Source organism: Schistocerca nitens, chromosome 5 (assembly GCF_023898315.1).
Source record: "Schistocerca nitens isolate TAMUIC-IGC-003100 chromosome 5, iqSchNite1.1, whole genome shotgun sequence".
NCBI lineage: Eukaryota > Metazoa > Arthropoda > Insecta > Orthoptera > Acrididae > Schistocerca > Schistocerca nitens.
Window position 1 is genome coordinate 350,958,760 of NC_064618.1, and position 279,033 is coordinate 351,237,792.

The following is a 279,033-nucleotide window of genomic DNA, read 5'->3' on the forward strand; positions in this document are numbered from 1 at the left end:
TATCACGTGGCCATCAGTTTGTTTTGTGGATGTGATTTAGTAAAATAAAAATGTTTTCAATCTGAACTGTTGTCGGTGTAAATCATTTCTGAACGATCGTGATTTACACAAATACTTGAATTCATTCACTGCTGTACTTAAGTTACGTTGTGCAAGACGCGACAGTTGGCTGCGACTGCGACGCTGCCCCCTCCTCTTTTCCCACCCTGGCAGACGGCGACACGGCCGCAACACGACTGGAGTCGTCGCCGTTTCCCAAGCTCCGGTCGGCGGCGGCGGCGGATTCAAATACATAAGAAAAATAAGAATTCCGATTTTCTTGCTGTAAAAAATACTGTATGTTAATGCAACAAAGTTACATCGGCTCCCAGAGTTACTTTTTCGATACAGATTCTCCTTTTACTTTAAAAAATTGAAAAGTATCTCTTCCGGTTTTGCGTGTTTTTTTCGCTGTATATTACTTCTCTATCAATTGTGAGGAAAGTTAAAGGCACAAAAAATTGATGTTTGCGTATCTTACAGTTTCACATCACAGCTTGATAATGAGGTGTATATTTTTCCGATATTCGTCACAGTTATTCCGATACTTAATTTACAAGTAACCTACTGCATAAAATTTGAATTGTGTACAGTGAAAAATGTGGTCGCTGGCTACTTTACGTATGGTTCACGTTAGGTCATACATCGTTGCCGATGAAAAGAAGCTAACATATCGAATTTATTTTTAAAGTTGAGATCAGAATGATATCGATCTCCGTTTCCGAGATTTGGGCTCATATATCTCCGGGAGCGTCGCGACTAGCCGCCAGTTCTGTCGACGCGCAACGAGAATCGTGTGGTCATCACACGATAGAGAATGCATTTGTTTTGTTTCGCTGACACGTTTGGACCCAATGAAACCATTTTATGTCATATATTTCTCCGGTATGAGTTACTAATATTTCTCCATATGCTCTTGACAATTTCATTTAAAATGCCACGAAATGTAGGTTTCTTAAAGCCAAGTGATCAAGCAGAACCCATTTTCTTGGTTTTGCTGAGGCATCTGAACCTGTTCCAAGCTTTCTTTCTCGTTTATTTCTCTGACACGGGTCCCGAATATTCCTCCATGTGTTTTTGCACATTTCACCTAAAATTCCAATGAAAGATAAGTTTATTAACAATAAGCGCACGCTAGCGTCATTGCATTGTTTCAAGTTCTTGACAACAAGATAGGGTTTCACCTTGAACATCTCTAGAATTTTCATTCTGAACGTCTATAGTATACACTAGCAGAAATGTGGAAGAAATAATGTCCATGCTTGTTCACAAAATTTCCCCAAATTATACTTGTCAGTTTCTCCCATGCAGAAACTTTTGGAACAAGCTAAGGCAACTTTCATAGCCGACTGACTCTTTATTCCCATCCAAATGAACTTCCATATTCTTATATTCTGACAGCATACATCGTTATGGATGACATGAACATTTAATCTTGCCAAGCTGCACTCAAAAGATGACTCCAGGATTTACAAAAGACGAATTTCAATTGTGAACTGTGTCAGACCAGAAGGGCCTTGTAAAACAGTAGTGCACTTTTGGCACAAGTTTTTTGAGCACCACCTTCTACCAATGAATTGAAGTGAATGTGACAAATTACTTATTGCAGCAAACTGTTTGCGCAATCTGTTGAGAAACGCCTTCCTCAAAAACGAACATCTATTGATTACAGAAAGCTGTACAACAATCTGGTGGTGGTTTTTCACAACTAGGAGGTATCATCAAGACACCAATCTACCGTTTACTTTCGAAGTGAAGGTATTGTAAAATGTAACTTTCTCGTTATACTTTAGATTGTTCATTTTATAATGTACTTGCCGTTTTCAATTTTTATCGTCACAAAAAAGAGTAATGCGAAAATTGACCTTCAAGTTCATTTTCATCATTCTAATTCTACATCTGCATGGATTATATGATTTTCATAACAGGCCTGAAAAATTTGCATTAATGGGAAAATATTATATATTTCACTCACCTGCCAGTTTCAACTGTGCACCAATTTCTTCCCAAATTCTGTCTCTGAACATAGTGTCTCTATATTTAGGGTTCTTCAAATCGTAAAGGCAAGGATGTAGCGAGACCAGCTCACAGAGCATCACATCCTGTGAGTGGCTCATTTCAGTTTTCCTTGAGTGGCTTTCTGGCAGCCGTACGTCTTTGTGTCGTGCGACTTCCGTCGCAACACTGCTCACTGGTGCAGTGCTGCGACAGCTGCCGCAACAGTCGCGCGTCGCATCCCAAACTCGAACTGCGCATGCGCCAGCAGGCAACTTCTGACGTCACGTAGCGACCCGTCGCAGTCGCTAGTGTGCGTCGCGTCTTGGACAACGTACCTTATTAGGCTGGCTATTTACTCAAAATAAGGCGCAAATGCAACTGTGCACAACCGAACCCCTTTTGCAGACGAGGCATAACAAAACTTTGTGTACAAGCCCGAGTGAAGTTGCAATAGTGAGTTAAGATGCATTGTTTTAAAAGATACGTTTTGTTTACTTATTCACAAAAACTTTAAAAAAATGGTTAATATTATACTTTGCCACTTTTATCAAAAATGGGATCATAAAAAATGTTTATTGCTTTTATTAGGGTTAGTGAGACTGGGTAGGGGCGGAATGACAAGTTAAAACTCCGCACCATGGCCCAAGCTACCAAACTACGCCACTGGATACATTCACTTGCGGCGGTCAGCTCGTGTCCGGAATGCGGCGGTGGCGTTGCCCAGCAACCGCGGGCCATGTGGTACCCCGGAGAAAGTGCGGCGGGCGGCTGCAGGTGTCTTCCTGCGGTCCACTCCAGGATGCGCGGTGTGCCGACCTCATACCGGCCCTGGTGCCGGCAGCTCTGCTTTCCTCGCTGCTGGGCCGGGCTGAGCACCTGTGGCCGCTTTTGGGGGTCACGTGGTCTCCGCTGTATGAGCACTCACACCAATACCAGTTAACACTACTGTTACTTGCGTGGCGCTTGTGCCACACATATGTGTAATTGCTGCACCTTTTTCTTTGAGTGTGTGGGTGTGTATTTGTGTGAGAAGTGAGCCAAGTACTACCTTGCTTTAAGTCTGGACTTCTGGGATGTCTGGGTATACGGATATACTCAAGGCTTATTCAGACGTATGCTGGGGGGAGGGCTCATAGCATGTGGCTTTAGTAAAGGTGTCGGTTTTCGTTGGCTCCAGTTACTGGGGGGGGGGGGGGGGGGCACGATGATTGGACGAGGGACCCACACTCGGCACCACCGTTGTTGAGCGTTAGAGCCAGTATATTCCAGTTGCTGGGTAGTGGGCCTGAGTTTATCTATCCTACGGAATAGTTCAGGCTGGTAGTTCCCCACGTGGGGCAGCCATAAAGAAGTGCAGGTAAAACTGTCCCTCGATATAGATGAAGCTTCATTCGAACATTCATCTGCACACCAATCAACAATGGGTACAGTTGGTGTAGGAGGTATAATAGTCGAATCCTTTTGTTGTAGATCTGACGTTTGAAAATGAGTTTGCTATCCAGGGTCACCCCTAAGTATTTTAGTTGGTTCATCCATGCAGGATCTTGATGGTGAGGTATAAACCTCTCCCTCTAGTTGGGGCGTTTGCAAGTGATGACGACAGCCTTAGTTTTTTCGGCGTTGAGATGATTGTGATTATCTGTTCCTCACTGTGCCGTCAGCGTGAGTTGACGTTGCAGTCTCCCCACTGTTGCGGTAACCCACCAGCTACCAGTGAGTGGGGCTGTGTCGTCCACAAATTGAGCTAGGACGACCTGGGGCAGGATGGGTAAGTCGTTAACATAAACGACGAAAAGAGTTTAGAATAGGACTTAGCCCTGTGGGAGACCTTCCTGCAGGCGTCTAACGCTGGAGTATTGCCCCTCAATGTGAACCATTATCTGCTGGTGTTGGAGAAAGCTGCCAATTATACGTAGACAATAGTCAGGGAAGGTCTGAAGATTTTGCAGTTTGAGCAGGAGCTTATCAGTCCACACATGGCCATACACTTTTTCTATGTTTAAAAGCATGGCCGCTGTATAATTGGAAACATTCATATTATAGGCGATGTATTTTGTGACTCACAGTAGTTGAAAGTTCAGCTGAAAGCAAAGGCTGGAAGGCAAACTAATCTGGATTAATATCCTGATTGTGGATAAATGGTGTCATGTGGAGCAGAATGAGGCGTTACAGCAACTTCGATAAAGTGGAAAGTAGGCTGATAGGACGTAGGTTTTTGGTAGACTCAGGTCTTTGCCAGGTTTTGGAATTGAGACGATTCGTGCGACGTACCATGCACTCAGAAAATAGCACAGCTACATACAACTATCATGGAGAGAACGTGTTTTTTGTGTGTGTGTGTGTGGGGGGGGGAGACGTAGTGTACCATGGTAACATAAACCTGGCGGAAGGGATGCTTGATCTCCCCTCAGTAGCTGACACATCATCGGTTGGACAGACATTATTGAGCCATCACGCTAATCAGTACCTGTCTGTAGCGAGAGACAGTGGTTCTGGTAAGCAGTCCAGGGCCTCAGGCAGTACACCGAACATGGTATGGCGATCAGAGGTAAGGTCGTTGACCATACATCACTGAAGATCTAGTTATAGATCCTTAAGTGTAACGATGCCCAGGTCATCTGGACTGTGTTGGATTTGCTGGAATGTGTATTGAGTCTTCTGGTCCAAAGACTATAGCGTCCAGGCTCCTCCATATTTTGAAGATGTATCCCACGTAGACTGGTACGCCAAGAACGCCAGGCGAAGTATTTGGCGTTCAAGTCGCCAGCTAACATGTTTGGTTCAAATGGTTCAAATGGCACTGAACACTATGGGACTTAACAGCTGCGGTCATCAGTCCCCTAGAACTTAGAACTACTTAAACCTAACTAACCTAAGGACATCACACACATCCATGCCCGAGGCAGGATTCGAACCTGCGACTGTAGCAGTCGCGCGGTTCCGGACTGAGCGCCTAGAACCGCGAGACCACCGCGGCCGGCTAACATGTTTGGGAATCTGGCACAAATGAGCTGTAGAACATTCTGCTCGAACGATCTCTGAGGACTCAGATAAGCAACAAGGAAAGTAATAAGTCCATAGGATGTGGAAACTGCAATTGCAGTGGCCTCAAAGGTCTCCAGTGAGGGGAGAGCAATGTGCGCACAGGTGATCGAGTTTTTGATAGACAAGGCCATCTCGCCCCATCCTGTAGCCTGCCATGCTTTTTAGTTTGTCTTAGTGGGACAGAGATGTGTTTCAGTTGCTAGTAGAACGTCAATCTGATGCCAGTGTACAAATTATTCCAGTTCGAATTTTCGACGAAGAATTCCATTAGCATTAAAAATGCATAGTTAGTGGTCTCTGGTCTGGACAGCTTCAGAGGCTGTGATTGTGGGCAAACAGAGATATGGCTCCCTCGAAGAGCACCAAGAGATTCATGAGGGTATTTTGTGCGTTCTTTAATTTTTGTAAAGTATCCTTAATGGTGGTGACGATGTTCCATTGTTCCAAGGAAGCAATGAAGTCTTTGATACTTGTAAAAAATCCTGAGAGGTCGGTGCCATCCATTAGGGTTTGGACACTCGCCTGAGTTGCAGATAGCTGGCGGCTCCATCTGGAGGTTGTCGATGAATGAAATGTCTTGGTGTCAAAAATCTCCAGTGTTGTTGGAGTTTGGTGTTCTGGTAGGTTGCTGCTCCTCTCTCCAGATAGCCTACCCCTGGGCCATATACACATGAAGGGCTTGTTGAAACATTAGACAGCCTCTATATGTTGCCAGATGATCGCCATGACAGCTTGCACACTCTGCCTTCTGAGCTCGTGGCTTGGTAAAGGACTGCGTTTGCTGGTTGTTCCCACACCGAATGCATATGTCAGGTAGGTCACAATAATTTGCTGTGTGAAAAAATTTGAGGGAGCGCTTGCATTGATAAGGGCCAATCTGAGCTCGGGTTTCCTCCAAAATGACTTGTGTATCCATTATATGGCGAATATCATAGATTGAGTCACCAACTCAGTGTTTTTCTCATCTCTAGACTTGAGCTGGTGGACAGAGGTTGGGGGGAGAAGCTTCTGGCATGTCGTTCCTTTTTCACTTCTTTGGCTATAATCTCTGCCAATAGATATTTGATCACCACTTTTAGAGATTTTTCCATTGGTAGCTGTTGAATGAAAAACGGGATTTTCGTCTTACGAAAGAAGCAGAGCACTTTATGTTGATCTTCATAGTCTCAAAAAGGCATTTAATTGTTTCCTCCTTATATATGATCTTTATCGGGCTGGAGGCCTGTTTCTTCACCTCCGCACTTAGGGAAAGGTATTTGCAGGTATACTGAATTGTGATTGATGGTGTATTTGCTACTGTCACTTTCGGCGGCTGTGGTTGGTCAGAGTGGGCGGCGGTGGAAGTTTTCTTTACAGATGTCTGCGACGTCACTTCCACCTCACCCTCTACTGGAAGCGATCCGAACTGGTTTGATGTAGGAATCGGGTGTTGGCACCTGTTGGAATGTTCTTGTAAATCTTTCCGCATTTTTGACGTCTGTTCATGGCGAACCGTTTGGAATGGTTGTCCATCGCCTTCGTCGTCAGATGAATCTGCGGAATCGGCTTCTGACTCGGGGCCGGGCTGCACCCGCTGTCCTCATCTGATGAGTCGTTGTTACCCACTTCGGGTGTTTTCAGTCCACGCTTGGCGGTAAGGTTCGTTGCTAGTTGGTCACGCCTGCTGCGGCCTTCTGCGGTGATTTGCAGATCGTCCGCGGTCGGCGGAGGGTAAATGTTGACTCCCGGTGGAGTGTAAGGATCTACAGTGTTATGTTGCCTTGTTTCCGATATGGATCTCAGTCTAGGACGACGCAGGCTGCGCGGCCGCGGCCGGGTACAGGTTGGTTGGTTGGTTGGTTTGAAAGAGGGGGGGAAGGAACCAAACTGCGAGGTCACCGGTCCCTTGTTCCCCGTAAAATAATTACACAACGGAAAGAAGAAAAGAAAGGAGATGTACAGCACAATAACAAGAGAAAAGGAGAACTAGAAGAACAACAGAAGGACAACCAACACCACTATGGATAAAAACAGGAAACGAAAACCATAGAGAGAAGCAAGAAACAGGTAGAAGGCGTGAAAACAAGAGAGCAGATGGTTGTGGCTCGCCGACCACGAGAATAAAAAGGAAAAGCCAGCCACTCTGCGACACATTAAAACATCCACCCTAAAAGCATTATAGTGGAGAACACAAAGAAAAAAGAACATGCGCTTAAACTTATATAGAATGATAAAACCCAACGTCGCGTGTAAAATGTAAAACTAAATTAGTATATGAGGCGTTGTCACCTAAAACTGATGGCAACGAATCCGGAAACTGAAGAATCCATCGCAGGGCTGCCAAAAAAGGACAGCTCACCAAGATATGGGCTACTGTCAGCCGGGCGCCGCACCAACACTGAGGTGGGTCATCACAGTGCGGCAGGTAGCCGTGTGTCAACCAGGCGCGGACAACGCGGAGCCGGCAGAGAACCACAGAGTCCCTGCGAGAGGCCCGCATGGAGGACTGCCACACATTCGTAGTCTCCTCAATGGCAAGAAGTTTGTTGTGCGTGCTGAGGTTATGCCATTTCGTCTCCCATAGCCGCAAAACCTTGCGGTGTAGTACTGAACGCAGCTCAGTTGCAGAGAAGCCGATCTCCATTAGCGGTTTCTGCGGAGCCTGTTTGGCCAACTTGACAGCAACTTCGTTGCCTAGGATTCCAACGTGACCTGGGGTCCAGACAAACACCACAGAACGACCGGACTGTTCCAGGGCATAGATGGATTCCTGGATGGTTGCTCTCAAAGGATGACGAGAGTAGCACTGGTCGAGAGCTTGTAGGCTGCTCAAGGAGTCAGTACACAGAAGAAACGGCTCCCCAGGGCATGAACAGATGTGCTCAACAGCGCTAGATATAGCCACCAGCTTGGCAGTGAAAACACTGCAGTCATCAGGCAACGAATGCTGTTCAATATGTCCTCCATGGACATACGCAAAGCCGACGTGTCCATCAGCCATCGAGCTGTTGGTGTAAACCAATTCGTGGCCTCGGTACTTGTCAAGAATCGAGAGGAAGTGGCAACAGCTGCTGGGTTAACTGAGTCCTTAGGGCCATGTGAAAGGTCCAGACGAAGCTACGGACTAGATGTACACCATGGAGGTGTACGTGAATGGACCTCTAGTATAGGTGGTAAAGGCAAGGACTCCAGTTCAGAAAGAAGGGATCGGACACAAACTGCAATTGGAAACCCTGACCTGGGCCGCCGTGGGTGGGAAAAGGAGATGGTGGTTCGGATGTGCAGGAGAACTACGAACGTGTGCTACGTAACTGGCCCAATAGTTGTGCACGCCTAACCTTCAGTGGAGGCACTCCAGATTCCACAAGGACGCTGGTCACCGGACTCGTCGTAAAAGTTCCTGTCGCTAGGCGAATGCCACAGTGGTGCACTGGGTCCAGTAAACGCAACGCTGAGGGCGCCGCCGAACCATAAACGAGATTCCCATGGCAAAGGCGGGATTGAACAAGGGCTCTCTAGAGATGCAGCAGCGTAGAGCGATCTGCACCCCAGTTGGCGTTGCTCAGGCAGCGGAAGGTATTGAGGTGCTGCCAGCACTTAGGCTTAAGCTGACGAAGGTGAGGAATCCAAGTCATAAGAATCGATATGTCTCCACCACAGTGAGTGGATCGTCATTAAGGTAAAGTTCTGGTTCTGGATGAACGGTACGACGCCGACAGAAGTGCATAACACACGACGTTGCGTCGAAAACTGGAAACCGTTGGCTAGACCCCATGACTGCGCCTTGTGGATGGCTCCCTGTAGGCGCTGCTCAGCGACACCAGTGCTGGTGGAGCAATATGAAATACAGAAGTCGTCTGCATACAGAGAAGATGAGACCGACGGCTCTACAGCTGCTGATTAATCTCTCATCTGCTGATTAATGGTCACTAAAAATAGAGAAACACACAATACAGAGCCCTGCGAGACCCCATTCTCCTGGATTTGGGGGGAATTATGGGATGAACCAACTTGGACACGGAAAGTACGAAGCGACTGGAAATTCTGGTGAAAAATCAGGAGTGGGCGTCGGAGACCACACTCGTTTAATGTGGCAAGGATGTGATGTCATCAGGTCGTGTCATACGATTTTCGAAAATCAAAAAAGACAGCAACCAGGTGTCGGCGTCTGGAGAAGGCTGTTCGGATGGCAGACTCTAGGGACACAAGATTATCAGTGGTAAAGTGACCCTGGCGGAAGCCGCCCTGACATGGAGCCGGTAGGCCACGTGACTCCAAGACCCAACCCAACCGCCGACACACCATACGTTCCAGCAGCTTACAAGGAACGTAGGTGAGGCTGATTGGATAATAGCTATCCACATCAAGTGGGTTTTTACTGGGTTTGAACACCGGAGTGATGGTGCTCTCCTGCCATTGCGATGGAAAGACGCCATCGCACCAGATCCAGTTGAAGATGATGAGGAGATGTCGCTTGTAGTCAGATGAGAGATGTTTGATCATCTGACTGTGGATCCGATCTGGTCCAAGAGCTGTGTCGGGGCAATGTGCAAGGGCACTGAGGAGCTCCCATTCTGTAAATGGGGAGTTATAGGATTCACTGTGGCGTGTAGTAAACGAGAGAACTTTCCCTTCCAGCCGCCGTTTGAGAGTGCGAAAGGCTGTGGGGTAATTCTCCGACGCAGAGGCTCGAGCATAGTGCTCAGCAAAGTGCTCAGCAATCGCGTTTCCGTCGGTAGATAACACGCCATTTATGTTAACACTGGGAACACCTGTTGGGGTCTGGTACCCATAATTGGGAAGGTGACGTATGGCACCGAATGGTCGAGACATATCTCCCCCAATATTCCTGCTTCCGTCGTTTGATAAGCTGGCGAACGCGAGCACGGAGCCATTTAAAGGCTATGAGGTGCTCCAAGGAAGGATGCCGCTGTGGAGCTCACCGACGCTCCTCAATTAATTCAGCGACTTCCGGCGACCACAAAGGCACTGTCTTTCGCTGGGGGCACCCTAAAGAGTGAGGGATCGTGTTTTCTGCCACAGAAACGATTATTGTAGTCACCTGCTCAACCATCACATCGATGTTCGCATGTGGGGGAGATACAATGGTGACAGCAGAGGTGAAATTTTCCCAGTCCACCTTGTTTAAAGCCCATCTGGGCAGGCCCCTTGAGCTTGACGCTGGGGCAGTGACAGGAATATGGGGAAGTGGTCACTCCACACAGGTCGTCATGTGCTCTCCAGTGGATAGATGGGAGAAGTCCTGGGCTACAAATTGATAAATCAATGGCCGAGTAACTACCTCGAGCCACACAGAAATGTGTGGTGGTCCAGTATTTAAGAGGCAGAGGTCGAACTGAGACAGTAAAGTTTCGACGCCTCTGCGTCAGCCAGTAAGCACGGTGCCACCCCACAAAGGGTTATGATCGTTAAAATCTCTCAAAAGTAGGAAAGGTTTAGGGAGTTGATCAATCAGTGCAGTTAATACATTCACGGATACTACACCATCTGGAGGAAGATATACATTGCAGACAGTTATCTCCTGCGTTGTCCTTATTCTGACAGCCACAGCTTCAAAAGGGGTTTGAAGGGGCACAGGTTCACTACAGACTGAGTTTAGGACACAAACGCAAACTCCACCTGACACTCGATTACAGTCGCTGCGGTTCCTGTAGTGTCCCTTATAGCTGCGGAGGGCAGGGGTCTGCATTGCCGGGAACCAGGTTTCTTGGAAGGCAATGCAGAAAGCAGGTGTAAAGCTTAACAGTTGCCGTAGCTCAGCCAGGCGGTGGAAAAAACAGGCGCAATTCCACTGGAGGGTGACATAGTGAGACTGGGAAGGCATGGAACATTCAATGAGGCAGTTAAGCCGCAGGGTCACCTGCTGCCACCGATTTTTTGCCTGAGCAGTCTGAGGGTATGGCGAGACCTAGGTCTTCAGCGGACGTCAGAATCTGCACCTCATCCTCAGATGCAGAGCTTATAGGTAGCGGTGGTATTGGTGCCACCGCAATTCCCTTGGTGTTGGGGACCTTTTTGGATTTCTCTCGCTGTTCCTTGGGTTTCCCTGGCTGGGAGGGCTTCACTGATTCAGTCTCTGGGACTGAGGATGAGCGTGAAGCTCTGCAACCAGCTGCTTTTGGGCTCTTCAGCCACTGGCGGTTGTCATCTTTCCCACTAGCAGAAACGTGGGAAGGGAGTGACCCAAGCGACCCCTTCCTAGCTGAAGAAGTTTTATGCTTCTCTGGCTTAGAAGTGGGGACAGACATCACCAATGTTTGGGGGAGGGGGGGGGGGTATTGGTTCTGAAGTAGGTGGTGCAGGAGCAAAAGGGAGGGAGGTGCCTCCCACCATTAAGGGGGCAGGTTTAGCCTTCTGGCTCTGAGAGGTGACTGAGGTTGGCAGAGCTGATGGGGCTAGAACTGTAGTAGCGGCGGCGTAAGACGTAAGAAAACGGAAGGTCAAACCCTAAACCCTACAGGGGACCATCACAAAGGCAGAAACGTGTGAGACTCCTTTTAGTCGCCTCTTACGACCGGCAGGAATACCTCAGGCCTCTTCTAACCCCCAGACCCGCAGGATATCGTGGTCCAGGCTCTCCTATGTTTTTCGTTTTCGTCGTACCAGAAGATGCCGGGTCCTTAACCTGAGTCGTCGTCACAGGATGTCTGTCTTCCATTGCCAGGGTCGTCGTAAACGCGGTGACTGAACGAGACCGCGGGCCGGGCATGCCCCGCTGCACGGCCATCAGCCAACCCCTACGCGGTCGAGGCAGTTGCTTCAGCCGAGCGCGCACTGCAGTCTGCAAGTTGCGGCATCGCGCTCTCGACCGCTGTGTATGCAGTACACACCAGTAATCTGCTTAATATGCTCTTAGGGTTCTTCTGATTCGTTTCCGTTGGTCGTAGCCAATCGAGTGACACTACGCAGTGGCCAGTGACAATTGCTGAATCTAGTGGCTTGTTTAGGCGGAAGATACGAATTGATTAGTTTTATTTTCGATATGGATAGGGCAAGATTGGCTATTATTGATTTAAATCTTAAGAATTATGAAATTGGTTACTTGTTTTCGTATACATTTCTTGTGCTATATGTTTCTCGGAATACGCCAGAATTTATTGGGATTTGTTTTCGTATTTCAGTGTTATAGTTAGGTCACAGAGCAGAGAGTATACAGAATAGAAATTCTGCCGTAGTCCACGCGCCAAAATGAAGTGCGCATGCTCGAAGTCTGCCATACTGAAACCGAGTAAACAGCTGTGTCCGAAACCAAAGGTGAATGGATACCTTCTATTCATTTCATTAAGTGCGCATTTTAACTGCGGGGTTTACCTGCAAGTACACATTTGTTTCATGTTCCGTTAAAGTTATAAATATATAACGAGAAATAGCTAGAGAAAAGACCACACAGGAAAGTAAGGAGCGATTTCCACAAGCTTGTGAGAAAATTGAGTTCCCCATTTTCTTGCAGTAAACAACAACAAATGATTAAACTAAAAAAAATTCTGCAAGTAAATGAAGCTAATGTTCATTTACTCCCGGAGTTAGTTTTTCGGTGAAAGTTCTCCTTTTTCCTTAAAAAATTAAAAACCTCTTTTCTCCATTTGAGTGTTTTCTTCACTCCTGTATCGATTCTGAGGAAACTGATTGGTGCAAAAAACTGTTTTCTTTCGTATCTTATAGTGTCATATCACAGATCGATGATGAAGTGTATATTTACAATTTTGGTCACAGTTAGTTTGATACTTAATTTCCTAGTACTCTGCAGCATAAAATTTGAAGGGTTTGCGGTGAGAAATGTGATCGCTGGCTGGTTTACGTTTGGTTCTTTTTAAGTGATGCGTTGCTGTGTACTAAATGCCGCAAACACATTAAAATAGTTTTTAAAGTTGGAAGGTTACCCACATCACAATGCAGTTCGGAGGAAATAGGAGTTAAATTTGAGTATAGTGCCTGACGGCGCAACTTGCCAGTAGTCCGCAATTCAGTCATGAACAGTTCGTGCAAATAGATGCACGTTTCTTGAATAACTGATCGCAGTTTACTGTTGTACTGCTGCTACGAGTAAATGATGAAAAAGACATTCCACGCCAACAGTTACGTAATGGGAGAGCTGAAACACATCTCATATTTAGAACAAAGCTTCACAGAAGTTTCTTGACGACACTTATCAATCGTCAGTTGTTAAAGAATATGATTACTGTTACATAATATGTTAGAGTGAAATTTATTAAATTTTAATGCAGCGTACTGTCTTCTTTTAAACCGACACCTATGTTTAATAGGAAATAAGTTCTTTGCCGAACCGGGATTCGAACCCGCTTATCGCGAGGGATCGCTCTAACCACTTCGGCCGTTCGGGCACGTCAGTTTGTTTCGGATTAATTTCGGACCGCTGTCAATCATCGTTAATGACTTTTCATCCAGACATGCTAGTAAATAATACCCATGAGTTACATTCAGGCTTAAAACATAAATAAAAATTCCAGCACTGATACAAACACGGAAACTCCTGCAGAGCGTCCCGTAACAGCTGTTTCTGTTTGAACTGAAGTTGTTTTTTCAGCTCCGAGTCCCAGAAAAGGAAAAAAAATGGTTCAAATGGCTCTGAGCACTATGGGACTCAACATCTTAGGTCATAAGTCCCCTAGAACTTAGAACTACTTAAACCTAACTAACCTAAGGACATCACACACACCCATGCCCGAGGCAGGATTCGAACCTGCGACCGCAGCAGTCCCGCGGTTCCGGACTGCAGCGCCAGAACCGCTAGACCACCGCGGCCGGCAGAAGAAAAAAAAAAAAAAAAAAAAAAAAAAAAAAAAAGTGAAATAAAATTTTTGCAAGGAAAAAAAAACCGATATTCATAAAGCACAGTAACTTCAATGTTATCAGAAACTAAAATGCGTAGCAGTCACAGCTCGTACATATGAACTGTAATGAATTTAAAAACTTATGCGATAAGTTTTTGATAAAGATTTATCACAACTTATTTCGTTACCATTTGCTTTCGTATAAGTTTTTGTTTACCCTTGTAGATTACTTCAATTTCGTAAGAATATCGATTTTGAGCCGTAGTAGTGAGCAGCTATCGTTTCGCATTTATCGGTTTCAAAATGGCGTCGTGCGCTACGCTTGGCTTCCTACGAATAAAAGGTGTCACCCTCTGCTTTCGTTCCTGTATGCTATCTACACTGTGATTGGGTTGTGAGTTGGCGAACCCGGGGAAATGACAGAAGGAAACTGGCTGTGGTAACAGACTGATCTCTAGTGTAGCCCGAAGTCTAAGATAGACAGAAACGTTGCAGTTTGGTTGTAGTTTGGCAAAACCAACGAATGTGAGCAAGGGCGTACCCAGGATCTGAACGGGGAGGGGGGCAGGTCATACTAGTCTCAGGAAACAAGGACTCGAGACAACATACAGCACTCTTATTAAAGAAAACAGTAAACCAGTGAAAAACTGCTTTTAATAAACATTTTAAATACAAGAATGCGCTTGTACAATCCGAGAAAACATGCTTTTCTTATTAAACAAAACAGTAAACTAGTGAAAAACTGCGAATATCTTCTAGGGGGGGGGGGGGCGGGGGATCTGCCCCTCGCTGGGTACGCCCATGAATGTGAGTGTAAGAAAACTTGTTGTGATTGACTGGTATGTAGCGTAGCTGTAGGTAGAGGGCAGGTCTATAGGTAGATGGCAGATTGAAATGTTACAGTTTGTTTGTGAGGTGGCGAAGCCAACGAATGTTATTTGAGGAAAACTGGCTGTGGTAACGGACTGATTGTAGCGTAGCCCAATGATCGTTTCGAAAACTTTGTGGGATATTTAAGAAATGTCCTGATTTCCGAGGTTGTGATTACGCATGAACCTAAGAGTACAGTTTCAATTTTACCGACTATTCTGTTACGTACAACAACATTCTGCACAAAATATACCTTTTAATTTCTACACTCCAGATCATGACGACGTTTATCGAACACTATTTTCTCATTGATTCCCGCGTCTTTTCTAATCATCCAGTCCGCAGCTCACGGTCTAGTGGCTAGCGTTGCTGCCTCTGGATCACCGGGTCCCGGGTTCGATTCTCTGCCGTGTTGGGGATTTTCTCTGCCCGAGGACTGGGTTTTTGTGTTATCTCAATCGCATCATCATTGTCATCGGCTAGATTGGACTGTGTAAAAAAACTGGACTGTGTAAAAATTGGGAATTTGTACAGGCGCTCTAATGACCGCGCAGTTGAGCGCCCCACAAACCAAACATCGTCATCTAATATTCCAGCTCCTGATTCACCGCGTCCACGTCATATTAAACAATTACCAACTGCAGCACGCAGTGGAAAGCCACAGAACCGTAAGAGCACTGTGGAGCACAGGAAAGAAGACAATTTAATTTACCAACTTTTACATAGCTTTGAGAAAGCATTTCACAGGGCGGATAGACAGAGCTTGTGCGGAAATTATGGTAAAACATGAATACTCACATCCCTTAATAAACTGCATCAAGAGTCTATACAAAGGAACTCACATTACACTTGACCCCCCAAATTACACAGGACAAAAAATTTTAATAAACCAACGGTGTACTTTATCGCCTATTCTTCCTAATATTTATACATGGTGTCCGAGGAAGAAAGGTCTGTATTCAGGTATGTGAATGGAACGATAATTAGAAGCACAAAATCTGGTATACATGGGCTATAAAATACGTACCTGAAGAGCAATGAGCGCTAGTTCAGCAGAAGAGCTGTGTTTCACAGCAGCGAAGATGAACAAGTGCTCATAGCTTTTAGAGACCATGTTTACTAGATTTTTTGCTTCTAATCATCGCTTCGGTCATATCCGTCAATATTAACCATTTTTCCTGGGACACCCTGCATACACGATTCCATCCGAAAATGGAAAGAAAAAGTGCCAGAACCGATCCACATAAACAAGGAAAAATATAGCTGACGACATTATATTAGTGACAAATACTGAAGACGAACTACAAAAAAAATCAATTCTTTAAACTTAATTGGTAAGAATTATAACTGTACGATAGGAGCAAATAAAACTAAGGCAATGGCATTCCATGGGAAATACCCAGTTCGCGACAAAATAGTAACTGAATATCAGATTTTGCAACAAGTTCAGCAGCTTGTTACCTTGGGAGCTACACTACTTTTAACGGAGGTAAAAGGAGCTTCTCGCCCAGGCCTTGAAGGCCCAAGGCATGTCTATCGACCGCCGTCTCATCCTCCGCCTAGCGGCGTCATGCGAGTGCCGTATGGAGGGGCATGTGGTCACCACACTACTCTCCTCGCCGTTTTGCCACTTTCCAGAGTGCGTAGTCACTACATCTCAACTGGCATCACGAGCTGAGCGCAGCTGTGCCAGTCCCCCTGCCAAGGAAAATCTCTGGCAGTACCGGGAATCGAACTCAGCTCCTCCTAATGGCAGCCATCTCCGCTGACCACTCAGCTGCGGAGGGGCGGGCTTAACGAAGATGAGCATGTAGAGTGGCTTATAAGCAGAAAATTAAAAAATACACGAAGAGACATAAAAATGAAATTCTCTAAGGTTACTGCTGAACCTGTTGCACTGCATGCTAGGGAAATCTGGGTTACGAACAGAAAAGGTTCTAGCCATGTTTAGCCTGCTGAAATGACGGTTTTACTATCTGTCAAAGATAGCACTAAGCCGAGAGCATTCCTAATGAAACGCCGGCTCCTGTGGCCGAGCGGTTTTACGCGCTTCAGTCTGGAACTGCGCTGCTGCTACGGTCGCAGGTTCGAATCCTGCCTCGGGCATGGATGTGTGTAATGTCCTTAGGTTCATTAGGTTTTTACAGTTCTAAGTCTAGGGGACTGATGACCTCAGATGTTAAGTCCCATGGTGATTAGAGCCTATTGAAATCATTAACCGAGAACTGACAAGACAGAAGAACATAAACAAAACTTTAAAGAACATCTGTAACGAATGGTAGAAATAAGGATTCCTAAGATCTTATTGAAATTCGCGACCGGTTTCGCACAACTAGAAGACGCATCCTCAGGATACGAAACCGTTCGTGACTTTTAATAAAAAGTATTCTAGAGCCAGTGCAGATTTTTTCTTTGAACGTGTGGAAGTTTGACTGCGGTTTCCCTGAGTTTAAAATAAAGTCCCGAAGGCCACCTTACAATACAAACCTAAAGGAATTAAGGACATAGGATAGCTAGTTTTTCCGTCAGTGTATTGAGTACCAACGATAATGTCATGTAATTCTAGAGAATTTAGTTTACATTTGTGTAAAAGATCTGTTAATATGTTTATAAACTCATCTCAACTAATTTCTTAACAGCATGCTTTTCTTAAGAGCTGGGGGTGCTTACCATAATCTCTGTGCTGTTATAAAGCGTATCATGACCGGTACTGGGGTACTGTTCTGCAGTAACAGATTTGCTCACCTGTTGTAAGCGTGTGTGGTGGATAGGCTTTATAAAGCGGCCCTCCACTTTCAGCTACTGTAATAATGCTATTACGGAAGGAGCTGAGATTAAATTAGCAGGTGATCTTATAAATAAAGGAGCTTTTTCTTAAATTTTGCTTGGAATTCTGCTCTCTCCCCAGACAAACAACACAAGGACGGAATTAACGCTACTCGCTCACCCGATAGTTATTAATATTCAGTATTGATAACTTCTGACGATTTTTTTTGTCTTTGGTTGTGTGGTGGCGCTCGTTGTTAACAGTGTGTGTGTGTGTGTGTGTGTGTGCATGTTATCTTTCGGTATATGCCGTATCATGTTTCTTAGTCGGCGCAGCCCCGTTTATCGAGGGTTTTAAGTTCCTTGTACAGCGGTCTCTCGTTGCATTTGTGCATTTGAAATGATGAGTGTTCACCTGTCGGAATGTTGACTACTGACGAGGGCATCACCCAGCTGCATTCCCGTAAGTTGTACGTACAACTTCTTATCCTGCAGTTCTACTGAAATGTTATTAGACACATGCAAAGGTAACTAATACATAACACTGAATAGTTGACTAGTGTTACTGAGGGCTTTGGTTCAAAAATGGTTCAAATAGCTCTGAGCACTATGGGACTCAACATCTTAGGTCATAAGTCCCCTAGAATTTAGAACTACTTAAACCTAACTAACCTAAGGACATCACACACACCCATGCCCGAGACAGGATTCGAACCTGCGACCGTTGCAGTCCCGCGGTTCCGGACTGCAGCGCCAGAACCGCACGGCCACCGCGGCCGGCACTGAGGGACTTTCTTTGAAATATCTGTTCAACTATAATCAGCGTATTGCACCATCATTAGAGACGGGACATTAAGATTGGATCCTCTTGAATCGAATTACATTGTTATCGCTGATTGTTACTGCTCGGAAACGCTATATCGTATTTGAGAAGGGCACGAGCAGAATAGCAGCTTGAGGGGGTCTTGGTGCTCGGTTCCTACTTTAACTAGGAACATCGGGTAGCAAGGTTTAGCTCGGACGAGCTGCCATTTGTGTAGCCATTAGAAAATCTGTCTTACTGTAGTTATGTTACAGTACATTAAGCAAGGTTTGAACAGAGAACGGGAGCTGGCACCCAAGCAAATTGTGCGAATCGATTCATTCCTTTTTCGAACGATGTTAACTGCGCTAAAATTAAAGCTCATTTTTATGCGCATCGTATGGATGTAACGTGCAAATATGTGCAAAAAACGTGTTCTTCTGGGAGGTTTCTGAAGCGCACCATATCTGTACTTTAGACTTTTACGAATCGGTTCAAACTTTGCACCAAGGTAGATAAACGGATAAACTGAAAACAATAATCTTTATCGGTTGTTGAGATACGATGATTTAAAGTTTGACGTGAACTGAATCCGTGGAAACGGTTTAAAGTGATTCAAATAAATAAACAAATTCGTTCTTACGATTAAATTGGAAACTTTCGTTCAAAAATCTAGCTTTATTCGGATTTTACGCGCAAAAAGCACGTTTTTGTGATTTTTTTTCTCGTGCCTCTTATGTGTTTCAGACTTGTGCAGATCGTTTCAGATTTTGTTAGAAGGTAGACAAATACTTGTAATTAATGAACGTGCTGCCGTCTTATGAAACCTTTATCATTTTTGCGAGATAAGCAACATGGTTCGAAAGACAATAAAAAACAACCTATGCCGGATCAGTGATCGCCCAAGTCAACAAAATGTACACCGATTGCCAAGCTAAGGCGGTCTAATATCAGAATTATAGCGGAGTAAAAGTGTGAAGCAGGATCAAACATGCTCCTATCATAGTACAAAAAAAAGGGGAGATGCCCTGGGCAGAGTCAGAGACGTAAAAGAAGGGAACTAGTTTTTGGATTTAACGAGTTAGCTTCAAAGCCATTTAAATCAAAACATCTTGACACATTCGCGCTTTTTTAGGAGTTAACCCTACTTTCCCAGCGCAGTGAGCTCTCTTGGAGGCATCGTGTTGCAAACCGTCGTCTATCTTTTGCCTCAAATCCAGAAAAATCGCAAGCCATAGTGAACCATATGTAATATCATATGGCTGAAGAGCATATACGTCACAGCTAAAAAAGTTTTTCTGGGGAGGGGGGGGGGTGATAAAGGTTCTGGGAGTGGATTTGTTCCTGGCGGAATGACATCACGCATCATGTGACTTAACTCGACGCGATGCATTACATCACATGACGTGGTACTGATACCAACGAGTAAAAAAAGCGCAAATATGTCAAGATTTTGATTTAAATATTTCTATAGCTTCGAGATAAGTCGAAGAACTTAGCTCCCTTCCTTTACATCCCTAACTCTACCCTGGAGATATTCGCCCTCTTTTGTGTTGTGATAGGAGAATTTTTGACTCTAGTAAATACGCATACGTTCAGACAAATGTATTGGTTAAGCTATGAATATGACGTAACCCCTCAACCATGTGCCATCAGTCATCTATAAAGGAACCAACTCAAAACAATATGAACTCTACAGGGCTACAGCAGGAGTGCAAGAGGCACTCATTTATTCAAGAACAGCGTTCTGTTTAGAGTCTGCAAGTGGTCGTCTAGTGGTTAGCGTCATTTCCTGTACATCGTGTAATCCCTGGTTCAGTTCTCGCACGTGTCGGACATTTTCTTCATCCGGGATCTGGGTGTTTGTGTTGTCCTCATAACATATGTTGTGTACTACTTAATACACAACAGTAAGGAGAGGTGAGCTGCAGAGTGATGCAGTAGTTGTCGTCATAGCAAAATGGTTCAAATGGCTCTGAGCACTATGGGACTTAACATCTGAGGTCATCAGTCCCCTAGAACTTAGAACTACTTAAACCTAACTAACCTAAGGACATCACACACATCCATGCCCGATGAGTCGTCATAGCAAAACTGGAGAGAGGCAGGAATGATTAGCGAACATGCCGAAGGTGTGCCTCAGCGGGGGCGCATCATTGGATCCGCTGAGTGCCTGCTATCGGCCTCTGTTGAAAACGTGCGTTTCCATTACCAACTGTGAGACGCTGGTGAGGGTGGTTCGACCTATAATACCACAATTTCGTCTCACATCCGTGTACACACTAGTCTCTGAATTGGCGTCAAATAGAAGTACTTGCACCAGGCAGCCGATCTACATTAGATGGGGTCTCCTGGCCAAGAATGCCGCACAGTCATTTCATTTCATTGTGTTTAGACGTATGAAAAGGTACGAGGATTAGGGTTTAACTTGTCGTCTAGACTGATAGTATGCCTGAGGTGTACGAAAGCTGGAGGTGTACACTGAGCAACGTTATTCATTGTAACGTAGCGTCGCCCACTTAGAGAGATGTTGCTTGACTTCTGAAGTTGACCTACGTGGTCCGCGTGACACCGCGCTGCCTGCCTGTGGTCAGCGCTCCGCAGGACTAGAAACCGAGCTGAAGGTCAGGGCAGAGACGGGGCAGCAGCCAGCGTGCGCTGCCGTGTCGTGTCGCCGGCTTTCTCGGCGACCCCGACCTTGCGGCAGGCGACCGGGGTCCCGCTGTGCCGCTGACTTTCTCCTCTCGTCCGGCACACCAAGGACGCCGAACCTGTCCCCCACAACCAGGCTGTTACTTCTCACATTACTCACCCTGTTGACGTCTGCCATTATAGTGGCTTCTTTATACAAATTTTATCTCCGATCCCGATAATTCCATATGAAGGTGTCGTCGTTGAGTGACTGTAGGAGGATACGAGATGACTTGGACAGGATTTGTGATTGGTGTAAAGAACGGCAACTAACTCTAAATATAGATAAACGTAAATTAATGCAGATGAATAGGAAAAAGAATCCCGTAATGTTTGAATACTCCATTAGTAGTGTAGCGCCTGAAACAGTCACGTCGATTAAATATTTGGGCGTAACATTGCAGAGCGATAGGAAGTGGGACAAGCATATAATGGCAGTTGTGGGGAAGGCGGATAGTCGTCTTTGGTTCATTGGTAGAATTTTGGGAAGATGTGGTTCATCTGTAAAGGAGACCCCTTATAAAACACTAATACGACCTACTCCTGAGTACTGCTCGAGCGTTTGGGATCCCTATCAGGTCGGATTGAGGGAGGACATAGAAGCAATTCAGAGGCGAGCTGCTAGATTTGTTACTGGTAGGTTTGATTATCACGCGAGTGTTACGGAAATGCTTCAGGAACTCGGGTGGGAGTCTCTAGAGGAAAGGATGCGTTCTTTTCTTGAGGAAATTTAGAGAACCAGCATTTGAGGCTGACTGCAGTACAATTTTACTGCCGCCAACTTACTGTGCGCGGAAAGAGCACAAAGATAAGATAAGAGAGATTAGGGCTCGTACAGAGGCATATAGGCAGTCATATTTCCCTCGTTCTGTTTGGCAGTGGAACAGGGAGGGAAGATGCTAGTTGTGGTACGAGGTACCCTCCGCCACGCACCGTATGGTGGATTGCGGAATATGGATGTAGATGTAGATGTAGAGATGTGTTAATACGGAGGTCGCTTTACCGAGGACATCGTATTCTACCGTCGGCACATTAGGGTCACATATCACGCCAGGGGTGGAATGTACATGGGAGATGTCTTAAAAAGTTAGTGAGAATTTTTTGATTTATTCGTCTACATCAGTACTATCTTCTTCACAATAACCCATTAGATACAAAAAACTTTTTCCTATGCTGTTTTCAATCTCCGGAACTTGCTCTTCGGGATAGCTTTCAGCTTGGAGTGTATCGGTAATAAATATGAAATCAGTCGCTATTTTACGATTTATTTAACCACTAACATGTTTTAGAGCCACTGCAGGCTCATTTTCAGATGGAGGAGTTACAGGAATATTTATTATTTATTTATTTAGTATATGGCTCATAACATCACAGTAAAAATTACAGAAACTACACGATTTAAAAAAATGACATATGTGTAAACAGAACAACAAAAAATAGTTTGTATATAAGGACACCACCAATTATAAATTTACACTCATAGAAGAGCAATCACAAACAAACGTCCAGCTTAGATAATAAATAGTTGGGTCGCCATTAGGAAATCCTGTGGGTCACCCTCATATGCCCTTAGTGGGCATTCCTGCACGATGTGTTTGACAGTCTGTCTCTCAGCGCCACAGTCGCAAGCGGCTGAAGGAAGTTTACCCCATCTGTGTAAGGAGTCGGCGCATCTCCCACAGTTGGTTCTGATGCGATTAAAAGTTGACCAAACTTTGCGAGGGCAATCAAATCCTTTTGGTTTACTAAAGATGTATGGCATACTGTGGCAGTTTACTGCTGTTCTGCTCTCCCATTCCTCTTTCCATCGGTCATTTATTTTAAAGTTGGTTTGGTGCAGCGCCTGAGCGTTCTTTAGTGGAGGATGCTTAGACCGGAGTCGGTTTCCCTGGATGTCGTGAGTATCTACATGGATTTGTAATTGAGGGTTGGTCATGATTTATTTGAAATTCTCTAACCAGAGCGTGCTCTCGGCGCAGGTTTGGAGGGGCTATGTTACTGAGAACGGGCAGCCACACTCTAGGAGTTGGCCTGATTGTGCCTGTATAATATGCATTATTGCATTAAGTTGGCTATCTACCACGTGTGTGTATTTGCTGTTGATCCACACTGGGGCACAGTATTCTGCCACTGGATACACCAAGCCAAGTGCGGATGTTCTTAAGGTAGATGCTGTCGAGCCCCTAGTGGTGCCACAGAGCTTCTGCAATATGTTGTTGCGTGTTTTAAGGAATATTATTGTTGTGGACTGGCAAGACAGCCAATCCACTATGACAGGAAGCCGAAAGGCACGCGTTTAAGCTCACGCAGGCTGGCGTGAGGTCTGGAACAGGTCAGGGATATGAGACTAGCAAAAATAGTACGTATCTGTTGGAATACTTAACTTTAATCCATAATTGGTGAACATCGCTCTTGACGGTACATGTTTTACAGCATCAATAGTAACTGGTAATGGCGCCTTGCTAGGTCGTAGCAAATGACGTAGCTGAAGGCTATGCTAACTATCGTCTCGGGAAATGAGAGCGTAATTTGTCAGTGAACCATCGCTAGCAAAGTCGGCTGTACAACTGGGGCGAGTGCTAGGAAGTCTCTCTAGACCTTCAGTGTGGCGGCTCTTGGTCTGCAATCACAGATAGTGGCGACACGCGGGTCCGACGTATACTACCGGACCGCGGCCGATTTAAAGGCTACCACCTAGCAAGTGTGGTGTCTGGCGGTGACACCACAATTATGTTGTGGAACAAGTGTAGCTAGATGCAGCGCTGGTGCTGCTGGCGGAAATGACGGAAATTTAGTAATCTGTGACGAAACATATACGAATCAGAAAGTTTATTATCTTTTTGGTACTTACAGTGCACTGCCTTGTGGTATCCACATCAGACTGCTCCTTATAACGTGCATTATTAAGCTATGTACACAAATAAACACAGTATGTAGCTACACTCGGTTTCACACTGGCTCACAGGATGTAAGCGTTCGATGTTTTTACAAAGAATATGGATATGACAGATACTACACTTTACTACATAATAGTCTTTGGGAAGAGATGCATTGAATTATGGTACAAATATTACTTGTATAGACTTGATATTTCAGTAAATGTTGCTAGCTGTAGGAGTGTCTTCATATTGGCAAATAAATTTTTAATATGGGTTAAGAGTTATACAAAGATAAACAGCTAGAGTGGAATATTTAATACATATTAAAAACTTTTTGTAAGTTACAGAATACCATAGTCGTTACACACCAAGAAGAACAACATTGATGCAAGAAGATGAATTAATTTGATTTTTGTTGTATTGGTGCCACGATACCATGGAAATTCTGGAAGATAAGGTTTCGTATTGACTCAGTCACCGTTCTCGCTTCCCACGCACGGAGTCGGGGGTTCGATTCCTGGCGGGTCAAGGATTTTTCCTGCCTCGAGATGACTGAGTGTTGTTATGTAGTCTTCATCATCATCATTCATCCCCATTACGGTCGCAGGAAGGCAATGGAAAACTACGTCCACTAGTGCCTTGCCTAGTACACTGGTGTGGGTCTCCCGCATCGTCCCCTAGGCTCTTCGCAGTATGGGGACTCATCATTATGTCGTCTATCATCTTGTATCTCCTTCTTCCTCTCAGTCTTCTCCCATAAACCAGTCCTTTCAAAGCATCTGGTAGCAAGCACTCCCTTTTCAATGTATGTCCCAACCAGTTCATTTCCTTTTACAACCTTCAGCAGAAATCTTCTCTCACTAAACCTTCCCAATATTCTTTCATTACCCACTCTTTCCATCCAGCTTATCCTCTCCATTCTCCTCCACATCCACATCTCAAATGCTTCTAACCTTTTTTAATTCTCTCGTCTCAGCGTCCATGTTTCTACCCCATATAGTGCCACACTCCAGACAAAACTTTTGCCAAGCCTTTTCCTTAGACCTTTATCTAATTTGCCACATAACAGCCGCCTCTCTCTGTTGAATGCTTCCTTTGCTATGGTTATTCGATTTTCCACCTCCTGGTAACATCTCAAGTCTTCAGTTATTGTGCTTCTAAGATATTTAAATGCACTTACTTGGCTAAGGTAACTTGTACTACTTTAATATAGGACAGTCTGCGTCTTACACTGATGACCATACCCTTTGTTTTTGCTGTGTTTATTTGCATCCCATATTCCACACAAGCTTCATCCAGATCTTTCAGCATGTTATTCACTGTCCGCTCACTTTCTGCCACTAATACCATGTCATCAGCAAATCTTATACATTCTATTCCCTTTCCACCAATACATATTCCTCTTTTCCCATCTAAGCCTTTCGCAATAATCTATTCAAGATATGCATTAAACAACAGTGGGGAAAGGCAACAACCTTGTCTAACACCTCGTCCAATGATACTTCCTTCTGAGATTTCATTTCCAATCCTTATTCTTATTTTTTGGTGTAGATATAGATTCTGTATCAGTCGCCTGTCTTCACAATATCCATCAGCATGTTCCACTGAACTCTGTCGACAGCCTTTTATAAATCTAAAAAAACAGCAGAGATTTCACTACCTTTTTCCATATCTTTCCCCTATGTTCTTAAAGGCCAATAGCATGTGTTTTTCCTTTCCCTCTTCTAAACCCGAACTGCTCCTCTGCAATGCCTCTATCCAGCTCGTCATATATCCTTCTATTCAACACTCTTAGCAACACTTTAGCTGCATGAGAAATTAAACTCATGGTCCTATGCTCTTCACATTTTTTAGTGTTTCTCTTTTTCTATAGTGGTATCATAACTGTTGCAAGGAAGTCCTCAGGCCATTCCCTTTTGTCATATATCTCATTACAGAGGTAGACTATTTCTCTTCTTGCCTTCCTAATCTTCAGCACCTTTTCTACTTCTGCTTCCAACATGGTGAATCCCTTTCCATCTTTCGGCACAAATTTCTCTTCTTTAACCTTAATTTCGCTTTGTATTTCATCCCCCTTACACAGACGTTCAATATATTCTTGTCATGTGTTCAAAACCTCCTGTGGTTCTTCTGCTAGGGTACCATCCGCTCTTTCCATTTCCATGTTATTCTTCTTTCTTTTACGTTCAAAAACTATCTCACTAGCTAGTATATATATAATTTCATACTTCCCTTCTTTCTCCATTTTCTCTATTTCGTCACATTTCTGTTTCATCCATTTTTCACTTGCTTCTTCAGTTTCGCTTCTTAATTCATTATTCAGTTTCCTGTACCTCTTTTGGCCTTCTTCAGTTTCTACATTTTTCCACTTTCTCTGCTCTTCCATCTTTTTCAACATGTTTTCTGTTATGCATTCTTTCCTGGTACTTTGGGATACTCTAATTCCTAGTACTTCTTTGGCAGAGTCCATGAGTCCTTCCCTCATTTTTATCCATTTGTCATTAACACCTTCATCAACACTACTTGAGGGAGGATATTAAACAGAATAACCTCTTCAGAGTCCCAGAAGACCATCACCATGAGTTTACTGGCTGACAGTGCGGCTTTGATCTTTTCTTCGGAAGAGAGGTGGTTTGGCGCCACTCCATGGATTGTCGTTTTGTTTGCGGTTCGAGGTGATGAACAATGTTTCATCGCCTGTGACGATGCTTAACAAAAATTATAACGATCAGCCTCGTAATGCACAAGCAATTCCGCTACATATCACCTCGAAAAGGAGTGTCCGCACGTGCCAACATTACAGGAGACACAGCTGTGTGCAACCTGCCGCACGTAGGAGATCGGATAGGTTTGCGCGAACTTGTTGCGATGATGACAGATGCTTAGACCAACGACTCACCGTGCTTTTGTTCACTGGTAGGTGTCCGTAGACATTCTGCAAGCGCCTTGAATATCTGGGATGCTCTGGTTTTCTGACAAAATAAACTCGATAGCAGCTCCCTGCTTGGAACGCATCTCTGTTACAGCCGCCATTTTGAAGACTAAGTATAGGCCGCCACCTAGCAGAACTTCATGAAATTATATTGGTCAAAGCACGAATATTTCATGATCTCACACAGCAAATTCCACGTTTCTCAATCGAAATTAGCCGATAAAAAAAATGTGTCGCAGTATCTATTGAACGGTCCCTCGTATCTATCGACTCCTGAGGAACTTGCATTCGCAGCTGTTTTTGTTCGTAATTCAACTACATTGGAACCAATTTTGTTGTCACATGTCACTCAAGCGCCTGAAAAATATTCATAGCATGAACAAACTGTGTTAGCAGCGTCATCAGCGACTCATACGGTTGTGATTCGGTGATCGTTTAAAGCAAATTCTGCCGCATTTTCGAAGATTTCTTAGATTGATGGGATTCTGTGGAGTGCAGGGCGTTCGTTATGTCCAACAAAGTAACGATTTTCTTACAAAAGTTTACGCCATTCATAAACGCTTGCTTTACTGATGGGCAACACACCGAAAGCAATATTTGACGTTTATAAAACGTTGTTGCACTTTATGTCGTTCTCATAGCAAAATTTAAGTACCTCCTATATTACCAAAACGAAGATAACCTGTTTGACAGCTAACAAGAGGCTAGATATCCGATATCGCTGACACTATACAATGCTTTCCAGGCATGTTTAGCAAGAGAACAATGAAGAAATCGTGCGAATAGGACTAACACAACATTGCAGATTACAAAATTTCCGTTACTTTTTGAACATACCTTGTCAATGTTTCAACACCATAATGTACCGTACAGAGGGCACAGATGTGACGTGTTCTGCTCTCGGTAAGGCAACTGACCGTTAAGATCGCCTCGGCATGGATAGGTTGAGCCATTAACGTCTTAGAACCGTTAGTGTAACAGTTACGAGAATTTTATACAGAACTTAAGTCAGTCCAGCGGCATGAGTTCCGTAAGTCGTGCCCAGAGCATACTGTGCCGGAGCGTCTCCGCAGACAGGTCCACACTTATTGCAAATGGTGCAGCATCGAGCTAACATTGTGGCTAGTCAGTTAAGACCATGCAGGCAATACGGCAGTTATCGTGTGCTAGAGTATTGGAGTTCGGTACGCGCTCTTCCTCTAAAGGCATTCAGGGCCAATGAAGAGAATGTACCGATGTCAGTTTGTTGAATAATGTGTGCAACAAGGCTGCAGATTACATTAAATTACATTACTGAGTGAAAAGTCTAGAACTGAGGAGGGGTTAAGTAACATGTCTCTTTTCACCAGAATTGTTTCCTCGAACCTTGGAAGGGGACTTAAAATCACGAATCTGAGATCACGGAGGAATATGCATAAACAAATCGTACCGGAACAACCTTAGAGTTACAGATGCTAATGTTTTGCTTCATTTGATTACAAAAGAGCTTCAGAAAGGGGTGGAGCAGCTGGAAACGGTACCGACGACAGTACCCCTGAAGGTAAATTACAGTAAGACCAACATAATGTGTAATCATTATGAAGGTAATAATGACTTGAAAAATAGTAAAGCTTAACGATGTTACCGAAGAATTTTTATTCTCAGTGTTTGTTGCTGTGGTTGTGGTTGTGGTAGTGCACACCCCTGAGATCCCGGTTCGGAAAACGGAGAGAAAATACCTATGCAATCATGAGAATTTACTTTCAAAAGGTAATGAAACAAGTCGCGCGATGGATAACGTCTAATTAAATCTGAAATTGATGAATGTAGGCCCATCTTTAAGAGCTAATGATCATGTATGAAATACATACGTCAGTCAACTCACGACATCACATACTAATTAAGGGAGACATCCAATTATAGGATGAAAATGCACCCTTATAAAAGACGCTATTTATTTCCTTTAATGGGTATTCAAGTGCGAAAACCTTCAACCAGATGACAATGAATGCAAAGTTAAAGAAACACTACATTTGAACTCCGACCTAGGTACCAGCTTTGGGTTCGCGTAGTGAATATTGCCAATGATCAAGCGAAAAGCATATCAGAAAATGCTAATGAAAAGTGAACTCAGAAGAGCAAACACTCTTCAAAGATGCAAAATACAACCTGCAAATCAAACAACTAACGGCGGTCATCAATTAATGATACGATTAACTCCGCAAAATTAACAAATATCGTGTCCCCTGAATTATATAATGGAAAAGCATTGATGCCAGAATCTCAACAAACAGCTACCAGTACTCGTGTGAGGCAGTTAACAGCATTCGGGACCCATCTTTGCATGCGCGGCCCTAGAGCCTGCAGCAAGACTGTCGTTCTTCCAGACAGAAGGCGGTGTGTGTCTTTTTTCAAAATTCTGACTTCTCTCTAGTTTTGGAAAAGCTCCAACTCTTCCATCAATGATGGTAATGATTCAGAGCGCTGTTCAATCATTAGCCAAGTTTTCCCAAGATTGTGACCACCGCCTGCATGAAGTTTCAAGATTTCGACAGAGCATCTAGAAGAGAGATACTTTTTGTTTTATTTTGAGATGGGGGGAAAGATAGAAGCTAACCGTATTTCTAGCCACGTTCCAAAGCAGCCGTTGAGAAGCTGTGTCTTTCAGTTACTACAGCATGCTTACAATCACCGCTTTTTTTTAAGTAAAGGAGACATTGCTCGATGTAGCCCTCGCGTTTTTGCACGAGCGCTTGCTAGCCGGTGGATGCACTACCCCCATCGCGTTAACATGGCCAGCCTCAAGCTAGAAGAAATAGCGAGGGTGGAGGCAGCCGGTACCCTGAAGCCTACTTTAGGTGGCCCATTTATGGCCGAGCAAAAGTTGGTTGCTCGCTTCCGTCCACTGTTTCTCTCTGCTATGCGGTTGTGCTGAATAAATGGAAAAATGCAGCATCCCACAAACAGATATAAGTAGCTAATTCAATTCCTAGGTTCATCACCGTAGGCAATATGCGGAGTTACATAAGCATTTTGCATGTTGTAATACGAATTATGAGAATAGCATTTCAGTTACCTATTCATTATATTAGTGGCATTGGAGAGTACTATGAGAACATAAAATATTAATAAAAATATGTAGAGTGGCGCTACATCAATAACTGTGCCAGCTTACATTAGGACAGCGGAAAATGGTAAACAGGTAAGTGCCTAAATAAGTAACAATGAGCTTAAAAATAGCTTGCTGTTCATTTAAGAAACTGAATGGTTTCATGGTTATTACTTGCTCATCTGTCTGTTCGTTTAAGTCTTTAAATTGATGCTTATTCTCTCCAAATTCTGCGCCCTGTTATTCTTCACTCTTCTTGAATCGCACATCGTTGTTCTCTTCGATTTTCCCAAATGTTTCATCATTTTTTTCGGCCCATTGTTTAAACAATTTTTCGCTTTTGTGAAGTCTTTAACATAGTATTTTGAACTGTGTATCAGCTTTTTCGTCGCTTTTCTTGAACTCTTCGACTAGAAAGCCTTGCAATTCCTGGATTTTCCGCCGTGCGTAAGGTTTCATTCTCATCTGCTCTTCTGTCCGCCCCCGATAGCTGAGGGGTCAGCGCGACAGAGTGTCAATCCTAAGGGACCGGGTTCGATTCTCGGCTGGGTCGGAGATTTTCTTCGCTCAGGGACTGGGTGTTGTGTTAGCCTAATCACCATCATTTCATCCTCAGTCGCCGAAGTAGCGTCAAATCGAAAGACTTGCACCGGTCGAACGGTCTACCCGACGGGAGACCCTAGTAACACGATATCTACTTCTATCTGCTCTTTTAAGATCTTTTTCAGATACTTCATCATTAATTTGCTCCTGATCTTGCTCGTTACTCATATTATTTTCGTTCTTATGTGCTACTTCATATTGTTCGCTAATATTTACTTCCTGGATGTTTTCTTGCAGGGCCTCAACGTTTAAAACACTATCTAAAGTTTATAATCTCTCTCTCTCTCTCTCTCTCTCTCTCTCTCTCTCTCTCTCTCTCCCTCTCTCGCAGTCATCCATGCTAAGCTTCTAGCTCTCGCTGTGATAAACCTTGCCATTCCCTAATTCCTCAATACAGCTGCTAAATTTTAAACACACCTGACATTCAAGAAAAACTAATCAGTCCACAATAAAATTTCTCAACCCGCACACAAACACAAAATAAACAAAATACTCTCCAAAAGTTCAACGATGGTTCAGCTGAAGAAAAATTAACGTATACTAACCTTATTTCACTGAAGAAAATATACAAATGGGCACGCGCTAGCAGCTTAAAATATTTTTAGGTTTAGAAATGTAATTATTTTTTACATAGCAACACACGTCCTTCTGTCAAATTTAAATTTTGCGCATGTATCTGCAGCGTCAGGAGATTGCAAGTCAACGAATCCTTTGCTGCAGTCGCCATAGAGTAAGTCGACGTGGGTTGGAAGTATGCTGATCAGCACTGTTATCTGACACAAATTAGGTAGATATCCTCCAAAACAATGAATTAGAAATTCAACGGCTATTAACTGAAACCAGAATCGCAAATAATTTGACTTATTACACTGAAGTGAAAAAAATCATCTGGTAAGTTATAGCGGTTCTAAGCTAAAACACTGGTACATATAACTAAAAAGTCTTGGAAAAGATTCTAATAATCACATATAAAAATGAAACAATTACATAAATGAAGTTGTACTGTGATTGTCGTGATGTTAGCATAAAAGGCAAACAGTTTTACCGAAAGGAATGCATTGCATCTCTGGCCGGAATTGAAAGCATATTGTTCATACGAATCTGCATGAAAGTCTTCAGAGTGAAGCTTGAAGTGGTTGAAATCATATCAAAATGATTTTACGGTACCTATGGTTCATCTCGCTGCAGTGGCTCGATCCCACCATATCCGTCTGTAGGCGTAGTCTGAAGTGGCTGCAGAATCAGTCATTGGCGGTGCACAATCAACCCGCGCTTGCGGCTAAGTTCGTCAGCCTGAAATTGATCTAGATCCCTAAGCTCATCTGCTTGGAAATAGACTCTGGCGGTGGTGAAGGCCGGCGGAGTAAAGGCTCCTGATGGGAAGTGATTCTTAAAAAGGAAAACCAATATTTCTACGTTTTGAGTTCTTTACTGGGCTACAGATATTGCAGGTGTCGAACAATACAAAGATTCTTTAAAAGATTCTGGTCCCCTCCCGTAAGTTCTGCTTCAGGCTGTTAACCAGGAACATGCTTCCTACCTTTTCGTTTTCAAAAACGCCATCTCACTCTCTTTCTCTCTGTCGCTGTATCCACTGAAGTGGGACCTTAACACCATAACCGAGTTCTCTCTCTATCTTCCAGTCTATTTACATTAGCCGGTCCTGGCACTTATTATGTCGTACAAACATTTAATTTTGTGGACCCACCGTTCGGCAGCGTCCCACAGTTACAAAGATGTCCCACACTGTCGGCTGTCACTCCATTTTCTAGATTTTAAAGATGATGTCTGGTGTGCTCTAAAAAACACAGATATCTACATTTTGTTCACAGTAGTGCGCTTCCTGGACCCTGCTAAAAACAGCATTTCACCTCTTTCTGCCCTTAAGTCATAAAAAAGTCGCCGCTGGAGGCTTTTGGCCACAGAAGATAATATCTATTCTGCTTGGCTCCCGGCATCTTTTGCGGCCGCGCGGGATTAGCCGAGCGGTCTGAGACGCTGCAGTCATGGACTGTGCGGCTGGTCCCGGCGGAGGTTCGAGTCCTCCGTCGGGCATGGGTGTGTGTGTTTGTCCTTAGGATAATTTAGGTTAAGCAGTGTGTAAGCTTAGGGACTGATGACCTTAGCAGTTAAGTCCCATAAGATTTCACACACATTTGAACATTTTTTGATTTGCGGTATCTGAAAGGGAAGTCTGATCAGCCGAGTGGCATTGACCTGCACACTGCCGCGCACTCTTCTGAGAATTCCCTTGGGTGTGGTCTGCCTGTCCAGCTACATGATCTTGCTGCTTGCCCGGCAGATGGTGACGTATCCCAATGTGCTTCCAAAATTACATTCTGAATAAGAATCTAAGATACGTTACTTAATTCCTGACAACGACTGGTACTGATATGTATTTCATTCCTCGGAGCTGATTAATTCATATGGTCTGATGGGTCTTTACATTCTGATTTTATATTAGCTACGGGGCAGTTTTGGAAATTGAGGTTATGTAAAAACCGTAACAAAACTGAAATGGAGATGGGCTGAGGATATAGTGAGACGAAATGATGAGAGGCGGACTTGGGAGATTCTGTGTTGGATTGCTCATGATAAGAAAAGATCTGAATGACAATGGAAGATGCAGTAATGGCACAAAGGAATAAACAGGACAAACTTAGATGAGAAAATCTGAAGATCCTAATGGTTGCAGAACTCTGAAAGTGGCCCATATAGAGCAGTGCATGAAAAATTACTGATGGTGATAATGATGACATGTTCATTTCTGTAAATGTCCCTCTCCTAACCATTGGTTCCATATCCCATCCATCCTGTACAAGGCGAAATGCTACGGTGTGTCAAACCTGCCTCAAGTAGACTGACCACTTTGCACCGTTCTAGTGCAGTCAAATGCTGACGTTATGTCCAGTGAAGTCGACGAAACACACTTACATTTGCTTTCATGTTTCCATTGCCATGCATTTGAACAGACTGTTGCACTAAATGAGTTTGGAATAACACTGACTTTCCTGATCACAAAAGAGAGGGCGCTATGGGTATCATTCTCTTTCCTTTACTGTTAGCAGATTTTTCTTTGCCATTTTTGATACTTTGTCTGCGTTGGGTAAACGTTCTTCACAGTAATTCAGGCCAACACCATAGCTGCTCAGCCGATTTCTGATCACACCACTAAAGACAACAATTCTTCATTTTGTTCCCTCTGGTATACTGTCGGTGTAACTGACAGGGTAGCATAACTGTGATAATAAACTACTAAAAGAAAATTGAACCACATAGAAAAAAACTTTTACTATCGAGAAGTAGCATTTTGGGACTTCTAGGACAGGGTATGTTCATAGGGCAGTGTTGCTCAATCAAAAATAGATATGGAATTTTACGTGAAAGATAGAATACTTGCCTAAGACACTTTAATTTTCCGTGTATTAAAAATGGTAAGTAATTAATCTCTCTATATGTTTGTAGCACGTGCAATGGCATGCCGGATCAAGGAAGAAATTAAACCGTATCACGAATATAGTTCATCTAACAATACGAAGTAGTAACACAAGACCCAACCGACCATACGACGACATTATTGAAGTTTCATTACTTTCTTTACGAGTATTGTGGAATTCTTAACAAGTGCTTTGCAAATCCTCAACGGTAACTATCTCCTGGGGACTTGGGGATGGTATGATGCTCAAAAAGGAGATTTCAATGGTAAACATCACGTTCATTACGTAAAGTATCTTGCTTTTGAGTACAAATGACAAAACTGACTGGTTATTCGAATTCACTGTGCCCTCTCGCAATTCAGTCTGGTCTACTTGGACAGACACTTCCAGCAGTGGCAGCCCTCCCGGTAAGGAATAAGGTAAAATGATTATACGAGAAAACGTGAGTATATGAGGGAGACTGACCATTGCAAAAAGAAAATTACAATAGTGATTTTAAGGAACTGGAAATATTAAGCACGCAAACTACATCGAACAGGAAACAGAAATACTCGTAGTTCAACATAAGATGAAGGAGGGCACCATATTGAGAAGTTTAAAGTAAAGTCATCTATTAAATAGACGTTGTCAATTTTATAGAAGGCTCTCAGAAAAAACTCGTCTAAAGAGTTAAGCCGTGATAACGGAAGACATAGCAGCAACGGTATGCATATTCGTTTCAGATTTTACGGAAATGACATTTGCATTGTTCGTAGTTTTTAGAAAATTCAAGGAGGCTGCAGATAAAGGTTTGTGGACTACGTAGCAGCGGTGCAGAAAAGCGACTTTCTCTTCAGTCGCTATCGTCACGCGAGTCGTCGTCGGGAATGCAGCCACTTACCCCTGTTTTGTGTGCTGTTTTGTCGTTTCGTAACCCATTACGCCGCCATATTATTCTGCTTGCTGCACGAGGACAAAAGCAGCAGTTACTCTATTCAACAATGGGGCGAAACGCAACATAGCGGACAAAAAGCCATCATAGTGTTAAGAGCTCTGAATAGCACAACAGTTCAAAACATTCTAACACCGCTTGCCATTATCCCTAATGTAATGTGGTGCTACATACTATTTTCATGAATTATGTTTAATGACATTTATTCCGTGATTCTGCAGAAATTATTTGTCCTACGTTAGACGAAACTTTGCTCCAGCGTAGGGCAGTTACGGTTTAGAGTCAATCTGAATATAAAGGAAACTGATACATATGAAACTTCGTGGCAAATTAAAACTGTGCCAGACCGGAACTCGAATCCAGGACCTTTGCTTCTCACGGGCAAGTGCGCTACCGAGTGATCACGATTGAAGACCGATCCTCACAGTTGTACCTCAGCCAGTACCTCATCTCCTACCTTCCAAACTTCATAGAAGCTCTCCTGCGAAACTTGCAGAAGTAGCAGCTTGGAAAAACGGATATTGCGGATACATGGCAGTCGACAGAGCACTTGCACGCGAAAGGGCTCGAGTCCAGTTACGGCACACAGTTTTCATCTGCCAGGAAGTTTCACGTCCGCGCACACTCCACTGCAGACTAAACTATTCATTCTGACACATGTGAATTTTTAGTTACCTGGTCTATTATTTCAGTGAATGTCGATATTTCAAATAAAGTCTGTATTAGCTTAGAACGTAAATAGGAAATTTAGTAACTAGTTTCGACCGTTACTGGCCATCTTCAGATCAAAGTATACACAGCGGTATCTAAGGCAGGAAGAAACTTTTTCAATCGGCAGTTAAGAACGCAAAGATGATCAGGTTCGAACTCATACATGTAACGTGAGTAAATCGTAAGTATACCCAAGCACAGCTGTCGTGCGTCCACAGTGACAAATACAACAGCCTTTCTGTCTGCGGACAGCGACAGTCACAAAGTTTCTACCAGTTCGTTTCCCTAAATGTGATTTTGGCTAATAACGATTTTATATTCGAGTTGCATAATTCCTCTTAAGGATTTTAGCGTTCCTGAAATCCGGAACGTTCTTGCCAGGTCGGATTTAATGCCAGTTGCTCCGACTGATACTTTATCAAAGTTATTTTACCGTTTTGTAAATGAAATTGCCTTTCCTTGCTGCAGCTTAATTTATTTTTCCCAGATGCGTTTCGCCTTTTTCTTACTCTAAGGCATCTCCAGTGGGATTTAGAACGATACAGTTGTGTTATTTTCAGATTGTCAAACAGTTCACGCCGCATTATTTACAGTTTGTTGGCATCTGTGTTTCCTCTCTTCGGGTCTGGAGGTCCCACTACCTCTTTATTCCCGAAACATAAGCACAGTTTTGTATTCCGACTTTTTCTTTCTCACTGTTCATCATGTTTCTCCTACTTCTTTGTTGTGCACCGCTTTTCGAGGTTTAGCTGCTTGTTTGAAGGCGCTGCCAGAGAGCGGAAAAATTTCTGAGTCCTACAGCTTCTGTGGTGATCACCGCTTTTCTGAAATGCTGAGTGGGCTTGGTTTATATCTGATGCTGGACTCAGGGACATTAAGGCTCTTATTTTTATTTTTCTCACTTCTCGAAGCAAACTAGTGTCTAAGCACACACGGGACAATCTAAACAATTACATATCTAAAAGTTCATGACATATTTCGAAACCAGCGACAGATCATGAAAGAATCACAAACATAATTCTAAGTACTGTCCTACAGACGACAAAAATGGCTGAAATTTTCGGTGAATTTTCGATGTCCTACAATTGCTGGTCTGGAGGTTCTCTAAAGCTACAACGGCGAGTGGGGGACGGCATCCCACCTCTCTGAGCCAGAGGAGGGAGAGCTGCTTGTACTGGTCTCTAAACACTCGAACAAAGAAGGCTTCACTTGACTCTCAGATGTCACAGAACTTTCCGAGATACCTAGACCCTCGAACCAGTCTGTAGAGGCTCCTGTGCCCTGCACAAAGGATGTATTGTGATTCTCTGACGTGATGAAACCTCATGTGAATGTAGCATTGTGATTGGATCTTACTTTTGTAAACGCTCGTCGCCAGTTTTAAGGGCCTCGTTGCTACTGCTGTGGAAGCCGAGTTGCCGCTGCTACGATAGGTCGAGTTTGTGGGTTCGTGAAACGGCATCTGGTACACCGCTAACGCAATTTTTCCCTGCCACTATTACACAGCTAAGCCCCAGGGTCAGGTAACAGGATAGGAGAACGAAGTTCTACGACACTCCAACAAATTAGTAACAAAGTCACACAAATCAGTTAAAGGGCTTACTTATCTTTGTGTCTTGACGAATAAGAAGTTTGCAACACAACTTGTAATATAACACAAAAAAGGCCCTGATTGGCTAAATGCAAATAATCGTAGGTAGACGGCACAGAACATAGCAAATGCAATTTACAACAACTGTCTGTTCAATTCTAAGAGTTTACTAAACGACGTTCCCTATCTAAGTCAGCTCTGACCGATGATCTACAGCCAAGTGGGCGAGAGCTGCTCTTCTACCTTCCGAGTAGGCTTCTGTGTTTTGCCGAGCGGTCATTGAAGGATTGTACTCGGCCGGCAAGTGCCTGAGGCGAAGTCGACATCTTCATCCTCAGTGCCACTCGTGACGCTGGTGGAACTCGCGCTAGTGGCGGGTCTCTATGGCACTGCTTTTTCCCTGGCTGTATTTTTGTACGTCACAGCACCTACTGAAATAACCAGCGAAATTGCTGCTGCCAATGTGGGAGCACAGTCCTCCACTTTCTGAAGATAGAGAAATTGCGAGACTTTCAACGGCTAACTATTGTGTACAGATCGGAAAACATACAACAGTCATCTCGTAATGATAGTAAAACCCTGCAAAAGTGGTCTTCAGGTTATGAAATACGGAAACTATCGCCAAAGACACTTCCTCAATTACACTGCTCTGCTACTGTAGAGGAAATCTCGAATTTTTCGGCGTGAAACCAATCTCCAATCATGCTATATCACCACAAACAACTGTACCACTATACGATATCGGTGTAATAAGCAAATCGTATCCTGCAATATACAACGCCATCACTTGTGCATCCTCCATATAACTATCGACCGCCAGGCACTCATACGTATATCGCAAAGACAGACAGATTCCAAGAAACTTAAGCACGTGTATCTCATATAGTCGCAGCGCTGGATATATCCCACGAGGTTTGACGGGCATCCATCGTGGCTAGTGGTCACGAGTCAGATGCAATTGAATTTAGGTTGAAACAGAATACTAGCTTAAAGAAAAAAGACAGGTCGGGATCAAACCAGAATAGAAAAAGAAAAATTCTGCTTATAGGCAGCAGTCATGGGAGGGGTGTGGGCCAACAGCTTCAGGGGAAATTAGGGACAGAGTACCAGGTCACAAGTTATATGAAACAAAGTGCTAGCCTTAGCCAGGTGACAGAAAACTTAGGTCAGCTATGTAAGGACTCTGAGAAGGAAGATCAGGTAATTATAGTTGGGGGAGTAGGAAACAGCCTGGCTATGAATCCAAGATATAGTATTAGGAGTGACCTGGATAAAATAGGAGCAGAAACTGGGCACACGAATGTGCGGTTTGTGGAGGTCTTTCAGCGCCATGATCAGCCCTGGGTAAACAGTGCTGTAAGGCGTGTTAACACTGAGCTGAACGGGATGCTCCAGAGACTGGCAAAGTCTCACATGAGTGTTGTTCCAGTTGATGCTATTGGTAGGTGGGGTTGCACTACACATGGCCTGCACCTTAATAGGATGGGTAAAGATAAGTTAGCTTCTCTATTAGCAGGTACTGTAAGGGGAGCCACAGTCACACAAGGGGTAATCCCTGTGGTTATTGGGACCATGCAGACAGGTTTTTTAGGTTAAAGCCAAATTCCAGACAGACAACAACCAAGGAAAATAGAAGAAAAGAAACTACATGCACAGCAAATAGATAGAAGAAAAGAAACTACATGCACAGCAAATAGGGATAAAGCTAAGGTTGGTATCAACTTACTTCACCAAAATATCAGGGGAATAAAAAATAAAGTACATGAGCTGACAATGTGCTTAGATGATATCAAAAATAAGAATGAGATTGATATACTTTGTCTGTCTGAGAACCATGTAATTGTGGGGACGGACAATGTCAGTATAAATGGGTATAATTTAGCATCTTACACTCGTAGATCTAGTTTGGATAAAGGAGGAGTTCCCATTTTCATAAACAAGGTTATAAATACAGAACTGTTGAAGTAAGCAAATTTTGTGTTGATCAGCACTTTGAGGTTTGTGCATGTGAACTTCAGGTAGATAATGTTGTGTTGATATTAGCAACAATGTACAGATCTCCACATATTGAGAGCTGTTCATAAAGAAGTTTGACTCCCTATTATGCCGTCTATCAGAAAAAAAGAAGAAGTTATTAATCTGTGGTGATTTCACTGTTAACTTTCTAAGCAATTCTGATAGGAAAAGTGAACTAGAAGTGTTGTTACCAACATATAACCTAGAATCAGTGATCAATTTCCCTACATGTATAGCTCAGGACAGTAGTACTCTAATAGGTAATGTATTTGTAGAGCAGGAGGATGTAGACCAAACACATGCTTTCCCTGTGGTAAATGGATTATCTGACCATGACGCACAACTGATTAACTTACAAAACCTAACAGGGTGTACACTTCAGAAACCATTAAGTAAAAGTGTGAGGGTGCTCAACCCAGTATCTATAGATCACTTCAGAGAAAGTTTAGGAAATGTAAACTGGAAAGATGCATATAATGAGCCAAATGCTAACGGTAAATGCAGCATATTTCTTGATAAATTTCTATCACTTTTTGGACATTATTTTCCAAAGAAAGTTACTAAATGTAACACCACAAACCTTTCAAAGAAACCTTGAATTACTACAGGTATTGAAGTGTCTTCAGAAAGAAAAAGAAAATTGTATGAGACAACAAGGACTAGTAAAGATCCAGAAGTAGTTTTACACTATAAAAATTATTGTAACGTACTGAGAAAAATTGTAAGGAAATCGAGAAATATGTATGTTAGAGAAGAAATTAACAACCTCAGAAATCAAATCAAATCAATAAGGAATGTTGTTAGAAGGGAGACAGGAAATGTAACCACTGGGGTAGGTAGTATTACTGTTAAACAGAATGAGACCATCTTAACCAACAGTACACAGGTAGCCAATGTATTTAACAATCACTTCTTAAGTGTAGGAGAAAAAAATGGTGAGAATAGTTCAAAAGAAAAAGCCAGGCAGTACATGGAAGAGTCAGTTTTGAAAAGTTTTAGTCAGATTAAGTTTCATCTAACAACGTCTTGTGAAATAAGGAAAATTATTAAGTCACTGAAAAATAAATGTTCTGCTGGAGTAGATGACATCTCTAACAAGTTATTAAAACAATGTGGAGCAATTACAGCTGATGTTTTTAGTCACATATGTAATGCATCACTGACTCAGAGTATTTTTACAGACAGGTTAAAATATGCCACTGTCAGGCCTCTCTACAAAAAGGGGGAAACCACAGATGTCAATAATTACCAGTCAGTATTCTTGCTTACAGCATTTTCAAAAATCTTTGAGAAAGTAATGTACTCAAGAGTGCTTAGCCATCTCAATAGTAATGGGATACTTAGTAAATCACAGTTCGGATTTCAGAAATGCTGTTCCACTGAGACAGCAATATACGATTTCACTGTCCACATAGTAGAGTCTTTAAACAGTAAAATGTCACCAGTGGGAATATTGTGTGACTTATCAAAAGCATTTGATTGTGTGAACCATGACATTATGTTAGAGAAATTACAATTCTATAGTGTAAATGGAACAGCATATGAGTGGTTTAAGTCATATCTACACAACAGGAAGCAAAAAGTCTCTTTATATGCTTCAGGTGATTCAAAAGAGTTTGCCACTTCATCTAACTGGGGTGAAATTACATTAGGTGCTCCACAAGGTTCGATCAGGGGTCCCTTCCTGTTCTTGATATATGTGAATGACCTCCTTTCTTATGTGAAACAAGATGCTGAACTGACACTGTTTGCTGATGATACAAGCATAATTATCAATCCAGTAAAAGAAAGTCAGATAGAAAATGATATAAATAAGGTCTTCAGAAAAGTTATTAATTGGTTTTCTGTGAATGGGCTTGATCTGAACTTTGAAAAAACACAGTACATCCAATTTTCTGCTGAAAAAAGTATAATTCCTTCAATAAACATAACACATCAAAAGAAGTCAGTAGCCAGGGTAGAGCATACTAAGTTTTTGGGTGTACATATAGATGAGAATCTTAATAGGAAAATTCATATTTTGGATCTCCTAAAGCGATTAGGTTCAGCAACTTTTGCAATCAGAATAATTGCCAATTTTGAGGATGTAGAAATTAGTAAGCTAACATACTTTGAATACTTCTCCTCTCTGATGTCATACAGAATAATATTCTGGGGCAACTCAACACCTAGGCAAAAGGTATTAACTGCTCAAAAGAAAGTAGTTAGAATAATGTGTGGGGTTCATTGTCGCACATTTTGTAGGCACCTGTTTAATGGTTAGGGGTTCTTACAACTGCTTCACAGTACATTTACTCAGTAATGAAATTTTTTCTCAACAACATGGACCAGTTTAAAATCAACAGCGACATTCATGATTACAATATCAGAAAAAAGAAAGAACTACACATCCTTTACTTAACCTATCTTTGGCACAGAAAGGGGGAAAATATGCTGCTATAAAACTTTTTGATAATTTACCAGATGAAATAAAATGTCTGACAGGCAGCAGTAATAGTTTCAAAAACAAATTGAAATCATACCTCCTTGACAACTCCTTCTATACCATAGATGAATTCTTGAATATGAGTAAATAAATCTGGAGATATAATATATGCATTTTGTGCCATCTAAGTGAATGGGATAGATAATACAAATACTTAGGTATAACACTATAATGTAAAAAAGAATTGTTTTGTGTGTGCATTTCTTGTGCATTTGACACGTTCCACATCATAACGGTTTCTCCATGCTATTGATCAATGGAACACATAACTAACTACCTAACTAACTGGCCCAATGCGCGATCAGAACGCTCTCCACGGACCGCGGCCACTCTCCGAACTGACGAACAAAGGCTGGGCTGCTTGCCCCTGCAAAAGGCGTGATGGTACTGTTTCCGATCTGGTCTGCTTGCTGCCGTGATTCCTGCAACGTGTTTTGATCATTTCCAGACTCTGAAATTTCAAGGACATATGTTTGCCAAAATATCATATCATTAACGCGATGGTTCTCGATATCAAGCATATAGCAATGTACTACCGATCGCTTACACAGAATAATTCTCAAGATAAAGAGTGGAACGTATATCTCTAGAAAGCCGAAACCTTAGCGAGGTGCAGCGGGGTGGGACATGCTCTAAATCACTGAGTAACTAGAAACTTATCTCGTCTGCGAAGATCTTTACATAAGAATTCGAAAATAGTTGAAACGTAGCTCCATTCGTATTTTTTTATCAAATACCAAAACCAATGTTATAACGGATTCCAAATCATCCTTCTGCTTTACAACGTCAACAAATGTTATAATACTTATATTCGTATGTGTTTCTCATGTCTAGAGACCTGCAAACATCCCTTCTACCTAGTTTTCACCATCTAGATGCACGCACCACATATCACAACTGATGTTCTCTCAACCAAATTAAGATAGTGAGTGTATAGAATGGCAGCACAAGTATTCAGCCAGTCAACTTACATGGGAGGGAATAATTGTCAAGTGCAACCACTCGCCAATATTGAATCTTCTCAAATTTTCACAGAGAATACGCTCTCCACACTTGATCACGAAGGCTGCCAACACATCTGTTCGGTGTTCATCAGTAGGGGGATAAGCTATGTTCTACCGAATTTCTTTAGTGCGGATTGCCTACATCAGGGGTAGGTATACACCCAGGGGCAGACCTATTGTTCTCCTTTGATTGACAGGCACTTAACCTTTTGTTCTGTTAAGTGCTTTTCCATGTCACCCCCATTTCCTTCTGATTGACAGGCACTTACCTATTGTCTACCCAACCACCTCCCCCTCCCCCTCCTTCCTCCCCCACCCCAACCACACTGCTATAGGTACACTTTCAGGTCTGAGTTATTGGAATAGGGCCCTCTCTCACTCTTATCAATTTGATTGACTACTTAATTAAATTAATCAATTAATTAACCTCTCTGGTGGGAAAGTGCCACACCCGCCTGGACTGAAATAGTTAAAAGTCTCCACCACGACCCTCAAATGACTGCCACGCCCCCTTACCAATCCATGTTTGCAGGCTAACGTGTACTAACGTGCACTATCATGTACTAATGTGCACAGTGCACGACCTCATCCAAGATGGCGGCCATGACGTCAGTTGATAATGCAAGCGCCACACCCATCTGGCTGGAAGTTCAAATTCCATCAGGACAATGCAACCTCTACTAACCTAAGAAAATGGCAGGAAAAATGGGCACCTCCACTAACCTAAGTCATTCGATTCTATGTTTGTGGTACGTGTTATATCTGTTTTGGACCACATTATGTATAAAAAACATAGAATCTGTTAAATGACACAGCATTCCGTATAGATTGCGATCCAAAACAGATACAACACAGAACATAGAGACCTCACCCCTGTTATCTCTACTAAGCTAGGAAAACGGCGGGAAAAAAGTACTTGTCTTTATTATTTAACCAATTTCAAGCAGGTAAGAAAATTAGTTCACTATACTTTCAACTACGTAGCTTCAACTACTTTTCAAGGTAAATACTGCCACCTCTTCCTAGGAACCGGCGCCGAGTTTGAATTCTGGCAGTAAAGAAAGGCCACTTCCGCTTTCGCTACCAACCTAAGGAAATTGTTGCAAACAAAGCTCACCACCACTAACCTAAGCCTCCAGGACGCAACCTGTTCCTAAGGGTTGCTGGTGAAAGGACTCAGCCCACTCTAGATGGAGAGTGGAAGGTGTGTACTTTATTTATTTGGGGGCAATTTATTTAGGGATGCAGTATATGTATCACAGAACACACGTTCTGACATTCCCCACAGCATACAGACCTGCAAGCTACTCCTATATAACTCATGTATAAAGCTCTACACACACACAGCTGTTAATTGTAAACCGTCAAAAATAATTCATTGCACAGCCTACAGACATGTGAACCACTCGTAAATAATGCAATGCATTTACGTCCAGATAGCCAAACAACTCGTAAATTGTCAAAATATTTATCCATCTAAAAGACTCTACTTGCTAATCGTCAACTGTCAAAGTCATACACCAGCCTTTATTTTTAAGTAGAGTTTATGAAACCTATCTATGGACAACTTTTTTGTGGGGTTTAACTGTCAGTGCAATGTAGAGATCTGCGCAAAATAATTTTTGCCTCTGAAAGTCTTGTCTGCAGAAAACAATGGTGGATAGTGCTTCCAGACCGGCAGTTTGATGGGTAAATTCACTGATGGACTGGTTGTCCCATTAGGAATGTGCCCTGGGAAGCATAGCAGCATCTCTAGGCTTTGGACTGAACCGCAGCTATGTGTCATCACACTAGCAACACTTCCCAGGTGAACACGTATTTCGACGAGATGTGGCTGCTTCGTCATTGCAGGACCCGAATGGTAGCTGGAGCGCCGATGCACCCGGACTCTGGTGTCGGCGTCAGGTGTTGGGCGGCGGGATGTGTTTTTTTTACTGTTAGCGATATTTTTTTTAAACTATATTCCACCTGCATATATATACTACCCTAGCCACCAAGCGGTGTGTGGTGGAGGGCACTATTTGCATCAAAGTTATATTTCCCTCCTTCTCTTCCATTTACGGTTTGCATGAGGGAGAAACGATTGTCTGAACGCCTCAGTACGAGCTCCAATTTCCCTTATCTTTGAATGGTGATGATTGCGTGATATGAAAATTGGTGGTAATATATATGCTCTACATCCTCGGCGAAGATAGGGTTTGAAATTTAGTGAGCAGCCCCTTCCATTTAGCACGTCGTCTATCTGCAAGTGTGTCCCACTTCATACGCTCAATGAGATTTGTAACACTCTCGTGATGGTTAAATGTACCAATCACGAATCTTGCCATTGTTCTCTGAACCTTCTCAGTATCTTGAATCAGACCTAACTGGTAATCCCCCTCCCCCCCATACAGATGAACAATACTCTAAGACCAATAGGATGCCAGGATTTAAAAAGACCTACACTGTACATGTGAAGAATATCGATTTAATTGATTTGCAGAAATTTTTATATCAATGTTATATTAGCAGTACAATAGTTAAAAGGGGGGGGGGGGCTATGTGTGAGTGGGTGACATGGAGCAGAACAGCAGGTTAAGTGCAGAACATTAAGTTAATTTGAATAATTTTTATGTGAAATGCAGTACAATAGTTTAAGTGGGTGGGGGGTGATATGGAAAACCACTTAACAGAACAATAGGTTAAGTGCCGATAAAGGGCCAAACATTAGGTTAAGACACCCAGAGTACAGTGCCGAACATTAGGCTATGCAACATGTTTGCCCCATGTAACAGCTTCTTACAAGACCTAGATGTTTCCAAACAGCAGAGAATGATGAGGAAGAGAAATCCAACCCCCACAAAATGAATTTTTTATAAATAAACAATTTACCATTTCCATATATTCCATACATTGTCAAAATTGCTTAAATAATATTCCACACAGAACAATCGAATACCCTACTAATGATCGATCAACTGAGTCTTTTTCCTACCAATTCCTAGGAAGAGATGGTAGTTGGATTACTTAGGTTAGTGGAGGTGCCCATTTTTCCTGCCATTTTCTTAGATTAGTAGAGGTTGCACTGTGCTGATGGAATTTGAACTTCCAGCCACAGGGGTGTGGCGCTTGCATTATCAAGTGACATCATGGCCACCATCTTGAATTAGGTCGTGTGCTGTGCAAGTTAGTACATGATAGTGCACGTTAGTACACGTTAGCCTGCAAACATGGTTTGGTAAGGGGGCGTGGCAGTCAGTTGAAGGTGGGTGTGGCACTTTCCCACCAGACAGGTTAATTAATTTATTAATTTAATTAAGTAGTCAATCAAATTGATAAGAGTGAGAGGGGGCCTATTCCAATAACTCAGACCTGAAAGTTAACCTGTAGCAGCGAGGGAGGAGGAGGTTGGGGGAGGGGGTGGGGTGGATAATAGGTTAAGTGCAGCGACATTGATAACACTTAGCAGAACAATAGGTTAAGTACCTGTCAATCAAAGGAGAACTACATGTCTGCCCCTGAGTGCATGCCTACCCCTGATGTAGGCTATCCGCTCAAACAAAATTCGCCAGAACATAGCTTGTCCCCCTGCTATGGTCAGTATGACGCTTTTGAAGTTTGATTACATAGATATGATGTTTAATATTGATGTAGTTCAAAGTCCAAGGTTTGTATTGGTTACGATACATTTACTCATAAGTTTATGCAATTTAAATTTTGTTGTATTTTTGCGTCTTTACTTGGGATTCTTGCATATGAGTACTTTTCGTGGGTTGCTGGTCAGGAAGCTGACGTGAACGTTGCTGCCACTAACCTCTAGTTACGTGTTTGATTGTAGAGCTGTGTATGTTAAATGTCACTTTCTGTAACATGAAATTACTTTAGTCATATGTGGGACGTTTAGTGATTATGTACCTGTCTTCTATTACGCGTAGATTTGCATTACATTACCTTATGTTCCACTACATACGACTCGTGGCATTGCCAGATTTTTGTTGTAATAGTGTATGTATTGCCATCTTATAGACTGCTGTCACTCGTTAACAGTTTACGTCTGACAGAAAAATTACAATTACTTACGTTTTAATTATGAACATGGTGTGTGGCCTCCTCACTGGTCAACTAATAATGTGGCTTGACTTTGACACTATTTGAATGAATGGAAATTTTCGATTAAAAAAAATTGCTGGCATGTAATGGCTTTTGGTTTAAATGTCATCGAAATACCTACATCTACATCCAAATCTACATTTATACTCCGCAAGCCACCCAACGGTGTGTGGCGGAGGGCACTTTACGTGCCACTGTCATTACCTCCCTTTCTGGTTCGAGTCGCGTATGGTTCGCGGGAAGAACGACTGCCGAAAAGCCTCCGTGTGCGCTCGAATCTCTCTAATTTTACATTCGTGATCTCCTCGAAGGTATATAAGTAGGGGGAAGCAATATATTCGATACCTCATCCAGAAACGCACCCTCTCTAAACCTGGACAGCACTCTACACCGCGATGCAGAGCGCCTCTCTTGCAGAGTCTGCCACTTGAGTTTGCTAAACATCTCCGTAACGCTGTCACGCTTACCAAATAACCCTGTGACGAAACGCGCCCATCTTCTTTCGATCTTCTCTATCTCCTCCGTCAACCTGATCTGGTACGGATCCCACACTGATGAGCAATACTCAAGTATAGGTCGAACGAGTGTTTTGTAAGCCACATCCTTTGTTGATGGACTACATTTTCTAAGGACTCTCCCAATGAATCTCAACATGGTACCCGCCTTACCAACAATTACTTTTATATGATCATTCCACTTCAAATCGTTCCGCACACATACTCCCAGATATTTTACAGAAGTAACTGCTACCAGTGTTTGTTCCGCTATCATATAATCATACAGTAAAGGATCCTTCTTTCTATGTATTCGCAATACGATACATTTGTCTACGTTAAGGGTCAGTTGCCACTCCCTGCACCAAGTGCCTATCCGCTGCAAATCTGCCTCCATTTCGCTACAATTTTCTAATGCTGCAACTTCTCTGTATACTACAGCATCATCTGCGAAAAGCCGCATGGAACTTCCGACACTATCTACTAGGTCATTTATATATATATTGTGAAAAGCAATTGTCCCATAACACTCCCCTGTGGCACGCCAGAGGTTACTTTAACGTCTGTAGACGTCTCTCCATTAAGAACAACATGCTGTGTTCTGTTTGCTAAAAACTCTTCAATCCAGCCACACAGCTGGTCTGATATTCCGTAGGCTCTTACTTTGTTTATCAGGCGACAGTGCGGAACTGTATCGAACGCCTTCCGGGAGTCAAGGAAAATAGCATCTACCTGGGAGCCTGTATCTAATATTTTCTGGGTCTCATGAACAAATAAAGCGAGTTGGGTCTCACACGATCGCTGTTTCCGGAATCCATGTTGATTCCTACAGAGTAGATTCTGGGTTTCCAGAAACGACATGATACTCGAGCAAAAAACATGTTCTAAAAGTCTACAACAGATCGACGTCAGAGATATAGGTCTATAGTTTTGCGCATCTGCTCGACGACCCTTCTTGAAGACTGGGACTACCTGTGCTCTTTTCCAATCATTTTGAACCCTCCGTTCCTCTAGAGACTTGCGGTACACGGCTGTTAGAAGGGGGGCAAGTTCTTTCGCGTACTCTGTGTAGAATCGAATTGGTATCCTGTCAGGTCCAGTAGACTTTCCTCTGTTGAGTGATTCCAGTTGCTTTTCTATTCCTTGGACACTTAAATCGATGTCAGCCATTTTTTCGTTTGTGCGGGGATTTAGAGAAGGAACTGCAGTGCGGTGTTCCTCTGCGAAACAGCTTTGGAAGAAGGTGTTTAGTATTTCAGCTTTACGCATGTCATCCTCTGTTTCAATGCCATCATCATCCCGGAGTGTCTGGATATGTTGTTTCGAGCCACTTACTGATTTAACGTAAGACCAGAACTTCCTAGGATTTTCTGTCAAGTCGGTACATAGAATTTTACTTTCGAACTCACTGAACGCTTCACGCATAGCCCTCCTTACGCTAACTTTGACATCGTTTAGCTTCTGTTTGTCCGAGAGGTTTTGGCTGCGTTTAAACTTGGAGTGAAGCTCTCTTTGTTTTCGCAGCAGTTTCCTAACTTTGTTGTTGAACCACGGTGGGTTTTTCCCATCCCTCACAGTTTTACTCTGCACGTACCTGTCTAAAACGCATTTTACGATTGCCTTGAACTTTTTCCATAAACACTCAACATTGTCAGTGTCGGAACAGAAATTTTCGTTTTGATCTGTTAGGTAGTCTGAAATCTGCCTTCTATTATTCTTGCTAAACAGATAAAAATTCCTCCCTTTGTTTTATATTCCTATTTACTTCCATATTCACGGAGGCTGCAACTGCATTATGATCACTGATTCCCTGTTCTGCGCTTACAAAGTCGAAAAGTTCGGGTCTGTTTGTTATCAGTAGGTCCAAGATGTTATCTCCACGAGTCGGTTCTCTGTTTAATTGCTCGAGGTAATTTTCGGATAGTGCACTCAGTATAATGTCACTCGATGCTCTGTCCCTACCACCCATCTGAGTGTCCCAGTCTATATGTGGTAAATTGAAATCTCCACCTAAGACTATAACATGCTGAGAAAATTTATGTGAAATGTATTCCTGATTTTCTCTCAGTTGTTCTGCCACTAATGCTGTTTAGTCGGGAGGTCGGTAAAAGGAGCCAATTATTAACCTAGCTCGGTTGTTGAGTGTAGCCTCCACCCATAATAATTCACAGGAACTATCCACTTCTACTTCACTACAGGATAAGCTACTACTAACAGCGACAAACACGCCACCACCTGTTGCATGCGATCTATCCTTTCTAAACACCGTCTGTGCCTTTGTAAAAATTTCGGCAGAATTTATCTCTGGCTTTAGCCAGCTTTACGTACCTATAACGATTTCAGCTTCGGTGCTTTCTATCAGTGCTTGAAGTTCCGGTACTTTACCAATGCAGCTTCAACAGTTTACAATTACGATACCGATTGCTGCTTGGTCCCCGCATGTCCTGACTTTGTCCCACACCCTTTGAGGCTGTTGCCCTTTCTGTACTTGCCCGAGGCCATCTAACCTAAAAAACCGCCCAGTCCACGCCACACAACCCCTGCTACCCGTGTAACTGCCTGCTGCATGTAGTGGACTCCTGACCTATCCAGCGGAACCCGAAACCCCACCACCCTATGCCGCAAGTCGAGGAATCTGCAGCCCACACGGTCGCAGAACCGTCTCAGCCTCTGATTCAGACCCTCCACTTGGCTCCGTACCAAAGGTCCGCAGTCTGTCCTGTCAACGATGCTGCAGATGGCGAGCTCTGCTTTCATCCCACTAGCGAGACTGGCGGTCTTCACCAAATCAGATAGCCGCCAGAAGCCAGAGAGGATTTCCTCCAATCCATAGGGACACACATCATTGGTGCCAACATGAGCGACCACCTGCAGATGGGTGCACTCTGTACCCTTCATGGCATCTGGAAGGACCCTTTCCACATCTGGAATGACTCCTCCCGGTATGCACACGGAGTGCACATTGGTTTTCTTCCCCTCTCTTGCTGCCATATCCCTAAGGGGCCCCATTACGCGCCTGACGTTGGAGCTCCAAACTACCAGTAAGCCCACCCTCTGCGACTGCCCGGATCTTGCAGACTGAGGGGAAACCTCTGGAACAGGACAAGCAGCCATGTCCGGCCAAAGATCAGTATCAGCCGGAGACAGAGCCTGAAACCGGTTCGTCAGACAAACTGGAGAGGCCTTCCGTTCAGCCCTCCGGAATGTCTTTCGCCCCCTGCCACACCTCGAGACGACCTCCCACTCTACCACGGGTGAGGGGTCAGCCTCAATGTGGGCAGTATCCCGTGCAGCCACAGCCGTAGTCTGATCGGGGGATGCGTGGGACGAGCTGGCCGTCCCCGACAAACCCCCATCCGGACCCCCACAGTGATGCCCATTGGCAACAGCCTCAAGCTGTGTGACCGAAGCCAACACTGCCTGAAGCTGGGAGCGAAGGGATGCCAACTCAGCCCGCATCCGAACACAGCAGTTGCAGTCCCTATCCATTCTAAAAACTGTTGTGCAAAGAACGTCTGAACTAATCTACAGAGAGCACAAAGAATTCGACACAAAATTTAAACAGTTATTAAAATACAAGATATCATAGTAAATGCAGCAATGCTGCTACTTGCTCACTGCTGACACACTGCTCGGCGGCGGAATGACACTACGCGATTTTACACTATTCAGGTACTAAAACGCGATGCTACAACTCTCAAATACTGTAATATGCCCGAAATTTATTTATTAAACAATGCAAGTACCCAAAAACACGCAAAGAAATTAAGAATTAAACTAAAATAAGTCAGCTAAGAGTATACGACATGCTGCTGGCAGCTGCTTATCCAACGGCGGCAGGGAGCACACCTATGTGTGTACTGGTTACAATGCATTTATTCATAACTATATATTATTTTAGATTTCAATTATTTCTTCGTGATCACTTATGTTTAAGACTTATGAGTACTTTTTTAGCGGCGTTCTACTCAGTAAGCTTTTCTGAGTATCCTTGTTGACGTCTTTCATACGTTCTACACATGTTATGATCTGAGGTGGGTCCTATATTCGGTTTATAACACGTCTTGGACGTTCATTTGATGGATATGACATAGTGTATTCCCTTCATCTGTGTACAATCAAGCATTTTTTACTTTGACACGACACATAGGTCTTGTTCCTTCTTTTTATTTGTTTTTGAGCTATTGTTTCCTTCCATTACACACCTTCTATAGTTATTTTGTCTTACAGTAGGTTATTTTAGGGTTATGCAAATAATGTATGTCCGACTGTCCAATAAAAATCATGAATAGCTATTTAAAGAAGTTTTTAATAGAGTGTACAATTGTACAGTTTATTGAGTGGAAATTCGTGATGGTATATTTTAGATATGTGACAATGCATATATCTGTTCGCTCTACCAAATGTTCGGTGTAAATTCATTTGTAGAGTCTTGCCATTGTTTCTCATTCTGTTTTAATCTGTTTCTATGTAACTTCATTGATAAGTTGATAATGTTATCGTTACTGTTTTATGCATTCACGCCTGAAGATGACGCATTGAAGCGATGAAAGTTGTTGCACCAAAATAAAATAAAATCACAAGGACGGCTGTAGGTGTTTTATTTTGTCACAGTAGTAAACGGCCGTCGTCCCAGAGACCTCCTGCAAAAAGGATGGACATACAAAAAGTTTCAGAAGTCTGTCACAAGAGCTGCTGCAAACATGAGTTTATGCAAATTATACTGTGTTTTGGCAAAGGAAGTACAATTAAGCCTATCAAAAAGAGAAATGTGGCCGTTACTCATAAATGGTGATGCTTCTTCGAATGAGGAAGGGTTAACAATTCACACAAAAATAGATCGCCAGTTCTGTTGAAATTTTGGTTGAATCCCATAACCTATAGTACTTTTGACACTGAGCGACTGGAATGGAAACTTACCAAAGGATTTGATTCCTTTTCCTCATCTGAGAAGTATTAAAATAATGGCGAGCATACCCTTCAGGCGGAATAACACGCAAGTGCCTGATGCTGGTTACTCACCTACGCCTTGCCAGACTGACAATGTGTGTGTGCTTCGCGAATAAAATAGTTGTTATTGAGAAAAGCATAGCCGGCCGGTGTGGCCGTGCTGTTCTAGGCGCTTCAGTCCGGAACCGCGTGCCGGCCGCTGTGGTCTAGCGGTTCTAGGCGCTCAGTCCGGAACCGCGCGACCGCTACGATCGCAGGTTCGAATCCTGCCTCGGGCATGGATGTGTGTGATGTCCTTAGGTTAGTTAGGTTTAAGTAGTTCTAAGTTCTAGGGGACTTATGACCACAGATGTTGAGTTCCATAATGCTCAGAGCCATTTGAACCATTTGAACCGGAACCGCGAGACCGCTACGGACGCAGGTTCGAATACTGCCTCGGGCATGGATGTGTGTGGTGTCCTTAGGTTAGTTAAGTTTAAGTAGTTCTAAGTTCAAGGGAACTGATGACCTCAGAAGCTAAGTCCCATAGTGCTCAGAGCCATTTGAACCATTTTTTTTAGAAAAGTAAACAATTGGTGCGTGGCACAACACAATGGTCAATGTATCGTCAGCAGCTGAGAATATGCGCGAGACAGAAATGGGGAAGCTAGCCAAGTGTGTTTTGTGAGAGGAAGAGTTCACGTCGTTCTAAAAACATTGTCATGAAAGTAGATCTGCCTTTGTCAGCAATACATTCAAACAAATTAATCACCACATCTTTCAGGATACTCATACTCCCGGAATAATAGCGACCACTACTTCATTTGTGAAGTCTGTTGTATTATTATCTTGTTAACGCTGATAGTGCATACACAACCACTAGAATGCTTATTTTCGTCACTACGAGCCGATTAAAACATCGTTATTCGTGATGGCTTCTCGACTGTTTCTAGCTTGCAGTGGAAATGTGATGTCCACATGTACATAGTATAATGTCTCTTATTCCATCCATATCCAAATAATGATAGTGAAAATTATGTACTTCACATCTGGGACGCTTTTTTACCAGGCCTAAAAAGGTGTCATACCTGTGGAAATGACGCCTTTTCGACTTTTTTTAACAGATCGTAGAGATACGTCAGCATAACAGGCAGATGTACGTAATTCTTATATTTTCCTGGCTTGCTTCTAGATCACATGACTTTATAATGTTAATTACTTCCTTATTCACTACCTTCACGATGAATCAATCGTCTGCCCCTTCTTACGATCTGAAGATATAATTCCAGTGGCTAATGGCACACCAGTTATTGAACTGTGCTTAGCTCTTGACAGAAGAATAAACAAAACCACAAAGTATATATATATATATATATATATATATATATATATATATATATATATATATATATATATATATCTGTAACTGAAAACTATTATATACTAACAGAAAGAGATGGATTGCTTAAACGAAATATTACTCAGTGACAATAAAATTCAGTATACCGTTAAGTCTGATTTTTCGGATGGGGGGGGGGGGGGGGCGCCGCGTGGGATTAGCCGAGCGGTGTGGGGCGCTGCAGTCGTGGACTGTGCGGCTGGTCCCGGCGGAGGTTCGAGTCCTCCCTCGGGCAAGGGTGTGTGTGTTTGTCCCTAGGATAAATTAGGTTAAGTAGTGTGTAAGCTTAGGGACTGATGACCTTAGCATTAAAGTCCCATAAGATTTCACACACATTTGAACATTTTTTTTCGGATGGGCAATATTTACGCTGCCGAAATGCGCCAAATGGCAGGACTGCCTTCCCGCTCCCCACCTCACCCCTCCCGCAGTGATAGCGTGCCGCGCGGAACTAGAAACTGTGCCACAACCACAACGCCGCGCGACCTGTCGCAGGCGAGTGTCGCGTCCCTGTCGCGTCGCGTCGCAATTTGCGCGGTCCCATTTGGACCTGTGAAGTTACAAAAAAACGCGCTGTGCTGCGCCGCGCCACACACGCTATACGCGCCTCAATTTGCGCCCAGCCTTACGGGCATGCGTGCTCCTTGAACTGCTGTCAGGTTGCTGACAGCTGTCCAAAGAGCACGCATGCCCGTAATAATCTTCACGGGACCAGTTACAGTGCTGCTGTGTTTTGTAACACGAAGGTTAGTATATTCAAGCAGGCCTGAAGATGGCTTAATGTAAAGTCTAAACTGGTAGCCAAAAAATAAAACCTAAATAAAGGCTATTGGGATTGTATTATTGGAAATTGACCAGCCGTAGTCCCACACTCCACAGGATGCAGTTACATTCATTGTCATGGCGAACGTCGCAGACGCGAAAGAAGTAAAAGCTGTGTACTCGGCGTGTTTATACCACCTTCAATGGGTCGTGTGCATGACAGGTATTTTCATTTACGTATTCTGACACATACCGCGCCACCTGTTCATCAATTTTCACACTATTTTTTTCTTCTGCCATACGTTTTCTCCCTTCTCTGATAACATTCCGTTGCAGTTTGATGTCATTCTGAACAGTGATTTATTTCTACAGCGTTTTGAAAGTTTAATTATAATCACCCTGTATATCGCGATGAATACCTCCACGGAGATTAATGTTTATATATCTATATAAACACACACACAATATATATCGGATTCGTGCTTCATGTTGTAACATTTTATATTTCCATCAGTGTATACAGAGCCGTAATGTTTAGAAATTATATTAAAAAATGCAAGAAGACCTGCAAAGGATCGGCTATCGGTTTAGGTTTGTAGATTTTGTCCTGCGCCCTGCAACGAGGAAATTATCTTTCAGGCAGAACGATATGCTTTTGAAATCGCCCGTTTTGAACATCCATGGTGCAGTTTCGATGCACTTATAGCTGGGCACGTTCAGTTTAACTTTACTTGCTTTGTGTACAGTGAGATGATAAAATAGTATTGCGTACACTAGGTATAAAAGGGCCGTGCATTGGAGAAGCCGTCATTTGCACTCAGGTGATTCATATGAAATGGTTTACGACGTGATTATGGCCGCTTCATTGGAATTAACAGACTTTGCACCCAGCATGATAGCTGGAGCTAGATGCATCCGACATTCCTGTTCGGAAATCATTCGGGAATTCAGTATCTGGAGATCCACGATAGCCGGCCGGTGTGGCCGAGCGGTTGTAGGTGCTTCAGTCTGGAACCGCGCGACCGCTACGGTCGCAGGGTCGAATCCTGCCTCAGGCATGGGTGTGTGTGATGTCCTTAGGTTCGTTAGGTTTAAGTAGTTCTAAGTTCTAGGGGACTGATGACTACAGATGTTAAGTACCATGGCGCTCAGAGCCATTTGAACCATTTGAATTTAGATCCACGATATCAAGAGTGTGCCGAGAATACCAAATGTCGAGCATTACCTCTCACCATGGACAACGCAGAGGCCGACGGCCTTCACTTAACGACCGAGAGCAGTGGCGTATGCATAGAGTGGTCAGTGGTAACAGACAAGCAACACTGCGTGAAATAATCGCAGAAATCAATGTGGGACGTAAGACGAACGTATCCGTTAAACACTACTGCGAAATCTGCCTTTATTGGGCTATGGCATCAGACAATCGATACGACTGCCTTTGCTGACAGCACGACATCGCCAGCAGCGCATCTCCTGGGCTCGTGACCATATCGGTTGGACCCTAGACGACTGGAAAACCGTGGCCTGGTCAGATGAGTCCAGATTTCAGTTGGTCAGAGCTGATAGAAGGGTTCGAGTGTGGTGCAGCCACCACGAAGCCATGGACTCAAGTTGTCAGCAGGGTACTGTGAAAGCTGGTGCGGCTCCTTATGGGTGTGGGCAGTGTTTACATGGAATGTACTGGGTCTTCTCGTCCAGCTGAAGTGATCATTAACTGGAAATGGTTGTGTTCGGCTACTGGGAGACAATTTGCAGCCAAATAAAGATGGAATTTTTATAGGTGATCAGCCCACATCTGTTCACGATTTGTTAGAAGAACATTCTGGACAACTGGAGCGCATGATTACGCCTCCCAGATCGCCCAACATCAGCATCATCGAACATATATGGGACATAATCGTGAGGTCCGTTCATGCACAAAATCCTGCACCGGCAACACTACTGCTATTATGAACACCTATAGAGGCAGCATTGTTCAATATTTCTGCAAGGGACTCACAACGATTTGCTGAGCCCATGCCATGTCGAGTTGCTTCACCAAGCCGGGAAAAAGGAGCGCCGACACGATATTAGGAGGTATCCCACGATTTTTAGCATCTCAGTGTAGAAACGAGCGACCTGGAGTGCTGCATCAAGCTGTACCTTGTGGGAATCCGACGCAAGGATTTGGGTTTTCGCGAATGCTGGAGAAAGTTACCTGTCATGTGTAGTGCGCTTAAGACAGAGTTAAATGTGGAAGGATATGAAATCGTTTTACAGCTTTGTGTCCTGCGCACTGCAGAAGAAGTTCCGACACGACGATTATTAGGTATAGCATGAAACAGTACCCAGTGAGGCAATGGTTTGACGACAGTAACATTCCTGAATCGAAGTGTTCCGCCAAGAGTCAAGACCTAAACTCAATGGAATAGCTTTCGGATACATCAGAACTTCGACTTCAACGGAGAAACGAGCGTCGAACGACACTACCTTTCGTAGTTTAGACTCCTGATGAAGAACGGGCTACCATTTCTCCAAAGACATTCTCCCTCATGACTGATAGTGTCTCCAGCAGTGTCCAAGCTGTCATGATAGGGGAAGAGTGCACACACCATATATTAATAATGCATTACTAGGTGTAATCAATTATAGAGGAAACATTTTAGAATTATGTCTCCATCAATTTTGTTTAAACATATGTTGTAAGAACTCTTGTGTACCTGACGCAACGAACACAGCTGAAGTTATTTCTATAGTTCAAAAAGGCAATAGGAATGACACAGGATATTATAGAGGAATAATTTTACTAAATGCAGGATATAAAATTTATGGGAAAATTATTAGTCAAAGACTACAAACTATCGTTTATGCAATAATATCAGAAGAACAATCAGGTTTCAGAAAGGGATGTTCTTGAAATGATGACACAATGAAGCGCCAAAGAAACTGGTACAGGCATGCGCATTCAAACACAGAGATATGTAAACAGGCAGAATACGGGGTGGCGGTCAGCAACACCTACATAAGACAATTGTCTCGCGCAGTTATTAGATCGGTTAATGCTGCTACAATGGCCGTTTATCAAGATTTAAGTGAGTTTGTACGTGGTGTTATATTTGGCGCACGAGCGATGGGACAGATCATCTCCGAGGTAGCGATGAAGTGAGCACTTTCCTGTACGAGCATTTCACGAGTCTACGGTGAATATCAGGAATCCGATAAAACTTCAAATCTCCGACATCGCTGCGGCCGGAAAAGGATCCTGCAAGAACGGGACCAACGACGACTGAAGACAATCGTTCAGTGTGGCTGAAGTGCAACCCTTCTGCAAATTGCTGCAGACTTCAATGCCGCGCCATCAACGAGTGTCAGCGTGTGAACCATTCAACGAAACATCATGGATATGGGCTTTCGTAACCGAAGGCCCACTCGTGTACCTTTGCACGACACAAAGCTTTACGCCTCACCTGGGCCCGTCAACACCAACATTGGACTGTTGATGACTGGAAGCATGTTGTCTGGCCGGTTGAGTTTCGTTTCAAATTGTATCGAGTGGATGGACGTTTACGGTTATGGAGATGACCTCATGAACCCAAGGACCCTGCATGTCAGCAGGGGTCTATTCAAGCTCTGTAATGATGTGGGGCGTGCGCAGTTGGAATGATATGGAATCCCTTGTACGTCTAGACACGACTCTGACAAGTGAAACGTACGTAAGCATCCTGTCTGATCACCTGCATCAGTTCATGTACATTGTGCATTCCGACGGACTTGTGCAATTCCAGCAGGATAATGCGACACCCCATACGTCCAGAACTGCTAGAGAGTGGCTCCAGGAACACTCTTGTGAGTCTAAACACTTCCGCTGGCCACCATACTCCCCAAACATGAACGTTATTGAGCATATCTGATATGCCTTGTAACATGCTGTTCAGAAGAGATCTCCACCCCCTCATATTTTTACGGATTTATAGACAGCCCTGCAGGATTCATGCTGTCAGTTCCCTCCAGAACTACTCCAGGCATTAATCGAGTCGATGCCACGTCGTGTTGCAGTACTTGTGTGTGGCGCGGGGGCCCTAAACGATATTAGGCAGAGTACCAGTTTCTTTGGCTTTTCAGTGTATATTTATAATAATACAAATTATTGGAAAATGTAGAGAATTTGACTTAGAAACGCATTTAGCCTTTATTAATTATGAGGAACCCCTTGATAAGTTAAAAAGTCTTTTTGGAAATATTGAAAGTAAAAGGTTTTCCTGACACCTTATGAATGTCCTGAAGAGTCTGTATGTAAATACGAATACCATTAAGAGTCTATATGTAAATACAAAAATAGTTATAAGTTCTGGTTCGAAAATGTCAGATGAAGTTTTAATAAGTCCTGATGTTGGACAAGGGTGCGGTCTATCACTTAATTTATTTAAAGTATTGACGACCTAGTTATGAAGCGGAAATATGAAGTACAGTTGTGAATTAAAACAGGATGTAGCGTACCATGAAATACTATGTTATATTCCGATGACCAGATAATCAATCCGGAAACAGAAGATAAGTTACAAAGAGTAGTATATAGACTGTGCAAAATCGTGATATGTTACAACTTAACTGTATCTGCAAATAAGTAAAGATAATGAATTACAAAGAAAGAATCCAGTCAGATCGAAAATAATAATAAGTGAGACAATTTTAGGACAAATATCCCACTTCTTTTATCTAGGATGTGATGTTATTTTTAACTTGACAAAGACGTTGCCGGCCGCGGTGGTCTCGCGGTTCTAGGCGCGCAGTCCGGAACCGTGCGACTGCTACGGTCGCAGGTTCGAATCCTGCCTCGGGCATGGATGTGTGTGATGTCCTTAGGTTAGTTAGGTTTAAGTAGTTCTAAGTTCTAGGGGACTTATGACCACAGTAGTTGAGTCCCATAGTGCTCAGAGCCATTTGAACCATTTGACAAAGACGTTGAGAAGAAGGTTAATGAATATCAAACTATCTGTGGAACAATTGGAAGATTTCTCGGAAGAAATACCAGAAAAGAATCACAAATGAAATTCTACAAAGTTATGGCTGTACCAACTCTTGTGTATGGTTACGAATCATGGCCCAGAGATAAACTTCACGAGATATGTTGGGGGACGCCGGCCGAGGTGGCCGAGCGGTTCTAGGCGCTTCAGTCCGGAACCGCGTGACTGCTACAGTCGCAAGTTCGAATCCTGCCTCGGGCATGGGTGTGTGTGTGTTGTTCTTATGTTAGTTAGGTTTAAGTAGTTCTAAGTTCTAGGGGACTGATGACCTCAGATGTTGAGTCCCATAGCGCTCAGCGCCACTTGAACCATATGTTGAGGGCTGTAATAAGACGGATAAAATAAGGAATGAAACAGTAAGATCAGATTTAAAAATCTTTTCAGTTAATGATAAGAGGAAAGAGGGCAGAATGAAATGGAAAGATCATGTCGAAATAGTGACAGAAAACAGATTGCGAAGATGGAAAGAGGAAATTAGGTAGGTTAAAGACGGAAGGATGGATCACAGAGATCAGAAAAGGTGACTACAACACCTATTCAAAAATGGTTCAAATGGCTCTGAGCACTATGGGACCTAAGGTCATCAGTCCCCTAGAACTAAGAACTACTTAAACCTAACTAACCTAAGGACATCACACACATCCATGCCCGAGGCTGAAATCAAACCTGCGACCGTAGCGGTCGCACGGTTCCAAACTGAAGCTCCTAGAACCACTCAGCCACACCGGCCGGCAGAAAACATATCAAATTTTCATTACAACCACAATGGTTTCTCATAACAAAACCGAGTGAAATAAATGGAAAGCACTTTATATATTTCTTTTTTATTTACTACAGCTAATACTGGTTTCACTTCCATTGTTTTCAAAATTCCTTGTTAGCTCTATCAGACGACCTGATGACCCTGACCTTCCGACAATAAATTAATGAATAAATAAAAAATTAGTTTTCAGATATCTATGACAAAAATATGACGTGGTAAGGAAAATACCCCATTAGAGTGCGCGTCTGTGCATGTAAATCTGTGGTCAGTTTGTTAATACAATTCCTTTTTAATTTGGATCTAGCTAAGTTGTGAACCTATTGATAAACCATTCTTAGGAAGTTGTATTCGTAATTTTATCGATTAACGGCATTAAAATTCCCTGTAATTTTGTCAGAGTTAGGAGCTACGCCGTCCGTTTTCTTGAGACGCGTACAGCGTGGAACTTACTAAATTCGAGTGGGAAAGGCGCGGGGAAAAAGAGAGACAGACTACCCAACCAAAATAAATGTAATGTTCTACAATAACACAAAAAAGTAGTTAAGACGCGAAATGGGTCTTGGCTTATGATGTAACGAAAGTACTGTATTATACTTGAGTAAAGCACTTTTTTTTTTAAGAATAGAGCTGACTCTATTTCAATCGTTAAGGCTAATATATGTTGTAATTGGATAATAATGGCTCTGGTTGAAATGACTCTGAGCACTATGGGACTTAACATCTGAGGTTCAAATGGTTCAAATGGCTCTGAGCACTATGGGACTTAACATCTATGGTCATCAGTCCCCTAGAACTTAGAACTACTTAAACATAATTAACCTAAGGACAGCACACAACACCCAGCCATCACGAGGCAGAGAAAATCCCTGACCCCGCCGGGAATCGAACCCGGGAACCCGGGCGTGGGAAGCGAGAACGCTACCGCACGACCACGAGATGCGGGCAACAACATCTGAGGTCATCAGTCCCCTAGAACTTAGAACTACTTAAACCTAACTAACCTAAGGACATCACAAACATCCATGCCCGAGGCAGGATTCGAACCTGCGAACGTAGCGGTCGCGCGGTTCAAGACTGTAGCGCATAGAACCGCTCGGCCACCTCGGTCGACAACACCTATTCCTTGGAAGGAGATGATACTAGGTTTCCTGATAGTTTCGATCAGATATTGTATGTGGTACAGTTGGAAGTACAATGACATGCACGTCACAGCAGTTTGTAAGTTTATGTGTAGCACAGAACATACTATTTGTGTACCAGTCATTTCGGAGAGCTACGGGACAGCGGCGCTGGAGACGCCGCCCCCTGGGCAGCCGCTCCCGGCGCGCTTTCCCGCGCGTGAGATCAGCGGCCCGTCCGGAAGCGCCAACTGGGTCACCACCGGCACCGGCACCATCGGCAGAGCCGAGAGCCGTCCCCACCAGAGGAAAGCGCCCGCCCGCCTACCCACCGGCTGCCGCGGCGTCGCCGCCGCCGCCGGCTGACCTTGAACCGCGCGCACAGTCGCCCAGATGCCGCCGACGCGCGAGCACCACCGGCGTCACAGCCTCTCCCACACCGCGATGCCGTCGCTACCGCTGCTGCCGCTGCTCAGCCTGCTGCTGCTGCTGCTGCTGCTGGTGAGTAGACAATCGTACAGCGATCTTAGCGTCGAGTGTAGCACCGTCTGAGGCACCGCGACTGTAATACAACAGAGACTCTCACGGAAACAGCCCCTATGGTACTGGTATTTACATTTTGTTGTGAGACTCTTGGTGTTTCTAAACTAAACAGTGACCCCAGTGCCTGAAAAACTTAATAGTAAAGTCAGTATGCTCTCTTTTCAATAGCACATTTAATGCTTCGACTCAGTTTTACTTGCCGGCCGGTGTGGCCAAGCGGTTCTAGGCGCTACAATCTGGAACCGAGCGACCGCTACGGTCGCAGGTTCAAATCCTGCCTCGGGCATGGGTGTATGTGATGTCCTTAGGTTAGTTAGGTTTAACTAGTTCTAAGTTCTAGGGGACTGATGACCTCAGAAGTTAAGTCCCATAGTGCTCAGAGCCATTTGAACCACTTTTACTTATCGGATTGACTTCCTTCTCAAGGACTTGGTTATTAGCTTGTTCTGACCTCAGTTTTCCTGTCATGTCTTCAGGGGTCGACCAACAACACTCCTCGCAGCACGATGATGTCTAAGGGCAAACTGCGGAACTTTAGTTTCCTCCATACGTGACTTTCCCAATTTCTTTCTTTAGGAAAATTCTGTAATTCAGCGACAACATATTCAAATGCTACTCATTCTTTTCGTTACGTTCTTAGTGTCCTGTGGCCCAATCTGTAAAAACGGAACCCTTATGGGATAGCTTTGTCGTCCGTCTATCTGTGTCTCTTTTTATCGAAGGGCGGGTAGGTTTATCAAGTTCAAGTTTATGTGACATATTAAGGTCTATTGGCCCTTGGTGATGTGAAACTTTCAAAGTTTTGATTCACTTTAATGAAAAGATACGTCCATTTAGCTCATATATTTTGATACTCGAAAACTCACTCGTCAAAACCTATACGAAACTTCCCATTGAACTAGAATCATGAAATTGGTCAAGAAGCACGGTTTCACAGTACGAGTATAGTAAAAAGTCTGAAACTCGTTAAATTGTGATTATATCACATAAAAATATCTATTGCCATTTGAACATAGACCCGCCAAAAGCATAATGACGAACATTACTGCATGCAAACGTAAACTTTAAGTTGTAGTCATGTTTTAGTGAGTAAATAGAAAATAGTTTTTTTCCTCTCTCTATATATATATGTAAGCTGACGTCCCCTGCTGGCTTCTTTTTGTATGTCTACATCTACATCTACATTTATACTCCGCAAGCCACCCAACGGTGTGTGGCGGAGGGCACTGTACGTGCACTGTCATTACCTCCCTTTCCTGTTCCAGTCGCGTATGGTTCGCGGGAAGAACGACTGTCTGAAAGACTCCGTGCGCGCTCGAATCTCTCTAATTTTACATTCGTGATCTCCTCGGGAGGTATAAGTAGGGGGAAGCAATATATTCGATACCTCATCCAAAAACGCACCCTCTCGAAACCTGGTGAGCAAGCTACACCGCGATGCAGACCGCCTCTCTTGCAGAGTCTGCCACTTGAGTTTGCTAATCATCTCCGTAACGCTATCACGGTTACTAAATAACCCTGTGACGAAACGCGCCGCTCTTCTTCGGATCTTCTCTATCTCCTCCGTCAACCCGATCTGGTACGGATCCCACACTGATGAGCAATACTCAAGTATAGGTCGAACGAGTGTTTTGTAAGCCACCTCCTTTGTTGATGGACTACATTTTCTAAGGACTCTCCCAATGAATCTCAACCTGGTACCCGCCTTACCAACAATTAATTTTATATGATCATTCCACTTCAAATCGTTCCGGACGCATACTCCCAGATATTTTACAGAAGTAACTGCTACCAGTGTTTGTTCCGCTATCATATAATCATACAGTAAAGGATCCTTCTTTCTATGAATTCGCAATACATTACATTTGTCTATGTTACGAGTCAGTTGCCACTCCCTGCACCAAGTGCCTATCCGCTGCAGATCTTCCTGCATTTCGCTACAATTTTCTAATGCTGCAACTTCTCTGTATACTACAGCATCATCCGCGAAAAGCCGCATGGAGCTTGCGACACTATCTACTAGGTCATTTATATATATTGTGAAAAGCAATGGTCCCATAACACTCCCCTGTGGCACGCCAGAGGTTACTTTAACGTCTGTAGCCGCCTCTCCATTGATAACAACATGCTGTGTTCTGTTTGCTAAAAACTCTTCAATCCAGCCACACAGCTGGTCTGATATTCCGTAGGCTCTTACTTTGTTTATCAGGCGACAGTGCGGAACTGTATCGAACGCCTTCCGGAAGTCAAGGAAAATGGCATCTACCTGGGAGCCTGTATCTAATATTTTCTGGGTCTCATGAACAAATAAAGCGAGTTGGGTCTCACACGATCGCTGTTTCCGGAATCCATGTTGATTCCTACAGAGTAGATTCTGGGTTTCCAAAAACGACATGATACTCGAGCAAAAAACATGTTCTAAAATTCTGCAACAGATCGACGTCAGAGATATAGGTCTATAGTTTTGCGCATCTGCTCGACGACCCTTCTTGAAGACTGGGACTACCTGTGCTCTTTTCCAATCATTTGGAACCTTCCGTTCCTCTAGAGACTTGCGGTACACGGCTGTTAGAAGGGGGGCAAGTTCTTTCGCGTACTCTGTGTAGAATCGAATTGGTATCCTGTCAGGTCCAGTGGACTTACCTCTGTTGAGTGATTCCAGTTGCTTTTCTATTCCTTGGACACTTATTTCGATGTCAGCCATTTTTTCGTTTGTGCGAGGATTTAGAGAAGGAACTGCAGAGCGGTCTTCCTCTGTGAAACAGCTTTGGAAAAAGGTGTTTAGTATTTCAGTTTTACGCGTGTCATCCTCTGTTTCAATGCCATCATCATCCCGGAGTGACTGGATATGTTGTTTCGAGCCACTTACTGATTTAACGTAAGACCAGAACTTCCTAGGATTTTCTGTCAAGTCGGTACATAGAATTTTACTTTCGAATTCACTGGACGCTTCACGCATAGCCCTCCTTACGCTAACTTTGACATCGTTTAGTTCCAGACCAGTCTGAGGAACTACTAAAGAGATTTTGATATGGTCTTAGTTTTTCGGGACTAATATCTTTCCAGTATCGATATCGATAACAGGCAGTAGTTGTTAAGATTCTCGATTCCCAGGATGGATGAGCTGTGTATGTACAGAACTGAGTTTGTTCGAGATCTCAGTGCGCGACTCCTACTCGCAACCAGCCAATGTTTTTATCTTTTAGGAAGTGCCAGTAAAACCCTCCCTCACTCCCTATTTCTTAAAGGATCGAACTCCTATGTATGAAACGACATCAGCCGTCTGATTACTTGACAAGTGAGTTAATGCTTTAAATATTTGATGTCAAGAACGTAATCGAGAAGAAGTTTAGAGAAGGTTTGAAATTATGCGTAAAGTTTGTTCGAAGTCGCTAAGAGCTCTCATTATCAAATATTCATGAGTATATTCTGCTCAATTTCAAACGCTAGATTTTCATGCATCTTAATGTTTATGACGTTATATTTCCTGAATTGTGTGTCGTACAATGATAAAATTTTGGTGGTATGTTCAATAGTATACGCAGGTACTGTCTGCAAAATGTGTTGCGAATAGAGTTAGTAGCAAACAAGCGATAAGTTAAAACGTCATGGATATTACTGAAATTTTACTGCATAAAGAGCGAAAATTTAGTAAACTATAAACTTTTTTTCTATCATTACTTTGCAGGGGGCTGCAGTGAGAAAAATTTTCCAGGTTTGAGGTTATGTGTAAAGTTTGTGCAAAGTCGCTAAGTGCTCTCGTTCTCAGCTTGAGTTACTGTGTTAAGTCTTAAACAGAAGATTACATCTCTTAACGAATAGATTACGACAGCTTTTTAAATTTCTAAATTCGTCTATAATTATGTGGGATACTGAAAAATTAAATTTCTGTTGCCACTAAAAGTCGTTACATAGGCAACCTGTAAATGGAACAAGCGTCCATGATCCGGGGTAACTGTTTGGTAATGCAGATCATCTCACCGACGTGAGGAACCATGTGTCACACGATTGCATTTGCTTTTATGCAACCACGTGCAGTGTCAGCACATTCATAATCTTATAACATCTGAATCCCTTCTCTCACATTACCCTTCGTTGCTCGCCATATAATTGCGTAAATATATTGAAATCGATGAAGCTTTTTCTTCACTTCATCATCCTTGATAGGGAAAGCAAAACCAAGACAAATGTTCTAATAGTTGATCGTCAATTATCGTCTTGGCTCTAGTGGGGTATTTTCCCTACCATGTCATTTTTTTGTCGTATTGTTGTTGTGGTCTTCAGTCCTGAGACTGGTTTGATGCAGCTCTCCATGCTACTCTATCCTGTGCAAGCTTCTTCATCTCCCAGTACCTACTGCAACCTACATCCTTCTGAATCTGCTTAGTGTTTTCATCTCTTGGTCTGCCTCTACGATTTTTACCCTCCACGCTTCCCTCTAATACTAAATTGGTGATCCCTTGATGCCTCAAAACATGTCCTACCAACCGATCCCTTCTTCTAGTCAAGTTGTGCCACAAACTCCTCTTCTCCCCAATTCTATTCAATACCTACTCATTAGTTATGTGCTTTGATTACTCATTCCTGGACAACATGCTTCCTGCTGATGTATGGGCTTTGACTTCGCTGTTTGGTACGACCGTCAGCGATATAGCAGATGCATTTTTTAAACTTTACGGCAGGTTGAAACTGAATGGCGCACCGGGATACAAATCCAGAACCTTGCCTTCCGCAGGTAATGCTCCCACTGAATGAGCTACCCGAGTATGACTCACGACCTGTCCTCACAGTTGCGCTTTTGTTAGTACCTCGCTCATTCTTTTCAAAAGACATGAATGCAAAAAAGATGCAGAGTCATAGTTGCACTGACATAATTGAACACAATACGGACGGAGCCCGAGTTTACTCGTGTTTCGCGTGCCATCCGTTACGGACGGATCTTGAGATAGCTCGTGTTGTCTGCACGCTGTCCGTACATTCCACCGGCTGCGATTTATTTTAAACTACTTATTTTATTTTAGTATTTACGCCAATATCAGATCTGATTGCCTTCATGTACGTTTTGATTATTTAGCCTTTTATTGTATTGTGCTATGTCAGGTAGTTACCATTAGTCTTTAAGTTCCTTCTGCTTGTGGAGATGGCTCTATTCAGAAAACGGAAGGAAATGAACGAACCCGAAGTATTTTAGGAGGTTTTAGTCAGAATAAAAATTCGAATGACAGGGTGAATGAACATTTTTATCGTGCTGAGGACGATTTCAGTTACAGCGACATCATTAGAGCTGTAACGAATCGTAAGGTGGCAGTGTTTTCAAGTGATTCCGGCAATAAAGATAAAGGCAACCCTGTGCTTGCGAATCATTCGTTTTGTCCCAATGTTCATGGTACATACGTCTGTACCACAAATATTTTTTTTAATTTCCTGACGCTGTTCGGATACTGGACCCCATCAAAAGAACATGAACAAAGTAATACACAGTTTATTACTTTTGAATACATTATGGGCACAGCAGTGATCAATGTGTAATAAATCGTGATCAAGACTGTTTTTAATAGTAATTATTTATAATACACAGTGTTTCGTCAGAGTTGTCCGTACAAGTTTATATAAGCCCTGCATACCTCGCTGGATTCGCTCTCCTGGAAGGGAGAACATCGAGGAGAGGTGACTTAATTACACCCTAGGGAACTGTTTTCAGAACGAAGTCTGACAGAAAGTTTCAAAACACCGCACAGTTCACTACAGAGTGAAAGATTCTTTCTGGAGCTTTCTTTTCTTCTATTTTTTTTTTTCATTTCGACCCATAAGGAAAACATGCCACTCCTCCTCGATCTCTTTCAATAATCCGCACTTTGATAGTGAATCCAGCTGGCCGCGTATCTTCCACAATCCTTCATTGCCTTCTGCAGGCACGTAGAACACGTTAACCATTATTGCTCCGAGGTATTAAGGCTTTTTGCCATCATCACAGGTATGTTCGATTCCTCCCGTTGGGGCCGCACATATAGCAGCGGCGCATTTAAAATCCGCGACTATGGACTAGCTGGAAAGAATCTATATCGTAGGCTTCACGTCGCAGCAACAACGACGGTGCAGAGGACGGTTATTCTGTTACTCCGAGAGTGGTTAGAGCCTATTAAACTGGTTTGCATTTCATTCCTTCAAGGCTAGCACGTTGTTGTTCATCCTCTTAATGTTTCTTTTTGGTACAGCTTCTGCCTTGATCTGTATGGCCAAACTTCACATTGTATTTTGGTACTCGTACAGCTCATTAAATATTTACATTCACCTTATCTAACGGCGGTATCTGGCGGCTCCAAGGAACTGCTGTAGCCCATCTGCTCTTCTTAATCTATACAAGATTTAACAAAAAGGTGTGATCAAACTTTCAGGGTACGTTCCTGACACATACAGGAATAACATGTGTTGTATGGACATGGGTTGGGAAACGCTTTATTTACATGTTAGAGTTCATTTTCTACTTCTCTTGACAATCACATTTATCATTGGAAACACACAGAACTAGAATGTGCTAGCGTTACGTGAAACGATGTCTTACATTAATTTTCAAAATACGCTCTTGGTTTCGTTCGTTAGAATGTACAGCAAGTCTTAATTCTTCGGTTCACCGCCAGTGTTTGTCGTTCCATTTGAACGAAGTTGATGTTTACACTTGACTAATTTCATTGCTCTGCTAGCATCAAGCACGTAGCACCTGTTAGTGATCATCACGCACTTGGTTTCCGGTACAGTGCGATGGAGGTGTGCTCTAATTCAGAGTCGTCAGATGTTTGTGTGCTGCACGGATAAGCAGATGGTAATGGCCGTGGCGTTCCAGAACGAAAGTGTCCCGTCAGGAGGGCGTTTGAAGCAACAGATATTCCTGTTAGGGAAGCACTGTACGTTTAAGCCTAATACTTGAGACTGGGGGAGGCCTAGAAGAACGAGGACACCTCAACTAGAGGAGGAACTTCTTCATGCAGTTGAGAAGAACCCTAGTGTCAGCATAAGCCAATTACCTGCAACAGGTAATGTTGACCACATAACTGTCTCTAGAATGTTACATCAGTACCATGAACAGCAGCTGACTTTCCTGCACTAGCACACTTCTGCAAATGGTTCATCCAACAATGTGTCAACCCGCACTTCAGTGCAAATGTGTTGTTCTCGGATGATTAATGTGTTGAAGAGTTGAAGGAACTGAGCTTTAAAATGGAAATGTTTCCGGAACCACGTCCATATAAAATTTTCTTCCTCTGCGTGTGAGTAATGTTTCCTGAAACTATGGCCCCACCTTTTTGTTACACACTATACAAACGATTTAGCAGAGAATGAAAACAACCCTTTTAGATTGTTTGCAGATGATGCTGCTGTTTACCGTCTAGTGAAGACATCGTAAGATCAAAACCAACTGCAAAATAATTTAGACAAGATACTGTTTGGTTCGAAAAGTGGCAATTGACTCTAAATAATAAAAAGTACAATGTCATCCACGGAACTACTAAAAGGATTCCGTTAAATTTCGGTTACCCGATAAACCACGCAAATCTAAAGGCTGTCAATACAACTAAATATCTAGAGATAACAATTACGAACAGCCGGCCGTTGTGGCCGTGCGGTTCTAGGCGCTACAGTCTGGAGCCGGGCGACCGCTACGGTCGCAGGTTCGAATCCTGCCTCGGGCATGGATGTATGTGATGTCCTTAGGTTAGTTAGGTTTAATTACTTCTAAGTTCTAGGCGACTGATGACCTCAGAAGTTAAGTCGCATAGTGTTCAGAGCCAACAATTACGAACAACTTAAATTGCAACGATCACGTAGATAATGTTTTGAGGAAGGCCAACCAAAGACTGCGTTTTATTGGGAGAACACTTACAAAAAGAAACGGATTTACTAAAGAGACTACCTGCGCTACCCTTCTCCGTCCTCTTATGGAGTACTTCTGCGTTGTATGAGATCCTTACCAGCTGAGATCGACGGAAGGCATGGAAAAACTTCAATGAAGGGCAGCTCGTTTTGATTATCACGAAACAGAGGAGAGTGTCGTGGATATGATACACGAATTGGATTGTCAACACTAAAAAAAAGTTGAAACGTTTTTGGTTACGGCAAGATCATTTCATGAAATTTCAATCACCAGTTTTCACTACCGAATGCGAAAATATATTGATGACCGACCCCCTATGTAGAGAGAAATGAGCATCGTAATAAAATAAGAGAAATCACAGCTCACGCAGAAATATTTAATGGTCCTTTTTCGTGCTCACTGTTCGGGAGTGGACCGGTAGAGACAGAGTTTGAAGGTGGTTCCATGATCCATCTGCCAGGCACTCAATAGTAGAGTAGTCATGTAGATGTAGTAGAGTAGTCATGTAGATGTAGATATAATATTGTCAGCTCAGCGTCAGTATCTCCAGCGTGTATACTGCGAAATTGCCGTTGGGCGTCTGATCGTGTCAAAGTTTTGTGTTTCTTGCGAAAATTTTTTCAAGTTTTATTAGCCACGTATTTTCAGTATTTGCGAATTGTATATTGGTCTTTGGTCTATAATTTTCTTGCTGTGTTATTGAGCAGTATCGGAAACAGTCGACTAGCAGCTCATTGCCAATTTCTTAGTCCTTGTCGGAATCCGAGATCTCGATCTTATTACACGTGCAGACAACGGAGTCTGATAATCCATTAACGTCTGATGTCTTCTTTCACAAGGTGACATCGGACCGGCTAGCTACAGGAACAGTAGATCCAGGGCACTTGATAGAATGCTACAGGTTTCTTTAACTGGATCAAATGACTGTTGTTTATATTCTTTTATTAGTGTTGGTTTACGTTTCATTCAGAACGACGTTTCTTTTCTTGTGGAGCACCGTCAGCCCACAACAAGACAATAATCAGTCAGATAATGAGAACTAGAAGCAGGTGCTTTATGCAAAATTTATTTCTCCAACTCTCATCTACTCATATTGCTTACTTGGTTAAATTCCCTCGGTTCATAGGACACAGTGTCGTATTATTGTAGCATTGTGATGCACTAGTCTGTTATTCGCTCAATGATGAAACGGTTCTGATGTAGTTTTGATGACTTCTGAAGTTAATGGAGACCTTGATTATCGTAATTAGGCTTAAGTCTCGTCGGAACTAGGTAGCATCTAATAAAGAAAAACTGTAATGGTGTTTAGAACGGCCGTCATTGTTGCGAATTGTGCTAATACGTATGTAGATATATTGAAGTTTTGGTCAGAAACAGGTCCTAAATAAATGTAACAGCTTCCATAATTAGCCCTTCACTCAGCACCTGATTCTGCAGGAAGTTGCAACTGTAATCGAATCTTCAATTTGATTTTTTATCATAAATTTGTTTTCATTACTTACTGTATGTAAATGCGTTTCGTGTCCAAGTGTGTGAGAACCATGTTCGCAGTCAAAATGATCGAGGACAAACTGGCAGAGAAATATGAAATTTTTGGTAATGAGCTAACGCAGGCTGAAAATTCCTCAGAAATGCAACCAACGTCCTTGAGTACCCTTGATATATGTTTTTAGTCTCCCATTCTATTTACGTTGAACTGCATGAAACATTTAGGAGTCAGAACTATTTTCTGCTAGATCTATTAGGGACGCCGTTGTCACGTTAAAGAAACATTATTTAACTATGCGCAGTACAAGGCAAACCGAAATCCAACCGATAGACTTTCGAAGGTTGTTCAGGGACCCTTTCTGAGTATTTTGGTATAAGGAACCAGTGGTAGCCGGTGATTATTTACTCAATAATTGCATTTAATTTGATTTCATTGCCCCAAGTTGTCTTTATACCTGCATTGCACTGAAAATATCTGCGTTGTATGTCTTGTCCGGAAATAAACTTTTTCCATTTCCGCTTCATAACACTTTCATAACAGCAACGGCTGCTTTAGGTCTTCACCCTTAAGCTGTTATCATTCAGCACTGCTCGTTTCTCCATCTTTTTTGGTTCGGTTTTTTGTTTTTCCGGCTGTGTTAGTTATACCTCAATAGTAATACTCAGTAGTGTGGGTGGCTTTAATAATGGATTGTCCCATATGCACCTCGAGCGTTGCTTCACTGAAAGCAATACAAGAACGTCAACCACATCACAGTAGCCGGCCGAAGTGGCCGCGCGGTTCTGGCGCTGCAGTCTGGAACCGCGAGACCGCTACGGTCGCAGGTTCGAATCCTGCCTCGGGCATGGATGTGTGTGATGTCCTTAGGTTAGTTAGGTTTAACTAGTTCTAAGTTCTAGGGGACTAATGACCTCAGCAGTTGAGTCCCATAGTGCTCAGAGCCAATTGAACCATTTTTGAACATCACACTACTTTTGCGTCTTAGGGTTCTTGCATTACTTTGTGTTTTGTGTTCTAAGTTTTGGTGGTTGCATATTACAGGCCTTTTCACTCTTGTGGTTGTTTTTTAACGGAAACAAAGGTTACTAGGGTGACAAATCGAATAACTCATAAATACGTTATTGCTGTGTGACGAGTCACGAGAGACCACCCTTAATACTTAGGTGATATCCCTTAACAACCTTGAAAATGTTGTCGTTGGTGTTAGACTTCACTCTGTGTAACGCATTTCCTCTGTTTACTGATACGGGCGGCAAGTCTGTAAGCAGGAGAAACCAGAAGATAGTGCGACCTAAATGGAGATGTTGGTGGCTCTTTCACTAACACGAAAAGCACGATGAAGGGATAGAGAGAAAGGCTGTTCAACAAAGCTAGAGATCATTGTTAATAATGACAGTCATTTCTCCCAAACTGATAATTCAAAATGCTTTATTGTACAGATGAAGCAAATTCCGCCTTTTGCTACTGAGTTAGTTGTGTCTAACGAAAATGTTTTATCTATACAAGTTAGGAATCTTCAGTGGCGTATAACACAAACAAAATTATTTACTGATACATATTTCGAAATGAGATTTGTAGTGATGGTTCGTAGCTCATTTCAGTGTGACTTTCTATTTACAACTATATGGCTGTGTTTTTTTACACTTACATTCTTTTTATGTCCTATTCATGCATCCATTTGTCGTTGTGAATGTACTAAATGCACCTTGCGATTGATGTATCACATTTAAACATCTCTCTGCAAATGACATCTACATCTACATCCATACTCCGCAAGCCGCCTGACTATACTATAGCACACTACACAGGCGCAGTAAGCATGTAAGCTGCAGTGTACATATAGTTTATGTGCTGTTTGGCTCCCCACAACAAACTACCTTGTTGCGCAAAATAACCTTGAAACTGTCACCATGGGAGAGATCTAAGACCATATCCATGGATATGCGAATTGCAACGGCAGTGAGAACGTGATATTTTTAACATTGTATATTATACAAACTGAATTAACACAAATCGTTGTATCTACACTCCTGGAAATGGAAAAAAGAACACATTGACACCGGTGTGTCAGACCCACCATACTTGCTCCGGACACTGCGAGAGGGCTGTACAAGCAATGATCACACGCACGGCACAGCGGACACACCAGGACCCGCGGTGTTGGCCGTCGAATGGCGCTAGCTGCGCAGCATTTGTGCACCGCCGCCGTCAGTGTCAGCCAGTTTGCCGTGGCATACGGAGCTCCATCGCAGTCTTTAACACTGGTAGCATGCCGCGACAGCGTGGACGTGAACCGTATGTGCAGTTGACGGACTTTGAGCGAGGGCGTATAGTGGGCATGCGGGAGGCCGGGTGGACGTACCGCCGAATTGCTCAACACGTGGGGCGTGAGGTCTCCACAGTACATCGATGTTGTCGCCAGTGGTCGGCGGAAGGTGCACGTGCCCGTCGACCTGGGACCGGACCGCAGCGACGCACGGATGCACGCCAAGACCGTAGGATCCTACGCAGTGCCGTAGGGGACCGCACCGCCACTTCCCAGCAAATTAGGGACACTGTTGCTCCTGGGGTATCGGCGAGGACCATTCGCAACCGTCTCCATGAAGCTGGGCTACGGTCCCGCACACCGTTAGGCCGTCTTCCGCTCACGCCCCAACATCGTGCAGCCCGCCTCCAGTGGTGTCGCGACAGGCGTGAATGGAGGGACGAATGGAGACGTGTCGTCTTCAGCGATGAGAGTCGCTTCTGCCTTGGTGCCAATGATGGTCGTATGCGTGTTTGGCGCCATGCAGGTGAGCGCCACAATCAGGACTGCATACGACCGAGGCACACAGGGCCAACACCCGGCATCATGGTGTGGGGAGCGATCTCCTACACTGGCCGTACACCACTGGTGATCGTCGAGGGGACACTGAATAGTGCACGGTACATCCAAACCGTCATCGAACCCATCGTTCTACCATTCCTAGACCGGCAAGGGAACTTGCTGTTCCAACAGGACAATGCACGTCCGCATGTATCCCGTGCCACCCAACGTGCTCTAGAAGGTGTAAGTCAACTACCCTGGCCAGCAAGATCTCCGGATCTGTCCCCCATTGAGCATGTTTGGGACTGGATGAAGCGTCGTCTCACGCGGTCTGCACGTCCAGCACGAACGCTGGTCCAACTGAGGCGCCAGGTGGAAATGGCATGGCAGGCCGTTCCACAGGACTACATCCAGCATCTCTACGATCGTCTCCATGGGAGAATAGCAGCCTGCATTGCTGCGAAAGGTGGATATACACTGTACTAGTGCCGACATTGTGCATGCTCTGTTGCCTGTGTCTATGTGCCTGTGGTTCTGTCAGTGTGATCATGTGCTGTATCTGACCCCAGGAATGTGTCAATAAAGTTTCCCCTTCCTGGGACAATGAATTCACGGTGTTCTTATTTCAATTTCCAGGAGTGTAATAGTACGTGGTATCAGTGGGCAAATATTCTATCAGAGAAAACAGGGGAATCCATACTAAATAAAGTATTGTGTGTTACAATGATTATGCCAACGGCTTGCCGCAGTGGTAACACCGGTTCCCGTCATATCACCGAAGTTAAGCGCTGTCGGGATGGGCTAGCACTTGGATGGGTGACCATCCTGTCTGCGCTGTTGACAAGCGGGGTGCACTCAACCCTTTTGAGCAAACTGAGGAGCTACTTGATTGAGAAGTAGCGGCTCTGGTCTCGGAAACTGATATACGGCTGGCAGAGCGGTGTGCTCACCACATGCCCCTCCATATCCGGATCCACTGACACCTATGGGCTGAGGATGACAGGGCGGCCGGTCGGTACTATTGGGCCTTCATGGCCTGTTCGGGAGGAGTTTAGGTTAGGTTTTTACTCTGATTATGCATTACATACTAGTGGAATTAAAGCTATGAAGGGAGGAGGGTATTTACCCCAAAAGACAAAATTCCGTTTACGATTTCCAACTCGGTACATAGATTTAAAATGTTATGAAATTTTCATCATTTGAGTTGAGGACCTTGGTATATTTTTTATTTTTATTTTCTGGCTGGTGTTTCGCTATTGAATTGGGGTCTAGAAGCGTATCCAATGAAGTTAAAAATACTGCTGAAATCATAGGAATGAATCTCATACCACAATACAAATATCTCGACTTAGTGCTGAATGAGTAAAAGCCAGTTTCAGCAAAAGTAGAAATCATACAAGTTTACGGGTTGCAGGAAGTTAACACCAGAGATGATGTAAAAATAGGATTTAAAAGTATTATTCTGTCACATGCAATTTTGGTCTTTATATGTTCGTATTTTATTTGCGTATTGCATATCTCAGAAATAAATCATGGAACAACCCAGCACGCTCAGAAAGTGTAAGAAAAGGTCCCAAGAGCTGTCAGCACGCAAGTAGGTGTACCAGACCGAACACTCCCAGTCTCTCAGTCAAGTCCGAGCCATGTTCGGTGATCCTGAACAACTGTGTACCCAGACTCACGCTTCTTCACTGTGGAATGCACGGTCAACATATATTTGGTCTTGGCTGGACTTGAAAGTAACGTGTTCGAACCCTTTTTACTTTATCAGTAAGGGCTGAGGAGGTTTCGGTGTGCAGCTCCTCATCAACAGATTCTGCACCAGTCTCCTCAGCTGAACGCAAAATCTCTGCACAGTGTCGCAAGGAGCGAGGGTGTGTGAAGCTGCTGATGGAGATACCTTCGTCACATGGTTTAAGCCCAGCAGCGTGTCCTTGATGCTGTTTGCGAAGAGTAGGTTATTGAGGAAGCACTGTGTTTCCCTTTGTGCCTTCCTACACAGCACATTTCTAGGATGGGTCGGCCGGCCGAAGTGGCCGCGCGGTTCTGTCGCTGCAGTCTGGAACCGCGAGACCGCTACGGTCGCAGGTTCGAATCCTGCCTCGGGCATGGATGTGTGTGATGTCCTTAGGTTAGTTAGGTTTAACTAGTTCTAAGTTCTAGGGGACTAATGACCTCAGCAGTTGAGTCCCATAGTGCTCAGAGCCATTTGAACCATTTTTTTTAGGATGGGTCGCATGAGTGTTTTATTTGCAATCTCCTTCGTGTAAGTTGCACTTTCCTACTATGAGTTGCTAATTCACGAAACAGGGGAACCATTCTACTCGACTAAAGAGAGAAGAGTCTCCTCGGCTACGGTGTTGCTAACAATTTTGTGTTCTACACGAGTTCCCTAAATGTATGCGAATTTCGTACAGGCGTACCATTTTTTTTTGTTCTAAATCTTCTCTGGTGTGATGATTATTGCATTTATCTTTAGACACGGAAAGCAAATTGCATGTAGCTTCTGAACTGACGGAAGCTTTTCACTCACTGATCCAACTCTAGGGCACTATAGGACTAGGTAAGTCCGATCGGTGTCAGATAATGGCGACTGATTTGCAAATGCAGGCCTGCTATTGGATCACTGCCACGGAATACGCAGACGATCCATTGTTCTCTCGCGCTAAATACAACTGCTTGCCAAGTAATCCAGGTCGGCTTTCCAGTGTGAACTGGCATGAGACTTTTCGCTGGACAGAAGACACGGTACCGTGTACATTCAGAGAATGGTAACGGCGCCTTTAAGAGTGAAACATACTTTCGCGTCTCAGAATATTTCTCATACCAGCTGATGTCATAGCTCGAGGATTAGTATAGAAATGGAAATAAATTGTAAAAATCAGTAAATGTTTTAATATGCTGGTATATAGCAGCACAATACAAACTTAATAAGAATATCCGTATGCTCAAAGACAACTACAAAGACATGTTAACACGAGAGCCAACTCTTCCAAATAAAAAGAATCAATAAATGCGTATATCAATAAAGAGCTGGTAGCCGGAATACACAAAGAAAGTTTCTTTGTGACCCAGTTCTCTTGCTGTCAGCACAGAACCAGAGAATACAATTAAGAATCGGTATGATGGATAATAGCACATAATATAAAAATGTTGCCACTCCAACAAATATATGTCAAAACTGCTGCTGCACTCGTCTGCAACTTTATGTGCTGGTAGTCATCTTAACAGCGATGGAGCTGTCAGTGATATGACAAAATGACAGCTAAGTCGTCAACATTGTGTATATAGAAGCTGTAACAAAACAACTCGCCATTTACTTATGAAGATTTCGTAGGAAATACAAATGAGACAAACAGCGGTGTCGTGGACAAAGAAAAATCTGTTTCGAAACACACGATATCGAAAAAAATCATAAATGTAAAAGTATATATATATACTATCTGGCACTATTTGAGATAATGGCAGCTGATACATTTTTCATTATTTTTTCTCCATTTAACAGGGGAATATAAGTAAAATGTTTATGACAGATGTAGATCTCTTTGGTTTCATTTGTGCCACGTCAGTGGCCAAATAAACCGCTGTGAAATACTGAAAAAAAAAAACAGCGAGTGTTAAGACTGCTGAAACATACCAAACCGTCAAAGTATTTTGTGTTGCAGCCATAAACGTATGAAACGTATTGACTTAATACGCAACAGAGGAGATATGTGGAGAATCGAACATCAAAATTTATAGTGCAGCCAGAACGAGTTGGATCGACCGAAACTGTTAATAATGCAGTCAGGAGTGATCAGCGGTGCATTAAGGCTTGGGTGAGACCGGCATGGCAAATTTCAACGAACTTCAGAGCAAAAGACATTGTGTTATTATTTTTACGGAAATGAGAAACTAGAGGTTAACTTCATCTGTACGTTAGACAGAAACGAGTGGATACGGAGATGTATCAGTAGAAAAATGTGCAAGAAAGATACAGTAGATATAAACAACCGTAGTAAAAGAGACACTAGTTTTAACATAAAACAGAGATGCGCAGACTTCAAGCTTGCCGTTTAAATCAGATGAGTAATATACACCAGATATGTGTGTAGCTCAAGCACTTCATGAAACTGTTTTTATCGCTCACTAGGGCTAGAAACAACCCGCCACCGTAGCCGATGTTACCGGCATGGTAGCTCAGCGTGTTCGGTCAGAGGGTTAGCTGCCTTCTGTAATAAAAAACTAAGTGAATGGATTAACGATGAATTTGAATAGGTGTCATAGTACATCAGCCCCCAACAAATGAACCGACCAATAACGAAATAACGAGCAAAATGACATAAACAAGAAAAGGTCGCTAACGCACGCTTAGTGTAATGGAGCTTGGCTCGTAAGTAAGTCGGTTCGAATTTTGGAGTGGGAAAATTTTTACTGCCGGTATACGGTGTTCCTGATCACCATTGTTTTCACCAATGTCCTGTACTAAACTCCAAACCTCTCCGCAGTGGCTAATGAAATTGGGGCATGTGACACTTGAAAAGTATCCTCTACCTGTTGTACAAATACGAAAAGTTTGGATCGATGTTTTTCATGCACTTCCTTAATGTATTAACTATGATCTTGTTCCTCTGTCAATACGGTAAAGAGTACCAATATACTCATATTATTAGTATCCGTTTGTGGTTACCGTTGTCTTCAGGATGATACATGAGGTCTCCGGGTGGTACAGGTAGAAAACTTAACACTTGATCATTTTCAGATTAATTCAGAAATGCAGATGAAAACATAGTCACAACAGTATAACTCCTGTCATTCTACGTACCCTCCTTTCCAAAACAGTCCACAGCTTTTCAATTTATGACACGATTGTTTACCAAGAAGTGTATAGCAATATAGTTTAACACAGATCTACAACATGACTGTCCGTGATTACAGCTGGGAGTGAGCAGCCTTCTGTAGCGCCAAGTGCAGGTATATATAATAAATTGAGTTTTTCTAGAACATTCTTGAATAATGCTGTCAAATTAACTCACATATTGAATAAGCAGGCAATTATAAGCAGCGAAAAAGAAATAAACAAAGTGCGCAACTGGTTATAGATTGTAAATCATATTTACGAAGTTAAAAAGTTTATGTAACACTAGAATAATAATGAAAGTTTCAAAGTGTTTGACTCGGAAGTTTTGTTTACATTTTTCAAAATTTAAAATTTTATGCACATTGCAAGATTTTGAGTGAAGTTCTATATGTTTTTACAATCAGGAGATCTAATGCTAACTATTGAATAATAAAATATTGCTGGATACACAATGGAACAGATTTTCTATTTTCGTAAGTACTCCTGTTTTCATTTAAACTAAACATTACAATCTGAGAATAACTTACATGTTTTCGGCATGCTACTGTTCTTTAAAATTATTTTTTGTATTGTTTTAGAGTGTGATAGAATGGTTATTATCTTGTGGCTTTGTATTTGGTTGTCTAACTTCACAAACAAGCCAGAAATTTACGTAATTTGGCAATTTAGGTTCGTCGATCGGGTTCGTTATTAAAAATATGGTAAAAGACTGGAATCGTACGCTTCATTATATCAGTGTTCCCTCGTTAAGATTTGTTATACACTGTTGATCGGAAGCCGTCCGTCGAATGGAGGCGTTAAATTCGGCGGCCTCCTTGGTACTATTTGAGAGGTGTAGGCTATATGCCGGTCCGGGTTTCACGCTGTCACTTCCCTTTAATCATAACAACACAAACGTTAACAGTACGCTGCACAAGCACTCGTCACACTCCTAACACGATAGATACACACTTGACACTTCATAATAGGCAGACCACCTCCACTAGGACATCGCCTAGAACCTGCAACTGCTCCCCGATGCTCATTCTCTGAGTAGATCATTATCATATCATCATGTAAATAATTCATAATATATGTCATGACTGTGTCCGTGTTTAGCAAAGAAAGAAAAAGTGCTAGTGAACGTCCTTCTTCTCCTGTAAACAGCCACGCCGACACTTGCAAGATTCGTCTGTTCACTTAATAAGCTCACCAGACAAAGTATTAGACAGCCACCGCACATGGTGTAGAACTGGAACCAGGTGATGAGACACACTACTGCCGACGGAAGTTATGACAATGGAGTGGTGCGTTTTAAGCCAGCCGGTTGTGTGGAGTAACCAACGTTGGGGTATGACAGAGTAGCACAAACGAGCTATCATGCTTGCCTGTGCACCTGACCACAAGGAGAATGACGTTTCCCGTTTTGTTGATCTATTTGCAGGGACTGCAAAGTGCCGACAGTGAATGATGTGCCACTCGCAGCCATGTAATACGGCGTGAGAACAGCAGTAATGAAGAGGTACTATCAGACATGACCGGAGACAAGTGTTAGTCTTTGTCAAAGAAAATCGATTTCAAATACTACAGGAATTGCTATTGTCAGTTGATAGAGGTCCATCTCAACCTTCTTTAGAGCGAACACTACGCAGGCAATGGCATACAATGGACATTTAGAGTCGTTTACTTTGGAAAAGGCCGTTGCTGAAGGGGCAAAGCTGCACCTCTTCAGTGGGGGAAAAAAGAAATAAAAAAGGGAAAGTAACTGCCTGGATGCGAGTAGTGTGATCCAATGAGTGACGATTTTTCTTCTTTTCAAATTGTGCGTGGTGTCGAGTGCAGGTACGGACCAATGAAGCGTTTAAGGTGCAGAGTGTGGAGGCTGTAGTTCACCCTGGAGGTGGCTCTATGATGTTTTTCGCGGTAGTTGTTTGTACAATCATACCGTGACTTGAGTCCACTCATTCAGGTTGCCATGAAGATAAACCAGAATGTGTATTTAATCATTCTGGACGACCATGTGTAGCCCGTTTTTCTGTGCCTTTATGAGTGAGATGTGGACCCTTCCGTCTTCCTAGATGATAATAGCCATGTTGCACCATTACCTATGACCTGCATTTCGTTTTAAGAGATAAGCGTGAAATGAGTCAGAGATAGTCCACCTAAAACCGATGTTTATTATAACAGAATGTATGAGGGACGTTTAGTAACTAATGCAAGATTTTTTTCTGAAAGCAGGTTGGTTACATTCGGGATTCCAATGCAATCATGTTACTCCCCACTCTTTTGGCTATAAAACCTTGTTTTTCGACATAATCTCCTTTCGATGCGTCGGCCTTTGCCGCCTTACATGTACGACCTATATGCCCGCATGGAGCCACTCTGCTTGTCGAGGTCGGAGACAACGTCTTGCTGCGTCAGTAACCTTCTCATCATCCACGTACTGCTTCCCGCGGAATGCCTCACTCCTTGAGCGTAACACGCGGAAGTCAGAAGGTGTGAGATGCGAGTTTTAAGGCGGATAAGGAAGAACAGTGCAATGCAGTTTTGTGAGTTCCTCTCTGGTGTGCAGACTTGTGTGAGGCCTTGCGTTGTCTTGGAGAAGGAGAAGTGTGTATTTTTGTTGCGAGGAATACGCTGGAGTCGTTTCTTCAATCTCCTCAGCGTAGCGCAATACACTTTACAGTTGATCGCTGCATCATAAGGGGGCGCATGAAACAGAATAACCACTTCAGATTCCCAGGAGACCATCGGCATGATTTTGGCGGTTCGATGTGATGAACCCCTATTTCATAACCTTTGACGATGTTCTACAAAAAGCTGTCACGAGCAGCCTCGCAACGCGCAAGCAGTACCGTACAAATAGTCATTAGTAGCTCTTTACTGTCTTCGGTCAGGCGGAGAGGAACGCAGATGGCACACATCTTTGAGTACAGCAACTGGTGGACGAGTATGTTAGCACTAGCAACAGAGACGTCCAGTTGAGCAACGAGGTGTGTGATTGTGATCTTCCGATCACCTCGAATGAGAGTTTCAGGACGTTACAACATTGCAGTGCTCACAGTTGTGTGCGTCCGGCCGGTAAGCGGTAGATCGGACGGATGCAATTATGACAGGCGTCTCCTCCGACGAGTCACTGCGCCAGTTCACGGTAGACATACTGCAAGCGTCGGTGAATATCTGCGATGCTCTGGTTTTCCGCCAATGACAACTCTCCGCTTGGAACGCACTTCCGTTACAGACGCCTTTTTGAAGGCTACGTATAACGCCACCACCAATCGGAACTTCACGAAACTATAGGAGCTGAAGCGAAAATATTCGACGGCGTCCACAAAAAATCCCACGAATTTATCCCAGCAAAAAAGCGTGTTGCATTTCGTATTGAACGCCCCTCGCAAGTTCCTTCTGTCTTTGTTTAAGAGACGTCTGTTAAACGTAGAATACTGCACTAGTAGTCAGCAGTGGAAGGCTCTGGTATGGTTACAAGAGAGGGACAAGGCCCTGTAGTGTGTAGTATATTGCAAGTCAAAATTTGGGGTAATATATATCAAGGCGAATGAATTACAGTATTTTGTAACAACAGAAGAAATTATCCACTGACGATGCTGCTGTACTGCTGTTGTGTTCTTCAGCGCGAAACTGGTTGTATACGCCTCCCCGTCCTGAGATTTCCTGTTCAACGATTACGATATTCTCCTGAGTGGTCGTCGCCCTATTTCGATGGAGATTTACTTTACTTATACGGCGGATTGTTGTCAACATTAAACCGTACAGTAGAGCTGCATGCCCTCCAAAATACTACGGCTGACGGCTGTAACTACAGCCGTGTTGCAGTACCGACATAGAAAGGCATTGTTGGATACCGTTACAATGCCACATAAGTCAGTCATGTAGACGCCTTTGAGACTACCGAAAAGGCTGCTACCTCTCTGCAGGAAACACCTGTTAGTCTAGTCTCCTAGTTAGCCTATGTGTACCGCTGAGGAACGCAAGCTATTCTCCTGCGGCCAACTGTGTGGTTGAGGTTACCCACTGGAAAGAATAATTCAAGCACTTACACGGAAATCTGGTAGAACCAAAACATTGTTTCAGTCTAGTGCAGGGAATATATGGACATACCTTAAATGTGGATACGCGCAGAAAGAGGAGGAATAAGTCATTGTTGTCCAATTACAACAGACGTTAGCTATAATGATTTAGATAGAGACCGCTCTCTTTTTTCTTTTCTTTTTTTTAAAAAAGCAGATTTGTGCGTTACCCAAGTACATTTCATTACTTTCGTTACGTCATAAGTTAATCCGTATTTCGCATCTTAATTACTTTTTTGTGTGATTGTAGGGCATTAGATTTGTTTTGGTTGGGTAGTCTGTCTCCATTTTTTCCGACGCTTTTCCCACTCGAATTTAGTGAACTCCTCACTGTACGCGCCTCAAAAAAAAAAAAAAAAAAAAAAAAAAAAAAAAAAAAAAAAAAAAAAAAAAAACGGGCGGCTTAGCTCCTAACTCTGACAAAATTACAGGTAATTTTAATGCCGTTAATCGATACAATTACGAATACAAGTACAAGTACAATCGGTTCACAACTTAAAACAAAAAAACTAAACTCTGCCCGAACAGACCATGAGGGCTCAATGATGTGCCGACCGCCCTCCGTGTCATCCGCAGCCCACAGGCGTCACTGGATGCGGATATGGAGGGGCATGTGGTCAACACACCGCTCTCCCGGCAGTATGTCAGTTTCCGAGACCGGAGCCGCTACTTCTCAATCAAGTAGCTCCTCAGTTTGCCTCAAATGGGCTGAGTGCACCCCGTCGCCAACAGCGCCCGGCAGACCAAATAGTCACCATCCAAGTGCTAGCCCAACCCGACAGGGCTTAACTTCGGTGATCTGACGGCAACCGATGTTACCACTGCGGCAAGGACGTTGCCTTTAACAACTTAGCTAGATCCAAATTAAAAAGGAATCGTATTACCAAACTGATATACGGATATACATGGACACACACACGCACACACGCACACACTCACACACACACACTTCTGAATGCACACTCGCATACGTTATTCTTCTTATTTGATCATAAAATGACAGTGACTCCGACAATCGTCATTAGAATCGTTTGATTACAAAGAAATAAAACAGTACTTTTGAAGTTAAGTGTAGTCGCAGGCATGAAATAAGGTTGTAAAACGTATCTGTTATATCAGTAGCCGGCCGGGGTGGCCGAGCTGTTCTAGGCGCTACAATCTGGAACCGCGCGACCGCTACGGTCACAGGTTCGAATCCTGCCTCGGGCATGGATGTGTGTGATGTTCTTAGGTTAGTTAGGTTTAAGTAGTTCTAAGTTCTAGGGGACTGATGACCTCAGAAGTTAAGTCCCATAGTGTTCAGAGCCATTTTTTTGTTATATCAGTATCGTTAAAAAATGTTATTAACTCAATGAGTGTTAACTCAGTTTTCTTGTGCCACAATCGCTACGATAATTGCAGCTATGCTTGTTATATCGGTTGTTATTTGCAACGGTTTTTACGTGTACATCACAATAAATATTAGCTGTAAGTCGTTGACTGGTAATATTTTGGATGCACGGTGTTCTACTTTCGTAGTTAGTCTGAGTTCTAGCTACTCTGCGTTACTCGATAATTGTAACACGTAAAGCAGACCCCCCCGAGAAGAATTAAGCTAATGACATCAATATCAATACTCGTACCTTTGTTAACAAATTGTTGATGCAAGACCTCTGTAATTTGAAGATCCTCTACTCGTATCAATATCCAGGCACGTATTTTAATTTGGGTTATTACAACGAGCGATCGAACGATTGTGTTTGGGTGCTTTGCTGCAGCGTATGCGCAACGTAGCGCTACTCTGATGCGGCTATAAAAGCACCGGCATGTAGGCAAGCGATTGTGTGGCTTTCGCGTCTTTCAGACGTGCGTGCGGTAGATGCAGCAAAGTGAGCTACGACGCCGTTATTACCAAATGCGTCCAAACAGGACCATAGTGTTGTTATTCTTCCTTGGCTGCCGAAAGACACACACCGGCACACATCCATCGGATAATGAAGGATTTGTACGGGGCAGCATGTCTGTCGAAAACCACCGTTGTGGAATGGTGCTACTTCATGATAACGAACGTCCCCAACCGATAATGTCGTAAAGCAGAAATTACGCCATCTGAGGTGGGAGACACTCGATCATCCGTCCTATAGTCCTGATCTCTCCCAATGCGAGTTTGACGCCTTCGGTCCTTAAAAAAAGCCTTGAAGAGTCTTCGATTCCAATCGGAAGACGATGTACATCAGGCAGTTATGGACTTCTTCACTTAGCAGGACACGATGATTTACCAAACGGGTATTTTCAACCTGGTGAGTCGATGGGATGATTACGTCAATGCTCACGGCGGTTTTTCCTGAGTGACGTGCCGATTCTGAACTGTAAGGCCTTCGAACTGGAACTCTTTGACCACCCCTTATATTAAACTTCCTGGCAGATTAAAACTGCGTGCCGGACCGAGACTCGAATTCGGGACCTTTGCCTTTCGTGGGCAAGTGCTCTACCATCTGAGGTACCCAATCAGGATTCACGCCCCGTCCTCACGGTTTTACTTCCGCCAGTACCTCGTCTTCTACTTTCCAAACTTCACAGAAGCTGTCCTGCGAACCTTACAGAACTAGCACTCCTGGAAGAAAGGATATTGCGGAGATATGGCTTAGCCACAGTTTGCAAAGTAGGAGACGAGGTACTGGTGGAAGTAAAGCTGTGAGGACGGGGCGTGAGTCGTGCTTGGGTAGCTCAGATGGTAGAGCACTTCCCCGCGAAAGGCAAAGATCCCGAGTTCGAGTCTCGATCCGGCACACAGTTTTAATATGCGAGGAAGTTTCATATCAGCGCACACTCCGCTGCAGAGTGAAAATCTCATTCTGGACCCGTTATGTTAGTTCCACGTCAGTGAAAATTCGTTATGACTGGGTGGCGTGTCGACTCAGCATGACAGAGAAAGCTTTCAAGGAAAGAAGATTTGGCTTCAACGTCCCGTCTACAGCGAACTCATCAGCAAGGAAGCAAAAGCTATCAAGATGGCAAAGAGCTTTAAATTGGCCTACAAAAGCCACCTAAGCTACAGCGAATGCGCCTCTCGCGTGCTTTTGGCTAAAATCGTCCTTGAATATTAAAAACCTCTTGCTCGTGCACTTACCAAATATAAAATTGAGGTTTGTGTAAATTTCACTTCAAAGTATTGTGAATTCTGAGAGAATAAATTTAACACAAACAGTCACCGTTTTGTCTAGCCTTCTGAAAATCAAACTGCTGCACTTGTAGTGGTTAAGTGTGGATCGAATTGTAAATGTAATGAATTTGACGAGAAATTTAAAAAGAATAATGTTAAGCCAGTGGCGTAACAGAGCGAGAGCGTACCGAAACTCTCACGCGATGTGCATGCAGTGTGCTTTAGTGACTTCTGTTGGTCACTTTGAGGCAGCTTCCCAGTTTGACAGACCACAAGTGTCCTGGATTAAATTGTTCGCCTCCACTACTCCTGCATCACTGTAGTACCTTGTAAACTGTCGTTTACAACCTGTATACTTCTCTTGTCTGAAATATGTCAACTTACTGGTTTTGTGTTGCAGAAAAAACACCTACTCAAAGGAATAGCACCATCCATTATAAAAGTACTTTAGAATATAACGAGCCGTCTGTAGATAGTATTTCAGTAGTTTTTAAAATTATTTTTACTACCCTGGAGATTTCAAAGTGACTCGTGAAGATAAAATATTTTTATGACTGCGTAATTTACTCCTTTCTGTGGCACTCCAAATCTCATTAATGTATGGACAATAAGAACGGAAGATGAAGATGGGGGTGCTCAGATTAAAAGGAATATACGACAGGGGTGAAATTTTTCGCCTTTGCTGTTCATTCTGCGTGGTCATCAGAAACAGTCTGCAAAATTGTAAGAGTGTTGCAGGGTAGGATGCGCTGAGAAATAATCGTTAAGAAAAGAATTCAATATATTGAGCATAAGTTAGCCTATCAGGCCATTGCGCTCGAAGATTCAAGCGGCTGGCCGGAGTCGGTGTCGCCAAACCTGTTCTCCGTTTCGCTTCCTAAAACCGAACAAGGGAGCAATGGAGCAATACAAAAATCGGACACGGGACAGTAGTAAGTATAAAACTAGACCTAAAGTCTGAGTAGTCCCTTTGGTGTATCATCTTCGCTATGATGATGATGCTTGGTTTGTGGGACGCTCAACTGCGCGCTTATCAGCGCCCGTACAAATCCACAACCTTTGCTCAGTCCAATCGCGGCACTTTCATGAATGACGATGAAATGATAAGGAGAACACAAACACCCCGTCATCTCGAAACAGGGGAACATCCCTGACCTCGCCGGAATCTAACCTGGGACCCCGTGCTCTTTTTTTTTTTAATCTCATTTTGTTCGTTATAGTTCGTTGCAATTGTTCGAGGCGGACGTCCCCTGACGCCCGTTGAAGTTCGTTATTGACCCAGTCACTCAGTTTTTTTATTACAGAGGGTAGCTAACCGTCTGACCGAACACGCTGAGCTACCGTGCCGGCGTGCTCGGCAAGCGAGAACGCGACCGCGAGACCACGAGCTGCGGACACCACGAAGGAGCTCTCCGTCAGAGCCGAGCCATAACGAACAGCACAAGGGTTCGCTGGTTGAAAAACTCGTTTTTACCGCCTTCTTTTATGATTGCGAAACTAGGATCCTCAAGGCCAGAGACAAGCAGCAAATTGACGCATTTGAGGTATGCTACTGGCACAGGATACTGCACATAAAACTGACCGAAAGAAGTGATGTGTCGGCAGCTGGGCCAACACCTTGTAGATAGAGGTGGCTTAAAGGGCACGCGAGACTAACGCAGACGGGCGTGAAGTACTGGAACAGGATACGTAATTAATGCTATGAAGAAAAGAACGGAGCTTCTCATATACTTATCTTTAATGTCTTCTTGTACATCTCTATGGTGAACACAAGTGAGACTCTAATTACAATCACTGTAAGGCTAATGGCGCCTTGCTAGTTCGTAGCCATTAACTTAGCTGAAGGCTATTCTGTCTCTCGGCTAATGAGAGAGAAAGGCTTAGTACGTCTAGTCGCTAGCTCTGTCGTCCGTACAACTGGGCTGAGTTCGAGTCAGTCTCTCGAGACCTGCCTTGTGGTGGCGCTAGGTTTACGATCACACAGTGGCGACACGCGGGTCCGACATGTACTACAGGACCGCGGCCGATTTAAGCTACCACCTAGCACGTGTGGTGTCTGGCTGTGACACCACAAGAAGTACTAATTTGTCCAGTGTTGTTTTCCAGTTTTTTAGTCGTGTTGTGAGACGACATGGAGAAAAATGATCGTGGAAGGAGAGATCGAGGGCCATAGAGAGAGGAGGAGAACAGCGAGTACGTGGATGCATCAGATCAAAAAAGAGCTCTGAGAGAAACTCGTAAACGTCTGCGATGGTGACGTCTGGCTCATGGGTCACGATGCTCAGCCATGAACACAACGAATTTTGATGACGACCATTATGATAACGGACTGAATGATCAGATTAGTGACTACTGAATATGGACAGAGGGTAAACCGAAGAAAGACGAAAGTAATGAAGAATGGGGAAAATGATATCAACGATAAAATTAACATTAAAGTTGCTGATCACGAAGTAGGCGAAGGAATTATGCTAACTTGGAAGCAAAATAACACGTGCTGCACGAAGTAAGAATGACATAAAAAGCAGACTAGCACAGGTAAAGAGGACATTTCTAACCGAAAGACGTCTAACAGTTTTAAACGTAGGTGTTAATTTCAGGAAGAAATTTCTGATAATGTACGTTTTGAGCACAGCATTGTACGTTAGCAAACCAAGGACTGCGGGGAAACCTAGAAGAAGAGAATCGCAAAGTTTGAGAAGTGATGTTACAGAAGAGTGTTGACAATTAAGTGGACAGATAAGGTAAGAAATGAGAAGGTTCTCTGCAGAATCGGCGAGGAAACAGAGATAGGATGGTAGGTGTGGTGTCACCGCCAGACACCACACTTGTTAGGTGGTAGCCTTTAAATCGGCCGCGGTCCGTTAGTATACGTCGGACCCGCGTGTCGCCACTATCAGTGATTGCAGACCGAGCGCCGCCACACGGCAGGTCTAGAGAGACTTCCTAGCACTCGCCCCAGTTGTACAGCCGACTTTGCTAGCGATGGTTCACTGACAAATTACGCTCTCATTTGCCGAGACGATAGTTAGCATAGCCTTCAGCTACGTGATTTGCTACGACCTAGCAAGGCGCCATTACCAGTTACTATTGATGCTGTAAAACATGTACCGTCAAGAGCGATGTTCACCATTTATGGATTAAAGTTAAGTATTCCACAGCTACGTACGTTTTTTGTTAGTCTCATTACCTTGGCCTGTTCCAGACCTCACGCCAGCCTGCGTGAGCTAAAACGCGTGCCTTTCGGCTTCCTCTCATACTGGGTTGGCTGTCTTGCCAATCCACAACAGTAGGACATATATCATGACATCACGGAATATCATCTATAGTACTGGAAGGAGCTGCAAACTGCAGGGGAAGATAGAGATTGGAATACATTCAATAAATTGTTGAGAACTTACGGTGCAAATGCTTCTCTGAAGTGAAAAGGTTGGCGCAAGATTAGTAACTCGCAGGGGGCCACAACCAACCAGACAGAAGACTAGTAACTCCTTATTCTATACGAGGCTGTACTCCGTCTCTAATCACTTCCTCGTCGACGGGTTTGAAACTTTAATCAGTCACACTTTGTTTCCCAGAAGAGGGTTGAAAATGGTCGCCACATAATATTCTCAGTAAACTATTCATAACAACAGTACTTCTACTTAGTGAAGAATTATGTCGAACTGCGCCACAAAACATTGATGGATGAATAAGGGCCCGCATCTCGTGGTCGTGCGGTAGCGTTCTCGCTTCCCACGCCCGGGTTCCCGGGTTCGATTCCCGGCGGGGTCAGGGATTTTCTCTGCCTCGTGATGGCTGGGTGTTGTGTGCTGTCCTTAGGTTAGTTAGGTTTAAGTAGTTCTAAGTTCTAGGGGACTGATGACCATAGATGTTAAGTCCCATAGTAAAAAAAAAAGAAAAAAAAAAGAAAGATGAATAAGGGGGAAAATAATGTTTTAACTCTTTCTCTCCAAAGGCTGGTATTTCTCGTTCTGGGAAATTATCCAAGTTAGCCATTAGAAGATCTGAAACACGTAACTTCTAGTTTACGATCCTGTCAACATGTCAAGTCAAAATATTGTAAACCTCATTTGGTTAATTGGTTTTCTGTCAGATATTTGGTGACAAGAACAAATCATGCTTTTGCAACACTTAAAATGGCATCTACAACAGTTTTCCAAATTAAGCGACAGTCTGCAGAAAAACGATGATATACAAGGAAATTTCGGCTAGTTTTTCACGTATTGAACTAGCTCTAACAAGATTATGTATAATGTTTCCACCACCAGAAATAGGTCATTTTCAGCGTCTGTAAAATGTGGAAGAATATTAATAAACGAGGGGCAATCAAAAAGTTTGCGTTCGATAGCTACACTAACTCCTTCCCTACATGTCGATGCTTATATACCTGCAGTGGCGTCGCGCTTGGTTGCACCTACGCTACAGTAACGCCCTTTTGATCACCCCTTATGCAATAAGAATGAGAGTAAATCCTATCGAACAATAATACTTTCCTTCATTTTGAAGACACTCAAATACTTCGTACATTCGCTGAGTGTCTACAAAGTCTCTCTGAAGTCTGTTAGTTTGTTAAGATGGAAACTAATTAGCTATTGCCTCTCTAAGACGTCTCCTTAAGAATACAGTTAACCGTGTAGAGAAGAGATAGTAATGAGTTAAATAATACGTTAGCTGGACAGTGAAGCGATTAAATGGCACGTTTCACGGAGAGACAGGAAGTGAGATTGATTTAGTATCTTGTGTTGATTTAGTATTTTTTCGCTTTTCTTAGTTAAGCACATATCTTTCTGTTTACTTCATGACAGAAAATAAGAGGTGAAACTTGCCATTGGTTATTAGTACCTATCTTACAATCTTTCATACAAAGATGCCTGGTTGAAAATGATCGTTTAAAAATGAAGATACTAACTTATTCTGTATATTTCGAAGCAGATATAAATTACAGATTTATTACTTGTGAATGCTCAACTACAAGGATAATATTTTGAGAGCGCAGATGCGTGTTATGAAATTTATATCTGGTTTTCGTTCCAGAACGTCTTGCAGGGCCTTTTTAAAATGTCTTGGTATTTTGATACCTATCATAATACGTATGTTCATTAATGTCATTTATCGTTACTAACATTTCTCTTTCCTGAAAACTAGTGTAAAGTGTGGGTATAATACTATAACCAAAACAATGTCTATAAAAGTTCAACTTATCATTAGTACAGAAAGGGGTCAGATGTATGGGTACACACATATTCAACAGTCTGCCAGAGCAATTTCCCTCTCCTGTGGAATGTGATGGGGTTTAAGAGCGGAATAATTATCTGTTGAACAACTCCTTCAGCCTCATTGAACTATACCTTTCGAGAAACATTTGGCTTCATTGGAAATTGCGATGAACCTGTAGTCGAAAGGAGCATAGCCGGTAGTAGCAGCACGTTCTTTCATAAGGTTAATATAACTAGAAGAAGGGGTTTACCAATGCTGTTTGAACAGAACATGTTCCCGATCACGTATTAAATAACTACTTTCAATAAAACCATTTACGACCATGCCATAACTACAGAGTTGGCAGACAACTTCATCGAACTTTATTTTTGTTTGTTTTTCGAGGTAGAGCGGACATTCAAGTTTTGACTCATTGTCAAATGAGGGTATCTTCACCCAAATACTAGGTGAGATGGCATTGGGGCGCAGGATGTATTGGGAGTGTTTGGGAGTCTAGATCAAACATTGTTTAGAAACCAAGCAAACGTTCTGAAACACTAGATCAGAAGTGCAATTTAATTCCTGGTCAGTACATACCAGACAAAAAGAAAAAAAATAAGACCCTAGTTTATATGTAAGTGTAAGTATGTTGGTATATGTGTGTACAGAGTAATGACTACGATATGCACAGGGTATCCATGCTGTAATCGCTAATCGAACTTGATTGAACAGTTCTTAAGCCACTGTAGTCTCATCACGGACGTGTGAGACTGAAGTGTCCACCAATCACTGTGATTCATGTTTCCTTTCCCTAAAGCCATCTCCATCTCAGATGACCTCGATGTCGAAGGAACGATAACTTCAACATTCCTGTCGCAGGACTGTATTCCACAACACGGTCCCTTGAGGCAAGCATTATCACTTGGTCGAAAGGATGCGGCGGCCAGAAAAACCCGACGCATCCATTTAGACACGCTGCTCGGCGGGAACCACTCTGACGACTGGAGAACGAGTAGTTCTAAACTTGTTCCCGGTGGTCGGTGGTCGCGAGCGCGCGCGCTTCCACCGGTTGCCGGCCGCCGCAGCTGGACCAGTACTCCCGGAAGTACTTTCTATCAGGCTCGCCGCCTTTCCTGCCTTTTCTACGCGCTGACACGCGGAGCAAACTAATTGTCCGTGTGCTCCGTACGCGGAATGTCTACCTCGAACTTCCTGCGTGTTTCCAGGATCACTATTCTAGTAACCACCTGTCTTTGTTTCATTATTTTAACTTTCTTCTTCCTTTCCCTGGTGTTTGTCCAGTATTTACACGGTGACGGATGTCAGAGGATGGCCACTGTAATCGTCCCTCCACTCCTCCCCTCAGTCCACCTCGTCCCCCGAACGTATTTTGTATACTCGGTCAATAAATGTTTGCGAATGGTGTAACTCGTGGGACATTGATACTAGCCCGGCATTCAACTAATCGGATATGGGAAACCACCTAAAGACCACATCCAGCCTCTTTGGCACACTGGCCCACGTTGTTAATCTGCCGGGAGGATTGCAACCAGGACCGGCGCTCCTCCCCGAATCTCGGAAGCACCATGCGGCTATCTGGGTAGGTCTCATTACTTTAACGCATATTCTAATTCATTTCGTGAATCCATTTACTAAGACTCTGTCTGAACGGAGCGAGGTGGCGCAGTGGTTAGCACACTGGACTCGCATTCGGGAGGACGACGGTCGAATCCCGCGTCCGGCCATCCTCATTTAGGTTTTCCGTGATTTCCCTAAATCGCTCCAGGCAAATGCCGGGATGGTTCATTTGAAAGGGCACGGCCGACTTCCTTCTCCATCCTTCCCTAATCCGATGAGACCGATGACCTCGCAGTTTGGTCTCTTCCCCAAAACAACCCAATCCAACTCTGCCTGATTAATACTAAAATGACGTGGATCGTAAAATGCCTTGACTGTAAACTTATATCGAATTCTCTTCTACTAACTATACAGCGGACAGGACACAGCAGACAAACTACTAATCTTTGTGAGTCCATCTTTGTACAAGGTGGTTGCAGGACCTTGGCTGTTCAATATAGAACGTCAAATCAAAACTACTCAGCCCAGTCAAATTTTCAGTTTTATTTTATTTGTGCAACTCGTTTCTGCGCTACATTATGCCATCTTCAGTCTCCATGACCGACGTAGGAAGAATCCCACCACTGGTCCAGTCAAAACAGAGGCCAACTTTCAGTGACTGGTGTCCGTAGATTTCTTCTTAGCCCAGCGGACCAAGTGATGATCGAAGGGATCCCTGAATGCTCGACCATATTTTGATTGGACCAGAGATGGGACTGTTCGTACAAGTCGGTCAGGGGGCCTGAAGACGGCGTAATGTAGCGCTGAAACTGGTTGCACAAACAAAATAAAACTTGAAATCTGAATGGCTGAAGGTGTTTTGATTGGATGTTTTAGATTAATAATCGGCCGAACGTGAGGACTTCTACTTTCCACAACCTCCTTGATCTGAGTAATCCTCTCCTACGTCAATTTTAGTAACACAACAATTTTTGTTTTAATATGTGCTGAATAAAAAAAAACTTAACTCCTCCCGAACAGGCCATGAAGGCCCAACGGTACTCATCGGCAGCCGTGTCATCCTCAGCCCATAGACGTCACTGAATGCGGATATGGAGGGGCATGTGGTCAGCACACAGCTCTCCCGGCCGATGTCAGTTTCCGAGACCGGAGCCGCTACTTCTCAATCAAATAGCTCCTTAGTTTGCCCCACAAGGGCTGAATGCACCCCGATTACCAACAGCGCTCGGCAGACCGGGTGGTCACCCATCCAAGTGCTAGCCCAGCCCGACAGCGCTTAACTTCGGTGATCTGACGGGAACCGGTGTTACCACTGCGGAAAGGACGTTGGCAATATGTGATGAATACAGTATGAATTTCCAGTTATTTCAGTTCGATTATGAAATGAGAGAAACTTCAGTTCCCTTTCCTTTATTGTTATTTAGGCGGCATCGGACTAATGACTATTCTCTGTAAGCTCCTTCTGAATTTTTGTACTGGGTACTAGAACTTACTCTACATTTGTACACATTAGTACTATACAGGGTGAGGCAGCTAGTATAGACTACCTCAAATAAATCCAGACTGAATAAATGTATCGATGTGTGCTTTTCACCAAATGTTATAGCTGGCAATATGGAGAATTTCCTGATGTTCACAAGTAGTTTCTGTCGTCTACAGTCGCTGAAATGCGACACTGAATTTTTTGCTAATGGAGATATACACTTTTACCTGTGGCATTAGAAAGAACTACTTCAATGACGTAACATATATAGGACTTGATCGACAGTATTAAGATAATAGAACAGCAAACCACTGTCCCACCGTGAAGAGAAGAGGTTCCACAAACGTCCGTTGTTTTATACCACATGAAATCAAATACGTAACTCAGGTATGGTTCCTGTGTTTATGTGTGCACTTGAAACCAGTCAGTCTGTGTTCTGCAGTTGTTGAAGTTAGATAATTTGACGTAAAGGTATTGAGACATTCACAATGTGTACCACATTCGAAAAAGTGAATATCGTTTATGGAGAAGATCGCTAAATCACTAAGGCTGCGGTGCGGTTGCACGCTGAAGAGTATCCAGATTGTGCCAAACACCCACGATCTCTCTTTACAAACATTATAAAGAAAGGTCTAGAGACTGGAACTGTGGAGAACGAAATATGTCAACGAAAAATAAGAGTAACTGATGAAAGAAATGAAATAATATTTTAGCAGCAGTAACACAGAATCGAAGTTTCACCAAGAGGCATTTCGGACGTGGGAGAAGGTTGAACCAAAGGAGCCTCCTGCGAACGCGACATTCGATCGCATTCATCCTCATCACATTTTGCTGCCTCTCAGGTTCATGGTAATGACCTCCAAAATCCAAAATTGATTAAGATTCTCCGAATCTTATCTACGAAACGTGCAAAATGACACGGCATATATATCAAAAATGTTTTAAGGATGAGGCATCGATTACAAACTCTGGGCAAATTAATCTTCAGAAAGTGCGCTAATCGTTATTTCAAAATCCACGCTGGCTCAAATAATTGTATAATAACAACTCTCTTGGTCTATCAACGTTTGGTGCGTGTTTTTCAAGACCCACATCATTGGTCCCTTTTTTTTGTTGATAGGAATCTAAATACACTCAAGTATCTAGAGTTTCTAAGATAAGCTGCTATCGCCGTTATTGGAAGACATCCCAATGTACTTAGGGAAATCAGTGGGTACCAACATGGCAGATGTCCCTCCCTTTCTGGAAATGTAATGGATGACTCTCTTTGGAGAGCACTGTAACGGTTGTTCAGGAAACGCAAAGTGGTCTGCACACTCACCAAACTTAACACTTCTACACTTTTTATCTACGGTGAAAAGTTAAACGAGTCGTCTATTAGGAAACACGGATGACCCTCGAAGGCATGAAATTTCTCATAACACGGGCCTGTGCTGCCGTTAACTCAGATATTCTACGTGCAGCATTGTTTCTCCAGATAGAGTTTATAGCTTGTGGCAATGCTCAAGGTCAACATTTTGAGCATCTGGTATGACTGCCGTGATAATAAACACGCGAATCGGACCTGATTTTTGTGTTTGCTTACATTTGGGATAATGGGGACGCCGTTTGTGGAACCGATTCTCCATACATAGGGTGTTCGGAAATTCCCGTTACAAACTTGTAGTACTTGTAGAGGGGAGTCAGTACATAATATTTTGAACAGAAATCCACGTCCGACGGTTTAAATTCAGATATTTAACTCATCTATTTCTCCTTTAGGAACTGAATCAGGCGTGAAACAATATAATCATTAGGTAACAATTGGGAACTACGCGTAACGAAACATCCCTTTATCATTTAAGCACATTTGTTTGTATTCACACTTAAACGGTATGTGTTTACGAAACAAAAAAGAACCCATCATACTGCATATATAGAACAGTGCTGATGCCTTACAAAAGCTGCTAGATATGGCGACCACCAATACACACTCTCCGTTCCACCTGACGGCTCTTCAGTTTCTAGTGCAGTGGCCAGAAGTGGTGCCAGCTGATCTTCCTCTGTCGCTACAGGAGTCTCGTAAATTAAACATTGCATAGGACTCCACAAGAAATAGTCCATGTCATCCTGTCTACGCTAGTGCATACTAGGACAAGCAGTTCTGAGACTTTTCTCTTTCAATCACCTAACATGGACGCGTTACACATCTGAAGTGAGACCGTTGTAGAAAGAAAACGGTACGTTTCCGCACATGGGTTCCTATGCAGAATGTTATATACTCACTCCCCACTACAAATCCTAGAAGTCTGTAACGATTCTTTCCGAACACCCTGTATATTCCTTCTGGATATATTTGGGGTGACCTGTCGTGCGCAAGAACCATGCCGAGTTAAGTGTTTGTTTGCATTTGGCATAACAGGGCAGAAGTTTCTGGGATATCTTCTCACTGTGCAACAGGGTTTACGGTTCTATGGATATGGATCACTCTATGGCTACAATCAGAAAAAAACTGAGGTAGTTTACTTTGATTTTTATTCAGAATGTCAACTGATTTTCATGCGAACGTATTAACAATATATCGACCCCGTATGTCAATACATAAAAGCGCTGCCTCCTTAAATAGTTATCTGTCAGTACATTAATGATAGCAGAACTACTTCGAACTTTAGTCCACGCAAAAGGTACGCTAACCAGAGAAAGATATGGGCTCTCTCGGCCTTGTTAAGAAACAGATAAAACGTCATTGGTAGCACTTCCTAGCAGAAACTACACAAAAGAAAAATTTTAAACACGTCATTTGGGAAGTTGGGCGTCAGACATTACTCAGTCCGCAAATAGTGGTTTGGCTGTTGATGTCAGAGCCTCTAGGTCGTGGGGTCCCGTACTCGATTCCAGGGCAGGACAAGGATTTTCTTCACTTGGGGACTAAGTGTTTATGTTGTCCTCATCATCTCAACTAATCTTCAGCGACGCCCAGGTTGCCGACATGGTGTCAAATAGAAAAGTCATCCACCAGGCAGCAGAACAATCGCAGATAGGGTCTCCTGGGCAACAATACGATACGATCATTTCATTTCTCCTATTTCAATTCCACCTGGATATCCAGCTTCTAACAAGTCCTCCAGATCCTTGAACGTCATGCAATCCATTTGGCCTAAACTTCCCTACTGGAATATATGAAAACTACACACAGTGAAATTTGCTACCGGTATCCCGAAAAACTACCTGCTCTCTACATCATGGTCTACCTGCACACCGAGAGTCCACGTCCAGCTGAAACGCTCTTTAGGCCGGCAGTGAGGAACTGAGCCTCCCTGTCTGCGTCGCGTCGACACCACAATACAAATGAGCAGCAACGTCAACATACTGATGCTGAAAGAAGAGCGCCACCAGTGATCGTCATGACGTTCTACGACATGCTCTCTTACCTAGAGTTGGGATTGTATTGTAGGCTACCGTACACCTTAATAAGTAAATGTAGACTACAGTAGTTCTCCTAGTACTATGATCAGTTAAAATCGTAACCGCATTATCTGGACGTTAGGTGTGTTGCATATCTATTGGGTGTTACCTCATTTCGATCCCTTTGTTTCCTTTTGCAGTGAGATTCCCCTAGAAACCAGAAGCACTGAACTGTCTAGAAACTGACTGAGGATATATAAAGGGCCACATAAACTACGGGTCATTGTCGTTCTACATAGGTGTCCTCCTGCCGGTTCACTAAACTAAACTCTACCCGAACAGGCCATGAAGGCCCAACGGTACAGACCGGCCGCTATGTTATCCTCAGACCACAGGCGTCATTGGATGCGGATATGGAGGGGCATGTGGTCAGCACACCGCTCTCCCGGCCGTATGTCAGTTTACGAGACCGGAGCAGCTACTTCTCAGTCAAGTAGCTCCTCAGTTTGTCTCACAAGGGCTGAATGCAGCACGCTTGCCAACACAGCTCGGCAGAGCGGATGGTCACCCATCCAAGTGCTAGCCCAGCCCGACAGCCTTAACTTCGGTGATCTTAATGGAACCGGTGTTACCACTGCGGTAAGGCCGTTGGCCGTCATGTATATTACCAAAACTATATACTATTTATATCAAAATTGAAATAGTCAGTTTTTAACTTAGGTTTATTCGACAATACTTGGGCGAGCTTACATAAAACATGTTTCTGTTATTCATGAACAACTTTCGCACTTATCGGTAATACCAGGAAACTCATGCCTTTGAACGTGATGGACTTTCTATTGAGTACAAAATAGCAACAATAATTACGCAGATTTTTTTATGTTGTGCATGTAAACTGTACTTGCATAAAAAATAATTGTTTTGGTTACATAAAAATGGAGAAGTTACATGGTCAATTAATTTTTGTTACTTATAAAATGCATTTTGTATTTATTAATGATACAAAATACACAATGGACTAACGTTGGACAATGTGCGGTTCTAATTATGTGTAAAACAGAAAGACAAACAAACAAAAAACAAAGAGAAGTCTTCAGCTGGCAGTTATCCTCTCACACATCCATTTATATTTCTTTCCCTACCAATACTACCAACATTAGTGGAAATCCTACCATTTACTATGGCATTTATGAACTATAACAAAATTGTCTGACCGTATTTTTTGGTAGAACGCGAAGGTACTCTTACCTCAACAGGCTGCCCTCACTCTAGTTGTTTAACGTTTAAATTCTAGTTGTCCCTTCTTTTGTGATACATACTCTGTCCCGTGATGAAAAATCCCGCAGGGTGAACTTAAAAAACTGGTTTCTTATTACATAAGTTAGTTCATTTTACATACCCTGTCTTTTAAAAGAATATCTTACATAATACATATAAAATTTTCTAATGTTCGTATATCTTTTACTTAGAAATAATGACAATGATATACAGAATTACATTATGTTATGCTAGGAGGGGAAGGAGAAGCCATGTACAACTTACGTCAACTACATGCTCCTGTCATTTTAGTCAGTATGACAATACATCTTACGTTACACGTACCACATGTTTATCCACACGATTGGACGTTATTTTATTTTATATTTATTTTCAAGTATGCTTTGTCAAGTTGAAGTGAAAGAAGTTTAAATTCCGTGTTTGTAATTTGGTTCTTATGTTTTTCGTTGTAGTTTCTGAAGGACCAGTCATAAGTAAAATTTTGAGTTACACCTGGCAGAAAATAAATTATGAGCACTCCCAACAGTGAAAGTTTTCGTATTACAATTTTTATTCGAGCATCTCCTGTACACCACTGAGAGCGGTCTGCTCTTCTGTCTGCTCAGCTAGTTGCACATTTAGGCCAGGAGTGTAAATGGATCTTTCGATGATGTTTTCTGTGTGCAAATTTCACTGGGCGCAGATTACAGGACACCTGCTTACTCAATTCCTTCAACAACTCTTCAATTTCCCCTTCCTCCTCATACACACGGAACATCTCCATATATCCTACAGCATACATCCCACATATTTGACTCAAGCAAACTTAACCATCCTCTACCTCCTTCAGCCCAATTACCATTCCAGTCACACTGAGGACCCAGTAACAACATACTTCAACAAATTTACATATAAACACACTCCATCCTAACGGAACTTCCATGACTCCCCCTACCAGATAAGGAAATCTGCCGTAACACCTTCTCTTTCTTATGAGGTCTCACTCAATGAAGGAGGGAAATTATACCGCCACATCCCACCCCCAACCTGGCGTGCAAAGGAATGAAATTACGAAAAAGATAAAAATAAATAATTTCTTCGACGGTTCGCTCTGAAGAAAGGAAGTATCAGTAAGTAGTGAAACGGTCCGCGTATTATACGTCAGGAAAAACATCAAACGGCGGTAACTCATTAAACATATAGAACCGGGTAAAAAATGTTTTGCAGTACGATGGCATCATCTCTGTAACTAACAGTCGCATTTACGAGACTGAAACAAACGCAGTGCTGTGAGGGTAAGGAAATACTGCTGGATTGTCTGTCATGGTTACACAGCATCATTTACTGGACGAACTGCCATAGAAGCTAATTCACCATTAGAAGGCTGGAAGCAGGTCTAACTCAAAGGTTCAAAGCGGTTAAATGTTAGCCTTGTTCATAGACTGTGGCAATAACTACAGGTTAACCAAGAATAATCAAGAATTTTCACGCACTGCTTTCGTGTTACACACGCAAATGTCTGCGACAACTTCTCAACCAGGGTGCCTTCTTACTGCAGATATCATGTAGTGGAGTACGCAGAAGGCTTCTTGAGGACAGTATGTACACGACATAACCAACCACATGTGCTACATTGACTGCTAGCGCAAAGGTTAGGATTCACAGGAGTCCTCTCATGTAGTCTTGAAGATCATGAAACTGTGGGACTATTCCATTCGCGATGAATTAAAGTAACCTTTAATATCCACCATCCATGCTTGCTCCTCAGATTCGGTCTCAGTGAGAGCAACTGTTTAAATACACAGAAAAACAAAGAAAGAAAGACGCACCACGAAGGTATTATCCGAATGGGACAAAATCGGTAGGTATAAAGTACATGTACATTATCATTTCAGAAAAATTCAGCAAGTCAGTAATACGGTGGTCTATATCTGACCCTTATGTAAGCAGTTATTTGGCTTGTAATTGATTATAGAGTTGTTTGATTCCCTCCTGAAGCACATAGTGTCGAATTCTGACCAACTGACGCGCTATATCGTCGACATCTCGAACTGGTTGGAGGGCTCTGCACATAATGCTCCAAAGTTCTCGGTTGGGGAGAGATTCGGCGACCTCGTTGGCTAAGGTGGGGTTTGCAAGCACGAAGACAAGCAGTAGAAACTCTTGCCGTCGATGTACCGCTGTACTGTAAGGGCGCCCTGGATGACAACCAAAGGTACCCTGCTATGAAAAGCAATGGCATCCCTGGTTTTCGGGCAGTATGGCGGGCTACAGCCAGGTTGGTGACCCACTGCTGTGTGGGGCTTCTTCAGGCATATGTCTACCGATCAACGGGACTCAATGGCACTTATCACTGGAGACAATTCTAATCCCGTCAATGAGATTCCAGCCCGGAGATCTGTCTGGAGACGTCCTAGACAGCAGAACCCCTTTGGCTCTCATCCACGGTACCCTTACAGTACAGCAGCACATAGACGGCGAGGGTTTCTGCTGCTTGTCTTCGTGCTTGCTAAACACTACCTTAGCCAGTAAGGTCGCCGGGTCTCTCTCCAGTTGAGAGCGTTTGGAACATTATGGTTAGGGCCCTCCAACCAGCTCGTGATAATGACGGCCTAACGGGCCAATTGCACAGAATTTGGCACTATATCCCTCAGGAGGACATACAACAACTGTACCTATCAATGCCAAGCCAAATAACTGTTTACATGGGGACCAGCTGTGGACCAACGTGTTATTGACTTGCTCAATTTGTGAAGCTTTTACTCGTAAGTAAATCATCCGGTTATTCTAAAATTGCAATCATTTGTTTGTCTGTATGTGTACATCATATCGACCGATTTCCGTCCCCTTCGTGGTGTGCCATTTGTTCGTCTTAAATTGTATAATGACTTTGTTTTACTATGGAATTCTCAGAGACCACACTTCACCGTTTTCATAAATAACTTCACTCATCGCTGTGCGTGTTGTATTGCTGCTCTTTGGAGGCACACTCCTTTTTGAAATTAGTTATACTATACCAAACGGACACATCCATATAGCATGTCCCAAACGAGTTCTAAGTGTAAAAATTGGCTCAAATGGCTGTGAGCACTATGGGACTTAACATCTGAGCTCATCATTCTCCTAGACCTTAGAACCACTTAAACCTAACTAACCTAAGGACATAACACACATCCATGCCCGAAGCAGGATTCGAACCTGCGACCGTAGCAGTCGCGCGGTTCTGGACTGAAGCGCCTAGAACCGCTCGGTCACACCGGCCGGCTCTAAGTAAATTATATGTTTGTCTAGAACGGAGGTGTACTGACTTGCTGGTACCGCGGGCAGAGAAAACTTTACTGTGATTATGTAAGGGTTACAAGTTCAAAAATATCGTGCCTTGAGACAAGCTATTATTCATAATTGCGGATCACCCTGCCCGATTTACAGCTACATTTGGCTCAAACAACTATCATCTAAAAGGGACCGCTCTCTCCATTTCGAGGGGAGGGTGGAATGAAAGGCGATTAAAAAACCGAAAAATTACGAAACGAACGGTGAGGGATTGGTAGCCATCAGACCAATGGGGGGCCGTATCCCTGCTGTGCATCCCTGGTCTAGAAGTAATGAATGGTTGTAATTAAAGTGAAGTTACCGGTGTGGGCTTTAATTATCGTATTTCAGCTAAACTTGATACATATTCTAATGCGTTAATGTGCAACCGATTTACGCTGGAAAAAAATAGTTCCAATTTTGGTCACCTGGTGCAAATCGAGAGCTGTGAATGCAAGAAACACATATAGAAATGTTCGTATATGTAGTGGATTATGAACGGGCCAGGGGGCAGAAAAGGTTATACAAGTGAGAAAGGCATAATGTTGATCTTATTATTAACTGCCATTACACAATTTGTTCGCTATGAACGCTGGAGAGATTTGCAACTCGTAACCAAAATTGAAATTACTTTTTGCGGCTTAAATCGGTTCCGCATTAACACCAGTTGCACTTTAATTGTAACCACCCGGTTAGCTGTACTTAAATTATAACTACCCAGTATGAATCTATGTTTCACGTATGCCTTCTCTCATATTCAGCTCGTTTCTTTCGTCTCATCATATTTTAAGTTACTAAAACTGTTTATTATTTGAAAAAGTTTGTCTCTCTGTGTTGCCAAGGTATTCCCTGAAATATATGAAATGGGTTGCAGCAGACTGTCTATCGTGCAAGCTGCAGTAGTCGGAGAGCGATTCAGAATTCTTTTATATAAATTGGTGACAATTTTGAGTGGCACAGAAATTCATTTACAGGAAAGACCGCTTTGATAAACCCGTCCTGGAAAACATGTCTAATGCCACGACGACGCTTAGTCTTTAAAGAAGCAGCACTCGCTCTTCTAGACATGGATGAACCACTCCGGTAATCGGTGAAAGCCAACTAGGTAAACAATGTGAAATGAAAATGCTCAAAAAAAGTTTTGCACCACTCTCATTATTTCATAGTTTGTGTAAGTTTTATCGGAACCATTCTCACTTTTAATGACTGGAAACCATTGCTTAGAACCATCTGTTTAATAGAAGAAAAAGTGAAGCTGGCTCTCAGCGCAGTTCAGTGAGTCCGTGTGCCTTCAGAAGTGAACGGGATAATGGTACGTAATCTTAACTTCGTGTTTTTTACACTGATATTTTGTTAACATTTTGATAAATGATGCCGTGGAGAAACATTTAATTCATGATTCACGACTGAAACAATGGTTACTGCAATTTATTTCCAGCACTGCAAACGTTTTTTTAGGATTCTGAGATGCTTTACTGAAATAGGAAAAATCTGCCGAGGCGTGAAACACGACAAGCCATTAACCGCGCCGCGCCCAGCGACCGAACTGTGTGGCGACTGTGTGGGAAAGCGCTCTGTCAGCAGGAGGCCGGGGCATTCTCATGTCCTGTAGAGTGCTTCCAGGGAAACCGTCTTACGCTTTTCGAAAGAAACACGGCTTGCGGAAAATAACGGCCTAGCCTCGTGCACAACTTTCTACTTTCAGTGGCCCTCTGTTGCGAGACTAATTGCTGGCCCCGAAAACGCGCGATTGGTAAACAATTTGGCGACTTCACGGAGACAGAGCTGCAGCGGCAGTTTTTTCGAAGCACAATAGTGTGCAGCTTAATTCGGACAAGCTCATATTTTACAAGGAACTGAAGCTGATTAGCTGTAACCAATTTTATCCCCCCCTCTCCCCCCAGTTGTTAGACTCTCGGCGGAATGTTGTTGCCTTGGCCATGAACGCCAATTGTCGGTCTTCTCCAGTTCAGATGAGTACTTGTTTGTTCTTGACAGGAAAACTTTGTGTTAAATGGACATTTCACCTAAGAAACGGGTAAAAATAGTTGCTCGTCATGAACACACATCTATGATCATTTGAGACTTTGCCTCTGTTATTGGCGTGGGAAATTCTAATGTTTCAACCCTTATTATGCCATGTAGTGATACTGCTTCATTGTGGCAGATGTGGACGAAAACGAAAAACCAATCTTAGAACTGACAAAACTCTACTTAGAAACAATAGAATCCATCCTTACGAGGCAAGTAAGACGTCCGGAGAGATTTATTGGCTACATAGGTTCAAACTGTCTCTTCAACTATATTTCGTGGGCTTCTTGATTATGGGCGGGAGGCACAAAGCCAAAAAGAAGCATTTTTTAATGTCATGGAGGAAAAACGGTTGACATGGGACAAAATATATAAACCTAGGATAGCCAGTGACTGGAAAGTGTAATTTTCAGTGATGAGTCACATTTTATTGTTCAAGGGTTCAGAGCAAAGGTTGTCAGGCGAGGGATCAATGAGGCAGTGAGAGCTGAGCATATCGAACAGACAGTAAAATGCCCTCCCAAGAAAATGTTTTGGGCCTTCTTCACAGCAGGTGGCACTGGAGCACTAGTTCCGGTTGATGGAATGATTAATTCAAAGAAATACATGGAAATTCTTGGGCACAGAATTGTGCCATTCCTACAGACGTGCCGGCCGGAGTGGCCGTGCGTTTCTAGGCGCTACAGTCTGGAACCGCGTGACCGCTACGGTCGCAGGTTCGAATCCTGCCTCGGGCATGGATGTGTGTGATGTCCATAGGTTAGTTAGGTTTAAGTAGTTCTAAGTTCTAGGGGACTGATAACCACAGCAGTTAAGTCCCATAGTGCTCAGAGCCATTTGAACCATTTGAACCTACAGACGTTTGCAGATGGTTGAGAAACATTTCAGTGTGATCTAGCCTCGTGTCACACTTTTCAGGCAGTCAAGACGTTCATTGAAGAAAACAACATTAATGTGTTTCAGTGGCCCGGTAATTTACTAGACTTAAATCTCAGCGAGAATTTGTGGAGTGTTGTGAAAAGACGTATTCGTAAAACTGACTGTTCAACAAAAGAATACATATTGGTAAATGTGGTAAAACTGTGTTTTCATGACGACGAACATGGAAACATTTATCCTAACAAATCCATGCCACAACGCGTTCAGAAGTTCAGTAAAGCAAAAGGAAGGCACATTAGTTAGTAATATTTAGTAAGCTACTAACTGTGTTATACATATAGTGATAAATGTGTACGGTTGATGTTTAATCGTCCTGTCCCAATTAATTTGCACACTGCTGTAGAAGGGCGTTTTGTAATGTCATTGGCGCTTTTATCGCGACGCGTTGTTTTGGTAGGATTTTATTCTTGAAGGAACCTCGCTATTGGCTGACCGAGTATGCGTAGTCTACTCTTGGCGGACACGTCCTGTTCGGCTGCAAGACATAGCAAGGCGTAAGATTGAGTGAGAAAAACCGAAGTTCGTTCGGAGGCGTGGAGGCGTGCGCGTCTCGTGCCAATCAGGTACGTTCGTTTGGAAACGGTCAGCGGCGTGCATCTTAGCAGGAGTGCGGGACCCAGAATAGTTGTGGCGGGAGCGAAACCGCTTCTTCTACCGCAGATTTATTCGCACGACGGCGACATTCTGCTCTCTGTCGGTGAACGATAACGGTGAGCATAATTAGCAACATCGAAGGATGGGGCATGTCTTGGTTCGCACTTGCTCCAGTCACTGCAACCACTTATCCCAGGTCCAGCATTGCTTTGGTGGATGTACGAATTTCTCAGTATAACTATTAGGACAACAGTCACTGTTTTTCAGTTAAGGTTAAAAATTCGAGGCCAATTTTCAGAGCGTCACTTGCTTCAGAGGGAGATGCGTTATAATAGTTCCGGTAACGCTCAAAACTACTAAATCCAACATTTAAAAGTTTACATAGAGACTTTGTAAAACCTTTCATATTCTTTCATGGTCTGATCTGATTAATTATGTTGTTAATTGAATAAATTATTGTGTTAATTCAAAGACTGATTTTGTTAACACCTTCAATTCGTGTACACTGAAGCAAAAAAATTTCGCAACATCTCGAAGGAGTTGTGCGGCGTAAAAGATAGCTGGTAGGGGTGTTTCTACATCTGGAATATGATGTCCATTCAGATTTCTCGCCAGTGGCATAAGAGTGGCCCTAATAGCGCCACTATGACGATGCAAATCAGGTTTGTTTTAAACACACGCTGCAACAGTCTTGAGCGTTAGTTATCTTCGAGATTGGACGCCGTGAGTTGAAATTAGTCAAGAATGCCTTTAAGGCGACAAACACGCCGTTGTCAGCACCCCACTGAGTTTTAACGACAGTGTGTATTAGTGCTACGAGGAGCTGGATGTTTCTTCTGCGATACAGCAGAAAGAGTTGGCAGGAATGTAGCCACCGTACATGGTTGCCGGCAGCCGTGGTTACGAGAATGCGTAGTTGCAAGAAGACCAGGCTACGGATGGCCACGTGGCATTACCGAGAGGGAAGACCATCGTGTTTGGCGTGTGTGGCTCTGGCACATCGTACTGCATATGCAGCAGCAATCTGAGCAGCAATTGGCACCACAGTGATACAACGAACTCTTACAAGTCGATGACTTCAAAGACAGCTCCAAGACAGACGGCCTATAGCGTGCATTAAACTGATCCCAAACCACCGTCATTAGCGACTGCAGTGGCGTCAAGCAACAGCTCACTGGAGGGCAGTGTGGGGGTCTGTTGTGTTTCCCGATGAGAGCTGGTTCTGCCTCGGTGCCAGTGATGGACGTGTGTTGGACAGATGGCTACTAGTTGAGGCCATACAAACAACCTATCTGCGTGCTAGGCACAATGGACCTACACCTGGAGCTATGGTCTGGGGTGCGATTTCGTATGACAACAGCAGCTCTCTTGTGGTTATCCCACGCACCCTGACTGCAAATATGTGTGTCAATGTGGTGATTCGACCCGTTGTGCTGCCATTCATGAATAGTATTCCAAAGGGTGTTTTCCAATAGGATAACGCTCGTCTACATAACGCTGTTGTAAACCAGCATGGTGTACAGAGTATCGATATGTTGTTTTGACCTGCTCGACTGCCATATATGCTTCCAGTCGAGCACCAGTGGGCTGTGTACAATTAGAACTAGCATCTGGAACAGAATTAACCTCCACCAAATGCCCAACCAATACTAACGATAACACAACTACTCAAAGCTACCTATTTTACGGACAAAGGAAATCGGCACAACACAAAAAAAAAATTTCCTTACACACAATGGTGGATTTCAACTTCCGCGCGAGTACAATAACCACAACATATTAAAGTATTTTCTCATGCACCTTGGCCCCAAAGTGCAATACAACATTTCACTTCGCACAATTTATAACCACTTCGCTGCATTTTTAAAACGCCGCAACAAGCACCGGCAGACTTCACCACGTTCAGCAGCCACAGCTCGATGATTTACTGTGACAGAACTTATCAGCTATCCACTAATAGATGTGAGCTGCCAAATGCGCTACAGATGGTGCTCTGCGCAATACTAGAGTAACCAAACTATTCGCAGTTCCTCGTATGTGGCTGTGGCTTCCGTCTTCTTCTGGACACTAGGAAAAGACACAACCCTCTCCTCAAGTGGACGATGTCCATGTACACCTCGAGACTGCTTCGATTCTGCAAACTGCCCGCCTCCACAGCGCTCAACGCTCCAGTCTCTCTTGCTCGCTTGCAGGCTTTTAAGGACATCGCACTCGCTCAGAGTCAGTCACGATGGTCGACGTTCGCCAGAGAGGTGCTGGCATCGATGTCCGGTCATACCAATGCCCTCCCGCCGAGTGCGCCACCACAAGCCACCAGACATCCCGGCAACGGCGGTGGGAAGTGCAGATGTGCCGCTTCGCACGGTACAAAAATGGTTCAAATGGCTCTGAGCACTATGGGACTTAACATCTCAGGTCATCAGTCCCCTAGAACTTAGAACTACTTAAACCTAACTAACCTAAGGACATCACACACACCCATGCCCGAGGCAGGATTCGAACCTGCGACCGTAGTGGTCGCGCGGTTCCAGACTGAAGCGCCTAGAACCGCTCGGCCACCACAGGGCGGCGCACGGTACAGTAGAGATACATTAACGGTAGACCGCGTCTTACGGGAGAGCTCATTGACTTCGGACGTAGACCAGTCATTGGATGTCACCTGACTAACAAATCCATCAGGAGCGATTCAACCCTTAGGAAGCCGCCCAAGTCAATTGTTGGTGATGTCACTGAAGTGGAAACGTGGAGGAACAACAGCAGCTAAACCAAGGGACCCCATGTATTGACGGTCAGGGACTGTCGAACGTTTCGGAGAGTTGTTGTAAGAAATCGGATGAAACCATCAGTTCCAGTGTGCCACCAGAAGTCCCGGTAGCACAATGACTGTGCGTATAAAGTAAAAAAGAATGGAGTGTAATGATCGATCATCTCCTTATAATCCACACGTTTCTATTGTCAAAGGTAAGCGACGCTTGAGGTGGTGTCAATAGCATCGCCACTGGAGAGTGAGTGACCAGAAACGAGTGATTTCTAGTGATGATAACGTCATATCCTGTGGCAATCCGATGGAAGGTTTTGAGTTTGGCGAATGCTTGGAGAAAGTCACATCGCATCATGGGTAGCGCCAACACTGAAGTACGGAGAAGATGGTGTTACGATATGTGGTCCTTTCAATGGTTAGTGTATGGTCCCTTTATTGCGCTTAAGAAGACACAAAATTCGGAAATTTTACGGGATAATGTACTGCTTGCAGCAGAGGAACAGTTCGGAGACGATGACTACAAAGTATGACAATGCATCCTATCGTAAATCAGTATCCGTGAGAAGATGGTTTGTGCACAATAACATTTTCGAAACGGGGTGGCCTGCCCAGAGTCTCGACCTGAACCAGATAGAACACCACTGGAATGAGTCAGAACGTCGTCTACGGTCTATATCCCAACGTCTAATATCATTCCTTTCTTTTGTTCTGGCTCTTGAGGAAGAATGGGCAGTCATTCATCCACAGATATTCAGATACCTCATTGAAAGTGTCCCCAGCAGAATTCAACCCACCACAAAGTCGATATACCCCATATTAATACCCCATATTAATATCCACTAAAAGGTGACCGAATACTTTTGATCAGACAGTGTATAAACGATCGTCAGAATAATCGCCATTGTTTTACTCAGGCAGCTAAGGCGTGGCTATTATGATAGGAAATCAGTTGATGAAAAACATATTGAAAGATAAGTACATAGATGCAAGACTGATGATGATGAGATTATTTTTAATACAAATATTCGTGCAAATAAGTCAACACACTGATGAGGAAGTAGAGGAATATTATGAAAAGATTGAAGAAATTATGGACAAAGAAAAAAGAAACACCTACATCACAGTAATGGGGAATATGAATTCGATAGAAGGAGAGGGAAAAGAAGAGGGAGTGGTAGTAAGATTTGGATTGGGAAATAGGAACGACAGGGGTGAAGGGCAGGTTTTTTTCTGCAGCGAAAATTCTCTTGTGATTGGAAACACATCGCTTAACAACCACGGAAGACGAAGATATACATGACATCTAGGTTGAATGATGACAGATACCAAATTGATTATGTCAAAATTCAGAACTGGTACAAAAACAGGCTACAGGATGCCAGAGCATACCCTGGAGCATACCCTGGACCAAAACTTGGCGGTGGCGGACTTGCAAATAAGGTTCAAGAGAATGAGAAGAAGAAAACTAAGAGTGAAATTTGATCTAGAGAGACTAAAGGAAGAAGGTAATGATGCTGAGTTGGAAAACACATTTACGTCAAAATGGGATAGAGAGCACAATGAAGAGAGTGCAAACGAGAAATCGAAGATGAGACAAAGCCTTAAGGAATCTACAGAAGAAGTTGTAGGGGTGAGGAAGTTTAGAAGAATAAAGAAAGAATGGGTAACAAAGATAACGCTGGGTAAGATGGAACAAAGAAGGAAATAGAAGACAGCAGGGAGCGAGAAAGGCAAAGGAATGTACAAAAAGCTGAATAATGAATTAAGGAGAGAAACAAACCAGGCGAGGAAGACATGGATAAAAGAGAGATGTAAAGAAATAGAGAAACTAGAAAAGGAGGGAAAACATGAAATGACGTATAGATGAGCTGCTGACCTAGTCTATGAAGCAAAGAAAAGCAGTACAAGTATAGGAATAGAAAGAAGTGATGGTACTATAGTTTGCAAACCAGGGGAAGTGTTGGGAAGGTGGCAGTAATATACAGAATGTATATATGAGGTTGATAAAAAACCAAACGATATTGAACGAGGAGACGAGACAAGGGTTATAATAGAGAGCAAAGGATGCTGCATCTTGGAAAGAGAAGTAGAAAGGCTTTGAGAGGCCTGAAAAATCATAAAGCAAGTGGAATTGATGGATTACTTGCAGAGTTGTTTAAGAGCCTCGTGAGGAAATAGTTAACGTATCCATGTAATAAGAAATATGAAAAAGGTGACTGACCGTATGACTTTCTCTCTGCAGTGATGATACCAATTGACAAGAAAGGAATGCCAAGAAATGTGGGGATTTTAGAACTATAAGTTTGGTTCCTCATACAGCAAAGGTTTTATTAAAGGTGATAAAAAGAAGACTTCAGTGAAGACTGGAAAAAAGTATTGCAGAGGAAAAGTATAGATCTAGAAGGGGAAAACGTAAACGTGATGCAACTGGACTGCTGAGAAACATAGGTGACAGATACACTGAAAGAGGAAGAGAAGTTTATTCCGTTTTTATTGACTTGGAGAAAGCCTTTGATAGAGCACAGTGCAATAAATAAATGGATATTCTACAGAAAAACTGTGTCGACTGGGGTGGATAGAAGGCTGATTAAAAACCTATACCTACAACAAAAAGTACGAGTACAGATGGGAATGGCATGACAGGGGAAAGCAAAACTGGATGAAGAGCGAGGCAGGGCTGCTGTCTCTCCCCAGTACTGTTTAATATATGTTTGGAGCATATTATTCAGAACTGTTTGAAACAAAACAGAGGAGCGGGGTTGGCGGTAGGAGGTAGGTAGTTGGTGGGAGAATAGAATGTATTCAGTTTTCGGATGATTTTGTGTTACTGACAGAGAGCGAAAGAGCTACGACTGGAATGCTAATTAAATAAGACCTGTGAGGAATTCGGAATGAGAAATAATAAGAAAAGGACAAACTGTATGGTGATTAGTGCAAGAAAACTAAGAACAACTACGAGGGCAGTTCAATAAGTAATGCAACACATTTTTCTTCTGAAACAGGGGTTGTTTTATTCAGCATTGAAATACACCAGGTTATTCCCCAATCTTTTAGCTACACAACACTATTTTTCAACGTAATCTCCATTCAATGCTACGGCCTTACGCCACCTTGAAATGAGGGCCTGTATGCCTGCACGGTACCATTCCACTGGTCGATGTCGGAGCCAACGTCGTACTGCATCAATAACTTCTTCATCATCCGCATAGTGCCTCCCACGGATTGCGTCCTTCATTGGGCCAAACATATGGAAATCCGACGGTGCGAGATCGGGGCTGTAGGGTGCATGAGGAAGAACAGTCCACTGAAGTTTTGTGAGCTCCTCTCGGGTGCGAAGACTTGAGTGAGGTCTTGCGTTGTCATGAAGAAGGAGAAGTTCGTTCAGATTTTTGTGCCTACGAACACGCTGAAGTCGTTTCTTCAATTTCTGAAGAGTAGCACAATACACTTCAGAGTTGATCGTTTGACCATGGGGAAGGACATAGAACAGAATAACCCTTTCAGCGTCCCAGAAGACTGTAACCATGACTTTACCGGCTGAGGGTATGGCTTTAAACTTTTTCTTGGTAGGGGAGTGGGTGTGGCGCCACTCCATTGATTGCCGTTTTGTTTCAGGTTCGAAGTGATGAACCCATGTTTCATCGCCTGTAACAATGTTTGACAAGAAATTGTCACCCTCAGCCACATGACGAGCAAGCAATTCCGCACAGATGGTTCTCCTTTGCTCTTTATGGTGTTCGGTTAGACAACGAGGGACCCAGCGGGAACAAACCTTTGAATGTCCCAACTGGTGAACAATTGTGACAGCACTACCAACAGAGATGTCAAGTTGAGCACTGAGTTGTTTGATGGTGATCCGTCGATCATCTCGAACGAGTGTGTTCGCACGCTCCGCCATTGCAGGAGTCACAGCTGTGCACGGCCGGCCCGCACGCGGGAGATCAGACAGTCTTGCTTGATCTTGTGGCGATGATGACACACGCTTTGCCCAACGACTCACCGTGCTTTTGTCCACTGCCAGATCACCGTAGACATTCTGCAAGCGCCTATGAATATCTGAGATGCCCTGGTTTTCCGCCAAAAGAAACTCGAACACTGCCTGTTGTTTGCAACGCACATCCGTTACAGACGCCATTTCAACAGCTCCGTTCAGCGCTGACACCTGTCGGAAGTCAATGAAACTATACGAGGCGAAGCGGGAATGTTTAAAAATATTCCACAAGAAATTTCCGGTTTTTTCAACCAAAATTGGCCGAGAAAAAAAATGTGTTGCATTACTTATTGAACTGCCCTCGTATAAAGGTGAGACAGGAAGATATAGAACAACTTAGTGCTTTGAGATATCTGGGAAGTATTATTACGGACGACATGAGAAGTAATAACGAGGTGAAAACATGAAAACATGCACAGCAATTGCCGAAGAGGCATCGTTAAGAAGAGGAGGTTTCTATGTGGGGACATGGAAAGGGACCTGAGAAAGAGATCGGCGAAGCGCTTGATATGGAGCGTTGCATTATACGGAACTGAGATACGGACACTGAGGAAAGAGGAAGAGACAAGAGTGGAAGCATTTGAGATGTGAATTCGGAGGAGGTTGGAGGGGATAAAATGGGTAGAAAAGTGAAAAATGAGGAGGTGTTGAGAAGAGTGAGGGAAGAAAGATAAATTTTAAAAGTAATCACGAAAGGGAAACACAGTTTCTTGGACACTGGATGAGAAAAGATTGTTTACTGATGGATGCTCTAGAAGGAACGATGTTTGGAAGAAGGAGGGGACGCAGAAAATACCAGTATGTGGATAGTATAAGGATAGGAAACAATTATGTGAAAACAAGGAGGGTAGCAAATGACAGGACCGAATGGAGAGCTACATATGAAGACCTGTCATAAAACAGAACACCAATGAGAATAATCGCGACGTTGTCTGCTATAACGCAGAGAAAATTACACCTTGGTGTAGCTATTCATTCTGGACATAGTTTGTGTGGCCTGTTTTAGCTGCCTCATCGTGTATAACAGCACCATCCGCAAAAGCGACACGGAACGGTCCACGCTGTAACACTTCCCGGGGGATCCTGCCGACGTTACTTTTACATCTGATGAGTTTCCCCCTTTAAGAATGACGCGTTGAGTTCCGTCTGTCAGAATTTCCTTAATCCGACAACAAAACTGGCACGTTGTTCAGTAAGCTCGTGCTTTTTTTTCTCTATCCGACAGCCCAGAACTACAGTAAACGCCTTCTCGAAAACAGAATGTCATCAAGTTTGGTACTTTTATGTGCTGCTTTCTGGATGTAGGAACGGAGCGAGCTGAGTCACATACGAAAGCTGTTTCCGGAAACTGTTTCTCGTTCTTCAAAGTGGCCAAACTAGACGAATATAAGACAAAATTGGTTCAAATGGCTCTGAGCACTATGGGACTCAACTGCTGTGAAGTCCCCTAGAACTTAGAACTACTTAAACCTAACTAACCTAAGGACATCACACACATCCATGCCCGAGGCAGGATTCGAACCTGCGACCGTAGCAGTCGTGCAGTTCCAGACTGTAGCGCCTTTAACCGCTCGGCCACTCCGGCCGGCCGAATATAAGACGTGTTCCATAATTACACAATAGTTTTCCATAGGCGATTTAATCGATTTAATCCTTTAAGTTGCAAGCCCCTGCCCGACGACCTTTCAGGAAAATGGAAATGATATGTACTTGTTTGAAATAGCTTGAAAAGATTCGTTGGTCGACCTGCGATATCTGCTGCCAAAAGCAGAGATAGTTCTTTCGTGCAGTATATATGGAATGCTGATGGTATGGCATTAGGTCCAATTACCTTTCTTCTTTTGAGTGATTTTAGTTGACTTTCTATCATTTTACTAACTCGAATCTGTTTCAGCAGTCACGGGAACACCGTACATTTTTCTTGCCATGCCTGTTTCTGAATACGTTGTGGTTAATCGCAGTTTATGTCTGATCACGAACCGAACCTACAGTACCTGGTTCTGATTAGGCTATCTGAATATGGCACCAAGTATGACTAAAGCTTTCACTGACACTTACGTTTCTGCTTATGAATTTTTAAAACTGTTACAAGAAGTTTTTCCACAGGGCATGCAGAATAGCACCACTCGGTTCCTCAATGAACATACTGGGTGTAAGGAAACAACATTAAAAAAATTCGAAAGTTGATGGTGGTGGCGGTGGGGGAAGGGTAGGTTTACCTTGAGTAACAAATTGAAGATGGGAACTTGTTGTATTCACCAAATAAGTTTGGAAGCGAACCTGCTATCACAGAAAAGTAGCTGGTGTATTTAGTTGGCGAACTTGCACGTTTGCACATTTGTAAACAGACTCATCACATGACAGTAGCACACTAAGACACAAATAAGGTTGCCAACAGACTGAAGAACAATGAACAATCATTTATTAAATTAGTGTGCACACAAATACTCATCCTTAGTTCCATTTGGCACTGATGTATAGCTATTGTACACTGGTATAACTTATCCCAGAATAAGCTGGTTAACTAATGTAATAGTTGGTCACTCTGGACTGCTGTCAGGGACAGTTTAGTTCAGGCTAGAATAATGATGAACACTCGTCACTGTGTGGGCGGGCATTATATTGCTGAAATGTTATTCCAGGATGGTTTGCCATGAATGGCAACAAAACGGGGAGTAGAATATCATCGACGTACCGCTGTACTGTAAGAGTGACGCAGATGACAGCCAAGGGGGTTCTGCAATGGCACCTCAGACCATCACCCACAGTTGTCGGACCGTATGGTTGGCGACAGCTAGGTTGGTATCCCACCACTGTCAAGGCGTTTCCAGACACATCTTCGACCAGAAATCTCCTTGGCTGGAGCAGATTGCCGTCAGTGATGAGTCCCGCTTGTAGCTGAGTCCCAATGACCAGCGAACACGTGCCTGAAGACACCCTGAAGATACCTTGTGGAATACCAACCTGTCTGTCCCCCGCAATTTGGCCGACAACCACGAATGGACGGTCTTTCACAGCAGGGCCCCTTTTATTGTCATCCGTGGCACCCTTACAGCACAGCAGTACATCGACGATGTTAAGTAGAGATATAATTAAAAACAAACATTAATCATATAGTTAGCTTTCTCGCCGCTAGGAGCAGTATCGTAGATCCAACTCTCAGACTTACTGCTGTGCTCTACCGAAACTACGAGTCGGTAGTTTCGGTACTGTACATAAATGATGGGATTGCCGGTAGTACTGATAGCACTGGTAGGGAAAGAGACATAAATGAACATGTGAGGGAGAGGATGTCTGATCTGACGACTTCTCTTTGTCTTTTTTTTTTTTGTTGGTTTTGCACAAAATTAAACCGTACATTGTTCAGTGTTGGTCCAGATTCTATTTTATATCCTTACAAAATATAAATTGCGTATTATAACTAATAAAAATTAGCTGCCCTCTTAAGTTCCACGCTTTTGCGGAACCGAAGCATTTACTTCTGATACTAGTGCAGTTTACATTTTACTTTTGATACAAGTGCAGTTTACATGCACAAACATAAAAATGTCTATACAAATATTGTTGTTTTTACACACTCAATAATACGTTTCTCAACCAAATCAAAGACAAGAGATCTTTGTCGTTACTGATAAACGCAAAAGTTGTTTAGCAATAACAGAAATAACAGAAAATAACAGAAAAAGCGTTTTATATAAGCTCGATGAAGTATTGAAGCAATGTCTTTATTTTGCGTGTTTTCGTTTCTTTTTCTTTTGAATTTATCTTTTTTTTGGTGTAACTGCGTTTTTGGCCGCTGTACAACAAATCTTAATTATTTTTATTTTGCCTAGAACATCCCTTCACTTCATGTTAAAAATCAACAATTTTCGAATAAAACCTGAATTAAACATTGAAGATTTCAATTTTACTGCAAGTAGTGTTTATTTAGAAGGAAGAGACAGTAGAAAAATATATACAACGAAAATGTTCAGTAGGTTACGCAGCCTTTTATATATCCTCTCTCAGTTTCTGGATAGTTTGCCGCTTCCGGTTGCTATTGGATTGTAGTGAGAAACTGATTGCATACACAAAGAAAGTGTTCGAAGAAAGGTAACGCCCAATGGGTATACACACACTTAACATACAGGTAACGCGGTCACGATCTTAACTGACCAAATCTTCCAGGAAAACTACTGTAGTCTAAGCTTACGTACGAGGCGTATTCCGAAAGTAAGGTCCGATCGGTCGCGAAATGGAAACTACAGTGAAAATCCGATCAAGCTTTCCATAGCTGTGTTGGACAGTGGCTCTAGTACGTCCGTTGATGGCGTCACATCTGTCTTTTCAGTTCTGAGTGCACAGTGATCACGTAAAGATGCCTAGAAAACAGTGTCTCCCGCCAAATATGAGTGCCCTTGAGAGTTTTCGCCTGTTTTGATGCACCCCACACAACGCAACTGTCATGCATTTCCTTCTTCGTGACAGTTCTTGGCTACATTCAGCAGGGGCAATGAGGGGGCCCCTGTAGCGCTTTTGGTGGGAAGTGTTTGATTCCCCTCTATACAGGCCGGACTTTGCGCCCACTGATTTTTATCTCTGATGACTTGAACCACTGGATATGAAGTCAGAGTTTCGGCACAGACAACGAACTGCAGATCGACGTAGAGAATCGGCGAAAAGTGCAGGTGGCTGCCTTCTATGATGAAGGTGTTGGAAAGTTGGTACAGCCCTACAACATATGCCTCAGGCAGAGCGAGGACTATGTAGGGACGTTGCTGGAAGGTGTGGCTAACTGCAAGCAAAACATTTTTGAATTTCATTGTTGTTTCCATTTCGCGACCGTTCGGATCTTACTTTCGGAATATGCCTTGTTCAATAGTCTGCGCTAAGCTACGGTAGTTTTAAAAATCCATTTAGATGGTAACAACTTCCACAGCAATGAGTTTCTAGATTGTTTATGTTAGACTGTGGTACCAAACACTTGTCTCCCAGACTACACACCATCTATAGAATTCCAAAGGGGCCATTGTTTTCTTTTAAGATGGTGACAAACATTTTGCCCGGAGGGCTTACCTTCCCCTGGAGGTGGAGAGGGTAAGGGGAGGGCTATGCTGAAGCGGGCTCGCTGCGGTCGGCGCGGCTGGAGCGAGCGAGTGTTTAACGGTGGAGGCGTGTCGTCCAGCGCGCCGGCTGGAGAGCCGGTGCGTATCGCGCTGGCGGCGTGCCTCGACTGCTGGAGAGGAGGGCGCGGCCCGCCCTTGCCGCGCCGGCCACTCTCTCTGACCCAGTCCCGGTCCCGGTGCCACAGCCACAGCCACGGCCAGAGTCCCAGCCGCGCCACTGCCCGCTGGCCTCCTTGGCGAGCCCAGGCGCTGTCTCCTCTTCCTCCACCTTCTCCTCCTCCTCCTCCTCCTCCTCCTCCTCCTCTCCTTCTTCCTTTTACCTCCCGCCTCAAGCGCAGTGCGCCGATAATTTTGAGGTCTGGTCCTTAGCGGCGCCTCTGATGAACCAAAAGGAGGAAAAGGTCGATGTGGAGCACATCGCTCAAGGCCGAAAGGAGGTCAGCCGAGTTGATGGTAAACGTTGATTACCCTGCCACAGCCTGCCGGAGTAACTGGCGAGAGAGATGGATTAAAAAGCTCGCGGAAGTGTAGCCGCGTATAATAATCAAAGGCGGCCAGTATATGTGCTTCAAATACCTATGGGATAGGGACACTACGGAGTGAGCATCCAGATATCCGCGACAGGATTTTTATCGTCAACTCGCTTTGACTCAAAAAGTCGCGTGACCGTGGTACGGTGTAAGCTTCGTTTGTAACGCTCTGAATACGTTGAATGTCATTACGTGGCTGGCACCGACAGATCCCTTTCAAAAGTCCCGTGTGTTCTGCACATCCGTCTCTTGGACATCCTAATACTTTTCGTTTGCTATCTAGAATACACTTGGCTTAAGGCTTTTAAGGGACAAATCAAGAATATTGCGACTGCAACTACACTACTGGCCATTAAAATACTACACCACGAAGATGACGTGTTACACACGCGAAATTTAACCGACAGGAAGAAGATGCTGTGATATGCAAATGATTAGCTTTTCAGAACATTCGCACAAGGTTGGCGCCGGTGGCGACACCTACAACGTGCTGACACGAGAAGAGTTTCCAACCGATTTCTCCTACACAAACAGCAGTTGACCGGCGTTCCTTGGTGACACGTTGTTGTGATACCTCGTGTAAGGAGGAGAAATGCGTACTATCACGTTTCCGACTTTGATAAAGGTCGGATTGTAGCATATCGCGATTGCGGTTTATCGTATCGCGACATTGCTGCTCGCGTTGGTCGAGATCCAATGACTGTCAGCAGAAAATGGAATCGGTGGGTACAGGAGGGTAATACGGAACGCCGTGATGGATCCCAACGGCCTCGTACCACTAGCAGTCGAGATGACAGGCATCTTATCCGCATGGCTGTAACGGGTCGCGCAGCCACGTCTCGATCCCTGAGTCAACAGATGGGGACGTTTGCAAGACAACAACCATCTGCACGAACAGTTCGAAGACGTTTGCAGCAGCATGGATTATCAGCTCGGAGACCATGGCTGCGGTTACCCTTGACGCTGCATCACAGACAGGAGCGCCTGCGATGGTGTACTCAACGACGAACCTGGGTGCACGTATGGCAAAACGTCATATTTTCGGATGAATCCAGGTTCTGTTTACAGCATCGTGATGTTAGCATCCGTGTTTGGCGACATCGCGGTGAACGCACATTGGAAGCGCGTATTCGTCATCGCCATACTGGCGTATCACCCGGCGTGATGGTATGATGGTGATTACACTTCTCGGTCACCTCTTGTTCGCAGTGACGGCACTTTGAAGACTAGACGTTACGTTTCAGATGTGTTACGACCCGTGGCTCTACCTTTCATTCGATCCCTGCGAAACCCTACATTTCAGCAGGATAATGCACGGCCGCATGTTGCAGGTCGTGTACGGGCCTTTCTGGATACAGAAAATGTTCGACTGCTGCCCTGGCCAGCACATTCTCCAGATCTCTCACCAATTGAAAACGTCTGGTCAAAGGTGGTCGAGCAACTGACTCGTCACAATACGCCAGTCACTGCTTTTGATGAACTGTGGTATCGTGTTGAAGCTGCATGGGCAGCTGTACCTGTACACGCCATCCAAGCTCTGTTTGCCGAGGCGTATCAAGGCCGTTATTACGGCCAGAGGTGGTTGTTCTCGGTACTGATTTATCAGGATCTATGCACCCAGATTGCGTGAAAATGTAATCACTTGTCAGTTCTAGTATAATATATTTGTCCAATGAATACCGTTTATCATCTGCATTTCTTCTTGGTATAGGAATTTTAATGGCCCGTAGTGTACATTTGAACGCATTACCGAGTACCCCTTTTAATAAAACTCGGCCAAGTGCGAATAGGAGTGGTACACTGAGGGTTCCTTACAAACTTAATTACGTATACAGACAGTGTATCCATTCCGGGAATCGAGGATATTTCTTATTTTTGCCTCTTATCGACACTGATAATGACAAGAGATAGGTGCCGGGAATTCCAAGACTTTCGACAATGTTTTAATTTCAGATCTGAAGACGGGTAACACATGAGAAAAGTAATAATATTTTCTTGTGATATAATTACAAATTAACAATTTAGATCGATATTCCCCCTCATGTGTTCTCTGAAACGTCGCTTCTTGCCAGATTTCATGACAATGTCAAAGGGGAGTACCCTACAGGTTTTGATGAGAGAATTTTCGAGTGTCAAAATTTGTGACCTAAATTACTATATCTTTTGATTGCATTGATTTAAAAGCTTAAAATTGTCACACTAGTAAGGGGCCAGAGGCCTTACAACGAGACATAATTTCGAACTTGACGTGTCTACTCGTTCTTGAGAAAGAGAGTTGTTAACAAACAGTAAGACAGACAAACGAACAACAAAGCGATCCTATAAGTTTTTATAGACTGAGGCACGGAACCCTAATTATGCTGCGAAGGTATTGTGAAATGACTTTCCTGTGCGCCAAAGGGGAACTGTGCCGGAAAACATCGATCTGGGGCACAGAGACATGCCGCAGATTAGTGATTTGCCACACAAGGGAATATATTTTGGAGAAAAATTCATTTCTATTTATTTTCTGATGTCGTAGTTGTAACTGCCTATCATCCTTATGGAAACTACAATATTAATAACACATATTCATTCTTCACGTCATAGTACTTAAGTTCGGAAGACATATATAATAAAATAAAAATATAACTGCACATAATGAGTCAGACTGTCACACATAAATCTCATCTGTAGGTGGAAATTACGCTAAACGTCTGTTCATCGGATATATTGGCAGCGCTTTCCGACACTATTAAATTTATCTAGCACTTGCTTTGTAAGAACCCTCAGAGATGCCCTTCTTTGGAATGTTATTCAACTCGTGCTTAATATTGACTTGAACGTCGGTCATGTCTTCCGAACGTTGTCCTCTCATGTGAATTTCTACACTTCGTCGTTTTGTGATAGGTTTCTACTGAAAACACAAAGTCAGGTCACCGTGACAATTTTTTCCAGAAAATAATTGTCCACGTTTTGTACTTCAGTCAAGTCTCGGCAGGTGTCAACGCGTTATTGTTTTTGTTCTGGAGTGAAGGTGAGCGGGACAAACACCGTACACAGTTTTCTGTTCTTAAAAACATTGTAAAGAATGTCTTGGTCACTAGAGTCAGAGATGTGCAGTTCGTTGCTCCACTACGATTTGTGACACTATAACATTGACACATTGTGGCCTCGCGTCTATTACATAATACTGCCTGCTCGCAACTGATGTGGAATGCACAGTATATGTTTCCAGCTGTTAGTTCAAGCTGCCAACGTAGTTATGCGCTGGTGCCGCTTACAAGCCAGGAGTAAAATCAGTCTGGGAACTTTTTGGAAGGACTGTGTATGCGGCCGTACCGTCACTTAAATTAGCCCTATGTTTTTCTCTCTCCATTACACCGTGTATCGATTTTAATCAGCACATAAAGCACCTGTTACTAGCACACCTATAAAAGGCCTTTGTGGTACGTCCTTATGAAAAGTAACTTTTCCTCTTCGACAAATGTCGAGTTACGTCACTATCAGCAACAGCTCAGTATCATTGCTGTTACAAATAAATAAATATCTGAAAACGGGCAAATGCTCTTATAATATAGGTTTCAATATTAGCGCAAAATGTAAACAACAGTGTCATATCAACGACATATTCCTGCTCTATGGACAAACAACCTGCAAATAACAAGAAATACCCGAGCGAGATGGTGCAGTGGATTTGCGATTGGAATGACTCTGGTCTGAGCTAACGTCCGGCATCCAGGCTCAAGTCGACCATGGCTTCCCTAAACAGCTTAAGGGAGATGCCGGAATGATTCCTTTGAAAATGACGCGCCACTTTCTCTCCCTTTCCTTTCCCGATCCGAACTTATTCTCCGTCTGTAATGACCTCGTTGAGGTTAAATCCTAGTTTTGCTTCTATTTAGTATTCAGAAGGCGCGATTGGTGCGCATACCTCGATATTTCAGTTACAGAAGCTCTCTGTGATAACTACCAAATTTGTTGGACAACTTTCTAGGGTTCTCTGAACCTACGGATACTGGACGTCTGCTTTACATCTAAATGGTTACTCTCATTTGTGTCTGATAGTTGCTTCACAGAATCACTTTCAGACTATTTCTCTACCGTTATACTCTCGAATAGCACACGGGAAAATGAGTCTCAAACCAAAATATTTCAGCATTCAGAGAAGTAAGTTGCTGATCGAAATGTCGTGATAATATCATGCTCCAACGAGAACGATTTTCTTTTGTTGGTTGCCACCCAAACTCGCTTATAGCATCCATAGCACTTTTTCCTCCATTGAGCGATAATACAAAGCGAGCTGGCCTACTTAGAAATTTTTCTATGTCCACCGTCAGCCCTATCTGATAAGTATCCGATGCCACGCAGCAGTACTACAGAACTGGACAGACAAGCTTAGAATAGGCAGCCTCTTTAGTACTTTTGTTACACCTTCTTAGTATTCTGCATGGTTTGCTGTCCCCACACTTTATGCGTGTTAGTTCTAATTTAAGTTTTTCACAATTGTAATCTGTAGGTATTTTGTTGGATCGACGACCTTTAAATAAGTTTAATTGCTTGTGTAACTGAAATTTAATCGATTTTGTTTCTCAAATGTTGAGGGACTCACACTACAGGCTTATTCATAAGTATCACGACATGAAAATTACAAGACATGTAAGGAAATGAAAAGTCGTAGGACAGAGCATCTCTCCAAGTTTCTATTCGTAGTGCGTGCCGTTGCATAAATGCACTTTGGGCAGGAGCGTCAGAACATGTAGACAAATCATGTGATCCGTACTGAAGCATTGAATTTGTTATCGCGTGCACATAAGCAACCCAAAGAATAGAATACCAAAGCGGGCATGCTGTACGATGCTATTTAAAAGACAAATACCGAAATCACTGTGTTGGACGTGTTGGTTTCATTTGGTGACCAGTTTGGTTTCCTGAGCGGGACCACGTGGATTTCAATGGTTCAAATGGCTCTAAGTCCCCTAGACTTAGTACTACTTAAACATTACTAACCTCAGGACATCACACACATCAATGCCTCACGTGGATTTCTTCCTGTGGGGCTACTTGAAGTCACTGGTGTAACAAAAGAACTTATCAGACACTAGTTTCACTTTACAGCCGTCCTCCTTGTAGCCACAAGCATTGCTGGTGACAACTTGCAAAGTGTTCACACATGTGTTTTGTGTTCACGGCGTCCTACGGCCTTTATGAAGTTGAAGAAAATAAGGCTACTAGTTTATTTTTATTTTTGCCGGACAGTTATCGGGCTATACGTCCATCGTCATAGCCCGTGTATTTTTATTTTTGTGCCCTCATAGAACTTCTTGTAGAAAGTTTTGCAGATATTACTTTAATTTTTTAGATGATTTCCAGCACGTCCCATTAGTTTTATGCCAGAGGCAACGTGCATATGTACACTGCGAGGTTGTTCTGGAAACCAGCTAAATGTTAAAGGAACATCTGCAAAAAATTCTATGAGGGCACAAAATTAAATCAAACGAGCGCTGACGATAGGTATGTAGCTCGATACGGGTCTGACAAAAAAATAAAAAAAAATTAAAAAATATATATATAAATAAATAAAAAAAGAAAAAGTGTTGCTCATCACATTCACACACAACTGTTTCATTATTCAGAAACGTGTATAGCCGCCAACGTAGACTATTTTGACCACCTCTTTTAAATTAATATAAATGGCTCATATGGTATATTATTGGAATTATGTAAGCTTGACGATGAGTTGATTTTGTCGAGTGAAACAGTTTACAGTGTTGTTGGTCTGTAGACTGCAGCTCAGTTACTTCTCTCGGACGTCAGACACATCTGTATCACCGCGAAGTGACGATCTACAGCTGTAGACAGAATCTCTCTCCCTCACCCTCTGTTTACCGCATTGATTTTCTATATTCATATATTTTTCATGGTTTCTTATATGTGATTTTTCCTTATAGACCGATCACTATCTGCCGGTTCCTTAGAAATTTCGTCTCTATCACTAACATCATTTTTGCCACTCATTTCAGTGCGTGCAACACACCAAATGTGTGAGACTCTGTGAAACAATGTATTTGTTTAATTGAGCCTGCAGTCGACTCTTATTTAAGTGAAGTGGTGCTGTGTATCCCTGTCCTTAATTTTAATTATTCTTCGCAATCATTAATGTGATCAAGCGTGAGGGAAGTCAAATAACGCCTGCAGTAGTAGTAGAGTTCGATGCTTTAGACAACGGCCAGGACAGTCTGCTGAGATAGTTGGCTGATCGTTTTAAGTTACGAAAGTAACACGCAGGACCCGTTTCCACTGTCTGGCTAAACGGCTAGCTCTTGATTAGTCTCTAGCGTATAATACTACATTTAAAAATATGTTTGCAACGAGCAAGAAACCGGCGTTTCCCGTTACCAATGGGCGTGTTGTCAAATAATTTTTCGGGCTGACTTCATCTACACATTGAAAATACGAGGTTTGTTCAAAAAATTCCGATAGATTGTCATTTCGCGCTAATTGTGTGTTGGAGCGAAATGCTGTTGACATCCCTACACACGCCAGTGTTTAATGTGTAACTGAGGGATGTTTCATTGTTGTATGTTGTTAGTTATTGTTCAGTGGTGTATTGAGTAGAACGTTGTGTCCTACAGTTTGTGAATTTCGAGGTGGCAGAGTTAGAGGACCAACGCATCTGTATTAAATTTTGCTTGAAACTCAGGAAAGGCTTTACAGAGACACAGAAAATGATGCAGCAGCCGTCGGTGATGAGTGTTAAGCCGTACTCGGTATTACGAATGGTTCACACGGTTTAAAAACGGCCGAACGGAAGTTAAAGATGACCCTTGTTCAGGGCGCCTTCGACTTCTACGGACAACGCTCATGTGAGGAACGAGCGTGCTAATCGAAGAATGATTGTATGAAAGACTGCAGAAGAATGGAAAAAAATGAAATGTCATGTGGCTAGGGCCTCCCGTCGGGCAGACCTGCCGCTTGGTGCAAGTCTTTTTAGTTGACGCCACTTCGGCGACTTGCGCATCGAAGGGGATGAGATGATGATGACACAAAACCCAGTCCCTGAGCGGAGATAATCTCCGACCCAATCGGGAATCGAACACGGGCCCCTTAGCATGGTATTCTGGCGCGCTAATCACTTTTTTCTTTATTCGCATTTTGTTAGTGACTGTTCGTTGTATTTGGTCGTAGTGGACGTCACGTGACATCCACTGAAGTTCGTTGCTGACCCTTTAACTCAGTTTCTTTATTGCAGAGGGCAGCCAGCTCTCTGAGCGAACACGCTGAGCTACCGTGCAGGCATCACTCACCTATCGACGCGGACTCTAGAAGAATGTAACATTTCAGTTGGATTATGTCATGAAGTCCTGACTCGGCGTCTTGGAATGCATCGTGTTGCCGACAAGTTCGTCCCACTGATCACGAGTCAAGACCAGAAAGATCTTCACGCCGCAATTTGTGAAGAGCTTTTTAATTGCGCAAATGAGTACGATATGCTCCTTAAGAGAATCGAAAGTGGTGATGAGACCTGGGTCTACAGTTATGATGTTGAGACCAAGGTTCATACTCCACAATGGGTTGGAAAAGGTTCTCCAAGACCACAGAAGCTCGTCAGGTCCGATCAAATGTCAAAGCCATGTTGATTGTTTTCTTTGACCTTGAAGGATTAGTTCATCATGAATTCGCGCCATAGGGACAAACTGTTAATAGATTGTACTATCGCAATGTGTTGCGACGCTTCCGGCCTGAAATGTGACGATTAAGGCTCTTGCATCACGATAACGCACCCACACGTTCATCCGCGTTGGAGTGTGACTATTGAACAAAAAACGAAATCGCAGTGCTGCCTCATCATCCGTACTCTCCCTGCGGACTTTTTCTATTTCCAAAGTTGAAAACCACGTTGAAAGGACGAGGATTTGCAACGATAGATGAGTCACAAGATAATCCTGAGACAGCGTTTCGCCGGATCCAGCAAGAGGAGTAACAAGACTGCTTCCCGAAATGGATACGGCATTGGGAGCGGTGTGTCAGTTGTGGAGGAGAGTATTTCGAAAGAGACCTTGCACGATAAGTAAAAGGTGAGCGTAGAAAAATCCTATGGACAAAGTTCCTGAATTTTTGAACTGACCTCGTATCTGTCGAGATACCAGAGAAAATGCGCTCGCCGGCCCGTAAGAGTTATACACGAAGTATATACCATCATGAAGTAGTCTGTATGGACCGACGCTAACGAAGTAAACACCAGACTGTTCAAGAGGCGGCGGTCGGGGGAGAAGAAAGTCACGGCCAACTAGGCCACGGCCAGTGTCCTCTTCTGTCTGAGAGAGCGCTCCGTCTTTTAATGGTCTCATCGTCGACAGGACATTAATCTCTAACATGCTTTCCTGATTTCGGCACTGATAGTCGCACTGTGCATGCGGAAGTTGACCATACTACAAGGTTCAAATGGTTCAGATGGCTCTGAGCACTATGGGACTTAACACCTGAGGTCATCAGTCGCCTAGAACTTAGAACTACTTAAAACTATCTAACCTAAGGTCATCACACACATCCATGCCCGAGGAAGGATTCGAACCTGCGACCGTAGCAGAGCCGCGCGGTTCCAGACTGAAGCGCCTAGAACCGCTGGCCACAACGGCCGGCATACTACAAGGCTATTACTGATACCTTGCTACAATACCTCCGTAGTCACGACTCTAAGTGGATTTTTGAACAATTTAACAGTTTCAGAGATGATACTTCGTCACACCTGGCTATTATTGATACCTTGCTACAACACCTCCGTGGATTTTTGAACAATTTAACAGTTTCAGGGATGATACTTCGTCGCGCCTGCTCCGTCTTGGTAATGAAAAATGTTCCTTGTCTTTGTGGTAATTCCTCTCATTGTATAGCAGATTACATAGAAAATACATCCGATCATCTTCTACGAGGGACATTTCAAAAGTCTTGTACACTGCGCATGCGCGACCGGCACGGTGGCCTGATGAAGCTGAAATTGACGTCACTTGTGAGCGAGACTTTAGGCTTGACTGTCGCATTTGTGTTTACTGGTTTGCGTGACTGTGTCGTGAGTAATTCAGTTTTAAAATGGAAGCTGAAACCGAGTCAGGTAGGATTACAACAGAGTTCCTACATCAAAATCGAATTTCTACGTGGAAAGAACCCAACGGAAATAATGTAGTGGATCGTAACACAGTAACACGGTGGCCTAACCGTTCCGTGAAGGTGGGATAAGCACTGAGGACAAACCAAGAAGTTATAAGCCATCAACTGCAAAAGACTACGCTTCTTAAGTTACTGTTAATAACATTATGAGAGAGGACTGGCGATGAACAGGCGAAGAAATTGCATGTGAGTCCTGAATGTCAGTAACTTCATTTTATAGAATCATAACTCAAACGTTAAGGATGAGAAAAGTGGCTACAAGTGTTCCGGATGATCTGAATAAAAAGCAGAAAGCATATCGCAAAAGAATCGCACAATAACTGGTTCAACGTTATCGAAGGAGAACAGTTTCAGAAAAGGATTGTTGCACTTGATGGAAACTGGATACGACATTTTGAGCCACAACTGAAGTCTTAGCCATCACAATGGAAAATTTTTGACTCTCAACGCTCGAAAAATTTCATCTGCCAACGGTCAAAGGTGAAACTGGTGACGATCTTTCTGTATGACTAGTGCCACAGGGGACGTCTATGACAGGCGATTACTACAAGCTGTTTCTGCAAAATGTTTTGCGCCAGAAAATTCGTCAAAGAAGGCCTGATGTGACTGCAGCTGGTGTCCTCAACTTGCACGACAATGTGAGACCGCATATTGTCCTGTCAGTGGGAGAAACACTCGGCAAATACGGATGGGGAATACTTCCCCCGCCGCCATCGTATAGTCCTGATATGAGCCCATCACGTACTGATTTGTTTCCCAAATTCTAGAAACATCTCCGTGGAAAATGTTTTGATACTGCTGCTGAACCTTTCAGTGAGGTGACCCGAGTAATCAGACAGCTCAACAGAGGAAGTAGCCTTTCCGGAATAGAGAGTTTGCGAAAACGTTGGGAAGCTGTCATAAGCATGAGTGGAGATTATACTGAAAGCATGTAAAGATATTTTGCAAAATACATTAGTGTTAGTGTGCAGAACTTTTGAAATGACCCTGGTAGTTTTTTAGAGGTGAGAGTTGACGCGTGCCTGGATAGCCTAGCGCGTTAACGTCCCGCTTCGGGCATTCATTACAGCGGACGTTTCCCCTATAGTATCCGCCTCGTGGATTATCGGCGAGTGCTGGCGAGCCAGCCAGTGGTGGCAGAGGGGGGGGGGGGGATTTTCAAGCGGCCTTTCATATCCATATACACTCCTGGAAATGGAAAAAAGAACACATTGACACCGGTGTGTCAGACCCACCATACTAGCTCCGGACACTGCGAGAGGGCTGTACAAGCAATGATCACACGCACGGCACAGCGGACACACCAGGAACCGCGGTGTTGGCCGTCGAATGGCGCTAGCTGCGCAGCATTTGTGCACCGCCGCCGTCAGTGTCAGCCAGTTTGCCGTGGCATACGGAGCTCCATCGCAGTCTTTAACACTGGTAGCATGCCGTGACAGCGTGGACGTGAACCGTATGTGCAGTTGACGGACTTTGAGCGAGGGCGTATAGCGGGCATGCGGGAGGCCGGGTGGACGTACCGCCGAATTGCTCAACACGTGGGGCGTGAGGTCTCCACAGTACATCGATGTTGTCGCCAGTGGTCGGCGGAAGGTGCACGTGCCCGTCGACCTGGCACCGGACCGCAGCGACGCACGGATGCACGCCAAGACCGTAGGATCCTACGCAGTGCCGTAGGGGACCGCACCGCCACTTCCCAGCAAATTAGGGACACTGTTGCTCCTGGGGTATCGGCGAGGACCATTCGCAACCGTCTCCATGAAGCTGGGCTACGGTCCCGCACACCGTTAGGCCTTCTTCCGCTCACGCCCCAACATTGTGCAGCCCGCCTCCAGTGGTGTCGCGACAGGCGTGAATGGAGGGACGAATGGAGACGTGTCGTCTTCAGCGATGAGAGTCGCTTCTGCCATGGTGCCAATGATGGTCGTATGCGTGTTTGGCGCCGTGCAGGTGAGCGCCACAATCAGGACTGCATACGACCGAGGCACACAGGGCCAACACCCGGCATCATGGTGTGGGGAGCGATCTCCTACACTGGCCGTACACCACTGGTGATCGTCGAGGGGACACTGAATAGTGCACGGTACATCCAAACCGTCATCGAACCCATCGTTCTACCATTCCTAGACCGGCAAGGGAACTTGCTGTTCCAACAGGACAATGCACGTCCGCATGTATCCCGTGCCACCCAACGTGCTCTAGAAGGTGTAAGTCAACTACCCTGGCCAGCAAGATCTCCGGATCTGTCCCCCATTGAGCATGTTTGGGACTGGATGAAGCGTCGTCTCACGCGGTCTGCACGTCCAGCACGAACGCTGGTCCAACTGAGGCGCCAGGTGGAAATGGCATGGCAAGCCGTTCCACAGGACTACATCCAGCATCTCTACGATCGTCTCCATGGGAGAATAGCAGCCTGCATTGCTGCGAAAGGTGGATATACACTGTACTAGTGCCGACATTGTGCATGCTCTGTTGCCTGTGTCTATGTGCCTGTGCTTCTGTCAGTGTGATCATGTGATGTATCTGACCCCAGGAATGTGTCAATAAAGTTTCCCCATCCTGGGACAATGAATTCACGGTGTTCTTTTTTCAATTTCCAGGAGTGTAGCTCAGATACACGTTACGCAAACATTTGAATGTGGAATTTACTCTAGGCGCAAACAGATGGGGGTACAGAGGTTCTGTCCAGGGTGCAGTTCTGGTGACAGGAAGGGCAACCGGCCACCTACTGTCACTAACATTGCCAAAAGCCTTGTAACGACGGCGACCACGAGGAGAGAAACGGAAAAGGGCAAAAGGAGAAAGAGAATTAGAACAAGAAGAAGTAGGTTCAAATGGTTCAAATGGCTCTGAGCACTATGCGACCTAACTGCTAAGGTCATCAGTCGCCTAGAACTTAGAACTAATTAAACCTAACTAACCTAAGGACATCACACACATCCATGCCCGAGGCAGGATTCGAACCTGCGACCGTAGCGGTCACGTGGTTCCAGACTGAAGCGCCTTTAACCGCACGGCCGAAGAGGTAGGAATTGACATCCTGTAGGCATACGTACTCAATGAACTGTAGTTCGAAATAACTGACATCGAAATAAAGCGTTGTAATGATAAACAGCTATGATCAATAGAGCCGAAACAGTCAGAAGATACTGACAAAATTTCAGTTAAATTTAACTTCAGGTTATCACTATTAATACCAGATATTAAACGAGAATTTCTTGCGAAACCAAAAATCGCACACCACTGGAAAATAACCTACGTCCCTTCTCTACATAAAAAGGCTGAGATCACGTATGCGTAGAATTACATACAAATATGTCTAACTTCTGACTGTTTAGGTTCCAAGAGCGAAGTTCTGAAGTTCGTGGAGGAAAAGAAGTGTATCTCAAAGAACCAACAAGCGTACAGGGAAAACAACGGTTTTGAAGGATAACATGATTTCATCACACACTGTACCTCGCAAATACCATATGAAGGTGAACGGCTAGACTCTTCCTTCAACGTATTCAATACTTTTCCGTGTTGTTGACTGACATGATCTTCCGAAATATCTTCGTCTAACTGGCTTCCTTCAACGTGTTCAATACTTTTCCGTATTGTTGACTGACATGATCTTACGAAGTATCTTCGCAGTTGCGAAGAACTTTGGACTAATATAACTTAGTTCATTACTCTGAACGAGGAATTTTCGGAAAAGCGAAACTGACATCGGAGGTTCCCGAAGGAAGCGTAACAGGGATATTAGTGTTTTTAGCAACCTCTGTACAAACTATTTATCAATTAGGGTCACCAGCACTCATAGATTGCAAGGCACTGTCGACTGAATTAATGTTCACTAGCGACCTGCCTCGGCTTTGCACGGGCAGTATTAACGAGGAGAAGACGGTAGCTGCCATGACCCGATTTCCCAGAAACTTATTTCAGGGGAAGAGGGATGAAAATAAGCGAAAACATGAGAAGGGCTATTTCAAAGTGGCACAAGTCCATTAGCTCCACTTCCCTGTCTCTAATGCTTCTGAAATTAATGATCCAAACAAACAGAAAGAAAGGTTCATCTCTTGCAAGAAGCCACATGCTTGAATATATCTGATATCTCAACTGCCGATTTTTCAGCGCTCATTTAACTTTAGGCCTCTGTATCTCAAAATGAACAAAAATGGAGTTGTACCATTATTGAAATAAGCCCTTCATGTCTCGACTTATGCGTAGATACTCGACAGTTCCGCAGAAAATGACGGTGAACGTTTTTGCGGTACTTTATGTACATTTTAGGGAGTCACTAGTTCAACTTAACCGCTGGAGTAGAGGCTAGCATCGCGGTTTCGCACTTTTGCGCCCTGTGTTCGAAACCGGATTATTATTGTTATTTTTGTTTTTCAGTTATCAGCCCACGTCCGTAGAACATGGCTACATGAAAGTTTTCAGATGTTTACTGAAATAATGTTGTGTTGTCCCTAGTCGTCTACTAATTGTACGTCTGACGAATGAATTAAAAGAAAATAAATGAATGAGAAAATTATTTCAAATCGTTTTCGGTGAAATTCCTGTAGTGTGTCTTGGTTCATAATCGACTGCAAGCGCCAGTTTTCGGTAAATTGATCCCTTATGCGTGGTTCGCCGCGAAATTATTGCCAACACTTGAAATGTTCACCAATGTTAGCTTCTTACCCGAGTGAGATTAAAATAAAGAAAAACCTGCCTTCGCGCGATGCTCATCGGGTTCGGAATTTCTATGTTTGGAATGTTTCTACGATCGGGATCGTCCAAGGGAATGCACCAAACCTTCCTGAAGAATAAACATGAGAGTAAAATATAGGAACGAATATAGGAATTGATATAAGAATGAAATGTACCAATAAGAGATTTTAAAAAGGTTGTTGTTTTCAGTCCTGAGACTGGTTTGATGCAGCTCTCCATGCTACTCTATCCTGTGCAAGCTTCTTCATCTCCCAGCACCTACAGCAACCTACATCCTTCTGAATCTGCTTAGTGTATTCATCTCTTGGTGGTTAGAACACCTGAAAATACGATACGCACATACACTCCTGGAAATTGAAATAAGAACACCGTGAATTCATTGTCCCAGGAAGGGGAAACTTTATTGACACATTCCTGGGGTCAGATACATCACATGATCACACTGACAGAACCACAGGCACATAGACACAGGCAACAGAGCATGCACAATGTCGGCACTAGTACAGTGTATATCCACCTTTCGCAGCAATGCAGGCTGTTATTCTCCCATGGAAACGATCGTAGAGATGCTGGATGTAGTCCTGTGGAACGGCTTGCCATGCCATTTCCACCTGGCGCCTCAGTTGGACCAGCGTTCGTGCTGGACGTGCAGACCGCGTGAGACGTCGCTTCATCCAGTCCCAAACATGCTCAATGGGGGACAGATCCGGAGATCTTGCTGGCCAGGGTAGTTGACTTACACCTTCTAGAGCACGTTGGGTGGCACGGGATACATGCGGACGTGCATTGTCCTGTTGGAACAGCAAGTTCCCTTGCCGGTCTAGGAATGGTAGAACGATGGGTTCGATGACGGTTTGGATGTACCGTGCACTATTCAGTGTCCCCTCGACGATCACCAGTGGTGTACGGCCAGTGTAGGAGATCGCTCCCCACACCATGATGCCGGGTGTTGGCCCTGTGTGCCTCGGTCGTATGCAGTCCTGATTGTGGCGCTCACCTGCACGGCGCCAAACACGCATACGACCATCATTGGCACCAAGGCAGAAGCGACTCTCATCGCTGAAGACGACACGTCTCCATTCGTCCCTCCATTCACGCCTGTCGCGACACCACTGGAGGCGGGCTGCACGATGTTGGGGCGTGAGCGGAAGACGGCCTAACGGTGTGCGGGACCGTAGCCCAGCTTCATGGAGACGGTTGCGAATGGTCCTCGCCGATACCCCAGGAGCAACAGTGTCCCCAATTTGCTGGGAAGTGGCGGTGCGGTCCCCTACGGCACTGCGTAGGATCCTACGGTCTTGGCGTGCATCCGTGCGTCGCTGCGGTCCGGTCCCAGGTCGACGGGCACGTGCACCTTCCGCCGACCACTGGCGACAACATCGATGTACTGTGGAGACCTCACGCCCCACGTGTTGAGCAATTCGGCGGTACGTCCACCCGGCCTCCCGCATGCCCACTATACGCCCTCGCTCAAAGTCCGTCAACTGCACATACGGTTCACGTCCACGCTGTCGCGGCATGCTACCAGTGTTAAAGACTGCGATGGAGCTCCGTATGCCACGGCAAACTGGCTGACACTGACGGCGGCGGTGCACAAATGCTGCGCAGCTAGCGCCATTCGACGGCCAACACCGCGGTTCCTGGTGTGTCCGCTGTGCCGTGCGTGTGATCATTGCTTGTACAGCCCTCTCGCAGTGTCCGGAGCAAGTATGGTGGGTCTGACACACCGGTGTCAATGTGTTCTTTTTTCCATTTCCAGGAGTGTATGTTGTATAATAAGTATACGAGAGTTTGAAACTTAAGTGTAATTTTACAATTAATGTAACGCCTTTGTATCCCCTAATTTGATAGGAAATATTCCTGTAGTAATTTCCTACGGAGATGAGTAGATAAACGAAAAAACACTAAATTAAATGAAAGCAATAATCGGGTTTCGAACGCAGGACGTAGAAGCTGCAAGCGCAACGCTTGCCACTATGTCACTGGTTAGGCTGAGTCTATCGACCGCTAAAAGACATGAAACTTACGTGGAAAACTCTGGCAGAAATGTTCGAGTGCCTACGGAAAAGACGAAACATTGGGGAAAGTTTCTTTGAAACCAGTTTGTAGTACATGTCGTGTCCTCCTCATAAGTATCTACGGCCGGAAAACTTGTGTGACGTAGCGGTAGTAAATTATGTACACAAGGCTTCCTCTTGACTCAGCGTATATCTTTTGGAAAACCGTGTCAAAGTTTCTATACTAATTCCTTAGATTAGTCTTCACATATAGACAAAAACGCGGCGTGGGACTTCGGCTTATTTATGTAGGTATTTGGTCTGTTGAATGAAACAACTCTTTGACTGCAGGCAAATGCGATGTAACGGCTATAACGAAGTAAGAGAGTATCCGCTTCCAATATCAATCGTTAAGTAATATAGTGCCAGAAATTTGGTTTAAACACCTAGGGGTAACACTGTGAAGGTGCATGTGTAAAGGAAACCACTTGCAAGCGACAACTGTAGAGCAGCACATCAGCATTTAGCGTTCTTTAGAACAAGGCCTTTCAGTGGACAAGACACTTAAGGAACTTAAACTGGAATATCCGGAAGAGAGGCGACCTAATACCCTCAGAACAGAGTATGGTAAGTTTAGAAAACGTGTAGCGGTGCGAAGGTCCTGGAAATACCATAGTACGGCGGGTGTAGAGATCATGGAAACAGGTTGAGAGAGATCAGCGTGTGTACCGACTCACGTACACTATACTTAATCCACCTCTCGACACGTGAATAGAATGGGACGGAATGCCGTTAATATTTGTATGAGTAGTCGCACCATGCGCTGTACCGTTGCTGGCCAAATATACGTGTAGAAGTCCGTGTAGAAGAATGTGGGAAGAAAACTTACAGCAACTTTCTCCTTTATTGAGCACATCATATCGACATTCATTGAAACTGAATTAGGTCAGCTACAGGGAATGTGAACGGATAGTTAGGTTTTGTTTCCCACCCCTCCATCCACTTTTGTAGTTTCTGAATCCATCGTATTGGCGTGAGTAAAAAATACAGGGTCTCAACGTGCCAGTACATGTTCAACGCCGTGCCACTATTGCCTATCGTGGGGGCGCTGTGGTAAGTCATTGGGACCACATTCGAGAGGAGTCGGTCCAAGTCCCCTAGCGGCAATCTAGTTACTTAAACACTTTGAGGTGTCTTGATCACAATTTCATTTTTCCAATACGCTTTACGCGTTTCGACTTTACGTCGCTATCAAAGGCAAACGCTTGCTGTTATTGCTATGAGTCTATAGAAACTTGTCCAAACGGATACTCGGAGTAATTTTACTTTTATACAAACTGTAGCTAATCTAGATTTAGATTTTCCGCGTTTTCCGTAAATCGATTAATGGCAGCGCCAAGATGATTTCTTCGAAAAGCTCACGGACTATTTCCTTCGCCATTTTTCCCCAACCAGAGCGTTTCCTCAGTCTCTGACGATCCCGGCGTCGATGGGACGTTGAACGCTAATCACAGAATGGAAACACGGCTGCAACTGATGCGTCAAAATTTAGCACGCACGAAATTTCCATATTGAAACTGATTAAACAGCTTTGCTTGAGGCCAAAGGCGAACGGATACGTTTTGTTTGCTTCATTAACTTTGCATTTCAGCTGATGGACTTACCTACAAATCAAAGTAGTCTTGTGTACTGTTAAAGTTAAAAATACATAACGAGCAGCGTAAAGAGAAAAGACCACAAAGAAAAAGCAATGAGCGGTTTCCGCGAAGGGGCTGATAGTATAACGTGAGAAAAATGAGTCTTTTCCTACTTTCTTGCTGCAAACAGTAAAAGCTCATTAAACTGTAAAAAATACTGTACGTAAATTAAGCAAGGATACATCAACTCCAGGAGTTAGTTTTGCAGTAGAGGTCACCTTTTTCTTTAAAAATTTTAAAACGGCTTGTTTCGCATTTTTACCTTGACTACAGTTTATAATACCTGTTAATCGATTGCGAGGAAACTAACTGGCGCACAATATTCATTTCGTTCGTATTTTGTAGTTGTATATTACTGCTTATTTTTTCGGTATTGGTGATACTTAGTTTTCGAGCGCGCTGTAGTATACAATTTGAAGGGTTTGCAGTGATAAATGTGGTCGCTGGCTACTTTACGTTTGATTCATTGTAGCTATTAAGTTGCTTGTAATAAATGTAACTAACATATCGACATTGTCTTTAAGGTTGGAAAGAATAGCACATCTCATTACAGTACGAAGAAAATAGAAGTTAAAATATTTTATTTGTACGCACTGGCCCCGAGCACGCTGTCTTTGCGCTCCATCTGCAAGTACTGTAGTCTGCAGCTTAGTTGTGAACAGTTCGAGGAAGCCGTTTCTCAAATTACTGAACGGGAGTTATTGTTACACATACTGATGGAAGAATATAAAGAAGAAGAAGACTTTTATACCAAGAGTTGAAGAGAAGATGAGGTCCCATACTCCGAGGAGCGTAGGGGACGATGCGGAAGACCCGCACCACCGTACTAGGCAAGGTCCTAGTGGAGGTGGTTTGCCATTGCCTTCCTCCAACCGTAATGGGTATGAATGATGATGATGTAGACGACACAACAACACCCAGTCATCTCGAGCCAGGAAAACTCGCTGACCCCTCCCGGAATTGCACCCGTGACACCGTGCGCGGGAAGCGAAAACGCTACCGCAAGACCAAGAGTTATATAATGGAAACGCTCATATTTAGGACAAAGCTTGACGAAAGTTTCTTTACTACACTTATTAAATGTCATTTATTAAACGAATATAGCTCATCTTACATAATAGGTCTGGGCCTAATTCAAATCGTTTGTATAAATTAAATTTTAATGCAGCCTATTTTCTTCATTTAAAGTGGTACCTATGTCTTACCTAAGTGATACCTATGTGTGATACCTATGGTTAAAAATATGAATGAAAGTTCCAGCACTGATATATGGACTGAAATTCCTGCAGAATGTCCTGTACCATGTGTTTCTGTTGGAAGTGAAATTGATTTATCAGCACAAACTCCCAGACAAGAAAAATTAAGAGTAAAACAAAATTGCTGCAAGGAAAAAACCGATTTTTACATAACAAAATAATTTCATTATCATCTGAAGCTAAAAATAGTGGCAATTCACAGCTTTCACGTGTGAACAATAATGAATTTCAAAGTCTACGCGATGAATTTTTAACTAAAGTTTTGTCACAACTCGTTGTATTACCGTCTCCGTTCGTAAAAGCTTTCGTTTGGTCGATTGGATATGTTTCGTTCCGTAAAAATGTCCACTTCGAGCTGTAGTAGTAAGCGGCTATCGCTTCGCGTTTCGTCGGTTTCAATATGGCGTTGAGCGCAGTGTTTGGCTTCATACAAATCATAGGAGCCGCACTCCACTTTCCTTCTTCTGTACCCTCTATTCTGTGCCCTAATTCTTCATTCCCTCGTCTTTTGAAATTAGCAGAGATTTCTGATAACGTATCCACTCGAACCCATATCTAACATCGAATTTTTGGCTGGTGACCAATAGTCGAACTCAGACTCTTCAGACCAGCTAGCTCTGCCTACGACTGTACCGGAAGCTAATCAATTAACACATGGCACCGAGGGCTCCGTCTGTCTCCGGGCAACGTGGCGCTAACATTTCCTAACGGGTTCGTCGTCTGTGGACCATGAGAACTCAAGGGGGAAAGGAGGTAATAACCAGGCCAGGCAAATAAGGCCGGGTGGCTACGTTTGTTCTACTTGTTCTTTTCCGTTCTTCTGACCGCTACTGTACCGTAAATATAAATCGCTGACGCTGAAGTGGTTTCCTGCCGTACAGGAAGCCCCGCGCAGACTCTTCTGGTATCACAGCAATAAATGCCATACCACGCTGTAACGGTGCAATGACGGAAAACTAGTGACAGAGAAATTGAGCTATCTCTAGAGGAAAAGAGTTACGATAATTTTAATAGGAGTTAATTATAGGGGAACTTGCTACACAGTTATGCTGTCTCTGACAATTCGGCGATGTGGGTGGGTGAAGATTGTGCATCTCTTTCTTATTTTGTTTTAGAGCCATTGGACTTTTTACCGATTTTGTGCTGTCGTCCGTCCTTCCTTTTTTTTCTTTTTTTGAGTCGTCAGGCTTCTACTAACTGGTTTCATGCGGTCCGCCACGAATTTCTCTCCTGCGCCAACCTCTTCATCTCAGAGTAGCACTTGTAACCTACGTCTTCAATTATTACGTCAGTGCTAGGCTACTTTTGATGTCCTCCTTGCTCCGTCCGTCATGGTTATTTTGCTGCCTAGGTAACAGAATTCCTTAACTTCATCTAATTCGTGAACATTACTCCTGGTATTAAGTTTCTCGCTGTTCCCATTTCTGCTACTTCTCATTACTTTCAGCTTTCTTTGATTTACTCTCAATCCATATTCCATTCAGCGGATCATGTAATTCTTCTTCACTTTCACTCACGATAGCAATGTCATCAGCAAATCGTATCACTGGCATCCTTTCACCTGAATTTTAATTCAATTCCTGAACGTTTCTTTTATTTCCGTCACTGCTTCTTCTATGTACAGATTGAACGGTAGGGGCGAAAGACTACATGCCTGTGTTACACCCTTTTTTATTCGAGCATTTCGTTCTTGGTCGTCCACTTTTAATATTGCCTCTCTGCTCTTGTACGCATTGAATATTACCCGTCTCTCCCTGTAGTTTATCCCCGTGTTTCTCAGAATGTTGCATATCTTGCACCAATATACATTGTCGAAAGCTCTTTCCAGGTTGATTAATCTTATGAAAATGTCTTGATTCTTGCCAGGCGGGTGTGACCGAGCAGCTCTAGGCGCTTCAGTCTGGAACTGTGCGACCGCTATGGTCGCAGGTTCGAATCCTGCCTTCGGCAAGGATGTGTGTGATGTCCTTAGGGTAGTTAGGTTTAAGTAGTTCTAAGTTCTAGGGGACTGATGACTTCAGATGTTAAGTCCCATAGTGCTCAGAGCCATTTTTTGTCTTGATTTTTCTTTAGTCTTGCTTCCATTATCAACCGTAACGTCGGAATTGCTTCTCTCGTGCATTTGCTTTTCCTGGAGCCAAACTGATCGTCATCTAACACATCCTCAATTTTCTTTTCCGTCCTTCTACATATTATTCTCGTAAGCAACTTGCATACATGAGTTGTTAAACTGATTGTGCGACAACTCTCGCACTTGTCAGCTCTTGCAGCCTTCGGAATTGTGTTGATGATATTTTTCCGAAAGTCACATTGTATGTCGCCAGACGTTAATAGTCGTTTTGTTGCCACTTCCACCACTGATTTTAGAAATTCTGATGGCATGTTACCTATCCCTTCTGCCTTATTTGATCTTAAATCCTCCAAAGCTCTCTTAAATTCTGATTCTTCTAAATAAATTCCCATTTCTTTCCCAGAACATTTTTGTACTTCCTTCTTTCATCGTTCAACTGAAGTATTCTCCGCAGTTACCTTCTTTGTACGTATATTTTCCTTTCCAAATTCTGTGATAGCCCTTTTTAGAGATGTCCGTTCGTCTTTAACTGTATATCCTACTGAGCTACCCCTTATTGCTATAGCTATAGCCATAGAGAACTTCAAGCGTACCTCTGCATTCTTTAGTATTTCTGTACCCCACTTTTTTGCGTATTGATTCTTCCTGACTAATCTCTTAAACTTCAGCCTACTCTTCATCACTACCACATTTTGATCTGAGTCTATATCCACTCCTGGGTAAGCCTTACAATCTGGTCTGTGATTTCGGAATCTCTGTCTGATCATGATGTAATATAACTGAAATCTTCCCGTATCACCCGGCCTTCTCCAAGTATATCTCCTCCTCTTGTGGTTCTAGAACAGAGTATTCGCTGTTACTAGCTGAAATTTATTACAGAACACAATTAGTCTTTCTCCTCTCTCATTCCTTGTCCCAAGCCCAAATTCTACTGTAACCTTCTATTCTACCTCTTTCCCTACAACTGCATTCCAGTCCCCCATGACTATTAGATTTTCATCTCCCTTTACGTACTGTATTACCCTTTCAATTTCCTCATATACTTTATCTATCTCTCGGTCTTGTGCTTGCGACGTCGGGTCGGCCTGTATATCTGAACTACCGTCGTTGGTGTTGGTTTGTTGTCGATTCTGACAATAACGACCCTATCATTAACACACTCTCTGCCCTACCTTCCTATTCATAACGAATCCTAGTCCTATTACACCATTTTCTAATGCTGTTGATATCAGCTATACACATCTGACCATAAATCCGTGTCTTCTTTCCATTTCACTTCACTGACCACAACTATATATAATTGAGCCGTTGCATTTCCATTTTCAGATTTTCTAGCTTCCCTACCACGTTCGAACTTCTAACATTCCACGCCCCTACTCGCAGAACTTTATCCTTTCGTTTGTTATTCAGTCTTTTTCTCATGGTCACTTCCCCGTTGGCAGCCCATCCCGGAGATCTGAGTGGGGGAATATTCCGGAATCTTTTGCAAATGGAGAGATCATCATGAGACTCTTTCAATTACAGGGCAAATGTCATGTGGGTACACGGTATGTGTCTTTAATGCCGTGGTTTCCACTGCTTTCGGCATCCTCATTCCGTTGATCATTGCTGATTCTTCTTCCTTTAGGGACAGTTTCCCATCCCAAGAACAAGAGAGTGCCCTGAGCCTCTGTACTCTCCTCCGCCCTCTTTGACAAGGTCGTTGGCTGAATGAGGATGACCCCTTATGCCGGAGGTCTCCGGTAGCCAATGCTGATTATTAATCACAATTTAAGCGGTGGTTGGTTTCGAACCCGGGACCGAGATCGTTTTGATTACTAATCAAAGACACTACCCCAAGACCACGGCTGTAAAAAATTCCGATCTTCTGTTAATGTTTTATTTCGATGAGGTGAGTCACCCATCAGTCTTCATAATTTGCTTTTTATTTTTAACCTCTGTTTACCCCTATAATGCTTTTCCTTTTACTGCTCTTTCAGGTGCCAAACTATGAATTTTCCCATCTTACTTACGATTGTCTGTTTCATGTATTATAGTATCTTTTAATTTCTTACTTTAACTGTCAACTTTATTTTTAATATATTCCTCTGTCGCCATATGCCAACGGCCTTGCCGCAGTGATAACACCGGTTCCTGTCAGATCACCGAAGTTAAGCGCTGCCGGGCTGGGCTAGCAGTTGGATGGGTGACAGCCCGGTCTGCCGAGCGCTGTTGGCATGCAGGGTGCACTCAGCCCCTGACCACATGTCCCTCCATAGCCGCATCCAGTGACGCCTGTGGGCTGATGATGACACGGCGGCCAGTCGGTACCTTTGGGCCTTCATGGCCTGTGCGGGGAGTTATGTCGCCATATTTAAAGTATGATACTTTCAGTTTTTTTATTTGGTTTTCCCATAGTTCGCACGCTGCTCCAGACATACAATTCTACGAGGGCTATCAGGAAAGTAAGATACCATCGATCGCGAAATGGAAACCACAGCGAAAATCCGATGAAATTGCGTAGATGTGTTGCACAGTGTCGCTTGTATGTCCATCGACAGCGTCACGTCCCTCTTTTCAGTCCTGAACGCACGGCGACCAAGTAACGATGATTAGAAAACAGTGTCTCCCGCCAAGTGCGAGTGCCTGTGAGATATTTCGCCTGATTTCAAGCAGCCCACGCACCCTAACTGTCACGAATTTCCTTCCTCATGACACACTCGATCGCACATTGCAGGAGCAATGGGGACGCCTCTACAGCGTTTTCGATAAGAAGTGTTTCGCCACCCACCATACAGCCCGGACTTGGCTCTTTCTGTTGTTCATCTCTGCTCACAGGAATCGCTGGCTGTGAAAACATTTTGGCACAGACTACAAGCTGCAGATCAACGTAGAGAATTGGTAGACAGCACAGAAGGCTGAATTCTGTGACGAGCGTATTAGAAAGTTAGTATAATTCTACGACAAATGTCTCAATCGAAGCGGTGACTATGTAAAGAAGTAGCTGGAACGTGTAGTTAACTATTTTATATCAAAAATTTTGGATTTTCACTCAGGTTTCCATTTCGCGACTGATCGGACCTTATTTTCTCTCTTGCTGAACAGTGCTTTTTTCGCATTCATGAGTCTAGATCTGATATATTCCTTGCTCCTTAACATTCCTGTAAACACGGTGGCCTCTGTAGCTTTAATTCGGTTTTTTATCTCCGTGGACTTCATTCAGATTTTCTTCATTTTAATATTCTCCTAATGTAGCGAATGACTCTCAGAGGCTATATTTACAACCTAGGAAAATATCACTTCGACTCATTCTTTCTTATGTTGTCAGGATCCAATTTTTTCATCTGAAAATTTTTCTTTATTCACTTCAACTCACGGTGTTGTCCAATATTGTTGCTTCATAAGTAATACTGTTACTTCATGATATAACAAGTCTGTTATTTGGATCCTAAATCTTTCTATTACCATGAAATAGTCCATATTATACTTGTACTTATGACACGTAATTAGTATACTAGACCAACTGCACTCTTAATAGTGGTCATTGTTTCTCAAGTATAAAATGTTGAATCTCTCCGTATGTGGTCATTTACTGGTTTCAGTTTGGATATCATAAGTTTCTTAAAAGTTACACAATTAATTCCAATTTTCCTGTTGCTGCCGCTGTTCTTAAATTAAATGACAACATTGATTACAAGAGCATTTGTATTTTGAGTTTTCTCTCTCCCATTAATGACATCTAGTGAACTTTTTGTCTAAACAGAATTTTAAGGAACTTTTGATACAGAATGACTTGATAAATACTTTTGCATACCGTAAAGTGAACATGAGTCCATAGTAATGTTTTTGTTCATGAAGATAGTATGAAAGGCCGAAACAGGCTGCAAAATAAAAGAAATTCACCTTGCACATTACCACCTTGAGACAGAGACTGTAGCGCTGCTGACGTGATGCCACAAAACTGACTCGTCAGATAATCAACCCAGTGAATAACTGTAGATGTCTGCAGTTCTATAGGCAGTGTACCTGGCGTATTACGTATTCTGGTGTTCCGAAGTCTCAACAATCGTATTGCGGTGTCCGTCAACGCAAGATTTGATGTGGATTTTGTAGGTAAGGATAGCGTCCAGTCAATAAGGGAATCAAACATGTTTTTTAAATTTTCTGTGTTTGGCGTTTGAGTTCTCGGTCATTTAGCCAGCAAAACGTTATTGAAATAGTCATAGAATATACCCTTTACCCCGTACATACTTTTAAAAATGATTACCTTGTTTCTTTTCTTTTATATTACAATACGTTCAAATCCAGTCTTGAATATCAATTATTAAAAACTGAAATACGCAGTATTCATGGTCTATTTGAGTATGAATAATATTAAAGCGTATTACAGGTCTCAAATAGTAAAAGAGCACTTAAACCCACACATACGTCGAGTGGAACTACGACCTCCCTTTTTCAAGACAGAAATGCTATACCGAGAACGTAGTTCCTGGTGAATCGTAAACGGCGGGGATCTGAATGAAGACAGCGGTTTAGGATACTGAGCAGGATATGTACGGCACTGTGGCAGGAGGCTCCATACGGCACTATGTAGATTCCGGAACAGTCACTATATAAACATGGGAAGCTTTTCAACGAATAAACAGTGCCGCTTTCACTCGTGAATGAGTGTACGGCCACTTCAAGAGGACACCAGGCATTCAGAACGAGCGAGCATCGGTTCAGCGAGGAAAGTTACAACGACAAACAGTGCAGCTCGTGAAGCATTTAGGCTCGTAAGCAACAGTAATGGCAGAACCGTGTTTTACGTGGGTATTCAGGACCGATTCAAGTGTCTCAGTGAGTGGGGGAGAGTACTCTTGAAAACACAAGGTCTGGATTCTAGTGTTGTACGGCACACATTTTTCGTATGCAACACAGAAACTACTTTGACGCTCCACTCAGCAAACGATATGTGTCGCATTCCAAATATGTTCGACTGTATAAGAGGGTACTTCAAAAAGTAGCTTACACATTACGATGGCTGGCCACGTAACTTACCGAAAGCTGCACCACATCTCAAAGTGACACAGATATGAGGAGCAGTCAAATGAAAACCGAACACTCGTTACAACGGGACCATGGAATGATTCTGTTCAAAAGTAATCACCACACTCGCTGAGACATTTATCCCGCTGACGGATCCACAACCGCAATCACTCTTGCACTTGCTCGTCCGACTGAAGCCGACGTCCAAACATGTCGTTTTTGTGGTCGTCAAAGGTGTGAAAATCACAGGGAGAAAAATTCTGGCTGTACGGAGTATTTTGCAGTGTTTTCCAACCAAATCGCTGGTGCGTAGCCTTCGTCCGATTGGCAGTGTGGGGGGCGGGCGTTATCATGCAACAGGATAATTCCGTGTGACAGCATTCCTGGGCGGATTGATTTTATGGCGCACCGCAGTTCCTGCAAAGTGTGTTAATAACGCTGCGTATTGATTACGCTTCCACTCTCGAGGAATTCGACGTACAAACGAACTCTGCAGTCGAAGTGAACCCGTAGTGGTGTATATTTGGTTTTCATTTGACTGTCCCTTATACATCACCCAATTTTTCAACATTATCATCAATTCTCTGCGAACAACGGTCGGGAAGTTCTACCAGTCCTTCAGTTCCTCGACGGTAGAAGTCCGCTCCTTGGTTACGGAGCCATTCGAGGACCTCATCGTTGGAAAACCTGCACAGATGTTTTCTCAGTTTGTCGAAAAGATAGAAATCAGATGCAGCAAGATCTGGATTTTCGTATCACTATATCCCTGTCTGTGCGGCCTTAGATCAAATGGCTCTGAGCACTATGGGACTTAAATTCTGAGGTCATCAGTTCCCTAGAACTTAGAACCACTTAAACCTAACTAACCTAAGGACATCACACACATCCATGCCCGAGGCAGGATTCGAACCTGCGACCGTAGCGGTCGCGCGTTTCCAGACTGTAGCGCTTAGAACCGCTCGGCCACTCCGGCCCCTGCGGCCTTAGTCAAATATCACCATTTCACTACGGCTCGTCGTGACATTGCATTTAGTCCAGAATTTTACGGTGAATCTGCGTGTAATTTAGACGTTTTCTCGCAAGAATCATATTTTGCGCACTGTGATCGACCTGTTATCTGTACTACAGCAGAATTGTGCCTGCAGAAAATCGAGGAAACGTATTTTATTTTGACAATGCGCCACTCTTGGCTGCACAATGCTCTTAGCACGGGACGATGTGTGTAGCTTATTTTCTGAAGTCCCCACGTAGTAATCGTCACCAGATTACACTCTAGAAGCGCAGTATAAAGGACTTATCATTATCGTAAGCTAAAATTTGCAAAGAATAACGAGTAATGAATGAAATGTCATCCACATAACCTAACAGAGAGGAAGGACTAAATGTATAGTTAAGTAGAGTGAAACGCAATCTAAGAATTTTAAATCTGAGGACACAGAATCAAAAACTATCATCTGAATTGTCTACTGGAGAAGCGTCATTAGGATGTTGATATTCCCCACTTGGGATGTCAGTTTCAACAACCCTCTTCCTTAAACCTTATAACGTAGTAGCAATCTTGCTGCACACACCAAACCCCAGGAACTACGTCGGGTGAACTATAGGCACAAGGGCCCTGGAGGGGTATGGGGAGTTGTGGGTAAGAAAGAACCTTTCAGGTCTTCCTTAATCATTCGCTACCACCAACGGTTCCCTTCCATTCGTCAGCCGGTATCTAATCAGGCTGCTGGGCAACTTCTGAAAATAAATAATTGGGGGGTTTTTTCTATGGTTCAGGGTAAAGTATCATATAAATGACTTCAGTTGATTATAGAATATTGCTTTCATTGGGCACTGCAGCCTATGTAAGAGTCACAGTATGGGTAGCATTGCTCATACGACACACAATCCTACAAATCACTGTTATGAGATTTGTCACTGTTATGCAACTTATTAGTGATCTATGCACTTAAGTTTGGTAACATAATGGATACAGCTATCATACGAGGGTTGACCAGAAATTAACGCACTGCATATTTTTTCTTCAGCAATTTTTTTATTGAACGTAATGAGAATTATACACACGAAAGAATGGTGTTTATCTACACACCCTGTTTTTCCACATAATTTCCATCCCGTTCTATGGCCTTCCTCCAGAGCAAACCAAGGCCGTGTATGCCCTGTCGGTAGCAATCCTTGTCCTGATGGCGAAGCCAGTGCTTCACTGTCCGAATCACCTCTTCAATCTCCTCAGAATGTCTTCCACGAATGGCGTCCTTTAATGGCGAATGACTACGTCAGCTCGCTGCAACATGTCATGTGTGACAGCTGTGGATTGTCTCCCACACCGCTGCAAATCGTGGAGCTCCGCCGAACCGCCTTCTGATGACCTCACCCTCTGTGCCCAACGACTAACTGTACATCTGTCGACGGCAGATGGTCCATAGACTTTGCACAAGCGTTTGTGAATATTCCCCACAGTTTCTTTCTCTGCAGTGAGAACTTCAATGACGGCACATTGCTTGTAACGTACATCACCTACAGACGCCATTTTGAAACTGTCCTGCTGCTGTTCTATCTGTCGAAAGCGACGGAGACTTGGCGCGCTCACTCAGGACACTTCAAATAATACACACGTAACGTTTCGCATTCGTAGCGTTATTTCTGGCTGAGCAAAAATTCAGTGCATTACTTTCTGGGCAACTCTCGTACAATGCTCAATCCGACTCGTATGTATTAGTGGGATGCTGTCTGAGGAATGCCTGCTCACTTCTGTTATTTTCGTACATACCTCAAACAGCAGTCGGTGACGGTTACCTCTAGGTAGTTGACAGCAGATCTAAACATCTGCTCCTTATGTGGTGTGGAATGCTGGTTACAGTCGTAACTGTTTACCAACAGTAGATCCAAAAGTAATTACCATTATGACAGTTACTTTTTACTTTGGATTAAGTTCAGTCGCTGACGTTCAGACATGCTGTCAAAATTTGGTAGTACGGCAAAGAATTTGAATGACAGTTCATTAATGTTCGTATATTCGGTGATATTTCATGTTACAAAAGTCAACTCTTTTCGTTAACAGCGATATAGTAATGTTTGCACACTACTGCAACATCGTAAACAAACAGTGTGTCCCTCAGAGTAGTATCATTAATAGTTATTGGCTTTTGTTATAAGTTAATTATACGTATTAGCGTTTGGCACCCTTATCGTTATCCTCTTTCCTCCGTAAGATAGCCAACACTCTTCTTTCGCCTTCTGTTTGACTCCACTCAACCTTCAGCTCAGACTAGCCATCTGTCACTGAAATGAATCGTATGTGCTCTCTTTTATTGCTAAAAATCCGTCCTAAACGCTTTCTTTAATAGCACTGTGTCTACTGCGCTTAATGTGCCTCCTTTTGATTTCAGCTAAAGTGGACCGTATGAAAATACACTCCTGGAAATGGAAAAAAGAACACATTGACACCGGTGTGTCAGACCCGCCATACTTGCTCCGGACACTGCGAGAGGGCTGTACAAGCAATGATCACACGCACGGCACAGCGGACACACCAGGAACCGCGGTGTTGGCCGTCGAATGGCGCTAGCTGCGCAGCATTTGTGCACCGCCGCCGTCAGTGTCAGCCAGTTTGCCGTGGCATACGGAGCTCCATCGCAGTCTTTAACACTGGTAGCATGCCGTGACAGCGTGGACGTGAACCGTATGTGCAGTTGACGGACTTTGAGCGAGGGCGTATAGTGGGCATGCGGGAGGCCGGGTGGACGTACCGCCGAATTGCTCAACACGTGGGGCGTGAGGTCTCCACAGTACATCGATGTTGTCGCCAGTGGTCGGCGGAAGGTGCACGTGCCCGTCGACCTGGGACCGGACCGCAGCGACGCACGGATGCACGCCAAGACCGTAGGATCCTACGCAGTGCCGTAGGGGACCGCACCGCCACTTCCCAGCAAATTAGGGACACTGTTGCTCCTGGGGTATCGGCGAGGACCATTCGCAACCGTCTCCATGAAGCTGGGCTACGGTCCCGCACACCGTTAGGCCGTCTTCCGCTCACGCCCCAACATCGTGCAGCCCGCCTCCAGTGGTGTCGCGACAGGCGTGAATGGAGGGACGAATGGAGACGTGTCGTCTTCAGCGATGAGAGTCGCTTCTGCCTTGGTGCCAATGATGGTCGTATGCGTGTTTGGCGCCATGCAGGTGAGCGCCACAATCAGGACTGCATACGACCGAGGCACACAGGGCCAACACCCGGCATCATGGTGTGGGGAGCGATCTCCTACACTGGCCGTACACCACTGGTGATCGTCGAGGGGACACTGAATAGTGCACGGTACATCCAAACCGTCATCCAACCCATCGTTCTACCATTCCTAGACCGGCAAGGGAACTTGCTGTTCCAACAGGACAATGCACGTCCGCATGTATCCCGTGCCACCCAACGTGCTCTAGAAGGTGTAAGTCAACTACCCTGGCCAGCAAGATCTCCGGATCTGTCCCCCATTGAGCATGTTTGGGACTGGATGAAGCGTCGTCTCACGCGGTCTGCACGTCCAGCACGAACGCTGGTCCAACTGAGGCGCCAGGTGGAAATGGCATGGCAAGCCGTTCCACAGGACTACATCCAGCATCTCTACGATCGTCTCCATGGGAGAATAGCAGCCTGCATTGCTGCGAAAGGTGGAGATACACTGTACTAGTGCCGACATTGTGCATGCTCTGTTGCCTGTGTCTATGTGCCTGTGGTTCTGTCAGTGTGATCATGTGATGTATCTGACCCCAGGAATGTGTCAATAAAGTTTCCCCTTCCTGGGACAATGAATTCACGGTGTTCTTATTTCAATTTCCAGGAGTGTATGTTAGCTCTATAAGGGAAGTACCACGGTTTTGTCAACCGAAGAAATGACAGAGGAAGTTGCTGGGTGAAATGATAGGTGACTGAACTGTCGCAGAAAGGAGCCGCATATGTGCAACAGAGAACAGTTGGCAATATTTTTAATGTGTTGACTCGGTAATGTTTGACTCCATAAGATCTTCTGTAGTGGTATTTCCCTCAGTTCGGAACGGGTGGTAGTCATGGCGAGCTTAACTCCATTATTAAGCTTAAGGATACAGTCTAGTGAATTGTGATGCGATCTAAGAGCATCACGTAAACTATCTTGGCATTATAATTAAAAGTAAAAGCAGATTCTCTGGAAATAAAAATCTGTTGCAAATCCTCCAAGTTGCTACATTTATTGTCGTACATACATTTTTTCCAAAGGTTTATAATATCCGACTAGGTGAATATCAGATCGAAACGCACATCTCGCCTCAAATATACGCTACATTAACATTTTGGCAACGTTCTCACACTTGAACATGAGGTTTACTCTAGCAGCCAATAGATGAGGTACATCAATTCCGTCGCTTGGGGAGTGTTGACATCAGGAAGGGAATCAAGACACCATCTGTCACTAACATTGCCAAAATTCATGTAACAATGCTAACCCTGTGAAGGAACGGGAGAAAGCAAGAAAGAAGAATAACAATATGAAGAAGAAGAAGAAGAAGAAGATAATGATGCCAGAAACGAATATGGTTACGCGCTAGAGATGTTCTGCGGCAGCATTAGAGATACAATGCTATTGATTTTTATCTACATGGTAAACATAATCACCATTGATTTCTTAGTAAATTAGTCAATGATTTGAAAGGTTGACGTGCGTTGCGTGAGTTGATGATGTTTAAACTGCACAATGCTTGCACTAAGCATTTGCCTCGCGGAAAAAGCGTGCAGTTCAAACAGTACCGTCTGACCCAACGCCCGTGAATCTTTCAGGGAATTATAACTTCGCAAAAGCCTCAAACAGCACAGTGAATTAATTATAGCTGTAGCACTGCAGAATTTATGAGTCGTCACATGAACTTAATTCGTTACCCATATATCCATCACTGCATTATGGGATGCAGTTTCACCTTATAATAAACCACTTTTCTCACAATTATAATGGAGGGGTTGAGAACCATATGGCCCTAAAGCACACAGTCGTTGATTATGAGATAGCAGTATGTGTGCATGCTTCTGAGATCTGTTGACCTTACAGTGATCCAGCTTCATCAGTGCTGTACCCCTAAGCTATATATATGAAAATTTACGAAAAGCTCTCTCAGCGATTTCTCTGATATTCACTTCCATAAGGGCCCAAAACACAAATTTTCATTACTGTAAGTTCGCTCACTGGCCACACTGATTTTTCATAAAAACTGGAAGCTCTTGAAGGAATGCCCCACGACAACCTCGCGTTCCATGGTTTTAACAATCGAAACCGTCAAGTGTGTTACCGGCCTCACTACCAAACCAATAGGCGATGTTCCTGGTAGTAATATGCATACAAGAAGTTTTACCAAGATGAAGTTTTCAACAGATTATTTTGAACTGTTGTTTGAAGTAACATATTCTTCATTGGAGTTGTGGGAGGCCACCATTGTCTTCAAGTTTCTCCACAGTTTATAGATGCCTAGCAAAAACTCGTACTCAAATACTTACGCTGAAGGCAAATATCGACCTTGAGATATAAAGACTTAACAAAAGTACTAGATTAAACTTGAAGTACAAGGACAGAATGTACTGAATGAAAATGAAGTTAAACAGGACCACAAAGCGCTGAGATAGGTCACAGTTGTGTGTGTGGTGAATTTAGTATCTGTTCTGATTTTAGTTTCACATTCATTACAAACTACACAACAGTCAAAAATACACTGTTGCCGCTGGCCCATACACGTAAATTTTGTGGGTTGACACTAATAATAATAACCGTATAAACATTAATTAAAATTTCGTAACATAAAGTGGGTATATGATTTTTTACAGGAAATATGGGATGTAGAGACTTGGTTGAAAAAACAAATCACACGTATGAGATTGGTGGTTTGCCTACAAATTCGATTTTCATAAACATCCGTTTTTCTCAAAACTTTGTATCAGTGCTTTGGGCCCTTATGGCTCTCAGTGCCTTAGTTGCTTATGTGGGTTACACGGTGTCGTTTGAATTCGACAAACGATCTGATGGACGCAGATCATTACGATGAAAGTTCCTTTAAAGATCTCTGTTATGACGGTCATCCAAAGGACGCCGCTCGCCCCATGAAACCTGAAATTCCGCTTATTGTATTGAAAATGCCGTCTAGGTTATATTTCCCTTGCATGTTTCTATCGTCGAGTTTTCACGATCAGCAGAGGAAATTCGAGAAGAAATAGGAGTCTTTCCAGTGTGCTGGAAACGTCACCACAGAGAGTACAGATAATTTATCTTCGCCTTTCTCTCTATTTTTCCAACAGTTTAAACATTAAGCAACGTTCAATATTTACCCATAGGAACGACGTGTGGTAACCGTCTGTTGCCGTAATACGCAGTCGTGTGTGGATGTCGGAATAAAAAGCCACGCGGGAGACTTACTACTTCATATTGACTGTCTTGAACATGTACTATCTCCTTACGAAACTTGGGTTCCACCACACCTTGCTGTCTAAACGTAACTTGAGGTGCCACACTGTCCTGTCTTGTACAACTTAATACGGAAACAGTCCATTAAGAACGAATATACTTTTGGAAAAATTGGCAGCTAGCTTTTCTCGTCACACCTGACTCAAATGATCAATGCAACACACATGCACACCCACAATCACATTTTTATATAAAAAGAATACAATGAAGCACGTACATAGAAATATAACACAAATATTATAGGTGGTGCTGTAATGGTAGTTGTTGCTGTCAGTTACCTGTTACGTACGAAAAGTAGATGTGTGGACAACTTTCTCAGCCGGCCGCGGTGGTCTAGCGGTTCTAGGCGCTCAGTCCGGAACCGCGCGACCGCTACGGTCGCAGGTTCGAATCCTGCCTCGGGCATGGATGTGTGTGATGTCCTTAGGTTAGTTAGGTTTAAGTAGTTCTAAGTTCTAGGGGAATGATGACCACAGATGTTTAGTCCCATAGTGCTCAGAACCATTTGAATCATTTGACAACTTTCTCAAACACATTTTCCGGAATGTCATCAGTTATGAAAAGGACAGAGTGTCACTCACTGTAAAGGACACATTGAGTTTCGGACAGGCACAACGAAAATACTGTTAACACTCTGAGCTTTTTCCCAAAGCCTTCTTCAGAAAATAAAGAAAAACACACAGAAAAAAATCCACCTAAGCAGGCGCATCTCGCTCTCATATGACCGCTATCTCAGGCCACTCTATGATTTGTAAAACTGTTATTACTTGAATGTAATTATTAATAATGACACTACTCTTTAGCTGTTAGATGAAAGCACTCTACTGCTATGTTTCGCAACAGACTCATAAGTTCCAATAAGTTAATTTCATCTTTCGTCGCGTTTACAAATAAATTCAAAAGAACAACTTAACAAACTCTAATGATATAATGATTAATCTTGTCAAACAAAATTAAACAGAAAGTTACTCTAAGCATGAATTCTAATGTTGAGAATGTTCCGTTATGTCTTCTGATTATAGATTTACCACTGCGAAAGAAAATGCTAATTGCAATTATGCTTGCTCTGCCGAAAAGAAGTAAATTATTTATCTCAATAACATGTTACCACTTCGAATTAATGTCGATGTCCTCGTTATTTGATTGTGTCGCATTTGAATGTAATACTCGGTCTGCAGTTTTGTCTCAAGAAGGTGAAAAAAAGTCACGGACAGCGACTGAATTACGAATACGGCGTACCTCGTGATGGGTGCAGCGCCATTGTCTGGTGGCGATGTCTGTAGTCCTCGAATATCCCTGAACTGGACTAAGATGGCGATGTCTAGCTCGTTAATTGAAGAAAACAATGATCACAAATGAAATAAAAACTTCCCGATTGCTCAGAAGCGTTGCACTATGGATAAATACACTAAAGTAATTTAAACAGGCTCCAAAAGATGCCCGATATGGTATTTCTGGTTAATGTGATGAACACGAAATTTCACCTTCAACAGTGACTGCTTAACTGTGGATTTGAACAGCAAGTCGTCAGTTTATTACTTTCATTCAAAATAAGCGAACGGGAGTTTGGCCCTCACACTATTAAAAATCACAGTGTGATGCATGAAACGCTATCAATACTTTCTCACTACATATGCTGTAGAACAATAGAAATTCACAGTATCTTCCGACCTCAGACATCACGTAAATTTGTTTGGCCGGCTGATAGGAACGCGTCACGACGTAACAGCACTCTCGTAACTGTATTGCTGCTGGTTCTGGAAGGTTATGACTATTTCCTCTTAAAGTTTTAGAAAATTGTAACAACAATGGGGCAGCAATCGTCTTCTAAAATGTTCCAAGTTCGACCCGTCTTTCCTCGCAAACAACAACGTTCTTCCTCTCACAGTTATTGCTTTCACCTCCTTCCACCACTGCCAAAATTATTTTTTTTTTCCACAATTTGATGAAATTTTTCACCGATCTGCACAGCGTTTGCGACCGATCCACTTAACACTTCCACCGTCCCGCCTTGAAATCACTGCTCTTCTTCCAGGCTGTACATTCTCTTCTTCCAAACGTCACTTTCCGACCAGTACTATTCCGGAATACTTCACGTTACAAAACATGCCTGCCTTTTCTACCAATAATTCGACTTACCACAACCGCCAGCCTGAATACTGCTGAATCGCTGCTTGAATTACTCTCACATCAATTTTATTCTGTCTCCTGGGTTCAAAGATCTTTTACACAGATATTATTTTCCCACTGAGCCGAAGCTTACACAAATATTAGGTTCGTGCATAAGTTTGTGTTACGTTTGCTATGGGTTTATTTATCAATTGTAATTTTTTATTGTTAGTTCACTGTTGCTATTTGGGCTTACATAGTGTCATTGTGTCATATTGGGATAGTAAATGGAACTGTGGATGCCAGAAAATGGAATGCAAAGTGGAGAAATCGGAAAATTTCCGAGATATTCTTCTTTTTGAATTTGATAGAGGGACACTAGCAGCGGAGGCAGGCAGAAACATTTGCGTGGAGTATGCCCCTGGACGGAGCACTGCAAGAAAATGGTTTTTTCGTTTTAAGATGGATCATTTTGACGTTAGCGACACTCTACGACCACGAAGATCTTTGGGGTTTGATGAAGTTCGTTTAAACACATTAATCCACAATGATACACATCATTGTACTCGAAAACTGGCAAATGTGATAACCTGTGATCATTCCACCATCGTGCTTCATTTGCATTCGTTGTGAAACTTTCAAAAATCGAGTTTATGAGTACCGCAGGCTCTAAGCGAAAATCACAGAAATTAGCGTGTGGCCATATGAGCATCTATGCTTGCTCGTCATCAATTGCCTCATGAACAACACCGACCATTTCTATCCCGTATAGTCACTGCTGATGAGAAATAGTATCTTCATACTAACGTAAGGGGTAGAAAGTAACTCCCAGTACAAAGACCTGTGCACACCATTAAAAGATAATTTTATGCATGTCAATGAGCAGCGACGGTGTGGTGAGCTACGAATTGCTTCGCCGAGGTGTAACCGTCACTGCTGACATTTACTGTTAACATCTGAGACGTCTTGCAGACGCTGTCAAAGAACAACAACCAGGAAGACTGCGTCAAGTGATGATACTCCACGGTAAAACCCGCCCGCATTCTGCCCGACTGACAAACATCATACAGGAGTCGGGTAGGGAAGTCATTCCACACCCACCTTATTCACTTGATCTTGTGCCCTTAGATTTTCAACTTTCTTGCTCTTTATCGAACAACGTTCCAGGAACTTCCTTTCCGGATGAAAATGAGCTCCGAATACGGCTCGAAGAGTTCTTCGCCACATGGTTTCTACAGTCGCGGAATCGAAAAGTTACCTGCTTTGGCAGACTTTTGTAAATAGTGAAGGAGAAAATATGATTCACGACTAAAGTGTCTGTCATGTGTATCTGTCGTATTTATTAAACTTATGGAAGAACGCTAAGAACTTATGCTCCATCCTAACACATAACAATATACACAGGTACATTGAGAATAATATTAAAATTCACAATAACAGTATTAATTTACCTAACATTTTACGTCACACATTTACATACACAAAATCACGAAAGACTAAAAAATTTAAAAGAAAGAAAATAAAGAAATTATATACAATTTTACAATACGAAGTAAGTGGTGAATCTGTTATATAAACATCAGAGGAGATTAAAATATACCGGTCTCAGTAACAAGAAAAGCATATCACAAGTAGCGCTGCTAGCTGAGCTCAGAGGAACTACGGTGTCTGCCTGGTCCACTACTGAAACTTTTCATGCACTTTGCAAGCAGTGTGTTTTATTAAGTGAAATTTTTATCGTGTAATCATTGCAAGTATGACTTAGTTGGTTTTATGTTCTTACGATTTATCATTTGCGAGCCACAGGAAAGTAGCGGCAGATTCAAGTGTATTGGTGCGCCTGGAAAAAAGAGGGTACGAAACTTTGTCATTCCTTTCAGTATCATCTGCAGCTCGTTTAATTATTCGCATATATCGAAGGGTCTACTTGTTTTAGAAGATATTTAGCGATCTACATTGAATACATAGATAAACTACGTCCTGAAACCAGCACGGTGTCTTGTACCACACACTGAACAATTTGTAACGTCTTTGAATCCATCTGGTGAGAAAGAGTTCGCCATTTAAAATGTTCGTTAGTCCTGACCGCAGCAAAAGTACTTCTGGCTACTAAAAGCCCTTCTTACTACTTAGTGCTTTGATTTTCAGTTTGTGATGCAGCAATGTCGTTATTGTAGGCCTCGTCCAGCTCATTAGTAGAGAAATATTTATAATTCGATACCAAATAGATGCCACTCTTCCCACGAGCACTGCTTACTGATGTAAACAGTCCGTTTGTCCTAACAAGGATGACAACCCCGGTTCACATAATGTATAGTATCACAGAAACTATGCACACACGTTTGCTCTCACTACTTATCTCACAATGAAATAGTGAGGGAGACAAATAATAACAATTGTTCAACCTTGCAGGTTGCACAGATGCGACCAAAGCATAATTTGGGGAATATAAACATTATTATAATATCTGATCAGAGACATGTTGACTGTTAAGTGTTTCATGCGACTGCGATAATTTTGCTTGCTGTGAGACATGCTTCACTAATTTTCTGTGAGATACCGGCGGTGGTTTACTTGGCGCTCCATAGTATCCCCTGTGTCACGTATCTGGCACAAGAGAACAATGAGCAGTTTGCTGGGCGATGTCCTGGAAAGTCAGCGCTCTGGGGTGCTATTACCAGGACAACGCTATGCAGATGAGTGTTCGTATTCCGTCCGCAAATCACTACCCAATTACGGGATTAATGCTGCACCTACTCTGTTTGAATCTTCCAGGCTGCGATCTCACTGAAGTACTTCTCTGCATACTCAAGTACTGTTGTCTTCATGCAACTTTCTATCCTTTAAACATAGTGCCAAATCTTCGGAACTGACAAATTGAACACTGAAGTTATCGATAAACTGACAGCTATTGATTACTTCCATGTTCAACGACTGCCGCGTTAACGATGCGTCGGTTTCATGGTTAACTCGAACCTTATCAATAAGTTTGAAGTAAGCCTTCATTTTTATCAATAAAGGTCCACAATTTCATACTTTTACTGTATTCTGAGAGATAGCACATTTCGCCAAGTAGTCTTCAAGTTATAAACCCAACTACTTCGGTATATAATATAACAATCCATAACAGGGAATGCAGTGATGTCTGAGTGAAACAGTATTAGCAAAACATAATTTAGGCATTCAAAAAGAGCTGAACTTTGAAAATATTTCCTTTATTTTAATTGTTATTAACATTTGGTGCATATATCGTGCATCCGGAACCTTGGTACGCAGGTGGTAGCCTACATCTGACGATTAAAAAAATTCAGCATGGAGACAAAACAAAATGCAGCTAATAACACGTCACACATGGTAACTGGGAACACGTGGAATTCCTTCAGATTATTGAGGAAAAAAAGCTAAAGCATAATACAAACACATTAATTTTTTTGAAGAGAAATTGTTACACAACCTTCCGGTTATAAAATGGCTTCCATTAAGCACCAAGTAATAACAGCAATATCGCCACACAGTCCGTGGGATGATGCAGACCTGTTTTGTGGATATAGATCTTCAACTGCGAGGGGTGTTCAACAAGTAATGCAACACATTTTTTCCTCAGCCAATTTCGGTTGAAAAAATGAGGAAGTTGCTGTGGGACATCGTTGAATATTCCCGCTTCAGACTCTACAATTCGATGAAGTTCCAGTTCGTGGCTGTCATTGAATTTCTTTTGGCGGAAAACCAAAACATCGAAGATATTCACGGGCTCTTCACTGACAGTGAACATAAGCACGGTGAGCCGTTGGGCGAGGTGTCTGTCATCATCACAACAAGGTCGTGCAAACCTCTTCCTCATCCACCCTACAGGCCGAATCTCGCACCTTCCGACCTCGCCTGTTTAGCCCAATTAAAGGTGTTCCCGCGGGAAGCAATACGTGGATGGTAGGGAGGTTATTGGTGTAGCAAGATGTTGTCTCCGACATCGACCAGTAGAGTAGTACCATGAGGGCATACAGGCGTTCCCAGTAAGGAGGCGTAAGGCCGCCGCATCAAACGGAGATTACGTTTAAACATAGGGTTTCATAGCTGAAAGAGTGGGGAATAATATGGTGTATTGGAATCCTGAATAAAACTAACCTGATTTCAGAAAAGAAGTGTCGCATTACTTATTGAACGCCCCTTGATATGTAGAGTTTACGAGTACGAGCTCATGAAAATAGACGAGGCGCTAAGCAAATACTATGTGGATAAGTATATCCAAAGTGGTGATGACTGTGTGGGCAACTACTCAAAATATGGATAACAATCGATCATCATGTAGCTAGTCTTAGTGGAGCTCTCAATTAAGAAATGACTGATCCAAAGAATTGTCTCCGAGAGTGGAGACTGTGATAAAGTAACAAATTTTGAGTGAATCGGTTGCTAAGATACTCCTGATTATAAGACCTATGCAATTTTCTAAGACAGCGAGAGGTATAGTCGCCACTGGAGACAACTGCACACGCATTTCTAAAACCAGAGCTCTGTAACTTCCTTGCTGGTCCTCTTGTCGGTGACATAGATTAGTTCATATCTGACTACTATCAATATGTATTTGATTATTTTGTACATATTTGTCATAAGCAGCGTGTAGCATTTAGTGTTATAAACAGAACAACGTAACCCGCACGGTCTGAAGATGACTTGACTACTCCTGACACAATTAACAGAGAGTGGGTACCGAGTAGACTAGATACAGTCAAATGTAGTTGCTTAGGTGAGACGACTGGCTGGACTAGAGGGGTTTCTGAAATAACTATCAAACGTTAAATTTTGTTTAAGTTAGAAATAAAATAGTGCCATGTAGATGGGGTTTACTTTCTTATCTATAGTTGGTGGCGGTTTTATAGCAATTGTAATTCATTTAATTTTGTTGCACTCATTTCGAAGTGTTGCTGCAAATAATTTTACCGTTGTAATTTTGAAAATAATGGGTGTAATATAGAGCCACTTGTGTTGTGAAAAGGTGGAACTGCGTTCCCAATTGTGTGACTCGGAAAGGAGGACCCTACATGAGGTAACAAAATCATATGCTGCTACGGCCGTAATTCGAAATCTTCTTCATAATCACGCATGATGATACATTAATGATGGAAAGGGGTGGCACAAGTCTACTTAAATAAGAGTTGACTACAGACACGAATGAACAGATATATTTTGATAAAGACACAACGATATATTAACATTGAAGCTCACTCGATTGAACAAGGTTAAAAGGGGGGTGAAACAAATGGCAAAAGTGCTTGGATACAAGAAAGTAATCACAGGTCTGGGAGACAATGCTCGGTTAATTAAGAAAAACCACACACATAAGTAATCAAAGGCCACGAAACGAAGAAATAAAACACATAACTGATTGTAAGTGAGAGTGAGATACTGTCTAACGATGAGAAATGACAAAATAACGTGGCAGGTTACGGTAACGGCAACTTAGAAGCGTTAGTAGTCGGGATGTGATCGTAATTATGAGTTTCCATCGTAATTCCAGATGATCTGACTGTCGCAACTAGCGAGCAACGTGATCATTTCTTGCTTCTTTGACTAACCTGCAATCGTCTATCGACCTTTCCGGTGCCTGTAGTAGTGGGTTAAACCGTCTCAACATGGAGTCTAAACATCAGCACCTTGTGGTCTGGAGACTGTACCAGCGACGGAAACGCGTCTTGACGGTGGAAGAACTAAGGCCCTAATGAGGCAGAGCTCTTTCTGTGGAGTTTGTGTGAAACCTCAGGTTTTGAAGAAAATGGCCGTCTGCGCAGTAGACTCTGCTTTTGATAGCACAACTAAATGTGCTTACTTGCTTACTTAGGTTGGCAGTCACTGATTTATTCTAACGACCAGAACCGCTTCACAGGCGCCTCTCTGGGGTATTCATATGCGAAGGACCATTCAGTCTTAGTACAGCCTTTATAGCGGCAAACGCCATCTCGGCGAAAATTACGAATATCTGAATTAGTTACAATTACGACCAACAAATATGATGGAAAGTACATCTATATCGGCTCTCGTTCTCCCTCGCAACACACATAAAATCGCAAATCAGTTTGTGGTTAAATTCAGTTATTATAATTACTAACATCAAAGAGTTAATCTCTTCTTCTTCTTCCTCTCGTTATGCCGGTCCAGTATTAGGCCTTATGGCCTGTTCAGGCCTCCCGTCTCACCCTTCGTCTTCCTATACTCCTTCTTCCAGTGGAGCTGTAATCCATAGTGCTTCGATCCCTCGCAACACACATAAAATCGCAAATCAGTTTGTAGTTAAATTCAGTTATTATAATTACTAACATCAAAGAGTTAATCTCTTCTTCTTCTTCCTCTCGTTATGCCGGTCCAGTATTAGGCCTTATGGCCTGTTCAGGCCTCCCGTCTCACCCTTCATCTTCCTATACTCCTTCTTCCAGTGGAGCTGTAATCCATAGTGCTTCGAGGAGTTCACTGAGCTGACATACATACTCTTTTCAATCCTGTTTTCGTTGGATTATCTTTTCCACCAATGGCTGTACCCCAATTTCTTTATTTATCCTTCGTTTCTTATTTTTCTTCTTTTTTGCAGCCTTTTACAGAGCTAATAAACTTCATTTAGATTGTTTCAAGTTGTCTTAGCCTTTTTTTTTTTTAAATTTGAATTCCAACTTCCTGCTCCATATATGACTGTCCCATGACTTTATAAAATTTAATTTGGGATTATCTTCTTGTTTTACGCTTAAATGTTCTGCTTATCGTGCCACATATATAAGAAGCAATCAAATGAAAATGAGACAGATAGAAAAAAAGTAAGGTGTTTATTATTTCAAAATTAATCACCATAACTGTTAATATGTTTATGCCATTGTGAGACAAGACGGTCAGTGCCTTAATAGAAAAATGTTATCTGTTGAATACGGAGCCGAGATTGTACGTACTCGTACACTTTTTCGTCCGAAGCAAACAGACGGCCACGAATGTCTTCCTTCGAGGATCCAAAAATATGGATACCTCATGGGAAGAGACTGGAACTGTGTGGAGGAAGTTTAAGAAATTCACAGAGAAACTTGTGCAACGTACTCTAAACAACCTTGGCAAGATGAAGGCCCGCTTTAGAAATCTCACTGGGAAGCCGTTACGCATACTTTCATATAGTCCCGAGCTCTCCCCATGCGATTTCCATATTTCTCCAACCTTGCAGCAAGACTCTCGTGACCGTCAATATGCTTCGGACGAAGAGGTGCGCGCCTGGGTAGATCCAAGGTTCCTCAGAAACTGTTAGATGACTATCTGTTTGGATTTAGAGAAGGTAAAGGCACCAGAGAGGATGTTTTGACGTTCCGATCGAAAATTAACGGAAGTAAAATTAAAAAAATCAAGACACGATCATAGGGTTTGTCAACGTGGAAAAAGGGTTCGACAGTATAAAATGGTGCAAAGATGTACGAAATTCTGAGAAAAATGGGGGAAAGCTTCGGGGAAGACGAGTAATATACAATATGTACAAGAACCAAGAGGGAACAATAAGTGTGGAAGACCAAGAACGAGGTGCTCGGATTAAAAGTCTTAAGACAGGGATGCAGTCTTTTCCCCCTACTGTTCAATCTTTTCATTGAAGAACCAATGACAGAAACAAAATAAATTTTCCAGAGTGGGATTAAAATTCGCGGTGAAAGGATATCAATGATAAGATTCACTGATGACATTGCTATCCTCGGTGAAAGTGAAGAAGAATTACAGGATTTGCTGAATATAATGAACAGTCTAATGAGTACGGAATATGGATTGAGAGTAAATCGAAAAAAGACGAAAGTAGTGAGAAGTGGCAGAAATATCAACAGCGAGAAACTTAACATCACAATAGAGGATCACGAAGTAGGTGAAGTTAAGGAAGTCTTCTACCTAGGCAGTAGAATAATCCATGATGGACAGAGTAAGGAGGACATTACAAGTAGACAAGCACAGGCAAAAGGGCACTCCTGGACAAGAGAAGTCTGCTAGTATCAAACATAGGCCTTAATTTGAGGAAAAACTTTCTGAGAATGTACGTTTTGAGTACAGTATTGTATGCTAGTGAGACATGGAAACCGGAACAGAAGAGAATCGAAGCGTCCGAAATGTGTTGCTACAACCGGATGTTAAAAATTAGGTGGACTGATGAGGTAAGGAATGAGGAGGTTTTCCACAGAAACGGCGATGAAAAGAACATGTGGAAAACACTGACAAGAAGAAGGGACAGGATTATAGAACATCTGTTAAGACACGAGGGAATACCTTCCTTGGTATTTGCAGAGAGTAAAAACTGTATAGGAGGACAGAAATTGGAATACACGCAACAAATAATTGAGGACGTAGGTTACAAGTGGTCTTCTGAGAGGAAAATGTTGGCACACGAGAAGAATTCGTGGCGGGCCGCATCAAACCAGTGATAACACTGATGGCTCAAAAAAGAAGGCAACTGGAAACATTGAAGGTATTGACCATCTTCTCTCACAATGGAATAAATGTATTAACAGTTGTAGTTATTACTTTTGAAGTAATAAAAAGGTTAATTATTTTTCCCATCCGTATCTTTTCATTTGGGCGCCCCTTGTATGTTGACAGACGTTAATTTTCTTATTTATGCATTTCTTTTCTTGAAAGTGAGACAGGGTTGTAGCCTCTCCCCGATGTTATTCAATATGTATAATGAGCAAGCAGTAAAGGAAACAGAAAAAAAATTCGGAGTAGGAATTAAAATCCACGGAGAAGAAATAAAAACTTTGAGGCTCGCCGATGACATTGCAATTCTGTCAGAGACAGCAAAGGACTTGGAAGAGCAGTTGAACGGAATGGACAGTGTCTTGAAAGGAGGGTATAAGATGAACATCAACAAAAGCAAAACGAGGATAATGGAATGTAGTCGAATTAAGTCGGGTGATGCTACGGGAATTAGATTAGGAAATGAGACACTTAAAGTAGTAAAGGAGTTTTGCTATTTGGGGAGCAAGATAATTGATGATGGTCGAAGTAGAGAGGATATAAAATGTAGACTGGCAATGGCAAGGAAAGCGTTTCTGAAGAAGAGAAATTTGTTACCATCGAGTATAGATGTAAGTGTCAGGAAGTCGTTTCTGAAAGTATTTGTATGGAGTGTAGCCATGTATGGAAGTGAAACATGGACGATAAATACGAGGCCTGTTCAGAAAGTAAGCTCCGATTGATTGCCAAATTGAAACCACAGTGAACATCAGAAATGTTTTACTTGTAACAATTAGCCACACCTTTCAGCTACTTCTCTACGTAGTCGCCGTTCTGACTTAGACTTTTGTCATAGCGTTGTACCAACTTTTCAATAGCCTCATCATAGAAGGCAGCCGCCAGTGATTTCCGCCAATTCTCCACGCTGGCCTACACCTCGTTGTCTGTGTCAAAATGTTGTCTTCAAAGACAGCGGTTCATGTTACCAGAGATGAAACTCAGGGGGAGACAATTGCGGACTGTATTGTGGGTAATCTCACATTTCCATTTGAAAACGATGCAGGAGCATCTTCATTGCCCCTGCAGAATGCGGCTGAGAATTGTCTTGAAGAAGAAACAGCACGGCAGTTATGTAATGTTAGCTGCATAGCTTCAGGCGAAATTTCTCACCAGGCCCTCGTACTTGGCGGCAGACACTATTTTCTAGACATCTTTACGCACTCACTGCGAGCTCAGAAATGAGAAGAGCGACGTAATGCTAACTGGGGTTATACTAGAGACACTACCCAACACATCTGTGCAAAGCTTTATCGGATTTTCATAGTCGTTTCCATTTCGCGACCGATCGGAGCTTACTTTCTGAACGCCCCTCGTAGTTTGGACAAGAAGAGAATAGAAGCTTTCCAAAATGTGGTGCTACAGAAGAATGCTGAAGATTAGATGGGTAGACCACATAACTAATGAGGAGGTATTGAATAGAATTGGGAAGAAGGGGAGCCGGCCGTTGGTGGCCGAGCGGTTCTAGGCGCGTGAGTCTGGAACCGAGCGACCGCTATGGTCGCTGGTTCGAATCCTGCCTCGGGCATGGCTGTGTGTGATGTCTTTAGGTTAGTTAGGTTTAAGTAGTTCTAAGTTCTAGGGGACTGATGACCTGAGATGTTAAGTCCCGTAGTGCTCACAGCCATTTGAACCATTTTTGGAGAAGAGGAGCTTGTGGCCCAACTTGACAAGAAGAAGAGACCGGTTGGTAGGACGCGTTCTGAGGCATCAGGGGATCCCAAATTTAGCATTGGAGGGCAGCGTGGAGGGTAAACATCGTAGAGGGAGACCAAGAGATGAATACACTAAGCAGATTCAGAAGGATGTAGGTTGCAGTAAATACTGGGAGATGAAGGAGCTTGCACAGGATAGAGTAGCATGGAGAGCTGCATCAAACCAGTCTCAGGACTGAAGACCACAACAAGAACAACAACTTCTTGAAAAGTTATGTCATATTCTAGACACTGGAAATGGGACACCTATTCTTTTATTATGATACTGATAATTATTTCTTCTTCATACTCACAAGCCTCACAATAAGCTTTCGTTAATGTCTAATTAACCTAAGTCTAATGTGGCGCCGTACTGCAATGAATGGTTCAAATGGCTCTGAGCACTATGGGACTCAACTGCTGTGGTTATCAGTCCCCTAGAACTTAGAACTACTTAAACCTAACTAACCTAAGGACATCACACACATCCATGCCCGAGGCAAGATTCGAACCTGCGACCGTAGCAGTCGCACGGTTCCGGACTGCGCGCCTAGAACCGCGAGACCACCGCGGCCGGCGTACTGCAATGAATGTCAAGACAGTATGAGAACGAATAAGTAATAAGTAATACCTCTAGTGACATAGCGTACATAGCAAAATGAATTATGCAAATGGGTGTCAAATTCGCTTTTATCTCTTTTGCTTTAAACAAACTTATTCCCTGAAAAAAATATTCTTATGTGGGGATGGCAGATGTATCTGAAACTGGAGGAGGGTAACTTTTCGAATAGTCGGAGCAACAGAAAGAAAAGGAAAGATTTGCGTGAAGACGTATTTCAGAGGATAATGTGGCGTCTGTTTGCAGGTGGCAGCCGCCGCTAGCCAGGAGGCGGGCTCGTCCGCCCCTAGCAACGCCGCCCCCGAGGAGCCGCAGGACTCAGCGGCCTCCGCATCCTCCGCCTCCGGCTCCGCTTCCTCGTCGCCCCCCGCCTCTCAGCCGCCTACGGCTGCCCCCGAATCTGCAGAGTGAGTACCCGGCTTGTGTGCAAGAGTTACTTTCCGACTAACAACAGCAGCACCTCGGTTCTCGATTATTTTCCTTCAGCAAACTATACAACAGTCATGCACTAGCCTTCACTCTTGGAGTACGATGATACACAGAGGTAGCTCAGGGCTTAATACTTCAGCTTGCTGTCTGCGTTCTAACGCATATAGTGTGTCCACGATTCATAACGGATGTAACCGGCTATAAATACACTCCCGAAAAAAAAAAAAAAACAGCTCTCTCAAGAACTATGTTCAGTGGCACTTGGGTTCAATACGTGCATGCTGAGAGGCGGTATTGTTAGTGATTCATTTGTCACGGTTGTCGTATACTTTCCGTTTTGACACTGCAGGCAGTAACTGTGCTCAGTTTGGAGGTGCAGAGTGCACAAAAGTTTACAAACGTGCTCCGGCGGCGAGTACGTCCTTCTGTTGAACAGCTTCAGGTATTTTATACGTGTCGCATTGTGGGCTTGCGGAAAGGTGGATGGACGAATCGATGGAGTGATGCACGTGTTGGGCATAATGGATCTGTGTCTTTATTTTCAAGAGTGGTCTGTGAAACACTCGCACACCTTTAGACTAGATTATGGGCGTCCGCATAGAACAGACGCACATCCAGATCGTCGCAATATGTGAGCAGCGGTGGCAGACCGAACATCATCCAGTGATGAAAACCGGGCAAATGTTGAGCGTGCTGTGTCATCAGGGACCATTGGAAAGCGTCTGCTTGCAACAGTAATTAAGAGAACACGCGCCTCTGGCCAGGCTGCCACTGACACCACGACACAATCAAGCATGACTACTCTGGTTTAGTGAAACAGCTAACTGGTGGGTGGAATGGCACTTCTTGTCTTCAGTGGCGAGAGAAGATTCTGTCTGTTTATGAGCGATGAGCGTACATGTGTGTGGCGTAGACCTGTTCCGGAGTGTATTCTCTTTCGAAAAACAGCTCGCATCCCAGGCTTCGTGATGTGGGAGGCCATCAGTTACAATTCGAGGTAACATTTGGCGCTCCTGCCGGCTAAAGCAATTAGTGGATGTTATTCCAGGTGTTACTGCTATGTATTCGACAGGAAGGTGATGTGACGTTTTTAAGCAGTACATTGCAGTCCCACAAACGACTGCTGCGACAAAACGTGCCTTTCGTGGTGTAAAACAACTGCTGAGGCAACCAAGATCATCAGGTCTGTCGCCAATTAAACCCCAATAGGACATGATAAAGCGGGAACTTACTATTTATCCATGGCCTTTAAAAACCATTGTCGAATTACAACAAAAGGCGCAAGATGGTTGGCCATTCGGCACCTTTATGATCATATAAATGCTAGAATACACTCCTGCGTTGCCGCGAAGTGGGGGCGGTGAGGGGGGGGGGGCGTTAAAATGTGTAGTGATGCGACTGTCTGGGCTGCCCTTACTGCGACATGAGTCTTCCATATGGTTTTGTTATCATATACTCCTACAATGATGAACTACAAGTAACACCACTTCTCCTTGAGAGTGTAGCACTCTATTGTGGCGGTGCGTCACAAATTAAATCCCCAGCTACGTATGAAATCTTACAGACACTTTAGCCGCTATAGGGGTTTGTAAACTGAGTCTCATTTTTCTCGGGTGGTTTCTTTCACACACACTGTAATGTGAGTAGGTTTTGCACTTGTGAATTACTTTCTTATTACGTAGAGGACATATACACGAATTCTTGACCAGATATAGATACCAAGAAAAAGAGGCCAAGGAATCATAAAAGCTCGGAATTTGTTCCATGTGAGTGCAGTACGAAAATAACTGGGCAAAAGCAGGATGTCTGAAATACAATAAAGATAGTTTCAAAAAATAAAGTGTCATGGACACAAATCACATTCACTCTAAAATGATCAGTAAATGGAAACGCTAATTAATTTATTAGTACACTCACACGATTCATAGAAGATAACTCTCTTCATTAAAATTGCTTCATTATACTGCACAAACGTCATTTTCTTACAAGAAAAAAGTATCATTCAAAGCGGCAATATACTGAAACAGTTATTAACTGAGGTATAAGAGGTTAAAGACTCGCACTCACCGAAATTTGAAAGGTGCGTCCACAAGAAAGAGCAAGGCACTGAATTTACATATAGCAGGATTGATTTTCGAATTACAGTTCGACAAATTCAAGTCTGCTTTAGTTTCCATACGTCATGTAGGGCGAACGCCAAATGGTTCCCAAACCAGATCATAGTCGATTTCCGGACTTGGGCTTCGTCAATACCTACAATACTTTCCTCTCTTCCTCGAGCAGTTGTTCGCCTGGATGTCGACGTTTATGACCAATGACCAGGTGTAGCAAGAAACGTTATTCTCCCAACCAGGTGACACGTTTCCATTGACACTGATTCATGGTCAACTCTCGCTTATCTTGTGCCCACTGCAATCGAAACTGAGGATATGGTTGGATGCACATGGAAACCCGTAGGGATCGTCTGCTGTGAAACCCCATGTTCAACAATGTGCGCTGAGCGATGTGCCCCGAAACACTTGTGGCAGCGCCAGCACTGTACTCTGTCGTCACATCTGGTACAGATAGCCGCCTATATTCCTCTTTACGGAGCGGAACAGCCTCCGACCTCCACGTTCAGTGAGGAGGGGCGGACGTATTACACCTTGTCTGCTGCTGGTGGCTTCACCGTCCTTTAACCACATTTCATCGATGCTCATGACAGCAGCACGTGAATAGCCTACCACCTTCGCCGTTGCCAAGACTCTCGTTCTCAGACGTCGGCCCAGAACAATATACCCATTTTTGAAGTTGCTCATGTCAGCTATATCTTACATTTGCCGCCTGTATCGCCGCTAGAGTGGTTCCCCATTCCTCTCTGCTCCGCCTATCTTACCGCGTCACGTAACCACAATGCCACAAGAACGGCGTTCACCAAGGAGGTGGTCAGTGGTACAATGTTTTGACTCATCTGTGGATTTCTCGAAAGATATGGGAGAGGTTCCAAATCAGCTGTTGTTTATAGGTACTGATTTTATTTTCTGACGCACAATTGGCCAGTTTCGGGCTTAGAGGCCATTCTCAAGCGCTCAAGGTGTAACGTGTCTTTTTTCTCCTTTATTGTTATTTCATCCCCCTCCCCTCAGATGGACGAGGAGGGGGGGGGCGCCAATTTAAAAAATATAGAACGAGTAACAAAATTTGGGGATCTTTTTTATTTTAAATTGAAAATCAAAGACGGACAGCTAAAAAATGAAAAATATACCTTTTAAAAACACATTGCAGAAAGGTGAAATTATTCCTGCAGTTTTACTCAAGATCTGAAGGACCTGCACTGGCTGCGAATTATTATTGGAGGATAGAATATGTTACATAGGTTTGAGGGGTGTGGGTAAAGAGATAGGGACTGCTAGGTAGGGAAAGTATGGAGACGATAGGTCGGAGGTAAGGCGGGTATTTGGAGAAAAAAAAAAAGATGGTGAGGAATAGTATGGTGTATGGGGAGGGCAGTGGTTACAAGAGGATAGGGATACGGATGGGGAGGGAAAATAAGACAGGGGCGCTGATGCAGGGTGGAATAGTTGGGGAAGAGTTAAAGCTGGTAGGAGAGGGTGTTGGTTGAAGTTGCGTTGAGATAGGATATGGAGTGTGCTTGGGTGTAGGGATGGAGGGATGCGTTTTTAAAGGCGCTGCAGCGGATCGGTGATTAGATGGGAGACAACTGCGTTATTGAAATCTAGTTTCCGGCCGGGTATAAGAGATGCGGAGGTGTTAGATGTGGGTGAGGAGGGGTGGGAATTTGATAAGACAGTAGAGGATCAATGCGGGAGAAGTTAAACGGATGCGGAAAGCGAGACGGAATTCAGGGCTCTTGAGGATTTGGAGAGACCTGTGAACTTTGGTCGGTCGGAGATTTATGCAGCGTTCCCATAGCAGAGGTTGGGTCGGATCAGGATTTTGTAGGCAACGTGTCGTAAAATACCTGGTTATTTAACAGCGGACATCACTGTTCTGAAAGCGAGCACATACACATGCAAGTCTCAAATTTACAACAAAATGTTTACTGAATACAGAAATAGTCATTATGGAAACTGTTAACATGGTCTTAAACATTGTAAGTGCGCACTTTCGTAGTTCAAAGCCAACTAGCTGAGAGTGGCCTTTAAGACCGAAATTAGCGAAGCGTGCTTCATTAAATGAAGTAAATATGTGGAAAACAGCAGCCGAGCTGGAATAATTACAATGTGTTTTATCAAATATACTGCTGTGGTATTTTTCAATACCAAGTTTGAAAAATTCCTCATATAAAGATACAAAACTAATTGATGAAACCATGATACAAGTTAGTAAATATTTCTACAGACCTGCCTCGCTAGCATAGAACTTGCATCTTTGTAATCGTTTCAAATTATTGTCTCGTAAATCGTTTGTTTTGTGGATCTTTCTTCCGCACTTGGCGGTTATTACAGCATTCGGGCTGTCCGAACATATAGTTGGCAGACTCGAATCTTTAGAGGTACACGATTTTTGTAGCCTGGTATTTTATTTTCTCTGCCGATAACTTCAGGTCCTGCTCCTTTTCTCTTTTACGAAGCGCCGTAAGAGGCTCTACCCGAAAAGGCCTGGTAACCGGTATGCCAGAATGGTTGCCTACACTGCAGGAGTAACTGAGGTAGCCGAGATTTCATCTCTCAGCACAAAGACCCAACTGGGTGACACTGCTCTAGTATTCGACCACCCTGATTTATGTATCCATTGGTTCACCAAATATCTATTGCCTATGTGCTTTCCTTATTCGATCCAAATTTGTATTCTTTCGCTTATGCTATTGACGTTGACGGAGGTTAAACTCTTTATCTCCCACTCCGCCTTAGCGCTAGGACATTTCGAAGTATATCGTAAATGAGTATTGATGAAACATGGAAATATGGTAGCAAATCATCTGGAGGTAATCAGTTCACATCTTGTAAGTTTTTCACGAAAATTTGGCTCACTGGGATGAGGATAGGGAGACAGGAATGTGGAGACCCTACTCAGTGTACTGTGTTAAGCTCTGAAGTCTCCTAAGTGTCTCGTGATGTGAGAGAACACGATGGTAATTCGTCCGTCGGATGTGGACATTAACCTCAGCTTTTCTTCTTTCTTTCAGCGTCAACGATGCAACGAACAGGGCACAGCCTACTTGGAACACAATATCTGTGTTTCCTAACGAAGCCAAACGTAATTATGAAATGTTTCCTGCTTATGCAGTTGAACCCTCAGAAGCCTTCCCCTGCATTAGGTACAATAACAATATATTCGCTACGAATAACCCCTTGTGTCACTGCAGAGAACCACAAACGACGAAACACTATATCCGTAACAGCAGAGCCGTACGTAGACTTTCTAAAAGTGCAGTGTCGTCATTGAGAAACCTTTAATCTAATTCGTCACATCTTGGCACCATAAAACGCTACCGCTGATCTTCATTATTTTCGTAAGGATTTATACTAGCCAGCCTGGGTGGCCGAGCGGTTCTAGGCGCTACAGTTTGGAACCGCGCGACCGCTACGGTCGCAGGTTCGAATCCTGCTTCGGGCATGGATGTGTGTGATGTCCTTAGGTTAGTTAGGTTTAAGTAGTTCTAAGTTCTAGGGGACTGATGACCTCAGAAGTTAAGTCCCATAGTGCTCAGAGCCACTGGTCTTCTCACCTCAATAGATATCTTCAGTGCTCTACATTAAGTATTCTATCTAGTAACTTAAAATTATTGGTAATGTGCACCTATTAATTCTTCCCTTCTTCTGCAACAACATGTTATTAATGCAGTTGTTCCCCATCATAGTGTATTTGCACCTATCTTGTAGTTCTTGCAAACCGATGTGTTCCAGCCTAAATAATTTTCATACACGTGGGAAAATTGTTTCTGCTACTTTAATTGACTTTTGATTAATTTTTCTTTGTACCTGCTAACATTTTTATCCGTAAAGCAAAATACACGGTCCAGTTACATTAATATGACCACCACGTACATTCGACGTCAAAGTGCAATAAAGTCACAGACACGCGGACAACATTGCAGTCGTTCTCGTAATGCGGAAACGGTCCAATTTATCTGACGTCGAAAAGGACAAGATCATTGGATTTTGGGCCAAGGGTGGGAGGATTTCCGAAACGGCTAAGTTTTTAGAATGCTTGTGTGCCGCCGTGATTAAGTTACACCGTGCTTGGAAAAATTGCGCTATCCAAAACCGACGCCGAGGCAACTGTAATGCAACAGGGTCATAGATGACAGGTATTACATTGCAATTCCTATGCTGTTAAAAAGGATGATGCAATGTTCCTTTTGACCTGCAGTGTCAACAGATTTAGAATAATTCAAAATGAAATTCGGGATCGAATAAATCACTTTCGATTCATAGAGCCACTCGATAGAAGCGCTGTGTATGACAGGGATATGACAAGACTAATAGCATAAGTAACTATGATTAGCAGACCTCCGGCCAGCGTGTGTCAGTACTTACTGGACCATAGTCTGATTTACGGGTGCAGACCAGGATAGAAATTTCTTTTGAGCTTAATTTTTTATTGGCTTAAAGTGTTCCTTAGAGGGTACGTTTTGAAGATTCATTCGTGTAAAGTATGCCATAAATGTTAAAATATCTCAAAACAGCGATTTACTGCATGGTGGCCTGGCGAATTCGAGCGCTCTTATGCAACCGGTGTAATACTAAAACAATTACCGACGGAACAGGTGTCTCGTTAGTTTGGGATGTATCACGGAGGGCATTAGTATCAACTAAAATAGTATTCTCAACAATATTTTGGTTCGTAACATGTTGGGTTAAGGTAAACAGTCTGAAAGCACGTGCTTCTCTCGCATCTCCTTAATTTGTCATTTCGGTTGTTTTTTAAACGAAGTAAAACGTTAGCGCACGAAAATGACAAACGCGTTTATATGGATAGAAAAATCGAAGAATAATCCCAATCGTACAAGAAACGTTTCGATTGGAAGACGGAAGCCAGTTAATCGATATAATTTCGTCAAACTGAGAGTGTTTCGACATTGGCGAAAACAACGCCAACTGCACGTTCAATGTTTGTTCAGTTTCAATATTAAAAAACGCAAGTTGAGACTTTAAACGCTTGTTTTCACAAAACAACATTTTTCATGTTGGCGGGAGCTATAATTCATGAAATATACATGCAATTGCATTATACGTTTTTGTAACTTGTGACGCGGCGTTTATTGTACTGCATTACGTACGATTTTTGCGATTTATTTTAATGTAGAGTTTTTGGTGCTCGTTTTTATAGCGACTTTTTTGCTAAAAATCAGACTTTTATTTCAGAATGCCCCCATTTTTACAAAAAAAAAGAAAGTTTCTACGGTCTACGACAGAAAATACCATCAGTTTCAAGGCAGTTTTTAAATTTTGTTCCAGATTGAAAATTGTGGCGTTCAGAGCTCCCACCAATCGCCCTCTTATTCAGTCGCCCTCTTATTCGGCGAAAGCTTTTCGTCGATGTTGTGTAGTTTCCTCTGGGTTCAAGTTTTTTATTTAAAAAATACATAACATAATCTTAAGGGTGTACAATAGAAGCCTAAGTCAGTTTTGTAAAATGTTTCTTATTTGATTAAAAAAAAAAAAACATCGGCTGTAAAATCGAGTGTCACCCCGGTCTACCCCCTTTAACGTTTGACAGCTAGCAACCCGCACCACTCCTGCCATCAGTACACCAATGAGAGCCTGTCGCTGTCGGTTCGGTGTTACCACTTCTACTGCGAAAAGCATTGTGCCCGTCAGTTATCAGTAAACTGTTGCAGTAGGACATTCGTGTAACATTTACTTTCGTGTGGCTCACAATGTGATATAACAGTAGTCGCAAGCGAGGCGTAAGGGAGTCACTACGGAGAACTCTACCACACGTGGAATGTCATTACACAGAAGTATACGAAACGTGGAATGCAGAGTTTTTATGTTACTTTTGTAGGAGATTTGGACTTTAAATTTCGTACTTGAATATTTACAAAATTGCAAATAAACTCCATCTTACGAAGCGTATACACATAAGAAACAATGAAATACGCAACATTGGAAACATCTGTTCATGAGCGAGGCTTCTGGAAATAAACGAAAAAAAAAATTCCTTGGCTTAAGTAGTTTGCAATATGGGACTTTGTAAGTTTGAAGCTGTTTCAGAAGGGGAAACTTCAAAAGTTTCAATATAATTTACAGCAGTCTGACCTTGATTGAAATTAAGTGCAAATTTTTGAAATGTTTAATACACTATGATGGTTAATACCTTAGATGAACTTCAGAAATGTTGCGTGATGTTTGTAGGAGATTTTCTACCGCCGCTTGGAGCGGAGTTCTGTGGTAGCTGTCTGCAGACAGTACTTGCCGCCACAAGGTCGAAACTCTCTACTTTAAACGTCAGGTTCCAGCTACGAGAACTTTCTGAAAAGTAATGATTCTGAATTTTTTATGTGAAAACTTTATTAACATTCTACATTATTTATTCTTCACATCTACATTATTGCAGCGCCCTACCGCTAGAGAGCTCCGAATTGTAGCATGTAAGATGGTGGTGTGTAACGAAACTACGTGGATGTGTGAGATACAGAGTGCTGTTATAGTGTTTCGAAATCGAAGTTTGTCCACATATGGGGCACTCTCTTCCTCAGTATGACAATTCCACACCACGCACGAGCGCTGCAACATCAGCAACAATGAGATGCCTTGGGTTCACTGTTATCGTCCATCCTCCCTACAAACTTGACTTGACTCCATCCGATTTTTGGCCGTTTCCAAACCATAAAGAACGCCTTCGGGGACTTCACTTTTATACTGATGAGGTAGTGCAAGCAGAAGTGAGTTTGTGGTTCCGCCAACAAAGTAAAACATTCTACAGTGACGGCATCGACCAACTGGCCTCTCTTTTTAGAAATGTGTTCCTCACCGGATTGACCATACCGAGAAATAAACGTGCAGACATCAAGAATAAAGATGCAGAATGTTAACAACACTTGTTTGATTTAAAAGCGTTAAGGGATTTCACATAAAAAAGGCATTGCTTTTCAGCACAGCCGCATACAAATTATTTCGCTTTCGATCGCAAAAAGTTGGACAGAATGACAGTAATATCATTTAATTTTACACTATGTGATCAGAAGTATCCGGACTCCTGGCTGAAAATGACTTACTAGTTCGTGGCGCCCTCCATCGGTAATGCTGGAATTCAATTGGTGTTAGCCCACCCTTAGCCTTGACGACAGCTTCCACTCATGCAGGCATACGTTCAATGAAGTGCTGGAAGGTTTCTTGGGGAAAGGGAGCCCATTCTTCACGGAGTGCTGCACTGAGGAGAGGTATCGATGTCGGTCGGTGAGGCCGTGCATGAAGTTGGCGTTCCAAAAGATCCCAAATATGTTGTACAGGATTCAGGTCAGGATTCTGTGCAGGGCAGTCCATTACAGGGATGTTATTGTCGAGTAACAACTCCGCCAAAGGCCGTGCATTATCAACAGGCGCTCGATCGTGTTGAAAGATGAAGTCGCCATCCCCGAATGGCTCTTCAACGCCCGCATCTCGTGGTCGTGCGGTAGCGTTCTCGCTTCCCACGCCCGGGTTCCCGGGTTCGATTCCCGGCGGGGTCAGGGATTTTCTCTGCCTCGTGATGGCTGGGTGTTGTGTGATGTCTTTAGGTTAGTTAGGTTTAAGTAGTTCTAAGTTCTAGGGGACTGATGACCATAGATGTTAAGTCCCATAGTGCTCAGAGCCATTTGCATTTTTTTGCTCTTCAACAGCGGGAAGCAAGAAGGCGCTTAAGACATCAATGTAGGCATGTGCTGCAATAGTGCCACGCGAAACAACAAGGGGTGCAAGCCCCCTCCATGAAAAACATGAACATGCCATAACACCACCGCCTCCGAATTATACTATTAGCATTCCACACGCTGGCAGCTGACGGTCACCGGGCATTCGAAATACCCACACCCGGCCATCGGATCGCCACATTGCGTACCGTGGTTTGTCACTCCACACAATGTTTTTCCACTGTTCAGTCGCCCAGTGTTTACGCTCCTCACACTAAGAGAGGAGTCGTTTGGCATTTTCCGGTGAGATGTGTGTTTTAGAGCAGCCGCTCGACGATGAAATCCAAGTTTTCTCACCTCCCGCCTAACTGTCATAGTACTTGCAGTGGATTATGATGCAGTTCGGAATTCCTGTGTTATGACCTGGATAGATGGCTGTATATTACACCTTAGGATCCTTTTTAACTGTCGGCGGTCTCTGTCTGTCAACAGTCGACGTCGGCCTGTACGCTTTTGTGCTGTACGTGTCCCTTCACGTTCCCACTTCTCTATCACATTGGAAAGAGTGGACCTAGGGATGTTTAGGAGTGTGAAAATCTCACTTACAGACGTATGGCACAAATGACACCCAATCAACTGACCACGTTCGAAGTCCGTGAGTTCCGCGGAGCACCCCATTCTGATCTCTCACAACGTCTAATGACTACTGAGGTCACTGGTATGGAGTACCTGGCAGTAGGTGACAGCACAATGCACTTAACATGAAAAACGTATGTTTTTGGAGATGTCCGGACACTCTTGATCACATGATGTATATTGACTTGTTAAACCTAAGACACTATTTAACTCCATAAGTTGTGTGTTACGTGAAGAGATCCCGTCAGTAAGTAGTTAAATGTTAGAAAACTTTGTATGACAGTGCTTGGAAACATACCAGGTGATCAAAAAGTCAGTATAAATTTGATAACTGAATAAATCACGGAATAATGTAGATAGAGAGGTACAAATTGACACACTTGCTTGGAATGACATGGGGTTTTATTAGAACCAAAAAAATACAAAAGTTCAAAAAAATGTCCGACAGATGGCGCTTCATCTGATCAGAATAGCAATAATTAGCATAACAAAGTAAGACAAAGCAAAGATGATGTTCTTTACAGGAAATGCTTCATATGTCCACCATCATTCCTCAACAATAGCTGTAGTCGAGGAATAATGTTGTGAACAGCACTGTAAAGCATGTCCGGAGTTATAGTGAGCCATTGGCGTCGGATGTTGTCTTTCAGCATCCCTAGAGATGTCGGTCGATCACGATACACTTGCGACTTGAGGTAACCCCAAAGCCAATAATCGCACGGACTGAGGTCTGGGGACCTGGGAGGCCAAGCATGACGAAAGTGGCGGCTGAGCATACGATCATCACCAAACGACGCGCGCAAGAGATCTTTCACGCGTCTAGCAATATGGGGTGGAGCGCCATGCTGCATAAACATCGTACGTTCCAGCAGGTGTTTATCAGCCACGCTGGGGATGATGCGATTCTGTAACATATCGACGTACCTTTCACTCGTCACGGTAGCAGTTAGAAAACCAGAATCACGCATTTTCTCGAAGAAAAAAGGCCCGATAACGGTAGATGTGATAAATAAAACCCATACCGTGACTTTCTCGTCGTGCAGTGGAGTTTCCACGACAGTTCTAGGATTTTCGGTAACCCAAATTCTGCAGTTTTGGGCGTTGGCAGACCCTCGGAGCGTGAAATGAGCTTCGTCGGTCCGCAACACGTTACTCAACCAATCGTCATCTTCCGCCATCTTTTGAAACGCCCATACCGCAAATGCCCTCCGCTTCACTAAATCGCCAGGTAACAGTTCATGGTCATGGTGCCGATGGATTTTGTACAGATAGCATCGGAGGGTACGCCTCAGTGTCAACCAGACAGTAGTGTATGGAATGCCGGTGCGATGTGCGACTGCACGAGCGCTGACTTCCCCGTGCATAGACGAACCCGCTACAGTCTCCATTTCTTCCTGAACTGTCTCAGCAGCATTACGCCTTTCGCTCGGTTGGCCACTACGGGTCTATTGTCTAAACAACCCGTGGCTTCGAACTTCGAAATCATTCTCGCCAGAGCTGCATTTGTCAACGGACCTTTACCCGTTCGAATCCCCTTCCTATGGTGATAGGATCGTAAGGCTGAACTAGCACATTCCCCATTCTGATAATACAACTTCACTTAAAGTGCCTTTTCAGATAACGTCAACATGCTGCGCATCTGATTCTCTCTCTCATTACAGTTCCTTTTATATACGATTGTCATGCGCAGTCATTGACGTTTTGCTGTCCAGCGCCATCTGTCGGACATTTTGTGAACTTTGCTTTTTTGTTCTAATAAAACCCCATGTCATTCCAAGGATGTGTCAATTTTATCCTCTCTATCTACATTATCCCGCGGTTTATGAAGTTTTCAAATTTATACTGACTTTTTGATCACCCGGTATATACATAGTCGAATATTTTATGCAATCAAGTGAAAAGGGAAACTGAAATTTGTGTGTAACAAGAAAGAGAAATATTCTATTAACAAAGTCATGCGTAACTGCTATAGTTGTTCAGAATGTGTTCGGATAATTTTTCCGGGTAATCATGTTCACTGGAAAGTTCTCACACAAAACATTCGGAACCGTTGCTTTTCGGAACGCCTTCGTAATTTCAGTCAGGCTATAGGCAGTCCAACAACTTGTTCCTTGCGGACACACTCAGATTACCCTCCTTCCAGATATTGCAACTTGGGGTTAATAATGCAGCAGACGGTGACTGTGGGAACTGTGTGCTACAGCTGGCAACTGCTACTTCATCTCGCGCCTGTTGCCACCTTCGCTAACAGTACATGATGTATGTTACAGAAGAACGGCGGAACCGAAGTTGGGCGTAGACGAGGAGGAGGCGGACCGCCTGCGCGCTGCGTTTGGCTACGGCGGAGGCGGCGCTGCGGGGGAGACGACGCACGGCGTGGGATACGGAGTGAGTACCCAGCAGGCGGGGGCGTCTGTAGATGTACTGCCCGACTTAACTGCTCTCGTCTGCTCTGGCACCCAGCAATTCACAAGCACTAGCCGCTTCCCTGTGTCAAAAACAGTCTACTTGAACAATGAAATACAAGAAGTATGAAGTATTAAAGTACGAGAGGCGTTTGAAAAGTCCGTGTAAAGTCCGAGCGATGGCAACACGGGCGCGTATCGAGGTCATGTTTAGTTAGTAGCATCTTTGAAAAGAACTCACACCAAGTTTCAGCCATATTGGTCAATTTATTTGTGTTTGGCATTCGCGTGAATCAAGGAAGTCGAGTGATTGTCAAAACATGGACGAAGATGAATTTCGTGTGGTGATTAAACATTACTTTATGAAAGGCAAAACGCCTCAGGAGACTAAAGAGAAGCTTGGTAAACATTACGGTGACTCTTCACCTTCGATTAGAACAGTTTATAAGTGGTTTCAAAAATTTCGGCGTGGGCATATGGGCACAAGTGATGCTGAACGTTATGAAGATGGATGAGAGAAGCGTTAAGGTGCGTGAGATTGCTAGTGCTGTGGGTATCTCGAATGAACAGGTACATAATGTTTTGCATAAACATTTGGACATGAGATAGCTATCAGCAATATGGGTTCCACGATTGCTCACGCTTGACAAAAAACGGAATCGTGTGAAGTGTTGCAAGGATGGTTCGCAGCTGTTCAGGAAGAATACCAGGACTTTAAGAGTCGTTTCGTCACTGTGGATGAAACATGGCTACATTACCATACTGTTGAGACGAAACAACAATCTAAACAATGGGTTACCAAGGGAGAATCTGTACCAAAAAAGGCGAAGACCAGTCCTTCAGCCGGAAAGGTTATGGCGACTGTCTTTTCGGTTTCGCAAGGGATAATCCTTGTCGACTATCTGGAAAAGGGTAAAACTATTACAGGTGCATATTATTCATCGTTATTGGACTGTTTGAAAACCGAACTGCAAGAAAAACGCCGGCGATTGGAGCGCAAAAAAGTTCTTTTGCATCACAACACTGCACCAGCACACACCTCAGCAGCTGTGGTAGCAAAGGTAATGGAAATAGGATTCCAACTCGTTTCACATTCCCAATATTCTCCAGACTTGTCTCCCTCGGACTACTGTTTGTTCTAAAATTTGAAGAAATGGCTGGCAGGACAAAGATTTTATTCAAACGAGGGGGTGAGTGCAGAAACTAATAGTTATTTTGCAGACTTAGACAATTCCTATTATTCGGAAGGGATCAACAAATTAGAACAGCGTTGGACGAAGTGTGTAAGTATAAAAGGAGACTATGTCGAAAAATAAAACAGGTTTACCCCAAACAAGTAAGCAGTTTTTATTTGTGCACGGACTTCTCAAACGTCCCTCGTATGTGGCTGGGATGAACCCAGTCACCTAGCGACAGTAGGTAACCACTGTGGCAGTCGATCGACTTGTCAGGTCACGCAGTGGCACACTGTTTGGTGTTGTAGATCTACAGCGTGATTCAGTTGCCCGTACTGCTGTTTTTTATGCAACCTGTAACACCTTCAAATACTATGTGAGATATTTTCATACTCTATCACTCGCTATGAGCGAACTGTTAGCCCTACAGAAAAAGTGAACAGAAACTTTTTTGTAGTAAATTTAATGCAGTTATCGTTTTCGCTAGCGGCCGTAGTTTTCGAATTATTGAAGAAAAACGTACAAAAGTGACCTTTAAACGCGTGATCTTGAATAACTCGAAAACTGTGGCCTCCGGCGAAAACGTATCTCAGCACTAAATTTAGCTACATTAAATATTCTACTAAAAGATACTCATCGTTTTTCTGTAGGCCCGATAGTTTACATGTGGCGGGGGACAGAATATGAAATCTTGCACGTAGTATTCGAATGCGTTGTGGGTTGCATAAAACCCAAAGGCCGAGGCAACTGAATCACCCAGTATATCCGATCTGGAAAGGTATATGATATGAAGAATAGAACTCTATGGAAGAGGTTTACTGAGCAAGCGGGTGGTCGACTAAGCGCATGAAGTAACTAATGTTTAAGTGAACTGTCATGATCCTGTAATAAATAGCGTTTTCTTTCAAAATCTGCTTGTAGAGTGTCTTAACACATATACACATCCAACACCTACATCATCCTGTTTCAGCACCACCTGCATCCGTTCTACTACAATAACAACGAGGATTCTCTGCTGTACCAGTGCGCGTTGCAAGGTTGGTTTTTCTTATTTGTCTATTGAATCATTTTATGTATTGTTCACACTCAGTTTCCCTCATACAACTAAGTTGTATGTGCACTTATTTTCAAATTACTAATTAGTTGACAGTGAGGTCCCTCGAGGCCAGCAGGTAAAGAAAATTAAAAAAAAAAAGAAAAGAAAAAGGAAGAACTTGGAATGGGGAGTGGATTACCTAGCTGAGCAAAACTTTTCTGCACTCACCTGAGCTCACTTCCTGAAACCAAGCAAAACCTAAGTCAAGTGAGGCAAGTGACAATTTGAATCTCGACCCACCACATCACATGACCTACGTCTAAAGACTTGTCACTCAACTTTTTCTGACTACTTGATGTCGTAAACAAGAGCCTGCAGACAAACGGAAAACATTCATGGAGATTTAGCCATCATTTGGCCAGTGTTAGCTCGTCATTTCTCCCTCAGTTAGACAGCCATTTAAAACCTACCTTAAAATAAGCTACTTATTAATATAGTCATTTCTGTATCATTAATCAAGACTTGTAATGGTTTTCTGTGCTTCACGTAGCGAGAAAAAAGGTCTAGCTTTAAAATAATTTAGCTCTATTCACTGCAGTACACACAATGAACATCAAGCAGGGAATATGACACCATTCATATTTCACTGATACATTGCTTTAAGTTTTAAAGTATGTAATGCTAAGTCTAGAAATACAGCAGACTTCAGAAATAATTTCTGAGTCTTCGAAAATTGTTCTCGTGACTAGATTTATTTTCCGACGTAACCGAATGTAAGTCGCCCACGTGATGAATGCTGCGCTCTACCAGTGCGGCTGTAAATCTGAAAGTGTGTCTGTCATGCTTATAAATACGAAGTAATTAGCTGCGATTTACAGAATGAAAGTAAGTGAATGTAACTACGAATTAAACGAACAAATACAGCTCGGAAAAAATGGTAGCTAAAGGCGTTGTTATTCTGAATATGGCAGCTGCCGCGTTCAGAATTCAGAAGACAAAAATGTAGTATTCACGAAGATATAAATGTGTTGCACCAAATGAAGATGGATGAAAATCTAAAAAGTGTCTTGACATATAACTATATAGTAAGTGGTTAGTTATATATTTCCAAGTAATTCAGTCTAAAGTCACTGAGATCAACCGTCAATTTCATTGATAAATTAATGCCAACGAATAGAGTTTTGGAATTCTCTCGTACTCTGTCCCTAAGAACATCTTTAACATGACGGAACATATATTTGAAACTAACTCTCTAATTATTATATTTTTTACTAAACACTGACCTACAGAAATTTTCCTGGCAAAGACAACTCAAACCTAACCTATTCATTTATTGCCAAAATACACAAGCGCAACGGAATCTGACTGCTACACATTGACAACATGACTTCCAATAATTCGCATAAAAGAATGGCACTGAATTGCAAGAAATCCTAACAATAATACAAACCCAAGAAATATGAAATTAAAGAACTATGAGACTACCTCCAACTCTGTTAATTGCCTAAACTCATTTCAATCACGAATCTCCATAGTGGAAATCCCATTCTTTTTTATAAGTCACTTACCTCACAGAAAAGCTGTGTTCCCTCCTATTTTACTCCAGGTTGCTCCATGACGTCGCGTTTTCGAAATCTCTGACTTGATATCATATACTTGATCGACTTTGTTTTCGTTCAATCCATTAGAGTACTCTCTTGTGGGCAGGGTGACTAAAATTGCGCACTGTGATACAGATCGTTAATCATCGGCTGTTGCTAATCAGATTAGAAGAAGCAATATGGAGCAGACATTCTTCAGATTAATCCATTGGTAAAAGTTAAAGACGGCTCGTGACAGTGGATGCATACATTATTGGCGCAAAGTTAACTGGACGCCGCTATGTGACGAGAAATTGACCGCTAGGTGGCAGGAGAGGTGGACCTGCCAGCACAATAGGAGTCGGGGGGTATTGTGATGTCAGTAGAGAAGCAGAAACTGCGGAATGGATCGGTCAGGAGAATTCAGTAACTTCGAACCAGGACTAGACATTGGATGTCACCAAAGTAGCAAATCTATCAGGGACGTTTCAACTCTCCTGAAGCCACCTATGTGCCCTGTTGGTGACGTGATTGTGAAATAGGAACGCAAAGGAACAACCACAACTAGAGCAAGAGCAGACACACGTAATGTAGGCTACTGACGGGAATTCGGGAGGATGGCTGTAAACAATCAAATGAAATCAGCAGAACGAATCACTCGTGAGTTCCAAAGTGGTACCAGCAATCTAGCTAGTACAATGACTATGCGCTGCGCGTTAAAAAGCACGGGGTACGATGGTCGGGTAGCTCTTCATAAGCTACCCATTTCTGTTATAAATGATAAGCGACGCTTGAGTCGGAGTAATGAGCAACACCACTGGGAAGTGGATGACTGGAAACATGTGATTTGGAGAAATGAATCACGCTATACTTCGTGGCAATACTATGGAAGGGTTTGGATTTGCTTGATGCCTGAAGATTGCTACGTGCCAACATGCGTAGCGCCAGCAGCGAAGTACAGAGAAGGTGGTGTTAGGGTATAGCGATATTTTTCGTGGTTAAGGTACGGTCTCATTATTGTGGTGCAAAATGCAGAGGGATATGATCACATTTTACAGTAGTGTGTACGGCGTACAGTAAAGGAACAGTTCGGAGATAATTGTTTTGTCAGCATGTCAGTGCATCCTGCCCTAAAATTGCATTTGCAAAGCATTGTGTTGTGGACAATAACATACACTATGTGATCAAAAGTATCCGGACACCCCCAAAAACATACGTTTTTTTTCATATTAGGTGGATTGTGCTGCCAGGTACTCAATATCAGCGACCTCAGTAGTCACTGGACATCGTGAGAGAGTAGAATGGGGCGCTCCGCGGAACTCACGGACTTCGAACGTGGTCACATAACTGGGTGTCACTTGTGTCATACATCTGTACACGAGATTTTCACACTCCTAAACATCCCTAGGTCCATTGTCACATAATTGGGTGTCACTTGCGTCATACGTCTGTACACGAGATTTCCACACTCCTAAACATCCCTAGGTCCACTGTTTCCGATGTGGCAGTGAAATGGAAACGTGAAGGGACACGTACAGCACAAAAGCGTACACGCCGACCTCGTCTGTTGACTGACAGAGACCGCCGACAGTTGAAGAGGGTCGTAATGTGTAATAGGCAGACATCTGCCCAGATCATCACACAGGAATTCCAAACTGCGTCAGGATCCACTGCAAGTACTTTGACAGTTAGGCGGGAGGTGAGAAAACTTTGGTTTCATGGTCGAGCGGCTGCTCATAAGCCACACATCAAGCCGGTAAACGTCAAACGACGCCTCGCTTGGTGTAAGGAGCGTAAACATTGGACGATTGAACAGTGGAAAAACGTTGTGTCCAGTGACGAATCACGGTACACGATGTGGCAATCCAATGGCAGGGTGTGGATATGGCGAATGCACGGTGAACGACATCTGCCATCGTGTGTAGTGCCAACAGTAAAATTTGGAGGCGGTGGTGTTATGGTGTGGTCGTGTTTTTCATGGAGGGGGCTTGCACCCCTTGTTGTTTTGCGTGGCACTATCACAGCACAGGCCTACGTTGATGTCTTAAGCACCTTCTTGCTTCCCACTGTTGAAGAGAAATTCGGAGATGGCCATTGCATCTTTCAACACGATCGAGCACCCGTTCATAATGCACGGCCTGTGACGGAGTGGTTACGCTGCAATAACATCCCTGTAATCGCCTGGGCTGCACAGAGTCCTGACCTGAATCCTGTAGAACACCTTTGGGATGTTTTGGAACGCCGACTTCGTTCCAGGATTCACCGACCGACGTCGATATCTCTCCTGAGTGCAGCACTCCGTGAAGAAGGGACTGCCATTTCCCAAGAAACCTTCCAGTACTTGACTGAACGTATGCCTGCGAGTGTGGAAGCTGTCATCAAGACTAAGGGTCGGCCAACACCATACTGAATTCCAGCATAACCGATGGTAGTCGGTACGAACTTTGTAAGTCTTTTTCATCCAGATGTCCGGATACTTTTGATCACATAGTGTACCTGAAACTGACTTCCCTGCTGAGAGTCCCAACCAAAACTTAATGGAGCCCCCTTAGGATGAGTTAGAATGCCGACTTCGCTCCAGACCCCAGCATCCAACATTACCTTGTCAGGTTTCAGATGTTGAGGAATAATGAGCTGCCATTCCTCCACAGATACTGAGACACGTCTCTGACAGTGTCCCCAGCAGATCTGAAGCCGTTTTAAAGGCGAATGTTGGGTACATTCCGTATTAACGTCCACCAATAGCGACTGGGTACTTTTGATGATGTGGTGTATAGGTTTCCCATCACTCATTTCGCAATACTGTCCTAAAAGTTTGTTGTAATAAATATCTCAGAAAGAGTTTTGCACTGCTTGTATATTTCCGAAAGTGTGTGTTATGCCTCGTGAATTTAGAAATATAACTTTACTGTGACGTAAAATCGATGCTATAATTAATATAAAAACAGTCTGTTGGAAGACTCGCATATTTGGACATCTGTGAAACCAAAATTTGCTGCTGGGTAACATTAAATACTGCGTTGTTCCACCCTGTGCGTTGTAGAATGCTTGGGTGTCCCTTGTAAGGTGAGACGCAGCTGCTCATGTCTCTGTCACTGATGAATGGCCTCTACTCTGACGTCATCCAGTGTGTGAGGGTGGCTCCAGCGACTATTCGGTGGAAGTCTCGATGTGTTCACGAAGTGGATTCGGTGTACTTTGTGTAATTGTCTTGGGAGACAAACCCGAAATGTTAACCGCAGGACTGACTGACTAGTTGGAGGATCATGTCCCAATGTTACAAGGCTCTAGATTAACGTCGATAGCTGCGTAAGACGTGTGATTTCTGTACGCAATATTGGCCCCTAAACATGATTTGTCCACCTCCCTGCTGAAGGGACTACATGCGTGAGACGCCAATTAGTAGCACGTCACCTTCTCACTGTTCTATGACGATCATCAAATGTCAGACAAATCGTGTACAGAAAACAGCGACATTGGTCTAAATTTCAATAAGGTGTTGCCTTGACTACCTTCAAAGAGCACAGAGGCGCTAGGGGCTAGTACTCTAAGGATTAGTTAGAGGCCAGGCTGATTGCGCGGTACCTGTTGCGCGCTGCTTTGGTCGACGGAGCTCACCGTTTGCTCCAAGCGGTAGGATGCGTTTCTGTTGCATTTTCCTCGAGCTTTTTGCGGGCCATAATTTTTTGATGATGCTGTTGGCCGCGGGTCACCAGTGTGAGGCATCACCAGTGTGAGGCACACCTTCAGTTTTATAAGCCTCATGATATTGGTTGCATGCTCGAATGACTCCGCGGTGAGCACGAATCCAGTGCGCAACGTTCCCAAAGTTCACAGAAAATTCAAACTGCTTGTACGATCTGAGTTTGAAATGTCATCTGTGGCATGTTGACAGACTGAACAGTGTTCACTAGCCGAACTATCCTGTCTTGCCTTTCGCGAATGGAGAAAAAGCGTGCTCTACTGAGAATGTGGGTTAATTTATATCTCCGTTACACAGCTGGACCCTAGTAGTGCAGTAAGAAAGATTATAAAGGAAGAATTCTCCGATAGAAGAACACATAAACTGTGTTAGACATGAGTGGGCGATGCAAAACGGTTTTTGAGCGGTTCAAGTAGAGTCGTGGAAATAATCAATAATCATCAATTTGTTGAAGGTTGAAGTTTAAGGGACTGCTCAGGGAGAATAACATACAAAGATGTGGGATACGAAAGTGATAAGGTAAGAAGAAGTATTCTTGAAGTTCTCTGAGGCTATAGATAGTGCGATAAGGAATAGCTCTGTAGGCAGTGCAGCTGAAGAGGACTAGACATCTCTAAAAAGTGATTCACAGAAGGTGGAAAAAAACATAGGTACAAGGAAGGCAACTGTGAAGAAATAGTGGGTAACAGAAGAAATACTTCAGTTGATCGATAAAAGAAGGAAATACAAAAATGTTCAGGGAAATTCAGGAACACAAAAAATAACAGTCACTTAGAAACGAAATATATAGGAAGTGCAGGGAAGCTAAGGCGAAATGGCTGCATGAAAAATGAGAAGAAACAGAAAAAGAAATGGCTGCCAGGAGGACTCATTCAGCATACAGAAAAGTCAAAACAATCGTTGGTGAAATTAAAAGCAAGAGCGGAAACATTAAGAGTGCAATGCGAATTCCGCTGTCAAATGCAGTTGAGACAGCGGATGGGCGGAAAGAGTACTCTGAAGGCCTCTTTCAGGAGAACGACTTGTCTGACGATGTGATGGAAGAAGGAACAGGAGTCGACAGGGAAGATATAGGGGATCCAGTGTTACAATCACAATTTAAAGCAGCTTTGGTCGACTTAAGATCAAATAAGGCACAAAAGATAGATAAAATTCCGTTGGAATATTTAAAGTCATTGGGGGTAGTGGCAACAAAACGACTATTCACGTTGGTGTCTGGAATGTATGAAGATGTAGACTGTATGAGACTGGCGATATACCATCAGATTTTCGGAAAAACATCATTCACACAATTCCGAGGATATCAAGGCCAGACAAGCGATAGAATTATGGCACAATCAGCTTAACAGGCCATACATCCAAGTTGTTGACAAGAACAGAACACAGAATAACGGGAAAGAAAATGTTAGATAACGATTAGTTTGGCTTTAGGAAATGTAAAGGCACCAGAGAGGCAGTTCTGACGTTGCTGTTGATGATGGATACAAGATTGAAGAAAAATCAAGACATGTTCATACGATTTGTGGACCTGGAAAAAGCGTTAGTCTATGCAAAATGGTGCAAGATATTCGCAATTCTGGGAAAAGAAAGGGATAAGCTGTAGGGAAGAACGTGTAATATACAGTACATACAAGAACCAAGAGGGAACAGTAAGACTGGAAGACCAAGAACGGAGTAAGGGTATAAGGCAGGGATAAAGTCATTCGCTCCTGCTGTTCGGTCTACTCATATATATCGAAGAAGAAATAACAGAAATAGAAGGAAGGTTCAAGGATGGGATTAAAATTCAAAGTGAAAGGATGTCAGTGATAAGATTCGCCGATGACACACCTGATGGCACTGAATAAATCTTAACACGAAAGTAATGAGAAGTAGTTGAAATGAGAACAGCGAGACACTTAACATCAGAATTGAGAATGACGAAGTAGACGAAGTTAAGGGAGTCTGCTACATAGGCAGGAGAATACCCCGATACGGACTGAGGAAGGAGGACTTAAAAAGCAGACTAGCACTGGCAAAAATGGCTTTCTTGGCCAAGAGAAGTCTACTAGTATCAAACGTAGGCCTTAGTATCAGGAAGAACTTTCTGACAATGTGTATTAGGAACACAGCATTGTCTAAGGTGAATCATGGACTGTGGGAAAAGAGGAACAGAAGAGAAATGAAGCATTTGAGATGTGGTGCTACAGACGAATATTGAAAATTAGGTGGAATGGTAAGATAAGGAATGAAGAGGTTCTCCGCAGAATCGACGAGGAAAGGAATATATAGAAAACACGGATAAGGAGAAAAAATGTTCAAATATGTGTGAAATCTTATGGGACTTAATTGCTCAGGCCATCAGTCCCTAAGCTTACACACTACTTAACCTAAATTATCGTAAAGACAAACACACACACCCATGCCCGAGGGAGGACTCGAACTTCCGCCGGGCCCAGCCGCAAGTCCATGACTGCAGCGCCTTAGACCGCTCGGCTAATCCCACGCGGCATGGATAAGGAGAAGGGACAGTATGACACGACATCTGCTATGACATTATGACATCAGGGAATAACTTAAACGGTGCTAGAGGGAGCTGTTGAGCGCAAAATCTGTAGACAGAGGTTGGAATACATCCTGCAAATAAAATGAGGACGTAGGTCGCTACTATAAGATGAAAAGGTTGGCGCAGGACAGTCAGGAGAATGATGACTAAAAAGGAAGACGGTTGAAAACCGCCGGAAATTAAGATTTAGGTTTTCTGTGAGGTCCCTAAATCGCTTAAGGCATATGTCGGAATGGTTCCTATGAAAGGCAACGCCCTATTTCCTTACTCATCCTTTCTTCATCTGACCTTATGCTCCGTCTCTAGTGAACTAGATGTCGACGTGTCGCTAAATACTAATTTTGCTTCCGTCCTCCAAATAACCTAATCATATAAGCAGAAAAGTGCTCGTCGAGCATAACAGAGTTTCTTATAACGTCTCAAGTCTCCTTACTAAACAATGAGACGATATCTGGGCTTTTCATGATTTCATTCCGTCCTGTCTTCATTTGTTTCACAATATACGCGAACATTTGGGAAGCAATAATATGATGTTGAAAACTGATGACCTTACTCTAATTAGTGATCAAAAATTTTCCTTTTGAAGACGATGTTGCAGCGTATGTGCAACATAGCGCTACTCCAACGTGGATATAAAAAATTCAAATGACTCCAAGCACTATGGGACGTAACATCTGAGGTCATCAGTCCCCTAGGACTTAGGACTACTTAAATCTAACTAACCTAACGACATCACACACATCCATGCCCGAGGCAGGATTCGAACCTGCGACCGTAGCAGGAGCTCGGATCCGGACTGAAGCGCCTAGAACCGCTCGACCACAGCGGCCTTCAAGCGGTTATAAAAGCACCAAGTTGTAGGCAAGGGATCCGTGCAGCATTCGCGTCTTTCCGACACGCTTGTGGTGAAAGCGGAAGCGTGAACTATGGTGACGTTATTACGAAATGGAGCTTAACAGGACCAGCGTGCCGTTATTTTTTTCTTGGCAGCCGACGGTCAAACACATGTGGACAGCCATCGGAGAATGAAGAAGGTGTATGGAACAGGGACAGCATATCTGTCTGTGGAATGGTGCGCCAAGTTCCGTGCTGCTTCATGATAACGCACGTCCTCATGTCGCAAATACCGTAAATACCGAAGTTACGCCAACTCAAGTGGGAGACACTAGAGCACCCGCCCTATAGTACCGATCTCTCCCCATGGGTCTATCAAGCATTCAATACCTTAAAAAAGGGCCTTCATGGGTCGACGATTCACGACGGAGGAGGGTGTGCAGGAGGCATTTCCGCAATTCATCACGCAGCAGGTCATGGTGTTTTATCATAAGGGTATCTGTCACCTGATGCGACAGTGAGATGTTTACCTCAGTTTCTCCTGATTGACCCACCGATTCTAGCGTGAACGACCTTCGAACGGAAACTTTTTGGTCACCCCTTATGCTTAGTTGTGACGGAATTACACTTCTGCCTTGAGAAAATTAGTGTCCGATGAAGAAAAAAATGGTTCAAATGGCTCTGAGCACTATGGGGCTTAACATCTGAGGTCATCAGTCCCCTAGAACTTAGGACAACTTAAATCTAACTAACCTAACGACATCACACACATCCATGCCCGAGGCAGGATTCGAACCTGCGACCGTAGCAGTCACGCGGTTCCGGACTAAAGCGCCTAGAACCGCTCGGCGACCGCGGCCGGCTCCGATGAAGAAACCTGAGCATTTTCTCATTAGGTTTCCACAATAATATAGTTACGATTTATACACGTAGATTTCTGAAATAAACATGGACAAGTACTGGAGCGTTTCCTTAAGAAAGTTATACTAAAACTGAGCTTCTAATAATTTCAACGCAGACAGAATGTGAATCTACACTCTGACGTTTCAATAAGTCTCAACACTGAACTTTAATCCACTGCCGTACAAACCTTTGCATGAGATATCTGTTTATGACGTTTTTCTGTAACTGTTATTTAGAATTTCCCGCCTTTTGACCCGGCCTGTGTGGACGAGCTGTTCTAGGCGCTTCAGTCTGGAGCCGCGCGACCGCTGCAGTCGCAGGTTCGAATCCAGCCTTGGGCATGGATGTTTGTGATGTCCTTAGGTTAGTTAGGTTTAAGTAGTTCTAAGTTCTATGGGATTGGTGACCTCAGATGTTAAGTACCATAGTTCTCAGAGCCATTTGGGCCACCTTTTGATTTTCTGTTTATCCTAATTTCCCATGCGTCAGACGAAGTAAGAAATTCAGAATGTTGCATATGCCAGAATGTGGAGTAATACGCACAGTGTGCCGTTTGCAGCTAGTAGGTGAGGAGCCTTTGTATCGCGCTGTTTGAATACAGACACTAGTTTCGCAGCGAGTGGAAAGCCGCCTTCACGCACGACAGAGGCAGATGGCGTACGCCGCGGGGAAGTCACGTCCGGCAACTCTTCATGTCGCCCCGCATCCCATAGAACAAAAACTTACGACCCTGTCCCTTACAAGTTGGAATCCGGCCGCATTCCTCGTCTCTTAACTTCTCTATGCACTGCTCGACTCACAATGGCTTCGCCGCTGAGGGAACGAAGAGTTTACTAATTTTTTCATGTAATGGCTGTGTCAGTCAAATGCGTCGCCCTCGTGTCGTACCGGGCGGCTATAAGTAAAGTGCAGCTATTCACAGAGGTCTACTGTTGGGTGTAATTATCGTACGGCAGCGACACTTGGTAGATATTATAATGCGTAAATGCGGAACGATTTACGCTAGAAAAAAGTAGTTCCACTTTTGGCCACCAGGTCCAAGTCCGGCGCTCTGAATGCAAGAAAGAAGTATACACTCCTGAAAATGGAAAAAAGAACACATTGACACCGGTGTGTCAGACCCACCATACTTGCTCCGGACACTGCGAGAGGGCTGTACAAGCAATGATCACACGCACGGCACAGCGGACACACCAGGAACCGCGGTATTGGCCGTCGAATGGCGCTAGCTGCGCAGCATTTGTGCACCGCCGCCGTCAGTGTCAGCCAGTTTGCCGTGGCATACGGAGCTCCATCGCAGTCTTTAACACTGGTAGCATGCCGCGACAGCGTGGACGTGAACCGTATGTGCAGTTGACGGACTTTGAGCGAGGGCGTATAGTGGGCATGCGGGAGGCCGGGTGGACGTACCGCCGAATTGCTCAACACGTGGGGCGTGAGGTCTCCACAGTACATCGATGTTGTCACCAGTGGTCGGCGGAAGGTTCACGTGCCCGCCGACCTGGGACCGGACCGCAGCGACGCACGGATGCACGCCAAGACCGTAGGATCCTACGCAGTGCCGTAGGGGACCGAACCGCCACTTCCCAGCAAATTAGGGACACTGTTGCTCCTGGGGTATCGGCGAGGACCATTCGCAACCGTCTCCATGAAGCTGGGCTACGGTCCCGTACACCGTTAGGCCGTCTTCCGCTCACGCCGCAACATCGTGCAGCCCGCCTCCAGTGGTGTCGCGACAGGCGTGAATGGAGGGACGAATGGAGACGTGTCGTCTTCAGCGATGAGAGTCGTTTCTGCCTTGGTGCCAATGATGGTCGTATGCGTGTTTGGCGCCGTGCAGGTGAGCGCCACAATCAGGACTGCATACGACCGAGGCACACAGGGCCAACACCCGGCATCATGGTGTGGGGAGCGATCTCCTACACTGGCCGTACACCACTGGTGATCGTCGAGGGGACACTGAATAGTGCACGGTACATCCAAACCGTCATCGAACCCATCGTTCTACCATTCCTAGACCGGCAAGGGAACTTGCTGTTCCAACAGGACAATGCACGTCCGCATGTATCCCGTGCCACCCAACGTGCTCTAGAAGGTGTAAGTCAACTACCCTGGCCAGCAAGATCGGATCTGTCCCCCATTGAGCATGTTTGGGACTGGATGAAGCGTCGTCTCACGCGGTCTGCACGTCCAGCACGAACGCTGGTCCAACTGAGGCGCCAGGTGGAAATGGCATGGCAAGCCGTTCCACAGGACTACATCCAGCATCTCTACGATCGTCTCCATGGGAGAATAGCAGCCTGCATTGCTGCGAAAGGTGGATATACACTGTACTAGTGCCGACATTGTGCATGCTCTGTTGCCTGTGTCTATGTGTCTATGTGCCTGTGTTTCTGTCAGTGTGATCATGTGATGTATCTGACCCCAGGAATGTGTCAATAAAAGTTTCCCCTTCCTGGGACAATGAATTCACGATGTTCTTATTTCAATTTCCAGGAGTGTAGAAATGTTTCCATATATAATGGATTAGGAACGGGACGTGGGCAGAAAAGGTCAAACAAGAGACAAAGGCATACTGTTAATTTTATTATTAACCGCCGCTCACACAGTTTGATGAATATGAGTACTGGGGACGTTGACGAGATGCTGTACAGCGCTAGATTTGCACCTGATGGCCAAAACTGGAACTAATTTTTTTCCAGCGTAAATCGGTTCCATTAATGTATCTTCCAAGTTGAGCTGCTATGCCGTAATTACACACTGGACCACCCTGTGAAGCTGTACTTTAATTGTAACAACCTGATACATTTTTATCATTAATGTGTTCTGTTCTATTACAGTGTTCCTTTTTGACACATTATTGTCTTACCTTCGACTCTACAGCGGACTTAAAATGTTCAGAGTCTAATCTCTCGCCTCTCGGGCAATGTGGAGACTCTGAGAGCGGCGACGATATTATTTGTATGGAAAATATGCTGCTGTTTGCGAAAATTACAGTAACAAGAAGGCATGCCATTACAATGCCATTTATTATACAGATTAGGCAGATGACAGTACAAAGTTGATTAGAATTACAGAACTGCACATGCACTCTGACCGTAACAGTTCACTACGGTGAGAAGCCGCCACTTGGTATACTCACAGCTCTCGAGTTCGTGGCGTGGAATCAAAGGCAACCTGGATATGCCGCTGGGGAACACACGGCAGTGCGGTTTTAAGGCGCATCCACAAAGCACAGACGGAAGTTGCAGGACGAAAAGAACAAACAAGTTGCCGATATTCGATGAGCGACCTGCCAGGCAAATGCGCAAGCCGTGGAAGCAGTGGTACCCGTCGCTCTTCGAACAAGGCTGGCACATTCCTTGTAACACGCGCCCAGGTGATTATCCTACTGAAATACGGCACGTGGAGCTGCCTGCAGTAGAGACACTGAGTTCGGCTCTGAAACCTCCATGCTGTAGCACTTCTTGTTCCCATTGCTCTTAACACGTAGGAGGCGAGATAGCAGGTCAGTGACGACCGTAACTATCGCACTTGCATTCACTTACAACTTCCTGGATGATAGACCGTGGTCGATGTCTCCGGCTGTGGTTGACATACTCAGACGTAAAGTGCGACTGCAATCAGTACTCGAGGGAACGCTGAATATACATAGACAGTATAGAGGGAATCATGTGACGCCGCCTGCGAGACTATCTCTGACAGTACCAGCTTTCTCGATTGAAAATAATCGATCGTTATTCTGTCGGCGCAAAGTCGACGTCCATATGACATATAATATGGCACCTTCCTCTTTCATATTGAAATTATTACGGCATTTATAACTCTCAATAGCCTCTCTATACAGGCGAGCATAATAATACGAAGTTTTCGATATGACGCTCGTCTCACAGAATTTTGTTTCACGATTATCCTTTTGGTTCACACATTCTCTTACTGTCGATTTATTCGTATGTCTCAGACGGTGATTTCTCTTATGTTCAACTAAACTGACGTTTACACTTCTTTTCGTGGTTTCAGTACATACTAGTTCCCAACTACAAGAAATTTTACATGGACCTGATGTAGCCAAAGGATGTAGTACATCTTCTGCCGTACTTAGTCTTTTATCTTTTCTGGTGGGCCTGAATAATTTTAACACAAAAGAGGAAGGTGTCAAATTAGATAAAATATATATGTCGACTTTGCACTGTCAGAACGATGATCTACTACTTTCAATCGAGAATGTTGGCACTACCAGAGATTGTGGTACAGCTCATGTCACGTGAAGGACTGTGGTGCCCTCTATACTGCTTTATATTCGGCGCTCTCTCGAGAGCTGATAGTAGCTCACTGCTTCAACTCCGAGGATCTCTCCCGCAGCCGGAGAGGAAACTTTGCGGGAAAGTATTACATATCGACCACGGCCTGTCAGGACAAAACTTTTAAGTGAAGTTAATATCGGCCGTGAAAGCCTACATTGTATATCACACTTATACCACTTAACAGTCTGCCCTACCAAGCATAAAAACGGATACAGGAATTAGTGAACTTAGGGTTATCGTAGCGAGACTGAATACTGTAACCCCAAAATCCTCCAAAAATAAACGAAAATATACCTATTCAAAAAAGCAGATAAAAATTCACTTGACGCCTTCCTGGGAGACAATCTCCACTCCCTCAAAATTAACAATGTAAGTGTAGAGCAGATGTGACTTGAATTCAAAGAAATAGTATCGACAGCAACTGAGAGATTTATAGCAAATAAATTAACAATCGACAGAGCTGATCCCCCTTAATACACAAAACGTATCACAACGCTATTGCAGAAACAACGAAAAAAGCATGCCAAATTTAAACGAACGCAAAATCTCCAAGATTGTTGACCTTTTACAGGAGCTCGAAATTTAGTGCGGACTTCAATGTGAGATGCTTATAATAGTTTACACAACGAAACTTTGTCTCGGAACCTGACAGAAAATCCAAAGAGATTCTGATCGTATGTAATGTACGCTAGCGGAAAGACAAAGTCAAGGGCTTCTCTGTGCGATAGCAATGGAGATACTATCGACGACAATAGTGCCCAAGCAGTGTTACTAAACACAGACTTCTGAAATTCCTTCATCAGAGAAGACGAATTCCAGAATTCCAATCAAGAACAGCTGCCAACATGAGTATCTTAGAAGTAGGTATCCTCGAGTAGTGAAGCAATTAAAATCACTAAAAAAAAGCAAGTCTTCCAGTCCAGACTGTACACCAATTAGCTTCCTTTCAGAGTAGGCTGATGATGTAGCTCCATACTTAACAATCATATACAACCGTTCGCTCCGCGAAACATCCGTACCTAAGGACAGGAAAGTTGCGCAGGTCAAGCCAGTATTCTAGAACGGTAGTAGGAGTAATCCACTAATTACAGGCCTATATCAAAATGGTTCAAATGGCTCTGAGCACTATGGGACTCAACATCTTAGGTCATAAGTCCCCTAGAACTTAGAACTACTTAAACCTAACTAACCTAAGGACATCACACACACCCATGCCCGAGGCAGGATTCGAACCTGCGACCGTAGCAGTCCCGCGGTTCCGGACTGCAGCGCCAGAACGCCTATATCATTAACGTCGATACGCAGCAGGATTTTGGAACATATATTGTGTTCGAACATTATAAATTATCTCGAAGAGAAGGGTCCATTCACATACAGTCGACACGGATTTAGAAAACATCGTTGTTGGGAAACACAACTAGCTACTTACATACAGGAAGTGTTGAGTACTATTGAGAAGGGATTTCAAACTGATTTCGAATTTATAGATTTCCAGAATGTTTTTGACACTCTAACGCTAAGGCGGCTTGCAGTGAAATTGTGTGCCTGTGGAGCATCGTCTCAGTAATATGACTGGATTCGTGATTTCCTATCAAAAAGAGGTCACAGTTCGTAGTAATAAAGTAGTGTTATAGATCCTCCGCTTTTCCTTATCTGTGTAAACGATTTAGGAGACAATCTGAGCAGTCGTCTTAGGTTGTTTTCAGATGATGCAGACGGTTATCGTCTAGTAAAGTCATCAGTAGATCAAAACAGAGTGCAAAACGGTATCTGTAAGGTGCGAAATTTGGCAGTTGACCCTAAATAATGAAAAGTATGAGGTCATCCACATGTATGCTAAAAGGAATCAGTTAAACTTCAGTTACACGATAAATCAGTCAAATTTAAGGGCCTTAAATTCAACTAAATACCTAGGAATTACTATTACGAACAAATTACATTGGAAATAAGACTATGCTGTAGGGAAGGCAAACCAAAGACTGCATTTTATTTGCAGAAAATGTAACAGACCTACTAAAGAGGCAGCATGCACTAAGCTTGTCCGTCCAGGTCCGTAGTACTGCTGTGTGGCACGGGATCCTTACTAGATGGGGCTGAGAAAGTTCAAAGAGGAGCAGCACGTTTTGCATTATCGCGAAATAGGGAAGAGAGTGTCACTGACGTGATACATGATTTTGCGTGAACATAATTCAAAAAAGGCGTTTTTCGTTGCAACGGAATCTTCTCACTAAATTTCAATAACCAAACTTTCTTGTGTAAATGCGAAAATATTTTGTTGACGCCCATCTATATAGGGAGATATGATCATCATAATAAAATAAGTGTAATCAGAGCTCGCACGGGAAGATATAGGTGTTCGTCTTTTCAGCGCGGTGTTCGAGATTGGAATAATAGAGAATTATTTTGAAGGTGGTTCGATCAACGCTCTGTCTGGAACTTAAGTGTGCCCATTTAAATATAGATATATACGGTAGCGTCGAACACACGTATGTGGCCGCAATTGCAGTACAAGTTGAAGGACGAGTCGTCCAAAAACACTACATTTTGCCACTCAGCACGCCAGTGATTCAATTCAGATGCCCATTACTGCCTAGGTGATGTGTGGTTTCTGATAACGGAAGCCGACGTAATGGCGTGCGTGCGACCAGTCCAGCCCTTAGCAGGCGACGCCGAAGTGTCGACGGAGAGAAGTTCATATCCGTAGCAGTGCTACATCGTCGAACTAAGACTGTAGACGAAACTGTTCTGATGGTTACGACAATGCGGATAAAAATGGCGGTCACCCTGTGCTGTGGCCACATTGTATGGTCCAGTTCGCTAGGTACGACCCTCTTCTACCCAATGGTTCCATACACGCATCACTATCGTAGCAGCGTGCCTGCACGAGACGCAACGTGAGGGTACGACAAACATGTTTCACGGAGACCAGTCATTCTGCCCCGTTCGATCTCACTCACCAGCTGCTTTGATGTCGACGAAGCACACTGGCACATGTTGGCACTTTTCCACTTCGTTTGACACCTTTGCACCGCCTTACTGTGGTGTAACACTGATTGTGTGGTATTGTCTGCAATGGTTCTGATATTATTCATCAATACTGATGTAGGTTCACGTTACTATAGGAGCAGTAGTGGCGTTCGATCTCTACAATTTAGGCCATCGATTAAGCGTCGAATTTGGTTTCCAGATCTCACGTGGATCCCGGCGAACTTACCTAGTGTCAGGCAATGACATGAAACTAACTATGATGAATATTTTAATTTTCCATGATCGTTGTCCACTTGGAACAGTTAGTTTTAGTTGTAAACTTAATAAACTTATTTCAGTTGAAAACACGATTTTATATTATATCAGGATACGACGAATCATTTTATCCAGAATGTGTTGGAGAAACCGACGATCTTGATACACTTACACAATGGAAGAACTATCTAAATCGTAGTTTATTTATCACGCCAACCTGCTGTCATCAGATTCAAGAAGGAAGGAATAATCAATGCAGAATATTTGCCAAAGTTCATATTGAATCGACCCGTGCACAAATGAGATCTAACAATTCTCTTTTACATGATACAGTTCCCTACATAATTTGCCGACATATTGTATACTGATTATTTTTTTCGAAATTCGAAACGAGACTCGTCCGACAAGGCACCAACAGTCCGACCTCGGTGTTGACGGGTCTAGGCGAGGCGTAAAGCTTCGTGTCGTGCAGTCATCAAGGGTACACGAGTGGGCCTTCGGCTCCGAAAGCCCATATTGATGATATTTCGTTGAACGGTTCGCACGCTGACACTTGTTGATGGCCCAGCATTGAAATCTGCAGCAGTTGGCGGAAGGGCTGCGCTTCTGTCACTTTAAACGATTCTCTTCAGTCGTCGTTGCTCGCATTCTTGCAGGATCATTTTCCGGCTCCAGCGATGTCGGAGATTTGATGGTTTACCTGATTCCTGATATTCACGGTGCATTCGTGAAATGGTCGTACGGGAAAATCACCACTTCATCGCTACCTCGGAGGTGCTGTGTCCCATCGCTCATGCGCCGACTGTACCACCACGTTCATACTCACTTAAATCTTCATAACCTGCCATTGTAGCAGCAGTAACCGATCAAACAACTGAGCCAGACACTTGTTGTCTTATATAGGCATTGCCGACCGCACACCATATTGTGCCTGTTTACATAACTGCCGACCGTTGGTGGCCGAGCGGTTCTAGGCGCTTCAGTCGCAGGTTCGAATCCTGCCTCGGGCATGGATGTGTGGGCTGTCCCTAGGTTAGTTAGGTTTAAGTAGCTATAGGGAACTGATGACCTCAGTAGTCCCACAGTGCTCAGAGCCATTTGAACCATTTTGTTTACATAACTCTGAATACACTTGCCTACACCAGTTTCTTTGGCGCTTCAGTGTAGCTTGGCGCTGAAAAGTAGGCTGTATTCTTTTTGTTAACTTGCACAGCGAATAGACGAACTCTATGACAGCAGGATGTTACATAGTCGCCACGGAGAGGAGACAGCAACCCGGTAGCGGCGGCTTGTGCTGCGCTGCGTCTGTGTGTCTGGAGTTCCTGAAGTGGGTTCGTAGCGACCGCAAGTCAAGAAGCGCCCACGGCTGCGGTGCCGGCGACCGCAAACCGCGGCTGCTGGCCGTGCCACTGAACTTGGCCGCCCTGCTCGCTTGTTACCTCCTCCTCATTATCATCATTACATGTTTTTGTCTCCCAGCCGTTGAAAGCGCGAAGGAAACAGCTTTTTTCTGTACGTAATCCACTTCCTGGCAACCGAACTTGGAATATTGGAGGGCTACCTATTTGTTCAAGAGCGGGTCAGTCGTCTATGACTTGCGCACGTTTGCTAACACAAAGAACGCAGCGACGTTCACTCAGACTCCTACATATATGTACTCCACAAGCCTCTCTAAAGTGTACGGACGAGGGTACTTTGTACCATTGCTAAGTGACGTAGGACACCATGAACACTGTATTCGAATATTAGATGTTGAACGTTTCTCAAGCGCACTCTCGAGGAACCCTCCCGAACAATTGAACGCTTGTGGCGCAAAACTAATAGGGGCGCCACAGGCGCTCAAGTACGTAATTTGCTTACGAGACGCATCATAATTGGTAGCGATAACTCACACGCGCGAAAGTATACGATAATAGAAGCAAAAACGTTCCGGTAAACATGCTTACAACGGAAAAATTATCAGAACCTATACCGAACAACTGTACGCATTACTTTATTAACAGACTATTTCTCTTTCGTATTATTCCCAAATTTGTATTTGCCTTTTGATTTGCATACATGAAATATTTGACCGTGGTTATATACTCGTATTTCCAACCACTTTAAAAGAGAATTTTCTAAAATTAAACTCTTTGCTGGTGAGTTTTCTTTACATACTCAATAAAGCTTACGGAGTGAAACAGTGTCTTAGGTGTGAAACGTCAATATAAAAGTAAATTATATGAATGTGTGGCGTATGTTCTTTCAGACACGTCCGAGGGAACACATATCACGCAGAATCCGCAACTGTGATTCATTTTATGTATGTACATCTACATACATACCCCGCAATCCACCACACGGTACGTGGAGGAGGATACCTCGTACCACAACTAGCATCTTCTCTCCCTGTTCCACTCCCAAACAGAACGAGGGAAAAATGACTGCCTATCTGCCTCTGTACGAGCCCTAACTCTCTTATCTTATCTTTGTGGTCTTTCCGCGAAATATAAGTTGGTGGCAGTAAAATTATACTGCAGTCAGCCTCAAATGCTGGTTCTCTAAATTTCCTCAGTAGCGAATCACGAAAAGAACGCCTCCTTTCCTCTAGAGACTCCCACCCGAGTTCCTGAAGCATTTCCGTAACACTCGCGTGATGATCAAACCTACCAGTAACAAATGTAGCAGCCCGCCTCTGAATTGCTTCTATGTCCTCCCTCAATCCGACCTTATACGGATCCCAAACGCTCGAGCAGTACTCAAGAATAGGTCGTATTAGTGTTTTATAAGCGGTCTCCTTTACAGATGAAGCACATCTTCCCAAAATTCTACCAATGAACCGAAGACGACTATCCGCCTTCCCAACAACTGCCATTACATGCTTGTCCCACTTCATATCGCTCTGCAATGTTACGCCCAAATATTTAATCGACGTGACTGTGTCAAGCGCTACACTACCAATGGAGTATTCAAACATTACGGGATTCTTTTTCCTATTCATCTGCATTACTTTACATTTATCTATATTTAGAGTTAGCTGCTATTCTTTACACCAATCACAAATCCTGTCCAAGTCATCTTGTATCCTCCTACAGTCACTCAACGATGACACCTTCCCGTACACCACAGCATCATCAGCAAACAGCAAACTGAAGGTGGAGGGGGGAGGAAGGAAAGGGAAGGGAAGATTGATGTCAGCTGCATCGGGACTGCATGTGGAATCAGAGGAGATGCGTGAAAATTGTGCGGCGAACCGGGATTCGAATCCGCGATCTCCTACTTGCTACGCAGTTTCGTTAACCACTGCACCATCCGGATGCGTTGTTTATCGGAATTTCGTGGACTATCTGGGCGCACATATCGATCGACATGTCCGAAATAACAGACACTATGCATTCGTATAACTGATTCGCCCCGATGGGCAATGAATCCACCACCTTCAGCACAGATGCAGGATTGCATTGGGCCTCCTGAGAGAGTCTCAAAGTAGCATGGAGACAGATGGGGGCTGCGGATAGGTGGCGGTAGATGAGAATGTGTGTCAACGGAGGGGCGTGCCAAGACAGTCCGCGTAGCTGCGGCAAACTCTATGCCCGGGTGGCACAGTGGTTAACGTAACAGATCATGGGTTCGAATCCCCGTTTTCCACACATTTTCACTCGTCGCTTATGATTCCACATTAATGCACGCTGCAACTAACATCAGTACTTCCTTTCGTTTCTTCTCCCTCCACCTTCAATTTACATAATTAAAGTAAATGATATTTTTGTGTTTCTGTCCAATATTTCCGATGGAAAGTGAAATAATTTGTGAACTGTAAAACAGAGAAGTGACATTATTAAATTTAAAAAATAACAAATTTTACATCTTTTCTTTCCATTCAATTTAATAGATAGCAAATTTCCATTGACAGTACAATAGCTCTTGTGCTTTCACTAAAAGCTTTTAAAGATCTCAAGAATTATCTTAAATGGATACGAATTATATTTTCTTTTAATATTTACCCCTTGAATAAGACTGAGGAATTTGTTCCTTTTACAATGCATTTTCTATGTAGTACTTCTTCTAACAGGTAAAAAAAAGCACTACTTCCATGATCATCAAAATAAAGATTTATTTTCAAAGATTTGGAAAGTAGCGACCCAGCAATGAACCAATGACTGATAAAAAGAGTGCGTTGTGCCTCGACCTGCGTGCGACAGACAGCTCCCATGTACCGAAGTGCGTATTAAACGAAATGCAGATTAATTGCTTGAATGAAATCAACATGCCCCAAGTAGTTGGGTTATGATGTCGGTCCCTTGATGTACAATACCTAACATGATATGGGTAAAATTTCTAAGAACTAAAACTTAATTCAAAGTCCATTTTTAACATTGCTTTTATTACTTAAATTCATATGAGGGTAACAGCTTGCAATAATCTGACATCATGAATTAAAATTGGATAACAGTGTACTTTTTTGAAAAACAGACACTGTTGCTATTACTTTATATTCAACAAGGCTGGAAAGACAACACTAAAAAAAGGTGAATAAATAGATAAAAAACATACTGGATTTGAATGACAACCACGGAAACTACAGTCTGAGACTAGCAGCTTGAGTGATTACGCATTTCTGTCCGTGATATTATGCCAAGTCCCTAACACGATCTTTATTTCAACAGGTCTCTGATGAGATGCAAGAACATTTATAAATGTGAAATGACGATAATCGACTGAATATAACCCCTGTTCCAATCGCTCATGAACTTCTTCGAAGTCTCAAAATACTATGTCGCAGATATAGTTTACCGTGTACAGAAACCAAATGGCAGTTATAAGAGTCGAGGGGCATGAAAGGGAAGCAGTGGTTGGGAAGGGAGTGAGACAGGGTTGTAGCCTCTCCCCGATATTATTCAATCTGTACATTGTGCAAGCAGTAAAGGAAACAAAAGAAAAATTCGGAGTAGATATGAAAATCCATGGAGAAGAAATAAAAACTTTGAGGTTCGCCGATGACATTGTAATTCTCTCAGAGACAGCAAAGGACTTGGAAGAACAGTTGAACGGAATGGACAGTGTCTCGAAAGGAGGATATAAGATGAACATCTACAAAAGCAAAACGAGGATAATGGAATGTAGTCGAATTAAGTCAGGTGATACTGAGGGAATTAGATCAGGAAATGAGACACTTAAAGTAGTAAAGGAGTTTTGCTATTTGGGGAGCAAGATAACTGATGATGGTCGAAGTAGAGAGGATATAAAATGTGGACTGGAAATGGCAAGGAAGGCATTTCTGAAGAAGAGAAATTTGTTAATATTGAGTATAGATTTAAGTGTCAGGAAGTCGTATCTGAAAGTATTTGTATGGGGTGTAGCCACGTATGGAAGTGAAACGTGGACGATAAATAGTTTGGACAAGAAGAGAATAGAAGCTTTCGAAATGTGGTGCTATAGAAGAATGTTGAAGATTAGGTGGGTAGATCACATAACTAATGAGGAAGTATTGAATAGAATTGGGGAGAAGAGGAGTTTGTAGTACAACTTGACTAGAAGAAGGGATCGGTTGGTATGACATGTTCTGAGGCATCAAGGGACCTCCAATTTAGTATTGGAGGGCAGCGTGGAGGGTAAAACTCGTAGAGGGAGACCAAGAGATGAATACACTAGCCCGCATCTCGTGGTCGTGCGGTAGCGTTCTCGCTTCCCACGCCCGGGTTCCCGGGTTCGATTCCCGGCGGGGTCAGGGATTTTCTCTGCCTCGTGATGGCTGGGTGTTGTGTGCTGTCCTTAGGTTAGTTAGGTTTAAGTAGTTCTAAGTTCCAGGGGACTTATGACCACAGCAGTTGAGTCCCAGAGTGCTCAGAGCCATTTGAACCATGAATACACTAAACAGTTTCAGAAGGATGTAGGCTGCAGTACGTACTGGGAGATGAAGAAGCTTGCACAGGATAGAGTAGCACGGAGAGCTGCATCAAACCAGTCTCAGGACTGAAGACAACAACAACATAGTTTACCGGACTGCAACTGAATGAGGCATGTTACAGCTGATGGGTGAACTGAGAGATAGCTAGATGTACCTCATCTGCGATGTACATCTGCCTCTGCCGCTCATCAGCGTGAAATTTTCTTTATTCCAGTCTCCTCCTTCTTCCTCTTTCTATCTCCTGCTCCCCCCCCCCCTCTCTGTCCATCTCCTCCAACCTCTCTCTTTGCTCACTTCCACCACCACCCACTCTCTGTTCACCTTCTCCAGCCCCTCTCTCTGTCCATCTCTTCCTTCCTCTTCTATTCATCTCCTTCTTCCCTCCCTAATAGCATTACCTCCTTTTTTCTCCATTTCTCTGTCCATCTCCTTGTCCCATTCTCACTATCCATTTCCCCCTCTCCCTCTCTGTGAACATCTGAGTGTCTATCTCCTCATTTCCCTTCTCTGTCTATCCATCTCCTCCTCCTTCCATCTCTCTCCGTGTTACCACCCCAACCCAGGCAGAAGCCTCGAAAACTTCACTCTAACAGGGCCTCCCGCAAAGTTAACGCAACCCTCCGCGCTCCTCCACTTCAGTGATCGGTATTACAATTCCCAGCGTTTCCTCCGCCAATTGGAGTGCTTCCTCCACAATTCCATCCAATGAAAGTTAAAGAACAATGTTACTGTTGCCCCGTATGGTAATTTTTTAGAATGAACTAATCGGTGATACTCCAGCACCTGAGCAAGGCACGACATACAATTTTCCCAGTATCGTAGCTAAGGCATCCCCTTCTGCCCCCCTAGAGTAGCCCAAAGCGACTTCTCGTACAACATGGAATGATGCAATCTCAATCGCTTTTCAGACAGCACTCTAAAAATGTGCCCTCTTAGCAAATAATTACCCACATGTACCTGCATCCGTAATGTGACTTCTGCAAAACATTAACTGACCGACCGAAATGCAATTATTGTTTTCCCGCTGGTTTCTGGCGATTCCTTCCACTCCCACAGAATTATATGTCGACATTAGCAGTCCTCATTTCTTGACGGTTTCTCGTCAGCAAAAACAAGTAAGCGTGTTACGTTCGTCCCACTATTTTAAGTAATTATTTACTGAAACAATTTTCTTAGTGACAGTTTCTTAGAGACAGTTAACAGTGAGAACATGCTGTGTACCAAACCTGATCCATGTTGCCTGAACGTGACATTTTACTTTGCAAACAATAAAGATCTTCAATTTTAAGTGAAAAAGATTGCTTTGAAAATATAACAGTTTATAACATTTATTTCGTTTCTTGAGTTCGTAGATAACGCAATTCCTAGCAATAGCCAGGCCCAATGAAGCCCATATCAGCAGTTAAATTTAGTTACACTTCCAATTTATCGTTTGTCATTGCATTATAGCTTTTACAAATTGAAGTATCGTCCCATAACAGTTCACACGCTCCTTAAATAACTGTACAAATGGTAATATAGCCCAGAAAAGTATGTTACTGAATGAGAATGACGATACTGATTTGTCCACTGATTTTATGCGTACCCTCAGCTAATAAAACGATTCGTCAGTCACTATTGCCCTACTATTCATCGGAAAATTTCCACACTAGATATTACCAAAATCTGCAAACTGTTCCTATATTCTTGATGTAACTCGACTGCATACGACTGTTCCACGCCGAAACTAAGCAACGATTCCCTCTTCGCATAAACCCTTGCGATCGGTAGTGCGTGGACATTGTTGAACGAAATAGCAAGACAGCACTTCCTGCCGGAAGAGCGCGCCGTCTGCTCTGAATGTTTCAGAGAACAAGCGAAGCGTATGAGTTATGAGTAATTACATCATCTATCGATAGTAGAACCCATTACAATCATTCGAACTGCCCTTGCCGGCCGGAGTGTCCGTGCGGTTCTAGGCGCTACAGTCTGGAACCGAGCGACCGCTACGGTCGCAGGTTCGAATCCTGCCTCGGGCATGGATGTGTGTGATGTCCTTAGGTTAGTTAGGTTTAATTAGTTCTAAGTTCTAGGTGACTGATGACCTCAGAAGTTAAGTCGCATAGTGCTCAGAGCCATTTGAACCATTTTTGAACTGCCCTTATGTAAAAAGCCTCAAAGTACTTCCACGATGAACAGGGCAGGACTGCAGCTTAGCTTCTACAGCTAAATTCACCGCTGTATCACGTAGAATGATAGGGTTATACCACAGGAAACATTTAGTCAGAACATTGTCTTGTCTCTTTCCGGTCTTGTGACGGCCCGCCAGTACCATATTGGCAGCGCTCAGCATTCGCCACATTATCTCGCTTACCGATATCTCGAAAACCACAGAAAACAAACACACCCTTGTTTCAAACAGAATGCACCAGTGAACAAACTGTTGCAATAAAGGGAAATTTGAAGATTTTATGAAAATAAAATATTCCAGATTTGTCAGAACGAGTTTTTTGACACCGCAGGAAGTAATGGACTTCCAGAGTACTCACTTGCCAAGTTTTCTTCTGAAGGAAATAAGGATTCGTCGCAATCTGGAGGTAGGATCGAGATTAGTGACTTGTCTTTGAAAACCCCGGAAGATCAGCTGTCAACAATGTAAAAGAACGCCAAATTTCTGGCGAAACTAAATTTGGGTTGTGGTTTAACAGGCCATAAGGTTTCGAGATGAAATCACTTGCCCGCTTCGCTTGACATCAACTGAACCTTGTTTTATCATAGGGCGCAAGTGTCCGACTTAGAACATCGACAGTACTACTGAAAGAAACCCGAGAAAACGAAATGAAAAATATCACCTTAGCAGACTTTCATCTGGACGGTCTCGGGGATTTTGGGCGTGATAACCTCTGTCTGAGATGGAAAATGTAAAATAATTTTACAACGTATTATTTTCATTAGTTATTACGCCAATTTGTCACTCACATTGCACTTTATTCTAAAGACTGAAAATATTTTTTGTTGGTCTGTGCCAATGAAACACACGATCTAGATATGAGAATGATATGAAAAATGTGCATCTAGGAGTTATATTTGGGTTGCTTTGCTTGAGAATGTGATGTGACGTCATTTTAAGGTTTACAACAATCACTTCACTAGTAATTTTATCATCATTATATATGTCTTGTTTCGTAATAGGCATAATATACTATATATCTGATAACTGCCCATTTTGAAATAAAACACTCCCAGAATGGGACGAAGTTTGTTAACGTGTTCACTTCTTGTGAAACAGCACCGTTAAGTAATCACGGACTGTCATAATTTCGCAGCAAGCACTCAAGGTGACACTCAGCCATGACCTTGAGACACGAGACTGCGAGTAACTTATAACTTGCTAGAAATAGTAGACATTAGGCAAATTTTCGTTATGATAATATTTAGAAGGTGCTTGCCTTGGACTGAGACGCTTTTACATCAAAAATTTCGTATCGAACGTACTAAGGGGTAAATAAGATGGAAAAGATTAACATTCGTGTGCAGAAATAACGAAAAGTACTTTTAAAAGAGGATACGGCTACCACTGAGTGATCGGCTCCCCTACAGGTAACAACATTTGTGTCATTAAATGAAATGTGCAGAACACTTTGACACGTTATCGTGTTGCAGTTACCTGGTGATACTGTTGAAACGTGCTACAGTGTATTCGTCGTGTAGTGGAAGTTTTGCCAGCATTTGCTCCATTTACTAGTTTTTAGCTAATGTAGATAAGTATTCAAGACATTTATATACATTCGCTACTGTTTCTTAACAAATAGATGTTGTGATTAATATTACCTGCACACAGTGCAACATCATTTTATGGATATATTAGGAAAAGAAGGACAATACACTGGTGTGCAAAACATAAGGACGAAAGTAACTTTCGCATGATATGTCACTGCCAAGTAACATACACTACTGGCCATTAAGATGACGTGCTACAGACGCGAAATTTAACCGACAGGAAGAAGATTCTATCATATGCAAATGATTAGCTTTTCAGAGCATTCACCCAAGGTTGGCGCTGTTGGCGACACCTACAGCGTGCTGACATGAACGTTTTCAACCGATTTCTCATACACAAACAGCAGTTGAACGTCGTTGCCTGGTGAAAAGTTGTTGTGATGCCTCGTGTAAGGAGGAGAAATGCGTACCATCACGTTTCCGACTTTTATAAAGGTCGGATTGTAGCCTATCGCGATTGCGGTTTATCGTATCGCGACACTGCTGCTCGCGTTGGTCGAGATCCAGTGACTGTTAGCACAACATGGAATCGGTGGATACAGGAGGATAATACGGAACGCATGGCTGGATCCCACCGGCCTCGTATCACTAGCAGTCGAGATGACAGGCATCTTATCCGCATGGCTGTAACGGATCGTGCAGCCACGTCTCGATCCCTGAGTCAACAGATGGGGACGTTTTCAAGACAACAACCATCTGCACGAACAGTTCGACGACGTTTGCAGCAGCATGGACTATCAGCTCGGAGACCACGGCTGCGGTTACCCCTGACGCTGCATCACAGACAGGAGCGCTTGCGATGGTGCGCTCAACGACGAACCTGGGTGCATGAATGGCAAAACGTAATTTTTGTGGATGAATTCAGATACTGTTCACAGCATCATGATGGTCGCATCCGTGTTTGGCGACATCGCGGTGAACGCACATTAGAAGCGTGCATTCGTCATCGCCATACTGGCGTATCACCCGGCATAATGGTATAGGGTGCCATTGGTTACACGTCTCTATCACCTCTTGTTCGCATTGACGGCACTTTGAACAGTGGACGTTACATTTCAGATGTGTTACGACCCGTGGCTCTACCCTTCATTCGATCCCTGCGAAACCCTACATTTCAGCAGGATAATGCACGACCGCATGTCGCAGGTCCTGTACGGGCCTTTCTGGATACAGAAAATGTTCGACGGCTGCCCTGACCAGCACATTCTCCAGATCTCTCACCAATTGAAAACGTCTGGTCAATGGTGGCCGAGCAACTGGCTCGTTACAATGTCAGTCACTACTCTTGATGAACTGTGGTATCGTGTTGAAGCTGCATGGCAGCTGTACCTGTACACGCCATCCAAGCTCTGTTTGACTCAATGCCCAGGGGTATCAAGGCCGTTATTATGGCCAGAGGTGTTTCTTATGGGTACTGATTTCTCAGGATCTATGCACCCAAATTGCGTGAAAATGTAATCACATGTCAGTTCTAGTATAATATATTTGTCCAATAAATATCCGTTCATCATCTGCATTTCTTATTAGCCAGTAGTGTAACTTGATGAGACTTGGACCATATTCGTAATGAATTGCTTCAGTATAGTAAAAAAGGTAACTGAAAGAAGAACGTAATGACACGAACAGAAATGACACTTTTATCCAAAGAAGATAATTACACTGTATTCACCGCGATTTCTTTGGTTCCCTGGACAGGACGAATGGCGGAGCGTGTCCAGAGATGGCGTTGTATGCTCTGCAACGCGCTGCCGTGGTGGCCACGGGGTTGGTAAGGCGTTCTTCCTTCACCAGAGCGGTTGACAACTGCCGCACGGCTGCTGGTGCAGATGGGCGCGCTGCAGAACGTCTCCGCAAAGCATACAAACTCGTGCTCGATGGGATTTAAAATGGGTGATGGGCAGCCCGTTCCATTCGCCTAGTACTCTCTCGTTCGGAGACCTTCGCCACCTGCGCTGTTCAATACGATCTCGTCTCGCATTGTCCTGCATAAAAAGGAAGTCATGCCGAATGCAATTCTGAAACGTCGCTCTTCAAGAAGGATCACAATGTCACAATAACTTTGAGCGGTGAGAGTACCGTGTTCAATATTTGGAGTTCAGTACGCCCACACCGTAACACCGGGACCACCAAACCGATCATGTTCGACAATGTTCCTCGGTGCGTTACACTTACCCACCTCTCGCCATATGAGGGCACGTCCAGAATCGCTTCTCAGACTGAATCTGCTCTCATCCGAGAAGAGTACGCGACCCTATTCGACGTCGACACACTCCCTATGCTCTTCGTACCATCACAGAGGGTGCCGTCGATGTGCAGATTTCAACGGAACACAGCTTACTGATTGTCGGGCAAAGAGATCACCCCAACGGAGTAGCCGTGCCTCTGTGGGGCACGAGATTGTTTGCCCTGCAGTCCTGTTAAATATGGTTGCAATTGCACTCTCTCTTTACGTCGGTCCCTTCTTGCCTGTTGCACAAATGTGCTGCTGTGATTGACCGTGCTCGACCATCTTCTCTCCTTCGGACAGCAGTGCCTGTGGCTCTAACCCCCCTCCCTCCTGCATGTGAAACGATGTTGTGAGCTTTTAAAATAGGAAGCACACAGCCAACCCATTGCAGATAAATTTTTGGTACATTGACCTAGGTTTCGACACCTCTAAGAATGAGCTTTACTAAGGTCCTGGGGCTACACTTGACGCTCTTCGTTCTTCGTTCTTCTTCCCCGTGCGAAGTCGTTCAGATGCTTTCAGGCCATGTTGTAATGAAGAACGCAGGTTGACACATACTGTCTTTTTCCATTCCTTCAACCGCTTCCTGTTGTGAGGCCAACCTCACGCCATGTGATACCCAACTTTCTCTGCACGACTGGGAGACCTCTGGCAACAGGCTCAAGCACTTTTATTCATTTCCAGCGAGTTATTAATGAATGTTACTTTATCAGCCTCTTAAGTTTTCCAGAGCAGTGAATAACCACACTAGGATCTAGGATTAATAGCGAATATTCAGTTTTTCTTACAACAGTACTGTCCTGCCAGGAAACAATGAAGATAAGAAACAACCGTTGCTGAAAAATGAAAATGGAGCACTGAAAATTATGAAGACATTGTTATAAGAATTAATTAAGATATTGTTCTATCATTCAAGCTGCTGAGAATTTTATGTACTTCATCCTGAGATAAATAATCGCATGAAGGCTGCATCCAGAATCTCAAGTGCCGATTGATCGAGATGGAATTATGAAGCGCAGGCTATTTCGAGAGAGGAGGGTGCAACACATATATATCGAATAGGATATCTGTTAATACCATTATCTTCTCAATTGCAGTGTATGGATCTGAAAGCTAGTTAGAGAAGAGAAACGCTAAATAGAGGATCGTTGCACTGGCGCTAGAGGCAAAAAGTCACCAACACGTTTTGCGTAGCACAAGTAAGGATGTTACCAGAAAACAGAAGTCCAACAAGTCATTAAACAGCGTTCCCTGCAGGAGACTGTGACGCTGGAACGGGTGATAGGGGGAAGAGGAAGATGTCTTTCAAGCATGGGATGGACAGAAGCAGAGGTGCAGGATGATTATCGCGTCCTGAGTGGAATTCGGAAGAAAAATTTTAATGGAGAAATATGACGCAGTTCGATCTGTTAAATGTCCGAGAGTCTTTAGTTCAAATGTTCAAATGTGTGTGAAATCTTAGCTTACACACAATTTAACCTAAATTATCCTAAGGACAAACACACACACCCATGCCCGAGGGACGACTCGAACCTCCGCCGGGACCAGCCGCACAGTCTTTAGCACGTGAACGAATGAGGAGGAGCACTTTTTAAGTAAAACTATTTCAAACGAACTTGCGTAAGACGTTTTACTACGATCCATTCTGTAATTGAGGAGCATAATGCTTTCTGTTTCTTTTTGTTGTAGAGCTGCGAGTTCCATTAGGTCAGCTCACAATACATTCGAATTGGGGCAAGGGGAATCATGGCCAAACGATTAAAAAGGGATTTTACGATTCTAGTACTTGTCTTAGTGCCAACAGCCTTTTCGCACTGGTAACACCGGTTCCCGTCAGATCACCGAACTTGCGCGCTGTCGGGGTCGGCTAACACCGCATGACGGTGTGGCTCTGTCGGATCCTGTTGGCAAGCGGGGTGCACGCAAACCTTCTGAGGTCAACTGCGGAGCTGCTTAATTGAGAAGTAGCGGCTCCAGTCACGAAAACTGACAACGGCCGGGAGAGCGATGTGCTGACGACACGCTCCTCCATACCTGCATCCAGTGACGCCTAAGAGGTGAGGATGACACGGCGGTCGGTCGGTGCCGTTGGGCCTTCCGAGGCGTGTTCGGGCGGAGTACCTGTCTTACTACCAAGAGAAGTGCAGTTGGACCAGTAATTATTTTTGTTGCTGGGATAGTACAGTTCAGCAAATAAAAATCTGTGAAATTGTTTCTACGGATGACAGTAATTTCGATGGCTTCCTCGAGTGTTGAATTAGTGCTCTTTTCTTACGTCTTAATTTTTTCAGTCCGAAAATCAAATGTCAAAAAAGACTTGAAAATCAATAAGCAACTGTTTAAGATCGACGTGACTCAGTAGTGTGACTCGTCTCGATTATTTAATTTGTATGTGGAAGAAGCGATGGAGAATGTCATCGAAAATATAAAAACAGCAGTAATAGTATTAGCAAAACAGGTTTAAATTCTGGCTTCCGTTGTCGAGATATATGTTCTAGTAAGGAAGGAAGAGTAAGTGGTTCAAGTGGCTCTGAGCACTATGGGACTTAACATCTTAGGTTATCAGTCCCCTAGAACTTAGAACTAGTTAAACCTAACTAACCTAAGGACATCACACACATCCATGCCCGAGGCAGGGTTCGAACCTGCGACCATAGCAGTCTCGTGGTTCCGGACTGCAGCGCCTAGAACCTTACGGCCACCGCGGCCGGCCAAGGAAGAGTAAGGAAAAACTCTTGATGGTTATGGACTGCTTGCTTATCACAGATTAATTTTAAAAGTTAAGGGAACAGATAATCTACAACGACAAGAAGCACAAGAAAAAAAGGTGACTTAAAACTATGAAGAGGTGACTGGAACGTTTTCTGCAGCGTCCGAGAACGCAGCACTTGAAGTAGTTTGCAGAGCGGAAATATTATGTCTCCAGGCGACGATTAAAAACTGCAAAACAAACTGTCGAATATCATACAATGAAGGCTTTCGCAACTGGATGTCATAGTCGCTGATGCGTCTTCCGAGCTGTACGGCCATAGTCGAAGAGACTTTTCGGTTCCTGACGCGCTGGAGGTGTTCGGAGGTGCTGCCACGTCGCCAGGAGCACCTCCGAAGGCGATCTTCAGAAAACGTCAGGAACCGAAAAGTTTCTTCGACCGCGGCCATACAACCCGGAGGACTGATCAGAAACTGCCGAAGATATTACGAGTAGTAGATATTCTGAGATCATTATATGCGTCGTCCGACTTACTGTTGTTAATTATTTCAGTTTAGACACCAAATACCCGATAGAGTAACAACAGATGACGAATGTGAACAGAAGCTGGACTTGCACCAGGTTTGGAAAGACTACATGCAACAGTTGCAGGACTGAGGCTTGTTGTAACGTGGTACCTTATTAATTTTTAAACGAGGGGTTTAACGCTCAGGTCTCCGTGATGATAGATTTCGCCGCCGCGTTAGTACTGCGCCACAGCCCGGTTACGGCATTACCCAGAGCTTTCGTCTGCCGCTGAGCTGCCGGGCGCATTCTGTCTCGGCTGTGTTGACAGTCGAGCAGCAGTCGTGACTGATCCCTCCCACCTGTTCAAACCTGCCTTTCCCTCCTTTCTCTGTTACTGCAGCGTCGCGTAATCATAAATTATTCAGCGCTCGGTTATAAAACAACGAAGATGAATCTAATCACATAATGGCAAGTTATAAGCGAAAATAAGAGCAAACGACAGGGAGCTACTGTTTCGCGGTCTCTACATCTTTAGGTTGTTAGAGAGATCAAGGTAAACAGGTTTAGCGTGAATAGTGGCATTAGTTTCTCTTTTGTGTGTCTAAACGGAGCGAACTCGTAGGCTCATGTCACAATACGTCTATATCTTTATATTTACACTGCCGCTTTTCACGGATGATGATGTAGTATACAGAGAATTTGCAGCATTAGAAAATTGCGGAGTAATACAGGAAGATTTGCAGCGGATACGCACTTGGTGCAGGGAGTGGCAACTGACCCTTAACGTAGGCAAATGTAATCTATTGCGAATACATAGAAAGAAAGATCCTTTATTCCAGAATGAGATTTTCACTCTGCAGCGGAGTGTGCGCTGATATGAAACTTCCTGGCAGATTAAAACTGTGTGCCGGACCGAGACTCGAACTCGGGACCTTTGCCTTTCGTGGGCAAGTGCTCTACCAACTGAGCTACCCAAGCACGACTCACGCCCCGTCCTCACAGCTTTACTTGCGCCAGTACCTCGCCTCCTACCTTCCCAACTTTACAGAAGTTCTCCTGCCAAACTTGCAGAACTAGCACTCCTGAAAGAAAGGATATTGCGGAGACATCGCTTAGCCACAGCCTGGGGGATGTTTCCAGAATGAGATTTTCACTCTGCAGCGGAGTGTGCGCTGATATGCAACTTCCTGGCAGATTAAAACTGTGTGTCGGACCGAGACTCGAACTCGGGACCTTTGCCCTTCGCGGGCAAGTACTCTACCAACTGAGCTACCCAAGCACGACTCACGCCTCGTCCTCACAACTTTACTTCCGCCAGTACCTCGCCTCCTACCTCGGATCCTTTATTGTTTTATTATATGATAGCAGAACAAACACTGGTAGCAGTTACTTCTGTAAAATAACTAGGATTATGCGTACGGAACGATTTGAAGTGGAACGATCATATAAAATTAATTGTTGGTAATGCGGGTGCCAGGTTGAGATTCATTTGGGGAGCCCTTAGACAATGTAGATCATCAACAAAGGAGGTGGCTTACAAAACACTTGTTCGACCTATACTTGAGTATTGTTCATCAGTGTGGGATCCGTACCTGGTCGGGTTGACAGAGGAGATAGAGAAGATCCAAAGAAGAGCGGCGCGTTTCGTCACAGGGTTATTTGGTAAGCGTGATAGCGTTACGGAGATGTTTAGCAAACTCAAGTGGCAGACTCTTCAAGAGAGGCGCTCTGCATCGCGGTGTAGCTTGCTGTCCAGGTTTCGAGAGGGTGCGTTTCTGGGCTCTGAGCACTATGGGACTCAACTGCTGTGGTCATAAGTCCCCTAGAACTTAGAAATACTTAAACCAAACTAACCTAAGGACAGCACACAACACCCAGCCATCACGAGGCAGAGAAAATCCCTGACCCCGCCGGGAATCGAACCCGGGAACCCGGGCGTGGGAAGCGAGAACGCTAACGCACGACCACGAGATGCGGGCGTGCGTTTCTGGATGAGGTATCGAATATATTGCTTCCCCCTACTTATACCTCCCGAGGAGATCACGAATGTAAAATTAGAGAGATTCGAGTGCGCACGGAGGCTTTCCGGCAGTCGTTCTTCCCGCGAACCATACGCGACTGGAACAGGAAAGGTAGGTAATGACAGTGGCACGTAAAGTGCCCTCCGCCACACACCGTTGGGTGGCTTGTGGAGTATAAATGTAGATAGATAGAAAATTGATACACTTGGAAAGACTACGTCAATTTTGATCCGATGACGGCATTTTCCACCTGGGGGATGTTAGATGTACTACATAGTCCTCCAACAGATAGCGTAGTCACACAGCTACCAGACCGCCATATGTACCTACACTTTAACAGGGAATGTTCATAACCAGAAAGCGCAGTTTAGTGCAGACGTTGAAGCAATTAGGTAACGGCGCTACGGAGACGCACTCGTGCTTCATCAGGCAACTGACCTACGTAGCTCGTAGTTCGAAAGGGGTTAGTTGTGGCCTGCCGAGTGGTGGGATGGTTCTTACGGAGAATTGATAGGTAAGTTGGATGTGCTGCGTCAGTTGTGCAACAATGCTGGTATTAGTGGTCACGTGAACATTCTCACACCCGTAGACAATGTTCTTGACATCTACGCAGCACAGACGCCCGCCAGGATCGTCGTATGCAAGGGCAGCAGTGGTAGATCGTACAGGTGCCACAGCACAGGTAAGGGGGCTTGTGAGCCCAGACGTGTCAACGCGAACTGTTGCGAACTGGTTATCAGCAGTGAGACTACTGGCACGCACATTTCAAGCCCATCTTCCACTCTCCCCAAAGTATCGAACGTGCACAGCTCGACCGGTGCCGTCAGAGGATTACTTGGCATATGATATGGTCTTCAGCGATGAAACCAGATTCTCCCTAGACGCAGATGATGGTCATTAGCGTATGTGACGTAGACCTGGTGAGAGTGGTCTTGTAGAGTGCATTTGTCGAAGACACATTTGCCGCACCCCATTTCTTATGGGCTGGAGTGCGATAATCTATATGTCTAGTTCACCGTTTGGTGTCTCTGGAGGGGACGGTAACCAGCGCTCTGTACAAGTAGAATGTAGTCAGACACGTTACTTCGCCGTTATTGCAACAGGAAGGTGATGTGTTGGTTCAAATGGCTCTGAGCACTATGGGACTTAACTGCTGAGGTCATCAGTCCCCTAGAACTTAGAACTACTTAAACCTAACTAACCTAAGGACATCACACACATCCATGCCCGAGGCAGGATTCGAACCTGCGACCGTAGCGGTCGCGCGGTTCCACACTGTAGCGCCTAGAACCGCTCGGCCACTCCGGCCGGCGTGATGTGTTGTTGCAATAGGATAATTTTCTCCACCACACTGCAAGTGAAACTCAACGTATTCTGCATGCACTCCGTCATCAGGCCACAAGGGGCCCATCGGGACCATCTGACCGCCTTGTCATCCTCAGCTGTGCATGCGGATAGGAGGGGCGTGAGGTCAGCACACCGCTCTCCCGGTGTTACGATGGTTTTCTTTGACGGAGCGGCTACTATTCGGTCGAGTAGCACCTCAATTGGCATCACGAGGCTGAGTGCACCCCGAAAAATGGCAACAGCGCATGGCGGCCTGGATGGTCACCCATCCAAGTGCCGGCCACGCCCAACAGCGCTTAACTTCTGTGATCTGACGGGAGACGGTGTATCCACTGCGGCAAGGCCATGCCCAACGTGTTCTGCATGACGTGCAGAAACTTCCCTGGCGAGTACAATCTCCAAACTTGTCTCCAATCAAGCACTTGTGAGAGATGATCGGGAGAGAACTGACTCTTGAGACTCGTCAGCCAACAACTCTTACAGAACTACGTGAACCGGTCGAGCAGGCGTGACATAACGTTTCCCAGGACGGTAATCGCCATTTGTACGACCGACTGGATTCCAGAGTAAGGGCCTGAATTATCGTCCGTGGAGGCTATACCAGTACTAATATGAATGTTTCTGCTTGGGTCGATGATTGGTACCTCAGAACCGCTTGTGCTACTGATCTGTAAATGTAATCATTTCATCTACTTGATATGCACTGATCCATCAATAAATCTTGAATGTATTGGAAACGTCTAAAAGGGTGTACTAATACTTTTTTTCGGTAGTGAATAAAGTTAACTGTACGTGTGTTCGTTCCACATCTCCTCCTAAACCACTCGATCGACGTGAACCAAATCTGCTTAGAATGTCACTTAATATCTGGATAGAAGCCCTTGGGGATAAGGACCACCTACTGGCTCACTTGGGCGAAAAGGGAACGACATAGAAGCATAAGTAGGGAACGTCTGGGGTAATTTCAAGAAAAAATTGCATGTAAATGGCTCATAATTTGCATTACTTCTATAAAAATACGCTGTGGGTAATATGCCTCTGGTCCCGGCGGAGGTTCGAATCCTCCCTCGGGAATGGGTGTGTGTGTTTGCCGTTAGGATAATTTAGGTTAAGTAGTGTGCAAGCTTATGGACTGATGACCTCAGCAGTTAAGTCCCATAAGATTTCACACATTTTTAATACGCCTCTACCACAACTAGGGGTGAGGGGGGCGGGGTGGGCGACTGGGAAACTATGACGTGTAAAAATATTTGTTATCCACGGAATCTCGCCGATTCCCGTAACAGTTCGAGATCGGGATCATTGGCCTTCATTGCTTCACCACCAAGCTTGAACTGTCACGGGAATCGGCGAGATGCAGCAAGTAATGAGGCTGATGAACAGTGGCACTACATCAGTAGTGCGCGATACAAGTTGAGATTATGGGCCTGACGGGAAGCGCGCTTTGGTAGTCCGTGCAGTGACGCTGACCACTGTGTGCGTAGGGCGTAGTGGTTAACGCATCTTCCTAGTAAGCAAGAGACCCAGCTTCGAATCGCGGTCCAGCACAAATTTGCAACATACACTACTGATATAAATCAATGCTCGCTGGCAGCACCTGCCTTTAATGCCTTTGTGTCGTGATTCACAGTGGCTGCACGATCAAAATGGTGTCTGTTGCATCGGATATGTCAGAAAAAACAGACACCAAATATATATAAAAATTATTTTTAATGTTTCATATAATTATTGGCCGAATTTAAAAATTTAAAATGTTGTCATAATATACTCATCCGCAGAAATATTGGAACACGTGAGGCAATACTGACCCTACGACTTATATCAGAAAATAGATTAAGGAAAGGCAAACCTACGTTTTTGCATTTGTAGACTTAGAGAAAGCTTTTGACAATGTTGACTGGAATACTCTCTTTCAAATTCTAAAGGTGGCAGAGGTAATATACAGGGAGCGAAAGGCTATTTACAATTTGTTCAGAAACCAGATGGCAGTTATAAGAGTCGAGGGGTAAGAAAGGGAAGCAGCGGTTGGGAAGGGAGTGAGACAGGGTTGTAGCCTCTCCCCGATGTCATTCAATCTGTATATTGAGCAAGCAGTAAAGGAAACAAAAGAAAAATTCGGAGTAGGTGTTAAAGTCCATGGAGAAGAAATAAAAACGTTGAGGTTCGCCGATGACATTGTAATTCTGTCAGAGACAGCAAAGGACTTGGAAGAGCAGTTGAACGGAATGGACAGTGTCTTGAAAGGAGGATATAAGATGAACATCAACAAAAGCAAAACGAGGATAATGGAATGTAGTCGAATTAAGTCGGGTGATGCTGAGGGAATTAGATTAGGAAATGAGACTCTTAAAGTAGTAAAGGAGTTTTGCTATTTGGGGAGCAAAATAACTGATGCTGGTCGAAGTAGAGAGGATATAAAAGTAGTCTGGCAATGGGAAGGAAAGCGTTTCTGAAGAAGAGAAATTTGTTAACATCGAGTATAGATTTAAGTGTCAGGAAGTCGTTTCTGAAAGTATTTGTATGGAGTGTAGCCATGTATGGAAGTGAAACATGGACGATAAATAGTTTGGACAAGAAGAGAATAGAAGCTTTCGAAATGTGGTGCTGCAGAAGAATGCTGAAGATTAGATGGGTAGATCACATAACTAATGAGGAGGTATTGAACAGAATTGGGGAGAAGAGGAGTTTGTGGCACAACTTGACAAGAAGAAGGGACCGGTTGGTAGGACATGTTCCGAGGCATCAAGGGATTACAAACTTAGCATTGGAGGGCAGCGTGGAGGGTAAAAATCGTAGAGGGAGAACAAGACATGAATACATTAAGCAGATTCAGAAGGATGTAGGTTGCGGTAGGTACTGGGAGATGAAGAAGCTTGCACAGGATAGAGTAGCATGGAGAGCTGCATCAAACCAGTCTCAGGACTGAAGACAATTACTACTACTACTAATGCCACAGTAAAATTGTAACACAATGATACAAATATTAAAGCTAGAAACTGTATTACCCAAACTATGTTCGACAAACATTTGAGAATGAGAGCACTTAGGGAGTTCCAACAAACTTGAAACATAATTTTAAACCTTTTCTAACCGGTTTCATTAGGTTACAGTGAATAATCCAAAACAAATAAAATCAACATAACTAGGGTTTTACGTCTTCAGTCGTCTTAACTCAAATATTTAAAGCGTTAACTCATTTGTAAAGCAAATTGATGTTTGAAGCTATTTTATAAATAGGAACCCGATTTTTTAAAGAATCTAGGCTTCAGGGTTATTGATAAATTTCATATTATGAGTACTCTGGAAAGCGAATTCGTGGCGTTATAGTCCCACATGTCTCTTAAATGGACCATCAGTCCATCATGAGACCTTAATTAACTAGGACGATTCGAGTGTCACGAAACACTACGCTTTTAGTAAAATAAGAACTCCATTTGAAGTCACAGTACACTTTTAGTTAAAGAACTGCTGGTGAAAGAGCTGTCGGAAAAACTTTGTAGAGTGAGCCACCTGTTTTGTTCAGATGAAATTACTACCTCCAGCAATGACTCACGTCATAAAATAGATATTAAAAGGTAAAGTTTACATTTTATATATCACTGTAAACTAAACCACTGAAAGTCACTGGAAGTAAGGGTTAACATCTCAGCGTAGTTTACATTTTGTTGATGATCATTTATGGTTCAGTTCAGTAACAGTTTTGAGATTGTGATTTGTTTATAAAATAACGTTTCCTGCTGCCAGTCACGGTGTTCTATTTATTTATATTTTCTACTACATCTTTCGGGATTTCCATTTGCTACACCATTTATTAGCGCTGTTTCCTATGTACTGCGTGCTGCATTGTTCTGTGATCTTACTGTATTATTTGAAAAACACGTTAAATTTTAAATTAATGATCGACCTTTATGCAGAGTAAAAGGCGAATTTGGAAAGAAATACTATACTTCTCTTTTGGTCCACTTGTACAGAAACTCACTCATATTAAACTTCACACACAATTTTGTGCACAGTAAACACTGATAACAGCAAACGTAGGAAATCGAAACACCCACAAAGATATTTTTAGACACAGTGAACAGAGATTAGTTAGGTCGCCCACGTAATATGATATACTTTTGTACAAAGAATATTTATCTTAATAATCTTCATCATTGTTTGCTTACAGAGTTACTTATTTCTGTAATCCAGATTATTAAGAGAAATAACCTTTATACGAAAGACTAGTACAATGGTGTTCAAAATTAAAGCAACAAATTGCTATTTCCCCGTCCTGTGTGTAATGCACGATATAATCATACAAACTGTCAACTGATGTCGTTACGATCGTGTTATGCACGGAAGATGGCATTCCGATCAATGCACAACCACGCCAGCAATGACGTCGGGGCACCTATGAAGCAGGGCAGTATTTGCAGGGAACTCCCGCACCCACAATCGCCGTGTACACAGTAACAGACAGTGTAGTATGGGAAGGGTCGAAAGGGTGTGTGATGTTATTTCAGTGCTTGCAAGTCTAGTCCAATTTAATTTCACAGATGAGCCCACTTGTGAGTATGACGTTGGTCCCTCTCTGAGCTGGATATACGCACTGATTGGAGTGGGAAGCGTGCATAAAGCCGCTGTATGCTCTCGTTAGGCAAGTTGATCCACAACTATTGTAACTAGTCGTTGATGTTAGAGTGCGCCGCCACGTTGGCCGTCTGCTCTGGTGTTAAACGTATTTGTAGGATCTGAATACTCATAACAATAAATGTAATCTTGGTTGTCGAACTCGTAAAGAAAGTTGCAAGTTTTATATGGTGTCGCAGCGTAATCGTATATCCAGATTTGAGTACACAAAAATTTTTGATCACTTTCTCAGTGATAGAAAATGTGTAACAGACAGAAAACTAAAATCTGAAGACAAACTGATGAAGTTTATCCATGAGAACTCCCTCTATACCTTAGAAGAATTTCTGTTCCTGTTGTTGTTGTGTTGTTGTGGTCTTCAGTCCTGAGACTGGTTTGATGCAGCTCTCCATGCTACTCTATCCTGTGCAAGCTTCTTCATCTCCCAGTACCTACTGCAACCTACATCCTTCTGAATCTGCTTAGTGTATTCATGTCTTGGTCTCCCCCTACGATTTTTACCCTCCACGCTGCCCTCCAATACTAAATTGGTGATCCCTTGATGCCTCAGAACATGTCCTACCAACCGATCCCTTCTTCTGGTCAAGTTGTGCCACAAACTCCTCTTCTCCCCAATCCTATTCAGTACCTCCTCATTAGTTATGTGATCTACCCATCTAATCTTCAGCATTCTTCTGTAGCACCACATTTCGAAAGCTTCTATTCTCCTGTAATGTGTAAAAATTGGTGGGCAAGGCTTATTAACTCACAACGTCTGCAAACATATTTTGTTTCTGAAAATAAGCAAGCTTACAAATATTTAGACTGTAACCATATGTACAAATTAGTTTGCGATGTGAATGTCAAATGACTCGTTCCACATGAGTACGATCTATCGCGCAAAATCACCCCTGGAACGCGAAACAGTTAACACATCAGGTAAGAGTACGATGCACGACGCACTGTAATATTATACGATGGCGTAATGCCTGTCTTATTCTGAATTATACTGGAATGTTGCCGGCCGAGGTGGCCGAGCGGCTCTAGGCGCTACAGTCTGGAACCGCGTGACCGCTCCGGTCGCAGGTTCGAATCCTGCCTCGGGCATGGATGTGTGTGATGTCCTTAGGTTAGTTAGGTTTAAGTAGTTCTAGGGGACTAATGACCTCAGAAGTTAAGTCCCATAGTGCTCAGAGCCATTTGAACCATTTGAACCATTGCAATGTTCCTTCGGACACGCTATTATGTGCGAAAGAACAGGCACCTGTTCTTCAAAAAACTTCTTGTTAGCACTGTTATCCAAAGTTAGTCTCTCAACCTTAACATTTATACGATATAAATATGCTCACATCAGACAACAAATACATATTTGGAGTCTTAAAATAAGCATGAATATGAGTTTTCTCACCTGAAGCAAATTTCTCCTCACAAACACAATACTCGAGAACGTCAATGTCTGTTAACGTCTCCGGACAGCAGTCGGTATAAAAAGGGGAGTACATCTTTTCTAGTTAAAGTTGATTCTGAGTCTGTTGGCGGTAAAGTTGTATTTGGGCAGGATTTGTTAACAGACGTTTCTGAGGAGAAATTTGCTTCACGTGATAAAATTCATATTCATGCTTATTATAAGACTTCAAATATATATTTGTTGTCTGATATGAGGATGAAATTGGAGTGGTTACTTGGACTTACTGTAGGTGTATTTGATTTTCAGTTTTGTAAGAGTAGGAAAACAGCTCTGATATATATTACCAAGTATGATCAAGAACCACTTATTAATTTACTGAATCGACAATGTCAAATAGTTCAAATGGCTCTGAGCACTATGGAACTTAACTTCTAAGGTCATCAGTCCCCTAGAACTTAGAACTACTTAAACCTAACTACCCTAAGGACATCACATACATCCATGCTCGAGGCAGGATTCGAACCTACGACCGTAGCGGTCGCGCGGTTCCAGACTGTAGCGCCTAGAACCGCTCGGCCACCTCGGCCGGCTCGGCAATGTCTTTTAATCCCCGATTACGTAGGTGGTTCAAATGGTTCAAATGGCTCTGAGCACTATGCGACTTAACTTCTGAGGTTATCAGTCGCCTAGAACTTAGAACCAATTAAACCTAACTAACCTAAGGACATCACACACATCCATGCCCGAGGCAGGATTCGAACCTGCGACCGGAGCGGTCGCTCGGCTCCAGACTGTAGCGCCTAGAACCGCATGGCCACTCCGGCCGGATACGTAGGTGGTCTAAACGTACAGCCGTTATGAAATACATGACATATATTCGCAGTTGCGAATACGAACAACCATCAACAGCCATGACTGTAACGAAAATTTGTGGGGGACTGAGACTCGAACACGGCTTTCCCGCTTTAGCCGAGCGGTTGCCCCAATTGTTTGGCTGTCCGTGCACGAATCACGGCCAGGCCCAAACTTCCATATGACGCCGTTCCTGTGTCAAAACGTGTAGTCGTTTGGTGCTCAGGACCGCTGAACTGCGAGGTTATCGCTGACCTGTACTAAATACATACATTATGTGATTCCCATAGAGGGGAGGACATTTCAGATGAAAGTCCAAAGGAACATTGCCTCGTAATTCGGAATAACACAGGCATGAAATATGCTATCAATCCGCCGACACCGGGTAAGCGACTTTCAAGTAAAATGTCTCCCCTCTATGGGGAAAATATATAATAGACGAACGAATACAGGTCGTAGATACATGCTTGAAGACATATTGAAGTTTGGTCTAGTCGTGATTTGTGCTCGAGTAGCCAAATGGTAGGGCGATCGCTCGCGATAAGTGGGAAATTCGGGTTCGAGACCCGGTCCGATAGAAAATTTCATTGTTGTCTTTCCATTATACAGCTGATGGTTGTCCATATTCGAAACTGGGCATACATTTCATGTACACTATAATATTACCTTTCCAACAGAGCTGAAGGCTCTTCAAATGACTTTGCATTTAATATTATTACTATTGTTATACGTCAAGGTTTTGTCTCTGTATATTCAAAAAGAATGAATACATTTGATAACTTTTTTGTTGTGTACTTGCATAAGCAGAATGCGCAATCAGCAAACGACAGTAAGCGAGTGGCCATAAGCAGAATGGTCTTCAGCAGAGCAGAAGCAGAGTGCCCGTTCGGGGAATGAAAAAAAAAAAAAAAGTTGAAAGGGCTCTAAGCACTATGGGACTTAACATCTGTGGTCATCAGTCCCCTAGAACTTAGAACTACTTAAACCTAACCAACCTAAGGACATCACACACATCCTTGCCCGAGACAGGATTCGAACCTGCGACCGTAGCGGTCGCGCGGTTCCAGGCTGTACCGCCTAGAACCGCTCGGCCACGTCGGCCGGCTCGGGGAATGAGTGTTTGTATCATGTTACATTTTAGTTTATTAAGGTAACGAATCAGCGAGTGGAGATAGTGGGTAACACTCGTTTCAAAAGACTTTCTGAAAACGTGACGTCATTTTGCAGGAACTGCTATTGACTGTCTTTAGTGTTCCATACGGTCCTCTCGCCAGACCTCAGGCACGCTTATCCGACATTTGCAGAAACATGTCGTTCTGTGTATGATTTGTTATAATTATATTGTTATTAATTAAACGTCACATAATTATTTATTGACGTTAATCCTTTCATAGAAAAGTGATCTCTCAGGAGTGAAATGTTATCGTCAATAATTTACAAATTAAGCATGAAACACGCTTGCATAAGAACTTGCAGTATGCTGTTTCATGGTAACAGCGCACAGCAAATTTATTACAAATATCTCACCGGTATAATTAAATGCCAGTAATACATAATTGATATAAGCCTTCAAAAGGTAGTACGATAACCAACACGTGAATCTCATACCACATGATTACTAGCGTAACGGATAATGTCATGGTTTATGCAGTCGAAGGATCTGGGTTTACATCCTGCTATATGCAAATATTTTTTCTCATCTTAGCGTTGTTAACATATTTACATTTCCTTCTGATTAGAGAACGAAGTATGAAATAAATATTCGGCCATTTCCGAGTGTGTGATTAGGCAGGAACCCAAGAAGACAGCTTCAATTGTTGCGAGTGAAATAAGGAATAACAACATTCATAATTCTTCCATGTTAGAAAGTCGATTACGATTCCTGCGGTTGTTGATACTGCGTATGACATCAATTTCACGTTTGCAGAAAGTCTTGCAAATTGTGTTACCTTGAGGTAATAGGTAGCAAGGAGTCCTACAATAGCAATATAATACAGATTCTATAGGAGCATAACTGTGAAAGCAGAGACATAATTGTCGCAGAAAGTGCGAATTTGTAAAATACACTCCTGGAAATGGAAAAAAGAACACATTGACACCGGTGTGTCAGACCCACCATACTTGCTCCGGACACTGCGAGAGGGCTGTACAAGCAATGATCACACGCACGGCACAGCGGACACACCAGGAACCGCGGTGTTGGCCGTCGAATGGCGCTAGCTGCGCAGCATTTGTGCACTGCCGCCGTCAGTGTCAGCCAGTTTGCCGTGGCATACGGAGCTCCATCGCAGTCTTTAACACTGGTAGCATGCCACGACAGCGTGGACGTGAACAGTATGTGCAGTTGACGGACTTTGAGCTAGGGCGTATAGTGGGCATGCGGGAGGCCGGGTGGACGTACCGCCGAATTGCTCAACACGTGGGGCGTGAGGTCTCCACAGTACATCGATGTTGTCGCCGGTGGTCGGCGGAAGGTGCACGTGCCCGTCGACCTGGGACCGGACCGCAGCGACGCACGGATGCACGCCAAGACCGTAGGATCCTACGCAGTGCCGTAGGGGACCGCACCGCCACTTCCCAGCAAATTAGGGACACTGTTGCTCCTGGGGTATCGGCGAGGACCATTCGCAACCGTCTCCATGAAGCTGGGCTACGGTCCCGCACACCGTTAGGCCGTCTTCCGCTCACGCCCCAACATCGTGCAGCCCGCCTCCAGTGGTGTCGCGACAGGCGTGAATGGAGGGACGAATGGAGACGTGTCGTCTTCAGCGATGAGAGTCGCTTCTGCCTTGGTGCCAATGATGGTCGTATGCGTGTTTGGCGCCGTGCAGGTGAGCGCCACAATCAGGACTGCATACGACCGAGGCACACAGGGCCAACACCCGGCATCATGGTGTGGGGAGCGATCTCCTACACTGGCCGTACACCACTGGTGATCGTCGAGGGGACACTGAATAGTGCACGGTACATCCAAACCGTCATCGAACCCATCGTTCTACCATTCCTAGACCGGCAAGGGAACTTGCTGTTCCAACAGGACAATGGACGTCCGCATGTATCCCGTGCCACCCAACGTGCTCTAGAAGGTGTAAGTCAACTACCCTGGCCAGCAAGATCTCCGGATCTGTCCCCCATTGAGCATGTTTGGGACTGGATGAAGCGTCGTCTCACGCGGTCTGCACGTCCAGCACGAACGCTGGTCCAACTGAGGCGCCAGGTGGAAATGGCATGGCAAGCCGTTCCACAGGACTACATCCAGCATCTCTACGATCGTCTCCATGGGAGAATAGCAGCCTGCATTGCTGCGAAAGGTGGATATACACTGTACTAGTGCCGACATTGTGCATGCTCTGTTGCCTGTGTCTATGTGCCTGTGGTTCTGTCAGTGTGATCATGTGATGTATCTGACCCCAGGAATGTGTCAATAAAGTTTCCCCTTCCTGGGACAATGAATTCACGGTGTTCTTATTTCAATCTCCAGGAGTATATTTTCAGAATAATCCGTATGCGCAAATGATGCACTACAATACCCTGGACACTGGCAATGGGACGGAGCTAACGTCTGAGCAAGTGTATACCTATCGGGAACAAGTATGGAGATCTTGATAGCTGTGGAAATATCTCAGAATCACGCAGACAGTTGGCACAGGTAAGTTCCATGTGTGGACAAGCATTGCCCTATTGAAAAATGGCGCCACTATACTGTCGCATGGAAGGTAACACATTAGGACACATGATGTCCGTGACGTACGGTTGTAGCGTCAAGGTTACCTCTGTCGCTGCCAGCCGTGATCTGAAGTCACATCGAGCGAGGTGGCACAATGGTTAGCACACTGGACTCGCATTCGGGAGAACGACGGTTCAAAGCCGCGTCCAGCCATCTTTATTTCCCTAAAACGCTTCAGGAAAATGCCGGAATGGTTCTTTTGAAAGGGCACGGCCGACATTTTTATCCATCCTTCCCTAATCCGACGAGACAGATGACCTCGCTGTTTGGTTCCCTTCCCCAGATCAACCAACCAACCAACTGAAGTCATACCTGACGGTTACCCACTGCTGTGTCTCTGCAAAACATTTGAAGAATGTGAGCTCTCCAGAGGTCACTGCCATACTCGCTGGCGATGGTCGTTCAGGAAAGTGCAAAACTGTGATTCATTTCTGAACACAATGCAACGCCCTTCATCAGCAGTGCATATTTCCCGGTCATGGTACCGCTCCAAACGCAGCCGTTTCTATGGCGGTGTTAGCGGCGGCCTCTTCATGGGACGACAATTTCCTAGTCCGGGTGGTCTAATATCCGACCAATGGCCCAGAATTACGCAGAATGTTGCAGAGAGTACATCACTTGTTCTTGAAGGCAGGAGAAGACGTGAAGGTGCTACGATGTGCCTGTTGAACAATACAGTGATCCTTTCTTTTGAGAGTTAGGCATGGTCGATTGCAATCTTGGAAAAAGCAGGCACTCTTACTTTCCCGTGCACTACAACAATGGGCCATTGTCACATCCGAATGTCCCTGCAGAATTCGACCAGCCCGCTTAACTGAGACCCACTATAAGACAACTTTCAAACTCTGTTGGATGCTAATAATACTGACTCAAACGAGTACACGGCACCTCTGTTTTCTTCACAGTTGTCGCTCTGCACCTGATACTGTTCACAGTAGTAGGTCTGGTAACGAAACTAAACATGAAAAACACTAATGCGCTATTGTAGTCGTTCTATTTATAACGGAGAAGTGGAACTGTAATCATTTGAATACACGCCGATGTGCATGTGAACGAAGGTACATTTACAGTCGACCATGTCTTCCGTGAGCTTAACTTTCTTCTCTAGACAGTATGCATAATTAACGCAGAATGAGACAACATGTGTGTAGTAGTGGCTGCTATAAAACTCGTTTACGTTCACTATGTGCAATACGAGAGTCTTCCTCGCCTGTGACGGAGTTTCCATGCGCTGTTTGCAGGTGAATGGAAGCCCATCGTGAGCAGCAAGCCGCTGGAGGAGCACTTGTCGACGCACGTGGAGCTGCCCTTGCCCGCCGCCCCCCACGTGCACCTACCGGCGCTGGGCGACGAAGCGAGTCTGCTGTTTACGCCACCCCTGCCGCCGCCGCCGCCGCCGCCACCGCTGCTGTCTCTGCCGCCGCCGCAGCACCACGTGCACCGACCGCCGCCCTTCAGGCCGGGCCCACGGCCCGGAAAATTCAGTGGCAGGTGAGTACACGGATGTGGAGGAAGGAGTACGCACCCAGTGGCCTTACGTATTCTTGGGGCCGACAGAAAGTAATCTGCGGCCCCATTCAGTATTGCACACAAATCCGCCTTGTGGACTTTATCAACGTAAGATGACGAAACACTTATACACTACTGGCCATTAAAATTGATACACCAAGAAGAAATGAAGATGATAAACGGGTATTCACTGGACAAATATATTATGCTAGAACTGACATGCAATTCCATTTTCACGCAATTTGAGTGCATAGATCCTGAGAAATTACTACCCAGAACAACCACCTCTGGTCGTAATAACGGCCTTGATACACCTGGGCATTGAGTCAAACAGAGCTGGATGGCGTGTACAGGTACAGCTGCCCAATGCAGCTTCAACACGATACCACAGTTCATCAAGAGTAGTGACTGGCGTATTGTGACGAGCCAGTTGCTGGGCCACCATTACCAGACGTTTTCAATTGGTGTGAGATCTGGAGAACGTGCTGGCCAGGGCAGCAATAGAACATTTTCTGTATCCAGTGAGGCCCGTACAGGACCTGCAACATGCGGTCGTGCATTATCCTGCTACAATGCAGGGTTTCGTAGGGGTCGAATGAAGGGTAGAGCCACGGGTCGTAACACATCTGAAATGTAACGTCCACTGTTCAAAGTGACGTGTAACCAATGGCACCCCATACCATCACGCCGGGTGATACGCCAGTATGGCGACGACGAACACACGCTTCCGATGTGCGTTCACCGCGATGTCGCCAAACACGGATGCGACCATCATGATGCTCTAAACAGAACCTGGATTCTTCCGAAAAAATGACGTTTTGCCATTCGTGCATCCAGGTTCGTCGTTGAGTACACCATCACAGCGCTCCTGTCTGTGATGCAGCGTCGAGGGAAACCACAGCCATGGTCTCCGAGCTGATAGTCCATGCTGCTGCAAACGTCGTCGAACTGTTCGTGCAGATGGTTGTTGTCTTGCAAACGTCCCCATCTGTTGACTCGGGGATCGAGTCGTGGCTGCACGATCCGCTACAGCCATGCGGATAAGATGCCTGACATCTCGACTGCTAGTGATACGAGGCCGTTGGGATCCAGCCATGCGTTCCGTATTACCCTCATGAACCCACCGATTCCATATTCTGCTAACAGTCAATGGATCTCGATCAACGCGAGCAGCAATGTCGCGATACGATAAACCGCAATCGCGATAGGCTACAATCCGACCTTTATCAAAGTCGGAAACGTGATGGTACGCATTTCTCCTCCTTACACGAGGCATCACAACAACGTTTCACCAGGAAACGCCGGTCAACTGCTGTTTGTATATGAGAAATCGGTTGGAAACTTTCCTTATGTCAGCACGGGTGAATACTCTGAAAAGCCAATCATTTGCATATCACAACCTCTTCTTTCTGTCGGTTAAATTTGGCGTCTGTAGCACGTCATCTTCGTGGTGTAGCAATTTTAATGGCCAGTAGTGTAACTTTTGTTGCTCTGTGTACTCAGCTGTGAGTAATATACATTGCTAGATAATTGCTAAGGAACAATTAACGCTGGCAAAGGAACAGCTGCCGACTGCTACAGAACAGCCGAAAACTGCTACCGAATACCCGAGCAATGATAGTAAAACGAAAGATAGAAGGTGGAAAGTCTTAATTGCAGCAAGGCCTGTGTACGTTCTTTATGAAATCGACAGTTCATGCAGTACGGTGTTTGACAAGTGCGTCATTGTGTGTGACACGGCAATATGTCTGCAAGACTGCAGTTGAGTGCTTACGGTCTTCGACGAGCAGTTGAATGGCTCGCAACCGGTCAAAGTATCACTACTATGGAAACAGTGAAGCATGTTCCCAGAAGTGTCATCACGCGATTAAAAAAGGCTGAATGTGAAATGCTATGTGGATGCATGCCAGCGGTCATAGACGGACCGCATACCGAAAGAGGAACTATTAGTAGCCTTAGTGGCTAAAAGGAACAGACATCTCACTCCTAGGCAGATCGCTGCAGACTATGCAACCGCTACCGATACATGTTCTCTGTCAGAAGAATTTCGCTCACTCAGGCTCGTTTGTACACTCGGAAGTGTGTTAAATGCATCCCACTTGAACCACGCCATCGTCGAGGAAGAGTTCGTTGTAGGGTGCATCTTCGGTACGGTCAAGAACAGTGGTCTAGAGTAATGTTCTCCGACGTACCCCGCCGCGCTGTGGAAAGTGAGTTTGGCCTCCAGTTAGTGTGGAGAAAGAAACACGTTATGCACCACAGAATATTCATGGACTCAACAGTGTAGCCTAGACGCTATGGTATAAGCATGCATGCTGCATAATGACCGAGTATCGCTCCATATCTTTCTGCGGTATCACGTTACAGCATAGCGGTGTTGCAGGGACATTATTCTCGTTCATATCCGCCTCTTTAGGGATGTGGTAGATACCGAAATTCTGTTTATGGACGACAATTCCCGCCCACACTAGACCCCTGAGTTGTCGGACATGTGTCGGATATGCACGAAAAAATGTTCATGAACGTCATCAGTTCAGCCTAGAGGTTATAGTATAGGCACGAATGAGTGGTCTGTAATTTAGCCATGTTTTTCCTGTCCCCTCTTTCCCTCCAGTGACACTGAATGTATGGAATGGCCTGCGTAGTCCCCAGACCTTACCCCTCTAGAGCATACCTGAATGCACTTGGCAGATGTGTTTCTTGGCGAAACCCTCCTCCCAAACCGTGGAAGAACTGGAAACCGCCTTGAGAGAGGGGTGGAACAATATCCCCCAAGGACTCATTGACAGTTTGGTATCCAGCAAGAATAACATGTGCGAAATGTGCATTTGTGCCCAAGGAGGGCATATTCTGTACTGAAAGTCCGACTCTGACTTGGGTCAAGCATGATATCTCTTATGTCTGTTACCCTGCTTTCACGTGTGGTGAAATTTGTACCATTTTTCGCTATAGTTATACCAGTCCATCTCTATTCTTTAAGTACTGTGTTTCACATCGCCCACCATTGCCTATGAATACCCCTGTCCTACAATGTCTCTGTTCCTTAGCAACTGTCAAGCAAGTGTAGTTAAACTGTGCCATGAAGTTGCTAGAATAACTAGTCCCTTGCTGTTCAAAAATTCTGAGTTATTGACGCGTTTCGGGTACATCCCATTACCAGAATATGTGCCAAAGAGAAGTGCAGAGCCATAAATGCAAGCATAATTGACGAAGGTCATCAAGAGTAACTTTACAAAAGTTGTTAGAAAGAAAGCACAGAAAGCAGACGTGGAATGAACATATAAGAACGTATAAGAACAGTGACGCTATATTGTGCCCATAATATGACTGAACAATATGATACTGAAACCATACGTAAGGTGCTTAAGAGGAACAAAGAACTAGGTAGAACCTAAGAAAAAGCAAGAGTATACACAACAGGGCTTAAAAAATACGAGATTCAATTAAAGGCGTCAGAAAACTTAACTGACACGAACTACCGCCAGGCTGCGAGACTGAGTTGCTGTTCCAAAAAATTAGTTAAATGTATTTGTGCTTATTAATATGGACGCAGTGTAATTTACCGGGTGATCAAAAAGTCAGTATAAATTTGAAAACTTAATAAAATACGGAATAATGTAGATAGAGAGGTAAAAATTGACATACATGCTTGGAATGACATGGGGTTTTATTAGAAAAAAAAAAAAAAAAAAAAACAAAAAAATCGAAGTTCACAAAATGTCCGACAGATGGTGCTGGATAGCAAAACGTCAGTAACTGCTACTGTGATGGGTGAGAGGTACGCCGATATGTTACAGAATCGCATCATCCCCAGCCTGGCTGATAAACACCTGCTGGAACGTACGATGCTTATGCAGGATGGCGCTCCACCCCATATTGTTAGAGGCGTGAAAGTTCTCTTGCACGCATCGTTTGGTGGTGATCGTGTGCTCAGCCGCCACTTTCGTCATGCATGGCCTCCCAGGTCCCCACCCCAGACCTCAGTCCATGCGATTATTGGCTTTGGGGTTACCTGAAGTCGCAAGTGTATCGTGATCGACCGACATCTCTAGGGATGCTGAAAGACGGCATCCGACGCCAACACCTCGCCATAACTCCAGACATGCTTTACAGTGCTGTTCACAACATTATTCCTCGACTACAGCTATTGTTGAGGAATGATGGTGGACATTTTGAGCATATCCTGTAAAGAACATCATCTTTGCTTTGTCTTACTTTGTTATGCTAATTATTGCTATTCTGATCATATGAAGCGCCATCTGTCGGACATGTTTAACTTTTGTATGTTTTTGGTTCTAATAAAACCCCAAGCATGCAAGCATGTGTGTCAATTTATACCTCTCTATCTACATTATTCCGTGATTTATTCAGTTTTCAAATTAATACTGACTTTTTCATCATCTGGTATATTATGAGATTGAAAACATGGTCCAAGCAAGCTGTATTCGTATTATCCGTGCAATTGGCCAGTGTCAACCATGTGTCATTCTCAAACACATATCTCAAGATTCCAGTTTCATATCACATTCTAAGCTGGAAGCTTAACATATGTACTTGAAAATGACTCACCGTTGAAATTGGCCAGTGGTACTCCTACAAAACTAAAATTTTAATTTATGTAACTTCCCCAGCAGGCTGAGGCGACCGCCCTTCATCCCGCTGAGAAGGCCTCCTCTGGGCGAGCACATCCATCACCATCATCCGCCACCGCACAAGAGACCACCCCCGCTACCGCTGTCCGCCTCCTTCAACGATGTCGCTGGTGCCGGCCACGTGCTAAGGGACAGCTATGGCAACGTCATCAAGGACTCTTACAAAGGTGGCCACTACAAGGAAGGGGGCGGCCACTTCAAGGACGGTTATCACAAGGAGCCGCACGGCCACGTCGTGTTCAAGGACTTGCACTTTAAAGGCGAAGGCGGTGGCGGTGGTGGAGGCGGCGGTGGCGGGGGCTACGGATTCGGAGGACCTGGATTCAAGGACGGGTTCGCTGGTGGCCACAAGTTCAACGGCGTCGGTTTCAAAGATGGCTTTGGGGGCGGACTACATTTCAAGGACACACACATCAAAGACTCGTATACTGGCTACGGGTTCAAAGACGGTTTTGGGAGTGGTCAGTTAGATTTCGGGAACACTTTGGGCGATCTCTCACTAATTAAAGACGGTTTAGGCAACGGCGGCGGCGGTTTTCAGCAAGACTCGTACTTCAGTGGTGGAGGGGGTGGTGGATACAGTGACGGAGGACTCAAAGATACGGCTCTGAATGAAGAGTTCAACAGTGTGGGATTGCAAGGCAACTACGATGGTCAGATTTTGAAAGACTTGGGTGGAGGAGACGCCGCTTACGGTGGCCAGCTCGGATTGTCGATCGACTCTGGTTCCGTTGACGGTCACAACAATGTCGGTGGTAGTAGCGGCGGGTACAGTGATTTGAACGCAGTAGATCCCGCTGTTGCAGGGTTGGTGGATATAGTGCTGAAAGGTGGCGTAGGGGGTGAGGGCAACATCGATCCTTCCAGTTACCAGGTGCTCCCGCAGGATGTGGGAGGAGCGTCTGGAGGCTCGTCTGATATGTACGGAAATGGAGGAGGTGGTAGTGTCGGTGTTGGTGTTGGTGGTGGTGGTCACAGCATTGACAGCGGGTTCGGCATCACGTCTGGAGCAGCTGGAGGATACAGTGGAGGAGGCACTGTGGCGGACACATACGGCAGTGGAGGAGTTGCTGGCGGTAACGGAATAGGGTTTAGTTTTGGCGCGTCTGGTGGTGGGGGCTATGGCGCAGGAGGAGCTGTGGCGGATGCTTTCGGGAGTGCAGGTATTTCTGCTGTCTCGGCCACTGGACACAGTATCGCAGGTGGTGCGGGAGGCAACGGCTACGGAAACGCAGACATGTACGGCAGCGGCGGCGGACTGGCAGACAACGTGGTGCTGGTGCAGGACTCAGCCGCTGCCGCCCTGCTCGGGGGCGGAGGGCACGGGGGCGGCGGCCTGCCGGCTGGCGGCCTCGCGGGCAGCGCCCTCACCACTGGCGGCTTCGGGGGCGGCGGTTACGCTGCAGGTGGACTGGGCCTCGGAGACGGACACATCGTGACGTCACACGACGTCTCGGCGCACCACCAGCTAGGGCCGCTCTCCTGCACGGCCTCCAGCCACTACCAGGTGAGCGCACCCACCCAGTTTGTGTTGTGTTCACCAAACGGATCTGGCGTCCAACAGAAGGGTGTCAAGAAGTGAACCCCCTAACACATAACAGCTTCCAGTTTTTCATTTTTATCTTTTTTATTTTATTTGCGTATACTGGGTGTGTCTCTCCTGAGTGTGGTCAAGGGTATTTTCTCTGGTGTTTCGGCAGATATATGCAGTTTTGTTTTTGCAACGTGTAGGTGGAGTCAGCCCAAGCAAACGCTGCTCATTACATCTTTCATGCGACGCCCAGCGTCGATTATAAGCATTGGTATGTTTCCCGTTACAAACAAAATGAGTTTTGAAGTGGAATTTTACTTGCCAGTTCGACACAGCGGTCCCAAATTAGTCAAGTGCGATATTCGTTTTACGGTAAGTGTTAACAAGAACAGTAAAACGCGAGTGATAACGAGCACTACAGCAGCGGCAGCACCACCCTGGCCAGCCCTGACGGCTACCGTCATGCAGAACCGTGCTGCTCGGTCGCTGCTGGAGTACCCACTTATTATGTTTTACTGCTTCCGTTAAAACATATCGGTAAAACGAATATCGCACTAGACTAATCAGGCGGCGCTCTATCGAATAGGCATTTACAATTTCGATTTGAAAAGAATTTTGTTTGAAACTGATGCATTCTGTGGACGGTGGGCGTCGCATGAAATATGTTATGAGAAATATTTGTTTGGTATGACACCAGCACATGGTGCGAAAACGAAAATGCAAATATCTGCGGAAACACCAGAGGAAATGCGCCAGATGACCCTTAGGAAGGACACCCTTATCAACCTGAGTGGCTTGCTGCAACCCACCAGGAATTTCTTTTATTCAGCAACCTTATCCCATAGTCTCAATTAATGGCTGGATGTATTCCAACCTCTATTACCATGGAGGTTATTCCCTGACGTATTAACACATGTCGTATCATCTTGTCCCTTCTTCTTGTCAGTGTTTTCCATACGTTCCTTTCTTCGCTAGTTGTGCCGAGTACTTCTTCTTTCATTACCTAACTTTCAACATTCTACTGTAGCACCAAATCTCAAACAGATTATCTTCTCTTCCGGTTTCCTCACTGTCTATGATTCACTACCATACAATCTAAAGATTATTTTCAGAAACTTCTTTCTCGAATTAAGACCTTGACCAGGAATGCCATCTTTGCCTGTGCTAATCTACCTTTTATATCCTCCTTGCTTCGTCCGTCAGGGGTTATTTTGCTTCCAAAGTAGCAGAATTCCGTAACTTCGTCTGCTTTGTGATCACCAGTTTTGATGTTATTATCAACGAAGATACTCTGTGTGATGGTATCTTGATTTATCCAGCTGTTTTTGTTTTGGAATGGTCATTCAACACCTATGGACTGTTCTACTCTGTATATCTTTCGCCAGGATATGGCTGTGAAAATTATTGAAAGCGGCAGGCTTGGTTACTTTTACAGATGCACGAGTTCCTTTTGTGTTTCCTCTGTACGTTTCCTTGCAGGCTTTCGTCGTGAGAGTCAAGCAGACCATTCTCCGCGTATTAGCAATAGATCAAGTCGTGTCTTTGTCGTCTTTTATTTAATCACAATCTTCGAGCGCTTGCCAGATCTGTACTAATTGTTCTAATTTCGTTCTTTAAGTAAGTTGATAGTGGCAATCGGTTCCACCAAATACAAATTGTCTGCTAGTTTCATTGATGACATTATCTACGATGACCGTTCCTGTGTACCACCGTGGTCGCTAATTCATCTGTCATTAGTGACGTCCTCGAAAAGATCGTGTCTGATGAAGCCAGCAGGTCTAAAATATATCTTTATACCTTTCGGGTATGGGTGTCGCAATAGTTTTTCGAGGCTGTTGTCAGATATTGCATTCATTATTACTGCGCCGTAACGTATGCGTAGTTTTCACAGTCAATACTGAGCAGGTTAGAGTCACCACCAGCTACACCATCAGAGGGCGGCAAGGACTTTCCTTAAAAATTTAACATGTTCTTCTGGAGCACAAGTTTTAACACACACAAAGCAGTATGTAGGTCTGCTTCATTGACAAGTAACATGCTGAACCCTGAGTCAGCCTAGTATACACGATACAAAAACAACGTAAACAAATTTTTAGAGTTATTAGAGGAGACAGAAAGAAACATTTCTCCTATGTGACATAAATGCCGCAGGTGCACCGTTTTCCGCTGGGCTTCCCTTAGGTCCACGCTCACAGTTGTCTGACAGTGCAATCTGATTTGGAACACAGTTACATCTTACTTCTAGGGAGGATAAGTTTTCATTATTGTGAACCGTCTCCACATTCCTGGATAAATAATTAAATTATAATCGCTTACGTTATATTGTGTTTACGAGAAAGTTTCTATTGATGTTTACAGATTCTTGATGGCTGATTACATCCGAACCGAGTCAGCTGTTATGCATCTCGTTTATGGGGAGGCACAATGCAGTAGTCGAGCAGCAAGGCGCCGGTATGCAGAGCTATTTCCAGGGAGAGGGTTACCAAGTCACGTCATACTCAAAGACTTGACGGCAATCTTCGCGAAATAAGATCTCTTAGACACAACAACGGGAAACTGGTAGACCTCGCAGTATGCCAACTGTTCAGTTTGAGGAAGCCGTATTGCAGCGAATCGAGGAAAGCCTCAGCACTAGCAAACGATCCTTATCGAAGGAACAAAAAACCTCCAAAGCCACTGAGTGGAACGGCCTGCACGAGAGGCGCATTCATCCGTTCAAATATCAAAACTTCAAGACCTACCATCTGACGACTCTTTCTACTACGTGGAATTCTCCAGTGGGATCTGCACCAGACCGTAAAAATCCTTGACTTCCAAACGTGTATTTTGTTTACTGACGCGGCCCGCTTCACAAGGGAAGGAATATTTGACCGTCGCAATAGCCATGTCTGGGAGTTAGAAAATCCTGTGGCTAATCGTGTGTTCAACCATTAACTGAAATTTACCTTTGTAACCCGAGCTGGATCTCACGAGCAGTTCTTGAGTGGGGGCTGGGGAATTATTCTAATTGCAATGCCTTACCAACCACGTATTTCATCAACCAAATGAACGGTCACAACCGACAAACCACTAGGACACACACTATATACAGATCTGCAGGACTGAAGGACATAATTGTTTCACAGCGTTCTACAACTACTATCATCCACGTCTTCCGACTTAATCGGATTTCGATCTGCATATAGCGGACAATTTCGAAATCGGCGGAGTATTATCTCTCTGAAGTCCAGCGCCTGATACTTCTACCTTAACAAATGTTCGAACGTGCGTGAAATCTTATGGGACTTAACTGCTAAGGTCGTACGTCCCTAAGCTTACACACTACTCAACCTAAAGTATCCTAAGGACAAACACAGACACCCATGCCCGAGGGTGGACTTTGAAGCTTCGGCGGGACCAGGCGCACGGTCCATGCCTGCTACCTTAACAGAAATTGTAAATATCGGCAACAGCTCAATTCACAAATGCCCTGAAGACCGCCAAAGTCAACCTGCAGCCTTGCTAGTCAACTCAAATTTTGTTAGAGCTGCGCAGCAATTAAATCCACATTAATATATTACAAGCAAAGTCAGCAGCAACATCAACCATGCCAACAGCTGCCTGGTCGGTCTGTGCAGCACTTAAAACCCGCTACGGACGGACGTCCACGGTACTCCTGGTACCAGCTGTCGCGAACTCTTCTTGTCTGGTGTCTCAGCACGTTGTTGTTGTTGTTGTCTTCAGTCCTGAGACTGGTTTGATGCAGCTCTCCATGCTACTCTATCCTGTGCAAGCTTCTTCATCTCCCAGTACTTACTGCAACCTACATCCTTCTGAATCTGCTTAGTGTATTCATCTCTTGATCTCCCTCTACGATTTTTACCCTCCACGCTGCCCTCCAATGCTAAATTTGTGATCCCTTGATGCCTCAGAACATGTACAACCAACCGGTTCCTTCTTCTAGTCAACTTAATTCGACTACATTCGATTATCCTCGTTTTGTTTTTGTTGATGTTCATCTTATATCCTCCTTTCAAGACACTATCCATTCCGTTCAACTGCTCTTCCAAGTCCTTTGCTGTCTCTGACAGAATTACAATGTCATCGGCGAACCTCAACGTTTTTATTTCTTCTCCATGGACTTTAATACCTACTCCAAATTTTTGTTTTGTTTCCTTTACTGCTTGCTCAATATACAGATTGAATAACATCGGGGAGAGGCTACAACCCTGTCTCACTCCCTTCCCAACCGCTGCTTCCCTTTCATGCCCCTCGAGTCTTATAACTGCTATCTGGTTTCTGTACAAATTGTAAATAGCTTTTCGCTCCCTGTATATTACCCATGCCACCTTTAGAATTTGAAAGAGAGTATTCCAGTCAACATTGTCAAAAGCTTTCTGTAAGTCCACAAATGCTAGAAATGTAGGTTTGCCTTTCCTTAATTTATTTTCTAAGATAAGTCGTAGGGTCAGTATTGCCTCACGTGTTCCAACATTTCTGCGGAATCCAGACTGATCTTCGCCGAGGTCGGCTTCTACCTGTTTTTCCATTCGTCTGTAAAGAATTCTCGTTAGTATTTTGCAGCTGTGACTTATTAAAATGATAGTTCGGTAATTTTCACATCTGTCAACACCTGCTGTCTTTGTGATTGAAATTATTATATTCTTCTTGAAGTCTGAGGGTATTTCGCCTCTCTCATACATCTTGCTCACCAGATGGTAGAGTTTTGTCAGGACTGGCTCTCCCAAGGCTGTCAGTAGTTCCAATGGAATGTTCTCTACTCCCGGGGTCTTGTTCGACTCAGGTCTTTCAGTGCTCTGTCAAACTCTTCCCGCAGTATCGTATCTTCCATTTCATCTTCATCTACATCCTCTTCCATTTCCATAATATTGTCCTCAAGTACATCGCCCTTGTATAGACCCTCTATATACTTCCACCTTTCTGCTTTCCCTTCTTTGCTTGGAACTGGGTTTCCATCTGAGCTCTTGATATTCATACAAATGGCTCTCTTTTCTCCAAAGGTCTCTTTAATTTTCCTGTAGGCAGTATCTATCTTACCCCTAGTGAGATAAGCCTCTACATCCTTACATTTGTCCTCTAGCTATCCCTGCTTAGCCATTTTGCACTTCCTGTCGATCTCATTTTTGAGACGTTTGTATTCCCTTTTGCCTGCTTCATTTACTGCGTTTTTATATTTTCTCCTTTCATCAATTAAATTCAATATTTCTTCTGTTATCCAAGGATTTCTACTAGCCCTCGTCTTTTTACCTACTTGATCCTCTGCTGCCTCCACTACTTCAGCCCTCAGAGCTACCCATTCTTCTTCTACTGTATTTCTTTCTCCCATTCCTATCAATTGTTCCCTTATGCTCTGCCTGAAACTCTGTACAACCTCTGGTTCTTTTATGATTCTTGAACCAAGTGTTAGCTATGATTAAGTTATGCTCTGTGCGAAATTCTACCAGACGGCTTCCTCTTTCATTTCTCACCCCCAATCCATATTCACCTACTACGTTTCCCTCTCTTCCTTTTCCTACTATCGAATTCCAGTCACCCATGACTATTAAATTTTCGTCTCCCCTCACTATCTCAATAATTCCTTTTACCTCATCATACATTTCTTCAATTTCTTCATCTGCAGAGCTAGTTGGCATATAAACTTGTACTATTGTAGTAGGTTTGGGCTTCGTGTCTATCTTCGCCATAATAACGCGTTCACTATACTGTTTGTAGTAGCTTACCCGCATTCCTTTTTTTTTCTATTTATTATTAAACCTACTCCTGCGTTACCCCTATTTGGTTTTGTATTTATAACCCTGTATTCACCTGACCAAAAGTCTTATTCCTCCTGCCACCGAACTTCACTAATTCCCACTATATCTAACTTTAACCTATCCATTTCCCTTTTTAAATTTTTAACCTACCTGCCGGATTAAGGGATCTGACATTCCACGCTCCGATCCGTAGAACGTCAGTTTTCTTTCTCCTGATAACGACGTCCTCTTGAGCAGTCCCCGCCCGGAGATCCGAATGGAGGACTATTTTACCCAAGAGGATGCCATCATCACTTAACCACACAGTAAAGCTGCATGCCCTTGGGAAAAATTACGGCTGTAGTTTTGCCCTCGCTTTCAGCCTCAGCACACTACAAAAAAACAAACCCATACCGTAACACCTCCCTTCCTTTCGTCACCGTTGGCATAAACCATGACGGCAGGTAACGTTGTCCACGCATTCGCCAAACCCAGACCCTTCCATGGAATTATCACAGGGTATAGCTTAATTCATCGTTTCAAACCAGTCGTGTTCAGTCACCCACTGCCCAGTGACGTCGCTCTTTGCGTTACCTGAAGCGTCGCCCAGTGTAGGCTTAAGAAATGTGTGGTCCACGAGGAGCTGCTGAACCATTGTATGGCGCTCTTTTTAACTTCCTATGCAGCATCATTGTGCCAGCTGGCCTTGTAGAACCTACCAGTGATTCTTTTAGTTGATTTAACGCATTTTTTAGAACCACCCTGTGCAATGTTCGACGGACCCGATCCGTCAGTGCATATCTGCCTGAGCTTGGTTTAGCACTGTTGTTCCTTCTCATTTCCACTTGATATACACATCACTTACAGTTCACTTGGACAGCTTTAGAAGAGTTGAAATGTCCTTGATGGATCTGTTACTTAGGTGACTTCCAGTGACTGGTCCACGTCTGAGGTCACTGAACTCTTCTGACCCGCCCGTTCTTCTGTTTCTGCTTCTCTACCAATAACAGAATACTCCCCACCTCACTGGACTCGCATTCGGGAGGACGACGGTTCAATCCCGCGTCCGGCCATCCTGATTTAGGTTTTCCGTGATTTTCCCAAATCGCTCCAGGAAAATTCCAGGATGGTTCCTTTGAAAGGGCACGGCCGACATCCTTCCCAATCCTTCCCTAATCCGATGAGACCAATGACCTCGCTGTTTGCTCTCTTCCCCAAAACAACCCAACCCAACCCCCCACCTCCTTTTATACCGATGGGTGCGCCTCTTGTGACCTGCAGTAGTCTGTTCCGCATTACACGGGGGTGTTGCAATGTACTTTTGATCACATAGCTTATTGCTGTAGTCCGTAACATTTCTAATCAGTCAGGTAGCTTATTAGTCTGACGGTGAACTGCGTGTTGCAGGTGCAAGACCACTCGCTCGCGGACGAGGAGCCGGTGCTGGTGGGCTCTGCGTCCACAGTGCCACTGGAGGCGGTGGCGCTGCCCCCGGTGCCTTCGCCGTCGCTGCCGCAGGCGCTGCCTCTGGTGGCGCGGAACGGCGCCGGGCCCGACAGCAAGCCCACCGCGGACGTGGAGGCGGCGCCAGCGCAGGCCGTCGCGGATGCTGGAGGGGAGGCGCCTCGAGCTTTCCTGACGCCGCCTCCCGCGGGGGCGGCAGCCTGGTCTCGCAGGGCGCGTGCTCCGCCCCCGGGAGCCAACGCTGGCCGCAGTCGGCTCATCGCCATGCCTCGCCCCCGAGGCTTCTAGGAACTGTCGGTCATCCAACTCTGCGCGAAGTACAGTGTCGTGTACAAGCGTGCCAACAGATGACCAACCACGACGCCAAATCGTATGGTACGCTTTGTCACTCTAGCCATCACCTCTGGAGACAACAGATATGTATCTCGAATAGTTGGAAGTTGTCAATCGAACTAACATCTCTGAGTCGTTTGAAGATATCTACAGTCGTTTTAAGACATCGAAACGAGATTTTCGGCAAATGATAGGAAGAAAAAGGGAAAATGTTTTTTATGTACATTAATATTCGGCATATTCTTCGTACCACGATACTGAACCAAGCACAAGCTTTCTTCTCGAAAGGAACTATGTGCAAATACAGTTACGTTGAACATATCGGCAACTGCTTCCATGAATAACTTTTTTATTGCTACTAGTTTTGATCATAAGCCATCACTCTCAGGCACAGAAATCGTCATTTCAGCATCACTATGCTTAAACCCTGATGATATAGGGTTGGCCATTCGAAGTCAACGTAATACTTTAACGACAAAATTGTTTAATAACAGTCATCCTCAATAATATTGTAACCAAATTAAAAATTCATATTATGTCATTTTGTAATTTCTTGACGACATGCGACAGTAAAACTAGGAAAGTAGGACTGTTAAACGTGTCAGTATGTACACTGAAACCCTCCATAATGAAAATTTGCCATTATATGAGACGAAATTCTGCCAGCAGCCAGGAAGGATTTCTAAGGAAGTGAAGCTGTAAATAAGCTGTTGTCTGCAGATAACAGTCTTACATTCAGCACATGTTCCTATCTATTTTCGAAAGAATTTTCAGGGTAAAAATTAATGTTCCGTGTCACTACACTGTTATTTTTCGTATCCAATGTCGATTAGGAAAGTAAATTCATCAGAAAAAATTCGTATGTGCTGCTGTATGGTGGTAGATAAGACACTTTCGTGTAATGACGCGTTAGTAAACATTCACATCTTTGCCTGCTGTCGTCTTTGTATACCTCGAGTGATATCCTGAACCAACTGTGACGTATTTAGGGTCTTATCACTTGAGAAACTTGCGCTGTATGAAAATAATTTAATTACTTTTGCCTCTTCGAAGTCTTAACTTATGCCGCAATATTGAGTCAGTTACTTAACACTCTCTGCTTTAAAGTGACAGCATCTATGCCTGAATATGAATTAGATCCTTCAGTACAGAATCCTAAGAGAGAAATGTTTTGAATTACGTTCAGAGATTTTGTTTTCGCGCCAGAGTTGGCCTCCTTCTTATATCTGCTCAGTATTTCTTTCTCTTGAGTCATCAATAATCGTCGTTTACAAATGTACTTGCCATTCGCACTGTATGAAAATCAAGATGGTATATATCTTTAAGCTAGTATTTTACGAATATCTAATGAAAATGTCCGTGATTGTGCCATTATTTATATTACGTGCTGCGAATGATAGGAATAGATACACTACAGACCTTTTCACTGTGGCAAACTGGATCATAGAGTATTCAAAGCATATTTAACTGAAATCGTATTCATCATGCGTTCGCAACACAGCTCGCCAGAAATCACTCTGTACGACATTTGGCATTTTATAAGCGTGTGTTTTTTTCCCCTACAACATAAGCAGGTTATTTCGAGACTTGCAGCTGGTACTGAGCATTAAATTCATAACAGCTGTAGCGATATTTCTCAGTAAACTGTATTAATTCCGTTTGTAAGTCCGCCGTCCGCTGTTTCTTGTCAAAAATATAGAAACCTGACGTTTATTACACTATGTGGAAGCGCCACCATAAAAACAAAATCCTTGCGACATTGCTTTGTTGTGATACCTCCAGATTCTGTGAACCGAGAAGCCACCACTGAGAAGTCACACAGTATTGATACAAAAGTGACTGTCGTGTGTCAGCTCAGGAGTTCACGAAGCAGAAGCCTCTGGCGGGAGCTGAAAAGTGTTAAAAGACTGAGAAGATGATCCACGAAGCTTTTACTTAGCTTTATTTAATCACTGTGGTTATCCATGACTTACGACATTTGTAAATATTTGACAGCACAAGTGACAAATATCCACATAATTTCGTTAGTCCAACTAAAAAAATATGACCTAAACTTAATTTATTTGAAGCATGTATAATTTATTTTCTATTCTAAACAAATAAATAGTTTTTTTATGAAATGTGATGTGCTTCTCCTACATTCACCCCAGTTTCTTAACAAACACAATTTTTCAGAGATTAATTGAATTATATTACTGCAAAAGTTTTGGTCAGCAAGGGGATACGTGCCACTATGGCACCTGTTTAAGAAAATAAAAATACTGGTTTTTGCAATGATGACTGTATTTTGCAGAACTCTGGAAGCTTGAGGACCAAGGAATCAATGTTAAAATCATTGCGAAGAGTAATACTTCCATTTCTGTTTATTTACTCATGTGGTTCATATGTGATAATTACATACTAGATTCAGGAACATGAAGAAAGCCTAAATTGCACACATCTAAATGTTAAGTTAACGACATTTGCTATGTTCCATCAGTCACCTTAAACATATGTACCAGACTATTCCACACTCCTATCTTGGAAACACAGCACATGAATAACTAAAATACAGAAACTCGCAGCACGTATTTTACTGTGTTCAGAGATAAGTTATTCTTTCCCTCTTACAATAAACGACCAGCTGTCAGGAATGGTATGCAGACACATTATCTATACGAATACCAGTTCCAGCGTGGGTGATTGAACTTGATGAGCGGCCACCAAAAACGAGATTATCGTCGCAATAGACACCTCAACATAAAGTACAGATAGTAAAAATAAGAAGTATATATGCACACGATTTGTAGTATTTACAACACAGGGAAGGGAAGTACTCAGTTGTTAAAACCACAACACTCTAGTTCTGTTCAGCAGAAGCTTTGCACACATTTGTGCTCAAAGTTGCAGGCACAGTGGCGCCGATTCATTATCATTCATAAACTTTGAGACTTCCCATATATCAGACGAAAATACTGTGTCAGAGTATGACAATAATGAATGAGACGCTGTGCTACGAAAATTTAACATTATTTATTTTAACCACCACTGTTATCATGGAATTGTAGACTTTATCTGCGTACGCTGTGTGATTTAAATATGAGCATTCATTTCTTGTGTAGTAATCTTACCTAAGGAGAACATTTTAGTGGGTTTTTCAGATGTATCTTTTATTTCCTTAGTTAATGGTTGCGAAACTTAATTTGTTGATAGAAAATTAAATTTTCTGGCACTAAAGTCCGCGTCATGTTAGAAGGCGGCACAATTTTCAGCCGCTCTGCGCATTCCCCTCCACTAGCCACTGCCAGCCAATGATATTCATTCTCTTTCCGAGCGGGTAGCAAAGAGTTAAAGCTAAACAGCGAGAACCTCTGCCCTGTTGCTGCACTTCGCGACAGCCAAATTATTCATTCAATTGTCAGTTTTTTTGTATTCTTCTTTTTTTGTAGCAGTATAGGTGTGAATGTGAATTTTTAAATGTTTAAGTGTGATTTTAAAAAAGAGGCAGGTGGTGGCAATAAATGTGAAGTGCTTCACAAGCAGACGAGGGAGATTATTTACCGCATTTATAACTTTTTAAACGTGAATTTGAAAGCTGGTGTCCTACTGTTGAGATCTGAAGACACAAGAAAAGACTCCAGTACCATGTGGAGTCGGCAAGAGAACTGTAAAGAGAATTGTAAACCAAAGTGTCAGTGCTGTAGGAACCGTGGAAAAATTTGGTTTTGTGTCACCTGGAAAGCATCGAAATCGCAGTGAACCTGTAATACAAATGGATAGCTTTAACAACGATGTTTTAAAGTGCTCCATGTGAATGATGAATGCCCGACGTCACAGAAACGTGTTACAGTTATGCAGGACGAAATTAGCTTCAACGGTAAGTGCTTTGACAGTGCAAAGAATTTATAAAGAAGTTGGTTCCTGATATGTTAAGAAGAGAGTTTTTAGTTCAAAGAAGTGACATAGTTGCAGCAGGAGTACATCCCATATAAAGATTCACGATACAAGAGAAGGAGGTAGTTCAACAGTGTATTACCTTGATGAAACATGGGTCAATTAGTATCATTCCAGGAAGATCTACTGAAAAATGAGTGATGGCAGAGGTGGTTTTAGCCGGCCGGTGTGACCGAGGGGCTCTAGGCGCTTCAGTCTGGAACCACGCGACCGCTAAGGTCGCAGGTTCGAATCCTGCCTCAGCCATGGTTGTGTGTGATGTCCTTCGGTTAGTTAGGTTTAAGTTGTTCTAAGTTATAGGGGACTGATGACCTCAGATGTTGAGTCGCATAGTGCTCAGAGCCAGAGGGGGGGGGGGGTCTTAAAGTTTTAGTAAGAATAGGTTCTCGGATAATTATTCTGTATGCTGACTCTTCGTTTGGTTTTGTTTCTGCGAGTAAAATTGTATTTACGTGTAAGAAAAACAGCAGTGACTACCATTCGGAAATGAATGCAGTCAGTTTCGTGACGTGATTCACAATTCTTGTCATACCTTGCTTCGAAGTCGTCCATTGCCAGTTATAATGCAACTGTTACAGAGAAAATACCAAGCAAAAACTTCAGAAAGGCGAATACTTTTCCCTGGCTTAAAAATAAAAATATCAAGCACAGTGTAAACCAGAGTCGTTCCTGTCTCCTGCAGCTCGTTAATTTATACAAGTTACGTGACAGAACGTACAAACATGACTTCCTTGAATGTGAATGGGGTCTCACAGTTTTGCGTTTACCCACGAGTCACTGTCAATGTAGTCCTACGGCATTAATTTGGGCAAAGGATAAGGTTATGTGGGAGAAAAAAAACCATTCAAGATAACATTCATTGAATCGATTGTGCATGAGGCAATAGACAATATCCCACCTGTAACGTGGGCACAGTCTATGCGACATGCTGAAAAGATTAGGAAAAAATAATTTGACAGGGAATTGATGATGGATATAAGCCTTGAGCCTATCATAGTAAATTTAAAATCAGGTTGTTCGGAAACAGATTCAAATAGGAGCGACGTTTGGAACAAAGTAATAATATTTCTTGGTTTTAAAGACTCGTGATTTAAAAAATGTGTTTGTCCGGATTTCAGTTGTCTACCTGATAATGAGAACTTCCTAGCCTTTTTGATTAGGACTTTGTATCCTTTGAGTTATGCAGGCTATAATATTCAACATATTGCCCTAGGATAAGTTAAGCTCCTGTCACTGTGTTGTATGCTCTAATAACACGCAAGAATGCAGATGGATAAATTCGTCAAAAGTCCGATATTTCAACATGTAAACCCCTGTAATTTTCAAAGCATGAATTGGATAAGGCCCTAAAATGACAGTAACTGTTACTTGAGATATCGGTCGTTTTCGATGTTATCGGTCATCATTCCCTGGAGTTATTCGCAGGTGATGGTTGATTGTTTGCTTGTTCAGTGGATTATAAATGCAGTCTCTCACTGTAATGTCGAACGGGTTAGTTTACACTCATAATGTCCATTAACCGCGAAAAATATGACAACTTATTGACCATTTTTACGATAGTTTTTTCATTAGTCTTTTCTATCACTAATTCTTTTTCACGTGCAGTGATTACACTTAACTACAGTCAAACACATCAACATAGACATCTTATACACAATTTTAAAAATTCTATTGAGTAGAAGCAGTTGTCAAGTAAATATAATGACTTCGGTTTGTGCTTAAAATTAATTTTGTTCTGTATTAAATTTTTACTTATAATACAGTTCAAATCGCAATAAATGATAATTATTGCAAGCAGATTCAATGATCCTGTAGTTAGACAATAACCATGTTCAGAAAAATTGTACTTCCATCTTCACAAAGTCGTGTCAGCTATTCTCGTCTCCCGATGCCACGCGGAGTAAATCTGTGGAGCAGTGGACGCAACGTAGTCAAGACGTGAATTAATATTTCTTTCATGACGACTGATCGAAACTTATTTTAATATTTAATATTCCCCTCATAGATTTGAAAGTTTAATATGATGCACTGTAGGCAAATGAGCCTGAGTTCGGTCCGCAGCAATGCAATTCAGCTCTCTGCTGCTGCGCATGCGCAGTTCTCATCCCTTTGCTGCTCTGTCTCTATGCGCGGAAGTGCCGTCTTACGTGACGCGAGCTATAGTTTAATTGTTTCCTGGTAAATGTTATGTTATGGCATTCTAAACAACACATCAAATAGTAACAGTTGCAAGGTAGCTGTAGTTTGTTTAAAGTGAACCCTGGAAAGTTAAAGCTCATTTTACAGCTGCTTCTTATTGTTTGAAGACACTTCACTTGATTTGTAAAAAGGAGGTTCCAGTACTGTGACCTTCCAGGGGGAGAGGGCCTATTTCGTAACGGTGCGTACCGTCACGAGACAAATATCAGATACATATCGACGCCGCAAATGTATGATATGGTGCTGAAAACTATAATGTTATTGCATATTCCTTCATATAAATAATGCGTGCAATGCACATTTGGGTGCAATCTGTGTGACATACAAATCTACATGAGTAACGTAGAAGTAAATAGCCTTGCAGTAGTGAAGCGTATTAAATCACTTAATAAAAGCAAGTCTTCTGGTCCCGACTGTATACCAGTTAGGTTCCTTTCAGAGTATGCTGATGCATTAGCTCCATACTTGACAATCATATACAACCGTTCACTCGGCGAAAGATCCGTACCCAAAGACTGAAAAGTTGCACAGGTCACGCCTATATTCAAGAAAGGTAATAGGAGTAATCCACTTAATTACAGGCCCATATCGTTAACGTCGATATGCAGCAGGATTTTGCAACATATATTGTGTTCGAATATTATGAATTACCGAGAAGTAAACGGTCTACTGACACACAGTCAACATGGGTATAGAAAACAGCGTTCTTGTGAAACACAACTAGTTCTTTATTTGCATGAAGTGTTGGGTGCTATTGACAAGGGATTTCAGATCGATTCCGTATTTCTGGATTTACAGAAGGCTTTTGGCGGTGTACCACACAAGTGGCTTATAGTGAAATAAGGAACATCGTCTCAGTTATGTGACTGGGTTTGTGACTTCTATCAGAGAGGTCACAGTTCGTAGTAATTCACGGAAAGTCATCGAGTAAAATAGAAGTGATTTCTGGCGTTCCCCAAGGTAGTGTTATAGGCCCTTTGCTGTTCGTTATCTATATGAACGATTTGGGGGACAATATCTGAGCAGCCGTCTTAGGTTTTTTTGCAGAAGACTCCGTCGTTTATTGACTAATAAAGTCATCAGAAGATCAGAACAAATTGCAAAACGATTTAGAAAAGATATCTGAATGGTGCGAAAATTGGCAGTTGACCATAAATAACGAAAAGTGTGAGGTCATCCACATGAGTGCTAAAAGGAATACGTTAAACTTCGGTTACACGATAAATCAGTCAAATATAAAGGCCGTAAATTCAACTAAATAACTAGGAATTGCAATTACGAACAACTTAAATTGGAAGGAACACAGAAAAAGTTGTGGGGAAGGCTAACCAAAGACTGCTTTTTATTGGCAGGACACTTAGAAAATGTAACAGATCTACTAAGGAGACTGCCTACCCTGCGCTAGTCCGTCCTCTTTTAGAATACTGCTGCGCGATGTGGGATCCTTACCACAAAGGACTGACGGAGTACATCGAAAAAGTTCAAATAAAGGCAGCACGTTTTGTATTATCGCGAAATATGGGAGAGAGTGTCACTGAAATGATACAGGATTTGGGCTGGACATCATTGAAAGAAAGGAATTTTCGTTGCGATGGAATCTTCTCACGAAACTCCAATCACCAACTTTTTTCTCCGAATGCGAAAATATTTTGTTGAAACTGACGTACATAGGAAGGAACTATCACCAAGATAAAATAAGGGAACTAAGTGTTCGTTCTTTCTGCGCTCTATACGAGATTGGAATAACAGAGAATTATGAAGCTGGTTCGATGTACCCTCTGCCAGGCACTTAAATGTAATTTGCTGGGTACACATGTAGATGTAGATGAATATACTGAAAAGCAAACGAAAGAGAGGATACGACACTGAGCGCGAGGCATAAGCATACTTACACGATTAAAACGCTTTCGTCACAAGTTTTTCGCGTTTTATTAAATTACACGATGCATTTCGGATCCTATGAGTACATCATAAGGTCCAAATAGTGTAACACATAACTTACATTTGCTCTTGAGCGAGGTGAAATGCGTATTCCTATTACGAGAAAGTTAGGTGGTAGGTTTTACATTTCGTGCATCAAGTGCAAAAATACGTGAGAAATAGTGGAAAAAACTTACGAAAAACTTACCGAACAAAAAAGAAAGCAAATTTTTAACCAGTTGAGCTCACTATACGTTGGTCTATTTATTCCGTTGGCGCCCATCACGTCAATCAAGACGCTCATTTGTTTGGATATTTTAAAAACACTTCATAGATATAGTTCACTATGATGTCAGAGATACTGTCAGATATCTGATTATTAAGAGGCTGACATATGCAAGTAATAAATTAGTCTCAAAGTTACTAAAATGATTATGGCAACTATAAAATATGCAAGGAATACATTTAAAATAAGACTTTAAAGTTGCTGAAATTACTACAGCTATCGAAATCTCTGTGCTAGATTCTGGCTCTTTGATTTTGTGGAAGATAGAAAAGAATTTGATAGTGCTACACAATGAAATTTTCGGAAGTTAATGGATAAATCTTTTAAAGCAACTAGGAATATACTTGTACAAGATCAAAGAGCCTGAGTTTATGTTAAATGAACTAACAGATTTCGCTAGCCATTTTAGTAATTTCAAAGACTTATTTTAAATTTATTCAACGTATACGTCACCATCTTAATACTCAGATCTCTGACCATGGCTCTGATACTATGTGATGAATTTCATCTTTGATCGTGTCATGGTAAACTACATCTGTGAATGTTTTTAAAATATATAAACAAATGAGTGTCGTGAGTGCTTTGATGGGCGAATTTAGAATGAATAAACCAACGTATACTGACCTCGAAAGGTTAAAAAATGTTCTTCCTTGTTTGTTCAGTAAGCTTTTCACTGTTTTTTTCTCACTGTTTCTCACATGTTTTCCGTACTTAATTCATGAAGTACAGAACGTAACTGTTCCGGCGTAAAGTCAAGCGTCGGCCCGCCGGTTGGTAATGTTAGGGAGAGAGGGCTGTGAAAAAGACGTCAGCCAATTACACGCAGACTGACCCTCTCTAGGACGTCAACCCGACGGCAGCGCCCTCGACACGAAGAGAACACAAGCGCCGCGCCGCCTGGCCGCGGCACAGTTGAAAACTACGTTTTATGAGGTCTACACCATCAAGTTCAAGAATAACATCAAGATTAGTCTTTTCGCTTCTAGTATGTTGCACCGTCTTTACTGAAGGGGTTTGTATGTCGCCCTCTGCCAACAACACATCTGTATTTCAGAAAGTTAAGTATTATAATCGTTTCCTCGTGTAATAAACTTCATTAACACGATTGGCTTGAATTGTTTTGTAGTCATCCGAGAAGCAGGTTTCCTAGGCACCCCATATTTGACGAGTGGGTAGGACACAACACTAAAATCTAACGTTTTCGTAATAGGAACATTCATTTCACTCTACTCAGTAGCCAATGTAAATTATGTACTAGACGATTTGGACCTGATGATGGACCCAAAGGATCCGAAATGCATCGTGTGATTCAATAAAATAAAAAATGAGAGTAAATGTGTTTTTATTCATACTTACTGTGCATTTAATACAGTCTAGTACGCAGCAGCAAAATATGGATAAAATTAAATGTAAGCAAATTTATTCAGCTTTTGCTGAGCGGCGACTTGATACTAATTCAGTAAAATGTTCTGCACGTGGATGAACTGCTCGTCGACTGACTTTGCGACACTGAAAATTACAGGTGATCAAAAGGATTAATAACTTCTAGTGCAAGACATCTGGAGAGGAAAGTACATATGATCATATGCACAGTACCAACGGTTGAAGGATAGTAAAGGCCTGAGATATGTGGTAACGTAGGAAGACAGAAATCATTCATCGCACCAGTACGAGGTTGGTTTTAGCTCTCCCGATAACGTTTCACAAGACAAATTTCCATTAACATGGATTCGCTGAATAACAAAGCAGTTAATCTACAAAGAGAATACTAAAATCTAGTAGCAATGGAGATATGTAGAAGTAACGCCGTACATAATTAATGAAAGATCAATAGAGGAGGGAAGAAAATAATTTTACCTCCTATACGTACAAGTGACCTTCGTTCCACAAAGAAAGACCGCTATCAGATGACATCATTTCAATTCACTCGGAAGTAATGCATAGCGGAAAGTTTCCTACGTATCGTAATTATCTAGTTGCTTTTAGCTGATAGAGTGTACACGCGGACGATCTTACGAATTAAAGCAGGCTGTGACATTCTTTGTATTCATACATCGGTAATATTTTCTTATGTCGTGACTGGTCTCGAGACATCTGTTCCCATTCTCAAGTGCTCGCAAATATTTTCTCTACAGCTATGAAAAGCCAATGCTTAAACCTCAACGTTGCTAGTACAAGATCAATGATTGATAGCTCTCGTGCGTAGGCTTGAAATGCTTTGCACCTCGCATCCACAATGGCGTATACCCTGAACGGTGAAATGAAGCGTTTTATCACAAGGCAGATGACTGTGATTATAGATACGAGCTGCTTGTACACTAATAAACAAGAGATACAAAATATTGAACGCGTACTTCGGAATGAGATGCTGATGAGGGTTTTACACTGCATTCTTGATGTCGCAGGGCATATATTTATGGCTGTTTCAAACTGATATAGGATGTTCCAAACTGGTCATATAATAAGAAAAGATCTTAAATAAAGTGACAAAGTACAACAAAAAAGTATTTAAGCCAATGGAATTTTTGTTAACGAGAGGAGCCTGCGATAAAATGAGTAAAAACGTGTGTTAAAACCGTGTACGAACCCGAAGTTTTGTGTTTATCGGTCAGTACCTGGCAATGTTAGTGACGCCATATCCTCTCTCACATCAAACCTGGCATACTTGGCGATTCATTTTAGATTAAACACTGCAATATTCATAGCAAATAAATCTTAAGTAATAAAATTAATGAAGAAAATTATTATATTATTATCAGTTCTATTAATAGCGTGATAAGTTCCTTTCTCTTGAAACAAAGTAGCTTTCAGGTAAGAGTAATGATGTACTAAGAGAGATATGATAACAGTAGCCAGAGAAAACAAATCTGGATTGTAACTTCACTGGTCTGTACTATAATAAGGAATATGAGGAAAACTTTAACGGAAGAAATAATGAAAAAGGAATGGAAATTGAAGCAAAACAAGAAAAATAAAGAAGTAGGGATGAGCAAGAACCAGAAAAGGTACAGAATTACTGATTAACTGCTGAAGAGCTGGAAGAAAACAGGAATATACCGAGAGGGAAGGAACACGGATAATAACAGCAATAGCTTTGATCTCGTCTTGAAAGCATCAAGGTTTACGATCAGGCGCATTGGTGTCTCCTTTATTCCACAAACGTATGGTAGAAATTTGGAAGTAAAGGGGGAAAGATTTTGAATGATGCGTGATTAAGAGTCAAGCTACTGGAAGCGTAAGCTCTTTGGCAGAGATGCAATATTTCTTAATTTGTGTCTGCAATTTATGTACTAGGTGCCTCATGCGATTCTGAACAGCCTTATTACTTCATTAGAAGTACAAGGTACCGAACCAATGTTTCCAGGAACTCGTACTTAGCAAAAGGGCTACTACTTTACTAAGTATTAATGTGCGTAAATGTTTATGTGGTTAAATACTAAAGCGACAGTTGCTTCTTTAGTGATTGATTTTTCTTATTGAAGAATCGATGACATGGAGCTTAGTGACATAGATTATGTTATAGTTTATGCAAGTGGTAATGTGGTAATTATAAATACTAAAACTTCAATAATTTTTTCATAATGCGGGGCCACAGTCATAATATATTTCTTTAAAGTCAGTACCGCCATTAGACTGTTGTTTATTTACAGTGTTATATTTACACTTATACAGTCATGATTTCGGCTTGAAAGTGCCATTATCAAGTGTTTTAAGTGTTATAAATTGCCTAAGATGGCATACTGTCGTATTAAAATACACTATTAGACACATTGTCTAAGAGTCTATATTTCTGGCAGAGCCTACAGCTTTGTTTCATTACTGAGTACACCATCTTGACTCCTGCTTTGATGGTCTACTCAGTAATGAAATAAAGCAGTAGGCTCTGCCAGAAATATCTACTCTTAGACAATGTGTCCAATAGTGTATTTTAATACGACAGTATGCCATCTTAGGCAATTTATAACACTTGAAACGATTGATAATGGCACTTTGAAGCCGAAATCATGATTTTGTAAGTATAAATGTAACACTGTAAATAAGCAATAGTCTAATGGCGGTACTGACTTTAAAGAAACTAAAACTTCAGTTATAGTGCAGTTCATATGCATTCCTACGCAAAGGTCAGGTAGCATACTAGACAGGTCGGAGTTAGTTCATTATGGAAGATAACGTTAGGAAAGACATACGTATTCTGTGAACTCGGTGAGGATTCTCAGAGTTCGTGACGTGTACACTGTACATAAAGATAGGTGTACTTGTTAGGATTTAGAGTGGGGAGTATTTTGGGATGGCATCGGTTATGGCATTTCTAGTCTCTTGAACATTGTGATGTCAAAGTGATTCAACAGTCAACCAGATTGTTACACGAAGAGAATCGAACACACTCAAAGATACGGCTGATAATGCTTGTCCACAGAATGGGAATCGCTCCATATTATAAGGAAAATGTTCTACACAATGCAATCGCTTGTACGTTTGTAATACAGTAGTGTAGAGGATGTTGCAGTAAAATCGCCAGGGCGGGAAAAGTGTCCATCACATATTTTTTGCCTTGAACGGTGCTGGCCCCTGCCTGGAAGTGGTCAGATGTGTTCTAATATACACCACTATTATTGCCAGCGAATTTGACGGATGAAGCATGTTCCATTATTTTTTAGTAGAGACTTTTCTGATTTTCATGCGTCTGATGAAGGGTAAATGATTTATATTATTACAGCTGCCTGATTTAAACTCATAGTAATACTTTTTTACATCTGTGGATAGAGAACATGTTTTGGGGTGCAACTGTAGTTAGTTCGTTGTTGTTTCTTATGCTTTGACAGTTTCGTATATGAACCATTAGCGCCGACGTGTCGTTCGGTAGGGAAACGTGGCCAAGTTGTTTACCTCAGTAAGAGTTATTTATTTCCGTACATCACACATAACACGACAGGGATACTACGATGGCCCACTAATATTTCACAGTCACACAGCGTTTCTCCTCTCCTGCAAAGTAGCCTGACAACATCCGCAAATCAACAATTATCTGCTGTGCACTTCTTGCGCCACGTCAAAGAATCCCTGTGCCCATTACATCGTCCGATCTGAGATCAGTAGAGTATGTTCGATATCTGTCGGATGTAATTTCTGACTAACGTGAAATTCATTTTATCGGGAACGAATTTTCTTCCACATATGTGGTGACGTCAGTATTTTTGTATCATGTCTTTAAACAAATATAAATTTTCCCAGCAGTACGTTTTTGTTTAAAATCAGATAAAAGTGTTCGCTTCGTCTTTAATATTTGATTCACTGTGTTCACTTTCCCCTTACTCGTAAATGCTTTCCACGAACAACGTCTCTGTCAATCTTGTACCGAAGTCCCATGTTGTCTTTGTGTGCTTGCTTTAAAATGAAGCAGGTAGGAAACAAGGCAACGTGAGTGCTTTCTTAGATTGGTGGCAATATCCAAATTTTTGGTGAGGAAACGGGTGTCTATGTTTCGCTATACACGAACTAAGACATCGGTATTTTACAATACAGGAAAGCGAAATAACTGAAATGACAATTTATGTCAAGAACGTACGCACAAAACGTATGACGGGATAAGTTATTATATGGGAACAGAAGCCACAGTATTTATTTGGGAACGACATAGCAGTCAAAGTGAAGGAATTCTGCTAATTTGGAAGCAAAGTAAAGCTTGGCAGATAGAATGTAGAGGATACAAAAAAGTCTAATGCAATAAATGAGAATATTCCTGCGAAAAGAAGTGTACCACTAGTATCAAACATAGATCTTAATATACGAAATTCCTAAGAATATACATCTGGGTACAATACTGTATGTTAGCTCAACATGGACTACGGGAAACCTCAAAACGCGAAAATCGAAGTCTCGCAGATACAGTGCTACAGATGGTTGCTCAAAATTAAGTAAAGTGCTAAGATAAGGTATGAGGAGGTTCTTCGCATAATTGGCGAAAAGGAAGATGAAGAAGACGCTGACTAGAAGAAGGGACAGGATGCTACAACAAATATATACTTTAGAGAATAGTCTCCAGTGTACTAGAGGGAGTCGTAGAGGAGAAAAACTGCAATGGAAGACAGAGATTGCTATCTATTGGTAAGGAAAAAGTCACCTCAAATGCAACAAAGGATGAATTTCCAATTACCGTTGTAGCTCAGCGCAAGAGCAACAACCTACTGCAAATAAAGTAAATTGCTGAAATGGAAATGAGCTTATGGCATCGTTGGCCGTGAGGCCCCTATTCGGGGAAGCTCGGGCGCCAAGTGCAAGTCTTATTTCAGTCGACGCCACATTGGGCGACTTGCGCGCCGGTGATGGGGATGATATGATGGTGAGGATAACACAACACCCAGTCCACGAGCGGAGAAAATCTCCAACCCGGCCGGGAATCGAACCCGGGCCCACTTGCTTGGGAGGCGAGCACGTTACCACCCAGCTAAGCAGGCGGACAGCGAATTACTGAATAACTGCTGATAAAAAACGAACAGCGGAAAATGTGTTCATGATTTGTCTGAACAGAGAAAAAATACGCCAAAGGACTGCAGGAAACTTGATTGATCGATATCACAAGGACAGCTATTTTATAACAACATTATTTGCTTAGTGCCATAATGTTCTGGAACCGAAATTTTGTTCTTATTATATTGGAAAGCGTTGAAGCCTGCGAGTGTCACAAACTTTAGAACACTTTAGACATTTAGTACATTTATTAATTAGTTAACAAAAATAGTTCTGTACAACTATTTTCTCAAGTAGGAAACACATGAAGTATTGTTGGATGTGATTTTCATGCTCACAGTTCAAATTCCCATAGTCTCTTCTCGCGCAAGAAAGTCAGTCACATCAAATGGGTCTGAGCACTATGCGACTTAACTTCTGAGGTCATCAGTCACCTAGAACTTAGAACTAATTAAACCTAACTAACCTAAGGACATCACACGCATCCATGCCCGAGGCAGCATTCGAACCTGCGACCGTAGCGGTCACTCGGCTCCAGACTGTAGCGCCGAGAACCGCACGGCCACTCCGGCCGGCTCAGTCACATCAGTGGTATGTATAGGAGATGTGGAGTGTTGCGACAGGCTATGACTAAAACAAGGTGACAGTTACATTCTTAGGCAATAGTCTCATAATAGAAACAGATTTTGTAAGACGTACTGCACTCAAAGGCAACTCAAACTAATGTCTGCGTCCTTATTTTTCACCATGGTACTTCGGCCATAAAAAGAAGATTCAGCGGGAGATATCGTTGACAAATATAGATGTGAACCATACATACTACACTGTGCAGAGATCATTCAAAAAGACACTATTGCCAAACTGTTAAACTATTCAGTGAGGAAATCTTCACTAGGAAACGTCTTATTAAATTACTCAGTATTACGATGACACCATGGTTGTTGTCTCCTGTAGAGGTTTTTCAAATATATAGCTGTCAAGAACTATTGTTTCATAAATTGGGTTCCTTTTTAATAGAACATAAATTGGGTTCCTTTTTAATAGAACATATTAAAAAGATCTTTGAACTTTCTTAGAAGTTGCAAAAATTAGGAGGCACCACACCTACTTTTCTGATTGGTGAACTGTGCTGTCGATAGTATTTTTAAGTTCTTCGCTCTACACAGGGCTACAGATTGTGCTTTCTCTCTGCCGGAGTACGTGGTTCCTAGTTGGGGTCTGTGTGAGCTGGAGGAGACTATGTGCATCCTGATGGATGTAATGTCCTTCGTGTACTTCGCCAGTCATCTACTTGTTTCTTCGTTTATCAGCAGCTACTGGTGTTGCAGATCTCGTTGTTCTACTTATAACATACACTATTTCACCAAAAGTGCCCAGAAAGCCCTATATAATACAGAATTGATCACTAGATGACACCAGAGGTGGAACCACCAATATAAAAGGAGGCAAGTAGTATTGTGCTATCGCTCAGTGACTCTCAACGAGGAAGAGTCATTGGATGTCACCCTGGAACCAAATCAATCAGGGACATTTCAACATTTCTAAAGCTGCCCAAGTCCACTATTGGTGTTCTGATTCTGAAATGGAAACGCAAAAGAACAACCACAGCCAACCGCAGCAGCTCCTACAAAGCCACACATTTCTGTAGTCAAATGTAAGCGAGACCTGAGGTAGTTCAATGAGCGACCCCACTGGACAAGGGATGATTGAAAATGGTCACACTATACCTTGTGGCAGTCCCATTGGAAGGATTTGAGTCTGAAAATTCCTTAAGAACTTTATCTGACTTTTTATGGTTCAAATGGCTCTAAGCGCTATGAGACTTAACATCTGAGGTCATCAGCCCCCTAGACTTAGAACTACTTAAACCTAACTAAGGACATCACACACATCCATGCACGAGGCATGATTCGAGCCTGGGACCGTAGCAGCAGCGCGGTTCCGGACTGAAGCGCCTAGAACCGCTCGGCCACAACGGTCGGTTGCCTTTTTATGAGTGTCAACAGTGAAGTGCAGGGCAGATGGTGTTACGGTATGGCGATGTTCTTCCTAGTTAGTGTGTAGTCCCCTTACTGCGCTTAAGAAAACGCTAGACGCCATAGGAAATGGATAAATTTTACAGGCAACGTATGATAGAGGAACAGTTCGGAGACGATGATGGTACCAAAATAACAGTGCACGCTGTCATAAAGCTGAATCTGTGAGGCAATGGCTTGTGGACAATAACATTCTTGAAACTGTCTGGCGTGCCCAGAGTCCCAGCCTGAACCCAATGGAGCACCTTTGGGATGAACTCCAGCTTCTATTCATGTTCAGCTCCAGCATCCATCATCACTACCTCCTCTTGCTTCACCTCTCCAGGGAGAATTGGCTGCCGTTCCTTCACAGACATTCAAACATTTCATTGGAAGTGTGCCCAGCAGTTCAATTCGTCATGAAGGCGAAGGGTGGACACATGTCATACTGCCCAACGAGGCCGTTGAGCGATACAGATGGCTCTGTTGTCATCGCCTTGGCCAAGATACCATAGATGGATTCTTGCCACCCGTGACGAGTTTTCGGCCGAAGTTCGACTAGACGGCAACCAGCAGGCCGACGTGCCCCACACATGCCGTAGTTGGGTTGCTTCAGTGAGCTCTGACTTCGGACTTCGGTGTGTCAGGGATGCATCCAGAGAGTTGTTGGTATTCTCCCGTGGCAGTTACTTCAGTTTCGCTCATGTCAGTTGTCAGTTGTCGATCGAGTAAAATGACTGAGTCATTTCCGTTGCGTAGCCACTGTCACCAGCTACCAGTGCAGCTGTCCCTTGCTTTAATATGATGTTGGCGGAATCTGTTCATGTACTTGCTGATATTTATCATAAAATCTGTAACTAAGTTGTTTCCCTTCCTGATCTTGTGAATAAAGTTATTTATTGCGAAGAAAGGCAACCTTCATCATTAAGGCATGTTGTTATTTTGAATCCTGTATTTCAAATCTTGCTGAGTGAATTTTGATTTTTTAAAGTGGTTTCAGTGCCGTAGTTAATTAGCTTTAAATGGTGGTTATCCTTGTCTCATGGTTCGTATTTTGATTCTTTTACATGTTGAATTCTCAAACAAGCCCCGCATGATCCTGAAGGGTCCTTACGAAGCAGAAGATGAAGGAGAAGAAGAATTCTCAATATGGAGCACATAAAGACGGTTGGCATAAAAGAAACATTCATCTTGTATACAGTTTAATATTTAACAAGTCATTTAAAAGTTACTGGAAGGTATATTTGGCGTGCAGTTAGCTCACCGCACCCACTACCCTTCTGCCGGATAAGAATATTTTAATTTGTGTTTCCGAACACAGCAGAATATTTAAAGAAAGTTGCTCAAAATATTCCTTCCTTCTTCAGGCCTTATTATGTTTGAGCCGTTTTTCTTTGTAGATGGCTCGTGTTACATTGATTTTGGAGCTACAAAACCATCAGCGAACGAAATTCACGGATGGTTATTTGTATTCTTCTCCGTTATGACGTAAACATTTTCATCAAGAAACTTATTGGGTTTCGGCGATTATGATACACCAACTAGTTAGAACACTTAGTTCATGTATTTACTACAAGATAGTTTAAGAGGGTTGATGGACCTTTGATGAACTTTGAACGTTATTCCATTATGGAACACAATAATGCATATATCGAGGGAAGAAGTCTCGCTGTAAGTTATTTTTATTGTGTTAAATTTATTGCCTTATGTTACCCACTGCTGTATTACATTTCCTGCTTCTGATGAATAAGTGTGGTATAAGTTCAACTTTCATAAGTCAGCCCTGCAGTCCACGAAATATTTAATATTTTTTGACCGTGTTTGGATTTTGCTACTCAGAGTGTAATCCACAAACAAATTTTTGAAGTTTTCTAATAAGCAATTAGCAGATACGTACGTCGAGAGACAATATTGTGTAAAAATACAGAAAATGTTAACTTCACCGAAAATGGTCAATTATAAATTCTTTCTCTGGAATGGACAGAGCTGTAAATAATCTCTGACGGAACTGTCAGATTTTTTTAAATGCCCAGTCTCAAACTACTTTCAAAAATTCGTAGTAATTGTCACTCACCATAGATTAAATGACTTGCTGTACACGCTTACAAAGTAAATAATTACTTTATGCTTCTTAAATGAGAAGTCAGGCAAAATTATCTTCACTTCTATATGACATTATTGCATCGTAGCGAATCTACAACACTTCTTGACAATAAGACAGTGACAACCATAATGATGTTGTTGTTGTTGTGTTCTTCAGTCCTGAGACTGGCTTGATGCAGCTCTCCATGCCACTCTATCCTGTGCAAGCTTCTTCATCTCCCAGTAACTACTGCAACCTACATCCTTCTGAATCTGCTTAGTGTATTCATCTCTTGGTCTCCCTCTACGATTTTTACCCTCCATGCTGCCCTCCAATACTAAATTGGTGATCCCTAGATGCCTCAGAACATGTTCTACCAGCCGATCCCTCCCTCTAGTCAAGTTGTGCCACAAAATCCTCTTCTCCCCAATCCTATTCAATACCTCCTCATTAGTTATGTGATCTACCCATCTAATCTTCAGCATTCTTCTGTAGCACCACATTTCGAAAGCTTCTATTCTCTTCTTGTCTAAACTATTTATCGTCCACGTTTCACTTCCATACATGGCTACACTCCATACAAATACTTTCAGAACGAATTCCTGACACTTAAATCTATACTCGATGTTAACAAATTCCTCTTCTTCAGAAAAGCTTTCCTTGCCATTGCCGGTCTACATTTTATATCCTCTCTACATCGACCAACATCAGTTATTTTGCTCCCCAAATAGCAAAAATCCTTTACTACTTTAATTGTCTCATTTCCCAATCTAATTACCTCAGCATCACCCAACTTAATTCGACTACATTCCATTTCCTCTTTTTGCTTTTGTTGATGTTCATCTTATACCCTCCTTTCAAGACATTGTCCATTCCGTTTAACTGCTCTTCCAAGTCCTTTGCTGTCTCTGCCAGAATTACAATACCACCGGCGAACCTCGAAGTTTTTATTTCTTCTCCATGGATTTTAATACTTAGTCCGATTTTTTATTTTGTTTCCTTAACTGCTTGCTCAATATACAGATTGAATAACATCGGGGAGAGGCTACAACCCTGTCTCATTCCCTTCGCAACCACCGCTTCCCTTTCATGCCTCTCGACTTTTATAACTGCCATCTGGTTTCTGTACAAATTGTAAATAGCCTTGTACTCCCTATATTTTACCCCTGCCACCTTCAGAATTTGAAAGAGAGTATTCCAGTCACATTGTCAAAAGCTTTCTCTAAGTCTACAAATGCCAAATACGTAGGTTTGCCTTTCCTTAATCTTTCTTCTAAGATAAGTCGTAGGGTCAGTATCGCCTCACGTGTTCTAACATTTCTACGGAAGCCAAACTGATGTTCCCCGAGTTCGGCTTCTACCAGTTTTTCCATTCGTCTGTAAAGAATTCGCGTTAGTATTTTGCAGCTGTGACTTATTAAACTGATAGTTCGGTAATTTTCACATCTGTCAACACCTGATTTCCTTGGTATTGGAATTATTACATTCTTCTTGAAGTCTGAGGGTATTTCGCCTGTCTCATACATCTTGCTCACCAGATGGTAGAGTTTTGTCACGACTGGCTCTCCCAAGGCTGTCAGTAGTTCTAATGGAATGTTGTCTTCTCCCGGGGCCTTGTTTTGACTCAGGTCTTTCAGTGCTCTGTCAAACTCTTCACGCAGTATCACATCTCCCATTTCATCTACATCCTCTTCCATTTTCATAATATTGTCCTCAAGTACATCGCCCTTGTATAGATCCTCTATATACTCTTTCCATCTTTCTTCTTTCCCTTCTTTGCTTAGAACTGGGTTTCCTTCTGAGCTCTTGATATTCATACAAGTGGTTCTCTTTTCTCCAAAGGTCTCTTTAATTTTCCTGTAGGTAGTATCTATCTGACCCCTAGTGAGATAAGCCTCCACATCCTTTGTCCTCTAGCCATCCCCACTTAGCCATTTTGCACTTCCTGTCGATCTCATTTTTGAGACGTTTATATTCCTTTTTGTCTGCTTCATTTACTGCATTTTTATATTTTCTCCTTTCACGAATTATATTCAATGTTTCTTCTGTTATCCAAGGATTTCTACTAGCCCTCGTCTTTTTACCTACTTGATCCTCTGCTGCCTTCACTATTTCATCCCTCAGAGCCACCCATTCTTCTTCTACTGTATTTCTTTCCCCCATTCCTGCCAATTGTTCCCTTATGCTCTCCCTGAAACTCTGTACAACCTCTGGTTCTTTCAGTTTATCCAGGTCCCATCTCCTTAAATTCCCACCTTTTTGCAGTTTCTTCAGTTTTAATCTACGGTTTATAACCAATAGATTGTGGTCAGGGTCCACATCTGTCCCTGGAAAAGTCTTACAATTTAAAACCCGGTTCCTAAATCTGTCTTACCATTATATAATCTTACCATTATACCATTATATAATCTATAATACCATAATATATAATACCATTTTATAATCTGTCAGTATCACCAGGCTTCTTCCATGTATACATGCTTCTTTTATGATTCTTGAACCAAGTGTTAGCTATGATTAAAATTCTACCAGGCGGCTTCCTCTTTCATTTCTCACCCCCAATCCATATTCACCTACTACGTTTCCCTCTCTTCCTTTTCCTACTATCGAATTCCAGTCACCCATGACTATTAAATTTTCGTCTCCCCTCACTATCTCAATAATTCCTTTTATCTCATCATACATTTCTTCAATTTCTTCATCTGCAGAGCTAGTTGGCATATAAACTTGTACTATTGTAGTAGGTTTGGGCTTCGTGTCTATCTTGGCCATAATAACGCGTACACTATACTGTTTGTAGTAGCTTACCCGCATTCCTTTTTTTTCTATTTATTGTTAAACCTACTCCTGCTTACCCCTATTTGATTTTGTATTTATAACCCTGTATTCACCTGACAAAAAGTCTTATTCCTCCTGCCACCGAACTTCACTAATTCCCACTATATCTAACTTTAACCTATCCATTTCCCTTTTTAAATTTTTAACCTACCTGCCGGATTAAGGGATCTGACATTCCACGCTCCGATCCGTAGAACGCCAGTTTTCTTTCTCCTGATAACGACGTCCTCTTGAGTAGTCCCCGCCCGGAGATCCGAATGGGGGACTATTTTTCCTGCGGAAAATTTTATCCAAGAGGACGCCATCATCATTTAATCATACAGTAAAGCTGCATTTCCTCGGGAAAAATTACGGCTGTAGTTTCCCCTTGCTTTCAGCCGTTCGCATTACCAGCACAATAAGGCCGTTTTGGTTAGTGTTACAAGGCCAGATCAGTCAATCATCCAGACTGTTGCCCCTGCAACTACTGAAAAGGCTGCTGTCCCTGTTCAGGAACAACACGTTTGTCTAGCCTCTCAATTGATACCCCTCCGTTGTGGTTGCACCTACAGTACGGCCATCTGTATCGCTGAGGCATGCAAGCCTCCCCACCAACGGCAAGGTCCATGGTTCATTTGGGGGGGGGGGAGGAAACTGTGTGCCGGACCATAATGATAATCATCTCATTACATATTAGTCAGTTAACACAACGATATTCATGTATTTTTGAATTTTAGTTATTTTTGCAAGTGATGAAAATAAGGGCAGAGAGCAGCAACAGTCCGCGGCAGGAATTTCTTCTCCGCGCTGGCCGTCGCTTGGTGTGCAGTAGTGGTCGGCTTATTATCTCTGTTGGCAGCACTCTTCGTCACACGAAACACTGGTATAGAACCCACCCCATACCATCAACAATGATAGCTTTTGAAAAGGAGGCGAATGATTACTTCACCTGTTCTTTTCTTATCCTACCCTCTTCTCTAACGAGCTAGTCGTCGATGGAACGTTTTATCATTCCTTCCTCCTGTTCATGAAATGCTGTACAGAGCTCGCGGAGTTTAGTTGGAACTGGATCCAAAGTACGCACACACGTATCGCTAGATCGCATGTCAAATACGCTGAACAGGAATGAGCAGGGGGGCGCTACATTGACAACCCTATGTCCGTGGAGTGTTTCTCATGCAGATTCTGACACCGTCAGGGAGAGATGAAGTGGCGCATGATTCTGTTGAGGATAAGGATTGCCTTCTACATCTTGTACTCAGACAAACTGATTCACATGAGCGCACCGCAGGTTTATGGAAACGGTGGAAGTCGTACTAGGGTCCCCTTACGTCTCAAGAACTTATTCTTTTAACGAAAATACATCCAAAACTGTGTCAACGATGCCCTGTTGTCAAACGGAATGTATGGCGTAGTGTAGTTGAAAGTTGCTTGTCACGATGTCAACCTTCTAAACTATTCTTTCATCCACTTATTCTGCATCTCAATCACGCTGGAAACATGTTCTGTACCAAGAGATCGATTACTCAATGTATCACAGTCTTTGACTAGCTGAGAAGGGATGTCAGAAGGTAGATACTTTGGCGAGTTGAAGTGGTAACCAATGGCAAGTCAGGGTTTCAGCGCCGGCCGGGGTGGCCGAGCGGTTCTAGGCACTACAGTCTGGAACCGCGCGACCGCTACGGTCGCAAGTTCGAATCCCGCCTCGGGCATGGATGTGTGTGATGTCCTTAGGTTAGTGGGGTTTAAGTAGTTCTAAGTTGTAGGGGACTGATGACCACAGAAGTTATGTCCCATAGTGCTCAGAGCCATTTTGAACCATGGTTTCCGCGTGTTCTTGACGTGCATACCGGCTGAGCCGCACAAAGCGTTCTAGTCCTTTCCTGTCAGGGTTTCCGGGTGGTCTGCTGCAAACGGTCTTGGCGGTTGCTTCCAAGCTTCTGCTATTGACGGGGGATGTAATAGTTTACACAAAAGTTGGTCTCTGGTGGCTATTCTCAAGCAAAGAGTTACAGAAAGTGTGATGAAGTTTAATATCATATTGGTTGCAGCATATTCAGCTCTTTAACTTGCCTTCAACTACTTAATATCGTTATTCAGGGAGGTAGTTAGCTTGCTACGCACATGGTACAGAATTAGGGTTTTATTGATCCATCTCAATAACAGACCTATTGAATACATCACACTCTCAGTAATTTAAACGGTTCCAGCTTTTTCCAGAGCATCTAGAACTTTTTATTGTTCAATTCTTTCTTATGTGGTGGTCGGGTATGCCACCTGTTTCATATATAGACGGTTGCATTCCTTCTTATACTGGTGATTATATTTTGAGATGGAATAATTTCCAGTTGACCTGAAACTTCTCTGATTTACTCACATTCTCATGCCACCGATGAATTCATGGTTAGAGATTCGATTTCTTACGTGAAATTGTTATTTTCGTAATCCAAATTCAGCTTGAAGCATGAATACTCACACGTTTTCATCTTTTAGAAGGAATGTTAGTCAAAGCGAGACACAGCTGCAATCAGTACAATTACGAATAACTGCAATTAGCAGAAAGCCTTTCGTATTCTTTACATGTTTTTCAGGTTAGCATGTAAGTAAAGTCGCGAAGATTCCATGACAGCTGGCCGTTCATGATGTCATGTTTGGCGTCACTGCTACGCATTTTCGTGTTTCAGGTTTCTGGGCAGAAAAATGTTAGGTTATCAGGCTGAGTTATGTACGCTCATCGCGCATAACTCACCTGTAATGTGGATTGGCTACAAGTTCCCTAGTGAGGCTATGAACTATTTATAAAAGAATGATCATGAAATTCACTTAAATACTTATTTATGCCTTCTGATCTTTCCACTGTGCAAAATAAGCATTAACTTCCCTCAAATATGTTTAGTTCAAATATTGTCTAATGGCGCTATCATCATTCCTCTGGTCTAAAATGTGTGCAGAAAGCAGCGGTTACTCTGAAGACATATTTTCATGTACTCGGATGAGTGGGGCGGTTACGTTATGTGATGTTTGACACAGTAAAAGAGGTCCACTTCTTTTCCTTAGTAAACCGTTGATACCAACAGCTGTGACGCAGCAAAACGATCTCTACTCGTTTATAATTAAATATGGAGGTTGGCCTTCAACTCCAGTATAGCATTCGACTATCGTCTTACTGTGGAGTCTTCCGTTTCACCACATTAAATGGCTTTTTCTTTGTTCGATTACTGAGCTAATCCTGACAATTGTAATAAAATATCTGACTTACGAATATTCTTTTTGACATGGAAACGTCGCTCTGGGCAAGTAATTGGACTTTTTCCCTTCTGGCACACTTTGAATTTCTGTCAGATCTCCTACCATTTCCGCTCCCTCTCCATCTTCCTCTCCCTCATATTACCCCAACCCCCCAACCCAAAAAAAACTGAGTGACTTAAAAATTGCAGGAGATTGTCCTATTGGTCGGAAAAGCCGGCGCAGACTGCAATGTTGCCAAAATTCCCCTCCCCCACTTCTGTCAGCCAGTTGGGTGACTTAAAAATGGCGAGAAAGCTGCAGTTTCTTTACCATCACTACTTACCCATGATGGACTCATCACTTGTGCTCTGAACACCATAGTGGAAGATTCACTCAGCACCTCCACGCAGAATAACAAGAAAAACATGAATTGAGGCATTATCCTAGAGGTTATTATTCAGTTATTGTGGAGATGCATAAACTAATAATTATTACGATTTATGACTCGAAAATGTCTGATGGTTTGAGTCAGGCTAGCTCAATTGACCTACCAAATTAATTATACTAACCACATGTTTAACAGTTGCCACACACATTGTTAACATTGTTCTACGGATGTGTGTAATTAAAAGTGACTGTCTCCTTCTAAAGTAGTTGGAATCAGACTAGTGCAAGTGAGATAGCAAGTCATAATTACACTGATTCTGGCACGAAGGCTGAACAGTAGACCTACCTATACATGACTTGTGGCCACACATAGCACATAACATTATATACATAACAGTACCACATTAAGAAAGCGGCATATACACATCTGTTATCTGCAGTTCTCTCTCGCATTTATACCGATGGGAAAGAAGAGTCCAGTTGACCTACCAATGTGATTAGATTTATGATTTATAAGGTTTGAAATTAAAACATCAAAATGGTATAGCATGTTGTATTTGTGTGGGACCGTTTTCCAAGATATGTACCTATGTAAACAAAGTACACCCTTGCTATGTAATACCCTGAGGTGACAAAAGTCATGGGACAGAGCTATGCAGACATGCAGATAGTGGTACTATTGCGTAAACAATGTATAAAAGCGCAGTGCATTGGTGGAGTTGTCATTGTACTCAGGTGATTCCTGTGGAAAGTTTCCGACGTGATTATGGCCGCACGATGAGAATTCACAAATTTTGAACGCGGAATGGCAGTTGGAGCTAGACAAATGAGACATACCACTTTGGAAATCGTTAGGGAATTAAATATCCCAAATCCACAGTGTCAAGAGTCTGCTGAGAGTACCAGATTTCAGGAATTGTCTCTTATCACGGACCACGAAGTGACCGACTGCCATCACTTAACGACCGAGAGCAGCAGCGTTTGCGTAGAGGTGTCAGTGCTAGCAAACGCTGCTTGAAGTAGCCACAGAAATAAATTTCGGGCGTACGACGAATGTATCCATTTTGTCAGTGCTGCGAAATTTGGCGTTAATGGGCTATGGTAGCAGACGACTGATGCGAGTGCCTTTGCTAACAGCACAAGATCGCCTGCAGTGACTCTCCTGGGTTTGTGATCACATCGGCTGGACCATAGACGACTGGAAAATCGTGGCCTGGTCATATGAGTCCCGATTTCAGTTGATAAGAGCTGATGATAGGGTTCGAGTGTGGCGCAGACCTCACGAAGCCAAGGGCCCAAGGTACTGTGCAAGCGGGTGGTGTGGGCTGTGTTAACGTGGAATGGACTGGGTCCTTTGGTCCAGCTGAACCGATCATTGACTGGAAATGGTTATGTTCGGCTACTTGGAGACCATTTGCAGCCATTCATGGTCTTCATGCTCCCAAACATCTCACAGGGCCCCAATTGTTCTCGATTTCTTTGAAGACCATTCTAGACAATTCGAGCGTATGATTCGGCCATTCGGCCACCTAGATCGCCCGACATGAATCCCGTCGCACATTTATGGGACATAATAGAGAGGTGAATTCATGCACAAAATCCTACAGTGGCAACACTTCCTCAGTTATGGACGGCTATAGAGGCAGCATGGCTCAATATTTTTGCAGGGGACTTTCAGTGACTTACTGAGTCTATGCCATGTCGAGTTGCTGCATTACGCCGGCCAAAAGGAGGTCGGACACGATATTAGGAGATATTCCATGACATCTGTCATATCTCTGTAGTGACACTGTGTAGGAGCAACGTTCATCGAGTATACTCTATGTGGAGGTGCATAAAGAAATATACTGATTCTGGTGGCAAAGTGAATAGATTAGTCGCGTTGACCTACCAAGTTGGTTAGATTGCACCCAAGTGCGAGACTTATGGTTTATAAGCCCAATATACTGATTTATGGCAGGGAATCAGTTCAGTTGACTTACACAGAAATGACCTGAGGCCGTACATTGCCGCTGAACAAACACACTATTGCTAGGACAAATAAACTAAGGATCTCATATAAGACATCGCTAAAAATTACACTGGTAGATCCTAATTTTTTTATCCAGTCACGCCGTACCACCGAGAGTTGTAGCGAATAGTGGATCAGGTATGTTCAGCAAAGAATGTAGAAAATACCTCTCTATTTAAAACAAAGAAAAAAGTAAGGGACGGCATCTGCCCTACGCCGTGGTCCAGCGACCTGGATTCTGTCACTGTCTCTGGACCATATCCAGAAACACCCCTTCACATATCCCGCACCCAGCTGCCACTCTGAAGCAGCAAACACTAATACGTTGAGGAAGTGGGTACAAAATAGCAATTACTGCCGTAAAGAAGAAAACTTTTATACAGTTGCGTTTTGTCCATTTATTACGGTATGACTGAAAATAACGGATTACCGCGATACTGAATTGTCATGGATCCTCACATACAAGAGGTAAGCTTCTTTTTGTTGGTAAGCCGTTGCTGCTAACAGTTGTGAAGCAACAAAACGATCCCTATCTACTTTCAATCGTCTGTAGTTAACTAGAGGATTGCTAATGTTGACCGTCTACTCCACTATAAAGTTCGAGTCTCCTCTTCCATTATATTAAATGGTTGTTTTTGTTGGACTGGCGAGCTAATCCCGACAGTCGTAATAAAATATGTATTGAATGTTCTTATTGAAATGTAAACACTGCTCACCACACGTGCAACGGTTGTGCCGGATCTCTATAAAATAAAAGATGAGGCCTACTTGATATTCTTAACAAATGGTACGCAACGGCGCCGCTTGTGATCCTGTACGGCCACACAGTGACGAACGATTCTGTTGGGTTTCATTACACGTATCTGAATTTAGTACATGTATTCGGTGTTTTTGCAGTGGGTGGGTCCCTTACAGTGGGGAACCAAACTGGAGATTAATTCCCATAAAATAAGTTATTTGTTACATGACGTTTCCGTTCAGAAAAAGAGGATGATCTTAACATGAGCACAAATATTAATTTGCTATGGCCCCTTATATAGACGAAGAAGACATTTATTATACTGATTAAATGGATCAACAAGTACATATCTTGGGAAAAATGTGGAATAAGACATTTGAAACTGATGAAGAAATGATACCGCTGCATTGTATCAAAATCGATCACAGTGAGGTAATGTGGGCGGGGGAGAAGAGAGCTCCCCTCTTAAAATTTAATTGAACCGACGCCACCAAATAGATGGAGATTTTGTCGTATGTGGGTTCATTCTACTCAGGATCACTAGCATCGTACGATTAGGTTGGAGGTTTTAAATGTATATAGGAAACAGGACGATTCTTCTGGAGAAAATTACTTTAAATCCATATTTTCGTTACACGGAATTGATATTAATGATGTTGGTATTCATTATGTTCACAAAATCGAGTTCTCTTGGGTAAAAGCGATAATTAACCATGAAACACATTTTACTATCAAGTGCCTTTCGGTACCACACAAAGGAAAGATATGATTCCATCAAACGCTTGCTTCGAGAACAAAAAATTGCAGGTCACGTTTGTATTATAATGGTAAAACCCTCTGAAAGCGATGGAGGGAACAACTGATAAACGGAACTTAAAGTTACGAAGAAGCAACACATGTAGCTATCACTCGTGAAAGACCACAGGCCACCAACACCGGCAAAGTTCGTTATTTTTAAATATTTCGCTCAATTAACACTCCGCAAAACTAACACAAAGGATAATCAAGGCAAGAAGCAGAAGACGGAGGTTAACAACAGGTAGTGTGATACGACCACGTGGATAGATACTACAGAGCATGATTATCACATCTTAAGTTACACACAAAGCTAAAGGTATCCAAATGGGAATATCATCGAAAAATGCATAACTGATCATTAACTGAACACGGAAGTGCTGATACTTTAGTGTAATAACACTCTAACCCACATAAAGCAATCAGAATCACAGTAAAACTATGTTGCAAGGAAACAGCCACTCTGTAGCGTAGAAGCCTGCAGAAAGAGTGCGTCTGGACAACCGTCAAGGTCAGCGCCTCGACACTTTGCAAGAGGGGATGACGCCACTCGGCTAGCCACTTGAGCGTAACAGGAAAACCGTTGAAGGTCGGTATTTGCATCATGCTGTTTTAGAGGGTATCTACTGAGTTCAAATTCTGGTGTCGGAGCGTAAATTGGGAGGCTGATATTACTACGTTCTGAGGTTCACAGATTACGTCGATCTACCCAGAGGGTTTCAAAAACAAGCACCCGCGCTTACACATCATGCAGATAGAACCGGTCATGGAAAAGGTAGAGGCTGCTGACCTCAAGAGACATAAAAACCTTCCCATTGTATTTTCCCCAGGCATTGGCATGTGTTCGAAATATGACACTGTGAACAACAAAACAACGACATAAGAAAGTCATTAAATGATGAATTATGAAAGGAGGGCACCTCTTTTTCATCAGACCACCGAACTGATGGAGTAATTCTTAACCCAAAACGACTAAGACCCAGGAAGAAGTATGTATTAAATCATATTCATTGGAGCGACCCTAATATGCTGGTGACAAGGTCGTTTTGGCCAATTCATAACATGACCTGCTGGTCGTTCCGAATGCTATTAACAAAGCCTAGATGTCAATAAAAAGAACCATATCTTGTATCAACTTATTTGTGTTGCCCAAGCCACGCCTCCAACCACTACAATCAGTGGCGAGTTTCTTTGGAGCACTGAACTTGTTCCCTACCTAGGCAGTCACGCATCAACGTGCGCAAAGATCGATGCCGAACTTCAACATCGTTAGAAAACGTACCAAAAACAATTTTCGGCCGTATACGGGAAAGGGTTTTCGAAAATCATAACGTCATAACTCGGAATAAGCTTGTTGCAATACCAAGCCTAACTTACGACCGTGAAACTGTAGGAGCCACCCATTTGTCTGGAGAAATATCATCCGCGTTGTCTGACGAGAATCTTTAAAATAAAATGAGGAGGCTGGCATACCAGTGTCCTTGAAGAAGCAAATTTCGCTTAGTCATATGGTCCATTTTCCAGACTCTCGTCTCCCTTAAGCAAATGAAGTACTCTCATTTACAGATGGAAAACGCACGAGTGGAAGACAGCGTAAAGTTGAAAAGCAGCGCACCAAAATGCTTCAAGAGTACTGTCGAATGGGTGGCTACTGCAAGTACTCGTAATCGAGAAGCATAGTATCGATTTGTTCGTGGAAGCGCACGACACCTGTAACGAATATGGCAAGAACATGAAATGAATAACCAACAGACAAGGAAGGAACTGGACAATTTTGATAAAGTGTTGCTTTCACAGAAGACTGATATAAATGACAAGAAAGTGAACAGTTTTTATTTTAAGCCCATTTATTAAACTACGACTGGTTTCGATCAATTCGAACAGAGTGTCACTGTGCCATCTGAGGGTATTGCTGTGGAATGAAACTGGTAGTCGCTTAATAAATGCATTAACAGCTGTGGTGATTTCCTTAACGTTCATGGAACGTATTGCAATTCCAATAAGCTGTGATTGCTGTAAAGGTTTGTCAAGATTGTGAAAGACTTTGTGGCCGCAGAATGTGGCTATGTAGCCATAAAAAATCCTCATCCAACGAGTTCCCGAGATTTAAAAAGAAGCCATCGCATTCGTTAGCGTATAGTTAATGTGCGAATCGCCACTATAGACGCATATCGTAATGCGTATACGCTTATTACAGGTGGCAGTTAATTGAATGGTCGAGTGGGCTGCTACACCTGTGACCCGCGTATCTGTCGTTACAATACCCAACAGAAAACGGCATCTTCTGTCATCAACAAATTGTTTTCATGGCAATTGTCTTTGACCTAATCTATGTACTCACATTACACACTATCCTCGGAGATGGAGTGTTCTATTAGTAGGAGAGCTACATTCTAGCAGCGATCGAATGCATTGATGTCGAATGACTTGCCCCTCCCGCACTCCACTATCATGACTTCCGTGTGGTTTTCACCAAGGGGTCTAACATAAATGTGTCGGGGCGCGAACACCCTACCTCCCGGAAGCGGTTGGTGTTACTGAGGTGGCTTGCTTGCACGCAGCAACTATACAGGCTCGTCTTGGGGCCAAATAGATTTAGCCAACCTAAGAAAAATGAAGGCAACTTTATAAACAATTCATAGTACTTTAATAAATGAAACTACACATTATCTAACTCGAACTGAAGAGGGTGAATGGCAATGCAGTTGAAAGTTCACTTACAGTGGTAATTTCTCGAATACTGGTCTAGTCCTGAACTCAATGAACCGTGAGTTATATAACTAATAGAATTATATAAAGTGCGGGGAGAGGGGGGGGGGCGAGGGGGAGAAAGGAAAGGAAAAGAGCTATTGACGCCAGCTTAATGCATATAATATGATAAACTGTATTTGAATGAGCACATATTCATGTCTCTTAGCTTTAAAATTATTTATAATTTCCAGATATAGGAAGAAATAATATATGTTTTAGTCTATAGCCCCAATTTTTTATTTTTCAAATGGTTCAAATTGACCTGAGCACTATGGGACTTAACTTCTAAGGTCATCAGTCCCGTAGAACTTAGAACTACTTCAACCTAAGTAACCTAAGGACATGACACACATCCATGTCCGAGGCAGGATTCGAACCTGCGACCGTAGTAGTCGCACGGTTCTAGACTGTAGCGTTTGTGGCGACGAGAGATGCACCCGATTAGCATTTCAGCGCAGGTGCCAGTAGCGGCACTTGCAAGCACTTTTTACAGGGAGAACAGACGGCCGTGTAGATGTACTGTGCTTGAATTGATCATTTGTGCGGCTGTGTGTAAACAACTTCAGTATGCCTTGGAGAAGACAGCGAGCATCTTTCGAGCATGTTTCTGAGTACGACCGAGGAAGAGTAGTTGCCTAGAATAGTTGCCTATAGGGATTGCGGATTGTCCTTCAGAGAAATCGGTGATCGTGTCGGACGGAAGCAAACAACTGTGATGCGAATCTGTAATCGCTGGATGTAGAAGGGAACGAGCCGCGCGAAGTGTCCTCGTGGTTTGAGGCGCCATGTCACGGATTGCGCGGCCCCTCCCTCCGGAGGTTCGAGTCCTCCCTCGGGCATAGGTGTGTGTGTGTTGTTCTTAGCATAACTTAGTTTAAGTAATGTGTAGGTCTAGGGACCCATGACCTCAGAAGTATGGTCCCTTAGGTATTCACAGTGTATTTTTAGAAGGGAACGACAGAGCGATGGGACCGATTACACCCATCTCGTTGCGCCAGTACTCGTCATGACAGGCGTTTTGTGTGCATGGCAGTAATGGATCGCACTGCCACATCACGAACCATATCACAACAAATTCTGTGTACGGGCGTAGCATTCGACGTAGTTCGCAGCATAGCGAATTGTCCACTGCTGCGTTTACCACTGAGTCAACGCCACAGGCGTTTGCGCCGGCAGTAGTGCGATGAAGACGAACATGGGCAACCGAATGGAACGTCGTTGTTTTTACCGACGAATTTCAATTCTGACTGCAACACCACTGTTAGGGTCTGGAGACACCATACTGAGAGACTATTGAACTGTGGCCTTTTGCATCGCCATACTGATCCTGCACCCGATTTTGGAGTGGTATTGGATGATTCCGCACTCCCGCACCCCCCCCCCCCCCCCCCATCCAGTACGCACTGCCCGGTCTGCCGGTACACTAACCAGCCAGCGTTACATCTCTGAAGTGTTGGAGCCTGTTGTGCTCCCATACCTTTGGAGTTCTTCGACAGCCACGTTACAACAGGGTAATGCGCGACTGCATGTGGGACTCAATGTTCAAGACTTCGTCGACGTATTACATCGCTGCCTTGGCGTATCTGTTCTCCGGATCTCTCGCCTATCGAAAACGTCTGGTTGATGATAGCAGAAATATTCAAATGGTTCAAATGGCTCTGAGGACTATGGGACTCAACTGCTGAGGTCATTAGTCCCCTAGAACTTAGAACTAGTTAAACCTAACTAACCTAAGGACATCACAAACATCCATGCCCGAGGCATGATTCGAACCTGCGACCGTAGCGGTCTTGCGGTTCCAGACTGCAGCGCCTTTAACCGCACGGCCACTTCGGCCGGCGCAGAAATATTGGCCCGGGCTACAACACCCGCTGCTACACCAGACTAACTTTGGCAATATGTGAAAGCAGCATGGATTGCTATACCCCAACAAAAGATCCAGAGCCTCTTTGATTTAATGCCGAGGCATGTAGCAGCGTTTATAGCCAGATAGCCAGCAATGGCGGCAACTCTCACTACTGATTTCATCATCTTCTCACTTCACACGGGGCTGTATTTCCGATCATGTGATTTTTGTACATGTTACCTCCAAAGTCAATTGGTCTTGTATATCTCCGGTACTTCTTGGTATTGCATTTTGGATGGCAACTAAGTACGAAACCCGATAATTCTTACAACTGATGCAGCCTTGTGATGAATATCGTTTTCGGACGAAGTTTAAATGGACTTCAGCTTGTATTTCGTTGCTGCTTTATTCACACGTTAAACCTAAAAACACTGGATGTCAATGAATACTACTTATCTTGCTTATCATTCAAGCATCAATATCTCACGCGACTTTCTGAGCACTGATAATTACAAGATGAACACTTGCAGTCACTAGCTTTTGTTCTCTTCATTGCTGACAAAACGTTGCTTGTACATCTATGCACGAGCGCTGACTTCCCCGTGCATAGACGAACCCGCTACAGTCTCCATTTCTTCCTGATCTGTCTCAGCAGCATTACGCCTTATGCTCGGTCGACCACTACGGGGTCTATCGTCTAAACAACCCGTGGCTTCGAACTTCGAAATCATTCTCGCCGCAGCTGCATTTGTCAACGGACCTTTACCCGTTCGAATCCCCTTCCTAAGGCGATAGGATCGTAACGCTGAACTAGCACAGTCCCCATTCTGATAATACAGCTTCACTAATAACGCCTTTTCAGATAACGTCAACATGCTGTGACTGCTGGCGCATCTGATTCTCTCTCTCGTTACAGCTCCTTTTATACACGATTGTCATGCGCAGTCACTAACGTTTTGCTGTCCAGCGCCATCTGTCGGACATTTTGTGAACTTTACTTTTTTTTGTTCTAATAAAAGCCCATGTCATTCCAAGTATGTGCGTCAATTTTTACCTCTCTATCTACATTATTCCGTAGTTTATTAAGTTTTCAAATTTATACTGACTTTTTGATCACCCGGTATATGTGCTTGCGTCTAAGGCTACGGCGAATACAACACATGGTCATTCCTCTGAACACATTGCACATTTTTCACTTCCCCAGCGCACCGTAATGACGTCTGACAGCCACATTTTACCGCGAGCGCTAACTACCCAGACGGCGAGCGAGCTGAGCGCTCGAGATCACCTAGCCGCGTCCTGAACAGGCCTGCCGTACCGTAGTCACAGCGTGACTGCCTCGTAAAGGATAAGTCTCGCCTTTGAAAGTTTTGAAGAAGCCGACACTTCGTCTTCCGCACATAACTAATCCATTCGAAACTATGGTGCAAAGATGGACGCTTTGTAAAATCAAATGGTTCAAGTGGCTCTGAGCACTATGGGACTTAACATCTATGGTCATCAGTCCCCTAGAACTTAGAACTACTTAAACCTAACTAACCTAAGGACATCACACACATCCATGCCCAAGGCAGGATTCGAACCTGCGACCGTAGCGGTCGCGCGGTTGCAGACCCTAGCGCCTAGAACCGCTCGACCACTCTGGCCGGCGAAATTTTTGGTATTTCTGCATTTTTGTCCGAAACATAGCGTGGTCCATCCGTGTTCCTTTGTGGAGTGACATAATACTGCTCATCTGTATAAGTCTTTTACCAGGGGTAGACATAATTTTACCCGGTACAATACTCAAGTTTGTTACAAGCTGGATATTTAAGAGTCATACACTTGAAACATTTTCCGTAAATGAGAAAATTACAGTGTCGACGACAGTAATGAAATGTCACCGGCTCCCAGTGAAGTTCTTCTTTGTCTTGGCAGTAAATTATTGAGACTATTCAATTTAGTAGCTTTTTTCTGAAGATGATTTCAGCTACACTGGGAGAACCAAACAGCCAAAATTTACAGAATAGATCTTGGAGCGCCTGTCTAGCACGTGTACTCTGAGCGGTGCTAATAAAGTAACAACGGAAAGAGCGCTGGCGTCCCAATTTCCTAGGCCTCACGACTACTACAGTCGCAACGTTCAGAATGTTATTTACGAAGACTCTTTATTTTATGCGTGTGAAATTGCTTTCAGATGATTGTTTGTCAATTCAAGATTGAAGGCAAAAATAGAGCAGGGAATAAAAAACAAGACAAATGGGGGATTACAGAACTTTCATGCACCAAGGGGTCTTTTAGTGGCTACTGCACCACGTGTTGCATTCGCATTGTGAAATTTGCTGCTTGTTGTTGTTGTGGTCTTCAGTCCTGAGACTGGTTTGATGCAGCTCTCCATGCTACCATATCCTGTGCAAGCTTCGTCATCTCCCAGCTCTTACTGCAACCCACACCCACATCCTTCTGAATCTGCTTAGTGTATTCATCTCTTGGTCTCCCTCTACGATTTTTACCCTCCACGCCGCCCTCCAATGCTAAATTTGTGATCCCTTGATGCCTCAGAACATGTCCTACTAACCGGTCCCTTCTTTTTGTCAAGTTGTGCCACATACTCCTCTTCTCCCCAATTCTATTCAATACTTCATCATTAGTTATGTGATCTACCCATCTAATCTTCAGCAATCTACTGTAGCACCACATTTCAAAAGCTTCTATTCTCTTCTTGTCCAAACCATTTATCGCCCATGTTTCACTTCCATACATGGCTACACTCCACACAAATACTTTCAGAAATGACTTCCTGACACTTAAATCTATACTCGATGTTAACAAATTTCTCTTCTTCAGAGACGCTTTCCTTGCCATTGCCAGTCTACATTTTCTCTTTTTCGACCATCATCAGTTCTTTTGCTCTCCAAATAGCAAAACTCCTTTACTACTTTAAGTGTCTCATTTCCTAATCTAATTCCCTCAGCATCACCCGACTTCATTCGACCACATTGCATTATCCTCGTTTTGCTTTTGTTGATGTTCATCTTATATCCTCCTTACAAGACACTCTCCATTCCGTTTAACTGCTCTTCCAAGTTCTTTGCTGTCTCTGATAGAATTACAATGTCATCGGCGAACCTCAAAGTTTATATTTCTTCTCCATGGATTTTAATTCCTACTCCGAATTTTTCTTTTGTTTCCTTTAGTGCTTGCTCAATATACAGATTGAATAACATCGGGGAGAGGCTACAACCCGGTCTCACTCCCTTCCCAACCACTGCTTCCCTTTCAGACCCCACGACTCTTATAACTGCCATCTGGTTTCTGTACAAATTGTAAATAGCCTTTCGCTCCCTGTATTTTACCCCTGCCACCTTTAGAATTTGAAAGAGAGTATTCCAGTCACCATTATCAAAAGCTTTCTCTAAGACTACAAATGCTAGAAACGTAGGTTTGCCTTTCCTTAATCTTTCTTCTAAGATAAGTCGTAGGGTCAGTATTGCCTCACGTGTTCCAACATTTCTGCGGAATCCAAACTGATCTTCCCGGAGGTCGGCTTCTACCAGTTTTTCCATTCGTCTGTAAAGAATTCGCGTTAGTATTTTGCAGCCGTGACTTATTAAACTGATAGTTCGGTAATTTTCACATCTGTCACACCTGCTTTCTTTGGGATTGGAATTATTATATTCTTCTTGAAGTCTGAGGGTATTTCGCCTGTCTCATACATCTTGCTCACCAGATGGTAGAGTTTTGTCAGGACTGGCTCTCCCAAGGCCGTCACTAGTTCTAATGGCATGTTGTCTACTCCCGGGGCTTTGTTTCGACTCAGGTCTTTCAGTACTCTGTCAAACTCTTCATGCAGTATCCTATCTCCCATTTCATCTTCATCTACATCCTCTTCCATTTCCATAATATTGTCCTCCAGTACATCGTCCTTGCATAGACCCTCTATATACTCCTTCCACCTTTCTGCTTTCCCTTCTTTGCTTAGAACTGGGTTTCCATCTGAGCTCTTGATATTCATACAAATGGCTCTCTTTTCTCCAAAGGTCTCTTTAATTTTCCTGCAGGCAGTATGTATCTTACCCCTAGTGAGATAAGCCTTTACATCATTACATTTGTCCTCTAGCCATCCCTGCTTAGCCATTTTGCACTTCCTGTCGATCTCATTTTTGAGACGTCTGTATTCCTTTTCACCTGCTTCATTTACTGCATTTTTTATTTTCTCCTTTCATCAATTAAGTTCAATATTTCTTCTGTTACCCAAGGAGTTCTACTAGCCCTCGTCTTTTTACCTACTTGATCCTCTGTAG

At 43.4% G+C, this 279,033-nt stretch overlaps 1 protein-coding gene and 2 pseudogenes across 1 annotated transcript; 2 read left to right on the forward strand and 1 right to left on the reverse strand.

Moving 5' to 3' along the window:
* Positions 1-61,630: 61,630 nt before the first annotated feature.
* LOC126260446 (spidroin-2-like) lies at positions 61,631-241,227 on the forward strand. The gene is made up of 8 exons (XM_049957775.1): positions 61,631-61,738; positions 164,671-164,831; positions 177,538-177,655; positions 179,818-179,884; positions 227,293-227,542; positions 232,192-233,719; positions 240,883-240,951; positions 240,994-241,227. The coding sequence occupies exons 1-8, from the start codon at positions 61,631-61,633 to the stop codon at positions 241,225-241,227; spliced, it is 2,535 nt and encodes an 844-aa protein (XP_049813732.1).
* On the reverse strand, positions 93,985-94,102 carry LOC126261037 (5S ribosomal RNA; annotated as a pseudogene).
* On the forward strand, positions 141,124-141,241 carry LOC126261235 (5S ribosomal RNA; annotated as a pseudogene).
* Positions 241,228-279,033: the final 37,806 nt, after the last annotated feature.

Coding starts and splice junctions, on each gene's coding strand:
- LOC126260446 (XM_049957775.1), top strand. CDS start 61,631: ATGCCGCCGACGCGCGAGCACCACCGGCGTCACAGCCTCTCCCACACC. Junction 164,832..177,537: donor GCTGCCCCCGAATCTGCAGA/GTGAGTACCCGG, acceptor TGTATGTTACAG/AAGAACGGCGGAACCGAAGT. Junction 177,656..179,817: donor CGCACGGCGTGGGATACGGA/GTGAGTACCCAG, acceptor ATCCTGTTTCAG/CACCACCTGCATCCGTTCTA.